This window comes from Podarcis raffonei, chromosome 4 (assembly GCF_027172205.1).
Source record: "Podarcis raffonei isolate rPodRaf1 chromosome 4, rPodRaf1.pri, whole genome shotgun sequence".
NCBI lineage: Eukaryota > Metazoa > Chordata > Lepidosauria > Squamata > Lacertidae > Podarcis > Podarcis raffonei.
This window is the reverse complement of record NC_070605.1, coordinates 28,952,948-29,205,593: the sequence shown is the minus strand read 5'-3', so window position 1 is coordinate 29,205,593 and position 252,646 is coordinate 28,952,948. Positions and strand designations below refer to the sequence as shown.

Sequence of the window (252,646 nt, the reverse complement as noted above, 5' to 3'; positions counted from 1 at the left end):
AAGGCTCGCAGCCCCTCATTCTTTTTTTGTGCACGTTGGCCAGTTCGTGAGATCTCAGTTACGCGGTGCAGTTTGAGCCCCGTTGAGTTCCATGGGACTTAGTCGCAGGTAAGTGCGGGACTGCAGCTTAAGGAAGTTGTTGTTCTTGTTTAGTCGTGTCCGACTCTTCGTGACCCCATGGACGCTAGGCACTCCTGTCTTCCACTGCCTCCCGCAGTTTGGTCAAACTCATGCTGGTAGCTTCGAGAACGCTGTCCAACCATCTCGTCCTCTGTCGTCCATCTTTCCCAGCATCAGGGTCTTTTCCAGGGAGTCTTCTCTTCTCATGAGGTGGCCAAAGTATTGGAGCCTCAGCTTCAGGATCTGCCCTTCTAGTGAGCACTCAGGGCTGATTTCCTTCAGAATGGATCGCTTTGATCTTCTTTCAGTCCATGGGACTCTCAAGAGTCTCCTCCAGCACCAGAATTCAAAAGCATCAATTCTTCAGCGATCAGCCTTCTTTATGGTGCAGCTCTCACTTCCATACATCACTACTGGGAAAACCATGGCTTTAACTATACAGACCTTTGCTGGCAAGGTGATGTCTCTGCTTTTTAAGTTGCTGTCTAGGTTTGTCATTGCTAAGGAAGTTAGCAGTATGTATTTAGTATCTGAAGGCGCAGGTACATAGCTCTGGGATACTTCTGGATCCCTTGTTGTCCCTTGAGGCTCATGTGGCCTCGGTGGTGCGGAGTGTCTTCCATCAGTGTCTTCTGCTGGTGGCCCAGCTGTGCGCCTATTTGTACAGGAATAGCCTAACTGCCGGTGTCTATGTTCTGGTAACCTCTAGGTTAGATTACTGCAATGTAGGGCTGCTGCCCCTGAAGACAGTTTGGAAACTTCAGCTGGTGCCGAATTCAGCAGCCAGGTTGCTCACCGGAGCATGATGGTTTGAACATACTACATGGATCCTTGCCTGACTCCACTGGCTGCCAACTAGTTTTTGGCCCCAATTCAAAGTGCTGTTTTTGACCTATAAAACGGCTCAGGATCACAATACCTCAAGAACTGATTCTCTCCATAGAAACCTACTCAGACACTGAGATCAGCATCTGAAGCCCTCCTTTATGTTCCTCCTCCACAAGTGGTCTGGAGGGTGGCAACACAAGAAGGGCCTTTTCTGCAGTGGCTCCCCGCTTATGGCTCTTCCCAGGGAGACTCAACCAGCGCCTACATTATATATTTTTAAGCACCAGGAGAAAATGTTTCTCATTAACCAGGCCTCTGGCTGATTAACATTCTACACCCTTTTAAATGTGTTTGTGGGAGGAGGGTCAATGGTTTGTTTTGTTTTTATTCTATATTTTGTGTTCTCATTTTGTATTTTTATGTTGTGAACTGCCCAGTGACCTTTGAATGAAAGGCGGTGTACAAATTTAGCAAATAGTAATAATAATAATAATATGGAGTGCTAGGGGAGGGGTAGTACCTCAGGTGGGGGACATGTCATACTCCTCCTGGGGTAGTTTGTCCATCTCTGGTCCCCACCCTGCATTCAGCTCTATTTAAACAAAAAAACTTTTAATGGTGTTTATATTTCCTTGGATACATATTTTAAATCTATTTAATTAGTATATCGATTGTTAAATTCCATTTTGACCGTTTTAATGTTTATGTAAAAATGATGCTGAAATTCTGTTTTTTACTATGCTGGCTGTAATAATAAACATTCACACTACACTCAGCTCTTAGCTGTGGCTCCTAAAAGCATGAGACTGCAGGCACACCCTGGGAATGGCTTCAACTGGCCAGCTAAACCAGGTAATGACAGCCGAGGGGGTCTCAAACCCTCGGTGACTTCCCCTGCATACGAAGACGGGCTCTGCCAAATTGAGCAGACAAGACCAATAGTGGGTCCAACGGTCAAGAAGGCGGTTTGGGCGCATGCTGAGTGTAGAGGGAAGTGAGGGGCAGATGGGTCTCATCAACCTAGGAAGGTAGCCCATCTAGGAGAAGGAAAACTCTGATCCTAAACCTCCACTGCCTTGTGAGACGTCTTTGGGAGAAGAAAAGGCTAAGGAGTAAACCCTACACAAAGCCTGAGTGGAGTCTCTAAGATGGTTGGATGGTTGGATGACAGCTTTTGTGCTCCTTCCGGCAACTCCTGCAGCCAAGCTAGTGCCAAACATATTCCTCTGCTTTCCTTTGGACTACATCAGTGAGGCCCAGAGGTGGGGCTTGTCATCTGGGCAGCCCAGGACTTCCATGCGCACTGCCCAGGCCTGTTCCGCAGGGGAGGTCACTTCAGTGCTGCTTCACCCCCAGAGATACTCTCTGTTGTCTCTCAAGACGGACGGATGCCAACAAGTTAATGATGATAATAATGGTATGTTCAATAATTGAAGGGAGTACTTTGCTGATCAAATATTATAAAAGTTCAGGTTGCTTGACAGAAATAAACCACCCTACTAACCCAGCTTTTAAAAAGCAGCTGCTTATGCTCCATTGCAACAAGTAGTAAGTACAGTGTAATAGTTAAATTGAAACTCAGCACAGATATTGAAACGAAGTGACCATAATCCAGGGGTCAGCAACTTTTTTCAGCTGGGGGCCAGTCCACCGTCCCTCAGACCATGTGGGGGGCCGGACTATATTTTGAAAAAAAATATGAACTAATTCCTATGCCCCACAAATAACCCAGAGATGCATTTTAAATAAAAGGACACATTCTACTCATGTAAAAACACGCTGATTCCCGGACCGTCTGCGGGCCAGATTGAGAAGACAGTTGGGCTGCATCTGGCCCCCGGGCCTTGGGTTGCCTACCCCTGCCATAATCAGCAAGTCAAAGTTGGTCTTATCACAAAAACAACCTTGGTCACCCTGGTTAAGAAGGATGGGGAGTCTGACCCTACTGCTTCTTCTTGATCTTTCAGTGGCTTTCAATATTGACTGCTGTGTCCTTCTGTTAGTTGACCCCATGGCTTTTGGTCTGTAGGGTCTTGTAGACGTCCATTCTATCTCCTATGCTATTCAGTGTCTATATAAAATGGTTGGGAGATGTCTTCCAGGGATTTGGAGCATGGTGTCATCAGTATGCTTATGGCATACTGATTTCTCTGTCTGAATTAGGAGTGAAGGTATAGAGGTGAAACAGGAACACACTGCAGTCGCTATGCTACCCTACAAAGTGTTGTGTGGCGACTTCAGCTTCTGACGGAACCCCCCCCCCCCGATTTTCACAAGATCTCACTGGAAACCAGTGCCACTTCTCTGCTGGCAAAAATGTTGTTGTTGTTTAGTCATTTAGTCGTGTCCGACTCTTCGTGACCCCATGGACCAGAGCACGCCAGGCACTCCTGTCTTCCACTGCCTCCCGCAGTTTGGTCAAACTCATGCTGGTAGCTTCGAGAACACTGTCCAACCATCTCGTCCTCTGTCGTCCCCTTCTCCTTGTGCCCTCAGTCTTTCCCAACATCAGGGTCTTTTCCAGGGAGTCTTCTCTTCTCATGAGGTGGCCAAAGTATTGGAGCCTCAGCTTCACGATTTGTCCTGATCAATTATTATTATTTTGCAATGAACTTACAGCCTTACACACGTTCCAAGTATTACAATGTAATTCCTTCTCGTAACTTACAATGGTTTTAGCACTTTTAATTTATTATACCCTCATCCTAAACACACTGGCTTGGAAATAAGAGCCATTGATTTGGAGGAAACTTAGAAACAGCTTAGAATGGATGCCATAAAACAGCACAGCTGAATTTGGAACATGGAGAGCTGATCACATAAGCTACATGACTATATCTGATTTGAGACAGGGCAGTCTTGCCAACGCATCTGACCTACTGTTTCATTATGTGAGATCACTTCATATGTCACACACACCCAATAAAAGTGCAGGCTGGTCATAAGCATATTAACTTAGAAATAAGTTTTGTTGAGTTTAGTGGGCATTCCCAAATAATTGTGTATGGGAATACATCCTTAAGAGCAATGAACAAAAGGATACTTTCTCTTCAAAAGTACACTGAAGCAACTGGGATTAAAGATAGAGATCTGCAAGAAGCCAGCAAATATATAATGTTAATCTTAAATTAATGTTTCTGCTACAGCAGTTGTGACACTGTATTTACAAGAAACAGCTAGCTTCAATGCTTTCAGTTAGCAAACAGGCGCCCATGCTACTTTATGAAACATTAACCTCTAGAGATAGAAGATAAATCAGCTTTTGCTGAGCCATTAGCATTGTTTGCTCCACCTTCCAGCTGCTCACTAACTAAAGTTCTGTACAACTGATAGGATAGGAATGTACTTCTTCAGAGGATAACCAATCAGGCTGACTTAGTAACCAGCAACCATTCACTTTCAGATTTGGTGTTTTTAAAACTAAAGTAACTGTTCCAAAAGGGACATATCATTTGTTCTTTTGTTTGCATTTCCACAAATCTCCTTTCCCGTTTGTTTCATTAGCTAAACTTCTAATATGCCACCTTTCTAAACTTCTAATATGCCACGTTTTCTCCAAGGAACTCAAAGTGGCACACATTCTTTTCCCTCCCTTCCATTTTATTTTCACAACAACCCTGTGGGGTGGGTGAGGTTAAGAGATAGTGACAGGCCCAAGGTCCCCCAGTAGCTTTGCAGCTGAGTAGGAATTCAGACGGTTGGAGAGTTACAGCACCTGCTGTGGCTGTAGAGACCAGTACGGGAGAGGCATGTTTTGTTGCAGCTGGGGCAGATGAAGATGCACCATGGCGTTTCTTCTCTCTGTGCTCCTCCCAGCTTGTTGCTTCATGGGTAGAACAAGAAAAGGGGAAAGAAAGCACCTCAAATGAACAAAATGAAAAAAAGGAGAACAGGTAATGATGAGCTCTAATGAAAAACGCTAATGGTGCGGAGTAAAACATTTCTCCATCAGGAGCCATGAACAAAAGCAACGTACAACATGAATACAATGGTTTTTAAAAATATGACATAAATAACAAAAAAGAATTGTGTCATAAAATGTTCACATACGCATACACTAGTCCAAAAAATAAATAAATCCTTAAAACATACACCCATAACATATCATAAAACTGCATCAAACATAGTATTTTTAAAAAGGAACGAGAAACAAAACTTTTTCCTTTTCTACCATTGTTCTAGGCTCAGAAGAGCAGATGTGCAGAGTCCCTCTATTTCTAAGTACTTTCCTCTATCGGCCATCTCATTTGAGGGTCCTGACTTCTTCATTTAATTAATAGCAAAGCCACATACATTCAGTGTGTACATTGGAACATTTATGAAGCTCTGGATTGGGATAATTTCCTGTTGATATCTGGAGGGAAGACATTTGCCTGAATAAAATTAATTGGAATAAGAAAGTAACCTTATTTCATTTCTAAGCAAGTTTGTGCTGATGGGAGATCTACATATATATCAATAGCCACTGTAGTCACTCCCAGAACAACTGCTGTTAGCGCAACATTCCAAGATGTTCTGTACACAGTTATAGAACAATATAATATTAATAATAACAATAGTAATAACTAAAAAGTTGTTCAGTCTGATATGTGCCCACTGTGTTCATTGCACAAGTCACATCTCTGAATTCCATACTGTCCCTGCACATTGCTAGAGTTCACTGAAGCTAATAATAATAATAATAATAAATTTTATTTATATCCCGCCCTCCCCAGCCGAAGCCGGGCTCAGGGCGGCTAACAACAATCAAATAATCAAACAATCAAATAAACCGACATTCTAAAAATATTTCATTATAAAAATTAATTAAAATCAAGTTAATGGCAACCATTAAGCAAAACTCTGTGCAGGTTGCCAGAGGAGGGAGTCAGGCTGCGCCCTGACCAAAGGCCTGGTGGAACAACTCTGTCTTGCAGGCCCTGCGGAAAGATGTCAAGTCCCGCAGGGCCCTAGTCTCTTCTGACAGAGCGTTCCACCAGATTGGAGCCGCAGCCGAGAAGGCCCTGGCTCTAGTTGAGGCCAGCCTAACCTCTCTGAGGCCTGGGACCTTCAGGATGTTTTTATTTGCAGACCGTAGGTTTCTTTGTGGGGCATACCAGGAGAGGCGGTCCCGTAGGTACGAGGGTCCTAGGCCGTATAGGGCTTTAAAGGTTAAAACCAGCACCTTAAACCTGATCCTGTACTCCACCGGGAGCCAGTGCAGCTGATATAGCACCGGATGAATGTGGTCTCGCAGCGAAGACCCCATAAGGAGTCTCGCCGCGGCATTCTGCACCCGCTGGAGTTTCTGGGTCAGTCTCAAGGGCAGCCCCACGTAGAGCGAGTTACAATAATCCAGTCTGGAGGTGACCGTCGCATGGATCACAGTGGCTAGGTCAGGGCGAGAGAGATAAGGGGCCAACTGCTTAGCTTGGCGGAGATGAAAAAATGCCGCCTTTGTTATAGCTGTAATCTGCGCCTCCATAGAGAGGGAGGTATCGAAGATTACACCCAAACTCTTAACGGACGGTGCTGGCACTAACTGCACCCCCGCAAGAGATGGGAGTTGCCCCCTCAATCCCATATAGTCCCGTCCCAGCCAGAGGACCTCTGTCTTCGAAGGATTTAACTTCAACCGGCTCCCACGTAACCATCCAGCCACAGCCTCCAGGCATCTGGTCAGTGTGTCTGGGGCCGAGTCAGGATGGCCATCCATCAACAGATAGAGTTGGGTGTCATCGGCATACTGATGGCAACCCAGCCCAAAACTCTGGACAAGCTGGGCGAGGGGGCGCATAAAGATGTTAAAAAGCATCGGGGAGAGAATCGCACCCTGCGGCACTCCACACACCAAGGAGTGGCGCGATGACAATTCCCCCCCAAGCGCCACCCTCTGTCCCCGACCAGAGAGAAACGAGCGCAGCCATTGGAGGACTGTGCCCTGGATCCCCACGTCGGCAAGGCGGTGGTCTAGGAGTTCGTGATCGACCATGTCGAAGGCTGCTGACAGGTCTAGAAGAATCAGCAGCCCTGACCCGCCTCGATCCAGCTGCCTGCGGAGATCATCTGTTAGGGCGACCAGAGCCGTCTCGGTCCCATGACCAGCGCGGAAGCCGGACTGGAATGGATCGAGAGCCGATGTTTCATCCAGAAACCTACCAAGCTGTTCAGCAACCGCTCTCTGAATCACCTTACCCAGGAATGGGAGATTCGAAACCGGGCGGTAATTGGACAGATCTAAGGGATCTAATGATGTTTTCTTTAAGAGCGGACGCACCACTGCCTCCTTCAGTTCCCCTGGGAATATCCCGGTGCCAAGGGACAAATTGATGATATCCCCCAGGGGGGCCCGCACCTCATCTGGACACGCTCTAATCAGCCATGACGGGCACGGGTCAAGAGGACAGGTGGTGGGCTTTCCAGCTTGGAGGAGTCTGTCCACATCGGCTGGAGATATCCGGTCAAAGTGGTCCAATACTGGACCCGAGGACAGTCGAGGGGCCTCCAGTTCATTTATTGTGTCCAAATTGGCAGGAAGGTCATGGCGGAGCAACAGGACCTTCTCCGCAAAAAAGCTCGCAAATGCCTCACAGCTGTGTGTCAGATTGTTATTTAAATTTGGCTGTCCTTCAAGGGACGTTAAAGACCTAATTATACTAAATAATTGCGCCGGGCGAGAGCTAGCGGATGCAATGGAGGCCGAGAAGTAAGACTTCTTAGCGGCCTTCACTGCCATCTCATAGGTTTTCATAAAAACCCTATAAGATGTTCTTGAGGCTCCGTCACGAGCACCCCGCCATACTCGCTCTAGCCGTCTGAGATCCCGCTTCATTTTCCGAAGCTCCTCGGTAAACCAGGGAGCCCGGTTTCTGTGGGGTCGCAGAGGGCGCTTAGGTGCGATCTCATCGATGGCTGCCAGGAGCTGGGTATTCCAGCCCTCAACAAGCTCAGTCAATGAGTCGCCAGGGGGAGCAAGGTCCCGCAAGGCCTGACGGAATCTATCAGGGTCCATCAGCCTCTGCGGGCGAGCCCAAATCGGCTTGCCACCTAAGCAGGGTGGGGGTGGAAAGTCAATCCTGGCTTTCAGAGCGTAGTGATCAGACCATGGCACTTTCATCAAAGGAGACATGATCACATCTATACCGGCACCAAAGATCAAATCCAGCGTGTGGCCTGCTTGATGTGTGGGGCCCGAAACAAACTGGGAGAGCCCTAGTGTTGCCATGGAAGACACCAGGTCCAGAGCCTGTGAGGAGGGAGTGGCATCAGCATGGATGTTGAAGTCCCCCAATACCAATAGGTTAGGGAACTCCAAGGCCCAGCCAGCCACCGCCTCCAGCAGGCCTGACAGGGTGGCTGCTGGTGCGCTAGGTGGCCGGTACACCAGCCAGACAGCCAAGCTCACCTCAGAGCCCCACACTAGGCCAACACATTCAATGCCGGGGATCAGTGGCGATGGTAGAGCCCTGAAAGAACAATCTTCCTGGATTAATAATGCCACCCCTCCCCCCCGGCCCACAGTCCGTGACTGGTGGAGGACGGAGAAACCCGGGGGCTCCATCTCTCGTTCCCCTTCGCGCACCCAGGTCTCCGTCACACAAGCCAGATCGACCCCCTGCGAGGTAAAGAAATCTCGCAGGGTGGCGGTTTTGTTGCCTATAGACCTGGCATTGCACAACACCAGTGACGGAGGTGAGTAGTCCTTGCTCACCCTACCCTCGTCCCTCGGGATGGGGCGCAGATTGGAAGGGGTACGAGCATATCTGTATCTCGATCCCCTTCACCTATAACATCTGCCCCCACCGCCATACCTCCCTCGCCCCTCCACGGTAGCACGGTAGCACGGTAGCAAAGCTACAGCGATCTGAGATGGATTCAGGAAGAGAAGGCAAGCACTGTACTTCTCTATTTCAATCGAAGATCAACAAATATTCCAAATGTCTCCTAGAATTTCCTTTGTAATACTTTTAACCAGCTTTAATGATGGCAAATGAAACATAGTTGCATGTCACTTCCAGCAGATGGGGCAGCTGAAAAATCCCAGTCTCAAGATTTGAAAACCTTTATATAAATGTTTTGAAGATTGCTGCCTTGCCATTGCAACTGGAATTGACCGAGGGAGAAAACTGGACAATGGAGATTTTAATAATTGTAAATACATATCAAGTTAAGATGAAACCATGCACAGAAAATTCCTTTAATTAAATCTGAACTTCTACTGCTGCCGTGTAAAAAATTAAATGTATTATAAAATTTGAAATGTGCATTAAATCATTCATTAAAACTGCATACGCATAGAGCTAATTTTGCATGTGTCGAGATGAATATAGAACTAAAGAAAGTGGTTGAACTATTTGAAGCTAATTATGCTACAGGCAGCGTTTGGGGTGTACCCACCCTGAAGACGGCACTTTTTGTCTGGTTTCATGGGGCTGTGTGGAATAAGGATGCATGATTATGTTTTCTGGCAGAGGACTGAATTTGATCAGAAGTTTTCGATCCATTCTGCCTCTATTTTTATTTGGAATATATGTACAGAACTCTGGTCTCCATTTCATTTGTTCTTGGAAGCTGGATACTCCAGATGACAGTCCTAGGCATGCTCAGTGGTCTAATAACTATCTGTCCTCTTCTGTGTAGTAGTAGTAATAAATTTTATTTTTTATATACCCCACTCATCATCTCACTGGGTTTCATCACTATGCAGAGCAGGTGTGTTGTATTACCATTGTGTTAATTATATGGAAGTGGCAATATTTGCTGATGCCGGTGCCTTTAGGCATCCATTTGTACCAAGCCATCTAGGGGGGAAATTGTATGCAGTCTGGTGTGAAGTAGTGATCTGCTATTAGATATTACAATCAGATTTATTTTGCTACATCAATTGGCCATTTCCCAAAGCTACCTACAAAACTTCTTTACTACTATTTTGCTCCTTAGATATTTCTAAAGAAGTTTCTTTAACTTCAAAGTTTTTAATACACAATAATACACTTCAAAAATTTTAATACACAATTTATTTCCCATATCCTAGAGAACTATTCAGTTACAACATACAACAAGGTACTATTCTTACAGCAGCTGTAGCCATATCATTTGGGAAATGTATTTTACTATTCTTGCTGAGGAAAATGTCATGAGTGCGTTACCAAGGCTCCCAAAATTAGGGAAATGGGTATTAGGAAACTCCCAAAATGAAAGGCATCTGAGGCAGAAAATGATTGTTTTAATAATAGAAGGCTCTTGAGAGATTCCATGTCTAATTACTGGATTGAAAGGTGCAAAAAAGGAAACAAAAACTGCAGTCCAGGAAGAAAATCCTATTGAACTAAGTGTGACTTCTGGGTATAGATATTAGGCCCCTTTTGAAAGCACTCTATAGCCACATCTTCCTTTCTCTAACTTAAATATTATTTAGATGAGGATCTTTCACTTGTGGAAGAAATAATCAAGTTACAGCAGTCAGATCTTCTACCCTAAAACATCAGACCACTTTCTTGTTTATTTTGAAAAATCAGAATAATTAGTTGTCCTTTCGGATAATTAGAATGTCCTTTCGGTAGATAATGAAAAGCTGCCCTCACATCCTTAAGATCAAAGTGCACAATTTCTGGGTGGGTTTGTGCCATTTCCCCACCCACACCTCAAACAGCAATGGCACTTTTTCAAGGTATGGAAATGGAAGAGTAAGAAAAGGTCCAGCAGCTGATGTAACTGTTCCTTGAAGGCATAGGGGTCCTGCCAGTAAATAAGTATAAATAAATCATAACCTTGGCAACCTAGAGCTTAAACACTGACAGTTTTAGACAGGGCAGGCCCATGGGCATAGCCAATATTTATTTTAGGGGGGCAGACTCGGGGGGGGGCAGAACTGAATTATCTTAAATGCAATTGGTTAAGTATTTTTGTTATTTACTTGATTGGGGGGGCAGTTGCCCATCTGCGCCCGACTACACCCATGAGCAGGCCCGCCCATGGGGCAAGATGAGTGAAGAGATTTGAGCAGCAGGATCCATGGGGGCTGCAGAACCCAATGCAGAACTTTATGCCCACCCTGCTTGTCCCTGATGTGGATCTTCACTCGCCCCTTCTTCCCTGGCAAGGTGTGGGTGTCATTTCGTGCTTCGCTTCAGGTGCCCCAAATGCTTCCAGGTGGAGCATAACTTATTTAAAAACAAATGAATGAAGATGCGAGCACAGTCCTGTGCATGCATACTGAGTCCTCCTGGTATGTAAATTCAATTAATAATAATAATAATAATAATAATACTTTGGCAGAAGCTCCATTTGACTCAATCCTATTTGGTGTGCCTACGACTGCTTCTTCAATTGCACAGGGCTAGATGTGCCTGGCAAATAGAAGGAGATGAAATGGAGGCAGTGAGCGATTTTACTTTCTTGGGCTCCATGATCACTGCAGATGGTGACAGCAGTCACAAAATTAAAAGACGCCTGCTTCTTGGGAGAAAAGCAATGACAAACATAGACAGCATCTTAAAAAGCATAGACATCACCTTGCCAACAAAGGTCCGTATAGTAAAAGCTATGGTTTTCCCAGTAGTAGTAGTAGAAGAAGAGTTTGGATTTGATATCCCGCTTTATCACTACCCGAAGGAGTCTCAAAGCAGCTAACATTCTCCTTTCCCTTCCTCCCCCACAACAAACACTCTGTGAGGTGAGTGGGGCTGAGTGAGAGCTGGACCATAAAGAAGGCTTATCGCCAAAGAATTGATGCTTTTCAATTCTGGTGCTGGAGGAGACTCTTGAGAGTCCCATGGACTGCAAGAAGATCAAACCTCTCCATTCTTAAGGAAATCAGCCCTGAGTGCTCACTGGAAGGACAGATCCTGAAGCTGAGGCTCCAATACTTTGGCCACCTCATGAGAAGAGAAGACTCCCTGGAAAAGACCCTGATGCTGGGAAAGATTGAGGGCACAAGGAGAAGGGGACGACAGAGGACGAGATGGTTGGACAGTGTTCTCGAAGCTACCAGCATGAATTTGACCAAACTGCGGGAGGCAGTGGAAGACAGAAGTGTCTGGCGTGCTCTGGTCCACTAGGTCACGAAGAGTCGGACACGACTAAACGACTAAACAACAACAACAAAGATTTACCGTGGGTAACACTATCCATAGTTGACAGCCACCACCATATCAGCACCAAAGCTCAATACTGTACAATAAAGGACTTCAGGATAGAGAAAGAAACTCTCTTTGCTTCCCATATTCCCAGACACCGCTCTCCCCCATTGAAATTGGCCCCGTGTGAGCCACTGCCGCGTCTTTCCTTGCCGCAAAAAGCCTGTCCCCCTGTGTTCTCTCTCTGGATTTAAATTGTTCTCCTCCCTCTCCAGAGTTCCACGTTCCTCATCTCCGCAGCGTCACGTGAGCCCGCTAAGGATTCGGGGCGCTGTAGTTTTCGCCGCCGGCCTCGAGAACTACAACCGCCTCCCTCCGCCCCCACACGCGAGAGCAGTCGCCACTCGCGCATGCGCGGCGCGGCGCTCGGCCGCCATTTTGGAAAGCGGGGGTTGGAGCCTTTTCCGGGGGTATGTTTTACCTCAGCCCCGCGAGCATGGCGGTGCCCGTCTGACCTCAGGGAGCCCGCTGGAAAAGCGAGCCGCGTCGTCCGTTTGAGGTTGGTGTTGCTGCCTAAAAACGCGGCTTTGGAGAGGATAAGAGTCAAAAGCGCGGGTTGGGTGTCGGGTCCGCGTGAGCGGGGATGCGCCTGGGGTCCCTCTTGTCCCGCGCTTCCCGCTCGCTCTCTGGCGTCGGGGTGGCGGGGTCGGGGCACGTTGTTTCCAGCCGGGCGGGTGGGGGGGGATGCGTGACACGGGAAGATGACGGAAGGCCAGACCCCGGGCTCGGTGAGGGTTGGCTAGTAAACACGCGGACATGCTGCGTGAAACGAGTGACACCCCATAACCTGCGCCTGGTGGGCGTCCCTCAGAAAAGGGCACGATTAAAATAGCACGGTGACACAGTGTCTCATTATTAACCCACAGGGAGACTAAAAAATAATAAAAATTATAAGATGCCTGTTGGGAATTATGTTCTCAGATAAGCAAGGGGCTGGCTTCAGATTATCATCATATTTTTCTGGCCTATTCGTTTGGTGATTATAAATATGAAGTTTAACATACTCCGATTGTATGTTACTAACGCACAAGGACAACATCATTTTATGTAGTAACCTGCAGCTAAACAGATGTGCTTACTACGGTCGCAGGCAGGGCTGGATTTAGGTTTGATGAGGCCCTAAGCTACTGAAGGTTTGATGAGGCCCTTTATATGGCCACCTGTCCTTTGTCAACAACAAATTGTCGCTGTTTTTTGTGTTGAATATATGCCATATGGTAATTTATGGATCTCATAGGATCTCTAAAGCCATTTGCCTACACAACACAAAACACTGTTGCTGTATGTAGGTTTTATTTTATTTGTTTTTTCTCTTATATTTTGGAAATGTACATCTTTTTTTCTTTATTTTTTTGGGGATCCCCAAGAGAGTGGGGCCCTAAGCTATAGCTTGTTTAGTTTATACGTAAATCTGGCACTGGTTGCAGGCCCTTCCCCATGATTTCTGACTGATTTTAAAATGCAGCCCTTCACTTATGTCCCACTCTCTTTCTCAGGGAAAAAATGCGCAAAAATGGAGCTTTACAGAACAATCCTATATAAATAAGTTCCATTCTGTTTCATAGGACGGCCACAGTTCGGTAATAGAACATCTGCTATGTTTGCCGAAAACCCCAGGTTCATTCTCTGACATTCTCATGTAGGGTTGTGAATGTCCCATGCTTAAAAACTTGGATTACTGCTGCAAATAAATGTTAACGGGATAGGCAACATGATGTTTTCCCTATGTTTTTTTGAGATAACTCCCATTGTCCCTGACCTTTGGTTGTGCTGATTGGGGCTCATGGGTGTTGTAGTACAACAACATCTAGAGGACACCATATTGGTTACTACTGGTGTAGCCCCTACTGTGCTAGATGGGTCAATGGTCTGGCTGAGGGCAAGGCAGCTTCCTATGTTCCTAATGGGGATTAGTACCATCTAAGCGTGCGTAGGATTGCAGCCTTAATTAGGAAATGAGTCAGGTGTAGGTGGATACTGGAGAAGAGTAACTGATAACATGCTGTAAACATATTGTTTTATTATTTTAAGATGCTTCATGATGAGTGTAAGCCAAGATACCTTGAAAGTCAAGATGCATCAGCAACAGAGCCCTGTTCTAAAAGGATGAAATCAACAGAAGAGCCTTATGGTAAAACCTATGATGGCTTGCAAAGACTTCATGAAGAAATACATGTTAAAAAAACCCATAGTGGGTTTATTCCTTTGTCCATTTCTGATGAAGAGGCACAAAATGAAAAAGAAACTGCAGAAGTAAAGGCATTCACGGGTAAAATACCAGTGTCATCAGAGCCTTCAAAGTCAGTAAACAATACTGAGATTACAAGAAACAAAAGTTTTTCTCCTCCTTCCAATACCAATATGCGTAAAAACAGAGAAGACAATGACTTCATCAAAGAGCATAAGAATGAAGAGAAAGAATTATATAGCACAAGCAAAGCCTTTATTGGACCCATTTATAAAAGTAAAGCTGATTGCATACGTGATCAAAGGAAAAAGAGAGAAATCGTGCCTAAACAGGCTCTCCCTGGTGATGTGCCAAAAATAGAAGATGAATTGTTCCAATTCTATAATGAAATTGATCAGCTTGAAAGTGAAAGTGATGAAAATCGTTTTGATGGTCACTTACAGGGGAGAGAAACAAATTCACTTGGGGAATATAATACATGGAATCCAATGGCTTGTGTAAATTCTCAAGAATGGTCCTGTAGAACATCACCTGGTGGTGATCAGTGTTTTTATAATAATGCACCAAGTGATCGTAGAATAGGTAGTGAACAGTATCCACACAATGACCCATCGGGTCACAGGAGTGACAACAGACGGTGTTGTAACAATGAAAGAGATGTATGGGAAATGAGACAATTATGTAACAAACAGGATAGTTCTAGATTCTGGAATGATTCTGTGTCTCAGTTAAGGCCTAGTTGGCAAAACATGCATCCTTTTATAATACCTTATGGCCCACCACCTCCTCAATTCACTCCTCGTTTTAATTTTCAGGAACCTAATTCCTCATCACTTCGTTCAGATACTTTCCATCCCCCAAATGTGGGACCATTCAAAAATAGCCATATTAACATGAGTAGTGCAACATCTGATGAAAATAATGCCTATCATTTTAGTAATCATAATATACAGCCCACCAGAAATGGATATAACATGCCTGATGGACACATGGATAATGGTTTCTGTGAAACTCGACCATGTTGGAAAGAAATTAAAACTTATCCAGATGAAGGATCAAGCAACGTTTCTCAGCAGTTTCCAGAGGGCAAGTTATACGAGTCACAAAAGCAGCTTCTGATTTTAAGAGGTCTTCCAGGCTCAGGGAAGACAACATTATCTCGGTAAGAGAATGACAACTTAATTTTAAGAAAGAAATCTGTTTCATTTGATTTATCGTTTGTTGTTTCAAACATCATGGTCATTTCAACCACCCCAATTTTTTAAAAAAATTCATATATATAAATACAACATTAAAACAATATCAACCTATCTATCTATCTATATAGAAAGAAAGAAAGCTGAATATTTTATGTTGTAGAATTTTGTTCCATTAAAACATTTTTATTTTTTGAGAGCAATTCAAATCACCCAAGACATTTCACTGGTGAGACAGTAATCATTAAATGGCATATGTGTTAGTAATTAATTTTGCTTTTTCAGTAAAAAAAGTTGTTGACCATTGCTTAAATGTTTAAAGCATAATATTGTTTCTATTTTGTAACAACTTTTGAGTTGAATAATTCCATGATTGTATATTGTTCCTTTTAGTTTGTATTTTATTGTATTCTTTGTATACTGTACTGCCCTGAGAATGTCAGTTGAAGGGTGATTGTTGTTATTTATTAAATTTGTAAACTGCCCTTCATCTGTACATCTGAGGGTGGTTCACAGCATAAAAATACAAGATAAAAACACAAAATACATAATAAAAGCAAGAACAAAACAAGCCAATAACCTGTCCTTTGATATTATTAAAACAGTTATGATAATTATAAATAATGGGCTGTATCTAAAGTTGTGGATATGAATGTTCTGTCAGTGCAATGATTTCTGCTTGAACAATTCTCCCTTGCTCTCCTCCCCATGCACATGCCCTAAATTTGTTGTAACGCTCCCCCAAACCCTCCAGAACCAATTTGGGGAAGACATGGGCATAGGAGGGTGGGAAAATTCCATTGCACAAGCATAAATCCTTGCAGAATGAGTGCACTGAATACAGGCCATTATTATTTAATCCTGAAAACTCCCAGTGATTGAAGCTGATATTGAATGGTACTGATATTTTTTTAAAAAAAACAAAAATATTGGAATGCCTCTTACTTTCTATTGAGGATCACAAGATAGGGGTTAGGATCTTAGGAGTCCTGACTTTGGATTTCAGCTCAGCTATGGTTGATTTGGTCTGAAAGTTCTTATCCAGAGTTTTCCCCTTGTATGAGATAGCAATAATGGTAGTTTGGTGTAAGGATTAATGCATGTAGGGCTATAAAGAGTACTTTTTTGTTTCCACGCATTTTAAGTTTAAAAACAAAACATTAAAAGTCGAAACTAGGTACAACAAAATAATTTTGTGGCACCTTAATGCCAGGCATTTACTATGGCTTTTGTGGACTATGGTTGGGAGATGATCTATTGAGAGTTTCTTGTGGCTGAATTTAAAACTGCTCCTAGTCATGGAGCATTCTAGGTAATGAGGTTCTAACTTGTGCAGATTGGCTGACCCTGCAGTGTTTTATGTTCTACAAACAAGTTTGGATGACCCCACAGTTGGTCCATCAGGAGTAGAAATTCACATCTTGTATCCTCTGGGATATTTTTTCTACAGTCTCGCGGGACTGAAAGGAAAATGAAGGAAGCCAGGAATATTTTTTGCCAATATTTTATGACCAGTTTTAGCAAGTGAGCTGATGTAGAAGTTTTCACCAGAGAAGTTTTGTGCTCTGGGCTTCAGGGAAGGTGTGAAAGGTAGTGAGATAAATATGAGGTTTATAAATAGTTGGCTTTGCAATGGAAACCAAAAGTACCTCCAAAATAAATGAATAGAGTGTAATATGTTTTGCTTTCCAAAAACAAGATTTGGCTATCTTGTAATAGTGTTGCCTTTTCCTTTAACAGTATTCTGCTTGGTCAGAGTCGTGATGGCATAATATTCAGCACTGATGAATACTTTCGGCAGAACAATGGATGTTGGTCATATAATGTTGCTGAACTAGGTGCTGCTCATGACTGGAACCAGAAGAGAGGTGTGAATATATTAATCATGTATAATTTTGTTAATGATATACTTAAAAGTATGGATTTATTGATACAAGAGTTTGTGGTAGAAGATCCACCAACATGTGCAGTTGGTAGCCTATTCCAGTATACAGAATGGATACATCTCTTTTCCCAAGACTGGACAAATGAGCCTGTGGTTGTCAGGTGCAATAAAGGAAATAACTCCTTCGCCCTTGGTAGTTCTGGGACATGTAAAAGTTTAAACAGGTTTTCTCATATTCCTACAGTGGTAGGAATTATCATACTCCTACAGTGGTACCAGTTATGAAATGCACATGAGCTCTACTCAACCATTTTGGCTTGCAAAGGCCACTTTGTCAATTTCTTACAAAAGTCTCTTTATTTGGAATTACTTGACTAATAAACTAATCAGTTTTGGTCAATTGTGAACCTTGGTGGGAAAGAACAGATAAGGCAGGTATTGGTATTATATAGGAAAACTTTGCCTCTGACCTGAAGTTGATTCTAATGAGATCCATTGAAGAGGAGTTTGTTGTATCGTTGGCAATTTTATAGAAGACTTTCTTTTTCTAACCTTGTTAATTGAAGCAAGTGATATTTATAATTGCTGTTTGTATAATTTATTATGATTTTATTGCAGCAAGACAAGCAATGGATCAAGGAAGATCCCCAATTATAATAGACAACACTAATACACAAGCCTGGGAAATGAAACCTTATGTAGAAGCGGTAAATAAAGCAGCATATTTCTTATGGAAACTCACTTCCTTCTCAGTGAGAAAACTAAATGAATTAATCAGTCTGATTTTATTTTTGACATAATCTACATTTTGTATTATCTTCAGCTTATTATAATTTATGTATGTTTCTGTAAATCTTAAGCCTTTTTTCCGGCAAAATACTGTTTTTCAGTCTGCTGAACTTGCAGCACAATCCTATGCATCTTAGTCAGAAGTAAATTCTACATATTTAAATGGACTTACACCCAGATATGTTTATAAAATAGCAGCCTTTATCAGAAAAGCTAGTTTCTTATACTTTATTTTGGAAGTTACTACTCTGTCACTATTCTTTTTATAACCATAATTCTTTATCTTTGTTTAGGCTCTAGAAAAGGGCTACCGAATAGAATTCCATGAACCAGACACATGGTGGAAGTTTGACCCAGAAGAATTAGAAAAGTGAGGTCTATGTTTTGGTTTTATTTAAAAATACACGAAAGCTTTAAAGTTTATTATTTTGGTTATGTAACCAGTGAGTCAGCTTTCGAACAATGGCAGTAGGCTTCTCCTTACTTCTTCAGCATTAACCCTGCCACTAACTGTCCTTTTGACAACCATTGTATCCGCTTGTCTCACTGAGGATTGTGTTCTGCACACCATTCAGTTTCACCCTCCCCTTTTCTATTCATAAAGCTTAGTAGAAATGAATGATAATAACAGTCTGATGAAACTTACAAAGCTTTCAATTTTATTTTATTTTTAATAAGGCTGCTGCTGAAAGCATAATGGAAGTGCATTTTATTTGGATCTGACAAACTATTCTGCTTGCAGAACAAAGCTTTCCTGCCTCCCACTTTTTCACCGCCCCTGAAAAGTCACTCCTGAAGGGTGTGGGATATGACATGGCGGGCTGCAATTGATTTAAATTGGGGGCTTGCCCTTTTGTGAACAGAAATGCCTTCTGCATATGCTGTCACTCCACTGGATCCAAGCCAGTATTTATAATTATTTCAAGAAAGCAGTAAATGGAGTTATTGGGTGCACTGCCTAAAAATAAAGCCTAGATTAAAATATTGTCAGACTTTTTTAGTGTTTTCTCATTCAAACTTAATTTCAGATCTTCAAGAAACTAGATTGTTGAACATGCATATAATTTCCTTAGGATCATGATGATGCTCATTTAAGTGACAGGGCTGGTGGTGGTAGGTTTTGGTTTTGCTCTTTAGTGAAAAATGACCACTGGGAAACTACAACTTTGCAAAAAGGAATGGCAAAGGAGAGCAGCAGCAGCCTAATCCTTTCTGCCAAAAAATGCTGTTTGCCAACTGTCTTTCTGCCCATGAGCAAAAACATAAAAGGAACCTGCTTGACCCTGGACAAGCTTCTTAAGAAAGACAATTTGAAAGCATTCTGAGAGATTCTATAAATTGATCAGACTTGAATTTCATTTCTTGTTTCTGTAGGAGGAATGAACATGGGGTCAACCGTGAGAAGATTGTTCAAATGTTGGAAAGATACGAGTATCAAATATCAATACCGATTGTCATGAATTCGGTCCTGCCTTTTCACAAAACTTCACAGTGGCCACCTCCACAAAGAAGACAGAGGTGGGGAGCCTCTTCAGACTCTTGGAATACTTTCAGTGTATCAAATAGCCGATAACTCAGGGTATACTTGCTAAGGCTAATTCTCTTTTCAGAAAGCAAGCTATAATAAAACACAGCGTTAATAAATTGAAATTTTAAAGCCAGCTTAACTCCTAGTGTCGGATTGTTTCCAAACTATTCTGCTACTTTCTTTTGAGGGTTAAATAATCTTAATGCAGATAATTATCCCTTGGGGAATGTTTATAAATAATGTAAATACATGTTTAATATTAAAATTGAATGTTAAATATTTTTAAAATATATATTTGTACTAATCTTGGTTTTGATTAAGCCCTGTGACAATGTGGATACACCAGGTGGTTTATCATTGGATTTTGACACAAGAGTTTTTGCATTGTAAACTGCTGAGCAGTTTCTTTAAGAATTCTGAATAGAATATAATGAATTTTTAATAAATGCAGGTAACCAGAAGAATAACTCAGTATATATATAGGTGTTGCATTTGAACCTTTTTTTTACTGCTTTCAATCGCAGTCCAGTTCTAACAACTTTATACCAGTTATTTCAGTTAAGTTTATTAATCACATGTTGACATCAAGCTGAAGCTCACTTTTCCATTGCCATTTATTCTTTGAGGTTGTTTGTTGTTCAGTCAGTCAGTTGTGACAGTAGTAGTCTAGACCCTGCCCTGCAATTAAAACCTGTGACTTCAAAACATCAGCATACAGTTTAAATGGAATCCTGATAAGTTCAGTTCTTGAGATTTTAATTTGAAGATTACATTGTCTTTTTCTAAGTTCACACTATTGTGGTATGTGAAAGTTTGCTTTTTTTTGTTTGGTTATGCGGCTTTGTCATGAAAGAAGCAATAAATGAAATACATTGAAAAAGCTGGAACTGTATACATATATGTGGACATTGGAACCAGTTACTTAAAACCACTTTACATGGACTATGATATAGGCAGTAGCCAATTCATCAGAAGTTTGAGGCTGAGCTGGCATGAGGCTTAATTATTGTTCTAATTTTGGTTTTTTACCATGTAGTGAAAATTTACTGAATGTTTGCCTCTTTTCTTGTCACCCAATTGCTGTGCTCTCTTGTACTATTGTTTCAGCAATCCATTGTCAGTGTAATACAATTAGTGTCTTGAGTCTAGCTTTATGGTTTAAGTTGAATGAAAATATTAAAATACCAGTGTGGTCCATTAGGGCTCTCCTGTTGTGGGTTGAGAGGTAACTCTTGGGAATATCAGGTAGTGACTTTGTCTTAAAGCAACCTTATTTGTCCTGTTCTACATGGAAAATAAATCTAACATAAAAGACGCACTTTCCATCTCTTGATAAAGAAATATGTTTGCATGACACACAGTTGAAAAATATTGACTTTACATTCAGAACATTTTTGTGTTTGCTCTGGAGACATGCTTTTGTCAAACTTGTTGGTATCTATAAATCTCTAAACAAAATAAAAACGGCTTATATCTGCTTTATAAATATATATTCTTAGGAGGCCATTGCCATCTTATTTCAGTATTGCTACTCAAAAGTGCCTGCTTTGGCCCTTTGGCAACTATTTCAGCACTGCGTTGTTTCCATCTGAGAAAGCACAGTGTAGTTATCTGTTAGTTGCACATATGCTTTTCATGGCTTTAAAGGGCAGTAGTTGTTGGGGAGGCAGAGATAGTTTGCTACTCACCTGCTTATTTAGAGACAAATATTGCTCACCCCAGGTGAGCAGAGAGACTGCAAAATACTGCTACTATATGCTGATCACTTAATTGTCAAAGACAATTATGAAACCTGGTTTTGAGTTTTACTAATAAGGGGCTGTTAATATGAGACCTTTGTGGAGCAAGACAAACTTTAGGCTTCTGTGAAGGAAAATGCTAATTGCTCATATGTATGTAAATGAAAATCTGATGGCTGCACCAGTCACTGTAGAAATCTCAACTTCTTGGCATTAGCTAGGAAAGGATTTTAAAATAATGTCAATCACATTTGCAACTTTTGCATTAAGCTTGCTTACACAATTAAACAATATAATGCTTTTTACCGCATTTCTGTAGAAGCCACTGAATCACTAATACAAAAATAGCCTCATTTAAATAGCTAGGATTATAAGCTGTGGGCTGAGTGTGTAAATAATTGGTACCCAGGATGTTCAAGTTAAAAATGTTCCTACAGTTTGCCTCAAGTACATTTCTCTCCCTCTTTTATTGCTCTTTAACATGGAGATTCAACATTCATGCTACTGCATTGAGGTCATACAGTCATTAAAAAGGCAGGATATATTTAAGGATATACTGATAATTGGCACTTTGGTAAATACTGTGATTTAGTAACCATATATATGGAAGACCAACAATTTAGTATATCGTGAACTACTATGGAAGCTCCATTGGAAATGGATGGCTGCTGCAGAAAAGCACAAGAATGACCAACATAACCAATAAAGTACATGCATATTACACGTGCCTCATTTGAAGAACGCAACAAGAGTTGCAAAACAAGTCAACGTTGGGGAAAGAGGCTGAAGACTTCATAGAATAGTTTGGTTGTATGTTTTCTATCATTTTGCTCTTGTGTTCAGAGCCCTGCTCATTTGCTCATGTAGTTTCTGCTACATTGCACCAAGTTTGCAAAAATATCATAGTAAGTGTGTGTGTCAGCCCTGGATTGGTGATCAGATATAACCAACATACTTTTGCTACTGCGGGGAGAAACTTACATAGTTCCTATATCTTTAAAGGTTAGTTAACAAAGATATGATTTCTGTGGCTGAGAACCAGACTTGCTCCACCTGTCTACCAGTTTTTAAGATCCTGCCTTGAAGCAAAGCCTCTAAAAAACTGCCACCAGAGATTTTCAGGGAGCCTATGGAGTGTTCCATCCTTAAGGGGATTTTCTTTTTCTTGTGCTTAAGTGGAGGTTCTGTGTCACATACACAAGGGTTTTAGATACTGGTTTATGCTTTGCAGAAATATCTTAAAACAGTAATTTTTTTTAAGTCAAAATTATTCAAATGCTAACTTATACTGTTTAAAAAAGTACTCAGTTACTAAATCTGGAAAAGTAGAAGCAAAATAGTAGCCAGGCTCTAGGGATGTTGGCACAGAATGTATTCTTTGTTGCTCCTACCACACTGAAAATTTCTGCAGGCATCAGATGTGGATATTCACAGCCATGGCAAGAGACTGATTGAAAGGCTCATTCTCGCATAGCCTGACCAGAGTTGATGTGTGTGGTAAATGAACCTGTTACGTCATCTGGTAGATCGTTTCATTTGTATTTTAATTTTTGGCTTTGTGTAGCAAGCAATTCCCTGCAAGTGAAGAGGGTATATCTCTGGATCCACCCTTATTTGCCCCACACACTTAAAACCTGAGTAGGGTTGCAAATGAGGTTACATGGATATGCATATGTAGGAACACTATGAGGTAGGTAGGATGTTCAGTTAAAGGTAATTTCTTGAACCTTAGTTGTAAGAGTCAAGTGTGCTAAGCCTTTTATCTTTTCTAATTATTTCTTAATAGGTAGCCTTTTTATCTGATAAGATTTGCTGTATAGGTATGTAAACAGCAACAAATTACCTTTGTTCGGTTTGATTATTCAAGGTTTTTGCTAGCACAGCTTTCTTTTTTAAAAAAGATAAAAGGGCAGGAGAGGATCGAAAGCTTGCTGTATAAGTCAGACTCGTCAGGAATAAAGCCTTTAAAATATTTAATGTTGTTTTTCTTCAGTGACTTGCGTGTGTTCCGCTTTTTAATGTGTATTTGTGAAATGTGCATGTAAATACTTTTTAATAGAAATTTTATTAAATCTAAAAAATTGAATGATATTTTGCTGCTTAATTTGTTTGCAAATGTTGCATTTTGAATGTTTTCCAGTAGTAGAGGTTGCTATGAATATCCAGTCTGGTAACTTTAATACGTTAAATATATATATATTTAACAATGTTCATTTTGTCCCTTGATTGCTGTGTCAGTATTTTGAGTACAGTCATGCCTCATGTTACGTCCGCTTCATGTTACATTCTTTCATGTTACGTCCCGCGGCGACCCAGAAGTACCGCAAAGGGTTACTTCTGGGTTTTGCTGCTCGCGCATGCGCAGAAGTGCAAAATGATGCCACGCGCATGCGCAGAAGTGACGAATCGCAACCTGCGTGTGTGCAGATGCGCCGCTGCAGGTTGTGCTCTTTTCATGTTGCGAACAGGCCTCCAGGACAGATCCCGTTCGCAACCAGAGGTACCACTGTATCAATAACAGGGTTTGTAAAAATGTCTCACTTTGAGTAACTGGCAAGGTGTCTTCCCCCAGTGGTGAGTGGGATGTGTAGATGTAGCTCCACCCATTCATCAGCGTGATGCAGTTACATCATGTAAGTGTGGGTGGATTGTCCTGCCAAAACTTGGCATGATTTATCAACAATCAGCCTGCATTTCCTCCTTATAGCAGGCAAGGAGCTACATTGTTCCTAGTCATAAACATAGAGAAACCTTGTGTTCATAGTTCCTGCATGTTGCTGCCATAAATTGGGGGGGTGGGTGGGAAGCAAGAAATAACTTGTGTTAACAAAGAATGAGTAGTGTTTTGGGAGGGGAACTAACATTTCCAAGATGGGCTTCTTGAAAGTGTAATGGTAATGAGAGAGAATCAAGTACCTGATCTAGTGAATGAAAATGAATCTGCTCTGCACAATATCTTCCAATACTCACAATGTGTGAAGAGGGTGGGCTGTGGGTATAAAAGTGGTTAGTGGTGAACTAATTGCTTGGTAAGGAAGTAGTAGGGTTTTTAAAAATTCTACCATTGGAAAGAATACATATTTTCAATTTTATTTTGATTCATTTAGGATGCAGCCCTATGGTCTGTGTCTCTTGGGCAGCAGGACATTGTTGACCTCCCTCTCCGTTGACAAGGAGGTCTGCTCCCAGAGGCCTCTTTGTTGCAGCTGTGGAAGCATCCGTGGCTCTTGGTACTCTGGCAGCCATAGGAGGCAGATTAAGAGTTGCTTTAGATGAGGACGCAAAGCTCCCCTGTTCCCATGACAAAGTAGGGGATGGGGGTGGGTGGGAGGAGCTTGTATGCTTATTTTCCTTCCAGTGACTACCCCCTCCCCTCCCCCATCTTACCTCCAGGCCAGTATGTGAATAGGAGGGCTTTGTATTTGTAGCCCTTCCACCAAAGATTCTCCCCCAGCTCCCACAGAATTGCTTTGCCCAGTAACATCAAAAAGGTGGCTAATGCAGCTAACAATAGAAATCAGTCAAAGCAAGACATTAAAATATCAAAACCAAGTAGGCAGAGAGATGAAATACCAAATAATACTAATCAGATAAAGTCCTGCCAGCATAAATATAACTTAAGGAGGTCATGTTAAATTAACCAAGTAGATTGCCCTCCTGGTGTTTCTGCCAATCATACTTGGGGAAAGGTGGGACATGTAAAATGCCTACTTGGTTGATCTTAGATGGCAATAAGGTTTACATGGCAGTCCTTTTGAAATCCTAGTCCCAAACAATTTAGGGCTTCAAAGATGATAACCGGTATCTTAAACTCAGCCAGGAAATGGATCAGTGGTGAGTACAGCTGGGGGCGGCGGTGGCAAAGCAGTTGTATGCTCCAGAAAACTAGCCCCAGCTAGATCTTTTGTAGTAGTATTTGTACCAGTTGTACTTTCCAAATGCTTCTCAAGAGCAATCACTATGAAGAGTGTGCTGTCAGTAGTCCAAATAATTAACTAAAGATTAAGATTAGATCAAGGATTATTCCTAAACCATGAGCCTAATTTGTGGGGAGGAATGTAGTTCCATCCAATATAGGCAACAATCTTGTTCCCTGTTCTTAGCGATCAGGAGAATCTCTGGGATGAGTCTCATTTTATTGGCCCATATTAAGTCCTTCAGTGATATGGCACTGGTTCAAAACTCTTATCGCCTCCTTGGACTCAACTGGAAAGAAGAGAATATTGGTGTCATTAGTGTACTGATGGCACCAGATCCAAGAGATCTAATATTTCCTTTACACACTTTCAAGCTTTGTCTTTCAGACATTTTGTCAAATGCACACTAGGAATAGATAGCACGCCAACAGCTTGCCACTCTTCCCCCAACTGCATCTCTGTTTTTATGCAGCCATACTAAGTAACAATGCTACCCGTGAATGCTGAATTCAATACATAGTCAGAATAGGCTTACTACAATTTTGATGGTTTACCAACACAATCTTACATTTGCCAAGCACTACTTTCAAATACCGTAATTCCTCTTATTTTCACATCTGTGAAACAGTGGCTTAAGCACCAGAATATGTTTTGAAAACCTACAGTCCAGGTCTAAGTCATTCTAATTGAATTAGTGGGACTTAAGAGTACTTAACTTTGACTGGATCGTGCCCTTGTTGATCGGCCTGCTTTTAAAAAAGAGTTTATTACTATTTTGTTTGGAAAGATACACTTGCATCTAGCTGCTCAATAAGAATGTTTGGGCACTTGCAATCATACAAAAATGACATGCCTAGGTCAACTCATGCAACATAACTGGTGGCAGAGAACTGGAAAAGTACAACCAGAGAAAAAGGGTTGTTTTAGAACTGATGTTCCTAATGGTATTTTTCTACATTCAAAAATTATATCCACCTGTAATCCGGTGGTACAGTCTTTTCTAGCACCTCATTATGCTGCATATGCAGACTCAGCCTTAATTTCCCTCATTTCACTGAACCAAAAGCAAAAATTAGGCTGCAGTATTAACCTCTACTAAGGAAATGCTATATCCTAAACGTACCCTAAATACATTTATTCTGGACAACCTCGTTTTTTCTTCAACTCAAATGCATCATGTTTTGGGGTTTTCATTTTAACTAGGAACTTTGTAACTTATGCTTTTATTAAGATTATTCTTAATAATTTGTTCATATTTAGTTCTTATTCTGTTTAGGGAGTCGGTTGTAAAGAAGAAGCACAGGTTGCACAAGATGAAACAGAGAAGGAAGCAAAAGAGGAACAGAAGAATGAAGGGTGCTACCATGAAAGCTATGGGGAAAACGTCAGGTGGACATTTCACTCCAAGTGATGAAGAGTCATCACAGAGTGGCCTGGAAGATTCAGAAGACAATGGAAAATCAGAATATGTGATTGGGCACCAGAATGAGCTAAAAGAATGTGTTGAGAGTGACTCTGCCAATGATAACAGTCTAACACATAGTGAGTTGCAAGAAGGAAGCGTCATTGTTTCTGATATGGTGGATCCAGTGTTGGACAATTCATTAAAAAGGAAAGCTTTTGCAGGAGATGGTAGTCTACCTTTAATGCATTTGCCAGCTGCTCCTAATGAAAACAGAACTGAACAATCATTCAGTGATCATTTACCTAATGAAATTAAAAATGTAAACTTTGTAGAAGGCAAGAGCAATGACTTGGAGTATGAAAAGCACGATTCTCTGAAGTTGGACCACGTTACTGAAAATAGTACAAAAATACTGACAAATAGAGAAGACAAAGACAAAGCTGCATCTACTGAAGTCATACTTGAATCTGGCCCAGAAAGTAAACTGCTCAGCGATGAGGAAAAATTAGGCGCTCCTCATCTTCCTGGGCTATCAAAAAAGAATGAGGGAAATACCTGGGCTTTCTTTTCTATCGACTTGGCTGACAAACAGCCCCAAACCATCTTGGAGAAAAGTGATTCCTGTTTGACTTGGCCTGATGGTACATCTAAGATCATGTATGAGCAAAGGCCAAAGAGGGAGAGGAGGCCCAAGCAAGTATTTTCAGGAATGACAGGAGAATTGATTGAACATCAACCTAATAAAGAATTAGTGAAAGGAGAAGTGTTACATGGAAATGGCAGTATAACAGATTGCGCTCAAATACCCCAGCTAACAGAGAACATCCATAGAATGCCATGCCCTGGGACAGGTGAATTCATGACAGAACCTAGAACTAAAACCAGTGATCCAAACAATGTAAGCCTTTTAGCTACACCAAGGAAAAAAGGAAGATGCAAAAGGATCTTCAAGTTGGCCCCTAGCTTTGGTGTACCCAGACAGATTCCAGTTAGAAAGGACGAGCAAGTACTAAAGGATATTGTTGTACTGGTGGAACAAGAGGAGACTTCAAATGAAGAGGCTAGAGAAAAGAACAAGCAAAGCCTTGGCTGCTATAAACGTCCAGTACCTTCTAGTTATGATTTAGTAATAGAATCATCTCATCTTGATGTAGAACCTCTCTTATGTAAATATTCCAGCCAATTTGCACAGAAATCTATGGACTTCTCAACAAAAGTAGTCGCTCCTCCAATTCAGATATGTACTTACGTGTCTTGTAGAGCTTCCTTACCTAGCGAACAGCAAGTTGTTGCTTTTGATCAAGCTTTGGAAGCTAACACAAAGAGGGAGAACATATCTTCAGATGTTTCAACTACTCAGCCAGATATTTTGTGTTCAGTTCAAGAAACAGACTCTTCTGCTGAAAACTCTGAAAAGATACAAGAAGTTAATGAAACTGAGCAGCCAGAGTATTCCCCAATCAAATATGAACCATACCCTTTGAAAACGAAAGCCAGTCTTTTGGGGCTTCCTTTATCCCTAGGATTTGCACTTCAACTAGTAGAACATTTTGGTTCTCCAGGAATTCCACTGGGTAACTACTATTTTTTTTGAAAAAAGAAAAAAAACAAGTAATACAATTTGGCAAGTTAGGTACTTATTGCTTAGCAAAGTTGCCTAGTGAGCCAGCCACTGCTGTGTGTGTTTGTGTGTGTGTGTGTGTGTGTGTGTGTGTATGTATGAGTGTGTGTATAGTTAAGTCCAAAGCGTTACAGTGGTACCTCGGGTTAAGTACTTAATTCGTTCCGGAGGTCCGTTCTTAACCTGAAACTGTTCTTAACCTGAAGCACCACTTTAGCTAATGGGGCCTCCCGCTGCCGCCGGAGCACGATTTCTGTTCTCATCCTGAAGCAAAGTTCTTAACCTGAGGTACTATTTCTGGGTTAGCGGAGTGTGTAACCTGAAGCATATGTAACCTGGAGCGCATGTAACCCGAGGTACCACTGCATTGCTTTGGACTTAACTTTTCCTAATAGAGACTAAATGCTTTTCGGTAATGGTTAGTGTTTAACATCCAATAAATTTAAAATTCCTCTGGCTATTTTAGAATGAAAATTAAAAATCACTATACATTCACAAAATATTGATTTTAACCCTCCAGTAAGTGTTCTTAATCTTTGGATTTAACCATTGCCAGTATGGCATTCATATTATTTATACTTCAGCCTTATGTGTGGTCTCCTATCCGCAGGCATTTCAGTCTACACTTGCTTTACCTTCAGCAATGACATAGCCTTCAGCAGTTTCTGGAACATTAACTGAGCCCACAAACTTGGCCTTTTCAAGTGTTACGTTATTCCCTTACAAGTCTTATATACACATTTAGTGACTTTCCCCAATTTCCTTAATTAGGCTTACGTTACAATAGCAACATTTGTAATTGTAGAGGGAAATACTGCAGTGGGGAAAATTACACTGCTGTTCCATATTGTGTTCTTCTATAGCCTCAATCATGCCTAAAATCAAGATAAGTACGGATTTATTTTAGCAGGCCTGCTCTGCCTACTTGTTTTCATAGCTGAATGTGGTTACAGATTACCTGGGCCCTTCACTTTCTGCATACTCTTGGTCCCCTTAATTCTGCTTACAAAATCCAGCTTTCAGTCTCAACACAGTATGGAGGTTCAATTATTTGTAGATTCTAAAGCATTCACTACTGCTTGACACAACAAATTCGATGCCCAGCTACTGTTTTCAGCATTTTCTTCCTAGCTTGCTTCGGAACATTTAACAAGTCTACATGCATATACCCACAGAAGAAAATTAAGCGCTACCTGTCATTGACAAATCTATCCTCCATAAATTTGTCTTAAGATTTTTTTAAAGCCATCTAAACCACCAGCCATGGCCACATCTTGTGGTTGTGCGATATGTTAAGTATGCGGTATTGTAAAGAAGGAATGAACTCAGAGGCATTGTCTGCAGGATGTCCCGGTTGTAATGCCCTGGCACCCCCTACCCAAAATCTGTCTCTAGCAGTAGATGCTGGGAAGGACCTCTGCCTCATGGGAAACTGATGCTAACTGAAAAAAATTGGGCAGGATGGACCAGGAGACTTCATCAGTATGAAGCTGCTCCATAAGGGCATATGGAAAAAGTGGATTTTTTTGCCCACATAAATTCTGTTTTATACACTACTTCATTCTCTGTGCTGCCACACCAACCTTTTTTTATTGGCCAGTACAGTGTGTTTTTTTTATTGGCCAGTACAGGGAAGCGGGTGGCGCTGTGAGTAAAAGCCTCAGCGCCTAGGGCTTGCCGATCGAAAGGTCGGCGGTTCGAATCCCCGTGGCAGGGTGCGCTCCCGTTGCTCGGTCCCAGCGCCTGCCAACCTAGCAGTTCGAAAGCACCCCCGGGTGCAAGTAGATAAATAGGGACCGCTTACTAGCGGGAAGGTAAACGGCGTTTCCGTGTGCGGCTCTGGCTCGCCAGAGCAGCGATGTCACGCTGGCCACGTGACCCGGAAGTGTCTCCGGACAGCGCTGGCCCCCGGCCTCTTGAGTGAGATGGGCGCACAACCCTAGAGTCTGTCAAGACTGGCCCGTACGGGCAGGGGTACCTTTACCTTTACCTTTACAGTGTGTTTACGTCTATACAGACACTCCCAACACTTTTTGTTATCTATGTAGCCTTGTAGGTTCATAAATTATTTACTGCGACATCAAGTGATAACTGCATGGGTGCATGAACAGTAGTTGATCTAGCCCCACATACTGATTCCTTGGATCTCCCAATACAATAATTATTTTTATCGGAATTTGTGCATACTCTTTGTTACTAGTTCCCAAATATTTTAACGGCACGGGAAGTCAAGATATCAGTGCATGTGTGAGTCAACTATGGGGTATCTGTATTTTGCATGCTCAGGTTGTGACACTAGTAACAACTAAAATTACAAGCATGCTTCTCAGGTTATAGTTACTCTTCGTTATTTGCAGTGTGTAGGTCAAATAACCACTTTGTGCAAAATCTTGTTTCGTAGACACTTTATTACCAGATGATTATGTAGTTCCCCTTGATTGGGCAACATCAAAGGAGATCTATTTACTGTGGAAGACATCTGTGGAGGTATGAATGTTAGTTCTCCAGCTACCTTGCCATGCGGATTATGTTAATAACTTACATCATGATAATTGCTCCACAGCCATTGGACAAAACCAACATAAGCAGTGAAGGAACATGTACTGCTTGTTCATTCTGTCAGGAATAGCTCTATCTTGATGGGCTGTCGCCCTGTAGAAAAAAGAATTTTTTATGTTTTCTTGTGGCAGAAAGAAATAGAAGACTCACATTTTTTAATATAAAAAAACCTTTAATTCTATTTTAGAAGAAGCAGAAAACTATCATATCAAAAGAAGACAGCTCCATACCCGGTGAGTATAATCTTTTGCTTAATAGATGGAGAGGAGGAGGGAGGAAGAGTTCACACAATTCCCAAATTATTACCAGTTGCAAAATATTTTCTGCATACTTTTGGAATGTTGTGCTCAGATGTTTGTCTACATTTTTGCATCTACAGATCTGATTGAAGCGCAATGAGTTGTTGTTCCTACTATTTGATATAGAGTATAAAGTGGAAAGGTCTTTTGTTCTTCTGATCTTGGAAAATGTCATCGATTCTCACCTCCTTGATGACAATTTATTTTCAGGCAGCCAATAAATGATCTGTTGAAAGGTGTTAGTAGCAATATCTGCACTGATCCCAGAGACTCCAATGTCAAAACAGTGCTGTTCTTCTAGTGCATAATCAAGCTATAAAATTAATTGCCACAAAATGTGGTGATAGCCACCAACCTGGATGACTCTTAAAAGTACAGATGGATTCATAGGGACAAATCATGCCTCTGAATGGCATTTGCTGGGGAACAGTAGCAGTAAATAGTATTATCCTGTGCCCTGCTTGTGGGCTTCTTAGAGGTGTCTGGCTGAGCATCTACAGGACCCTGCTTTAGGTGTCTCCTCATTCTGAACTGCAGAAGATTTGCACAAGACAGAAGGCCTTCATGGCAGAGCCCCAACCCCACCCCAGTTGCAGAATTCCCCTAAATACCTGCCTGGTGCCCACATTAATGTATTTTTAGTGCCGGGTAAGACCTCTGTATTCCCCCAGGTTTTAAATATTTTTAGTGCCATTATAATATCACTAACAGTTGTTACCAATATTAATTAGCTGACCTTGCTGCTGCTGTTGTAGACCCCTGAAGAAAGCAGGATTGAAGTCTCTGCTTGTATCCCCCCCACCCTTGTGGGTCAGCTTTGACCCACAATCCATCAGATGATTGACAGGTGGGTCAGCACACTCACCTGTCAAACTTGGGCTATGGGGGAGATTCGGTCCAGTGGAGCAGAAAGTTCCTTACCCCTGTGTTATGATGATTGGTGTGTTTCACTCTGTGAAGTACTTGACTCTCTAACTAATCCCAATCTCAGAGGCTTTGAAGTCATTTATCTTTGGGTAAAAATAAAATAAAGGGACCTAGAGTTGGCCTGGAAAGTTGGATGAGGATATCTGTTGTAGAGATAGAGAGGGAAATAATGCAGCAGTATGTAGCCAGACAGGATTGCATACAGCAACAGGTTGATGGTGGGAGCTGGGAACCAGCCACACTTCCTGGTTCCTCTTGGAAGACACTGATCAACAGGTATAAATAAATCCATGTAAGATTCAATTTCAGGCTGCTTATGTCGCTTTCTTTGTAGCTGGTGAAACTGCCCAAGAAGGTTCAAATAAAGATGATCAAGACAGAAAAGCATCTCCCGAAGCCAATCCATAAATGCACTTGGAAGAAGCACCCTTATTTTGTCAAATAATCCAAGCAACGATGGTGGCGTGTTCTGAACTTTTGTCTAAAAATTAAATATCAGCATAATGTGCAGAAAGGTACAACATGGAATTTATTTATACACATACATATGCATGAGAAGATCTATTTCCAACCTGTGTTTCGATTTTCTGGTTAACTATAGGCATCTATCTTTTCTGTAAACGAATATCCATAGGCTGGGCTCCATAGGATGGTGATATAGCTCCTGCTACATTATTATCTCAGCTGCTGAGAGGAAATGTTTAGATTGGGATACAATATCATATCAGAGTGGCAAATAGTAAAAGGAACTATTTGCTTTACTTAAATAAGGCAGATTTGATAAGCTTTAAATATTGATGCTATTAATTTTTTTCTCAGATGTTGGATTCCATCTGATAGCAGCCCTACACATTACAACAAATTATGAAAGGGAAAAGTGCAAGGCTCGAGATCATATGACCTCAAGAGCAAGATCCCATGTCCCTTTTTCCTTTGGATACTGAGTGTACAAGTGCTGCATGTGCGTACTGCACATAAACAAATCAATCTTAATCTTTTAATATGGAGGTATTATAGGCAGTAATAGAACATTTTTGCAAAGTCATGCTTAAGATGTTTACCTCCTCTTCAGATAATTTTCCACAGTCTGGGTGAAAAATTTCTGGCATCTGACCACCCAGTTGGGAAGGCATGTAGCCTTAGGTTTATTTTTGACTCATTTTTTTAATCCTATGTTCCCCATATTTTAACCCACAGCATAATTGTGTCACTTCTGCCTGTATCAATTGCAAAAATATAGCCCTTTCTATCTGTTACCTCGGGAAAACTCTGGTCCATGTCCCGGTCATTTCTTACACTTTCCCAATCTCTTCCTCACTGGTTTTCCATTGTCTTAACTTGGTCCCTTTGCATCTATTGAGCTTTCTGAGTCCCAAAATAATTCGCCATTCTCATTGTCCTAATCATAAGATGCCTCTCCTTAGATCAGTGGTCAGCAACATTTTTCAGCCGTGGGCTGGTCCACTGTCCCTCAGCCCATGTGGTGGGCCAGACTATATTTTGAAAAAAAATATGAATGAATTCCTATGCCCCACAAATTACCCAGAGATGCATTTTAAATAAAAGTACACATTCTACTCATGTAAAAACACCAGGCTGGCCCCACAAATCACCCAGAGATGCATTTTAAATAAAAGGACACATTCTACTCATGTAAAAACACACTGATTCCCGGACTGTCTGTGGGCCGGATTGAGAAGGCAATTGGGCCGCATCCGGCCCCCCAGGCCTCTGCCTTAGATCAACACTGGTTTCCTGTCTACTAATGAATATAGCACAAGTTCCTTGTTAACTTGAAAGCACTCCAAAGCCAATCCTCTTAGCTCTCCATCCTTATATCTTGACACATCCCTGCTCATGACCTTTACTCCTCCACTTTCACTACTCTCACCTATCAGAAGATCTCCTGCTCCCTCAAAAAACATCGCCCCTTCCTTTTCCTTTTACACTTTTCTATAAAGCCTTTGCACAACCCCACTATATCTCAGCTTGTTACAGAGCCTAACAATTGCATCCATTTTCTCCACTTTCTCCATTTCCTTTGTTGAATTTTTTGGGCAGCAACCATTTAAAATCTTTAAAGCACTATGTACACAGGTGGGACTACATTAATAATAAAACAGTAATAATCAATGTGAAAAATACATATTTTCTGTATTGAGAAGTGGTGTTTGCCAGTTGGCAAACTGAATATATTTATATATTCCTCTTCCAGCCAAAAGAATACTTCAAAAAACCCTGCTCCCCACAAAAACAATCTGAGTTAATTACAAACATTATCATTTTGTGTGTGTGTGTGTGTGTGTGTGTGTGTGTGCATATTTCATATTCTGATTGAAGGTGGCAATTGTCAAACTTTAATTCAGCACCAGTAGGCTTGGGATTTTGATTTGATACTTCACTAGATTTTTAAAAAATTTTGTATTACAGAGTTTGCTCAGTTTTGGCTTTGTCACGGATGGACTCAAGTTAAGTCACCTATAATTAATGGCAACAACGGCGGTGAGGAGAAATGCAAATTCTAAAGGTTGTTGAAAACATGGCCTACAGTCACACTGCTGCTTTCTTTCCATGTAGCCTTTGAATTTTGTTTTGAAATAAAACGAAGCTTTGAAGAATGTTTTGTCATTGTCACTATGAGAAAGCAACTTGAAACCTGTGTTGTTTCATCTGTTTGCCTCCTGTACATGTGGCATGAGGAAACTAAGAAAAAAGTGGTCAGTTTTGAGTAGGGAGACTGCTAAATTAAGACTATAACAAGGACTAGGACAGTGCAAGAAATTGTACTTCCTGTATCACCCCTGCTGTCTACCCTCCTCTCCACCACTTACTTCATTTTCCGTGGTGCTGGGTCTCCCCCACTCTAGAAAGGGCCAATTGGGTACTTCCTCAGCACAAAGCATTTGGGTGAGGTGGCTGGGACAGCACCTGCACAGCTATTGCCGTGACTCTTAAGATGCACTCTTTAAACTAATATATACAGCACTCTACCCACTTGTGATTCCTAGCACCTGGCATTCAGAGGCATACTGTCTTAAATAGTGGAGGTGATAATTCACTGAAGATTTGGATAATTAAATTCAAGCATGAGGGCCTTTCCCAACAGTGGTCAAGATAATACAATCATTCTAGCATTACTTGAGAGTTGCTAATAGTTGTCAGATGCTTCAGCAGTACCCATTTATTTAGCTGAAACAAAACATGTCTCTCCCATATTCGTCTCTACAACCACAGCAGCTGCTGCAACCTTCCAACAGTTTAACTTCACCTCCAAAGACACACTTTTCCATTGTCTCCCGAGACGGACAGATGCCAACAACCAACAGCTTCTTTAAACGAGGTGTGTGGAACCTGTGGCCCTTTAGATGTTGTTGAACTACCAAGTCTCCTCAGCCCTAGTAAGTATGGCCAATCGTCGGGTTGACTGCAATCCAGCAACATCACAAGAGCCACGTTAGCCTCTCCTGCTTTAAACAAAAGGGAGGGAAATATATGTGAATATATTGTATAGGTTAGCCACCAGGAGTCAGGAGTTTCTTTTTGGCTTTTTTCTTGTTTAAGAGAGTAAAGTTTTTGTCCAGTTTCCTCTTTGGCGTGCTCTTAAACCTCCCCTAAAAATAAATGGGAGTATAAATGGGAGCACCTTTGTTCTATTTTCTTATGAAGACTCGACTTCATGCCTTTCATGCTTTTTTCTTTTAGCACTATCTAATTGTTTTTGTGTGGGCACTGAGCATATGGGATGTGGCTTCTGAGCACTCCTGGCTAGGCCCACTCCCTAGATGTAGGTGTGTATGACATGCATTTCTAAGAGCCCATAGGTACGCTCTCCCTTATCCATTAGGCCAGGTGTGGAGAACTTTGGCCCACTAGATGTGGCTTAACTAGAACTCCCAGCAGCCCCTGCCAGCACAGCCCACGACTAGGGATGAAGGGGGCTGTAGTTCACCAACTTCTGGAGGGCCAAAGGTTCCCCGCGCCTGGATCTAAAGCCAGCCTTTTTGGTCCTCTGCTCCTGGCTGGAGAAGCAACTGCTGTTTAATCTTTTAATGACTTGGGCTGCAGTCCTACACCTGCGTGCTTGAAAGCGAGCACTATTGCACGAAATGGTTGCTTGCGAGTAGAGCTGCAATGGTGCGGCTCTTCTGGCCGCAAGTGCTCATGGTTTTGAGTTTCGAAACATAGGTATTTTAGTCGTAACCGCAGCTTCCTTCCTCAGCACGCGAGAGCACTTGTTATTGGGACCAAACACTCCTCCGTGTGAATGCGAGGCGCCTGCAAGCAGCGAAGCAAAGAGAGCCGCTGCATCTGGCACGTGTGGGCAACGAACGCTTCTCGCTGCAGGAAAACATTTCCTATCTCTGCAGAGGAGGGCAAGCGCTGCCAGGGGGCCTCAAACCCATGCTCCAAAAAAAGCAAAACAAAACAAAGCGCGGTGCATTATAAGGCTGCATTTCTGTCCTCGCCTCCTCGCCAATGCCATAACACAAAGAAGCACGCCTTGAGGTAAAGAAAGAAGAAGAAAAGGGCAGGGCAGCCTTGTAGGAGAAACCGGAGTCGCGCCGTTTGTGGCTCACGCAGTTCTGCCAGAGGGCCCTGCTTCCCGCTTTGGGGAATTGAACCTTGACTCGACGCGGCTGCTCCCTCGGGGGTGGAGGGAGGCCTGTGAGCGGAACTCGGCTGCTTCAGGCGCCGAGGAGGGGAGCGAGCCCGCGCGGCGCTCTGCCCCTTTGCCCCTAGACGCGCCCGCCTTCGGGGGCGGAGAGAGCCGACTCCGCCCGCGCCCGTCACGAGGAGCCGTGTAAACAGTGTCGGTTCGCAGGCTTCCCGAGGAGGCGGCGGCTGTTGCCTTTCCTCCGCTATGGAGGATAGCCTGGCCCGCGCCTTCGGAGGCCTGAGCCTCCGCCAGCCCCCCGCGCAAGGCAAGGGCCCCCCTCGCAGGAGGCGCCGCTTCAGCAAAAGCCTCTACTTGCTGCGAGGCCTGCCCGGCTCCGGGAAAAGTACTCTGGCCAGGTAAAAAAACAACAACACCCTTCTCCTTTCGAAGGAGAGAGGACGCCTTCAGCTCTCGAGTCGTAAAACGACGGGGACGAAGTCTTGAGCGGGAAAACCGCGCTTTCTCACCTCGAAGCTCCGTGAGGGAGGGTAGACAGGTTGCTCAGCAGGCGCTCTGGACATGCTCAGAGGCTCTTGATCGGCGCGGGAACCCGCGACCATCCAGATGCGTTGAGGATTCTGTGAAAAGCGGGCAAAGCTGGTGGAAGTTGGCGTGCAGAAGCGACTGGAGGGCCTCGGGTCCCCGACGCCACTACCTCTGGTTTTCAGGTTCTTGGCATTCAAGAAGGGTTCTGGGATAAAGAAGCCCTGGCTTCAGCAAAACGCTGCGTGCTCCATGTTGATGGAAAGGGGTGTGGTCAACTTTATTTTTTTCTAGTAGGATTGCTCCTTTGGTCGACATTAGGTAAGGTAAAGGTACCCCTGCCCGTACGGGCCAGTCTTGACAGACTCTAGGGTTGTGCGCCCATCTCACTCAAGAGGCCGGGGGCCAGCGCTGTCCGGAGACACTTCCGGGTCACGTGGCCAGCGTGACATCGCTGCTCTGGCGAGCCAGAGCCGCACACGGAAACGCCGTTTACCTTCCCGCTAGTAAGCGGTCCCTATTTATCTACTTGCACCCGGGGGTGCTTTCGAACTGCTAGGTTGGCAGGCGCTGGGACCGAGCAACGGGAGCGCACCCCGCCACGGGGATTCGAACCGCCGACCTTTCGATCGGCAAGCCCTAGGCGCTGAGGCTTTTACTCACAGCGCCACCCGCTTCCCTGTACTGGCCAATAAAAAAAACACACTGTACTGGCCCGCGTCCCATTAGATAGGCGTATTTCCTTGTCACTGTACCACCATGCATAGCTGTCCACTTTCAGATTTGAAAATAAGGGATCAACAGCCTCACCTGTCCCGGGGACAGTCTACGGGATATCTAACAATCCAGGATAGCAGCGGGAAGCAGCGGGAAACGGCGCTGGAATAAGGGAATTTCCCGCAAAAGGGAAGGTTGACAGCTATGCCACCATGCTGGGAAAAAGCTTTGTCTCTGGGGGTTCAGACGTGCTCCTGCAAGATTGTTCAAGGTACAGGTGCATGTCTGAAACAAGTTGGGGCTGTTCATGGTAGGTCAAGACAGAGCTCCAAGATAGCTCAGGGAAACAAGAAGAGAATTGGTGGGGTGGTGGCTGCTGCTGCTGCCTTCACAGCTGTCACTTCCTCTCTTTTTCTGAGCTGCAGCAGTTTTGTTTTCTTAATTGGTTATCGGTTCCTACCACCAGTGTAACCTTGAGCGATAAGAGCAATTGCCAGTAATTAAATATATTTTCTTTTTGTAAACATATATTTGGTATATTTCCCTGTTTCGACATGAATATTTACCAACGGAAATTTCCCAATCCTCATAGGGCCTTGGTTCAGCTTGATTCTGAGAAAATCAAACAAGATACTTTGGAAGGCAGTCAACATTGCACTGAAAGCACGCACAAAAGAATATCGCTTTGGTTTTAATGACTCTGGATTTTGCCCTCGGTTATCATTTTCTTACGATTAACGGAAGTGGAAAGAACTTTTTTGATCACTTTAAGGAAAACAGCTAGCGCCTTTGTTTTCTTTGTGATGTACCATGTTTTTAATACAGAATTTGAGTGGAGTTAACATCAGAAACCTATAATCAGTATTCAGTACTGTAATATATTTCCTGATGGCTTAAACTAATATAAGCATTTTCCAGCACAGGTAGCTTTCACCAGGGTTCCCTGATTTGTGGCACACAAGCTGCATCCCCCAACCAAGTATTGTAACCTCCCAAGCCAGCAGCAAAAGCAGGAAGCAAATTTATTGAACTCTTAGGAGGGCCTGTTCTACATCACTTTTGGGCTATATGTGGCTTGGTGGGTCACAAACCTCATACTGGATGAAATGAAACAAGACACCAATGACTAACAGCAGGTTTTGCAACTTTTGTAACTTGCACGTTACTAAAGGTAAATTGAGCTGAACTGGAGCACTGTATAATGGTGAGATTCATTTTACTCTTCGTTTCCAAGCACAGGTGTTACGTTGTCTTCGAAGAGCATATAGTTACCATCAAAGGCACAGCTCTTGATTTTCTGCATGAACCTGCTTGGAAATGACTTGTTTTTAATTTCATTGGCTTTCAAAATGTGCTTCTGGCAAGCCAGTCATGGAAACATTGGCTCTGGTTTCACATCTCACTGATTTTAGGAAGTGCAAAAAAAATCTCACTCTATTAGTATGACATGGTTCTGGTTCAACAGAACTGGAGGCATGCTGACTGAAAAGTGAAGGGTGAAGGAAGAGTTAAGCACTTTCCCCTTGCCTCCCTCACCCCCTGGATATTTAGTCTTCTTGTCACATCTCCAGGATAAGGAAGCACAATTTATAGCAAGTGTGAAGAGAAGCATCTGGTCAATGAGGGCAGTATTTTAAAAAATGCACCCGAGAGTTGCACAAAGTCCACAGTAGTATGCATTTTATAAGCAAAGCATATATATTAAACAGTTGGGAGCTTAGAGATAAATGTGACCTGACAGTTCATTTCAGCTTGCTGGCCTCTTTACTCTTTTGATAAATTGAGGCCTGCCTCTGCCATTGCTCAACAAGATAAGGAATTAAGAAATGAAAGTTTGCAGTTCGACTCTTTTTTTTCTAGATCGCTTTTGGCTTAACTCGCTTTGGGAAAGGATTCTTTTATTGTGCTGAGAGATTGCAGATGATACCTTGACATTCCACCTCCAGACATCAAGGCTCCATTGCTACAGCTTTACCTTTTTCAACAAATCTTTCCCATGAGTAGTCTGACATATTCTGTTGTCCTTTACTGTCAAGAGGAAACTTTATGTTAGGGATGGATGGATGTCATTTGTTGATAATATCTTATAAAAGTAGACAAGTTGGGTCTGGATTGAACAGATGCTGCTTCATCCATATCAAAGTGAGTCTAAGTCCAACTGGTTAAGTGCTATAAACTGGTTAAGTGACTGGGTCCTTATCATTCACTGTCCTTTAAAAATATTGTTGTGAACGTAATACATAGATCTGGACTGGGGAACCTATGTCCCTCTGCTGTTGAACTACAACTCCCACCGTTCCTGACCAGTGGCTGTGGCTAATGGGCGTTGGAGTTCAACAACAGCTGGAGGGCTACAGTTTCCTTATTGATGATATAGAGCTTCCCTGCCAGTCATACCCACCTGCACTGGATTTTGCAAAGTTTGCTGTAAAAGGCAGAGTTGAGGACTGCTATCCTGCCCTGAAAGGCTGTGGTCTTAACACTGCACCTGGATGATTGCTCCTTTGCTGTTATAATAGCTCCTCCTTCCCAGGGCAGTATAGGACTAGGAGCAGGAAGAAGAGGAGTTTGGATTTGATATCCCACTTTATCACTACCCGAAGGAGTCTCAAAGCTGCTAGCATTCTCCTTTCCCTTCCTTCCCCACAACAAACACTCTGTGAGGTGAGTGGGGCTGAGAGACTTCAGAGAAGTCTGACTAGCCCAAGGTCACCCAGCAGCTGCACGTGGAGGAGTGGAGACGTGCTGAGACTGAGACTCAAATCCCCATTACGCAGGGGGAGGAGAGAAACATGCATGTTACTTTACAGTCTGAAAAAACTTGGGACCAGGATACATTACAGATCAACCCCCTTGATATGGACCACACCAACCTTTAAGATCTTTCAAGGGGCCCATGCCTCTAAGCATATTGCCACTTGGTGACAACATGGAAGCTGGCAATTTCCATGGTAGCAGCAGCTCCCTGGAACACCCTGGAAATGTCATTGAACGTTGCGTTTTTATTTTAATGCAAACTGCTTAAAGGTGGTTTTTATTTTATTGTATTAAGTGGTATAAAAATCTTATTAATAAATATTTTCTCCTGCAGTAAATGGGGGGGGTTAATTTGCTGGTAATTCAACCCTTGCTTGAATGGTGCTTTATTTTCATTTAACGATTCCTCTAAAAGTGCAGAGGGAACATTTGGGCCCCAGTTAAATTGAAGGGTGGTGGTGGTGGTTAGAAAATGAAAAACTTCACTTCTAGTGGTTATACTAATCCATGTGAAATTTTGACCTTTCCTTCCTTACAATTGTTTGGTCTCAACAGGCAACTGAAACGTGAATTTCCCAGTGCAGTTGTTCTGAGCACTGATGACTACTTCTCTGCAGAGGACGGCACATATGTGTTTGATCCTGATGCTCTAGAAGATGCACATAGATGGAACCAAAAGAGAGGCAAGTACAGCCCTTCCTAGTTTTGTGTATTAGGTTTTGCTTTCTATCTACACCTTGTACTCTTCAGCAGTTTTCTTCTACAAAAAGTTATAGCTGAAGAGAGCCTTGCTGTAAGAGAATGTCTTATTTGTCACACCTGCACTATTCATTTTGCTCAAAATGGCTTTCAGAGTTGATCAAAACATCAATTACTAGTAGTAACAAGGGAATGATTCTATGGAGAAAACAATGAGATGCTATTTAGGGGCTAATGTTTGAGTCTCTAGTTTGGACATGTAGAAAAAATGCATTATAAAAGTTCCTAGCAAACGAATGAAGTGTACAATATATGCTCTATAATCAGTTGGCATTGCTTCCGCTGTCAGATATCTAAAGACAGATTTGTATGCCCTGATAATAAACTTTTAATACTAAAAATATAAGCATGACCACTGCCATTAAATAACAAGAATAACAATAACAACAATAACAACTTGTTTTCACATTTTATTTCTAACTTTGTTGTATCTTCCTCTTGGGTTTGAACAGATTGGTTAAGATTGTGTCAGTCATAGTTTCAGCGGTTCTGATGTTAAATGAAAACATGGATAACTGAAGATTTTCTGGATTAATTGCAGCACTCCAAGAAGGCAGGAGGGGAGCAAGCATGGCGCATGCCTTCACAAGGCTTCTGTATATCTTGTCCCAATAAGCTGAAATAGGTACATTGAAACTGGGCCGTTGTGTGGATTTGCTCACAGCTCCCATGTAAAGATAACTACGTGAAGGAGAAATTTGTTTTCAAAAGTTTTGTGTGACAGTCCACATTTCCATTGTATCTCTAATTTTGTATATGACTGAGCGCATGTTCTTCGTAACGGTTAGTGCAGTGTCTCCTCTGGACGGCACCAGATTTATTATGGAGCCTAGCTATTGCTAGCCACTTTCGACCACCTCTCAGAGGCCAGGTCTGCTGAAGGCACAAATCTTTCCCAGCTTTTACAGCAGCCTGAATTCTTTTATCCAAGACCAGTGTTTCCTTCCCTTGCTTGCAGTGTCTAGTATATTCCTGCCTGACATTAATATGGGTGGAAATCAACAGACTGAAACTAAAGCACATTATGGAGTAAATCCTGTGTCTTCAGAAACACTTGCTCATTACATTCAGCACATCAGTACTTGTTTGTGACACAGCGAATCCCCAAAGGCTTGATTCAGAACATCTGTGTAGGTAACAGGATGGTTTCACTGATTGTCTGGTCTTTTAAAACATTTACATTGTTATGTTACAGCACGTAAAGCCATGAAGAATGGGAAATCCCCAGTTATTATTGATAATACCAACGTCCACGCTTGGGAAATGAAGCCATATGTGATAATGGTAGGGGAAACTGACCTGTTGTGATTCTTAATATTTAGCCATGGGTTCCAGAAATGAGCAGATAATCCTGCTATTTGCTATCAAGAGAGGTGGAAAAATGGGAAGAACTTCTAATGTGCTTAACATTTTTTTCAAACATTAGTTTTATTTCACAGATTTTGTCCAAGCCCTGGAACATTTTGTTGTGCCACAACTGGATTGATTTCTACCCCCTCTTGCTCCCTTCTTCTTTGGGTTCCGTTTAGTCCAGGCATGTACAAAATCCATTTTGGGGGGTTTAATCCAGCCCGCCGGTCGGTTTAATCTGGCCCCTGTGGCAATCTATCTCCTGGTTTAAAATCCTAAAAAAACTCAATAACTTCAATCATAAAAAAAGGTCAGCTATTTCGGTCGGCCCTCACGCATGTTCACTTCATCAAATCTGGCCCTCTTTGAAAAAAGTTTGGGCACCCCTGGTAGTCATTATGTTTTCCTTTCAAGGTTAGGTCACTTAACATTATCTGACTCTTAGAAACCACTAATGGTCCTAATCTTTTGCACAATACGTGGCTGGATGTGCCAGTAAAATGCTGATCTTCCATATGGTCTGGTTTCTATGCCTCAAAGAGCATAGACCATGCAGTCTGTGTGATCAGCTTTCTAATCTTGCATATGAAACTACCTTTTTGCAGAACCAAACCACTGGTTAATCATATTATTGGTTCTGACTGGTGAAAGCTTTCCAAGATACAGCCAGTTGACCAAGAACCATTTAACTAGACATGCCAGGGATCTTCTGCAGGCAAATCATCCTTCAAGTCAGAAAGAGTGTCACTCTCTTTAATCTACATTATATGATTCTTCTTTTCTGAATTGAGCATGCTCTGTAACTCTTAGGTTGCAGGGGGACATGAGTACCCTTCCTCCAGATTGCACTGTTGTTGCTGGGATCCTACTTCTCAAACTGCAGTTAGTGTACGCTTGCCTCCACCTAACATCTGGAGATGGTTTGGTGACTGTGCTGGGAACCTGGTAGGATAGTGCCTATCACTCATAATGAGATGTGCGTTCTGCCCCTGCGTCTGTATAACTTTTGGTATATTTTTGCTGTAGTTCAAAATCGCTTGAAAAAAATCACCTTGGAATCTGACTCTAGAATTAGGTCAGTCTGCTAATTTCCCTTTCTTTGTGTGTGGTTAATATAACTTTGACAGCTTCTAAATTATTAATGAAGCAACTATTTCAGCAGCCATAGCTCATCACCTGTGTTAAGAGCACATAATTTGCTGTACTATTGCATGGCTTTGCTGTTTTTCTTGAGAAGGAATGTTTGTCAGAAGTGGCAATATAGGATAGTGTTGTAAACTGTTGAAATCTTGTTTTCTAACTTACCTTGGCAACCTTTATGTTTAGAGATCTTATGGAATTAAAAGAGGTAAATTATTTTGGACTGCGAGACAGCACAAAATTTTGAGATTTACTGACATGACAAATATGGTATTAATAGTGTGGCCATGTTGTACTGAACTACAGTCTCACTAGAGTTTAAGGCTAATTATACAGTCATACCTCGGGTTCAAGTAGCTTTGGGATAAGTATTTTCAGGTTGCGCACTGCAGTGACCCAGAAGTAACGGAGCGCCTTACTTCCGGGTTTCACCGCTCGCGCATGCGCAGACCGGCAAAATGACGTCACGCATGCGCAGAAGCAGCAAATCGCAACCCGCAGACATGGGTTGCATTCGCTTCTGGATGTGAACGAAGCTCCGGAACGGATCCCATTCGCATCCAGAGGTACCACTGTATATGCTTTATTATACTTTATTTTTATACTTTGTTATGTTGTGCATATGTAAATCATGAAAGGTAGCTTTTTATTGTGACTTGATTACAAATTCAGTACTCTTTCACATCAGGCACTTGAACACAGCTATGAAGTTCTTTTTCGAGAGCCAGATACACACTGGAAATTCAATGTTCGGGAACTAACCAGGTACAGTTTTTTTGCTTATGTTTTTAGCTGCTATGAGAATACAAGTGATACCTGCAACAAAACATTGCACTATAGCATAACCTCTAACAGGAGCTCACCTGTTCAGAATGCCAGCTAGCCATGCCCTCTTGCAGAACATTCTATTCTACCCCTAGATCTGTTCTGCTTTTTCATCTGATGCACCTTTCATTGCTGTGCACCATGGTCAGTCCTTACTGGACTGTTTGGGTTTTTTTGCCTCCTTGGAATTTTTTTAAAGTTCTTCTGCAAAATTTTGGGGTCTGTGGAGCATGCAGATACCTCTGAAGGTGAAGTGATTTCTCCTTTTTGAGGGTCTGTGGCTGGAAAGTCAGTTGCCACGGAGAGAGTTAAGTCAAGAAGGACTGTATTTTATGATCGCAAAAGGTGGGAGTACTATTTATCGTCTTCTCAAAGATAGGAAGAATTCAAAACAGCCAACCATGACATTGCATGGGGTATATAACCTTTTAGGGCATATTACATACACTAACCACCTTTCGGACATGTGTACTGTATTGCAGTCAGGCAGTCTTCAGCATGTTCCCTGCATGATCAACGAGTGGATAGTTGCTCATATATCATTTCTTATCTATCACTTCCCCAGCAATAACTCAATCCCCCCTTTATTCTTTTCCTTGTAAAGCTAGATAGTTTTACACAGCCATCCTGTAACACAAACCACTTCCTTTTCTTGTCATTCTCTTCCTTTATTGACAATCTGCAATTCAAGCAAACAGGGCAATTCTCAATGAGGGATTGTATTTTTTCCTTCATTAATAAAAAATTCCCTCTAGCTCCCTCTTGTACATCTGTGGCACTATTTTGGCTTTCCTTTTGTCAGGACTAATCATCTGTGATAGCTAGTAGATGGATGAGTGGGACCTGCAACAGTGTGTTACAGTGTGGAGGGCTCCACCCTGCGCTATAATCAGTACTGCGCTCCCCATTTTCTCTTTTGCTATTAGAGGGAATAGTTCCCCTTAACCTCTTAGGTCTCATATCCACAATGCTGTTCCAAACCATGAACACACATTAATGGATTAATTTGTGAACTAGGTTGTCATGAAAATGGAAGGAGCAGTTCACATGATTGCTAGTATTCACATGCTGTTTGGATATGTTGCTAACGAAATATACTTACGTATATGTTTACATTTATTCCATAGACGGAATGGCCATGGTGTTCCACGAGAGAAAATACAGAGGATGAAGGAGCAATATGAGCATGATGTTACCTTTCATGATGTGCTTCATTCAGAAGAACCAGCCAGACATTTCAGTAGATCCTATGGCGTTTACGATACTGGTTATTCCCATGTGAACTCAACATTCCCCAACAGAAGAGCTAACAGCAACTCCAGAAATGAAAGATCATTTAGGAGGAGAAATGATTTCTACGAAGTATTTTAGAGTTTTTAATCAAGTTGTATAAAATTTTGTTTTCTACCTTCAGGAATTCTGTGCTTAAAATATTTGTATTTTTCTATTTAGCTAGATTTAGTTCTTAAATCTCTATATATTCTTTTGGAGGTTAAAAACCCTGTTTTAATATTCTTCTGATGCAGATTATATTTCTTCACTCATGTTTACACCTGGCTATTTTATATATATATATATATATATATATATATATATATATATATATATATATGCAGTTTTGACAGGATTACTCACACTTAGGAGTGCAAACATAATGAAGAACCCACAGTAATTTTTAGCAGCAACATAGAAAAGGATCTCCATGTCATTGTGCTCATATACTATGGGGGGGGGCAAGGAATTGGCATCCCTGCGCAGATCGAGCTAATAGTGGTGCTATACAATGTTTGGTCCTGGTAAGGATGCACACAAATGATATTTCATATCATTAGTGTACCATTGCTAATCATAGTATAGTGCAACAGTTAGAACTCCAGTTCCCCTGACTTCCATCAGTTGTTCAGTATACAAGGCTGTGGGAATGTAAATAGATTTCCCTCCGTAAATATTGACACAATAATTAATTTTACAGTATACAAATTTTAAAATGTTAGTTTCTTCTGTACCTAGGTTTTAAAATGTAAGTTTTAGATCTGCATTTCATAGGACCACCTTCTTTTCTACATTCCACATTAATTTAGCTTCATTTTTATGACATTTACCTTCTTTGACACATCTGCTTCTCTGCTTTGCAGTTCACCTCCCTTTTTGAATCATGTATATTTCCTTTCTTGCTGAAACCAATGAGCTTTATTTAGACCCCCATTTGTTGTCATTGCTCACCCTATTTTTTATTACTATGATTCCTGAAACACACACCAAATAGTTTGCAACCGTAGGAACAATTCAGGAACTAATCTTGACAACAGATTAGTTTTTCTCTGCTCCACAGTAAGAGTTGGGTAGTCCTCAATTTCCACTTTGGTAGTAGCATATGCCAAAGGTGGGTAGAGCAAGGAAACCTGCCTAAATTCAGTGGCCATTAGAACTAGAGATTAACTGAAATGAGTGAGTAATTGGCACTCTTGTGACTGTTGTTAACGCTCAGTGCCAAGTGTTATTTGTGTCTTTTTGCAGCCTGCTGGTTTAATTTCTCTAGTCTCTGCGCTTTTTCTCTGCATCTAATTGTTTCCACAGATCAGATACTACTTGGTATATTTGCTTAATCATTCCGTCTAAAAGCTCTTCAAGGGTAGGTACTTATTGAAACTAGTAAAGAGTGATGTAAAATAAGATAGTAGAGTTACAAGCAAGATAACTATCCAATAACTATGTTAACATCAAATGCTTTAAAATTGATTACTGGCTTTAAAAAACAAAACAAATCTAATCTACTTGCATTCCTACAGGGTGTTTCGCCATTAGCCTGATTCAGGTGTTTGTCCTCTCCAATCTAAACAAACATGGGTATGTATGTGCCTCCAAGCCCTGCATCCACTGGACCATATCTTGAGTCCTCCACAAGTTTGAGGGTGAAGGTATGAAAGTGGGGGCCGTTCTCCCTTTGCACAATTGGTTCTAAAATTGCACAAGGAATGGAAACTTGGTTCTTCATACCTTTGCCTTTAAACTCACTGAGGCCTAGTAACACAATAAAGGTGACATAGTGGAAGGATTTTTTTTGTCAGAGTAGCCATACTACCTAACATAGGCTTCTTTACACAAGAGGAGACAAAACACCCAAATAGGCCTATAACAAACATAAGGTTTGTATATTTTGGATATGTTTGGCCTTACATGTTTTTAAAGCTGGCCTCTTTTTTTCTCTTGAACCATTGTGATTGCTATGCAAAAATAAACAGGGGAATCAAATTATATTGACTGCATGTTTTGAACTGGAGTTCTAAAAATATACAGTGCCTTCATTAAAGTTAGTTATTGATGAACTAGTTCCATAACTTTGAATGTGCTTCTGCGCAACATGACAGGATTGTTAAAATTTACAGCCATTCTTACTGGATTCTTCATAATCTATTCAACGGAGCATATATAATTACACTAATCTTTATTCTGAGTTGAAATGAGTAATACACAGACAAGCCTGTACAAAACACTTATAACATTTATAAAGATTGCTTAAATATTTAAATGTACAGGGGCATTTATAAGTACTTTCCTTTGTCTTTGGAATGTCATCTGCACAGCTAATGGAAGTATTTGTTCCATTTGTCTCCTTTGTAGCAGCCTCTCCTTACAGTCCTGCAATATATCTGTTTTACCAGAATATTGGAATTATTCCTTACTAAAAGGCTGACAGGAAGAGCAGTGGGTATGGAATACACACCAAATCAACCTGTATCTTCTGGAAAACTACTTACGAGGGCTTGTGTATTTATCATTGCAAGCTCCTCGTCAGCAACAAAATTATTTTCAAGAGGAGAACCAGTCTCACTAGACCCTCTCAGGGCAGATTTTTTATTATAACATGCTGTTCTCTTCAGTGACTTTTCAAGTTGAGTGCCGGAACTTCGGGGGGGCTGAAATGCCCTTTTCAGAGATGGAGAAATAAATATACAGTTGGTCTTCACTGGTGGTGGGGAAGGTACTCTACTAAGCAGGTCCATTGCTCTTCTTTTCTTACAGTTCTTAGGGGTTTCTTGTAGTTCCGCTGTTTTTGCTGACCCTAGAGATACTGGTGGCTTTGAATCTAGCTTCCCAAGTGACAAAGGACTCTGATGCCATAGTCCACTGCTAGGAGTTACAATCTAATTAAAAGGGGGAAAAAACGTAAGCTTAAATTCTGTCAATGACTACTGCCATTCAAAGACATCTGAACTAATCATTACTCCGCCACCATCCTTGAGGTATTTGTACTTACCTGAGATGGTTAAATATGCTGTCTGATATTTAAGTTGATTATACTGGTAAATATAATCATCATAATAGATTAATAAATACTTACAGAATGTTTATTTCCTGCATCAGATTTCTGAGAAATGGGATCCAAGCCACATTCTTGGGGCAAGTTAAATGTTTGTGGGTCATCTGTTTGTAGCAAATTCATCAGTTTGCATTGTGCATCTTTGCCAAAGCAGCTGCTATTCTGCAGGACAAAAATATATAGGTTTAACTTTTTAAAAAAACCTTTGCTGTTGATTTTTAACATAATGAATATGGTATGCTGTAGATACTCAGGACTGCAATACCTCAAGAACCACCTCTCCCCATATAAACTGACACAGACCCTGAGATCATCATGCGAGGACTTCTTCATGTGCCTCTTCCACGAGAGGTCCAGAAGCTGGCAACGTGAGAACGGGCCTTTTCTGCAGTGGCTTCACATCTGTGGAATGCTCTCCCTAGGCTCAATTTGTGTGGCACCTTCATTATACATCTTTGGGCCTCAGGCAAAAACGCTTCTCTTCAACTAGACCTTCGGCTGATCAACATACTATGTGCTTTCACATGTGTTTTGGGGGGTGTTTCTGGCTTTGTTCTCATTTTTATGCTATGAACTGCCCTTGAGATCTTCAGATGAAGGGCAATACACAAAATGAATGAATGAATGACATTTGATCACTTGGGGAAACTGACCCTATACGTAGATCATATGTATAGTTACAGGCAATGCCTATGTCCAGTGCCAAAAATACTGGCATTCACATTTTGTTGCTTATATAAGCAGCAGATTGGACTGGAGACCAAATCATGCAGACCTCTTCTCCTTGTACAGAATGAACACATGACTAGTGCTTCGCGCATTTCACTACATGGGTGCTTTGGGAAAGCTGGACATCTTGTATGGACAAAACCCCTTATCAAAAAATATGTATGTTTTGGCGACTGCTGCTACTCCTGCCCTAGAAATAGTGTAATGCCTTTTATGACGTTGATAGGTTATTTGGAGGGTGCAGCTGGCATCCTACTTCTGGACAGAGGCTTGTGGTCAGGAACACATTACAACTGTTCCAAACTATTACCTGAGTTTCTATAGCAAATGTCCTTTAATTAGGGCAACTAGAGAAACAGCTTTCACAAAATATTGAATTGTCTTCCACTGGAGACTAGACAAGTAAAAACATTAAATGCTAATTTAGTATGTCTTTTGTTGCAACCAGCCTTTACCATTTGATATACCATGTGTAGAAGGTAACATAATCCCCCCCCCATGCCCTTCAGTGCATTGGATAAGTGACATCAACGTACCTCTACAGTATTTCTCAGTTCATTAAAAAATCCTTGGAGATGACTTTCTTTTGGATTTGAGGAGAATGCAGAAAGGTCTCCAGCAAATAATGTGGGGATGTCTGATCTAAATTCAGGTCGCCACTGAAGGTTGATTGCAGAGATCAACGTAGAAGGAATAATTATGTCATCAATAGCCAGCTGCTTAAGATCTGTATAGATCTGGACTGCTATTAAATGATGATTCTCATCTGACAGATACACCAGTGTAGAGAAAGCTATGTTAGAAATGAAACAAAAAAATTTAACTTCACTTTTAAAATTAAAAATACTAACCTTTAAAAAGTTTACATTTTAACCCTAACAAAACCCAAAAGGTAATTCTGGGGAACTCGAATATAATAGCTTATATACTTTGAGCACTGTATTGGGAAAAGCCTGTAGCCTACTAGAATGAATGCATTAAGCAAGGTGTATCTGACCAGCAGCGTTTCAAGACACAGTACAAGAATCAGGTGAGCTAATTAAAATGCATTAAATAATTGGAAATTTAAAAACCAATTTTAAGCAATTTCTCCTAATGTAGTTCACAGAGGATTGCACAAAGTCTTCCCATTTGTGCAAGAACTTCTACTTGTGCAATGGAACTTCTTCTCCATCATCTCTCCTTGTGTGTCCCTGTGCCCCCCAAATCTGCTCCAGAGGGTTGGGGAGAAGTGGAAATCCTTGTGCAAACAGAACAGCCCTTATTTCCTGAACATACTAACTGGTTCTTTTAACTTTTAAAACATTGTTTCCAACTAAACAGAACTTTTCATACTGCTTAGGAACATAATCAAAAGCCATTTGTTGTTCAACTTACAAGTCTTTTATGCTACAGAATTAGATCCAAATTGGCCCAAGCAACTCAGTACAGAAATAACTGATTTCTGTTTGCCTTTCTCTGCTCATAAAGGTAAAGGGACCCCTGACCATTAGGTCCAGTCGTGACCGACTCTGGGGTTGCAGCACTCATCTTGCTTTATTGGCCGAGGGAGCCGGCGTACAGCTTCTGGGTCATGTGGCCAGAATGACTAAGCCGCTTGTGGCAAACCAGAGCTGCGCATGGAAACGCCGTTTGAAAGGAGGTTAATTGAGATGATAAATATCTAGAGTTTTCTAGAAATTGCTCATAGTTGCTGGGCAGAACAATGTTTACAGATTATAATTTAAAAATAAAAGCACAGTCATACATTTTCAGAATTTGAGAACCGAAAGAATAGCAGATTTCAAGTAGTAACAGGCATAAAAATGAAAGTACAAGATCATCCAAGTGGGGTCACAAAATTATCCTGATGAAATACAGGTTGGTGCTTTCTGGATCTTTGTATGTGTGTTGACTTGCCAATGCTTGGGTCTGATAGGAACTCAAGAATACATAACCTATGGTATTGTATGTAATGCCTGACCTGAAAAGCCACATATTTTTCTCTGGTTTCGGTTCATGATTTCATTTTGAGATTAGATGTTTTGGCTTTAACAAGTCATTTAGGTATGCTTATAAACAGGATTCTAAAACCATACTATAATTGACATGTAAAACAGTAAATCTGATTTCAGTAAAATTCCAATTTAAAAAATCTTTACAAACCCTAATAAGGATTCAGACTGGTAACTTAAATAGGATTCTTTTTAACTCATTATAAATCAGTGCACTAGTCTTAGTATACCTGTTCCTTTTCTTAGAGAAACTATATATCCCACCAAATCCACTTCCGAACAGGTAGGATGGAAAGATGGTTCCAACAGCTTGCTGAATCTCAGGCACTCTCTTGGCCTGTAAACTTGTGACAGGGTTTCTTGAGACACCTAAAGAATTTTGAACAATTGACATTATTATTCATTTATTATAAAGGTTGCTTAAATTTTTAGGTTAAGTCACAATGACAGGCCATAATACTTACTGGCAACTGCAGATACTGAGTTTTCTTGGTAGCTGTTAATTGTATATTGACAGTCTCCAACTTCCCTTTGGATTGGGATGCAGATAATTGGAAGACTCTATACCGACCTCCTTCCCTTAGGAGGGTAAAAATGTCTGAAGATGGGCGCCAGATATTCAATACTACTTCTAAAGATGTAAAATTAAACAATATGTTATCCTTCATCAGCAAGATGGACCACCCAAAGAAGACATGCAGGACCCATGCTGGGTCTTAGTAATCACAATATCCTTTTCTAAATGCTCACAGACCGGCTGTTGAATTACCGTATTTTTCCCTCTATAACACGCAGATTTTTTCTCCTAAAAAGGAAGGGGAAATGTCTGTGCGTGTTATTGAGCGAATGTGTGGACCCTGGAGCCGAAAAAGCAGGCAAAAATCAAATCGCGCTTCATGGAGAAGGGAAACCTGAAAAGAGGAAGCGGCTGCTTTCCTGCATTCTGCCTCAGGGTCTTACTGCCCACCTGCCTCTGTTTCCTTGCTGTGTTTGCTGAAACGGAACAAAGAGCAGGGAAAGCCCCTCCCCTCCAGGCAAGCAGAGGGGAAAGCAGAGTGTCGTTCCTTCTAATTCCTCTCTGTGCTCTGGTGCTGCTGGGGGAGAGGGAGAGAGAGCGGGGGAGGGAGAGAGAGAGGGGGGGAGGGAGAGAGGGGGGGGAGGGGAGAGAGAGGGGGGGGAGGGGAGGGAGAGGGAGAGAGAGAGATGGCTGGCTTGGGTGGGGGGAAACTTTTGCCTTTCTTTCCTCCCTCCCATTAAATCCCTCTCCTGCATTCTTAGCCAGCTGCTTCTCTGCACACCCCTCTCATGTCCCTTCTTTGTTTTTCCTTCGCTCCCCACTTAAAATGTGGTTACAAAGCATAGATCCACATGGATCCTCAGGATCTTTGCATTGGGTCACCCCAAATTCACATCAGATCACATAGCATGTCCATGGCTACAGCCTGCCCCCCCAAAATCATGCACCCACTGTTGCCTGGGGCTGCAATGGTGCAAAAATGTGGTTAAAAAGCATAGATCCACATGGATCCTCAGGATCTTTGCATTGGGTCTCCCCAAATTCACCATCAGATCACATAGCATGTCCATGGCTACAGCCTGCACCAAAAAAATCACGCACCCACTGTTGCCTGGGGCTGCAATGGTGCAAAAATGTGGTTAAAAAGCATGGATCCACAGGGATTCTCAGGATCTTTGCATTGGGTCACCCCAAATTCACCATCAGATCACATGTCTGTGGCCACAGCATGAAGCACAAAAATGATACATCCACTGTTTCATTCAGAATGTTTTTTCCCTTGTTTTCCTCCTCTAAAAACGATGTGCGTGTTATGGTCAGGTGCGTGTTATAGAGCGAAAAATACGGTATCTGTTCTAGGACCTTTGCAGGGAATTGATGTCAAGCTTACTGGTCGGTAGTTACTTGGATCTTCCTTTCCCCCCTTTTTGAAGATGGGGACAACATTTGCCCGCCTCTAGTCTGTAGGGACCTCACCTGTTCTCTAGACAAAGGCTCTGAAGTTACATCCACAAACTCCCTTAGTACCTTTGAATGCAGCTTATCAGGCCCTGGAGATTTTAATTCATTTAAAGTAGCTAGGTGTTCCCTTTCTACCTCTTTTCCTATCTTGGGCTGCAGCTCCCTCCTTACATCATTTAATCTGTTATCAACAGGTTGGGCATCACTTTCCTTTTGGGTGCAGCAGAGGCAAAGTACCGGTAGGTGTTGAGTAGTTCTGCCTTTTTATCTGTCACCCAATAGCATTTCTCCATGTTCCCTATGCAGAGGACCTAGCACTTGCTTGTTCTTCCTCTTACTTTGGACATAGCTGAAGAAATTTCTAACCTCTCTTGCAAGCCTGAGCTCATTCTGACTTTCCCCCTGCAACTGTTGGCTACTTGGGTATACTCCTCCTTTGTGAGTTCCCCTTTCTTCCATTTCTTATACATGCCCTTCTTAACTCTCTGGAAGCTGCTTATGCAGCCACACTGGTTTCCTTAGATGCCTTCCATTTTTCTTTCTTTTTGGTATTGTCTGCATTTGGGGCTTCAAAATTTGTCCTTTTAGAACTCCCATCCTTCTTGGACTCCCTTCTCATTGAGTATTTCTGACCATGGGATCACTCCCAGGAGCTTCTTCAGCTTTTTGAAATTGGCCTTCTTAAAGTCTGAGTGCCTGTCCAACTACACTCAGTTTTCCCTTGCCCCTGTATCCTGAAACCCAGGAGAACATGATCACTTCCTCCCAAGTTTCTGAGCACTTCCACTTCATCAATCAGTTTCCTCCCTATTGGTGAGGACTAGGTCCAAAATAGATGACCCCCTTGTTGGTTCTTCCACCTTCTGGGAAATGAAATTGTCAGCGATGCAATGGAGGAATTTGTCAGACCTTACACTCGTGGCAGAGTTTGAGTTCCAACAGATATTGGGGAAGCTGAAGTCCCCCATGATTACTATTTCTCTCCTTTTTGAATGTTTGGTAATTGGCTCTAGTAAGGCATCATCCAAGTCTTCATACAGTGAATTCAGATAATCATGCAGTGTGAATAATCTAATGTTTAAATCACGAGGATCTCTGGCCTTACTAACCTTTTCTTCTTTCTTCTTCTCTGTAATCCACAATTCGTAGCTTGAGTACGGCGGTTACATCCCTTCTGCAGGAACTGTTTTCCTCCTCAGCAGAATCCACCGCCTTCCTGAATTCGGCTTCTATCTGTGCTTGCTTTTTATCATTTACCATCTGTCTGTGGCTGTTCAAGGCCTTTAACTGCTCCTCACTGAAATAACTCTAAAATCACAACAATAATATGGCTTTGTCCATTACCAAATACGGGGTGGGGTGGGGCTGTAAGCCTTGGTTCTATAAAGACATGTTGAGTTTGTAAAACCAAAAGGTTTTCTTTTTTAGTCTTACCAGAACATCAAAACTCTCAAACAATTATTGTTATTATATCACTGCAATATATTGTTGTTATTATACTGAAACGTATTTACAAATATGAAAAGGAAGTTTCCATCACAGCCACTGAATTTCGACAAACTGCCCCTCACATTTAAAAGAAGCAGCACAAGTGATACTTGACCTTTTCTCTTTCTGGTGTAATATCACAACAGCGGTCAGTGCTACCCCAACAAGTAGAACTACACACACTACAAACCCACAGTTTGTTCTGTAAACTGGCTCTTATTTTCTTACTTTATAGTTCAGTCAAAATAATACCTTCATTTTATCTTGCAAAGTGTTCTGTAAACATCTCAAGTTTCATTTCAGATTCTGCTCAGCTCCCTGCTCACACTCCTGTCCTTGTATCATGCAATCAAACTCCAGAACAGCATATGGGCAGAGATGTAATCTAAGCACTAACATTCATATCTATGCTAGCTATACCCTATTTTCAAATATCCATTTCCACATGCACCCCAAATTATTCTACATTCAAGTTTACATTTACATAAACTGATCAGCTCTAGAACTCAATCATAATTTAATGTGAAGAACTTTGTAAGTTGATATAAGAGTAGAAATAATGTTAAGTTATTTGAAACATTCTTACTTCCAGGTAAGCTGGATCAGCAGCGTTAAGAACTGCCTCGTAAAGTTCTGCCCCATCTTGCAGAGAGCGAATCTGTTGTCTGGTTAACGTGCGGGATCGCAGTACTCTTTTGCCGCCATCTAGTTTTTTAAAAGTTTGCATGAGTTTATAACCACAAGAATACATTTATAAAGAATAATACTAAAGACTCCATTAAAGGTACTAAGATTGACTGGCATTTTATTTTGAAATGATCGATTACCACCCTGAATATTTAGCCCAGGTAAGTCTACAAATTCCGGAATGTTTTTAGTCTGAGTGACAAGCCTCCAACATGAAGACGTCCCTGGCAAAAGGATGAAACCATTAAAAGCAGTCTGGTGAACCATAGCAATCATGATGGGACACAGAAGCGGTGACAACAGTCTGTAAGGTAGGTTGAACCTAAGCATATTTATAGTTCAAATGCTACTTTTGAACTGTTTCCAGAGAATAAAAAGTAGCACTAATTTTATTTTATTTTTTATTGATGTCTTGCCTACTTTACTTGTAAGAGACCCATATTTGTTAAGAACCAGATCATGAGAGCTCTATGATCTGATCTGTCTTTCAAAATTTTTGACTGCAGCAGCAGTGCAAGGGGCAGTGGGTGCTTAGCACCATTTCCCCTGCTCTTTGCTGGATCTAAAAAACGCCACAAAGCTGCTATTAGCACAACTGCAGCAATAAAATAAAATAATGCTGTAGACAGATGTCTGTGTTTTTTTTTCTGCTTCAGGGCTAGCAGGTGGGGAGGAAACAATTTCAGTCCAGAAAATGCATAGTGAGAGGAACTTCTGAGCCTGGCCCATTCCTGCTGTTATTCTCAATTTGCCCCTCCTCTAATCTACAGTGCCCCTTGCCCTTGGTTGTGCTCATTTACTTATTCCTTCCACTTCCTGTCCCCAACTGTCTTGTGGCATGTGATTTTTCAAACTCATCTCTACCAGGTTGCTGAAAATCACATTGCGCACCAGTTTCTGATCTTCGATGGCAGCATCATGTGGGACACAGACAGACCACCACTGAACTTCAGCAGTAATACTTTGCTGGCCATAGATTAGAGCATTTCTGAATCTAATCAATTTTCTGTATGGAACTGTTGGTACACCATCAAGCCCTTTATGTGGAAACTCTGCTTCTATGTGCACTTTTGGACTGGGTTCAAGAAGCAGAATATTATTGTATGAATTAAAGTCTGTTTAGAAACTCAAGCTAGGGCAACATTTAGCATTCGAATAACAATTAAACAGCTAACGTTTTTATTTCACCTTCATTCTTTTCAAATTCAGCTTGTATTTTTGCAAGCAATGCTTCCAGGGCTTTTTGTCGATTCTCAGCATGCTTTGCAGCTTCTCTTTCTTCAGCTCGACAGTTACGAAACACATAGGAACCTGCTGTTTTTTCCATCCACTGCAATAAATATTCATTGAAAATGAATATTAGTTACTTAGTTTTAGATTTTATCTGCTTAAGTCTTAGATCTGGTTTAAAGTAATAGTTGAAAGTGCTTGAAAGTTATTGCAAGCTACAGTACTTTACCTGTATGGGATAAAGTCTTTGAACAATGACATCAATGCATCCAACAGTCCCACCATCAATAAGGAGTGATGACAAAGACAAAGAGAATGGCCGGGGATCCCGATGGTATCCTAATTTGGCATACCATCGCGCGCGTCGAGTGCTGTTAGCTGAAATCTAAAACAAAATATCACATATCTACAAATATGATTGCTATAACACAACGTATATAAAGTACTTCCATTTGCCACACACTTGTGGACCTGAAGTTAGTTTTGGCTGAACCGGTCAATAAAAATACAGATCAAATGATTCATAGCCTGCAACACTGGTTCTCAAATGCTGTTTATGACAGTTTAGCAGGTGATCCATGATAAAAAGTTCAGTAATGGCAAACTTTATAAAACAACTTTGAGAGAGGCAATTATAGTTTAAGCTGCTACTTGCTTCAGAAACAAATAGTGGCTTACAGGTAATAAATACATTCTCTGTTGGTTCCAATTCCATCTCTCTAACTTTTTGGACTTGTTTTTCAGATTTTAGGTGTTGGAGCTGGCCCTGTCTTTTTTTTAAAAAAGAGTACTACAAATATCCATTTTACCTTCAGCATAAGAGATTCTGGCGCTTCCAGTGGAGTGCTTGCCTCCTGAGAACCCACAAGTTCTGCTCCATGTACAACAATCTTTTGGCCCACAGTCAGCCTCTTTCTACACAATAGTGATTGGAGGGGAGGGTCCAAGACAGCCTTGATTCCATACCAGCCATCTGTAACTTCAACCACTGCTATGTCTTTTTTGCTGTCCTCAGCAGTGCTTTTATCACCACGGATCTGAGACATATTTGTGTTCAATGATATTATTTTAGTGATGCACAGTATGAGAGTTTTAGCAGCGACATCATCTCTTTCCATTATCCTTTTGATGGCTGAGCGATGACTTTGGTCAACTTCCACGTCATACCTGTCGAAAGAAAAAGAAAATACAATTGGTCTGTGAGCAGTTAGGGAAGTATCGTGATAACTAAGACCCAGCATCGGTTTCTCAAAAACAAGTCATGCCAGACAAATCTCCTTTCTTTTTTTGATAAGAGTTACAAACTTGGTGGATCAGGGGAATACTGTGGACATAGTGTATCTTGATTTGACAAAGCCCTCCATTATATTCTTGTGGAGAAGCTGGTAAAATGTGGACTGGACGAGATTACTGTTAGGTGGATTAGGAGCTGGTAGACTGACCAAACCCAAAGAGTACTCTCTAACTTTCTCATCAACCTGGGATAAATTTACAAGTAGGGTGCCACAAGGTTCTGTCCTGGACCCGTTGTTGTTCTTTATAAACTAGGATGAAAGTATTATTAAGGGGATGCTCCTCAAATTTGCAGTGACTCCAAACTGGGAGGGGGAGCCTCTGAAGACAGAATCAGGATTCAACATGACCTTAACAGATTGGAGAACTGAGCCCAAACTAACAAAATGAATTACAATAGGGACAAATGTAAAGCTCTACATTTTGGCAGGAAGAACCAGCTGCACAAATATAAAATGGGGGACACATGGCTTACCACATTCCAAATCTTAATCTATACTATACCTGTACTTTAGCTGAAGTAGTAGTCTTTCCGGAGTCAAACATTTATTGGCGAATTCCTGTGGAAATGCAACTTCCATAGCTGCTAGTTTCCACACAATCCACTTATAATGATTGTAGACCCAAGCCTTTGAAATTAGCTTAGGATCCACGCCAGGTGTATCACACAAAGCCCTGTGGGAAATTATCAGAAAATTCATTAAGAGATTTCAAGTCGTAAGAATAGTACCTCAAAGTAGCAACTACCGTAACAACTCAAGCTTTTAAATGACTGTTTTGAGGTGAACCATTACAAATAATAGCAAAATAGCTAAGTAACCCTCTAATATAATCAGCTACAAACAAGCCACAGTTAAACACATTTATATCCCTTCATTTCAATAGGAAAGTGTATGCTTGACTAGACTCAAAAGTGCACAACTGTAATCGGATCAGCTTTCCTATTTAAGATTTGGACTGGAAAAACATTTACCTATGAAGACAGCAACAAAAAATTATAATATTCCTGGTGGATATGCTTTGTGATTAACACACATTGGTAATTACCATTTTAAAGAAACGGTAGCTTGCAGAAATAACATTGCTTTTATTATTTATTAAACAGAACTGCTTTTTCAAGTGAGGCTGAGAATAAGGAAATTAAATAAACATTTTCAAAAGGCATATTGTTAAAATGTACTCAAAACTAGTTTGCATAAGTTTTGACATCTATTCTATTATTTAAATTCCTTATTATCAGCACTGTCTACAGAGGACAGCAGAGTACCCAGGTGTTTAATTTACTAATGAATTACGCAAAAATAGCTTCTTTAAATTTTCTTTTTCATCTCAATATATAAAAAGTTATGTACTTCAACACTAAGACATTATTTGAGGTTCATAATAATTCACTTAATATTTAAACATGCAAAACCTCAACAGGATGAGGTTTTAGCTGAGATTCCTGTATTGCAGGAGGTTGGACTAGATGACCCTTGGGTCCCTTCAAACTCTAATATTCTATGATACCTGTAGAATTCTTCTTTTCCTGCCTTTCCCTCATCATTTGGAATAAGATATCCACCATCCGCCAGTTGTATTCCACGTTCTTCTAGAAAATAATCTCTACTGAAAAAATCCTGGATGATAAATTGAAAATCTTCTGCATTTCTGCTACTTATTTTTAGGCACTGCTTGGAAATGCCAAATGCATACAACTGCAATGGTAAGAGACAAGTTGAATATTTTAGTGTTATTAAATATGCCCATTATTTACACATCAATATACATTTCTTAGAAATTTCTGTATTTCTTAAAGTGGAAATTCAAGATGAAGTCTAGAATAAATAAGACATGGGTCCTTCATGGAAAGGGCTCAGTTACTCTGTCTTAGCAGGTCAATTTAAAGTCCCGTGAAAGTCCAGGAAGAAAGGCAATATACAATATAATCAGGTCTCAAACTACAATACAGGTAGGCCATGTTGGTCTGCAGTAGTCAAAACAAAATAAAAGAAATAAAATAAAGAAATAAAATAAAATAATTCCTTCCAGTAGCACCTAAGAGACCAACTAAGTTAGGTATTGGTATGAGCTTTCGTGAGTGCATCTGAAGAAGTGTGCATGCACACGAAAGCTCATACCAATAACTAACTTAGTTGGTCTCTAAGGTGCTACTGGAAGGAATGTTTTTATTATTTTATTTTTTATTTTATTTTGTTCAAACTACAATGGGCATTTATATTAAATTCAACACCATTTGCACACACACACACACACACACAAAAAAAACTTAATAGAGCATAGATATAATTGCACATTGAGTAAATTAAACTTCTTGCAGGATCAGGATCTCTTGTAAGAATTTAAGTTATTGCAGTCAGGCAGCAGAGACTAAATATACGTGGCCAAGCTCTATTTGGCATTCTAGACCAAATCATCATGTCGTCGGAACAGGTTCATGACTGGAAAACAGCCTTGTTCAGACCTAATGATAACTATGGTTGCATTATGGAAGGTAACCAACCTTGTGTCCTCCAGATGTTGGACTACAATTACCCACATCCTTGACCACTGAGCATGCTGGCTGGGGTTGATGGGTGTTGGGACTTCAACAACCTCTGGAGGGCACCAAGTTGGTTACCACTGCCTTATAGGAATGAGTCACAGTGGACCTTGGGCTCAGACACTTCGTCTTCCAGCATGGCAAGGAAGAGAAGGTTTTGTTTTTGTTTTACACTAATTTCAATTATTTGTTATGTCTGAGTGCTTACAAACTATGGTCAGTCTTAACTGTGGTCAGCTGAAACAAGTAAATTCATGAAGCTGGCTTGTTTCAACTACCCAGTTAAAATGAACTGCAGTTTAGGGTTTGGATAAGAAGCAAACCCATTGTTTATCATTAGGTCCAAACCAGGCCAGCACGTCATCATACTAAGATAGGATAATCCAACCAGGCAATAAAGTGCAGGTACCTGATCGCTGGTGAAAGAACCAGGCAATTTCTCTCCCACCGCTGCTTTCAGAGGAACTCTGCAAGGAGCAGATATTTTCACAAGGTACAGGCTGCCTGGCTGTGGACAAATTCTCTGGCTTTGTTTCTTTATAATTCTGATTTCTTGTAGATTTCTTGCATATTGAAGATTTGCTATTATTTTTGTTAAATCTGTTAAAGAAACATATCGATCAAGTCCTAAAGAACATATTTCAATTTAAAATAGAAATTCCAAACATACACAGGAGGATAGTATTGTATTTTTAGACATTTCCATGTATAAATGTTAATCCAAAGCGTATCTTTAAAAGTTTTAAAGAAAAAATTATTAAACAATATCTAATAATTATTTACTGATAGACCACCACATATGTCTTTATTTTTGCATTAAAGCAGGGATGTGGAATTTGGCCCCTCCAGATATTATCATACAACTCCCATATTCCTGGCCATTAGCCAAGCTGGCTAGGGCCGAAGGCAGTTGGAGTCCCTCTACATCTGAAATGCCACAGGTCCCCCATTCCTACACAGGAGCCACCAAATTTAATGTCGCTGTTATTAAAGACAGATTTTTAAGACTGAAGTTTAATGACAAAATCTTCAACTGTATTCCATAACAGCACATTATTAAAAATCACATTGCAAGCTGACAAGTTGATACAAATATCAACTTCCCCCTTGGCCTCCATTTCTATGGAGAGGATCAGGTTTTAGTAATAGCTCTTTACCTTACAGCAGCAAAAGAGGAACTGGATACTGTCCCTCTCTAAAAATATTAGCTGAGGGGACAGAAAGGAGTACTTCACACTAATCTCCAAAGATCTCTGCAATTTAGCCTGCATCTGTGCAGCTCCAACATATGAAACGTCACAGAAAAGGTAACCTTATCAGAAACCATTTGTGAATAAATTATCATAGTAATTAAACAAATGTTCACAAATACATGTGTACACACCTAAACATACCTGAATTTGTATCTCTGGATTCTGATTTTGGAGCCGATATTTGCATGGAATTATTATCTTCAAAGATATTGCCTTCTGTTTCAGTAGTGCTCTGGTTAACTTCTGTAAGATGAAGCTCTTCCATTCTATTAATATTTTTGTTGTCCATTAAGACAGATTCTTTGCTGTTACCTAGTTTATCCTCAGAAGCATTTGCTTTTGTTTTAAAAGGTGGTGCAAAGATTTTGGCAGGTTTCTTTGCTGTATTTTCTGCTTTCTTCCTTTCCTCAGTTAAGGTCTTACTAGAATAAGTAAAAAAATAATATTGGTATATTTGAAGACTGCTTGGAAATAAGTTACTGAGACCTTTCAGATTTTAATACTTTAACATTTTGGTCTTGGATTGATCCAAAACTTCTTGCCATTCTCTGTAGAACTGAAGAAATTTTGGTAAGAAGTTTTATACTAACAAACACTAGCAAAAGTGAATCTCCCCCCCACCCTAATTGCTGTTTGACCTGACAGCTACAAGATAAGCATAGCTGGCTACTACCAGTACTGCACACCAAATTCATTTTGGTAGATGATTTAATTACATTAATAACCTGGAAAGGTGGACTTACAGTGATCTGTTCTCTGGTCAGCCAAGCCTATATATAAAGCAGCCAGCCAGAACGGACAGGGAACACACTGAATTCCAGACTTGTTGATAGCCATAAACACAAGATCAGCATGAAGAGCCATGGAATAATTCACTTAAAAATTCTTTTAAAAAATACAAGGATAGAATAAAGGGGGAAAGTAACTTCAGAGTGGGAAAGGTAGGTCAGTGTCATGGGACTCCACAAACACAATGCACAGAAGTCCCACACTCCAGCAGCCAGGTTTGACTTAAGGACAGGGCTGTATGTTCCATCATTCCCATTCAGTGAAGGAGTGGAACGTACAAGCAAATGATATGACATAGCAGTGTGCCCCTCCAAGAAAGGAAGGAAAACCAGAATTACAGAGCCTGCTAGGCAACCCTCCTCCTGAATGCCATGTCCAGAAATCAAACCAAAGTTCAAGTAAGGCTTCTGAGGTTTCTCCTCATACCTGCCCCGTGTACTATTGGATAGTTGGTTTTTAAACTTAGATGAGATTCAGAAATAGTTACAGATAAAGCATAAGGAAACTGTGTCCGGAGAAAAGAAGTCCTGCTACGTACACAGTTAAAAAGCTATCCTGATTTTTAAAAATCTATTTTCCTTACCTTAAAGGGCCACAGACCACTGGCTTTAAAGGAATATTGTAGGTGAACTTTTTTCTGTCATTCACTATACCTGAAGAAAAATGAAGCTGTATTTCAAAGCTACATTACATAATTTGTAAAAGTATAATGTAGAATTCTACGTTCATTATCATGATAATACACCTACAAAATCATGTTAATATATTTGCTTTTTTTTTATTTATTTAAAAATGGATTTCCCGTGAAATTTCCCCCAAGATTTTTTAGATTTCTACATTTGTATGAACTGGTGAAAAATAGAGTTTATTGAAGTAGAAACTAACAGATATCATTTTCACATCCGTATTGAAAATACTGGGAGAAATAGCGTTGTTACTGGAATTCTGTTCATTTCTCAAAAGTACTGTAAGAGTTAAATGCAAAGGCAGGAAGAGTCCCTGCACTTTTAATCGTTGTGTAGAGTAAGAAATTTCACCCATATGAAAACTTATGCACTTATCAATACGAAGCATCCAGAATAATTGAAATGTAGATTATAAATATTTAGCAGCATTTGTATACCATGTACACACAATAAGGCATGTAATTTCACGAGGATGAGGTCAATATGCAAAATAGGATTCTTACATTGACCTTGAGAAAATTTTATTATATGTTAAAATGTTTGAATTATAGAAGGCAAAGGAAAACTACAAATACAATACTTCTGATTAACTGATGAAATCATTAAGTATAAAGATTACCCTCCGGATAACTTTTTGAAGGTTTCAAAGATGCTTTGTTACGTTCTTCTGACCGCTCAAACTCAGGCCGCAATTTTCTTTTAATAGGAGGTTCCCCTGAAAGGCAAATGTCATAGAGCATTTTTAAATATTTTAAAGGACCTAGCCCTTACTGATTCTGACTACATCACTGCAGTACATTCCTCAGAAAATTTCTCAAGGGTAATTCAAACTCTCAAGCAATGCCTCTTGAATATTTTAGCAAATAAAAGTTTTTGAAAGTCCCTTGGTTACTCTAATCTGAAAAATTATCCCAGTGGTATTGACAGTTGTCAAGTGCTGTTCTGGTTGCTTGAGAGCAAACAGGCAAGACTCCAACTTGCCTTTTCCAGGCTTTATTGTTAAAACAGACTTTTCACAGTGCAGAGCGTCGCAAATCCATGTCTACTGAGTCGCTAGCAGAATCTGGGCGTGGCTGGTCCTCGTACCTCCCCCAGCATAACAGTTGTGTGACCCCTATCCTTCTCCTACCCTCTCTGCGCCGAAACCTACTTCGCAGAGTGGGCGCTGGCAAAGGGGTGCTTCCCTCCCCTCTGCTTTGCTCAGGCTCAGTGTTGGGGCTCTCCCTAGCATCTCCTGGCCCTTGCAGCCCCTCCCCAATGGAGGCAGGGCTTTCCTCCTCGCCAGAGGAAGAACTGCTTTGCAAGATCTTCGGAGGCTCCCTGTAACACAACTGCCCTTCCACCTCTCATCTCTGAGCTGATGGCAGTTTCCTGACAGCGGTCATTGCCAAAAATAGCATTCAACTGGTACTTTTTCATGATTTTAGTGAATATGCTAGCCCTGGATTACTGGGATCTAAACTCCATGCTGGTTTTTTGATGCATATGTAAAACCTACAGTAATCTTCAAAATATTTTTGAAGAGGTATGCAATGATTACTAATAACTTTTTCAAAATCATGGACATAAAAGTTTTATTTTACACAATTTGTATAGGGCTTACTTGTATAAACTTGTATGTTTGCATAAGAAATGTAAGACTGTTTCACATTAAACCTCAAAGGAACAAAAAATTTACAAAGACTGCAGTCCTGATAGGCATGCAAATCGCTTTCCCAATCCCCCATTTCCCTTGCAAAGCTTGTGTGGGGTTTGGGAAGCATTTGTAGATGAGAATCAGCGAGTAGCATGGGGTTGTTCAGCACTTCTCTTTGCAACTTCTCTGCAAATGCCCTTCCTCAAAGCTTTTTCTCTTAACAGCTAGAATCTAAAACTGGTAGTGATTCTACCTAACAAGCAAATGAGGGTGGGAGAATTTGGAGAAAAGAATCACAAAGTATGTGATTGGTTATGCACCCCTTTCTCCCACTAATCCTGGCTGACAAGTACCTTGACCCTATATTCTAACTGGGTGCACTTTAACCCATTGTTAATGGTTTACTATGACCATGCATATTACTCCCACTTCTGTCCACCAGCGAGCAGGAGCAACTCTCAATGATCTTTGATTTAGCACTACTTACATCAAAACCAGGAATCATGGTTTGTTTCACTCTGAACAAGCCACACTCTAAAGCCAAGATATGGTGTTGGCTTAATGCTTGGGCCTGGAATCAAATCAAACACAATCCCAGTTTAGATTTAATGCTAAATCAGGGATCACAGTAGGTTGCTCCCACTCACTATCAGGAAGCAGCAAAGCAGCAGCAAACTGCATTCATGGCAGCCTATTAACTGTGGCTTGCAGTGACACGCCAATGCTGCCAATATCTTGGCAAATCTGAGACCGAGACCATGGATTTTCTAAGATGTCTCGCTCCCTGCTAATTATTTTACTGTTCCCCTCTAATTCATTCAAAGTAAACTAAACTGAGATCAATCGCAGTACAGTAAATGTACAGGAAAAGTTTTTTAAAAAAACAAAACAGCCACCTACCAAAAGTGTTTTCTTCTTTCATGTGCCTTTTTCCAGTTCTTGTATATGACAGAAAATTATTAGGTTTCTCAAAACTCAATATGGAATTTTTATTTTTCTGTACTTCTGCATCAGGAAGTTCATCATCTTCCATGAAAGCTTTGGCACTTTCTGTAGCTTCTATTTCCAAGTAATTTTCCGGAGTTTGTGCATAATGACGACATTGAGGATCCAGATTTCCTTCTGTTGCAGTACCACAATTTGCTGCACATTTAGTTTTGCTTCTACTCTGGCATGGTTGGGTTATCTTCAAAGCCTCAATTTCTTTTGAACATGTAAAGTTTTCTTCTAACTCAGATATTTCTTTTTGCTTCTTAGTATGAGACATGCACACAGGTATTTTAATGCTCAATGGGTTTTTTATAATCTTATTTTCATTAGGTGTACTTGTGGCTGAATGAAGTGCTTTATATTTCTTTTGTGGTTTAGACTCTGAAATAACTTCATCCTGTTCTATGGCCTCTTTAGCAAGAACTTTTATAGGACCTTGCTCCACACTCCGTTGAGCATCAGAAAAACTATTACTACTAACATCATCAAATTCTTCTAAGAGACCCATAACTTTCTGGAGAGCCTTTTGAGAAATTTGTACTTGTTTTCCACTTGCTGTGGCAAAGCCACAGGGAATATTTGCATTCGCTTCAGTATTTGAAAATCTTTTCCCTTGAGATACAAGCATTGTGTCTTTCTTTGGAGCTTCTTTGCTCCCAGTAGAAGATACTTCACCATAACTATAATCACAGTTAGAGACATGACTCGGGTGATCTGATGGATTATCTTCCATTTCAGAAAAAAGCAGTCTTGCTTTCTTTAATGACTGTTCAGATAACTGGACAGGTTTTCCACTAGCTGTGCTAAAAAACCCAGAGTTATCAGTAATAAAATCTGACTTGATACACTTCTGTTTGTTGGGAGTCCATGTATCAGATTGCTTATTATGCATCTGAAAGCATAACTCAGGTTGAGTGTTCAAGGTCATAGATTCAGTATACTTTAATGTGCGCTCATCTGCACAGCATTCTTTGGCTCGAAAAAACTGAGGTGCAATTATATTTTCCACTGGATTGTTCTCTGCAGATGAGTAGTTATTAGAATTGATACACACTCCAGTGCCACAGGTATCAGAACAGCTTTCTAAAAGGTCATGTTTATTTGTTTTAGATTGAGATTCCATGTTCTCTTTTACAGATTTATAGCAGTCTTCATGAAGCACTTGCCTGGCTTTTTTTAATGCTTCCTGAGAAACTTCAACAGCTTTACCACTTGCTGTACTGAATGCAACTGGCTTAGCCTTCAGATGTTTTGAAGTCGAAGTTGATGCTTCACTGGCTGAATATTTCTGCAAGACGTTGGTACTGAACAATCTTAAGTCACATTTCTGTATCATGCTACTCTCATTTTTACAAGTTTCATCGTAAGTGTGAACATTATTGTCAGCAAACACATTTTTTGATGGTGCTGCTTCTTGAGAAATACAAGTTAAATTCTCTGACACATAATTTTTCTTATGACATTCATCTGGTAAATGGTTGAGCAAAGAATGTTCACTCTTTAAATCAGAGGCACTAGCCTTTGAAGTGATACTGCAAATTAAGTTTGAGGAATCAAGGCTTTTATTATTGCCAGTATTTCTAGATGACAAGTCCTGAAAACCTTGCATTGCACTAATATCTGACCCTTCAACAGGCAAATGCTGATCAATAGCAGAGTCAATAAATTCAATTTTTGAAATATTTTTGCTTTTTGTACATGCCAGATTATTCTTTGTCAACAAGCCTTCATTCACTTTCTCCCCTCTAGTATGAGATACTAAATCTGATTCAGATGCATTCATCTCCAAAGAAAGTTCTTTAATAGTGTCAAGATCCTCAGTCTTCTTAAAAGTGTTTGAGGACAAATCTGGAAGATCTTCAAAGTTACCTTCAGGATACAGATATTCATGTTTTTCATTTCCTTCTTCAAATTCCTTGCTAACTTTGGTAATTTTCTCATTTATTTTCTCCTGAATTATAGGCTTCATAAAATTACTAACCTCTTCCTCCATTTCTGGAAAAACAGTTTCATCTTCTGAAAGAAGATGCTTTGCTTTAGCTAAGGATTCATTAGCAATTGTAATTTGCTTACCACTAGCTGTATGAAAACCCATTGCAATAATTTGCTTCTCTTTTCTGATTTCAGAGATTTCTTGATGGTTGGACCTTTCAGTTTCACTGAAGTTAATATTCTCTTTTACAGAACTGACATCTCCCTTTTTGCTTTTAGGGCTTGTCTTCCCACTGGAAGTTGGCATAGTCTCTAGTTCTTCTCTTGTACAGGAGGCAGCCAACAAATGAAGCTTTTTACTTTTTCCTGCAAATATGTTCCCATCAGCAACAGTGTGAAATCTCTGTAGAAAACCACTTTCTAGATTGCTCACCTTTTCCTCCTCTTGATTTAAATCACAGTTTTCTTTTCCATATGCATTATTCAAGGTGGATCTTTTTTCAGCCTTAGCAACTTCAGCTAAACATGTTAGATCCGACAAAGCTTCTTGCAAATTATAATTACACTGAGTTTCTTCACAGTTTACAAAGTGATGTGAGACTAATACACTTTGATTATTTTCAAAGGAAGACAGTTCATTTCCTGTCATACAGACAGAGTATTTTTTAATAATTTTAAGGTTAACTTCTGTAGTGCTAGAAATCTGAACACTGCCTTCATTATAATTTACAATTTTTGACTTACTTTCTGTATTTTCTTTAACAAATTTAATTGTATCTTTTGTATTCTTTTTCATCAAATATTCAGCATTTACTTCTTTGACCCTCTTATGCCAATCAATCTCTCTCTCTTTCATGCAGTTGGAATTACTCCAGCTATTGTTGCACCTATTTGAACAATCGCGTAGCAATATTTTTTGGTGAGGGCTAAGCATTTCATTCACTCCATCCAGATCGCCGACTAATTTTGTAGCTTTCTTTATAGCATCAACATAAAGGCTCATCTCTTTGCCCCCAGCTGTACCACAGCTCCCCAGATCAGACAAATTGAATTGTGATGGTGCTGAAACAATTGGGACAAAAATATTGTTCTGTTTTGTGCTTGTATCAATGGATGTAGCTTCTTCACTACTTTGTATCTGTATCTTAGATTTCTCAGCTGTGCCTATATGTTTATTGGGAGACAGATCATGGCCTCTTTGAACCTTTTCTTCAGAGCCTTTCTCAAAATCATTTTCTTTCCAAACTTCAGCACATATATCTTTTTTATCAAAGCTTCCAGACATCTCATCAGCATTATTGAATGCCACCATCTTATGCTTTTTGAACTGTGTAAATTCAAACTGACTACCTGTTTCTTCTAGTATATTAGAAATTTCAGTAACTTCAGCTTCTTGGCTTGCTGTTAAATTTAGTTTTCCTTCAGGATATTGATTACTCAGCACATTCTGGAAAGCAGAATTGGCACACTTGGGGAAAATAATTTGGGCATCATTCATCTGAATACCGAGCAGATCAGACACGTGTGAAAAATTAGATGAATTTTCAGTCAGTTTGTTCATTCCAAGTGAAGATATCTCAGCACTTCTCTGTGCATTTTCATTTGAAATATTTTGCATTCCTTTGCTAGGAAAATCTTCAATAAATTTATCTTCTATGTCTTTGAACAATAGCTTGCCTTTTCTAATGTTGCAGTCAGACAATGCTATCTGTTTATTGGATGCTGTTCTGAAGCCACCAAACTTTTCAGTTCTGCTATGACTGATACCTCCTAACCAGCTCTGCTCACTATCTTCAGCATTTCCTGCTAAGTCTACTTGTAGATGCTGGCTTGGGTCTAACTTTTTCTCCAATGCTATAAGCTTAAAAGATTCATCTACAGTAGGTTTTGGTGTTTCCTTTGATTGAGACCCAAGTTCAGCCACCTGAGTGCCACTTGCCCAAAATTTTTGTGTAGCTGATTCCAAGACTGCTTGCTGGTTTCCAGTTTTTGATGCATGTATTCCCAATGTAGATTCCTCCATCACCGCTTCTTGCAATGAACTGAAACATCTAAGACTGACACATCTTTCACCATTCTCTCTTTGTAAATTTATCTTGTGACCCACTGAATGGGACATGCTTTCACTTGACTCTGTTTCTTGATCAGCAGATATATTACTAGAAGGCATAATTGTTCCTTTTCTGTTGTCTGTCTGTTGAAGTATTGACAACTGATCTGTAAAATTACGTTCTGTGTAATTGAGTGGAGCTTCATGGGAAATGTTACTAAGAATGCAGTTTTTATTAGACTCTACTTGCTGTTTCTCTTCAAGTGTGTGCTTGTTAGTGTGCATAATGTCTTCCTTTCGTTCTGTAAGAAATTGAACCATGATAGTAATGTTAGATGGAATGGCATCATTATTTTTTTAAAAAAATTCTCTCTCTCACCAGCTTTTGCGTTTAGTCTAGTGTACTAAATCCATTTTCAGAATGTCTCATAACCACGATGAAGTATGCTGCAGCTAATACTTTGTGCTTTTGCATTCAATATTGCTGTTATCGGACGAATTACTAAATACTTTTTCTATGCATTTGAGACATTTAATTTCCCCCCTTTTTAAACAACTCTAACTTTTGACATAATAAATTACCAAGAAAATGGCTCTGCTTAAGCAGTTTATTCAACCTGTTTTTTTATCAGCTGTGATTGCTGAACAAAATGCACACTTTTACTTTCTGACTACAAGGCCACTTCAAGAAATCAAGCCAAAATACCTGAGGATATAACAAAAACATTTTTTTCAATAAATGATAATAAAGGAGTCACTACTAATTATGGAAGTTAACTTTAAACTTGCAGCCACGTGGCCTTGCAATGGAATGTCCAGAGAAAAAAGGGAGCTGCTTTAGGCTACAGCTGCAAATCATCATGAGCTCCAACCTGCTTCTTTTTTCCCACTGAAGCCTCTCAAATCATAAGACTGTCTTCCCTCACATTATTACCCACCATCTTTTTCTGTGTTGCCTTCCTTCTTTTCCTTCCCTCAGCCCGTGTCTCTTCCCCACTCGTGTTCTTTTCATGCAGCATTTGCCACCACTTATGTGAGAATCCCATATACTTGCCATGGTAAACAATTAACTTCAGCAATATATAATCCACAAATGCAAATATATTATTTTAGTGGGCCTTTTCAATGCAGTGAACATGACTGTCTAGCATGTCTAGCATAGCAAAAACATAGCTATAGTAAGTACAGGAATGGAGGTTTAAGATTTTGATTTTTTAAAAACCACAGGGTGAAAAAATACAAATCTACCTTCATTTCTTATGGCTGTTGCAGAAATTTCAGAGTCGTAAGATTTTAAATCTGCACAAGTTGGCACAAGGCAAGCAGAGGAGCCATCTCTCTTTGTGGTTCCTTCTTCCTGGTGAACGGGGGTATTATTTATTGTATACATAAATTTTTTAGGTCGTTTTTTCAAACGAGAAAGTGAGGTCATACTTTTCAACCCAGCCCTTGTAAGTCCACTAACATCACCAGCAGCTTGGGTAGAAACACTACCTAGAGGATCATAGTTCTTTTTTCCATTTTCTCTTGAGTAATTACAGCAACTATTATCAGCTTCTGTAAAAGTTGTGTTTTCCATTATGAAGGAACTACTGTCTGAAACATTTATGACAGATGCCAGCTCAGCCTCACAATCTTTCACCAATGTTGGGCTCTTATTGCTCATAACCGCAACAGGCAATGGAGAGTTTTCAGGCGGTGGTATTGTTTCCGGAGAACTGGTGTTTAGCAGCTTGTTACCTTTTATTAGGCATGATGTGTTTTGAATACACGATTCTAGCATTTCAGTACTAGCATACTCTTTGCCAACAGATAGTTGCCTATCTTCAGAACACTTCTTGATATATGACATAGGAGATGAATCAGAACAGTGTGAGGACGTTTTTTCAAGCTGTGTTATGTCAAGTCCAGATAGGTCCAGCTGAGACCATGAGCAATGCAAAGATGATGGTATTTCCTCTTCTTTCGATATGCTATTCTGATTCACAGAGTGCTTTTGCATTCCATTATTTGGAATAGTCTGCAGGTGACATTTGGCGGAATTTCCATATTTTGTTATAATTTTGTCTTCATCAGTTTCTTGATATTCACGTTTTGCTTTATCAGAAAATGTCTTACTTTCCTTGACTCTTTTTGGTTTTCTAAGAAAGGCTTTGCTGCTTGCAAGGCATTCAGAAAGATCATTCTCTGTTCCATCATTCATATCTTCATCCATTGGTACATTTGGTAGCATATAATCTTCTCCTAATTTACTGGGAAATATGTTCTTACCAAAGGATCCAGCTAATAACCTTTCAAAATCTGTAAATAAAAAACCATGAACATGAGAAAGCAATATTTTATGAAGGACTCTAATTCCACATTTCATTTATAACATGTATTCCAATATATGTATTAAATGATTTATTTCGAAGCAGTGCTAGAACTGGATTAGTGCAGTTGTGCATGTGTGTATATTAAACACACATATACTGGTACACACAGCCTATGATCCAAAGAACTGCAAAATTATTTCTGTGAACATAGTGTGAGTTTAGACTTATTTTTCTCAAACAGTAGTCCCCTATTGCAGTTTACAAACTGCTTTTGAAACTTGGGAGAATTTGAAAATGCAGTAAACAATAACTTTTCATTAGGATAGTACAAACCCTTCGTATGAGTGGAGAGGCACCTACACGCCATTCTTATCTTACCTCATCAATCAGCACTGGGTGGAAAGAACTGAACATTTAATTTTGTTTTTGTTTTTCTTTATTGAATAATATATATGATATGCATGCAAAGGTATTTGTATTAAGTTTTAGTGGACTTTTATTTCAGTGAGTTGTCATAGTTGTTGCTGTCCGCACTAGGTACGATATAGTTAAATGGGTAGACATATTCTAGAACTACCCAAATAATAAAATACAAATAGTTATTAAACAGTAAAAAATAGTAATCAACCAATGCTCACTGTGGATTTTGCTGTCAGTTTCTGCACATACATCTTCTGTTCCTGATGTGGACTGCATATGCATACTATCTGTCTTGGGACTTCTACCGTATTTGGAGATGAGACTATGCATGACCTGAACACAAAAAGGGGATATTAACATATATAAATTACAAATTAGCTGTGGACATGGTTATTCCAAAAGTTGCCTATTTTGACATATTCTAACCCTTAAAGCCACTCACCAACTCAATTCTTTCATTATGCTGCTTTGTTCCAGAAACCGAATGATTTCCTCTAGCTGAAATATCAAATATAAATAATTTGTAATCAATTATGCAACTCATTAAGTTCACTGATATGATCTTAACATAAAAACTCAGTTCCCTAGCACAGCATTTAATATGAGGGAAATTAAACAGCAAAGTATTTTTTACATAGTCACATTGCTATCATTACCTATTATAACAGTTGGAGAAAGTGTAGGAGGCGTTGCTAATGAACTTGACCAAGTCATCTCAGGATCGGCTTCTGCTCCTAGGCTTTCAAAAACAGATTTTGGTGTCTGAACCTAAAATATATAAAAATTGTTCTTTTTTGTAAAAAAAACCCACCTGAAGTAACTTCATTTCAACAGCTAGAAAATCGGAGAAAAAGGGAAGTACCTCAAAAATCTTGGGTGTATGCAGAAAACTTCCATTTAGCACTGAAAAACATTAAGTGTGATAATGTTAGCCATCATCACATGAAAACAACCAACTGAATATTTATAAGCCACTATTTTCAAAGTTCAAAGCAGTGAACAAAATATTTTTAAAACAGCTTACTTATTTGGTGGAGGGGACAAAAGAGTGGACATTACCATATTATGGCAATAAATCCAAGTCCTCACATCTTTCATTTAAAAATTCTCACCTGCTTCTGCTTTGCTCTGACCCAATTCTTGTATAGGAGAAACAAATGGCACAGATTTATTTGGTTCGTTAAATATCATTGGAGTTGATGCAAATTGGTTTTTTGCTGGCAGCTTCCTCTGTGGTGTTTTAAAATTACTTTGGTCCAGGTCACTAGTTTTATGTTCAGGTTCTTCTGGTCTTTTAGAGTTATACAGTGGAGCTTCTGAACTGAGTTCTTCAAACCAGTTGATACTTATTGGTCCTAAATCTAAGAAAAGGAATATATTATGCAGGATACCGTGCCCTAGGTTATAACCCCACTTGTAAGAAAAAGTAACTATGGAATGACCATATACCATTATTTTGAACTTGTCAAAAAGTGGAGGTACAGCCTGAGACAGTATTATGCAACCAATTCTCAACCCCCACTTTGCAGGAAAATAGCTTCTCCCCACAATTTCAGGCCTGCCAACACAATCCTGTTAAATTTTGGCTTCTCATATGTCTTACCCAAGATTCTGTCAGCATAAAGTAGCCAGGACAGGACAAAGGCAGGCAGGAGAAGTTGAAGAAGCAAACCCCCTACTTATTCCAGCTGCTGATCAGGTGGAAAGACAGGGGTCTACTAGCTCAAAATTTAACATGCAACCTAGATTGAAAGAGAATTCCTTCATACTCAAATCCTCACTCCCCTGTAGCCCCACATGGCACAATTACAGTATTCAGTAAGTCCTTTTGGGGTAAGGGGTTAAGAGAGTAGGGGAAAGATTGGTTGCATGGGCAGCCTTCTACTTGTTGCGGGAAAAGCTCTAATCAAGCCCATAACTTATTGAAAAGAGTTGTTCACAGCACCATAATAAATGCCCGAGGTACCTGATTCACTACATTGCGCTTTGAATATTTCAAAGAAAGATGGCTTCTTTGGAGGTGTAGTAACATTTTTCTTATCCATAACATCACTGGTGTTGCTAAATAAACCTGCAAAATAATATTACAATTTTATCGAAATCTGTATCATATTTGCAATGAATTCTAGTTCTTTGTGTTTGGCTTCGAGTATTATCTGATAGCACACAACCAATGCAGCATTTGCAATAAAAATATTTATGTATTGCTCAACTTGATTGGCATCAGTTCCACTATATATATATATATCACCCAGAAAGACTAGGTTGAATTAAAACAAGAAAATTGGCATTCAGGTTCTTAACCCAAGGTACTACTTCAGGGTTAGCAGAGTCTTTTAACCTGAAGTGTTTGTAACCCGAGGTACAACTGTAATGCTAAATATTTTGTAGCTACTTCAATTTGCAGTCACAGATCTGACTTTATGGGAGGAAGAAATGTTATCCAGATAAGGGAACAATTCCATCAAGTGATGCCTCAGTACATTTAACCTTCAGCCAAGCACATTTTAAGTGCAGACTATGTGGGTACTTAGCAGCAGAAATTGTGCTCGGTTAACTCCTTCCATAGTCCTGCTGCTCAGCTACCCAGACCTAAGATACGGTCTGGCTAAGCGTATATCCCAACCCAAGGTTGTAGTTTGCCTTCCCTAGACAAACAGTGATGAGTAGGAAGCCAAGAACAAACCTTGGCTACAGCTCATGATTTGTCTGGAGCAAGACAAGCAGTGAGCCCAGGGTCAGACTTAATGCCAAACTAAACCATGGCTTAGGTCTTCATAGTGAAGCAGGAAGTGGACCAAGAGAAGAGCACAGTAGCTACAATTTGGGTTTGACTTACTTGCAAACTTGAGCCATTGTGGCTTGAGGAAGAATTTCACACAAAACTTATATGAATGGACTCACAGCTGTCCATGGAGGTGCAGGTCAGTTCTGTGTCCAGGACAGCTGTCTACCAGATCCATCTGGTATGCAGGCTGAGACTCTACCTGCCCACAGACAGGTGCATGCTCTTAGTTACCTCCCGCTTGGACTACTGCAATGCGCTCTACATGGGGCTACCTTTGAAGGTGACCCGGAAACTACAACTAATCCAGAATGTGGCAGCTAGACTGGTGACTGGGAGTGGCCGCCGGGACCATATAACAGCGGTCCTAAAGGATCTTCATTGGCTCCCAATGCATTTCTGAGCACAATTCAAAGTGTTGGTGCTGACCTTTCAAGCCCTAAATGGCCTCGGCCCAGCATACCTGAAGGATTATTGTCACCCTCATCACTCAGCCCAGACACTGAGGTCCTCCTCAAAGGGTCTTCTGCTGGTTCTCTCACTGCGAGAAGCAAAGTTACAGGGAACCAGGCAGAGGGCCTTCTCGGTAGTGGCACCTGCTCTGTGGAACGCCCTCCCATCAGATGTTAAGGAAATAAACAACTATATGACATTTAGAAGATATCTAAAGGCAGCCCTGTTTAGGGAAGTTTTTAATGTTTGACATTTTATCGTGTTTTTACTATTCTTCTGGGAGCCACCCAGAATGGCTGGGGAAACCCAGCCAGATGGGTGGTGCATAAAAGTTGTTGTTGTTGTTGTATCATCATCAGTTACCATAATCCTTTCACATTAGAAAAAAGTGCATAGGAACAAATCTGATCATGCTACAGTAAAACACATTTGGTTTCAATCAAAGTGTTATACAGTATTAGAAGTCTGTTTTACAGTACTACAGGAACAAATATTATTCCTGCATTTTAATTTTTTTAATCAGGATTCTTTGTGGGACTGTCTCAAGTTTCTAAAGTTGAACTGCACAACTTCTGGTTAATACTGTAATGTCAAGCAATGGCACATTAAAAACAACAACAGGGAAACAAAATTTCTCTTTGCAGAAGCCATGTTTATCCTTGCTCAGCAAGAATATATTTGAAACAAATTGTCTGGAAGTTATGTTACATTATTTCAAATACAAAAAACTGTTCATATGCATTTGTGGAAAATGAGTAACCTTAGCATGTCCACACGTGAACCACTGATTACATAAAAGGCTTCTAAAACAAAGTTAATGTACATAGAAACAACAAAGAATTGTGTTAATTGTGACATCTAAAATTCAATACTTGATTAGGACTCGATGGAATTCCTCAGTTTTCCAACAACAGATAGGGAGTGGGAAGCCAAAAATTACACTAAAGCACATCAGCCTGATAACTAGCATGCAGCAATACAGTGGTACCTCAGGTTACAGACTCTTCAGTTACAGACTCTGCTAACCCAGAAATAGTACCTCGGGTTAAGAACTTTGCTTCTGGATGAGAACAGAAATCGCGCGGCGGCGGCAGCAGGAGGCCCCATTAGCCAAAGTGGTACCTCAGGTTAAGAACAGTTTCAGGTTAAGAATGGACCTCCAGAACAAATTAAGTTCTTAACCCGAGGTCCACTGTATTAAAACTATTGTTAACATACAGCAGACCCTTGTGGAACAAGGGTCTCTCTGAAGATCCTCTGATAAAAGACATACAAGAAGTAGAGGATAGGTATTTTCACAATGGAAGGCAGTAAGCAGTGATCTCACAAGAATGTATTGCAACTATTTAATTCATTCATAAATTATCAGGAGCTACGGATAAGAAGTGAAGCAGCTGAACTTGAGGATGACAGCAAACTATTAAGAGTTCTTAAAAAGCACATCTTGAAACAGGGCAAACTGGCAAAAGAATGCCCAAGGAAGAGTCAATGCAAGTGTAAATTTATGCACATTGGGACAAATCCCAAACATATAAATTAATAAGATCCCAATTGGCTGTTGAAACTGAAAAGGAAACAGTATATGGAACTGATGTAGAATAGGGCAACTAAAATGGTCAACGAGCTGGGGCTTCCTCCTCTTAAAACGTTAAAGCCTGGACTGATTTCCAAAAATACGTTTCATCACGCTGTCCAGTGGTCTAACAGCACACATACATTTACCTGGAAGTACCCTACCCTCATCCAAAAAAACCACACACCTTTGTAGGGCTCACAAGTAAGTATAAAAGGTAAAGGGACCCTTGACCATTAGGTCCAGTCGTGACCAGCTCTGCGGCGCTCATCTCGCTTTATTGGCCGAGGGAGCCTGCGTACAGCTTCCGGGTCATGTGGCCAGCATGACTAAGCCGCTTCTGGCAAACCAGAGCAGCGCACGGAAACGCCGTTTACCTTCCCGCCGGAGCGGTACCTATTTATCTACTTGCACTTTGACGTGCTTTTGAATTGCTAGGTTGGCAGGAGCAGGGACTGAGCAACGGGATCTCATCCCGTTGCGGGGATTTGAACCGCTGACCTTCTGATCAGCAAGTCCTAGGCTCTGTGGTTTAACCCACAGCACCACCCGCGTCCCTTCACAAGTAAGTATACATACCTCTAATCAGCCTGTGCCTCAATTAGTTCAATAGAACTTCTGAGTAAGCATGTTTAGGATTGCACTTAACCAAATTTCATGGGTGGGTGCAGCCAAAAACGAACTGCCCAAGAGCGACTCTCCTTGACCCTCCCTCCCAGTGGCAGAACAACTGTTTCATATGCAGAGGGTTCTGTCCCTGGCAATTGCAGGTAGGACTGGAAATGTCCCCCTGGAGAGCTGTTGCCAGTCAGCGTAAACAACACTGAGCTAGATGGATAGTCAGTACGTACAATGCCTGTTCCTACTTTCTTAAGTAAATCCCCCTGGACCATGGGCTTTTTAAAGGAGATAGCCACCTAAAGTTGTTGAGCATTTTTGGGAGGGAGATCACGGGTAAAAACACTCCTCGTGATCCATTATGAGGAGCGAGCTTTCGTTAGGGTGGCAGGCATCTCCGGGGGGGGGGGAGCACAACCTCAATTGAGTACTTCAATAATTTTGGTGGATCTAAGGGGGGGGTTGCAACTGCCCTTCCTGCCCCCCCCTTTAGTACGCCCATGCCCTCGACCCAGGTCCAGCCCCAGACATTTTGCTGCCTGCCCAAGTCTGACCAAACTACATGGCACCCGAGGCACAAAACCCCACAAACGTCCAAATCCCTTGGTAGCGAATATACAGCAACCGTATATGAAAAGGTCATGCTTCGCTGGCCCTTCACTGGACCTCAAACGCCTCCCTTCCTCAGACTTCGTCCGCGCTTGTCTAAGGGCTTTTTCAGGGGGTGGAAGGAGGAGAGCAAGGAGGGCAACAACCGCCTCGGGGCAGGCACGGAAAGCGCATATTCGCCACCGAAAGGTGATAAACTGCCGCGAGCCACGTCACCCCAGAAGGGAGTCGAAAGACTGACCGGTCTCCATAGCTGCGCCTCAGGAGCAGCACCACTTCCTCGAAATACGAAATCTGCCGCCAAGTCTCAGCGACGCAAGCGCAGATGTGGAAATGGCGCGCGTTTGCTCCTCCTCCCCGTTGGTTCAGCCCCGTCGCACGTTCCTTCCTGAACTGCAGCGCCACAGGCGAGAGGAGGTGGTTCCCTGCGAGGGAAGCGGCAGTACCACTTCCTGTTGCGGGGGTGGGGTGTTGAGCGGTTTGGAAAGTGGGTGGATTGGGGTGGTTCGTCTCCGCCGCCCTCAAGAATCATGGGGAATGTAGTTCTGCGAGGGTTGAGGGCTGCCTTGCTCTAAAGAATGGGTTTTTCTTTTAATACACGGGGCTAAAACTACCAGTTCATGTTTGCAGCATGATGCCCTTTCACAGCTTGTATTGTACAGCTAATTACAATGTATTTTACGACGTTCAGTGAGCAGCTAAAAAAAATGCACCCAACCACTAAGAACTTCTTTCAATTCCCTCCTATAATTTCTGGAAACACCGTTGATGGAATCTTTCGAGGAGTTGGACGGGGCCTTTATAAGTGGTCCATGTTTCACAAACATACAGTAAGGTTGATAGCTGTAAATAAATCTCGCTTCGAATGTCCCGATCCTCAAACACTGTGCTTCAAACGGGAGAAAGCTGCACTGGCAGAGCTCAGGCGATGCTGGACACGATTGATCACTGAATAATTATTTCTGGGTTTTTTTACTTGTGAGCAGGCGGCAATGCACACCCACAGCCACAAGGTCCGCCAGCGTTTAAGTTCTAATCATTCAGGCAATGCATTCTTCATCTTCAGAGGCAAGGAGATAGGACAACTTACTTTTTCTCTAAAGTTATTAGCACACTCCCTCCCCCGCCCACCCTAAATAAAGCTTGAAGTCTGACTACAGTTTTCCCATTTATTGTTCTCTCACATGGGGAGAAGAGGCGTTCATAAGAACAGGTTACCCACGTGTTGCACTTTAAAAGACAGGAAGCTATAATAAGTGGTCATTCCTGCAATGTATCCATATTTTAAAACAATGGGATCCAAATCTTATTGTTGAAGGTTAGGGGGGGCGGAACTCTGTTTATTGTAAATATCAAATGCTCAGCAAGTATCAGAATTTACCAGTAATTTTTAACATGTTAGAATGGCCATGGTAAATGGAAGAAAAAGATTCTCCAGGAATTTCATCTGTGATACACAACTGGAATTTTAATCCATTTATTTGGAAATAACTCCCTTTGATTTCAGTGTAGCTAATCTCATTAACTCATGGAAGCTTCACATCTCCCTAGTTGTGCAGCCTAGTCCTTTCTGTGTTTACTTGAAAGTAACTCCCACTAAGTGCAATAAGCTTTACTCCTAAATTAGCTTAGGAGTTAACTAAACCTGAACCCCAAAAACAGTTTAGAAAGTACAGGTAAACCAGAACTGATCTCTTTGTTGCCTCAATGTTACCTTTAAACACAAAAACATATAATTGTGAAGGAAAAGCAACACAACAATCATATTTTTTAAAAAAAGATAAATGATTAATGATTAACAAGCCTCCTCAACAAACATGTGTCCACATACACCCACATTCCAAGAATTTTGCATAAAGATAGCATCTTTAGATGGTGGCAATAGTACATCTTGGCAAATTTATTTATTAATTTACAGGTATTGTAATGGGAATGTTTATCCAATACAATGAATCAAAATATTCAGCACTGTAACTGGGGAATTGTCCAGTAAAGTATGAGTGACCTACAGCATAGATAGGTGTAAGGTTTTATGAAAGATGTGCTCAATGCTCCTCTGAGGCAGTAATTGTAGGTGTGAGCTTGTGGGTGCTAGACATCCCTAATTCCTGAGTCCAGTAGAGGTTAGAAGTTAAGCAAGACAAATATACAAGCCAAGGCAGTTCCCTGACTAGGAAATCGCCTGGTGTGATGGACCATTGGAAGACAAAAGAAAGGTAATGAGCCATTAGGAAAACCAAAAGAGAAAGGCTTTGTGCAAGAAGTACAAACCTTGTATCATAAAAACACCAGTCTGTGCGCCTCCTTTCAAAAAGGAAACACACCCTGAATAAGCACCTGGATTCTCACACAACTTGGATATTGGGGTGACCAGCTGCTACATTCAGCTGTGAGACATCAGGAGCTGAGAAATGTGAGAGCTGACCCAGATTGGCTCAGCCTCCATGTTGGTATGCATTGTATGAACTGATTCAAAATCTGCAAATATGACTGTCAGAGCACACTTACTTTAACGTAAGTTCCATTGTAAATTGGACTTACTTAAAAGTAACCCTGTTGTGGAACAGGCTTTTATTTTCTTCCAGTGGTTGGGAAACATGCAAACTAATGGTGGGTTAAAAACATCCTCTTCAGCAGCTCAGCCCTGACTAGTACATCCCAACAAGGATGGAAACATTGTTTCTCCTAAGTCTCCTAAGTGAATATGTTTGCTTTCATTTTGCCAGTTGTCCCCAAATGTCTACTCTCTATATGGAAGTGGGGTTTTGTCTCCCTGCCCACAGGCTCCTGTTCTGTTGGGCATCTATCTGTGACAATGTCTGAACAGAGCAAATGTGCATTATATCTCACATGACATTGTCATACCTATTTACATGGGAATAAGCTCAATTTAACTCAATGAGACTTACTCTTGAGTTGCACTATAACTTATGTAGATCTGATCAGTGTTGATATCACATGTATTATCTGGGAATCAACAAGACAATTGGGATTTTGTATGCACTGGATTTTATACGAACTGTATTCGGATCTTAACCTATTATCTGTGTGAGGCAGATGGGCCCAACTGGGGGGGGGGAGGACTTGTGACCTTGCCCTCCATGTGCAAGAGACTATTTTAAACTAGCTAACTGCTTCCTACTCAAGGTAGCACAGTTCTGCAGAGCAGGCATAAGCTTGTATCAAGCAGCTGAAGCCAAATGGATTGCTTTAGCGTAAAACCGATATTTAGGCAAGTGCCTTTAATTCTCTGCAAGGGAGCACCCATTGGTTTCAATGGATATACCACAGTCTGAGACCTAGTTAATCAGTCTGGCCGACTTTTTAATGGGCTCGATCCAGCAGGAATGGGGTTTAGTTTGCACAGGGACGCTGGTATGTTTGTGTTTAACCTTTGCAAGCTTAGGAGTTTGCTTTGGATATTCACTACTTTGGCCTAAGTCCTGCCAACATCCTCCGCTAGCCATGGGAAGGAGGTCAAGAGTTTGCAGTTGGTAATAATCAATGGAGGGGCGATTATTACCGCTGGCCAGCATTAACAAGCACCAATTAAGACGCCCTTCCCCTCGAGGGAATAAAAGCCACGGGGAGAAGGCGAGCCAAGTTACCTGTCCCTCTGGGCTATGGAGCGCTTTGTCTACCCGTCCTATAGCATCTACCAAAGTTATGGGAACGCCTTCAGCCACAGCCACAACGTGGCCCCCAGGCCGCCATCTAAGCAAAAGCAGCCTGGCTGGAAGCAGAGCAAGAGCAGCAGGAGCAGCATCCCGAGCCCTTACCGGGGCCCCCTGTCTGCCCCTTCCTCGGCCCCGCTGCCGCCTCTGCCGCCGCCGCCGGCCTCGCCGGATTATTTAGACAGCTACAAGCGGGCCCAGCTGAAGGCGCTGCTCTCTCAAGTCAGCCCCGGCCTCGCCCCAAGGCTCCGCAAAGCCAGCACCAAGGAGGTGGGCACCCAGGTCAACCCACGGGTGGACGCCGCCGTGCAGTGCTCGCTCGGGTCCCGCCAGCTTCAGAATCTCCCCGGGCGGGAGCCTCCGCCGCAGCAGGGCCGCCAACTCTCCCCTTGCACCGAAGAGGAGGCGGCGGCGGCGGCGGCGGCAGAGAAGCCGCCGCCCACGGGGCAAGAAAGAGGGCCGCCATCCCAGCAGCAAGCCGAAGAGCCCGAGGGGAAGGAACCCCTGGAGCCGGAGAAGGGCGCTCAGGCTGAGGCGAAGGGGAAGCTTCCAGGCAGCGGTGAAGGAGAAGAATCCGCCCAGCAGCTGCGGGACGGGGAGGGCGACACGGCCCAGAAAGGCGCCGCTGACGCCGCCGCGGCCTCAACCGCCACTGAGGGCAAGAGAGCTGCTTTCCAGGTGAGTGGGCCTCTTGGTCTCCTCAGTTCATTCGCTAGGGGCGCTGTGGAGGCGCGGAAAAAAGGCGCGAAGGCAGCCTTATCGGACTCCTGAAATTCTCACTGAGGGAGTGAGGCGCCGCCTCCTACTGGAGACGTTTTAAGACAAGTCAGGCCCCTCTCCAGCTACTGTTCCTCCCCGTCCACTGTGGAATCCACCTCGGGGTTATATTTCGTGTTTAGCAGATGGACAACGGGCAGTTCTAACGGGTTTCAGTAAACAAGTGGGTTTAATAAGCAAAATAGGGAGCTCCCTCATTTCCTTTTTAGCTTCCTTAGCTGAAAGCAGGACCAAGACTCACTGAATGTTAATCTGGGAAACCTTTCCTGGCTTGTGAAGTTGCTAAATATACACTAGTGTTTCCAAACCTTGGCTCTCCAGCTGTTTTAAAACTACAACTCCCATCTTCCCTAGCTAGCAAAACCAGCGGTCAGGGATGATGGGAATTGTAGTCCGAAAACAGTTGGAGACCCAATGCTGGGAAACACTGCGCCTATTCAGGACTGTTATCTCCTTCTTAACTGCAGATATTGGGGTCTGAGTCTGCACCCTTTGGATTGCTAATCTGCCATGCACTTAATTTTTTAGAAGCTTAAGCGTTTTTGGTGAGGGGTGCCAACACTTCAATACAAGCCTGGGCAAGTTTAAATTGAGTTGAGAAAGCCAGACTTGTTTATAGTAGTTCCTCCCAACTTCTAAGCATGCCTATAGGGAAGCAAGCTCCACTTAATGTGGAGAAACTGTTAAGTACATTTAGGTATGGTCTGTGAAAAGCCACTGTCTTGTTAAGTGAGAGTGACTCCTGTGTGTGTGTGAGGGACCTGTGGCCCTTGGGATGCTGGGCTTGAAGCTCCCATCATGGCAAAGATTAATGGGAGTTGCAGTCAACATCTGGAGGGCCATATAATGGTTTTATAACTGTTGTAGTAAGCAAAAGAGGAATGAGGGTGGTTGAGAACCTAGTGACAACTCTTATTTACTGTAACCTTTGAGGTTAATTTGGCATGTAACCCAATATGGAAAAGGAATGATTTTGCATTCATGTGAGGAACATTTAAGGCTGTGAGAAATGAGGTTTTTCACAGCCACATCCTGCATGATTTTTTTTATTTTTGCAGTGGAAGACCACTACACTCAAAAAGACCTGGCTTCTGAGTAAATGTACATAAGATTGCAACCTGTGTGCAGTGGACTTAAGACTATAATTTTTGGGCTATGCCATAAGATTTCTGCTAGACCAATCTGTCAGCATTGCGGGGGTGGTATAAGGTGACAAAGTGAAGTGGGTATCTTTAGTCTTGTTCTTGCATGAAGATTAAGTTTTTTGGTGTTTGAATAAAAATTACTCTGCAGAAATCTTTGTAATACCCTTCTTGCATATGTCCATGAAGTATGAGCTAAATGACACAAGGTATATTTACAGTATCACTTCATATCTCGTGTGCTCCCACTGCTAGTTTTCAAAGCCACATTCATGTTGGCCACAATCCATATAATTCCTGTAGTTTATTGACAAAGACTGCTGTTGGATACATTTTGTCTTAAAACTGCTTCAATTTGACTAGATGTAGAGTAAGCATTAACAATAACATATCTTGCATTTTCCATTGCCTGCCTTAAACAATAAGCCTGCAAATAGTAATAGAGTTGGTTTAATACTATAAAGATTTCTAAATGTGGTACACATTAATTTAGTATGCTGCTAATCAGCTATTTTCTATTACAGTTCCTAGAACAGAAGTATGGCTATTTCCATTGCAACGACTGCAAGACCAGATGGGAAAGTGCTTACGTATGGTGCATTTCTGGAACCAATAAGGTATTTAGATGAAAAGACAAAATTTGCTTCTAGAGGGTTTGCTTTTGGGTACAAACAAAAGGGTTGCTGTACCTTACCAGAAAGTGGAGAATCGTTTATGAATTGAAGTGCTTCACAAACCTGCAAATGGTTTTTGAACATTTCCCAGAAATAGTTGTGTTTGTCTTTAAGGTGCCAAAAGCTTGTTCCTGCTGCAGCTGACTGATTTATTGTAGCATAAGCTTTTGTAGACTAGCAGAATGCTCATGCTAGATTTTATTTATGATACCACAAAAATTTCATCTTCTTGTCCAGAAGATAGCAAGGAAATACTGATGCTATTATCATACTACCCACAACTCTCTTGAACTATTACCAGTCTCTGATAATCAGGTTTCTTGTTCATTAATGCCTGACAAAATGCTAGTACTGGAACCTTTTCAGTGGAATATTTGGAGACACTGAATGGAAGCTGTTCCTGTTAGCTAAAAGATAGCTAACATCTATCTTATGATGCCTGAGTGGGAGATGTTTTTGTTAACATAGCACCTGTGGGTTAACATGCATCTGCAAAGGTCTTCCTAATGATCTCAGACTTCTGTCCGTCCTGTTGAAATTAGGCCTGAAAGAAGCCTTCCATTGGAGCCCATGCTTTTTTCAAGCCTAATTGCAATGGCCAGAAAATTTGGGGGGCTGCAACCAGGAAGGGGGTTAACCCTGTCCTCCCTACCTGTGAATCTCCCTGAAGCAGATATGTTTGGAAGAAAACTTTATATTTGCTTAAATAAAATGCCACCCCCCTGTCCTGACAAAGCTTGTCAAGGATGCAAGATAATCCTGAAATTTTAATATAGTGTTGTGAATCAATGAAACCTAACTGCCTGTAAACCTATTTTTGCTCTGGATGTGTAGCTTTTTAAAGAATTGACAAATCTAGACTTTGATCTGAGAAGGCTCTCTTCTAATGGCAATCACCTTCCTTTGCATAGGTTTACTTTAAACAGCTTTGTCGCAAATGTCAGAAGAGCTTTAATCCTTATAAAGTGGAAGCAATTCAGTGCCGTGTAAGTAACACGTTTCCTAAGATGTGTTAAACAGTGAGAAATACTTGCCTACCTTGAATGGCAGTGTTCAGGGAATAGAAAAAAAAATATGGAGAAGTCACATTTAGCTTCCTTTACTGTTAGCACCAAGACTAGCTGTGGGGGTAATTTCTAGGAGGCTTGGTATCAGTCATACGAGTTGGAAAGGACCACAAGGATCATCTAGCCCAACCCCCTGCAATTCAGGAATATTTTGCCCAGCATAAAACCTATGGCCCTTTATTAGGCAAATAGAAAACTGTATAGCAGGAGAAGGCAAACTTTTCTGTCAACAGGCAAAGTTCTCTTGGGAAGTAATCCTCTGGGAGCTACATGTTTGCATTGGTCACAGCTACCCTCTACACTAAAGACAATGGCTTTCCACACATTTTTAATGTGGGTGGTAATCTTCTTGCCCCACCCCACCCTCCTTGAAATTAGGCCCTGGAGCTGCAGGTTTTTCATTCATAGGAACAGGCCACTTTTGAGCTGCTTTCAAAACAAGTAGGACAGCCTTTCTCAACCTATGGGTCCCCAGATGTTGTTGAACTACAACTCCCATCGCCCCTAGCTAGCAAGGCCAGAGCTCAGGGATGATGGGAGTTGTAGTCCAGCAACATCTGGGGACCCACAGGTTGAGAACCGCTGAAGTAGAACATGCAACTATGGCAGGAGCCCTGAGCCAAGGTGGCACAGCGGACAGAGTGGTGAATTAGAGAAATAACAATAGAATTATGGAACTAGTATACTGTAAAATACGTCGGTAGCAGGAAGCCAACTTTGGGAGGAGAAGTTTGACCTGTTCACTAATTTAAATATGTTATCCAAAGATCTGTGCAAAGACTCGTTGCTCCTGCCCCCAGAAGAAAAGGCACATTGACCTCAAGAGGCCTCACCGTCAAGAGCTGTGTGGCCGCTGCAAAGGCAAAAGACTCTCTTGTGACAATACTTACAGCTTCAAATACATTATCTAATTTGTGCTGTTCTTGCACATGGCACCATGCACTTTGTTACTTGTTTCATAACATGGATTTGACCTTAGGTTTCTGACCCGGCATTGGATACTGGAGTAAAGATTTTTGTAAGGCTAGGAAATATTTGTAGTTTATTGGGGTAACTTGTAATGAATTTGAATTCCACTTCAATTGTAATAGTCGCTGATATGGAAGACTAGCTATAGTACATGAGAGCTATATTGAAGGATGGGAAATTGAGGAATTTCTATGTAGCAAAACTAAAATTTCTACAAGGGGCCAGGTTATCCCATTTGATGCTGTTTCATTTACACTTATGAATACTGTACTGTAATGACAAATTACTAATAACAAGGTGAGCTGTCTCTTTGCATACCTTTCTAAAACTAATAAAAATATTCTTAACCACTAAAGACTATAAACTATTCCATATATTGTCCTTTGGTACAATCTCTGCAGTGGAAAATATTTATTAAATGGAATAAACAGAGTAATTCTGATCTGGGCAGATGGCCTGCTTTTTCTTTTCTTTTTTCCCTAACTGAACAGATACCTCAGCATAAGTGTTAGATTTAAAAGTCATACATTGATCATGACTTGGAGAGTCTCTGTCCTTGTATGTTATATGCAAACAGTTGAGTTTCTTTCCTGAAGTAACTTATGAAGATGAATTTCCCCTGCCTTGTTTCGTTTTACAAAGAAACCAACTTTGTAAACTAATATGATAATAAATGCAATTGTCTTTCATCCAGTGCCAAGAATAAGTACCGTATTTTTCGCTCTATAGGACGCACTTTTCCCCCTTCAAAAATGAAGGGGAAATGTGTGTGCGTCCTATGGAGCGAAGACGCCATAGCCCTGCGACCCTCTCCCGGCTGAGAGAGGTGACGCGCGCCTATGGCAGGAGCTAAAGCAGCCCCCCGCGACCCTCTCCCGGCTGGAGAGGTGACGCGCACCTATGGCAGGAGCCTCCATAGGCGCGCGTCACCTCTCCAGCTAGGAGAGCGCGTGCGGGGCTAAAGCAGCCTCCTGCGACCCTCTCCCAGGTGACGCGCGCCTATGGCAGGAGCCTCCATAGCCGATCGTCACCTCTCCAGCTGGGAGAGCGCGCATGGGGCTAAAGCAGCCCCCCGCGACCCTCTCCCAGGTGACGCGCGCCTATGGCAGGAGCCCCTCTGCTGCGCCTTTCCGCTGCTCCCTGACCTGCTCTTTGGGGCTGGTGGTGGGCTTCCCCGCGCCAGCCCCAAAGAGTAGGTCGAAAGGAACCTGAAGCCTGGAGAGCGAGAGGGGTCGGTGCGCACTGACCCCTCTCGCTCTCCAGGCTTCCAAGGTAGCCGCCTTAAACGGCACCTTGTTTTAGAGCGGGAAAACAAGAGGGGGGAAATTCTTCCACTCTGCGCAGCGCCTCCTGCCACTTCACTGAAGGGGCGCTGGGCAGAGAGCGGAAGAATTTTTTCCCCTTGTTCTCCCCCCTCTAAAACAAGGTGTGTCCTATTGTCCGGTGCGTCCCATGGTGCGAAAAATACGGTAAATAGCACTAGTAGCAATTGTTAAAAAGGAAATATAGGTTGGTCTGTAGTGGCACTATTAGAAGCAGCATAGTTTGACATTAGTATAGATAGCTGTACAATGGGGTGATCTGAGATATATATACACACACACATTCTCTGTATAAATTTGGTATAGGACAGTGAGCAAGGTGAAAGACAGGATACCTATCAGTAGGGGAAATTAGGCCAGTTTGAGAAGGTAATCAGCTTTAGTTCGAGTGTCTCAAATAGCTTGGTTTTCTGACATTCACAAGCATTTTCTTATTTACAGAGCATTCTTCCAAACAGAATGGTGGCAAGGGTGTTTTTGTAGAGACAGCATTCAAGTCATGCCATGTAAGAGAGCACGTCTTCCTTGCTATTTAACAGGACTGCAACAGGCAGGCACAAAGTTGAGAACAGGCTTGCCACAGATGGCAGGGCAGGATACCGCTAAGAACCAGTGAAATCCAGCAAAAGGCAGAAATATTCTCCATACTTAAGGATTATGGAGGTATGCTATTGGTTGCTAAGCATAAAACTATCCTTCGTTTCAACAGTATTAGAGCAGCAACATAGTGCATATAAAATCTAAGTTGCAAGCACCTAATGGGGAAATGTGTAAAACCCTGCTTTACTTTCTCATGCACTCAGAACTATAGCTGGATCACTTTCCAGGCAGAGTTAAAACTAGGACAGTGTGGGCACTTATTTTCCAGAGCTGCTTGAGGAGCAAGAATTACATTTTCACCCCAAAGGGTACACTTCCAGCATATTTGCTTAGTCATAATAATTACTGTAAGTGGGACGCGGGTGGCGCTGTGGGTTAAACCACAGAGCCTAGGACTGCCGATCAGAAGGTCGGCGGTTCGAATCCCCGCGACGGGGTGAGCTCCTGTTGCTCGGCCCCTGCTCCTGCCAACTTAGCAGTCCAAAAGCACGTCAAAGTGCAAGTAGATCAATAGGTACCGCTAAGGTGGGAAGGTAAACGGCATTTCCATGCGCTGCTCCGGTTCGCCAGAAGCGGCTTAGTCATGCTCGCCACATGACCCAGAAGCTGTACGCCGGCTCCCTCGGCCAATAAAGCGAGATGAGTGCCGCAACCCCAGAGTCGGCCACGATTGGACCTAATGGTCAGGGGTACCTTTACCTTACTACTTCTGTAGGTTTGCATAAAATAGTGTATGAAGTCATTCTTGCAACCTCCACTTTCCCTTTACAATTTAAAGGTGAGTACCTTACTTCAATTTTGTTTGAAGGGCTGACCCCCTTAAGAGCAGAGAAACATACACCATTTTTCATCCAGCTAGGGCTATGCATTTGAAGCCAACTTCAGAATAAGCAGCCTATTTTTCAAAGCTGCTTCTGGTCAAATGAGAGATTACATTTGTTTCCCTTATGGGTATTTAGAAAGCAGCTTTTTGAGTGTTGTGATGGCTGCATGATAGTTCAAAACCAATTGAAAGCAATAGCCTTTGTACCGTATCATACACTTATTCCATATTAATCAGTAGACACACAGGCATCTTTGTATATATGCATATGTATATATATTATAATGACCTTGATATTTTAGTTAGGTGATCCTATTCTGATCAAAATATCAACCAAAAGGTACTTCACAAAAACCTTTAAGTGTATTTACAGAGTGAATAAGTGAGACTATGCTGCAATAAAAGTGTCTTAAATGTGCAAAAAGATTTGCATGCACCCATTTAACACATAACAGCAGTTAAGTGCAAGAAAAACTTACATATTACCCAAAAAAATATTCTTAAGTACAACTCAAAATTCACTTTCCATTTCTTAACTGTTAAAACAATGTATGTTAAATTAAAATATCCATGCGGGGCAGGTCAAAAGAATTAAAATCAGCAATGTGATGTTTTCCTACAAAATAGCAAGGTATACCAGACCAACCATCCTTATGTAATATAAATATATTCATAAAAGCAACCCTCTAGTAAAAAGCAGCCAAAATCTTTTTTTAAAAAATCTTCCTTGTCCATTCATAGGTACTTTGGCCTTAATAACAGACCTTTTACAACAGGATCTAGTACCTTCCAAGACAGTAGCCTAGCAACATCAGGAAATGTACTTCATAGCAGCTTGGTTTTTCCCCAAAAGATACAGTAATCATATTTAAGTTACAGTGTACATTTAAAACTGTAGTCCTTTACAACCTCTTTCATACACACAGGCTCTCAGCTTTCAAAAAGACAGTCTCGCAGTGTCCTGTCGCTAGCTTCATTCTGCCCATTTTTTAAACTTGGTCAAAAGGAAAAAAAATGTACAAGATTAAAAAACAAAACCATCCTCAAGTGAAGGAAAGATTGCACTTTTGCCAACCTAAAAATAAATTTCTAGAAAGGAAGTCTTGTTCAGTGTAGTAGTCTTTGGTATGTATGGAAGTCACTTCTTCAGTAGTGAACTGCGGTTGTCCAGTGAAATGCATTTTGTTTGTGCAGCTCAAAACAAAGGATTCTATGCTACCTTTGTCCTTGCAGTATTGCTACACGTTGAAAACACTGCCCAGCTCCTCTTGGAAAATGTTGTAAAGGTAACAAGACTGACTACAACTTGACCAAGTCTTTCTAAGGCTGAGAAGGCATTGAACCACCTCAGCCCAACATGGAAGCAATCCCAGCTTGAATGAAAAGGGGGGCACAAGACTTTTGTCAGAGACTTGTGCCGGAAACACTGGAGTCTGGAAGAAAAGTATTGATGACTCGGTAGCTTTGAGCCCTGCGGATCATGTCCCGGATCTCTATGTTCAGCTCCATCAGTTTAGTACAGATTTCTGTCAGGCTTTGATTAGAGCCCACTAGAGCGTAAGTGCCAGACTGCCCCAGTGTTTGGTGCCGGAAGTAAATATTCAGTAGGGTCTGGACCTCATCATCAGAACTGCTTCCAAAAATGTCATTGGGCCATATACTCCTGCAGGGAAATGAGTATGAAAAAAAGCCAGAGTTAATTTAAGGATCTCTCTGCTATTCAAGAAATAGATTCCCTCTTTTGTACAAGTTAAATCCCTTCCCAATTCCTCTGCAGCTACATATGCATATTTTGGGCAACTCGTATATACATTCCATGCCACTGAAAAATAAGCCTTGCAGGGAACTGCATGAGATAATAAACAATATAGGCACATGGGATTCACTATTAGTAGAAAAAAAAATTTCCGGTATAAGTATTTCCTTCAGGAATGAAGGTAGATGCCCATGCTTCTCTACCATGCCAAACTACAGAGAGGCACCTCTAGATGGGAAGCAGAGGAGGTAGCAAGGTGTTTCTGTAACACATTACTATGGGGATTTGATGAACTAAAACAACATTTTACAATAATAAGCAAAAAGTTCTGGCCTGGGTAAAGGTTTGACTAAATGATCAACTATAAGGAGTTGGTACATCTCTGGCCCAAACTATGCATGTGGAAGAAACCATTCATGGGAGCTGCATGCGCTTCCCATCACAGCTTGACAATCACTGCTTTGTGCAATGGTTTAAAAAAGGGAACCAAGTATAAGGAACTTCTCCCATAAAAGACACACAGAAATTAATGTATGATGCACTGCTTCACAACGTTTTCATTTAAATGAGGCTTGCACAATAAAAGTGCTTAGTAAATTGTGGCTTAAAATGATTACAAATACCTTCGGACTGAATCTGAATACACTTGTTAGCGCAAATGAAGATGTGTGTGTAAAGTTACACAGCTGTAGTCTTCTGAGAGGAAGAAAGGAAAATATGATGTATGATCAGCCACTTGATTAAGTTACCTGCATTCCCTTATTTGGTGTAGAGCTTTTCCAAGCTCATTGTTTTTCAGACACTCCAGCATGGACTGAATGGCTACTTCTGTAGAGGTGAACATGGGTTCAGAGGTACTACATTCTACAATCAGAGGTTCCATTGCAATGGCAGCACTAGCTTCCTTCAGGTTCTTCTTTAACTCACTCAGCTCTCGTGACATATTCAGTAGCTGTTAAGGAAAAGAGAATTACATTCATCAATGTACAGTGGTACCTCGGGTTACGTACGTTTCAGGTTAGACTCTGCTAACCCAAAAATAGGTTAATAACCTCGGGTTAAGAACTTTGCTTATGAGAACAGAAATCGTGCTCCGGCGGCGTAGCGGCAGCAGGAGGCCCCACTAGCTAAAGTGGTGCTTCAGGTTAAGAACAGTTTCAGGTTAAGAACGGACCTCCGGAACAAATTAAGTACTTAACCCGAGGTAACACTGTACAAGTATTCTCTATTGGGCATCAAAAATATAAAATCTGCACCATTCAAGGACAGGCAAGGACCATTCATTTCTTGCAACTGGGTGTTTGAATAAAATTTAAATACACATGTGCAAGATGCATAAGGAACTCCATTTGTGAATGTATACTGAAATACTGCTAGAAGAGCAAATGTATAAAAACATTACTGTACTTTATATCTGAGAAGATAAGCTCAGTGGTGATCTTTGGATATCCACTATCTCTCACGCCAGCCTACCTACCCAGAATTTTGAGGATAAAAGGGAGTTGGGGAGAACCCTGTATTTGAACTCCACACAGAAAGAGCAGCTTATAAATGTAAGAAACTAAGTACCCAGTTTGAAATCCACCTACATTTTCTCTAAACTAATAGAATGCGCTACACCTCCCTATAGTTATCATTCATCTTGAACAAGCAGCCCTCATTTAAGATATGTTAGATTGCTGTACGAAATAAACACCACACAGGAATGCATAGCAATTATTTCAGCAAAAGGCTTGATTGTAGCAACATACCTCTGGCATTGTACTAACTTCATGCACTTGTCCGATGAGTTTACAGTACGACTGAAAAAGCAACAGCAACTGGAAGTGCAGCTTATATAATCTCTGGCACAGTTCCAATTGCTAAAGAAAAAAAATTGTAAAAGGGGTAAGTTATTAAGAATCAACAGGTTGGACATTATTTTTCCATAAGCAATAAACTGTGAATCAGGGATTAAAAAACAATGCTGAAATAAGACCAAATACTGCTGTAAATAGGGAATATATGGAGAATATGGGAAGCATGTGCCATCTCTACATCACCAAAGTGAACTTCAGTGGCATTTTTTACCTCATTATAATGTGCATCACCGTTTTAATCTGATGGTGGCACAAGTGCTTGTTCCAAATGATCACAATAACTGTATTCAATTGTACAATAAACCATGGTTTCTTGTTATGGGAGCAAACAGTGAAGCTTCAGTTCATGTCCTTGGTCCTTGGTCTACCTCTGGCATGGCTTTTGGTTCTGGGTTTTGTTTTGTTTTTTTAATTAACTAACTATAACTTACTGTTACACTTGAAGATGATAAACTGCAGTTATCTTAAGTATGATTCATTTGAAACAAGCCAATTTTAAGCCAACTTTAAACCATGCCTTATAAAGCTGGCTTCTATGGTTATAAAGTTTACAATGCAGATGTAATGCTAAACAGGTTAATCAAAACTGAAAGTAAGAGGTTTTTATCTCATGGCCATGCTGGAGGGGAGCGTAGAAGCCTGAAGCTCACTGTGGCCTGCTGCCATTGCAATCAATAATCGTCTACTGTAACATCCAAACACAACTTTTGTTTAAATACCATTATATAAACACTGCACTTTTGAGGTCTTAGCTGGTAGTTGCTTAATTAGAATGCCTGCCTGCATTTATACAATCTACATTTTTTCGTAAAATAAATGTTATGGACTTGGCTCATTAAAGTTTGTTGTATTAGTCAAGGAAATAAAAATAAATGTGCTTTATTGGGTTGATGCAGGAGTTTCCCACTTCTTCAAAAGTGAAATTGCAATTTCTTTCAAACTGCATTTGTAACTTAGACACACAATGGCTGGCTAAATTGAAAACCTTAAAAATATACGACTTCCATGAATGGGTGCTTATGACTATAGTGTTGAACCACAATAGTTCTGTGCCATGACAATGCCTTGTTATGCAGAGAGAAAGGGGAGGTGGACACAATCCATTCTGTGTGGTCACTTGAAAGCAGCAGAAATCCTCATATTTGGATGGCATATCCATGTACTGAATTTGTAACTGGTGCATGTGCATCTGCCCTTAGGAAGGAAAAGGCGAGTTGGAGCTTCATATAGGAGTCATGTATAGTCCTTTAACACCAGGTAATTGCTGGTTCACTGCAGTGTATGAGCTCGCAGCTAAGGGCTGATGAGGGACAAGGAAGGAGGAGAGAAATTGGCTCCACTAAATTGAGGAATCCCTGAGATGAGAAAAGGGATTCCCTCAGTTGTACATGTGGGGAGGATGGATTTATCATATTCCAGGGGTATCATAATCTAAAATTGATTAGATTCCTTTATTCTGTATTACATAATGAAATTCTCAGTTTAGCCTAGAATGAAAAACTCTCATTTTAGAGAAAGGCAGTACAGAAATTACTTGTTTTAGTAGAGCCATTACTTCTGTTCTCTTCCTTCACACATTAAGCAAGTGAGGGCTTTGATTATTGTCCAAATAAAATTTATATAACAATTTCAAGTTGCATGTGACAAAGCGAGAATTTATAAATATGGTAAACTATATTCGAACTGCCCAGGAAACTGAGATAAAACATAGTACAAACATTTCTTGTAATAATAAACAGAATTAATAAGAACAAAAAGAAAAAGGGGGAAACGTGCTAAGAGTTAAAACAGGGAAATAGGAGAGTGCATTAGTCCATATTTTAATGGACAAAGAATATGAAAACTTTTAACTTACTGCAAGAGATTCCATTTGCTACACAGCAAGCATGGCACAGGAAAAAGGAAAGGAAAGAAAGTATAGTGTCAGTGTAATGCATGCAACTGGAAAAGCACAGGCTTCTTTCCTAGACTGCCAGCAGTATTAGCACTTCTCTTTACTTGCTAAGTGGTTCAGAATGTATCAACTGCACAACATGCACGGCAACAGCTGTTTAAACAAAATTTTGAATAATCACAGTTCTAATGCAGTCACTGTAATTATCTAGGTTTGAGCATAACTTTTTCTGAAAGCCAGTCTGGATTACTCTAAAAATAGGTTATTACACCTTAGAAATGAAACAGTTCAGTGCTCTTAAAATTCACCTATAGAATTCTTTGCACCCAAGGCATCCATTATAGTTCAGCGATAGACTGGCTCTGTAGCCAATCTCGTTGCTGACCAGGATTTACAGTTACAAGCTGCCTCCATGGAGTAAGAATGCACACTTTTAATATGCAGAGTTCCATTGAAATAGGCATGAACACAAAATAACTGCAGTTTTAATTATTTTGTGGCGGCTGATTATAAAAGCGTGTGAGGTTATTTGCACAGGAAGTTGGTTGCGCTAGCAGTTGCACATGGAGGTTCATAGTGTCAAATGCCATGCAGCTGATACAGTCCAGCACCATGCTAGTAAATATGAAGTCAAACAAAGAGATGAGACAAGCTATTAACAACTGTAGAATTGCACTGGCAGCTGTTTGCCAAAGCATGTTTGCATTTTGGGCATAAATCTCAACATTTTTCATACCCTGGGATACTATCTGAATATAGTATATTATCTGAATAATACAACTATTAACTACGGAATTTATTTTCCCTTCAGATTACCATAAGAATGTAAACCTATTGCCATTTGGCATAGGAAAAAGTAGGGAAATGTTCAGTTTTAAGCCAGGAATATGGGGTGGGTTGAATGTCTCCACAGGAATACTGATTTGTTTCAACCAGCCATGTTCAATGGCAAAGAATGTAAAAGGCTTAAGCCATTCCAGGACAAAGTAATAGATCGCTAACAGTGCAATTCTATACATGCCTACTCAGGAGTATGTTCCATTAAGCTCAATGGGGCTTACTCTCACAAAACAGGATACAAGATTGTAGTTTATATAATTTTATTTTAAAGAACATATACTGGAAAAATCTGGCATGAAAATAATTTAGCACCTTCTTTATTCATTGAACTACAATGAACTGTTGTTATTTGCTGGTATTTATATATTGTAAGTCACCCTGGAATTTTTAATGAAGGATGGTATAAAATGTTTTTAGACAGATAGGTTTGTATAAATGCTGATAGGAAGCCATGTACACTCTCGTCTAGCAAGAGTGACCTGTGTAAGGAAGCTTCCACACATGAATTTCCTTCTTGAATTTGTTTCCATTACTGCCAAAGATTGCTCCATGTGGGTGAAAATGTGTTGGTGCACTATCAAACAAATGCTTGCAAGATCACCTTAAATCCAGGTCCCGCAAACACAGTATCTGATGATCGAGGCAGCTAAACCAACCATCTGTTTGGCAGGTAAGTACCCACAGGTTCATGAAATGGGAGGAACTTTGGATTGGAGCTGCTGCTATTTGTAAATAGGTAAAGGTAAAGGGACCCCTGACCATTAGGTCCAGTCATGACCGACTCTGGGGTTGCGGCGCTCATCTCGCTTTATTGGCCGAGGGAGCTGGCGTACAGCTTCCAGGTCATGTGGCCAGCATGACTAAGCCACTTTTGGTGAACTAGAGCAGCGCACAGAAACGCCGTTTACCTTCCCACCGGAGCAGTACCGGGGATTCGAACCGCCGACCTTCTGATCAGCAAGTCCTAGGCTCTGTGGTCTAACCCACAGCGCCACCCGTGTTTTATAAATAAAAGTCCTCAAAGCATTTAAAGAAGACTTAGCATTTAGCTAAATCAAGATCATGCTGTAATCAACTGATTTCCCCCTAAGCATTGTTGTAATACAGAAATATCAGTTTTAATTCATTATTATCCGCCTTTGTAGAATCAACATAGTCACCTCAATAATTTTCACTTATTCAAAAGTGAACCTAGCTATCAATATTGCCGAATAAGAGTTTGGAAGCACAGTACAGAACCAAAGTCCTAAGGTTTGGGACAATGACCTCAAAACTGCTCATACTAACTTTCCCCTGTCCCTGTATATCACCAAACCCAAAGGGGAGCAGAACCAGTGTACAAAGAAAGAACAACAGGTGACACAAGAAAGCAAGACAAATGAGTAAAATGAAAAAGATTTTTTAGAAGTGCAAAAAAACCAAGAGCAGTAAAATTAAGAAGTTATGAGGTACAACATTGCCAAAACCAACAACCAACACAAATCATTATGGAGTGGGAAGCGGGGAGACAATGGTCATATTTCAGATAGACATTTCCTCATGCACTTTTTAATAAAATAAAATAAAATAAAATTTTTATTTACAGCTGCCCTCCCCGGCCAGGGCTGGGTTCAGGGCGGCTAACACCAAATTACAATAAAACGTAGTAGAAAAACACAACAACAACAACAACAACAACAACAACAAACAAACAGTTAATTAAAATACGGCTTAAAATACAGCCTCATTTTAGTAGTAGCAGCCCATAAATCAAGACTATAAAGGGAGGAAACATCAGATATTCCCCCGTGCCAGCTATCCATGCTGATCCTACATGGGCCAGCAAAAAAGCCAAGGGGAAATTTATATACAAAATCCCATATAAGGGGTCAGAGTGAGTCTAAGCCGAAGGCCAGGTGAAACAGCTCCGTCTTGCAGGCCCTGCGGAAAGATGTCAAATCCCGCAGGGCCCTAGTCTCTTGTGACAGAGCATTCCACCACATTGGGGCCAGTGCTGAAAAGCCCCTGGGCCCTAGTTGAAACCAATCTTTTTTTTTTTTTTTAAACTTCTTTTTATTGAGTTTCATATAAGTAACCAAAAAGAAAAAGAAATAACTTCACAATTACAAAAAGAGAGAAAAATACAAAACAAATATCTAAACATAACATAAGTATTATCTATTTCCGTTACAATTCTTTATCCTCACAATTATCTCTTTGTGTCTTAAGAACTTAAATCATTCTTCTACGCTCTATTGACCTCCATCCCTCCCGCTTTCAGGCTTCTTAATATACATAATTTATTTTCCCCGCAGCTAATAATTGTTAATAGTTTACACATCGTAAGGTTTATATCAAATCTGTTATAGTTTTTAGGCTTCTGTAATTCCCTTCAATGTATATCATAAATTTGTTCCAGTCATTAATAAACTTTGTATTTTTTTGGTTTCTGATTTTTTGAGTCATTTCTGCAAGTTCAACAAATTCAAATAATTTTGTTTGCCACTCTCTAATTGATGGGATATCTTGATTTTTCCAATTTTGGGCAATTAACAATCTGGCGGCAGCTGTGGCATACTGAAATAATGTCTTATCTTCGTTTTTAACTTCATCCCCAACTATCCCTAGTAGAAATGCTTCCGGTCTTTTAGGGAATGTATATTTAAATATTTTTTTTAACTCATTATAAATATATTCCCAATATTTCTTCATTTCTTCGCATGTCCACCACATGTGGAAAAAATTACCTTCTTTAACCTTGCACTTCCAGCAGTTCTTATTCCCAGTTTTGTACATTTTCCCCAACTTTGCTGGGGTAATGTACCACCTGTACATCATCTTTTCTAAATTTTCCCTGAGTGTTACACAAGCTGTAAATTTCATTCCACTAGTCCATAATTTCTGCCATTTGTCATACTCTATATTATACCCCAGATCCATTGCCCATCTCGTCATTACCCCCTTTATTTCCTCATCTTTGGTATCCCACTCTAATAATATGTTATACATTTTGGATAGTAATTTGGATTTGCCTTCAATTATCTCTATCTGAAACTTAGATTTTTTTTCATTCATTCCTACTTTTTTATCATCTCTCCATACTGCATTTATTTGATGGAATTGTAACCAGCCCGTTAATTTGTCTTTCAACTCCTCGTAAGGTCTCATCCTCCATCCATTTTCTGATCCTGTCAGTAGGTCCTCATAAGTCAGCCTTTCTCCCTCCATATTTGCCTTTTTAGTTATTAGAATATCCATTGGTGATAACCACCAGGGCGTCTTCCATTCCAGGAGTTTTTTATTTCTTTCCCACACTTCGAGTAGGGGTCCTCTAAAAATATGATTTGAGAATCCTTTATGTATCTTCTCTTTATTCTGCCATAAATAGGCATGCCAGCCGAACCTGTTGTCGAACCCCTCTAGGTCCAACAGGTCGGTATTTTCCAGATTAATCCAGTCTTTAATCCAACAAAGGCTGGCAGCCTCAAAATATAACTTCAGGTTAGGTACTGAGAAGCCCCCTCTTTCTTTTCGATCTGTAAGGATTTTGAATCTGATTCTTGGCCTTTTGCCCTGCCATATGAATTTCGACAGGGTTCTTTGCCAATCTGTGAATATTTTGGATCCTCTAATCACTGGGATGTTCTGAAACAAAAAAAGCATTCTCGGGAGTAGATTCATTTTTATCGCCGCCATTCTTCCCCTCCACGAAAGTTTCACTCTATTCCACATATCTATTTCTTTCTTGATCTCCTTCCATGTTGTAAGGTAATTATCTTGAATTAAATTTATATTTTTTGTGGTTAACCAGATACCCAAATATTTTATTTTTTTTACCACCTTAATTCCGTGCTGTTCCTCCAATTTTTCACTTTCTTTTTTTCCCAAATTTTTAATCAGCATTTTTGTCTTTAATTTATTTAATTTAAACCCTGATAGTTTACCGAAATCTTCTAGCATTTCCAAGGCCCTGCCAACACTTTTTTGCGGGTTTTCCATAGATAACATTAAGTCGTCCGCGTATGCTTTTAATTTGAATTCCTTTGTTCCTATTTTGATCCCTCGGATCTCAGATGCTGCTCTCATTTTATTTAGAATTATCTCTAGTGCCATAATGAATAAAAGAGGGGATAGAGGGCACCCCTGTCTTGTTCCTTTTTCAATTTTAAAGGAATTTGTTAAGTTGTTATTTATAATCAATTTTGCATCTTGATTCGAGTATATTGCCTTTATTCCGTTCATAAACTCGCCCTCTAACCCTGCTCTTTCCATGCTCTTCAGTAGGAACTTCCAAGAGACATTATCAAATGCCTTTTCTGCGTCTCTAAAAATTAGTGCCGCAGGTATTTCGTTCTTACACTCCAGATATTCTATAATGTTTATGGTATGCCTTACGTTATCTTTGAGGAACCTATTTGGAAGGAATCCTGCTTGATCCTTATGTATTATATTTACTAGGCACTTTTTAAGTCTACTTGCCATCACTTCCGCAAAAATTTTATAATCGTTATTTAAAAGTGATATGGGTCTATAATTTTTAATGTTCAATTTGTCCGTATCTGGTTTAGGGATCATCGTAATATGAGCCTCCCTCCATGTCTCTGGTATTCTTCCTCCTCTCAATATACCGTTCATGATGTTACATAGCACTGGTGTTAATTGGTTTTCAAATACTTTGTAATATTTAGCTGACAATCCATCTGGTCCTGGGGCTTTCCCTATTTTCATTTTCTTTATCGCCTTTTGGATCTCTTCTGCTTTTATAGGGTTATTAAGTTGGGTTCTTTCTTCCTCTGTTATGGTTCTCCCGTTATATTCTTCTAGGTATTTTTCTATTTGGGTTATGTCTTCCTTCTCTTTTTTGTACAACTTCTCATAAAATTTGAGGAAATTCTCCTTTATTTCTTTTGGGTCTTCTATCAGTTGTTCCTCTATTTTAATTTTGTTTATCACATTTTGTTTTTGTCTTTTTCGTAATTGCCAAGCTAATAATTTACCCGTTTTATTAGCTGACTCAAAGTATTTTTGTTTCATTAGTTTAATTTTCCATTCAGTTTCTTGACTTATTAACATTGAGTATTGAGATTGTAACATCTTTCTTATTTGGATATTTTGTTCATCTTTCGGGTTTGTTGTTAATTTTCTCTCACACTCTCTTATCTGAATTAGGATTTCCTCTTTCTTCTGTTCTCTTACTTTCCTCCTATAACTATTTTGTTGAATGAAAAACCCTCTTAAAACAGCCTTACTGGCGTCCCAAACTATATCCAAACTTATTTCCGTATTGAGGTTCAAATCCAAATAATTTTTTAGAGTGGTTTTAGCTTTTCCGACCTCTTCATCATTTTCCAGTAGATGTTCATTCAATCTCCATCTGAATCCGCCTTGTGATTTACCTTTTATTTCCAAAACTACCAAATTATGATCTGAAAGAGTTCTAGGTTGAATTTCACACTTTATAGTTCTTAAAGTAAATTCCCTTGAGACCCAGATTTGATCAATTCTGCCCCAGCTCTTATGTGGCTCTGAGAAGAAGGTGAATTGTTTCTCTAATACATGTTTATATCTCCAAATGTCTATTAAATCTAAACTTTCTTCCAACTTATTAAAGGATCCTGGCAATTTCCCTTGATTATTTTTCCCCCTTTCTGATTGTCTGTCCAATTCTGGTGTCGGTACTCCATTAAAGTCTCCTAGTAGAATTGTCTTATTACATTCTACCTCTAATAAGATTTGTTCCAATTTTTTAAAGAATTCCGATTTATTCCAATTTGGGGCGTATATATTTATCACATTGATTTTCTCCCCCTGGAAATTAATTTGTACACCTAAAATCCTTCCTTCCTCGTCTTTACAGATCATTTTGGGTTCCCATTTTTCTTTCACGTAAATCACTACCCCTCTTTTCTTTTCAGTTGTACAATTTGTAAATTCCGCCCCCAACTTTTTGTGCACCAAAATATGTTTGTGCTTTTTGATTACGTGTGTCTCCTGTAAACAAATTAGATCTAAGTTCTTTCTTTTCAACACATTTACTATTTTATTCCTTTTAGTTTTTTCGTTCAAACCATTCACATTCCATGACAAAACTTTCAGATTCATCGTATTGACTATTTTTCCGTTTACCAACAGCTAATAGTTTAAATTCGAGTGGTTTTATTCTCCCTGTTCACCTCTCCCTCCTCTTCTTCCTCCTCCTCTGCAATCTCCTCCTCCTCTTCTTCCTCTACTTCTTCTTCTCTAGCTTTGTCCTCTTTGTCTTTCCACGGTTCGTTTTTCTTTCTCCTCTCCTCTAGACCACCATTTTTTCCTTCATATCTCTCCTCTACTCTTCCTAAATCTTTTTCATATCTACGTAGGAATTTCTTCACTTCTTGAATCTCAACAATTCTAAACCTTTTATCTTTGTAAAAAAAGGAGATCCCTTCCGGGAACTCCCATCTATATTGTATGTTATTCTTTTTTAGGACACTTGCCAGCTGTTTATAACCTTCTCTTTTGCGCAGGAGTCTAGTTGGTATCTCTTTAAAGATGATGATCGGTCTCCCATCAATAATTAATCTTTTTTGATAGCTTGTTTTCAATATCACATTTTTCATCTCTATCGAGCTAAAAATAACTAAGCAATCTCCTGCGACTTTTTTTGATTTTATTTGTTTAGTCTTTGATTTAATTCTGAAGGCGTTTTCTATCGTATATGCAACCTCTTCTTCTTTCAGCTCCAGCCAATTGGCTAGTTCCTTAATCATCTTTTCTTTGATATTTTCATTTATTTCTTCTCCTACTCCCCTAAATTTCAGATTTAACTGCTTTTGTTTCATTTCAATCATCGCTAAGTTGTCCAGAACTTGGTCTTGGTTTTTATTCAGTTCTCCTATCTCATCTTTTAACCTATCTGTCTCCTTTCTATGTTCTTTCATTTCTTTCTGCATTTTTTTATTTGCTTCTTCCAAAGATTTTGACCGACCTGTCAGATCCTTTATTTTATTTGACAATTCTCCTACTGCTCCTTCTATTTTTTTATCTAGTAACTCATGCATTTCTCCTAATTTTTTCTCCATATGTATTTCATTCTGTCTGAACTCTTCTTTTATTTTTAGCCACAAAATGTCCAAGTCTTTAATCTCTTCTTGTCGGGATATTTTCCTTTCTGATGGTGTCCCTCCTATCTTTTTCCCATTTTTCCCCGACATTTTGTCCTTTTCTGGTGTTGAGTTAAGACTCTTGTAATATTTTTCCTCTCCCCTAGGGGGCGCACAGTCTAAGCCCTATCCTGCTGAGTTTCTGACGTTAAGTTCACAAACGCTTTAGAACTCTCAGGTTTCTCAAAGAGATATGTGGGAACTGAGTGTATTTCAAATTATTCTCAGTCCCTTTAGTTTCCAACCAGTACGTTAATGCTGCCAAGTTGGCTTAAATAATTTCCAGCTTCAATTCTAAGATCTCAAATACCTTAATGCAAATTATTCTAAGTTCTAAGTTATTTCAATAGTATTTCAGTAATACTATTTCAATATTATTTCAAATTAGATTGTACTAGCCAAAATAAAAAAAAAGGGAAAGAGAGACAAATCCTAACAAACAGAACTTTAAACAAAGTAAATTTAACATATATCTAACTTTATCTTATGTAAAGACTCCTTTTCTTCCCTTCTAATTATGTTTCAGCCACTTGGTCAGCTTAATCCAGTTTCAAGATTTCACCCAAAGAAAATATCAATGTTAGAAAGTAAGTCACCGCAGATAAATCTCTTTCCAAAATCTGTATTCTTCAGCCACTTGCTGGCTTAATCCAATATTTGGTTACAGTTGGGAGGAGGGGTCCAGAAATTTAAGCCCCCAAAAATCAGGTCCGAACCATAAGGTAAGAGTAGTTGAATCCTCCAGTAATTTTAAATATGTTCCTCTTTTAAGTTCAGTTGCACTTTAGTCTCCAAAGCGAACAAACAAACAAACAAACAGAAAAAGCCAAAGAAACCAAGTTCAAGATCTTTAAGGGTCCGATGTATTCAAATTTTAAACCAGTCTTTCAGGGAAGAGGAGTAGGTGTGTAAACAAAGTTTGGATTCATCTATATGGGATCAGTTCATATCCAGTTTCTCAAAGGCAAAGAAGAAAAAAGCCAGGAAAAGGAGAAGAGAAAGGGGTTAAAACTCCAAAGTCTTTAAGGGGGGGAGGTTGGTATCTCCGTTTGGAGTTTAGCCAAATGCCCAAAATTTCAAACTTCCCTCCAAGAAAGGCAGGTAAGTGAAAGTTATTATTTATTTGTTTGGAGGCTTTTATTATATTTCGTCTTTTTCTCCCTTTCCTCACCTTCCCCCTTATGCTCCAATGTTGTTATTTAGTGCTTCAGGGTAATTATCCCTCTATCCCCACTCAGTCTTTTTTAGTCCCTTATTTTTGGAATCTTTTCCCCCAGAAAGAATACAAAGTTTCTTGAGGTCTATTTAGTTGCTTAGTTGTTACTTGTCTTTCCTTCGCCTCACCAACAAAGTTGCTGAGGGCTTTCACTTTTCTGTTCTCTATAGCAGATGATTAGTCATTTCCTTTCTTTACTCTTGCGACTATATTTTCCTGCGCCATTTTGCTCTGGAAGAACAAGTCGGGTTCCTCAATTAAAGCTTTATATATCCAGAGACCCTCTTATTGTTAGCTTAAAGTTTTTAGTACGTCGTTTTTGCCATAATCTTGAGGGTTCTGTTCTTAAAGTTGCGGAGATTTGTCGCTTTTCCAGTAGGAGCTAGAGGCATCGCTACACGGGGTCCGCAGAGCTTACCGTTCGCGTTTCTCAGTCCCGTCGCCTTCGAGTCTCTTTAAAAAAAACCCGAAAAAACTTCGGGACTCCTCCAACGCTGCTGGGTAGCTTGTCCCTCAAGGGTACCCCCCTTGAGATTTTGGGGGTCGCAGTGCCCTTGCGTTGCCCCCGAGCCCCCGTGAAGCTCGGAAAAGCTCTCAGCGTCTTTTCCGCGCTCCTTGCTGCTTGCGATCCCAAACCGGAAGTCTTCTAGTTGAAACCAATCTAACCTCCTTGAGGCTTGGGACCTCCAAATTATTGTTATTTATGGACCTTAAGGTCCTCCGCAGGGCATACCAGGAGGTATCCAGACCCTGTCACTTTTCTTAATTATTGTTGGCCACACATGGTGTTATAGTTGTTTATATTTCTGCCTGCTTCTATCCTTTCAAAGGCACTACTGTGGGATGCACCCTCAGGCTATTTTGGGTGGGGGAGCTGTCTGGCTTTGCCCCCACGCACGGTAAATGCCATTAAAAAAGAAAGAAAGGCAACATGGTGCCTTCAGGTGCTCCAGTTTCCTTCCTGTCTTAAAATAAGCCATGGTGATCTGGAAAACGTTTGACTAAGCATGGATGGCAAATCACTGTACAAAGATGTACAGAAATGAATTGCTTTCCTTGGGCTGAATAGAAAAAATTGAATGATACAAAGTGTTCTCTAGTAGCCTAAAATAATAGCTTCACTTTACAAAGGTCAATTAAAAATAAATCACTTGACTGAAAACATCTTGCCAGCCACTACACTAGTCTGTACTAGATTCACACAAACTGTCCAGAACTGCTACATGAACACCAGGGTTTACTTTGTGCCAGGGTTGTTTTCAGTATCAGTTTAATAATAGAATATGTGATACAGTAAAAAAAAATCTTTAGCTGGGCAAGTGAAAAGTGTTTCTCCACACACCGAGAGCTTAAGGAGAAGAGGCTCCCAGACAGACAGGACCCCATCACCTGGCCTTGCCCCCAGAAATGAAAACCTGGCCTGGCTTGCATGGCACAGTACACTAGACTAAGGATTACTGGTACCATGTGAATGTGTTGGTTCCCACAGAGCAGTTTACATTCACTTTAGCTCAGCATAAGGCATGGCAGCCAAGCTAAGGCTTAAGCTAAGCATGTCATCTGAACATGGAGTTGTGCTTTGTTCTTGGCTGCGGATCATAGTTAAGGATACTTCACCATGATATTGGGTTCAGATGACATGCTGCGGAAGAGAGCTGATGTTAAGGACCCTAGGAGTATTAGGATTAGAAACTGTGCATAGGGGGGGTGATGGGTCCCAGATGTGAGGCCTAACTCCTGCCACAATCCCTTCATATATGGATATTTCCTTAAAGTTGCAGGCTAGCACAACAGCTATTAAGATAGAAGGAGTATTAGGGGGAAAGCACATGGCTAGCTAGTTAGTACATATGTGCCAACTTGCTTCCATATTAATTCCTGGCCATCCAGAATTAGTAAAAGAAAATTTTAGAGAGTTGTTAGGCAATCCTCCACATGCTCTCTTTTTTTTGCACTTCCCTGGAAACTTGGTGGTGAAACTGGAAATGAACTAGGGATGATGGTGTTGATTTTCCCCATGAAAGATAAGAACCTTTGGATTATGGTTGGGGGGGTATGAGCATGAAGGAGTAAGGGAGTAGTACCTTTATCCAGAGCTTCACAAGACCTATGCAGCACAAACATCTCAAGAATGCTCTGTTGGAGTAGGATGGGAATATATATAGTACCTACTTATATTATGTTCTATGCCTGCAATATATTAGATTGTGCCTATGGTCTGAAACAAATATAGAGGGTACAAAAGCTTTTACCGTGGTCAAGATGTAATATGGAATTGTAACTTACTGCAGAAACAACATAACAGATCAAATCCTTGATTACCTTCTCCTCCGAGTCTCCTGGCTGACAGGTGATAACACCATCTCTTGAGCCCCCAGCGAATGTTGCCTTGCAGTTTGCCAGCCACTGTAATTTGGAAAGAAAACAGGCGTATAAAGTTATTTGAAGCCAGTGTGGTGTAATGGTTTGAGTGCTGGACTAGGACCTGGGAGATCAGGGTTCAAATCCCCACTCAGCCATGAAGCTCACTTGGGTGACCTTGGGCCAGTTACCATCTCTTAGCCGAACCAACCTCACAGGGTTGTTGTGAGGATGAAACAGGGAGGAGGAGAACCTTGAGGTCCTTGGAAGATAAAGGTGGGATAAGGTAAAGGGACCCCTGACCGTTAAGTCCAGTCACAGATGACTCTGGGGTTGCGGCGCTCATCTCGCTTTACAGGCCGAGGGAGCCGGCGTTTGTCCGCAGACAGATTCCAGGTCACGTGGCCAGCATGACTAAGCTGCTTCTGGCGAACCAGAGCAGCGCACGGAAACGCCGTTTACCTTCCCACCGGAGTGGTACCTATTTATCTGCTTGCACTTTGACGTACTTTCAAACTGCTAGGTTGGCAGGAGCAGGGACCGAGCAATGGGAGCTCACCCCATTGCAGCAATTCGAACTGCTGACCTTCTGATCGGCAAGCCCTAGGCTCTGTGGTTTAGACCATAGCGCCACCCGCGTCCCTTAAAGGTGGGATATAAATGTAATAAATAATAACCCGATGGCCAGTGAATATGAAAATAGTTTTGGTTGTACTTTAGGGTTCATTTAGATACAATGCTACACCTTTTATAATGAATACAAGAAACATTTCCTGGAATAATTGTCACATATCGAGAAATATCTTGGGTGCATGTAATCTGCCATCATTATGGATTGGCGCTCCACCTGGTGATTGAAGGGAAAAATCGCTGCTCAGACAACAAGTTCAGGCTTGGGGTTCTCCCATGAGCCCTCAGTTTTGATTTGACCTTCACAGATGTGGTTGATTCTCAAAAGCTTTCTCCTTCTTACAGACTAGTTTCCCCTTGTCTGCATCTGACTTTTTGTGTGCTTGTTAGCCCTATTTACAGTCCTCTGTCTTCTTTCTTTATTAAAGTTAAAAATAGTTCCTCCTTTCTCTGTTGTCTGTTGGCTTGAAGCCTGCATTTTTCCGGTGTGAACTCATCTCCATCGTCCAGCCCTACCACCAGGTGCTGTTCCAGTGACCACAATGGCGGCAGATTTACATGCACACAGATACTGTATCCTCTTCACAGGTAAGGCCAATACTGAAGTCTTGAATGAAAACAGATTAAAATGCATATAATGACCTATTCAGATTCAAGCACATTTACTCAGATGAAAGTTCAACGGCACCTGTTCCCTAGTAAATGTGTTTAGGATATCAGGCCAGATTTATTTTGAGTTTTGTCCAATCAGATATATAGTCTAAAAACAGAAAAAGAAGATATAGAGATGTAGTACTGTAAATAATCCAGTATTTTTCTCTAAAGGTAAAGTCACTGAATGAGCCTCCTGCAGATTTGAAATGAAGTAGTAACTTTTTGCATTAAGGAATACAGAAATAGATAAAGCCATTACACCCAAAAATGATGCTTACCGAAAGTGTTGCCTCTTTCCTGTTGTTATATGTGTCCAAATATTCTTGTAGTTCTAAGACACTGAACTTTAATTTCTCAAGAAGTCCACAAGAGAGAAGCTAGAAACATTAAAATAAAGATCCTATAGTCAACATTACTTCATTCAGTGAGATCAGTATAACTGTTTTGCTATATACCAAAATCAATGGGGGAAATCCCACATGACAGTCCCTGGATAGTTGTTAGACATTTGCAAGACGGGGTTGTACTACTTTATGACTGAACTTGTGGGAGATGATTGTTGAAGCTACTGTATTATGCATTAGAGATCATATTATGTTATCATAAAAAGGCATATTTCCTTGGATAAACCAACAACGGAGGCAAGCAAAGCATAATTTTGTGTACAAATTATTCAAATTAAATATATTTTAATGTATTTGCTTATTTTAAATAATTGTGCTTCTGATGATCGTGGGGAGGCATAAATAGCTATTTACAGCAATGGCAACCCTTTCATAAACAGCTACCAAACACCAGCTTTCGACATTTTACCAAATGTTGCCCAAATGCTTTCAAGCCTGTCTTCAAAATTATGAGGTATAGAAACCTGCTTTGGTTTAATTTTGGTTAATGAAAGAATTCTGCACTCATAACTCAGTTATGAGCAGTGTCTATTTACAGACTCTCCTAATCTATAACCACCCAGCGTGATGAAGAAGAGCTGCAGTAGTTCTTTAGAATGTAACAAGTACCTAATGTCTCGTCTCAATACTTGTTTCCAGACATGTCTATCAAGAAAAGATACAATCAGCTTCCGAGTCTTCACCACTCTGATAGTTTTATGAATGGCACTTCAATGTGGTTAGTCATGCAAAAAATACTCACTGTTTCAGCATCTACAAAAAGGGTAGGGCATTCTGAGCATGATGTCAGCATCTGTGATGAGCTCACAAACTTCGAGCCTATTCCTCGCAAATTGTCACCAAGGTAGCTGGCAGCATCGCAAGTCAGAAAGCAGAATCTTTTCTGAATATTCTATAAAGCAAAAGTATGCATAACACATTTGCTACTGAACTTAATGACAGAACTTAATGCACATTTTAATTTGGTATGCACAACTACTGCAGTCATTCTTTATGTATACTGCAAAGGGGAACACACACACACACACAATCAATCTGTAGCTCTCTGTCCTGCTTTCTTGCTTTCTTGCTTTGTAATCCCCCTTCACTCCCTTCTTGTTAGACCGAACCTGTGTACAGCATTGGCTCATTCTGTTTTGTCACTAGTAACAACCAACATGAGACTTCTCTGCCCATTCTGGGCATTGTTTTGTTAATACTCAATGTCAAGTGGTCTATCAAACAATGTAATGAGTGTTCTGATGCCAAGTTTACAGGAAGGGAAATCATGAGAGAGGCTTCTTTGTGTTTGTTTTCCCCTCTGGCCAGAACTGCTTGGCAAGGGTGCCTGGGCCGCTTGAGAGTGTTCCAACATACTGAACTGCATCTGGAAACTATTGCACACCAAGACTCTCTTCCTGCTTCCCTAGCTGATAGAGAGATTTCTGTAAATAGCTTTCTAAATGGTTTCTAAACAGTTTTCTGCTATAAACTACAGAGTTACTTTTAAGGACTGCTCAAGCCATGTAGGAACCAAAACATACTATGGTTTTATTTAGAGCGTCTGAGAATCTGGAAACATTTGATAACATATCCTCACTCTTATCTTGAAAACTGTTGTGGGAACATGGGTATTAAAGCAGTAGCATCATGGCGTGCCAGTACCACCCAGAAAGCAGTTTACATCACACAGCAGAAGAGCTAAAAGGAAAAAGTGATTGCCTTATCACTAAACCTTTCTAATGCCTCTCCTACTTAACAAAGCAATTAAAAAAACCCTACACTGGAATCTGTGGGCTGCAATGGCAAAGTTGCACTTATATCTACAACCCTACACCAGAAACATCCAGGCATAGATTCCTTGGGACAAGTATCTTGGTAGCTCAGGAAAGAAAGAAGGGCACATATTGAGGGTTAAGAAGGGAAGAGATAAACCAGGGAGGGCGATTTTAACCCTCCTTAATCCAAAACAAAGTACCTGCAACCCAGCATAACGGGCCACCTTCCCTCTTTGACCTTACCAAGTGTGCCTCTTTGGACCAATGTCTACCTATCATCAAACCCACTGCAATAATAAATAACTCTCATTATACTTTTGCTTGATGGCACACAGCAAGATCTGGAAAATTAAAACCTCCTGCCCCCCCCCCAAATGTTGATGGGCTGTGGAAAATAATCAGGGTTTGGATTTATTGACACCTGCAAAGTCTAAGAAACATATTGTGGGTTTCAGCAAAATGTCAGTCATGTGGGATTCTAGAACACTTTTTCTTTACCTTAAACAGGGAGGAGAACACATGAAATGTATATACTGCACAGGAGCCATCTGAGTCACACATGAGCTGGTTCATATGGCTACGCCAAGCTTCTTCTGCATCATCACATGTAGCTGGTTGAAATGCAGCCAGGATAGCAGAAAAGAAGGGAGACGGAGGAGGCGAGACATTCCTGTCGCCTTCTCCAAAACTGAAAGAAAGCCACAAATTCTAGGTTAAGAGCCGATAGCGAGGCTACGCTACTGTTGTTATATTTCCAAATAAGAAACTTAAAAATAAGTAAGTAAAAAGAACAGTTAAGTGAGGCTACATGCCGTTTTGTGCCCATGCCTATGCCCTCTTAATGAGGACAGAGTGTAAAGGATCTGACAACCTGATTTGACCCTATACTCAAATTCAGGACTGCCATGTAACTGCATGTATTCTGTGCTCAGAATTTCCTGTTCAATGTCACATAGTAGGCATACCCTTATAGGTTAAAGCACTGACTCCGTATATTTAATCAGAATTGCTTTATCTTGCTTCTCTCGGTTTTATTGTTAAGAAATTGATTTTAGTCATTTGAACTGCCTCACTGTGTTTCATGGAATTTATTATTATTTTTATTTAACCACTTCATTTTTTTTTAAAAAAGCAGGATATAAAAAATTAAAATAAAAAAATACATACATACCTGGTAAGTGCATATTGATCCATCAACCGGTCACCTTTTTCTTCAGTCTCTGTCATATCTAGGCTAAAGCTGTCGCTGTATTCAAAAGCTGCAGGGAGTTCATTTGTAGAGCCGGAGAGATCATCTTCCTGTACAGAGGTATCTTCCTCTTCTTGGGCACCTTCAGTCTGGGGGGATTGAATTGGTTACCATTTATTGTTATCCTGCCCTTCATCACTTTCATGATCCAAGAACGGGTAACAATAATTTAAAAACTATAATAAAATTTTAAACAAGCTATCTGCAGTAAAACACACCATAAACAATAAAGAACTGCCATTATCAGAACCTACCAAAACAGAAAGTACAGGAAATACCAAATGTATTACAGCAGGTACACCCAATAAAATATCTCTCATCCCTTTCCACTGAGAGCTTAAGAGAAGTTCCATTTGTTTGTTTTATACACCTTGTGGACAAGATGAGGGTCTTGTTACTTGGTTTTTTGCTACCCCAGAGACCCTGTTCAGATTATATTTCCTCCTCATATGGTATTTAGGAAGAGTTTGAGAACAGATCGCAGGTAAAAATATCCTACCCACCCCAGGGAAGTGAATAAATGGATCAGAAGATTAAGCTAAGAATACTCTAATTTAGAGACCAATATATGTTTATTATGGGTGGTTCTTTCTGTGGTCTCTAAGACTACAGAATTCTTGATCCCTGTTGGTGTGGTATAGGGTCAATCTGCATAGCAGTTGGCTGGACCTTCAGTAGGACACACACTCTTGTTTGCATTCCCAAGAACAGTAGCCTATATTTGCATCTGGTGGCATGGTAACCCCCTAGGAATAAAGTGAAAATCTAAGATAGATATCTGAATTTTAGATGTTCATTGAATCTACAGGAAGTTTTGGGTCAGCAGGACCATTTAACAATTTATGGCCACTTCCTGATTGTTATCAGCATCATTACTGGACCCAGGAATCGGCTCTCTAAGGAGAACCCTAAGCCTGGCCCTAGCAAGGGTTGTATAGTTATCAGTTGGGTCCCAAACCAGGGCACATGTTTCCCCAAGTCTTGAGTAAAACTACAGGAAGGGAGACTAAGGTAAGTCAGGCGCTTTGCCACCAGATCTGGACTTCTAGCCTGGCCCATTGCTGCCTTTGCTCATGGGGATGTGTGTGCGTGTGAGAGACAACAGGATAGGGACCTGAGCCAGGATGGAGGTCATGTGGTTTCCTGGTTCCTTGGGTGAGTATGTTGATGGAGTGTGAGGACTGTGGGTTCCCTGCACTCCCCCCTTTGTACTAGAGACCATTACAGAGTCCAGCACTTCCTAGATGCAGGTCCCATTTAAAGCACATGGCTTCCCCCAAAGAATCATGGGAACTGTAGTTTGTTAACAGTGCTCTGAACTGCAGCTCTGTGTAGGGGGTGGGTATAGTTCCCAGGATTCTCAGGGGATGATGACCATGTGCTTCAAACACATGGCATGGATGTGACTAGTTTCCGCAGAGGTTCATTGGGTTCTGCTCCCCAACCACAGCCCGCTGAGATGTACTGCAGGACACCCAGAGTTTCCTTTGAGTTTCAGATTCCAGAAACTCCACTATACATATGGAACTCACCACATGACCCTTGGATCCTGCCTGAACAACCCCAATGCAACACAAAATGTAAGAGTGAAATGCTTTTCGCATACAGTGAAAATCAAACTTAGCGGAATGTGGCAAAACCTAACTACCTACTTCTCTTGAGACAATTTCTACTGCCATTACTGATAGGTTACATTTCATGTGCAGCGACAAGTGCTTTCTCCCATAGCACCACCCATTTTTTGTTCCTGCTTTCCCCCCCCCTAACCCTACAGCATCATAACATGCCTGCAGCATAAAGCAATAGTGTTGACACTTCACTGGCGCAGTGGTCAAAATGTCCCATACAAAGCACTTATTTAACACGGCCTGCCTCTAGTTTGACTTACCAGCTCTGTCAATATTTCTCAAATAGAAGCATTTCCAAAAAAAAGTAAGCTACAGAAACAAATACATGGTATTTCTATTAAACTTTTACCAACCTTTGATAACTGTGTCCCCGGCATGCTTCGTTTCAGCATTTACATTCTTTTATTTACCAAACTCAGTGCATTACTGTAATCAGCATTCTGAAAGTAGACCAAACAGGCAAGAATGGAGCCCAAGGCAGGCAGCTGCACAATACAGCGCCCACATTTTTTGCAGGGTGGGGGGAGGAGAATGGAATTCATGCTTCCACCCACGGGACTATTTTTTTATTTTTATTTTTTTGGTACTGTATTAAAGTTGGTGGAAGGGTGATGCTGGCAATTCTGAAGGCTGAGAAACTCGTACATTTTAATCGACACTAATTATAGCTGGACATGCCGAATGAAAGTGTACAATCTGATGTAAAGCAATAAAATTGGATATTTTAACCGACAAACACCATATCCCGAACCACCGCTCCCCCTCTATTTAATAAAATTGCTTCGATAAAATTCATTCACCTTTGAGCCTTCAGACACCTGGAGATTATTCATTTCAGGCAAAGAAGCGTTAAAACTGGAAGTTCTTGAACTGAAAGGAGGCGGAGCTGTTGAAGATGCTTCACATGGTGTGGAAAGAGAGTCAATGTGGTTTGTGTCCTCAGAAGGGGAAAGTGTCATGATCTGTTAAAAGAAGGAACAAGGCTAAGGCTAAAGGCAGGATGGAATCCCTCCTGAAGAAGCGACACTGAAGTGAAAGGGGAGCTTCACAAACCCTTGCGTTGCTCATTTTCAGTGGAGTGTGTGCAAAGCAAACTGGTGTGGATTGTGCCCAGCAAATGACACCATTTTCCTATGAAGAGCCTCTAAATAATAATATTGAAAATAATGTAATATTCTCCACTAGTGATCACTAAACAGTTTAAGCTTGTGATTTTATGAATTCCATTAAGCTTTCTGTGTATACTAAAATCTGTTTTGAAAGCCTATTCCAGGTTATTGCGTTCCTTCCTTTTTGATGTTTTACGGAAAACAAAAGTTACATTATCAAATGGGGGGGGAGAGTTCAAGGGGGGCATTTAACTGAATGTGACATATAGTAACAAATGGAATAAAGACCCACTTATCACATTTGATATTTTCTGTATGCAGAACTTGCCTCTAACCGTGCAATCTTATATATGTCTACTGAGAAGTAGGCTCAACTGGATCCAACGGAGCTTACTCCTGAATTGCTGCCTGAATCTTTTTATGCTTGCCAACTATGAAAAGAAAATTAAGAAGAACGTACTTACCTATGTAAGGTCTAACCCTTTCTGTGTTGCTAGCAATCAGTTTAAGTATAAGAATCATGGATATATAGATATATAGATATATAGATATATATATATATAGATATATATATATATATATATATATATATAGATATATATAAAATGTATCTTCCAGCAGCCTATAATTTAACTACTTACTAGTTGCGACTGTTCTAGAATTTGACTTGTTGTTAGGTCTTCCTCCTCTGATGACTCATCCGAATCTTCATGGTTTATTTTGTTTAGGCTGGGTGTACTTCCTGAAAGCTGGCTTTCTTCCAGAAGCTGCATATCACACTTGTCCAGACTATCAAGAGAACGCCTGCGTACTCCCCAGTTGAAATTGTCCATGCTTTCACCCTGCAATCACAGCATTGGTTTGTTTTCTCTGCCACAACAAATCTCCACCCCCCCAAGCTTTATTTAGCAACATTTCTTAAGGTCAGTAAGGATTTAAAGAAAGTTAGACTTTTAGCTGCAAAATTATTTTTCATATAGATTAGCAATATATGAATAATAATAATAATCCATAAATATGAATAATCCAGAAAGGTGAAGCTACAGCAATTCCTAAAGGAAGCTGACAACATTGTAGTCAACAAATCTCTTCTTCACCACCCAAAAAGTCGGCTACATGTCAAATTTTGATCTTCAATGGGGAGGTGCACTTTGAGGACCATGGGGCAGCTACACCCCCATTTAAAAGTAAACGGCACCATCCGCTGGACAGCATTTATGTCCACTGAAATTATCGTAAACTGTTGGAACAGCAGCAAAATTGTTTTCATCGATTGCTATTTTATGCATTATGTGTTTATGAAAAGGGTACAATAGCAAACTTCAGGCAAAATATTCCAGGTTTTCTGTACGACACACATGAACACAGTACTCAAGTGCAGAGTGAAGGCAGAGCTAACACTTTCAATTTAGCATGCACAATGCAAGGTGTCAAACCAGCAGAGCCTTCTGTTTTAATCCTGCTTTTGCTTTACAGATTAGACATTAATTTCATAGGTACATTTTTTTAAAAAAAAATTAAAACCATTTTATTTTTGACATTTTTTTTAAAAAAAGAAAAACAAAGACATGCTCTGTTTTATTCCTAGTTTAGGTTTTACAGCACAATCCTATACTTGTTTACTCAGAAGTAAGTTCCTCTATGTTCAGTGGAACTTACTCTTTAATAAGCACGTTTAGGATTGCAGCCTCAGCCACTGAGACATGTATGATTCTGGAAATGGAGCCTGAGTATTTGTGGGACATTTTGCCAGTCATATACTTACTAATAAAGCAACATTTAGGTAGCACTGAAACAAATGTACAAACCCAAATTTTAATGTTTCAGTAAAGATCAGGGCTGGTAAGCAGATCTAACTATGACTTCCGCCACAAACTCCCAATTCCTCAGGCATGTTTGGAGAGGAGAAATCTGGATTTTACCATAAAAAACTGACAGTTGTCATTATTGTATTTGCTCAAATGTAAACCTTTTACTGATTTGAGCCTTTTAACACTGGAGTAATGGAATGCAGTAAGCCCACAACTTATCTGGGGGATTGCGTTCCAGACACTGCACCTAACGCCAAAAACGCATATGGTCAAAACCCGTTAGGTGGGATTGCCAAAGTTATTTTCCCTGGATGTTCACCCCCTTTCTACTTATTATTATTTTTTACATTTGCCGTGTGTGTAAAGCTGAACGTGCACATGTTAAATGCGTGTAAGTGACAGGGGATGCTCTCAGCACTACCTGGAAATTTGGGGGACTGGACCTGGGAACCTTCTGCATGCAAGTCGGAATTGCATCCTTTCCCTATTCCTGTTAAATGTCTGGAATTGGCACAGAGATTTAAGCTGGCAGGATCTCTTAAGCATTACCATTAAAGACCTCGGTTTTATTCAGCAAGAATCAAGCTATGCAATTCTATATAGAATTTGAACTCTTTTTTTTTTTGCACAAATAGCTGGAATAAACACTTGTACATATATTCATATATACAGTATGTTTTTTAAAAAATTAAAAAACCTAGCCACAATGATATGCCACTTAGAACCTAGTCAAGGTTCAAAGATTGCAAAGAATGGGAAAAGCAGATGAACAGGCAACTCCCATTCACCCTAGGCTTCTATGGGAGGCAAGGCAGAATATAAATTGAATAAGTAAAATAATAAATTTTCTTATAATGCAACATTATGGGCTTTCCCCAATTATTTTTTTGATTTCATGGTTCTCACTGTGAACGAGATCTGTGAACCCCACCTTGAGATTTTATAGTAGACTTAACACTTGAATCAGTTCCTCGTTCTTTAGAACTATAAAACATTTCTAAAGCATAGCAAGAAGTGGAACCTCCGTTAAACACATAACACACACACACACACACGCTGAAAAAGCAGAATATATCACAAGATACAAACAAGGCATTACATCTACTAGCACACGTGAGTTCAAATAGCATTATCTTACCTGAAGTTCCTGAATAGCAGATATAACAAATAGGAAACAAATAAAGAAAAGTATTTGTAAACATACTTAATTTAAACACACTCTTTATAGACATTTGCCCTACAATCTAAACGAATGCTACTAAACTGATAAACTTATCCCTTCTTGTAACTTTACAGACGCTTAAAAATACCATGATACTGATTTCACAACCTAATTTAAAAATACTGAATCGTGGCATCTGGCGACTCTATGGACAATTTAATCAGCATTTATCTGTGCATGATATGAGCAACTGGAAAACAAGGTACGGAAAAACGGTATTAGCAGTTCCAAACACTGTTTAATTCCCATATATCTACAGGAAGTTCAGATCTCCCACGTCTAAATTATTGGTCTATGACGTCGCTGAAGCAGCAATCCTATACCAATTTACCTGGAAGGAAGAGCCATTGAACTCAATGGAACTTATTTCCATGCAGGATTGCACAGTGAAACAAATAGTCACCACTTCTGTCAAGCCGAAAGTTGCTTCTATGTTTTTAATTGTTTTAAAAGCTATTTGTTAAGGCATTTCAGGGCAAAGACGTTAAGATTCAATAACAGGAAACACGTTACAGCACTGCCTAATAATACTGCTATTGTTAAGAATGAATGTGTTTTTCCATTATATACTCCACTTTTGAAGGCTTTGTATCTTCAAAGCAATCATTCCGGCCTGGAGCTAGCCTGTTCCCTACATGTAAACTCTGAATACGGGTCACGAGATTCAAACTTCCCATGTGAAACCTGGAACGGTTCAGAGGACCAGCGGTATTTCAGACACCGTACAGTTAACTAAGTCCCCAGTTTGAACTATCTAAGTAAAGGGGAAAGCCCCTCTGCTATTTCTGTTCAGATTCCTGACAGAATAATTGCTATTCCTCCTGAAACTAGTGGGTAAACAGCATTATATTTTTGAGAGAAAATTGGTGTATTTTTTTTAAATAAATGCATGAAATGCATTCACAGAAATGGGATGGCCTGTTTATAACCCAGAGAACTGTACCAAAATGTGCAAAGTAGGTATAACAGCTCCTTTTGTCCACCTCACTCCTTTGTCTACAGCAGCAAACAAGGCTGTGTGTCTGAATACTGCAGATAATAGCTGAAGTGCATGTGCAAACACTGGCTGAAAAGCAGCTGCAGCTCACTCAATTTCTTAACTATGGTTAAGAAATCAGCAGTATTCCAAACCCATATTAGGAGGCACAGTGGCCATGCCTGCAAGTAACAATATTTATTAAATTTCTCCACCATCCTTCATCTGAGGATCACAGGACTGTTTACAATATATATTAAAAACACACACAAAAAGGCACAACATAGTAACAAACAGAAGCAATACCCCCCTTTAAAAGGCCATAGATTATTTAATTAGTCAAAGGCCTCAGAGAGGAATGTTTTCGCCTGGCGCTTAAAAGATACAGAACAAAGGCACCAGGCAAGCCTCCATGGACAAAGCATTGCAGAAAGGGCACGTAAAACAATAAACCCTGGTTTGGTGCTACATGGCTGAGTCTCAACAAACCCAAGCAAATTGCTAGACTCACACATTTCCTCCCCCCTTTCCTTTGGCCTAGTAGCTGGGTCGGGGGGCGGGGTGAGATTTCTGCCAAATTTAGTTTCACTTTTAAGGATTCGCAGATTAGCATTACTTACAAATCTGTGAAAGCAACCTCTGCTGTGTTTCATAATATACCCAAATGAGGGGTTACAAAGCTGGCGCACTAAACTACCGTAAAGGTAAAGGACCCCTGACAGTTAAGTGCAGTTGCGAATGACTCTGGGGTTGTGGCGCTCATCTCGCTTTACAGGCCAAGGGAGCCGGTGTTTGACCACAGTTTTTCCGGGTCATGTAGTCAGCACGACTAAGCCACTTCTGGCAAAACTAGAGTAGCGCACAGAAATGCCCTTTACCTTCCTGCCGGAGCGGTACCTATTTATCTACTTGCACTTTTTGGTGTGCTTTTGAACTGCTAGGTTGGCAGGAGCAGGGACTGAGCAACAGGCGCTCACCCCGTCGCGGGGATTTGAACCGCCAACCTTCTGATTGGCAAGTCCTAGGCTCTGTGGTTTAGACCACAGTGACACCCGCGTCCCATTAGGTGGCATAGAAGTTAATAAATAATTTAGGACTCCTATGGCATGAGGTTCTACTTGCACAATGGGCTCCCCAGAACCCCGGAGCAGATTTTGAGGGTGTGTGGGAGCCAAACAGCAGCACCATAATTTCTCCATTTGTACAACTCATTTGTGGTGACCAGTGTTTGCCTGTAGTATGACAAACCAATCCATAATTCCTCTTTAAAAACTATTTCATAAAGTTTATTAAAAACTGGCTTCTGGAAAAGAGACAAAGTAGGACTTTGGAGTCTCTTCAGGTGCAAGCAAGGGAAGTCTTACTCATAGCAAACCCCTTTGTCCACAATGGAAAATACTGCTGAGTCAACATGCACAGGATTTCACTACAAATGGATTTAATACCAGTCTGAGCACAAATTCTAAATCATGCGAACCAAAGATCTATTCTCACACACTAAACTGAGTTAGTCACACAGGTTTTAAAGAGAATATATTAAAGAAAGCTAGGATAGCATTAGCTAGGTGGCAATTTCCTTCTGATTTCCCCCCCGGAAAGAAACAATACTTACTTTATTTCTCAATTATATTTATATATTTTATTGCTGTGCTACTTACAACCTCTTCAAGCAAGTACCATGAAAAACCAGTGCTCCTCAGATAAGACATATAGTATGCTGTTGCTCCTTGTATCGTTTGCTAGCTCTGTCTTAATAGAATTACTGGACTGGAGCTATTAAAGGGCTAATATGGGACAGCCTTGTGGAGCTATCTCGACACCTTCCCCAGCAGCTTGCTATTCTTCAGTCCCTGAAGGAATTTGCTTCTGGAGTGACTGGCTACTTATCTGAATTCTTTTTTTTTACTAGTTTAATTGCTGCTTATCCAGCTGTTGCCCCATTGTAACCATTTTGTATCGCAGCTGAGCCGCCTAATTGACTTTACTCATTAAGGTGCACTGAGGAGTTTCATCCTTCAGTCAGCCACAGCCTCACACCTCCAACTCATTTGAATGCAGCCCACAAGGCAGGCTGGCCTCCAGCTGCTGCCGAACTGCAACACCTATCATCTCTGGCCATTGGCCATATTTCCTGGAGCTGATGGGAGTTCTTGTTCAGCAATATCTGGAAGGTCAAAGGGGATCTATACACGCTTGCTGCTCTACTCCAAGCTGCAGGTGAGGATTGCATTTTAAAAAGTTAAAATAAACAAATGCCTGTGTATAGAAAGCTAGCCGTGTGAATTATTGTTGACCTGCCCCTGACACCACAGTGACCTCCATGTCAAGAAGCCAGATAAGCAACTCTGCCAGCTGCAACTGCCCAGCAGATCACAGGTTGGCCTGGGACACACTCTAGGGCAGGGGTTGGCAAGGTTTATCTTGCCTGGGCCAGATTGCGCCCGTGATTTCTGGCAGACGCAATTTCTGGCGCCGCAGAAGCGAGTCCCTGCGCTGTGCTAATTTAGAGCAGTCGCGAGTGGGCGGCTTGGTTCAGGGGCGGCTTGTGAGCTGGTCAAATGACCTCCGCGGGCTGCTTCCGGCCCATGGGCCTTAGGTTGGTGACCCCTGCTCTAGGGGAATTTATCTTTCGGGTGTAAGGAAAAGAGGGAGGGTAGCATGCGAATGCCCTCGTGGATGCGAATGCCTGTCCAAAATTGTCCCTCTTTGCTTTCTGGCCCTGTTTCCCCTCCTCCTCACTTAACCACCCTTTTCCCCACGGCGCAACGGATGTGGCAGCACCTTGCCTCCTCCAGCCCCTAACGCTGACGTTTTCTCCAGTCAAACAGATATAATTATTCCCAGAGGGAGCAGATCTACATTACCAGTAAAACGCCTTACCAAAAAAAGAAACAAAAGCAAGGCGTTCCAATACCCTTCAAGTGTATGATGTAAGCTGGATAATATGCCCTCGCAGCAACTCCGGTCAAAGACAAACTGACAGGCTTTTACCTGCCAAGACCTGATTGCAGGCCCTCGGGCTTCTGTTTTTCTCCTACGAGAGCTGATGAGAATTGCTAACACCATAGAGTGGAGCAGAAAACGGCACGGGGGCTTTTAAGTGCTGGGGATTTCATCGCATTTGTGCTGCATAAACATCACATATGCACATACACACATGCACGGGCCTAGGCTTAGGTTTCGGGAGGGCACTGATGAAAGCATCTGATTATAAGGCTTGTGCAGTGTGTTCATTAAATTCAAAGCATGCATCCTGTTAATGATTGGGCATGTCAGACATTTGGCTGTACTGAATCTTTAAAATTTTAATGCACAAAAACCTTAGTATCACTACAAATCACTAAAACGTTCAGCCCTAGTCTTCTGTAGCATGCATTAAAGTGTGTATTGAGGGTTTGTTTTTGTTTTTTTAAAAATTAAGCATATAAAGAGAAAAAAAGGTGTATGTTTAAGGAAGGGCATAGTAACTTGCCAAAAGTTAGCCTATTGCCCTAACACTGTGTAAACATTTATCGTTGCTCAGCTAAGTCTTTGCTAGAATATAAAGAGGACATTATTTACTGTTGGGGAAGTGCTAAAATGTGGCTTAATCTGCAGTAAGAGCAAAGTTTGTTGAGAGACAATGTACCATACCTCCCCGTCCTCCAGCTCCACATCGAGGAAATCGAAATCCCTAAAGACTCTGAACTGCTGCTCGCTGTTTGAATCATCCATGTTCTCTTGCTCGCGGGCTCCGTCCTCGGAAGCCACCAGGCTCGTCTGGTGCTCAATCAGATCCAAATCTCCACATGAAGAAAAAATCACCTAAAAGTCAAGAGGGATTTTTCTATTAAAAACAAAACAAACTCTTCCTCTACGACGCTCTTTTGTTAGTCTAATGGGCTTTTCAGAAAGCTGTACACACCTAATTCCTTCAGTGGGTATTTTTAGAAGGCTCCTTTTTATTATTTATGTTGGACAGGTGCCTTCAGATTAAACTCATACTAAGACGCAACTATGAGCTGCAGGAACACGTCCAAGCTACCTCCTAATGGGTGCAGATTGATGCTTCCTTAGTATTTATATGCATTTATGGGAACAGAATGCAACTGCGGGAAGGGCATGGAAAAGGGGTAAGCCAGCCCTTTTGCTTCTCAGTTGTTACAAGGGAAAGCATGTAGATGAATTAGAATGTGTTACATTTCAGCTGTTATTATTTACAAATATGTTTGAACTTCATCATTCCACAACCATGGCGCTAACTGTGCTTTTCCATCAATGGGGGAAGTTTATTTGTGGACTTTGTCTGTACACTCTTAGATGCAAGGGAGGGGGGGGGGGTCGGGGGAAAAGTGGGAGAGAGAGAAGTCTGTCTGCAGCAGCTGTTTTTCCAACTGCCTCTTACAGCTGATTTTCTACAGTTACTGATTGGCATCAGTTTTAGCAGAGGAAATGGCAAAAACAAAAACTGGAGGGTAAGGGCACCCCACCCCAAACAAACAAATAAATAAATGCAGCATGTACATTTTTGAACTTGGGGTGGGAAAATGGGCAGATTGAGAAATGTTAAGCAGGTGATACAGATGTACTACTAGCCATTTCTTGTCACCTATGGAATACCTGACTCATACTCTGAGACCCATATGTTTAGCCGAAAAGGAATTCCAACAACCAGGGTTTCATTTCTACCCTACTGTTTTATCTTCTATTTTGTTCCCATATGTATCAGCCAAAATGGACTTTGAATTCTCAAATTTCTAAAATGTTCAGGAAGTATAACGGTCAGAGGCAAATAGTCACAATGCTTAAATGAACAGTTAAGTAATTCTGACATGAGTTAGCTAGCGAGCCATATCTTAACAAAGCCGTTGAGAGATAATTTCTTGATACGGGGAGTGGGTTGGTGGGTAGACACATTATTTTATTTTAGTTACTTAACAAAATTTATATACCACTTGATTCTGGTAAAACCTCTAGTGGCTAGGAAGAAGTATTATAGTGGTCAGTAAAGAGCAGTTAAAAGCAATTAAAACATGTAAACATAATTAAAGTTTAACAGTAAAAGAGATTAAAACACACTAGGATCTACATGTATGGATAGGCTTGCCTAAACCAACAACAATGTTTTAACAGGCACATCTATTGTTTGCGTTTGGCTGAGAAACAGCATTCATTATGGAAGGGTCACATCATGCCAGCAAACTGAAGATAAAATTTAGAGCTGTACCTTTGAACTGTTTATGAATAAGCCCTAGAAGGAGAAATATGAGACTTACCGAAGGGTTTTTGCTCAGGCCGACTTCTTGACCACAAAGCGTAAGAACGTGCACTAACTTTTCTTTTGTCCTTTTCTTTTTTAAAAAAGGGGGAAGACAGAGACAGAGAGAAAAAGAAAGGAGTTTAAGCAATGCCACACATTTCAGAGCTCAAATCATAGAAGAAAAAATAGGGAGCATTTAACAAACACCGAAAGCTCCACTCCTGATATCTCCTAATTTTAGCCAAACCTTGTCTCTTGTAATTTCAAATGGATAAAGTTTTTGTAGGTGCTTTAGCAATTTTTTTTTAAAAGCTCAATTCCTGAAACTGGGTAGGCATTTTGTTTACTTATAAAAGTATTTATATATAGCCCTCCCATAAAATATCAGTGGTTCAGCAACATTTTAAAAACATTAAAGAAATACAAAACAATTTTTTAAATGATGGGCTACTCAAGAAAAAGTTAAACCACTACATAGGTCTCTTAGCACAAGAAAGGTCTTCAAGAGACGCCTGAAAGTCAAAAGTGAGGATTGTCTGCCGGATGTCTGCTGAAAGTGTTCCACAGCATAGGGCTGACTTCTGCTTGAAGTCAAGACAGGTCTCTGTAACACGGGGGACAACTGACAGCACTTCTCCAGATAATCCCTAGATTTTACCTGAGAATACTGGGGCCTCTTCCAGCTAACAGGAACAAGGACATTGGAGTTAGACCCAGAAGATGTTGAAGAAGTGCTACGGGTGACAGGCATTATTCTAGGCTTTCCATCCCTGCCTGAAGAACTCTGTAGCTCATCATATCGTCTCCCAATAATTGGAGTCTTAAAAGAAAACAATGAACAGTATTTAGCATTTTGAAGGGCTTTACAGTAAGAGTTTTTTGACCCTGGACCCACGAGAGGTGGTAGACTTTCCTTCCTTGGAGGTTTTTAAGCAGATGTCGGATGCCCATCTGTCATATATGGTTTAGTTAAGATCCCTGCATTTCAGAAGGTTAGACTAGTAGATGACCCTTGGAGTTCTTTCCAACTGTACAATTCTATGATTCTACAATTCTATAAGGCAGGGCTGAAGAGCACTCCCTAAGCATCGCCCTCTGGGAACCACCATCCAAGTAGGTCCAGAACCATCACAAAATGGTGCCACCCACCCCTAACTCAGTCATTCCAGAAGGATACCATGGTCGATAGTATTGAAAGCCACCAAGAGGTTGAGAACAATTAACAGGACACATTCTCCCCCCCCCCAACAGAGGTCATCATACAGGGATCAGTTTCTCTGTCAAAGCTGGGCCTAAACCCTGACTGAAGTTGATCTAGAAATTAAGTCTCCTCCAAGTGCACCTGGATCTGATCTGTGGCAACCCTGGATCTGGTTTGTCCAAGAAAGGGAGATTGGCAACTGGCTGGAAGTTACCATATTTTTCGCTCTATAAGACACACTTTTCCCCTCCTAAAAAGTAAGGGGAAATGCGTGTGTGTCTTATGGAGCGAATGCAGGCAGGAGGTTCTGCTCAGTGCTCCCTTTAAAGAGCCACATGGAGCGTGGGGAAAAGCCCCCAAGAGCCACACACACACTCCATGCGCTCTTTAAAGGGAGCACGGCTCTAGGGGGAGCCTTAGCTACACATAGCCTCTCCTGCCCAGGAGAGGCTGCACACGGCCAAGCAAGAAGCCAGGACAGCCAGCGGGATCGCTGTGCTGCGATCCCGCTGGCTGTTCTAGCTTCTGGCTTAGCCACTCAAAGCCTTTGCAGGGCATGGGGAGCCTTCATCCCCGTGCCCTGCAGAGGCTTCGCGCAGCTATCCCTGGCTTTTGCGGGAGGTGGGGGAAGGGACAGAGCACGTGGCTCTGTCCCTTCCCAGAAAAGCCCCCAAGAGCCGTGCTCCCTTTAAAGAGCGCACGGATCTTGCGGAAGGAAAGCCAGTAGGCTTGCTTTCTCTGAAGCCAGGAGGGCAAAAGGGATCGGTGCGCACCAGTCCCACTTGTTCTCCTGGCTTCAGGGATAGCCCCGCAAAGCCTCCTGAGGGAAGATGGAGGAGCGCTCCCTCTTAGCTCAGGATGTTTTGCGTTCCTTTCTTATTTCTTGTTTTCCTCCCCTAAAAACTAGGTGCGTCTTATGGTCTGGTGCATCTAATAGAGGGGAAAATACAGTACTTAGATTCTCCAAATCCAGGGAGGGTTTCTTGAGGAATGTTTTTTACCATTGTTTCCTTTAATCAGGCATTACAAGGAGGCATTAATCCCTAGCCTGGCCCAGCCAGCTGTCCCCTCCCTGCTAGTTTCTATCAGCCACGAGGGGCAACAGTCCAAAGTGCAAGTAGTCAACCACACAATTCCAAGTACCTTGTCCACATGCCTCATTGAAACCCATGTTTATGTGCTTTAAAATGACACAGTATTTCTATTTGCTTCAGCTTTCAAAGGGATATGCACTGGACACACAGATTTATCGCAACAAAAATATAGTACCTCCGAAATATCAAAATGGAAGTCTAACGTTTTCCCAGGTAGTTCTTTGGAAGCGTTGTTCCATACACGATGTATTTCCATTTTTGAAAGATCGCTGTGCTGCTGGTAGGAGGGCAAAACTAGGCTTGCTGAGCGCGAAACTACCAACTTCAATATATTTAGGGCTTCTCGCCAATGAATGCTCTGGAAACAATTTTTCACAAATATATAGCATATTATATATTAAGTGGGAACAAAATCTACGAGAAGAGGAAGAACATCACACACAATAAAATTACTTACTATTAATTAATTACAACGTAACAATTTGGGTGCTCAGTAATAGTACTAGTTTCAAATGCAATACAGGTTTGACAATATATAAACAGAATGTATATATACCGCACAGAGTTAAATGAGAATATTATTATAATATATAATCATCCTTTTCAGACCATGCATTAATTCTCCAACTGAGAATAAAGAGGACTGAATCAGCTTTGAATATTTTTTCCTGTAACGCTGGAATTAGGCACAGAATTTTACATTCTTACATTCTTGCCTTTTTTTGAAATCATTTCTAACTTTTGTATTTCCAGCAAAAAGCAAAGAAAACTTGGGTAGTGTTTGGACAGGAGTCTGATTTTATTTCAAGTATAATTTAATTGCACAAACATTTCCCTGAACCAGGATCCTTCCTCTGAGTGACAGGTTAAGGATGGAGGGGGGAAAAGGGGATCTGGAGTGCAGTGATAACTGCAGTACTTTTGCCTTTTGTTTGTGCTCTCCTTTTCCTTTGCCTTACTCCTTGCAGAAAAATTCCAAATTGTCTTGAAATATGTATCTCAGAAGCAGAATGAATCAGAGTGTTGTTGTTGTTGTTTAGTCGTTTAGTCGTGTCCGACTCTTCGTGACCCCATGGACCAGAGCACGCCAGGCACTTCTGTCTTCCACTGTCCCCCACAGTTTGGTCAGACTCATGTTTGTAGTTTCGAGAACACTGTCCAACCATCTCGTCCTCTGTCGTCCACTGCTCCTTGTGCCCTCAATCTTTCTTTCCAAACATCAGGGATGAATCAGAGTAAATGCATGCTATTCTGGGTGTGAATTCTGCAACTGATTCTGAATGCAAAATTTGGATTTAATGTCTACAGAAGTTGGGGCTGACTAAAGCAGCAGTGGTGGACCTTGGGGTTTCAAATTTCAGCAGCACCCTGTGCAATGCTAAGATTCGGTGCCCCCCGCCTCTCACGCTCCTTTCTACAGCATTGTTGTGGCGCCCCCTGCAGCACAGCACCCAATGAGGTCAAACTGGTCATGCTACCCCAAACCACCTCTGGCCGCAGCATACGTGCAGCAAATCAGACACAATGCCAAAGCATAGCTTGGCACTATGTGAACAAGCCTGGTCTGTGTTTTCTTCTCCACTTCCCCAAAATTCCCCCTTCTCATTTCTCATGTGATAGTCTGCCACATTTCAGAGGAAAGGTTTGACTTGCCACTAACTTAGGAGTGAAAGGCAAAACTAGGTTACATGAGGCCTTTGTATTTTATGTGAGTGCATATAAATCCTTTTCTAAATGAGCGAATAAGCACTGTTTTTTTATACAAGCTCTATGAGGTGCATGCAATACTTACCTGAACATATTTTTCAATGGTCTTTAACACCTCCATGTTAAACTGTTTTACGGGAATGCCTGATAGGTCCATATAACTAAGAAGACTATAGATTATCTGCAAAAGGGACTGTTGCATGCTGGGAAGCCCCTTTTCCAGCAGCTGTGAGAAAACATAAACAAAATCATAATCCTTACATTAAAAACACACCAATTTTGCTGTTAAAGAGGTAAAATGGTGAGAGATGTGGGAGGAACGCAACGTTTCACTTTTCTAATCATTCCATCAGTGCTAGCATTTCAGTTTATCTGGTGGAATAACCTCTCCTCCTCTCCCACCTTTCACTCTTATGGGGGTTCTCCCACCCCCAGAGAAGATTTTGGGAGTGTAGCAGGCAATTGGTGTATGTGTGGAAGAGTCCCATTGCACTAGTGGGACTTGTTGAACTGGCTCCCGCTAGTACACCTATTTAGTTGAATCCAGCTCCTGGATAATAACTCTGAAGATCATAGGTTAGAATCTTGCACATTAGTGCACTCGGCTACATACAGATAATCTATTTCATTATGGAACTCAGATGAAACGTTCTGAAGGAACTCACTTTGCGCCAACTTTTACAATAAAAAATTAACCTATGGAACCTAAACATCCTCATAGTTCATTATCTAAGCCAGCCTACCCACAACTTCCTTGTTTAGCCTTCTTCCACCATTGCTAACCTCTGGCCATGTTGGTGCATCAAAAGCAAATGTGCTAACTTTCAAAAGCTGGTGCCGTTACTGCTTTTTAAATTTCCAAGGAGATTTTCAGGTGTTTTCATGCATCTATTTTGTATGTCCTTCAAACAAACTTGAGCGTCCAGACCCAAGTTGTGGAAAGGAATACCAAGAGCTCAATATTTATATAAATCAAAATAATATAACACTTGGTAATGCTATTCTGGTTCTCAGTGAACAGTCACAGGAACTATCATAACAATTCTAATACATGGAAAAAGAACTCACTTGTGTATACATTCCTTGTACAGTCCAGGATGATAAATCAGCATAATCAAAACAATGCTGTAGGAGAGGCAAGATGACAGTTTTTCTTGCACTCCAATGATAGAAGCAAGGAAACTCTGGTTTGTTCAAAAGAGGCTGACATTTTATCAAAAACTGCACATCGCAAGGCTATGCCAGGCGATGGCAAACTCGGCCCTCCAGATGTTTTGAGATTACAGTTCCCACCATTCCTGACCACTGGTCCTGTTAGCTAGGGATGATGGGAATTGTAGTCCCAAAACATCTGGAGGGCCGAGTTTGCCTATGCCTGGGCTAGGCTTACGCTGAAGTACATTCCAAAAAGAATGCAAGTTTATGCAGAAGTCAGTTTCATTTATTTCAATGAAACTTATCCCCAACTAAGTTTCACAAACCCATAGACTTGATTAGTCACAATGCTTTGTTTCGTAAACTTTCATTGCACACTGTGACAACATCCCTGGCAACCTTTAGAGCAGGGATGGTGAACCCACAGTCCGAAGGGGGCCCGCCAAGTCATTTCAACTGGTCCTTCAAGCCGCAGTCAAATCAATGCATTCCAAAGGCACCTGTTCCCCACCTTGCAAAAACCTCGCTTTGTCCTCTTGTGTGCGTCTACCGCCAGGTTGGAGGTTCTCAGGAAACAGGAGGGAGAAATCCATCCTTTTCCCTGAACACCTCTAACCTGACAGTATGCAAGGGGAAGAGGCATCTTTGCGAGGTCAGAAGCAGGCACCCTATCACATCACCGTAATGCGGAGGGCTAGAAACAGTCATTTATGCTTCAGAGAATGATCTGTGAACAGCAAAATAGAGTGTTTCCTATCCTCCGTCACAGCGCTTAATGAGGGAGCTGTCTCTCTCTCTCTCAAACAGTTCAGAGAAAGAGAGCATTTCTGCTGGTTATATGTGTATACGAGAGAAGGTGCCTCTGGAAAACAGGTTTATTGAGCATTCCTCCTGATTTGCTTGCACAGAGGTTATACAATGTCTGCTGTTTATTATGCATTCATTCTAATTTATTTATTTTTAATGGTTAATATCTGTTCTCAGGGTCTCCTGGGGGAGGCAGTCCTAGCCTTTGGGTCAATTGTACACACACAAATACACAGGAATTCCTTCGCTGAATATTTGGGAACATAATGTGCAACCCCTAACCAGAACTAAACCCAATTCACTTCAATGGGGCCTACTCCCAGATAAATGGGTTAAGATTACAGCCTTAGGAAAGCTGCCAGTAGAAGACAGAAATGGACTGAGTAGTAGAAACATACCTCAGCTAAATATGTAACCATGTTCAGAGTAGTATCAGCAAACGTTTCATGAAGGTAACGGCAAACGACGTTGACCCAGGTTGCACAGTCTCTTGTGTAGCTGTGAGTTTTATAAAGAGTCATGACGTGGGCTAGGTTTGACAGCTTGGGGTTCTTTTCTTCTAGGCAGACCTGGTGACATATAGGGAACATGAAAGTTATGTTAACAGCGATCCAAAAACAATCCTGGGGTTTAATTAGACCGACGACGAAGTGAAGACGGATGGTACCTGAGCAATCCTTTCTGCGATATCCTTGCAGAACTGATTTGGGCCATCAAAGTGCTGAATTAAATGAGGCAGGAGGCACAGAACATTCAATGGAAATCCTGGCGCACACAAAAAAGTAGAAATTTGAGAAGGCATGAATAATTCAGATTTCAAATTGTACTTTACGCTGTCATAATAAAGGCATATATGCCTCCACTTTAAAACATCCTGTATTTACATAAAAACGTGTCAAGCGCATGCAGTGTGATATTATATTTGGAGGATTAGTTTCTTATATGCAAAACATAATGATTATTATCAATTGCTATGAGGGACATATTCCTTATAATAGATACTTGACCTTTTAGCTAAAAATGCAGAAGAAACGCAATCAATCAATGAAACAGAACATCTATCGACTGTACCTATGGCTTGGGAGGAATCCACCATGGACACGCGTGAAACTGGGGTCAACAAACTGAAGAGCTGCAGCGTAAGGTCCGTGGTGGTAAGGGAAGTGAAACCTTTCAGCAGCAGCTGCTGGAGCCCTGAGAAATCTGTCCACTTCAACTGCCCTTGCAGCTTTTCTAGCTTTTCTCTGTTTTCCACTTTATCCAGCGGCAAATGAACAAGCAGCTTATTCAGCAACCTCAGCGCCATTAGATATTCAAACTCAAAATCGGATTCCATCAAAGCTACAGCAACCCAGAAGATGGTGGCTAACAGGTTCGTAGGGTTGTTAATATTGTTAGGGTCTGTGAGGCTGTCTTTTAAAGAGGACGAGCTCCTGGTTTTCGGGGAGAGGCCCTGCTGAGTGCAAGCCTGTATCCTGTCGAGGGTGGCACTGCGAGGAGGGTCGGAGGATCGGTCCACATCCCCAAACTTTTTTGGCACTGAAAAGCTCCTCTGGTGCCTGCTGCGCTCAGCGGTTGCTGTGTTGCCACCTGAAGCTCCCGCATTGACATTCAGCTGCCCTGTACTCTTCCGATTTGCGGTCAGCTTTGAACTTGACGTTAAATCCGGTGATGATGAACTAAGCAAAACAAATCAAAACAAAAGTTACTGGGCCCAGTACTTGGAGATCCATGTGAACAGGAGCTGCCCAATTCAGCTCAACAGTAAAGAAGGCCTCACTCAAGCAATCCCACTCCAAATACAAAACACTTCTCAGCAGTTAAGTCAATTCCTCTTCCTTTTTTGCTCTACGTGCAAATAGGAGCACTCATATGCACACTTCGGAGTCACTGGACCCAGACAACGGCATTAAGAGCAATTTCGGAAGGCCCAGTTCTAGACTTGGGGTCTCAATGTACTTTCTATTATGGAGATAAAGCTTTGCTGCCTTTACACGATTTGCAGAAACACAATACACTAAGGGAAAGGAGCAAGAATGTGCAAGTATGTTAACGAACGTAATTTTTATAGATTTGAGAATTTTTGAATAGAGGATATGGGTTACTTGAGTGCAGAATTTGGTTATTTATTTATTTTTTAGGGCAGAATATACACAACCTATACCTCAAGAAGATATAAACCAAAAGGAAAATATGGGTAAATTAGATGCAAATAGAAATTGATGCAATCATTGGTAAACCCAGCCACAATGTGAAGATTAGCGTCTAGTGGGCAGGCTTTGGGTTGTGGTCTGCAGTGTAGCTACATGAGGCATATACGTAGGAATTTTTTGCTGAGAAAGCTGGCTTGGCCCAGAAATGAGCTCCATTCCTAGCTGTTGGGTAAGTCTTCAATTAGACTAGGAGGGAGGTGCCTGTATATTAACTGGACCCTCATTCTGAGGACTTTTGCTGCCTGCCCAGCTGCCAAGGTCACCCAGCAGCTGCATGTGGAGGAGCAGGGAAGCGAACCTGTGTACAAAAAATGGAAAAGGGGGGAAACCACCAAAGAGGAATTCAAACAAATAGCCAGCACGTGTAGACACAAAGTCAGAAAAGCTAAAGCACAGAATGAACTCAGGCTTGCTAGAGAGGTTAAAAGCAACAAAAAAGGCTTTTATGGGTATGTTCGTAGCAAAAGGAAGAACAAAGAAACAGTGGGGTCACTCAGAGGAGAAGATGGTGAAATGCAAACAGGGGACACAGAAAGGGCTGAACTCCTCAATGCCTTCTTTGCCTCAGTCTTCTCCGATAAAGAAAACAATGCCCGACCTGAAGAATTTGGAGCAAATGATTCAGCAGAGGAAACACAGCCCAGAATAACTAAGGAGATAGTACAAGAATACTTGGCTAGTCTAGATGTATTCAAGTCTCCAGGGCCAGATGAACTGCATCCAAGAGTATTAAAAGAACTGGCAGATGTGATTTCAGAACCACTGGCAGTCATCTTTGAGAATTCCTGGAGAACAGGCCAAGTCCCGGCAGACTGGAGGAGGGCAAATGTTGTCCCTATTTTCAAAAAGGGGAAAAGAGAGGACCCAAATAATTACCGCCCAGTCAGTCTGACATCAATACCAGGGAAGATTCTGGAGCAGATCATTAAGCAAACAGTCTGTGAGCACCTAGAAAGGAATGCTGTGATCACCAATAGTCAGCATGGATTTCTGAAAAATAAGTCATGTCAGACTAACCTGATCTCGTTTTTTGACAGAATTACAAGCCTGGTAGATGAAGGGAACGCAGTGGATGTAGCCTACCTTGATTTCAGCAAGGCATTTGACAAGGTGCCCCATGATATTCTTGTAAAGAAGCTGGTAAAATGCGGTCTTGACTATGCTACCACTCAGTGGATTTGTAACTGGCTGACTGACCGAACCCAAAGGGTGCTCATCAATGGTTCCTCTTCATCCTGGAGAAGAGTGACTAGTGGGGTGCCACAGGGTTCTGTCTTGGGCCCGGTCTTATTCAACATCTTTATCAACGACTTGGATGATGGACTCAAGGGCATCCTGATCAAATTTGCAGATGACACCAAACTGGGAGGGGTGGATAACACCCCAGAGGACAGGATCACACTTCAAAACGACCTTGACAGATTAGAGAACTGGGCCAAAACAAACAAGATGAATTTTAACAGGGAGAAATGTAAAGTATTGCACTTGGGCAAAAAAAATGAGAGGCACAAATACAAGATGGGTGACACCTGGCTTGAGAGCACTACATGTGAAAAGGATCTAGGAGTCTTGGTTGACCACAAACTTGACATGAGCCAACAGTGTGATGCGGCAGCTAAAAAAGCCAATGCAATTCTGGGCTGCATCAATAGGAGTATAGCATCTAGATCAAGGGAAGTAATAGTGCCACTGTATTCTGCTCTGGTCAGACCTCACCTGGAGTACTGTGTCCAGTTCTGGGCACCACAGTTCAAGAAGGACATTGACAAACTGGAACGTGTCCAGAGGAGGGCAACCAAAATGGTCAAAGGCCTGGAAACGATGCCTTATGAGGAACGGCTAAGGGAGCTGGGCATGTTTAGCCTGGAGAAGAGGAGGTTAAGGGGTGATATGATAGCCATGTTCAAATATATAAAAGGATGTCACATAGAGGAGGGAGAAAGGTTGTTTTCTGCTGCTCCAGAGAAGCGGACACGGAGCAATGGATCCAAACTACAAGAAAGAAGATTCCACCTAAACATTAGGAAGAACTTCCTGACAGTAAGAGCTGTTCGACAGTGGAATTTGCTGCCAAGGAGTGTGGTGGAGTCTCCTTCTTTGGAGGTCTTTAAGCAGAGGCTTGACAACCATATGTCAGGAGTGCTCTGATGGTGTTTCCTGCTTGGCAGGGGGTTGGACTCGATGGCCCTTGTGGTCTCTTCCAACTCTATGATTCTATGATTCTATGAACCCAGTTCACCAGATTACGATTCCACCGCTCTTAACCACTACACCACACTGGCTCTCTCTCCATGACTGCATATATGGAATGAATGCATGCAATCTAAATTTTCAGTTCTCCACTTTTCTCTAACAGGTGATAGGAAATGACATCCCTCCAAGGCAAAGTCTGCCTTCATTAGATTGGGAGGACTTGGCCAATGCCTCTGAAAAAGCAAATCAAACAAGGACAACACAGACAAACTGGGCTCTGTATCCCATCATCCTCCACATTCTAAGAACCATCATCGCAAATTTATTAAAGCGGGGTAGAGGAATGCTCATGAAAGAGTTGTGTCAGAGATCTGTCAACGCAGACGCACATGAAACCCAGCCTTGACAATATGACACCGAGTCAAAGCCAAACACGCCCATTCATGTGGCACCCAGCAGAATAGTTTCCTCTGTGGGCCATTTAAATAAAATGCCCATCATTCTGCTGTTTGAAAGAATTAGTAAAACTGCTGTGATTGGTGACACAATGGGAACAGAGGTCACCATTGCTGGGAAGGAAGAAAGGAGGGTGCTCTTTTTCCCTTCCCACCAGTTGCAGTTCTGTTCTGTATTCCCAAAGTCAGTGCTTCCATTCTCCTGAAGTTAAGTGGCACAACTGAGATGGGAGAGGGAAGAAATATGCTCAATAGAAGACTTTACTGATAACCATGAAGAATGGTAACAGATTGGACTTTACTGATAACCATGAAGAATGGTAACAGATTGGACTTTGGTAAACTTAACTAGATTGATCCACTGGGGGGTGTGAGTTGGGATTTTGCTTTTGTATATTTTTCTCTATTTTTGTAATTTATTTGTTTTTAAAAGATGAGGTAAATAACACTCATACATCATTGACTTCTGGTCCCACTTACCCTTAAACATTGTGTATAACCCTGAGATGGAAATGGACAATAATTCAAACTTTATTGCGTCGACTTCTTTTGGTGAACTATGGTACACCTGAAACCTACGCTGGGGGTTACATTACAGAGATGGCGCCTAAAGCCAAAATCGTGTATAGTCAAAACACAATGGGTTCAATGGTGGGCGGAATTGCCAAAGCCTTTTTCCTCAGGCACCTTCCCCCTTCCTACCCCCTTATTGATTTGAAAAAAAAACTTTTTGTAATGTGCGTAAAGCTGAATGTGCACAAGTTACCATACTTTTCCGTGTATAAGACGAGGCTTTATTCTTAGAAAATTATGTTCATAATCGGGGGTAGTGCACTGGGGGGACATGGGATTGGTTGATGCAGCGAGTCAGAGATTGTCAGCAGCTATTGGGCGTGTTATTGGTGGCTGCCTCAAGGGCTGTTGTTGATTGGCTGTCGCTGCAGCAATTGGGCAGGCAATAGGTGGCTTCTGCCGGCGAGGGGACAGACGATAGCTGGCTTTTGCGACGCATGTGAGTGGCAGTGTAGGTGATGCTGGTGAACGATTTTTGGCAATCCCCCCAAAAAGCTCAACAACTCTGGGCAATCCCCCCATTTTCTTAATTTTGAGTCCCACTAAAAAAGTACAGTAAATGTGCGTAAGTTGTGGGCTTACTGTGTTGTGCAAGAGCAGTGAGTTTTGTGGTTTTTGGTACTGAGCTAGGCAAAATAATCAACAAAATGTTGGGGGGGTGTTGCAGTGTCTCTGCCCCATAACTGGCAGTTTTGCACAGCTAGACTTCTCGGCTTAAGACATCTCATGAATCTCATGAAGAGATCTTTTCCCCTTACAGTATGTGCTATTATATAGCCTTTCATGACAGTGTTCCAGATGTAACAAGGACTATGCTGCTAATTTAGATTACTTGCACGCAGGCTGTTTTAACAAATGGGGGTTGAGTTTAGTTAATTGTGCCATCTTTCCCTGTGCAGTTCAGAGGGTGTACTGCCTTAATAACCTGGGAGTTTTACTGAAAGGGCCCTTATAACTAAGAGGCAAAACTCCTACCGAGACAAAACTGTCAAAAGATCACTGTTCTTCAGGCAGTCGTACAGATTATCCACAGTAGCCTCTAACGTCAGCAGCGCTTCCATAACGTAGCCCTGCCAAAAAATGCAGAAAGATGGTTACTTAAGTATGAATGCCCAGCCCTCCTCAGCAGTATTCAATATGCCTGCCATCTAACGTTTAGTGTTTCTCATATAATGCTGTTAATCATAGTTATTCGACCTCTGGAACTAAACTCTGAAAAAGATGGACCATTTATGATGAATGGCTAGTTCTGGATAGTTTCATAAACATCAATATTAGCTAATTATTTAATTCATTAAGTAAGCATGACTTCAGGTTTATTAATTCAGTTTCATTAATGTGTGAACAAAAGAAACTAAAAGTCGGTGCACGTGATTATATCCCTGCTATCACTCCTTTGGTAAAAAACTTATAGTGAGCACCTTCTCAGACCTGGAGCAACACTGGATAGATTCCACAGTGCATGAGATGTCAGGAAAGACATAAGACCTGCAGTCTGTCCTACTTTGTTGTACAAGAGTGTTTTTCATTCTCTGTACCTTCCAAAAATAACTGAAGACATTTTTGTTTCAACAAATATTTCCACCTGGATAAAAAGGTCTCATGTTCATTTTTAAGCTGTGATTTTAAAATAATAATAATTAAAAAACTAATTTTAGCTGTTTTTGGATAGATGTGTAAATTACCTTGGCACCCATATAAAAGGTGGTTCATATTTTAGTAAATAATAATAATTCTCTCTCAATTTCTCTTTGAAGATTCTCATTTGTTGCTCCCAAATACTCAGCTCTGTGTTGCTGAACAGAACCAAGAATGCAATGTTGCCTGGAAAATTTTAGCCTTGTATGCATCTGCAGCTCTCAAGAGTTATAGATGTTAGCAACTGCTGTCAGATCATATGCGGGAAACCATTATTTATCTCTTTTGTTTTAAGTAGAGGGCATTCCAAGGCAAGTCTTTTCCAACTGCTCCTGCCTATGAATCCCACGTCTTTTTTTTTTTTTTTTTAGCCCTGCTGAATCCCATGTCTAGTCTTGCTCCAGTTCTGAGAAACTGAACTCTGTGCACTGTGATGAAATGGGTTTGCTACACGCCGCAATTGTGAAATCATGAATAAACTCAGTACTGCCAATTTCTTTTTTAAACTCTCCGTGCAATGCCACCATCTAAACAAATCAGAATCCAAACATTTTCTTCTCCACACATCACAACGATGTTTAATCAGGACTCGTACAAAATTTGTTGAAGAAACAAATATGCGAGCAATAGGAATCACTTTTAATGTCTCCAGTAGCTTTGCAACGTTTTAGCAAATTAAGTTCCAGTCGTTTCAAGCAAACACGGCATCATTTCAAGGCCCTGAGAGTAACGAAGAAGGGTGATAGCTCTAGAGCACATGATACCATAAAAAAGGCTCTCTCCCCAGCCGCCATCCACCTCACTGTATTTTTCATCCAATTCAGGAGAGGCAGTGGATGTGCTGGATTAGTGCCTGGGCATGGTAATGGATTGGATGAGAATTAATAAACTGAAACTCAACTCAGAAAAAAATTGAGGTAGTGGTGAGGGGGTGGTTTGTTTGTTCTGGTGAATGGTGTTCAACCCATTCTGAAGGCTGTTGCGCTTTCTCTAAAGGACTAGTTTTTAAATAGGAGGTGTGTGTTTGATGATGCACCACTGTCCTTAGAGGCCAAAATGGCTGTCACTGCTATACTTGGATGGAGACAGCCTGGGCACAATTACCCACGCTATGTTAACCTCAGGCCGAGATTCCTGCAGGATGTTGTGCATGAGGCCTTTGAAATTGGCCTGGAAACTGTAATTGGTCCAAAATAGGACTGCCAGACTGTTAACTGGGACTCTGCGATTTGATCATGTTTCTCCAGTGCTTTGTCAGCTGTGCAAACCCCTGGCATCGCTAGGTAGGAACAGGAAATACTCCTATTCAAAATTTTGGTGAACCAACTGCAGGTCAGTTCAGACTAGACTGATTGTTTCGCTCAGTATGAGGCAACTTCCTCCGTTCTTATGAATGCTGAAGTATATTTGTACCTGAATCTCCTCTCCATGTTCTCCTATAACTTCCACTAATCTTGAAAGAAGATCTGACAGTGCATGTGCAGATAGAGGTTGTTTTAGAGCTCGAAATATCTGGAAAGAACGGCCAGCATAATGTCTTGAAGAACTGGAAAGGGCTGTTTGCAATGCAATTTCGCTAAGATGCTGCTCCAAATGAAAACCTAAAGTGGAGGAAGAAAAAAATTCGTACTGTCAAATGGCAATCGATAAATAATGTGGGAGCTCACAAATTTTAATTTACAATCATTAAAAATTATGGTCAGGCTAATTATAAGACTGGCTGCAGATGTAAGCAGCAATAGCTTTAGGAAAAGAACTTGTGTGATGATAATTAGGGCAAAGGGCTGAGGTCAGAAGCCCAGGCCAGGAGTTATTTCCTCCTGCGAATCCAGGTAAAATTCTTCCACCCAAACAGTATACAGTGGTACCTTGGGTTAAGTACTTAATTCATTCCGGAGGTCCGTTCTTAACCTGAAGCACCACTTTAGCTAATGGGGCCTCCTGCTGCTGCCACGCCGCTGGAGCATGATTTCTGTTCTCATCCTGAAGCAAAGTTCTTAACCCGAGGTACTATTTCTGGGTTAGTGGAGTCTGTAACCGGGCAGCGCCAGGGGAGGAGCGGACGAGGAGCTGCAGCTGCGGGAGCGGAGGCTCGGACGGGCAGCCGGCGAGGGAGACGCGGGAAGAGGCGAGTGATGGTACCCGTGAGAAGAGATGCTCAGATGCCCAGCCTGCTTGGCCGCAGGTGAGCAGGAGGAGGTGGAGCTGCTGGTCTCCGTGTGCCGTGACCCCGAGGTTCCCGCGCAGTCTCTAAGCGGCTCGCTCAGACATCCACGGGGAAGGCCCGGAACACGATGAACAAATTGAACTTCCACAATAACAGAGTCATGCAGGACCGACGCAGCGTGTGTGTTTTCCTCCCCAACGACCATTCCCTCAACATCATCATAAACGTAAAAATATTGTGCCATGAGTTACTGGTCCAGGTGTGTGACCTCTTGCGGCTGAAGGACTGTCACCTCTTCGGACTCAGCGTCATTCAGAACAACGAGCACGTCTATATGGAGCTGTCCCAAAAGCTCTGCAAGTACTGTCCGAAAGAGTGGAAGTCTGTAACCTGAAGCGTCTGTAACCCGAGGTACCACTGTAATTAAAGGTATGAGCATAGGCACTCTTCAATTACTGCTCATGGGGAGCAAAGACAGGGTTCTTGACATCCAGAGTGAAATGGCTAATATGAAAATATTTGCACCATCTGAAAATTCTAAAGATAAAGCAGACTGCATACAGAAGTTCCCAAGGCATCTCCAGGTTGGGCTGGGAAAATTCCCTTTCTGAAATCCTGGGGAGTCACTGCCAGTCCTCTAGTGATCCTCCAAGTGTTGTTGGCCTGGGAGGATGGAAATCGTAATCCAACAATACCCGGAGAGCACAGGTTCCCCATCCTTGGTATAGGCAATAATGAATTACACAACAGACTTGACTTGGTATAAGGCAGCCTATGCTCCTATTTTATGTGAATAATCACCTAAAATCAGTCCATAAAAATTAATATAGGTACAGAAATTCTCCCCTGCCCCCCTTTTTATTAACACTACAAAATGACAATTGCTCGCAGGGATGGTATGAGAGAAAACAGTAGGAATTATTCAGCAAAACAGCACCAGTTGAGGGTCACCATAAAAACAACAACCAGTTGATTCAATACCTGATTTGGAATCTTTAAAGACAGAGACAACATGACGCAAGAAGTTGGTAAGCTGCTCTGCACTCTTTGTATTCTGGTTCTTGGGAGTGATGTCCTCGTGGCACCAAAGAGGACCAAACGCCCTGAAAAGAAGAAAACACACAGGCATTTTTCTTTAGTATCCAGTTTTCAAAAAAGGTATAATGAAGCTGCAGTGTCGCCTCCTCTTTCTCCTAAACTGAGAAAAAAGTGGATTCCATCCCATTCATTCCGATCCACATTTCAGAAATACAATTTATCCCATCCTTACAAAGTAACTCATCTTTTTCTTTTTACTATGATCTATTTGAGATAATAGCAGAGCTCCAGTTTTCCATGGCAAGCGAAGTGCAAAGCAAAAGGAAATTTATGAAACGCGAATGTCAGGTAGGGCTGAGATGAACCTTCTCCCATTTCAACTTTTGATACAAAAGCAATACTTTGGAGCGGAGGGGGCAATGCTCTGTGACTTCTTCTCCCACTCACTTTGTCTGTGCGAGCCCAGCAAGCAGCTAGTTCTGCACGTTTTGTTTCTCTTAAACTGGGCCATCTTCTTCCAAGGAATACAGATCCCAGGCAATCAGGGATCAGATGCCTACTATGATGACATCACTAAGGACAAATGAGCCAAATGGAAGTAAGGGCCATGTTTTCCTGCATTACTGCAGGGTCGGAGGTGGGCATGCACACCTGCTACCTGTGCCACTGCAGAAGTCATCATACAAGAGGGGAAGGTGAAGTGCATCTCTGCAGCTGATATGGTCTTACTATACTGTAGCCATTTCATTGCCTGTTCTGGCTAGTGTTAGTTCAACCAGGCAAGTGCTTTTCCAACCTGCTGAACTGCAGTTGCTCCTCATCTAGTACCCTGTTGAGCTGTAGTTGTCTGGGTAAATCCCACCACCACCCCCTCCATTCCTGGCAGGGTAGTTGCTGACCCAGCACAGTGTGTGAATACTTTCACCCGTGGCACTAAGAGCACCCAGAAAAATCACCGGCAGTGAGATCACCGCTGGCAAAACAGCATAAACAAGCGCTTCCCATTTCGTCTCAAGTCATAGCACAAGGCAACTATAGATTAGTTCCTCTACCATTGGAGGTTCTCGCTCCTCCCACCAAACCCTCAAGTTATTAAAGGATGTGGGTACATCTGGATGTGAAAGAGAAAACCAAACTTGGAACGGAATACAATTATCGGTAGAAGCAAGTGGCCGAGAATTGCAGAAGTATTTCATTTCACTTTGCTTCTCCACAGGATTTAAAATAGTCCTCAGGCCTCAAGTCACTGACGTTTCTTCCTTCCCACCATATTAGACCCCAGTCCTTCTCCACTTGACTTCATTCTATCAGCTTCTGGTGTTCCAACATCACCCCAAACCCCAACCTTTTGTAATGAATCATAGCATATATAATACATAAATAATGCCACCCATTTGCCTAAGATTCACAAGTGGGTATAAGCACCAAGCAGGAGGTGTTCAGAGAATTTGCTGTAACTTTTATGCAATAGTGACAACCGCTTACATTTGCACCTATGTTAATTTTACACGTGGTTTTGTTACATCGAGTTAGAAATCCCATTCATGCTATTTTCATTGTTTTACGGTTTTCTGTGATTTTGACTGTTGGTTTCTCATGTTAAGACTGAAACGGCGGTTGGTTTTAGCTGCAAAAGCAGAACAAAGCACCACAGACTTGGCAGCTTTGGTAACTAATTGGAATGTCACTCATCAGCCAAACAGGCTACATATTTTATTATTATGGGAGCTGGTTCTTTCACAGGTTCTGTCTGTGTGAAATTTGCAACCATTTTAAATATTATTATTTTTACAGAATTATCTACAAAGTTCAGGAAACTACTGGGAATGTGTTATGACTGCGTGTTTGCCAGAGACTTGTGCTGGAACGTATTCCTTCATCTGATTAGGATACAGACGCATTCTTCGAAAGGTATGCTGCAGCAGAATGCACAGTATCTTTGCTCTGATGTGATTACCTGGTAGTCAGGAACTCAATTAGCTTGTTTGCCTTTTCATCTGTCTCTACGGCTGGGTCCATGTCTTCTATCTCCTGGGTGATCTGAGGGAGGTTCCCACTGCTCCCTCCAAGGCTGATGCTGGAAGAGGTGGAGCTGGAGCTGAGTCCAGAGTCTGGCACGGGAGAAGACTGATACTCCCTCAGAAAGTCAAAGCCACCTAGCAGCAATGGAGAAAAAAGATAAGCATGGAATGTGCAGCCGAGGTCAGAACTCCCCTCAAGTGTCATCGCAGGGCAAGAATGTCTTTGGTAATAGTTTTAGCTGCCCTGAAACCTCACAGAACCGGGAGTAAATAACAGAGGAGACAGCGTGATCAAATCAGTGATCATGAGCTACAAAACAGCTACACGTTACGTATCTTGTGGTTTTGAAATGGTGCATGTTCCTTTCTAGAAGCTTGTCTAAATATACAATTTTCATTTTTATTATTAAAATGAATAATAATAATAATAATAATAATAATAATAATATATTTATACTCCCCCATCTGACTGGGTTTCTCCAACCACTTGGGGCGGCTCCCAACAGAATATTAAAAAAACGATAAAACATCAAACATTAAAAACTTCCCTAAACAGGGCTGCCTTCAGATATCTTCTAAATGTCATATAGTTGTTTATTTCCTTGACATCTGATGGGTGGGCGTTCCACAGGGTGGGTGCCACTACCAAGAAGGCCCTCACCTCACACAGTGAGGGAACCGCCTCGGAGCTGGACCTCAGTGTCCAGGCTGAACAATGGGGGTTGAGACGCTCCTTCAGGTATACTGGGCTGAGGCCATTTAGACCTTTAAAGGTCTTTGAATTGTGCTTGGAAATGTACTGGGAGCCCATGTAGGTCTTTCAGGACCAGTGTTATATGGTCTTGGCAGCCACTCCCAGTCACCAGTCTAGCTGCCGCATTCTGGATTAGTTGTAGTTTCTGGGTCACCTTCAAAGGTAGCCCCATGTAGAACGCATTGCAGTAGTCCAAAGCAGGAGATAACAGTGCACCACTCTGGTGAGACAGTCTGCAGGCAGGTAGGGTCTCAGCCTGCATACCAGATGGATCTGGTAGACAGCTGTCCTGGACACAGAATTGACCTGTGCCTCCATGGACAGCTGTGAGTCCATTTATATAAGTTTTGTGTGAAATTCTTCAAGCCACAATGGCTCAAGTGTGCAAGTAAGCCAAACTCAAATTGTAACCACTGTGCTCTTCTCTTGCTGCTGCACTATGAGGACCTAAGCCATGGTTCAGTTTGGCTGGCATTAAGTCTGACCCTGGGCTCATGGCTTGTCTTGCTCCAGACAAATCATGAGCTGTAGCCAAGGTTTGTTCCTGGCTCCCTACTCATCATTGTTTGTCTAGGGAAGGCAAAGTACAAACCTCGGTTGGGAAGTATGCTTAGCCAGACCGTATCTTAGGTCTGGGTAGCCCGACAGCAGGACTATGGAAGGAGTTAACTGAGCACAATTTCTGCTGCTAGGTCCCCACATAGTCCGCACTTAAAATGTGCTTGGCTGAAGGTTAAATGCACTGAGGCATCACTTGATGGAATTGTCCCCTTATCTGGATAACATTTCTTCCTCCCATTACACAAGTGTCAAAGCCCCAAGCCCTGGTTCTGAAAAGGTTGAGCAAAAAATGCAAGCTTCGGCCTCATAATCCAAGCATGTCTATGAATTTGATCCTGTTTACAATGAGAAGAGAGTCATAGGAAGAGCCTTCCTTAGCCATGTGCTACAGGCCACGGTGGAGAAAGGAGCACAGGCAAAAGTTTATACGGACTGAAATTCAGAATAGGAGGAATTTGTGGGTGGAAACATCACACATCATGAGGAGAAGCTGGAAGGACACAGCCTGCTCCTCCGGTGTCAATGCTAGATTTGGACCTTTCCTTCAAAAGGATTTCCAGCTGCTGACTACTGCTGACATATGCCACCCTTGGTCTGTAGTTCTTCAAAATTATACCTGAGCTATAGGTACAGTCTCTGTCATATCAGGATGCAAGGATTGATGTGGAATACATAAACAGCAGGAGGGACGAAGGAATATGTCCCTGCCTGTCCTTGGCAGGGTATTAACCCATAGTTGCCCTGAATGCCAGCCAGGGAACCCTGGAAGCTGCATAGCAGAGAGAAGGGGGATGGACACACCTGCCCCTTCCCTATGTACAGATTCACTGAGCCAATCACAGCAGGTATGAGGAACCTTCAGCCCTCCAGATGTTGCCAAAATACAACAACTATCAGCCCCAGCAAGCATGGCCAATGGCCAAAAGGAACCTTTTCCAGATGAACAAGGAAGGTTTATCGCAATTGAGATTCAACTACAAGGTGAAAAATATCTGATTCTAGGAGTATATGCACCAAATGAGGGGAAATCTGAATTTTTTAAGAAATTGCATGAGACATTGTTGGACTATATGGACTATAACATCATTTTGATGGGAGATATGAATGGAGTGGTATCTACTAATATGGATAAGTCGCAAAGACAGGTGGTAACTAAAGATGGAAGACTACCAAAAACATTTTTTGAATTGACTGACAATATGGATCTGATTGACACTTGGAGAACTAAGAACCCCCTTGGAAGAGAGGGAACATTCTTCTCTGAAGCCAACATGACATGGACAAGAATCGATCAAATATGGATAACTAGAGGACTGGCACCTAAGATTCGAAAAGTGGATATCTGCCCCAAAACTTGCTCCGACCATAATGCAGTAAAGATGGAGATGAAACTAACGCTAATCGGCTCCTTCAGATGGAGGATGAATGATGCCCTGTTTAGAGACCAGGAGGTGATTAAGAAGGCCCAAAAAACATTGAAAGATTATTTTGAGATAAATTTAAACACTATGGTGGAAAAAAGAACAATCTGGGACGCAGGTAAAGCGGTCATGAGAGGGTTTCTGATTCAACAGAATGCAATAAAGAAGAGAATCCAAAATGAGAAAAAAGATAAAATCTTGGAAAAAATAAAAGAAGGAGAGAAGAGATTAAGAGCGAAACCAAAATCCCAAGAAATTCTGAGGGAAATTAAGTTATATCAAGTACAATATATGAGAATGATAAACCAGGAAGTGGAATGGAAAATTAAACAGATGAGACAAAAGTCTTTCGAATCGGCTAACAAATGTGGGAAACTGCTTGCATGGCAGATGAAGAAAAGACAGAAATTAAATACTATTACAAGTTTGGAGGTAAATGGAAAGATTATACAGAACCCATTGGAAATTAGAAACTGCTTCCAGAGATTTTTCAAACAACTTTATACACAAGGGCCACAGAAAGAGGTTGAGTTAGACCAATTTCTGAGGAAAAATGGACTACAAAAAATTTCTCAAGAAAAGAGGATAATGTTGAGTGACAAAATTACAGAACAGGAAGTGGAGGGCGCCATTCGGAATATGCAGCTGGGCAAATCTCCAGGACCAGACGGTTTAACCTCCAAATACTACAGAGTTTTGAAAGATTGGCTAATTCGACCACTAACGGAGGTGTGCAATGAGATATTAGAGGGGAAAAAGGCGCCGGAGTCGTGGCAGGAAGCATATATTACACTTATACCAAAAACTGAGTCTGAAAAGACGCAACTTAAGAACTACCGCCCCATATCCCTTCTTAATGTGGATTACAAAATATTTGCGGACATTTTGGCAAATAGATTAAAGAAAGTACTATTGGAAGAGATCCATAAGGACCAAGCTGGCTTTCTCCCGGGTAGACACTTGTCGGACAATACGAGGAATATAATTAACATTTTGGAGAAGCTGCAAGTGAATATAAACACTAAAGCAGTTTTAATTTTTATAGATGCGGAGAAAGCCTTTGACAATATTTCTTGGAATTTTATGAAGAAAAATCTTCAGGGGATGGGGGTGGGCCAAGGGTTTGAAAACGGTATAAGTGCAATTTATTCAGAACAAAAGGCTAAATTAATTGTGAATAATATGGTGACAGAGGGATTTAAGATAGAGAAAGGCACACGACAAGGCTGCCCAATTTCCCCATTGTTATTCATCACTGTCCTGGAGGTATTATTGAATATGATTAGAAGGGACCGTTTGATAAAAGGCATTCAGGTCGGAGCTAAGCAATATAAACTGAAAGCATTTGCAGACGATTTAGTTCTAACATTACAGGAGCCAGAATCTAGTTCGAAAAGAGTTTTGGAAGTGATTCAAGAATTTGGAAAGATGGCTGGTTTTAAGTTGAATAAGTCTAAAACCAAAGTTCTTGAGAAAAATTTAACACCGATTGAGAAAGATAGGTTTCAGAAGGAGACAGGCCTAACAATAGTAAAGAAAGTTAAATATTTGGGGGTTAATATGACAGCTAAGAACCTAAACTTATTTAAAGATAACTATGAGAAATGTTGGTTAGAAGTGAAGAAAGATCTAGAGATATGGTTAAACTTGAAGCTTTCCTTGTTGGGTAGAATTGCGGCTATAAAAATGAATGTATTGCCAAGGATGTTATTTCTGTTTCAATCTTTGCAAATTTTGGACAAGATGGACTGTTTCAAGAAGTGGCAGAGAGATATTTCTAGATTTGTCTGGCAGGGCAAGAAGCCCAGAATAAAATTTAAAATATTAACTGATGTTAAAGAAAGAGGTGGTTTTGCCCTGCCAGACCTGAAACTTTATTATGAATCGGCCGCATTTTGCTGGCTGAAAGAATGGCTGCTTCTTGAAAACACAGACATTTTGGATTTAGAAGGTTTTAATAATGTTTTTGGGTGGCATGCATATTTGTGGTACGACAAGGTTAAAGCTCATAAGGCATTTAAAAACCATATTGTCAGGAAAGCATTGTTAAATGTCTGGTTAAGATATAAAGACTTACTGGAGAATAAAACCCCAAGGTGGCTGTCACCAATGGAAGCAAAGGCATTGAAAAAGTCCAATATGGAGGCCAAATGGCCGAAATATTGGGAAATATTGGAACAAGAAGGAGATAAACTGAAACTGCAGAGTTTTGAGAAATTAAAAGATAAGGTGCGAGATTGGCTGCACTATTTTCAAATAAGAGAAGTCTATAACTTGGATAAAAAAATAGGCTTCCAGGTGGAAAAATCTAAATTGGAAACTGAGTTGTTAGAATCCAAAACTAAAACACTCTCAAGAATGTATAACTTGCTGCTAAAATGGAATACGCAGGATGAAACAGTTAAATCTGCTATGATTAAATGGGCACAAGATGTTGGTCATAACATTATGTTTGCTGACTGGGAATGGTTGTGGACCACAGGTATGAAATTTACGGCATGTAATGCCCTAAGAGAGAATATTATGAAAATGATATACAGGTGGTACATGACACCAGTCAAGCTTGCAAAAATCTACCACTTGCCTGACAATAAATGTTGGAAGTGTAAAGAATGTGAAGGAACATTCTTTCATCTTTGGTGGACATGCCCAAAGATTAAGGCTTTCTGGGAGATGATATATAATGAAATGAAAAAAATATTTAAATATACATTCCTTAAGAAGCCAGAGGCCTTTCTCTTGGGCATGGTGGGCCAATTGGTGCCAAAGAAAGACAGAAATTTCTTTATGTACGCAACAACAGCGGCAAGAATTCTCATCGCAAAGTATTGGAAGACACAAGAGCTACCCACCCTGGAAGAGTGGCAGATGAAGTTGATAGAGTATATGGAACTGGCGGAAATGACTGGCAGAATCCGAGACCTGGGAGAAGAGTTGGTGGAAGAAGACTGGAAGAAATTCAAAGACTATCTTCAGAAATATTATAAAATTAATGAATGCTAAAACTGTGCTTGGATTGGCAATAAGTGGTAATTAGTGATAAAAGTTAATAAGATTATGCAAAAAAATAGGTATTGATATGCTTGAAAATATGGATATAGTAAATGTTATGGTATAAAGTTTAACATTTGAAAAAGGGTAAGAATTTGCTGAACTAAATATTTGAATGGGAATACAAAAGGGGGGAGGCGGGAGGAGGTCAAGAACATAAGCATATGAAATTGAGGTTATTTGAAAAATGGATTGGTTTTAACTTTTTTATGTTTAAATTTAATTTTTCTTAATTAGTGGTGCTTTCTTTTTGTATTTTTGGTGTTTCTCTCTTTTTTCTGTAATTTAGGGTTTTTTTATTCTGTGAACTTTTATCTTTCTTTTCTGTAAAACTCCAATAAAAATCTTTAAAAAAAAAAAAAAAAAAGGAACCTTTTCCCCCAAGGAAAAGGAAAGGTAAAATATAAAAATGTATTATTTGTGCACAACAGTGCTTGACAAACTGCCTTGAATGCTGCAAGTCGGAATCTTAGGTAGTGTTTGCCTACATTCTGTCTGAGAGGTATTTGATAAAAAACCCACGAAGGCTATCAGTCTTCATTTGCTCTAGCTATGCACCGAAGCAACTGATTAGCAAAGGTGAGGAGATAAACATGTCAAATTACAATTCCTCCTCTTTTTAGAGTTCACAAAGTTCAGTTCCCCTTGCATTCAACGAGCAGAGTTCACATGCCATTGATTTTTTCCCCAGAAGCATTTTTAAAATAACCGTTTGCAGACTAAAAACAATCCTGTGTGCTCCTTTCTCAATCCGAGCTCTCTTTCCCTTCCACTGCCCCAAGGTAGCTTTACTGATTTTGTCTGTATCATTTGACTGCATCTGTTTCCTTTTTGAAAGTCCAATAAAAAACTATTAATTAAAAAAAAGCAGATACATTTTTATTCATGCTCTCAGAGACAGTGAAGCATTGCACTTGTTTGTTATTCCATACTGCATGTTGAGATACTTATCTGCCTGTTCTCTTCAGCGTGACTTTATCTATTTTAGTTAAAAGAGCCTCTGCTACGACTAGTGACAGGACAGTAATAAGTCACAGATAAGCACCCAGCGAATGTATGTGTAGTCATTTTACCTTGTTATTCCTTCTAAAGGTACGGGGCACATTAGGACACAGAAGCAATCCTTGGGCTCCTGTGCTTTCTCTCTCTTTCCCAGGTGAATTGTCCACCATAAAAAGAGACAGATTGAGTCATGCAATTAGGTCCTACTTGTGAGACGTTGCTTAGAGGTTGCATGCCTTACGGAGTTTGGCACCTGAACTTGAGGCTGACTCTTGAGCTCCACTTCTTGTTCAGAGGTTACACACATAGCAGAAGAAAGCATGATGCCTCAAGCCTTTCTTTCTTTCTTTCTTTCTTTCTTTCTTTCTTTCTTTCTTTCTTTTTATGCACATGTGTGGAATTGCCCTTAGATGTGCAGAATCAAACAATCTAAAAGTCCCCTTGAGTGCAGTCTGGAGGAAACAACAGTCTCTCATAAGCTCTATTTATTTTAAGGCATTTAGACAGGACACTTACTCAGCAGATTACAACCAGAAAAGAATATTCCATTATTTGTTCAACACCCAATTTGGGATACACTGGTATAATAATGCCCTATACAGTATATAGGGCATTGTACCAGTGTAACCAAACTGAGTGTTGAACAAATGTATTGCTAACACAGAAAGAGCACCATAGGAGTACACTAGGAACAAGTCAAAACAAAGCAGATATATACTCTATCAATTGCTTGTTGTTACCTGTATAGAAATATTCAGGCAAGTATGCTGATTGTACTGTGAGAGTCTTTGTTTCATTCATCTCTCTGGTCTGGAGAAGCACTGAGGCAATGGCTTGAAAATTGCTGTTGCATGACAGAGCAATCAAAAGATGGAGAAGCAGCTTTTTACTATGCTCAAAGACTTCAGGGCGGTAATGGTCAAGGCCTAAGGGAAAGCAGTTAATGGCAATCACTGAATATAAAGTTTAAACAAGTTAACAAGTTCCAGATATAGCAAACGATCCACATGCCTTTAGTACAAAAACAGACAAAATACAGGGTGTGCTTCCTCTTCAAATATCTTGTTTGAATTTAGTACCTGTGAAAGCCAGGCTTGCACCATTTAATCTGTTAGATAATCAATTAAAAAAACTTTTTGATTGACTATAAAGCTGCCCTTGATTTCTCAAACAGAAGGTTTTAAATATGCACATACATTATTTTTAACAGAAGTACTAATACAGCATGAGCTATTGGGAGCCTTGGTTATTGAAGCCAGGTTATAGAAAGGCACTCCAAAATCCTGGATGAGCCCACTCAGGAGGTTTCATGTATATCAGGGCTGGAGAATCTCAGGCTCAAGGACGAAATGCAATCCTCCAGATCTCTCTGTCTAGCCCACATCCTCCTCCCTAACCTTGCCCCTAAGCAGACCTGCTTTGTAGTCTCTTTATGTGTTTTTGGCTGGCTGGAATGTGCCCTTGAACTTAGATAATGCTTCTGGCTTGCCTGGATGGAAGACAGAGGTTGCGTGCCAGTGTGTATAAAGCGAACATTCACATTTGTTGCTCTGTTTGCTGTTGCCCTACCCACCACTGGCATGCGGCCCCCTGAAGATTGCCCAGAAGAGAATGTGGCCCTTGGGCTGAAAAAGGTTTCCCACATCTGTTGTTAGAGCATGGGGTATATAAGGTTGAACTCTCTAGAACACAAGGAAGCCAAGGGCTACCTGCTAGAGCCATCCAAGTAGGACTAGAACCATGGAAAAGCATCATCGCCCACTCATGAGCCAAATAGTTGTTCTAGAACAGGTGTGGGGGACCTTTGGCCCTCCAGATGTTGCTGAATTGTGACTTGCACTCTACCTGTCTACTGGCCATGGTTGCTGGGGCCGATGGGAGTAGGGGTTCAGGAGCATCTGGATGGCCACAGGTTCCCCCACACCTGTTCTAGAGTGATATGCTGTACTTTTGCAAGTATCTTTTTTCAATTCTTTTCCTAAATTATTTCTGAGATTATTTGCATCATTCCTGACTGTTTGGAGCCATGGGAGAACAAAGATTCCAGCATAAAGTAGCAGTCTGCTACTGTTTGATGCTGCTACTTCCCTGGCACTCTGATTGCTTCTTCTTCATATATATAGTATATTTTCCAGTTTGCCTTGCTCTACAGTTGCAATTGCTCTTGGGACTGGACTCGAAACACTACTTGTTTCAACAGTACTCCGGCCATTCTTCTGAGTGACGTGATATCATTATGCATGTATCATTAAGCCAAATGCAGACCCTCAAATTGGGTACTCTTTCTAGTTTCCCCTTATCTTAGTTTCTGTTTCTGGAAATTTCTTCTCCTACAGAGCCACCGGGGGGGGGGGGGCGAGTAGGGAGAAGAGGGGGGCAAGCCCCACTGCACAAGTGGAATAAGATCTTGGGACAGTTCACAGTCCACCACTAGGACTCATCAGTTGAACTTCCTTCAGAGTCATTTAAAAATTTTACATTCATACATTTTGTACTTCTATGACGAATAAAATATCAAATCAGCTTCAGGGGCAGGGAAGAAACAATACTTCTCTTGAGTTTACCATGTAAACTGCTGCTTTTCATAAAGTTATAGAGCAAAAAGTCGGAGGGAATAGAGTAGCTTGGGCAGAGCTTACAAAACCCCAAACAAGCATTTCTGGGATTAGCCTCTGATAAAAATGAGAATACTGAAACAAAAGCCTGCAAATGAATGAAGGTGGAGGGAGACCATGTAATATGGAGCGTCATCTGCATTAGGAACTCAAATTCAACTTCAGTTCTTGCTTCTTACCTAAGAAGAGAGCGTGCAATAATAATGGGAGGTGAAGGGCCCAATCTTCTCTTACACTGTGATCTACAACCATCTCGGTCATGAAGATGACAGCAATATTGCACCTGAGAGGAAAAAGAAGATGAACCAGTTCAAAACCTACAAAGGCAAATGAGGGGGAAATGGCAACAATCACACAATAGCTGATCAGAGAGTACCAGGAGTTATCTGAGGCGCAATACGGTCACCTAAGCAATGGTGGATAAAATAAACACAATGTACTTGGTTGCATGGAGGCACTGAACATTAACACACACTGTACTAATGAGGTGAAATAGTAGAGGCATATAGAAGAATGTTCTATAGAACCAGTATATAGAAGCATTCAAGGTCATGGTAATTATGCGGCCTGCTGCATTGATCTGGTTTGATTAGTTGTATTCTTTCAAATGTGATGGTTATGTAGTTTAATAATATTTTTATTGCTTTAACCAGGTACTGTAAACCATCATGGCCTCTTCAGTGAGGGGTGGTTTTAAAGATGAAGCAAATGGATGTATTTATTCTGAAACTTGACACACTGACAACAATCCAAAACTTGGCTAGGGAGCAGTGGTTCCATCACCATGTCTGAAGCCCTGTCACTCAAGCCAACCAGGACAGAAAGGGGGAGGGTTTCATTCATTCTTTTGCTACCTTTGAGTCTGTAGGGCCTTGTTAGCAGACTGCAGGGCTTTGGATCCAGCAAGGCCAAAGCTGTTTAGGGCTTTAAAGGTCAGCACCAACAATTTGAATTATGCTCGGAAATGTACTGGGAACCAGTGTGGATCTTTTAGGACCAGTGTTATATGGTCCCAGCGGCCACTCCCAGTCACCAGTCTGGCAGCAGCATTCTGGACTAGTTTAATCTTCCAACATTCAGCTTCACTGTATGTTCACGAGTTCTAGTGTTATGTTATTCATGTTACCTTGGCATGTGAACTTTTGGGAGCATGTATTTCTTATAGGTTCACCCCGATAACTAGCACGTGAAACCCTGCTGAGAAATGCCAGGGCTTCAGTCCTCTGCCCTGCCATGACCTCGACCCACATCAGCTCTGGCATGGGGGAGGCAAACAAGTTTCTGACACAATGTCAGAAGCTTTCTGCTTTAAAAAATGTAATTAATGTGATAACAAGTCACGATGTCTACATTTAGCCTCGAAATCAAAATGAAATTATGCCTGTCAGTGTAGATTATATAAGAAGGTAATTTCGATATAAGAAAAGCACACAGAATGTGACAGGAATGCATTAGGCTGGAGGGTGGGGGTGCAGGGAGTACAGATCCTGCTTTTTAAATTGGGTTCTTCATCATCTGTCTGAATCTTAAAGCAGAATCACAAATTAATTCTCCCAACACAATATTCATGCACCTATTTCACTTTTGTTGGGAAAAGTGACACGCTACATTTCTCTTACAGCAAGATAAAGATGGTTTCTAATGCAGAACATGTCAGAAATGTTTTTAGGACTGTTCAGATGTAATAATGTACAGTTAGGAGACAGTGGAGGCAAACTGTTTCGTAAGACAGGTAATGTTAACATACACCTTACCTATGAAGTGGCCCTCGTGGTGTAATGGTTTCTGGGAGGTAGTCAACAAGAGGTGCCCAGCACCCTCCATTAAATGGCATCGGCAAGGGCTGCGGCTGTTTGGTCTCCACGATATTCAGTAGCCAACTTGTGTATGGAGACACAGGATCATCTGCAGAGTAACGTATTATGATAACTTATTATGTAGGGAACCTGGTGGTGTTCCGACTTTGGATATTTCAGTGCAGACAATGCAAACCAAACACATGCCTTTGGCCTTTTATATTGAGATACAGTCGTGCCTTGGGTTTCGCACAGAATGCGTTCCGGAAGTCAATCCGACTTCCGAAACATTCGGAAACCAAGGCGCATCCTCTGATTGGCTGCAGGAGCGTCCTGCAGCCAATTGGAAGCCATGCCAGACGTTCGGCTTCCGAGGCAAAGTTTACAAACCGGAACACCTACTTCCGGGTTTGCAACGTTCGAGTTCCGAGTTGTTCATGAACTAAGTTGTTCAAAAACCAAGGTATGGACAGCTCTGTGTTGCTGGGGTATTTCATTTTTTGTTTGTTGATTTGTCTTGCTTCCTTGTGGCCATAATGTTTTCTGAAAACTGGTACACAGAAAGTGTTTATGGCTATGCCAAATCAATGGTGATGTTTAACAAACCTTAACGCAGGTATGGCACAAGTACTAAGAATGCAAATTACATTATACCACTTGAAGTACAATTCTTTTTGGCTTTTTTTTTAAGCAATGAAGGATCCTGATCACAGAGATTCAACTACCCAAAGAACTACAAACTTTGCACAATCCTGCCAAATTTCAAAAAATTTAGTCCCCTTGATTTCAATGGGAGGTATTTAAGCACATGCTTAATTATTCTGTTGAAACCAGGGGGGCTTGAAGACAGCCTTGACTGGATCATGCCACATCACTCACAAAATGCAATGTAAACAAATGTCAAGTCATACTTTTGTCATCATCGTAAGATCCTCCAGAGCTATTGCTGTATCTTGACTCCAGTCGATTATGTGCTCTGATCACATTGCTGAACCTTGGAAAGAATGAAAGAAAATGCCAAAATCATAATCTGGGCTCAAGAGGGATTATTCTGAAGGTTCTCAAAAGATCAAACCGACAATCAACCTTCTCTGAATAACTGGCTTACTTTGAGGGAATTTGGGTGAAAAGTAATGCAACAGAAAATTCTAAACCCCCAGGTGTGTTAAAAGATATTTGAAGAACTGTATCACTAAGACATTTTGCTGATACAGGACACATTACCAAAGAATTATGACAAATGTTTCTCTAATCTTCTGATTGGACTTCAGTAGTGGGATCAAAAAGAGAAACAGTGTAACATGTAACCCTGCTTTTGCACTCTCAAATAATTTCTAGCAAGTTTTTGTGCAGAGCGCTTGGTAGGTCTGTAATTTATTTATGCACACTTGAAGAAACGGGCAGGCAAATGCTGGATCAAAGAGAAATAAATGTTGTTCTGAATGTTTATGCCATGCTTTTGAAATTTCCAATTTAAACAATACTGCTACACGTTTTTGTAAGGAAAAGGAAGTGCGTGTTGTCCAGAAGCAAAATGATTTATTCGGCAGTTCTTTATGCTGTCTCTTCTGTTGATAACTCCATCTAGGTCAATCTATACATACTGTCTAAATTACACTGTTCTAATCACTGTGGTGTCTATTTGTTACCAGGTGTACGTAATGGAAAAAAAATATTTTAGTCAATCAGCTGAAATCTTGTATTCAGAAGTAACACTGAGCTGACGTTACCAAAAGCCAATCCCCCCCCCCATTTAACTTATGAGCAAATATGATTTCTGTCTTATGTGTGGCCAATTTCATTGCCAAACAGATAGGTATCAGACCACCCAAATTTGGTATTAGAAGGAATTACATTTTAAATTTATGAATATGCAGTTTGCATCAGTTGCCTGATAGACCTCAACAGATGTACTGTGAAATACTCCAGCTGGATAATCCAGCCTTTCTAGTTCAGGGAATTCATGTTTGAGAAAGAGACAGACAGACAAACAGGTTTTGATTCAGCAGACTACAAACCTTTCATCTGTTTCTTTCACCATTCTGTTATCTTCAATGTCAGGAAAACTATCTTGGCCAGCTACTACCGTATTACTGCTTGAAGTGGTTCCTGTACATGTAAAACAAACATATATTTACATATATATAAAAACCCACACAAAGTACTTAAGTTTGAAAGATTCAAACAACCAAAACAACCAAGCATTAGACAGCCTGGTGTAGTACAGAAATAATAGACTATGAATGCACAGCATTAAGTCAGCGCCACACCACAATCATCAGCTTCTCAGAATATCCACACATATTACTTTGGTATTTGTGTTACAAGAAAACAGGTATAATGAAGTGTTTCCCCTTTGTACTCCCCACTTCCATTCATTCCCTGTAATTAATGGGTTATTAGAATGGGAGGTTAGGCTTAGCACGCCTCCTGAGCCATTGGAATGGCAAGGTCATATGGGGGGGGGGCTTAGTTCCTTGAGCCCTGGGGGAAGCCATTCTTGAACGTCCTGGCTCTGTTTCTACTGGCCCTGGTGTTGTGGCATCAGCTTCAGTGGGCTCCAATCTCCTAGCCTCAAGGTTCGTGGCCCCCCCCCCATCACCAGCATCAAGCTCAAGAGTCAGGGACATGGTATGGCTCCTTAGCTGGTGACACTTTAGCCTCCAACTCAATGTCCTGATCACTGGCGGATTCTGGGATTATGGCAAATTGACTAGCAGGTATTATACATTTCTTTGTTGATGAGATAAGGGAGTCTGAGAAGCAACAAGGGAGGAGTTGGGCTGAAATTTATTGTAATACTCTGTTCCTGCTTCCTCCATTCACAATATCGCGTTGCAATTTATTAGACGGGGTGCTCAATTCTTACCAGAAGCGGCTGCTGAGGCCTTGTTGCTGGCAGTGAAGCGATAGAATGGCGGATTGTCACAATGCTGAACTATGGGGTTCACTGGATCTGTTTGCTGAAGCTCAAACAGAAGTTCTTCCATTGTTTGAATAGTGTTGTTCCGACATAAATAGATGGCAACTTTTTTGATCTGAAGAAAAAGTAGTATTTAGCAGCCTCTACAAACTGTAACTTAAAAATGCACATTTTAAGTATAATAGGCACACATGTGCATCATTTTAGCTCTGAAAGGATCTAAGATACACCCATCAGAACTATGCTGATCTACATATCTAATGGGCCATAAAATCTGTCTACAATTAAGGGGTGAGCCAAATAAAGGGAGGTACGCAGAAGATCATGGATGCAGAAATTTTTACCTATGGAAGATACATACTTGGAAATGCATTATGGCTGAAAAGACAGCAGTTGTTTCATACTTTAGCTGATGACGTCCCTACAGTATTAGGGCTTGGAGTTCCACAATTATATTTGGCATTATGCTCCTACTTTCCTGCAGTATAGCATCTGAATTACTCTACAAACTGAGATAATTTAATTTATTAAAAGCATAAGACTGATGCCAGTAGAAGCATATCTTTCTACAGACAACTGTTTTACTTAATAGGAACAATGGCTTCAATCCTAAAATAAGTTAAGGGAGTTTAAGAAAGCAGCCACTGATCAGGTGACCCTGTCTGTCCTTGGGACACTTACAGGGATACAACCCATCTGTGGATGTCTCCCTCTCACTCAGAGAAGTAAAGTTTCTCATCCCCTCCATCATTTCAGCTGCCAATGTCCTGCAAATACCCACTCTGGAGGGTCAGAGGTCACTCCTGAAGAATGCAGGATGGAGCATGGAGGGGAAGGAATGAGGCTAGGGGATGGGAGATTCAAACAACATCAGACAGAAGTCCACCCAATTTAGTGTGATTTTTCCCCCTACCCTCCAGCAGTTCTCTGCATCTCATCGCACATTGCCCCCACCTCCACAGAGGTTTTCTGAGGGACACGAGGGACAAAGAATAGGAAATTTTCCTTCCCTGAACTTATTTGGGTTAACTCTTCTTAGAATCCAAGCCAATACAAGCTTTTTAACTACTGTATTTTTCCGTCTATAAGACGCCGCCCCCCCCCCATGTATAAGACGGGACTCCAAATTAAGAATTTGGGGGACTCCAAATTAAGAAAACACCCCTCAGCACTACCCGTGTATAAGACGAGCCCCAATTTTAAACCTGATTTTTGGGTAAAAAAAACCTAGTCTTATACACGGGAAAATACGGTATTATTTTTTTTAAATCACTTACGTAAGGTAAAAGGATGGTATCGCTGCTGACCCCACACAAGCTTATGAGAAACTGCAATGTTATTCTCAGGTTGTTGCTCCATTTTTCATTGTTGGCTAAAGCATTCCAGACATTCTCCATTTCAGGTCCAGGGACTTCATCTCCATACTGCATTGCAGGGACAAAAGGGCAAACTTGATAAAAGTGCAACAAAATGGCCAAAATACAAGAAAACTAAGAGATGCAACGTCATCAAAAATAACTGTTGGGTTGTATTCAGTGCAAGCCAGGTTTGACTAGTGTAGCGGCACTTCTGTTTCTTCTCCACCCCCCCTCTGCCAACCCAAATCTTCTCCAGAAACTCCCCCAACACTCTGAAGCTGATTTTGAGGGTGCGTGGGGGCACTGGCGGGGAGAGGAGAAATGCGGAAAGTTTCATCCGGCTACTGCAATTACTTTGCTCTTGTCTAGCGGAATGGGAGCACTGGATGCCCAGCAACTGTATCAAGCTGAACCATCACAGGTCGAACAACAAAGCAATATATCTTAAACCAATATCTATAGCACCGGAGGTAGAAAATCTAACCAATCAGGTCAAACATTGGCTTGTCTAAAACTACAGAAAAATACTAAGAAAGCCAGTGTGTTGAAGCAGATTGGACTTAAGGCTGGAGAGACCCAGGTTCAAATTCCTCACAAGGCTGTTGTGCATGCAACCTTCAACTTGAAATATGGGGGAAGAATGCAAAAATGAACCATTGCTCAAAAGCAGTACAGTGGTACCTCTGGTTAAGTACTTAATCCGTTCTGGAGGTCCGTTCTTAACCTGAAACTGTTCTTAACCTGAAGCACCACTTTAGCTAATGGGGCCTCCTGCTGCTGCTGCGCTGCCGGAGCACAATTTCTGTTCTCATCCTGAAGCAAATTTCTTAATCCGAGGTACTATTTCTGGGTTAGCGGAGTCTGTAACCTGAAGCGTCTGTAACCTGAAGCGTATGTAACCTGAGGTACCACTGTACTGGATTTCATATTTAAAAGCATGTTACTTATTTGCTTACCTTAGCAGTCATGTACATCAGATTATTAAGCACCAGCGATGTAGCCTCTGGAGAGCCCCAGCCATTTCCCTTCAGTCCGCAGGTGACAGCTATTTCCCCATCTTTCTCCTTTATTTCATCCTCTGGGGTGCTTGGGCTTGACCCTGGGAGAAGAAGCCTGCTGTCTACAAGTTCAATGTTGTGAAGCCACGGCAGCAGGTAGGTGAGCATGATTTGGCGCCCATTTGGATGCGTTGTTGGGAACCTCTGACTCACTTCTATAAACAATGGGAAACAAGAGCTCATTTTAGTTTCACCAGCTAGACTGCAGCATTATTCAAATGCAACTTGTGTGTAGGGACTTCCAGGCTGAAGCATGGAAGTGGGGCTGGTCTCTTAACCCCACCCCCAATGCTGCATCACCTTTCTCCAAGATCCATGCATGGAAAGCTTTTTGTCTGCAAAGAAACCTTAATGTAAGAAGAAGCTGCTAGATCAGACCACTGCCCCACTTAGTTCAGCGTCCTGTTCTCCCAGTGGCTGACCGGAAGAATGAAGAACCCACAAAAAGGACCCAAGTACAAGAAGCCCTTGTGGTTTTCAGCAACTGGTATTCAGAAGCATGAGGGCCACTAATTGTGGTGGTAGAGCATGGCCATCATGGGCTAGAAGCCATTGATAGCTGGATCCTCCATGAATTTGTCTATTCCTTTTAAAGCCACCAAAGTTGGTGGCCATCACTGCCTCCTGTGGCAGTGAGTTCCATGGTTTAACTATGCACTGTGTGAACAAGAAATTTCTTTTGGCTGTCCTGAATCTTCACATGTAGGGCTTCCTTTGCAAATGATATAATTCCACACCTGGATGTCAGAGGAAGGAGACACAATGCTGGGGCTAAAGGCATGGACCTCATCCTGTCTCAATGCCCTAGACATAACATGCATGAACAGGTTTTGTGGCATTCAGTTAAACCACCTGCCCTTAAAAGGATCAAAAAAATGATGATTTCAGGAGCTTTTTGTTCTGTGTCTAAGTCATATGTGTAGGAATATATTGCTATGTGCTGCATTTTCAGCAACTGATAACTATTCAACTTCTGCTTCTCTATATATCTGATGACCTTAATCCTGTGAAGGTAAAGAACATTTATGAAGCACAAAAGCATAGGTGAACTGATTTCATGTTAACATCACCACCTGAAAAGCAATGAGACTAATCACCAAGTAAAACAAAGGAATTAATATTGAGTTTACAGACTGAATTTTAAAATTCTGCTCAGCAATCAGAAAGAGTCCCTGACTACGTCACTTTGTGTTTTAATTGTCTGTGTGATATGGATTGTTTATTTGCGGGAGATTTTCTGTTGCCCACATGTTTTGCTCTTATGCTTGCTATAACCAAATACACAGCTGTATATGCTCCAACTTTTTAGTGCTTCTATCCTTGTTTTGCTTTCGTATGGAAAGTCTTCATAAACTGTTTTTAAAGGAAAAAGGAAAAAAGAAAGGGTCTTCCTAACGTATCGCACAGTGAAATGACACTTACAGATAACAGATAAGTAAAAGCAATAAAAAAATTAATGCCGAAAGTATCAAAGCGGGGGGAGGATGAGATGCATATTAAAATTTACCCCCAAAGTATCAAATTTGTTGAATATGTCAAGTTACGTAAAACAAGAATGTAAAAAATGCTTCACAAAGAGTTATTATGCAACAATGTGGGATACAGAGATAACCTCCAAGTGATCACAGAAGTGGGAGTTCCATCCTACTCAGGAGCACTAAGAGGGTCACAGGGAAAAGAAGGCAAACTTAATCTGCTTCCCCAAGAACAGGGAGTTTACTAATTTGCATTTATTTTTGAAAAACCACTAGAAACACTTACCTGAAAAGAGTGGAAGCGTGAGCTCAGGGTACATTCTTGCCAGTTCATAGGACAGATGTGCTAGTGAGACGCTGTACAGCGGCGGCAATGGGCCGTGAGTCCCATAAAGTATACTGCCAGGTCTTTGCTCAGCTACTTTCTTTGAATAAACGAAAAGCTTGGTCTCCAAAATCTGCAGGCGAAGATAAATGACAAAAGCAGCATTACAGGTTTTCAAGAGCATCTTAAAAGAATCCAATCGCCAGGGTATTAATCTGTACACACAGCCTTGCATTTAGGCACTAGCCTGGTAGCCGTTTGCAACCAGGAATTATGCACAGGCAAGTTTCTTGGCTCCACCTGTCCTGCCAGTTCATTTGGCTTCCCTTTTAGTGTCAAAAAGGGAAGCCTCTTCTTTCACAACCAGAAAACACAGTGGGCTGGTGGAGAGGAGATGGATTGCGCCATTCCTCTCCTACTCTGCCAATCCACTTGGTAGAAGGCTACACTTCTTCCACAGCCAACATGGAAACACTGGCTATCAACCACTTGGAAGGCTAGTAAAAAAAACAATCTGTGGGCTAGAAACCTTAAACAATCTGTGGGCTTATTCACAAGGCTGATCAACTATACTTTCCCCCCCCAGCTGGTAGGGGTTAATTGGCCCACTTCCCAAGACCTAACTTATTGGGGTTGCTTCTCTCACCTGTTTCCCCTCCCAATCCTATTATGACACTGAAAGCCATCAGCCAGATCAGTCAAGGCTTTGTCCTCAGCCAATGGCTTCTCTTCCCTCTTTGATCTCTTGCCCCACCTTTTCCTGTCACTCTGCCTTATCCATCCCAGACTGCTTTGTACAAACCATCACTCCCATGCACACCACACCGGGCTACATGCCCAGGAACTCTGTGCTCTTAAGAGACTGCCCAGCGAAGTCCAACACCTGGTGTTGCTGTCCAAAGAATATTGTTGAAAATGAAGGGTCAGCCCCCTTGTACAGTACCCTCCCTCTCCAAGGCTGTTTCGTGTGTCCCAGTGTCACTGCATTATACCTTGATATAAAGGATTCTTGTCATATTTCCATTGTAGATTTGTTAAAGAATAAAACAAGCATGTAATACATTGATAAGTGTACGGGAGGCTAAACAGGAGTTTGCTTTTCCACATATGGTTTTAGAAGATTTTATTTAAAAAATATTTCATACATGCCTGCATGAGTTGCATGGAAATTTCATAAATCTCTCTATTTGTGTCAGATGCTTTAAACAGGACTAGATTTAAAAGGGTCACAATATCAAAATGGTAGTTCCTGAAAAAAATAAACAAATGTTTGTGATCATTTTTATTCCAAAGAAAAGTTTTGTAATAATGAGCATATTTTTGCAAAAATATGCTCAAGGAAACATATACAGTACTAAGAATAGAACAACGAACTATATCAAACACCATTAGCACAAATGAAACACAAAATATGTAAAATTACTTTTTTTAAAGGCAGATCTGAAGAACAGCGAATTCCTAATAATATACAAACCTAGTTTATTTACAAATGCAAATAATTTGCATTCTGAGCTGGGCACAGCAATCCTAATGAAGGACTAGGGGGAGATAGAGAACAGCAAATCTCCCAGCACAAACAGGATGGAAGGTGGGGTGGGTTTATTGGGGTTGATTATTGTATTTTAATATTTTGTTGGAAGCTGCCCAGAGTGGCTGGGGAAGCCCAGCCAGATGGGCGGGGTATAAATAATAAATTATTATTATTATTATTACGCTAGCTCCAAGCTGGCCTATCTTAGGGGTCTCAGTCTTGGGCTCCTCAGATAATCCATGGTGCTTAGGATCCAGTGGATTACAATTCTCCAATACCCAGCCCAACAGGAGACCTGTTGGTAGCAGCTAACTGCAGTAGAGCTGAGGCACATGCCATAGCCACTGAGCTAGCAGCTCCCCTCTCCACTGCTGGAGGATGGCAAATAGGGAAATACACAGCATTCTAACCTCCTACCCAAGCCATCAACTATAGGGCGGGTAGGACTGCAGCCCAAATTTCTATACACTTGATACCCAATACTGCTTTTTTCTTTTCCACCTTCTACCTCGCACTGCATTTCACAATACACAGAGCCACCTGCCTCCTACCACCATTAACTCAAAGCACTCATAAAGTAAATGATGAATCAGGTGCCCAGCATCAGGTACTCAGCTTTCAGCTTTGCTCCATCTAAGCAAGCTGATTCAAAACAGGCAGAAATGCAAGGAATGTCAATACATGGAGGACAGCCCTGAGGATATTGCTGGGGGAAGAAACGTACGGAGGTGAGCTCCTATTTCATTTGCTGCAATGCTACAGTATGTCGATTTAGCCATTTCTTGTGATTAGTGAAATTCCAGAGTACTTTTTTTATATATATAAAGCATTTAATATCACAACAGAAATGTTGCGCCTCAAGCCTAGGAGCCAGGAAGCTTATATTAAGGTTTAGTGGAACAAAAGAAATCATGATTAAATGACAGCTACTGCTATAGCTTAGATCCAGGGGGAATCTAACTTGCTTAAAGAGAACTATCATATGAAGGGTTCACATGCTGAAACAAAAAGTCTGAAGAGGATGGGAGAAAAATGATCTTGTTAGTCAACCCTCAAGTTATTATTTGGTTGATCACAGATCACTGGCTCTTTTCACCTCAGGCAACTATCCCAAAATAGATTGTGAACTGCAACTGAAGTTTTGGTGGTGTAATCAATGTGAAATTCCACTCGTGCTGCCTCTTTGACCATCTGCTTTGTTGTATTTTATTTATTATGTATTTATCCCACCATTCCCCCAATAAGCTGAGTGTAATGTACATGGCTCGCCACCCCTTTTCTTTCACAACAACCTTGTGAGGTGGGTTCAACACACCCCAATCTTGCCTGTTCCCTCTTCCTGCCAATAGCACATACTCATCCTTCCTTTAGTTATCTTTTTCATCTTCCTGACCATTCTTCATCGTCCTCTCCATCCATCCTCCTGTTAGAAACTATTCCTGAGCTCAACACCTATAGCTGTCTGACTTCCTTCTGCTATGCAGCCTCCCTATCCTTTTCTCAGTCCTGCTACTTTAGCCTCCCAGTCTATTCCACAAGCCCTGCACTCAATTTTCACTAAGGTTCTTTGTCTCCTTGCCTGCATCTATCTTGCCTGTCTCTATCTTGCACCCAACCAACCTCCCCTCACGGAAAATTCAGCGTTTTGACACTCCCGGGTACGAATGAACAACTTTTATCCAGTAAAATATATGAGACAGGACTCAACAATCCCTGAATTTGCTCACAGCTTTGGACTTCTGTTTTGATCTACACTGATATTCATTATGTAAATGAACAGTGTAGCTGGTACTCTGTATATAGGTTTGTTTTGTACTTGACACACCTGGTCCTAGTTCTCTTCTTTAGCATTGCACCAAATTACAAAGGTATGCATTTTCCAGGGAAAGCAGAAAAGCATATTGCTTAGCTGTAGGCTTTCTGCCTAAGAAAATGTTTGTTCATTTCCACTTGCTCACTGGCATTTTTGTCCTACCTTCTGCACAGTATGAATATCCAGTTGCTACACTAAGAAATAGCAAATAGGCCTGAGATTGTAACCGTTCCTTTCAATGTTTACGTAAGACAGAATTCAAGCATATTCCGATTCAATAGTTGCAGGGTTTATATATATATATATCTCCTAAATCTGATATTCAATCACACTGCAAACTTCTGGCACTTTCTATGTGAAGGATTACTGATACCTGCTGCCACACACAGTTGCAATGGCTTTGAAGCATCCGGAAGCAAGCTGGTATGACCCAGTATAGCACCGGTCTATAGCCCAGTTGAAGAGGTTTATTTGGTCAGGATTTAATTCCAGCAGTAAGACAACAACTTCACAGCCAAGCTGATGAACCTGAGTACACAGAAAATGGCATAGTGTTTTGCAATTATCCATAATATTTGCATCAATAATTAAGAACACAAAGGAAGCAAGACCTCCTGCTGAATCAGACCGAAGTCTATAAAGAAAGAACAACATTCAGTTTCAAATGGCACAGCTTGCCAGTTGCCTCCTCAGATTTGATCTCAACATCTGACCCCTCAAATACAGGTAATAGTAACAATTGTGGGGCACAATCAATGGTCTTTTTCAGAATGACTGAAATCTCCTCTTGAATTTGTTCCCCCAATTCTGCCACCCTCAGACAGTCCCACCACAGAGTACAATAGGTACTCTTCTGCCAGCCATTGAGTGAGATCCCTGATGTTATGTGTGTCTAATCCCTTTTTGAAACTATCTAAGTTACTGGCCATCACGATCATTGTGGTTAACATATTCCATAAGGAAAAACCACTCTATTCCAATTCCACTATCTATCTTCACTTTCATGCCTTCCTTCTCCCAATTCATTCTTGCCTTCTGACAGCACAATCCTAACCATGCTTACTTGGAGTACGTCCTACTGAATTCAGGGAGGTTTACTCCCAGATAAATGAGAAGAGGACTGCAGCCTTATTGCAGAGATTACTCTGAGCCTAAACCTTTGGGGCAGAAAAGGTTGTGAGAACGGGAGTAAATTTGTGGAAGTGCACCTAATTCGCACATTTAATTCCCAGAACATAAAAACAGCTGCATCTATACACAGGAAACACTGTTAAATAGTTACTGTGTGGGCATTTTAAAGCAGGTTTAGGCACATTTAATGTGGCAGAGATCCAGCATGCAAGGAAAACATTGATCTTCCATAGCAGTGGCCTTATTTTCTCCTAAAGCTAATACTCATTTTGGCCTTCATCAGAAGATCTGCCCACTCACATTGATCTGATTCACCAGCAGCTATTTCAAGTAAGCAGGAGGTCATTTCACATTTGCATTTCATACAGCCTAGAATCAGGTGGGTGGTCTATCGGGTGGGAAGACTTCAAAGCGAAAGGTAAACACACACATTGAGATCATTCTGCCCATACCTTTTTTAATTTGCAGAGCGTTGAAAGGCCTTGAGTATTTTTCAGCAGAAATTTAGATTAATAAACTATGCTAAGGTATGTGTCTTGAAACAAAAGGTACAAATATACTTTCATTTACTTTAACAGTGTGGTGATAACTCTTTATTGCATATTCACTAGATACCAGCATCTGCAGAAGCCACCCCTCCTGCAACCACATTCTTTTGTAAAATCATTTCAGAAGTGCATCATTGCTGAGTTACTCACCCGTAAATCTTGACAAGCTAAAATATTATCAAGCCATTTGTAGAGATAGCCGTCTGGGGAAAGGCCCACGTTGTCAAACACAGGGCCACAGCATAGCACAGCTGACATTGCCTAAGAACAGAAGGAAGGAGGTTGGTTGTGCAAACCCAACTATAATCAACACACTTCTGTTTATTTGTTCTTTTCAGTGTATTGGCTACCACACCTTGTAAGATCACAGTAGATTCTAAACATGGTGCAGCGCATCAAGCAATGTAGTAACGGGAGATTTTAAAGGGGCTTCAGTGAGGCCACTGAAGTGTGGAGGTTGTTGCTCTTAGGCATTGTAAAAAATATTATGCAACGATATCCCAGCAATAACCCCAGTCAATACCTCTTGGTTAGATGGGCACATGTCCAGTCTACGCCTACCTTCCCTGAACTCCATTCTCTTCCTCCATATCCTTACTACATATTAATCCAACCTTCCCCAACCTGGTGCCTTCTTTAAGAATGCAAGAGCAGCCCTGCTGGAACGGACCCAAACCCAATCTAGCCCAGCATTTAGAAGTAATCCAAAGGTTTTGCACTACAACTCTTATCAGCCCCAGGCTGAACGGCATGGCCATTCATGGTTGTAGTCCGCATCATCCAGATGTCAACATGTTCAGAAAGGCTGGATTAATCAAACTGACTCCTACTTTCATCTGTCTTTTGTCTCATTTTGATGAAGAACTGGCATCTAGTATACAGTGTGAGAATGAAACATTCAGTAGGCACTGCAACAGAAGCAATCTCCTATTTGGAAGATAGGCTTACTGCCTTGTATCAGTTTTCAATTAAAAAAAGGGGTGGCGGGTTGTAGTTGACTGGTTTTTACTCATGAGTAGACCCGTTGAAATCAATGGCAATGAATAACCTGGGTCCATTAATTTCACGAGTGTCCTCTGAGTAAACATTAGTTGAAAACAACCCTCAGTAACCAGTTTCCAAAATAAGCACCTAGAATTTAGCAATATATTTTTGCTGCATTAAAGCAAAAAACTGTGTTTATAAAGTTGCTGTTAATACCAATTTCCTGCTCCCTTGGATGAATCAAATGAATCAATCTTACACAAAAATTGACAGAGCCAAAAGAAAAAAAATGTACAGAGTTGTTGTTTTTTGTAAAAGAAAGACATTTTATTTATTTAACAAGCATCATTGGATGTGGACTTTTATTCAGTAAAAGGAATGATCACACACCTTCAAAGCACAATACTGGTATCTTGTAATCTGGTGATTTCTATCACTGTAGCGATCAAGTGGTGTAAACATGATACTGAACGGTCCAGCCCATTGACTAAACAAAATGAAAAGGTGGTGCCTCAGGCTTTGCTGAGGGAAAAGAAATCTCCTATGGTGCACTGAGCAAAGAAACATAAAATTACCTTTGTTAATTTGTTTTTAAAAAGGAAAACATGAGCATTATTCTTATGCAACATTTTGTAGCCCGGCAACAAGTCCTGGAATAATTTTCCTGGTTGCATGCACTGAAAACATTTTGGGAGAATGTACCATCTATGCAATGAGCTCTTGGGTGCTCAAAAGAAATATGCAACTCCCAGAACCATCAACAAGGAAGCTGAAGTGGCCATTTGCACCAAGCGTTATAGATACATACATATACACACAATCAAAATGTTCTCTCATGGCTGCAAATTGATTCCCAAGGTAAAGCAACAATCCTCTTGCATTATGTTTTATGCACATAATCCAAATCTACGCATGGTAGGAGATTCTGATTGTCCCCTCTTGACATTCATGAATTGGATTTTATATTTACATAGGTGTGTGTGCGTTTATGGAACCACTGCAACAAGAGTTGGTTTAGTGTGGAGGCTAAGAGACTGCAAATCAGAGTTGTGAATCAGGAAACCCTCTGCTCAAATTTAGCCTCTTGCCAGGAACTCACTAGGTAGTTAAGAGGCAAACCACACACTCTCTCAACCTCAGTCCCACCCCCATCTGCAATATAAGGGATAATACTAGTGCTTAATAGTGATGTACAAATTTTAAGTATGACGATGAAGATGTATGTCCTATCTATACACTCTGTATATTTTTATTTTGAGATGCAGAGATTGTGTTGATGCATACGTGCATTGCAGTTGACACAAGAACACCGCTATCACAATGTGGAATGCAAATGTGTGAACATCAGGTGGGAGCAGACAGCTGCATTATGGGGGATTGGCCTAAACTGATCCCAATCTCCCATCATGTACAGGTCTGCGAGCATTATGTTCTGAGCATCTGAATAACTGGAAACGCTTCTTTAAAAATTTATACTGAATCTAAAAATAATCACCTTACAAAAATAGCAAAAGCTGTGTTGGCAACTATAAAAACCTTTATTTACCTGGAGCAAGAGTATATATGTAATGAGTGAAAAGGCAATTTTAAAAAATGTTACTGTTGAGAGAATTCCATGTAAAAAAAGAGGGCTGCCTCCTTGTTGCAGATGTTCTAGATGCAGCAGAGCCCAAACTGTACTAAACATGGCTGGGCTTAATGCACTGAATGTAGTGAGATGGATCTAATGATGAACACAGAAGGAGCCTTCAGATTGCCAGCGCTTAGGCTAGAGGCCTTTTATGCTGTCTCAATAAATGGAACACGATCAATTTGCAAAGCAATCCTTTAGCACAAAGAGCACGTAGCAATAGCTAAATTAAGCCCCTTGCTGCAAGAAAAATCAATGATCACTTTACTTGACGGAAGCTAGTTTTCTCCAGATGAAAGCCAACTGTTCCTTTGCAGTTTCTGCAATTACCAATTGGCAGCCAGAAACCAGTAAACACTGAGCTAGTAGGATATAAGTCAATTTCGGGTCATTTCACACCACAAAATTCCTGCACAGGCTAAGAATGAATAGGAATTTTGTGTGCAGACCAGCCAAAATGCACGTGTATATGTTAGTCACATGTGTACATGACTATTTACATCCAAGTTTCATTTTAATTTCTACATGAAAATGTCTCCTTTGTGGCCATTTTAGAGTTCATATGCTGAAACAAGATGGATCAATTCAAATGCCAAGTATTCTGGTTTATATGGACTATAGATTATCAAAGTTATATGGGCCTCTAAAGTCCCTAGTCCACAGTACATGTAACAAGGACAGTGTAAAGAGCAGTGTGACAGATAAAATGAAATATGTACAACTGCAGGCTTTCCATCTATTCTTCACTGATTACTTGTCCCCCGTCTCCCAATTTCCTCCCTTACTCTTACTGTTCCATGCAGATTAACTTGTAAGAACTTGTCCTTGTCCTTATATTTCACTAACTACATTAAAGCTTCCTTCTCTATATCCATCAAGCTCTACAATGCTTTTGACAATCATTGTCTTGTACTTTCGTCTTCACTGTCCTGCAATTTACACGATTATTGAATCTCCATACCTGGCACACACTGAATCAAATTGGCAATCATTGCACTGAAATGGGCTCTCATGTCCTTAAGAATCTCCACCTCTTTATCGTTTTCAGCTTCCAGTAACATACGAGTCAGGTCAACGTATTCTAAGAATAAGGCTCCGAGTGCTAATGTATCCCGCTCCAAGGCTCCATTTGTGCTACGGTAAAGAAAAGTGGGACGTTTTAAGGAACCGTTCAGATATAAAACAAGAACTTGTGCTTGGCAGATTGCAGACTGCAACATTTAAAATATCAATTTCAAGAATGTAAAAAGGAAGAATCTAGTGGATAGATATGGAAAAGCCCCAATGTTATTTTACAAATGCTCTAAGGAATAATAATAATAATAATAATAATAATAATAATAATAATATAAAAATAATAATCAGCACTGTCACAAGACCCTGTTCCACTCAAAAAGCAATATCCTACCTATCACTTATCACACCAGCATCAGCAAGTAATTCAAAAATGCGTAGTAGCTGTAACCGCAGCAGATCTCGGCGTTCACGACGCTTCTTATTCTGTGTTGCAGGAAAAGAGGCCAGTATTAATCACATCTATTACACAAATGCAGATCTTAAAAAAACAAGATCTAATCTAGCCTGGGCTCAGAACCAATATTTAAAGAGATGCTGATGACTGTTTAATAATATAAACTTTCTAATTAGCGCATACACATGACCATGTAGATTAGAAACATTTTCCTGCAAGAAGTAGTTCTAGGAAAGATACTATACAGTGGTACCTCGGTTTAAGAACAGTCCGGTTTAAGAACGATTTGGTTTTCCAAACTCCACAAAACCGGAAATAGTGTCCCGGTTTGAGAACTTTACCTCGGTCTAAGAACGGAATCCGAATGGTGGAAGGGCACAGGCAGTGGGAGGCCTCATTAGGGAAAGCACGCCTCGGTTTAAGAACAGTTTTGGTTTAAGAATGAACTTCCAGAATGGATTAAGTTCGTAAACTGAGGTACCACTGTACTGACCCTTGAAAGAAGTGGGGGGGAATGGGTAAATTACTTTACATATGTGTTTCAAGCTCTGTATTCCAAAACCCTTTACTACAAGAGATACCAGTGTCATTACTAACAATGGATTTATTACACAGGGTCTTTTAAACCACATTTAAAATCTTTCGCTCAATCGGTGCATCTGAAAAAATGTTATTGTGACATCCTACCAGGAACTATTCACTGCCTTGTACTTAAGTGTCTAGAACTCAGTGAACTAACATCTTTGGAATTCACTCTGGCTTATCGCTTTTAGTAAATTTACTCAGGGGGGAGCAGTAGCAGTGCTCCATTTGGAGAAAAAAATTCAATAGGAATGAGATCCTCCCTTCACTCCTTCATCCTCTTTGCCTCTTCCTAGTGAGTCACACCTCCTTGCATGTAAGGGGGAGGGTTTCTGGTAGCAGGACTTTGGAGTATTTCAGTTTACAGTGAAGCAGAGGCAATACTACCTATCAGTAGCACATTACATGCAACAATCCAGAATATCTTAAATCAGGGGCAGGGAACTTGTGGCCCTCCATCAGTCCCAGGTCAAGGATTTATTTATACATATTTAAAGACCACTTAAATAGAAATTCTCAAAGCAGTATATATAATAAAACTTTCAACACAGATATCAGCAGATCTGTTTAAAATAGTATACATACAATAATTACCAATGAAACAGCTAGCAAAACTTTTAAACAAATGTACATGTCTGCATAGATGTGCTGAAATTTTTTTTAAGTGTTAAGCAGTCACCTAAAACAATAGAGAGCATCATGGGAGTTGTAGTCCCACATTTGGAGGGTCACAAGTTCTGCACCCTTGCCTTAAAGCTTAATGAATGGTTGTTTCCTCTTGAAATAATTTTATGTACATTTATACAAAAGTATTAGGATGAACGCTTGCCAAATCTGAAATTAGTAACACTTCTAATTGGCAGCATTTCTTCTTCCCTTTTACTATCTGCTGTTATATTTGTGCTGCCTCTTAAATGTGTTCATCTTAATTAAATCAACCAACCTCCGGTCTTCTCTCCAATGCTTCTTTCATTAGTGGGTGAAGTTCTTCCACTAATTCCCTACATTAAAAAAGAGTATGTGATGAAACAAAGTTCTTCATAAATGAAATAGCAGAATGACTAAGCTTTGACTCTTAATAACAGAAATTTTATATATTGGTCTGTCCGTCCGTCCCCCATTGTATTACCTGGGTTATGAAGGTGCCCTAAAGACGTTAAAGCAAAGATTATGGGATAATGCACACAGAGACTTGTGATCTCGTCACACGCAAAAATGCTTGTTTAACCTGGAGGTAGGCTGTCTGAATTCTGCATTGCTTTGTAACGATTTGTTGGGTCTCTGGACTGTAATAAAGATTGATTGATTGATATATAATTTACAAATCACCCTGTTCCAGAAGTTCCGGTGTTTATGCAACAGAGGCCCGCCCAGAGGATGCCCAATTCTCTTCCTCATTGTGAAACATGTTGTGCTTACAATAGGGTTGCACTGACAAAGCACCATGCAGCAGTGAAGCAAATGGCAGCCCCTGTTCATGTGGTCTTTTGCCTGTATGTGTATACGTTGCAATATGCAATGTCATGGGTCTCCAGCTTCCATCATCAACTTCCGTCATCACTGGCTACACTGGATGGATCTGACAGGAGCTGGAGTTCAACAACACCTGGAGGCTCCTATTCCTGCTGCAATGCACCCTCAAATACAGAGGGCCACCCACCCTCTAGGAGTTTATGTAACTGAGTTATATTGCTAGGAAAGGGACCATGAAACCAGGGGGAACTACCTCTTTTCCATTTGTCACTTCTGAGATATATTTCCCAAGATTAGGAGAATAAGCTTAAACCTCAGTCCAGAGACGAGGCCACTAACAAATCCCAGTGGGACATTGCCAATGGGCCTTTGGCATCTCAGGGAGTATGTCCTCCAGAATCGTCTCCAGACACAGAGAGCGGTGCCCCCAAGAGAACTGGGCCAGAGTGTGTACACACAAGGTATAGCACTTGGCTTGCTGCCTAGACACCAGCAATATTTTTTGGTAATCAGAAGACTCTTATAGAGTGGTCCTTCGAAATTTAAGATCAGCTACATTTTAAATCTTTGTCCATGCCACTTGGGAGTGTATTCCACTTCATCTTGTGTCTCCCAAGATAAAACACTTGTCTTTGTTTGCAGGTCATTTTAAACCATATTAAAAATAAACTATGGTTTAACATGAAACACTCTGCTCTCCCTTGCTGCTGTGAAACAAATCAAGAGTCTGACTTGTTGTGATGTGTAAATTTAGCCTCGTGGTTTGTTTAGCTTGTTACCTGACATGCAGCTGGAGCAGGGGACGAGTGAAGCAAGAACCTTTCTGTAGTATACATCAGCATGCTGCATGTTCACATTAAACCAGTTTGTTTCTAACTATGGTTTAATGTGACATGTGAGCTGGGCCACTGCTAACCATTATACTAAGGGTGCTTCCAGACAGGTGTTTATTGTGTTATTGGTGCTGCTCACACCTTTAGGTTTTACACAGCATCCACATAATGACTTCAGAATCAAAATGCCAATCTGAACTCCGCCCCCAATTTAATGCCCTTCCTGTTGAAAATTTTATACTTTTGGTGATATTAAGCCTCCGTTTGTAAGCATCCCAAAGCAATTTGGACCACGAGAAATTCATGGCGCATCAATACCTGAAAACGAGAGAATTTGTTCTTCCAAAGCCCAGCACAAGTGACTCAGTAATTTCTATGCTCTCAAGTCTCATCAAAGGCACTAGTTGTTTTAACAACACACCAACAGATGGAGTTCCTATAGCCTAAAAATACAATAAATTTAAACGGATATAATCATTAAAGCAATTAGAAAAGAATGACAAAAAACGTACTGCTTTAATAGGTTTTGCTGGCAAATTTGAAAAGCATGTATTACAAAACAGAATTAAGTGGCTCAACAGTCATGAATAAGAGAGTGAGGATAACTCCCCCTTTGACTCTGTGGGGTCTGAGGAAAAAAGGCTGGTGTGGTGTCTATCTGGTCACAGGTCAAATGGCCGAGAAGAGACTCTTTTCTTCGTTCCTTTTTCTCTCCTGCTCCTGGGATGACCCAGAGGTGCAATAGTAGGAAAACTTCATATAATGTCAGATGGGTGGCCACCCGAGAGCCTTTTCTATAGTGGCTCCTGACCTTTCAAACACTCTTTCCAAGGAGGCCTATCTGGAGACCTTGTTATTATCATTTAAGTGCCATGCGAAAACATTTGCTTTCCCAGGCTTTTAAGAACTGCTAACACAAGCATTCTTGGAATGCTTTAGTTTGCTGCTTCAATTTGCTATATTAGTTCGCATGCTTCATATTATTATCATTGTTATTGTTGTTCTTTTTATGTCTTACCATCCTGGGAACAGAAATTATTCTGAAGGTGTGGAAGAAATGTTATGTAAATAAAGAAGTAAATGTGGCTGCAGTTTGCCTCAGAAGCAAATCTAAATGCTGGTTTTTGCTTGCTTGTTTTGTGGGGTGGTGTCCAGTTCTACTCTGGCCTATAAAGATGACAGCGAAGGGTTAGGTCAAACAAAGTGAAGGAACCAGCCAGTTATTCTTCAGAGGACAAGAACTCAACAAAGCAGTTTAGAAGCATGTTGGATCAAAAAAACTGCCCGATGCAGGAATTGTCTGCCACTTTCTGCCGAGGCAGAAAATGACTGTGAGTCTACAGAAGAGAGTATCATTTTCCCTTTGCTTTGTTACATATCTGCCTTCTATCCCGAGTTGCAGAGCGCTGCCCAAATGTTTCAGAGGTGCACCAGAAATAATGGGGGCATCTGCATCTGTCACACAAATGGTATGCGTGCATAAAAAGGTTAACATACTTCCCATATCTGCTCTACATCATGAAAGGCATTTTGGCAGAAAGTCTGTGTGACCTTAATACTGGAACAAAAGAGCAACTGACACAAGTAAGTTGGCAACACCACTGAATAATTACCATAAGGTAAACGTGGCATATAATAAAAATTAGAACAGCCTTTCATCAGACTCAAGCAAAACAGACAAAATATAGGTATCACTGCCAATGTGGGATAAAAAATCACCTTATCATGACTCCGGCCATTGAATGGTTCATGTAGGTATGGTAATGGTTCTTCAGTTAAGTCCTATGGGGCCTACCAAGTCTGTTTCCAGTTCCAAAGAATCCCAACTTATTTATGGGTTAGTAGTTCTGGGGCAAAGAGCAGTCCAGGCCAGCCATATGTGGGGGTTTTTAGTCTTAGGTAATATACTAAAATATCTAAAAGAATGTAGTATAAGCACTGATAACTGGGAAACACTGGCCTGCGAGTGCTCCAGTAGGAGAATGACCTTTACCAAAGGTGTCATGGACTTTAAAGAAGCATGAACTTGGGGCGAAAGGGAGAAATGAGCTAAGAGGAAGGCATGTTTGGCAAACCCTCACCGTGATCAACTCTCACCTGGAAACCTATGTCTCCACTGTAGAAGGATGTGTGGATCCAGAATTGGACTCCACAGTCACTTACAGACACACCATTAAGGCCATATTCATGGAAGACAATCTTACTCAGCTATGAGTGATCGCCAAAGAAGAAGACCTTTGATTCAACGCTGACAACTATGAGTGGTGAAGGATCTCAAATCCAGCTCTGCAATGGTTCTAGCAAGGTCTTTCCTAAGGATGTATGCACTTTGCCTTATAAGCAGATATGGAGAACCTGTGGCTCTTCCAATGATGCTGTACTTCAATTCCCATCATCCCCAACTCTTGGGCCATGCTGGTGTGGGGGGGTATGGAATCTGCAGTCCCACAACATCTGGAAGGCCGCAGGTTCCTCACTCCTGGCTTACAGATGGCAATGTATGATATGTATAGAAGAACTAGGCTTGAGTCTTGTGTGAAAAATACACATCATATATAAACATATTTCTCATTTGATGGCCAAGTCATTTTAATGAAACTTACCTTGTTATCGTAACTAACAGTACCATCAGGTGTGGTAGCCATGATCTCAGGAGTCGAAACACGCAGATGGCCAGGGCTCATAATACTGGGTTTTGCTGCTCCAAAGCAGAGAATAAGGTAATTTCTCCATAAAGTGACATAATGGTCTCCACTGCTCGCTGTACTGGTTTTCTTTGCATTCACAGGGCTGCTGGATACGTTGTTTTAAAATAATAATAATAATAATAAATCAGTTTGGGATATTACTTTGTTTTATTATTTTTCAAAGAGGAGACATTATAGCAATATAAAGGGGCTGATTTGGTTCAGCATAAAATGAAATTAAACTAGAAGGGGAGGATTGTAACTCAGTGGTAGAGCATATCCTTTGCATGAATGCAATACTGGGTTCAATCCCTAGCAACACCAAGTAGATTTGGGACAAACTCTGTCTAATACCCTGAAAAGCCACTGTGAGCCAGATGTTGACAACACTGATGGGCCAAAGGTAGCTCCTGAAGTTCTAAACTATGGCTACAGCAACAACATAAAAAAAGCACTCAGTGCTAAATTTTTTGTAGGAAAATGTGCAGAACTGCTTTACATCTTTTATACTTCTCACTGCAGGCATGTGAAGGCGTTCACAGCAATTATTTTTTGGAGGTGAAGAGCTAAAGTTTAGAGGCAAATGCTTTCTCAATATCACCTATAAGAAGCCACAGCTGAACAAAGATTTTAAAACCAAGTACCCCAATTCTAAGCGCAACTCTGCACACTAGACTACACAGGCTCACACAAAAATAACCTTCCTATCAAATATATGCCATTCTGGTAGTTCCCTGATCTGTGGAATTTATTATTTAAAAACACTGAATACAGACCAGATTTATCAGTGTAATATGAAATATTGACAACCAAATAGTAATAAAACAATGGCAGAACTTACTTTGGATCAACCAAAGGCATGACCAGCTGCAGCCTTGTAAATGCATAAGGCCAAGCATAGCTGAGAGCAGTGGGACAATGCTTTGGTAAATTCTCTTGTCTAAGAAAACTGAAAAGGCAGAGAACCCAGGGATCTTTGACGGACTGTGCAAATATCCAGACGTGGGAAGGACTTTTTACATCATAATGGCTATTAACAAGGACCGCGTTCCATTCTACCAGCCACTGCAAATCCACATTATGTGTTAATGGTAACGTTGTCTGTGGGGGGAAAAGTTTTTTTTAAAAAAGAAAGAAAATCACTGTCAGCATATTATTTCAGAGGTTGGCTTGCATTTTTTATTTTCCTGATAAGCTGCCCTTTCAGTAGGATGCCCATGTGTCAGTGGACAGCTCTATGTGAAGTGCTGTCTAGTTCAAATCTGTTTTAAATATTTTTAAAAAACCATTAAGAAGGAAAAGCAGGGGCCTTGAAGTTATCCAACAGCAGTTAGCTCCTGCATTGCAGACTGAGCAGGCACAGAGGTCCCTTGGTCATTCTTCCCACTATAAAATGCACTGTGTGGTATTCAGACTAGATCTGTTGACATTAATGGACTTAACTTAGTCATATTCCTTCATTACAACTTAGCTAAATACCAGCCATTCTGTTTAAATGATAGCATTTATTTCCAAATTTGCATCAATCCAAAACCTCGCCATGTGCATATATATGCCCTCTCCTTTAGGGGCGATGCGTTTCTTCTTTTGGGGGCACTTGTAAGTAGCAAATCTGCATTAGGACCTGGATACCGGCTGCCAAACACTTGTTTGAAGAGATGTAAACACCACCATCCCTCCAACTGCAGCCACACACCCTGCAGTGTATTTCATTGATCCATCATTCATTCACTCAGGGCTCATCTACATGCTTTTGGCAGAAGTGAACAGTGCCTCTGTGTTCCTGCCCCTTCTGCACCTGTATGCAGTCAGAATCAGTCCATGGCGTATTCTCTGTTCCTTAGTCAATTTGCAACATTGCTCCACTGACTATACTAAAGATACCTTGCTGCATTCCAGTGATGCACACTGATCCAATAACTGTTTAGGCAGGAGATCTGTTTGAGTGGAAGATTCAATCCATGCAATCCCATTAAATTAATGGGGTAGTCTGACTGTACAATAGATCTGAATCTGGATACATGCAAATCTCTGGATCCGGCTGGTAATTAAATTATGAAACCAGTTATTACCTAATATTCTGCTAAGACGTTGAAAATATCAATACAGCTACAATTACAGGCTAAAGTGATGGAACTGCAACAGCGGATCAAGGAGATTACCTGTGCTCTACTGAGTAATAAAATCTAATGCCTGAAGCAACTCTAAGAGTTTCTTAACATACCTATAATCTTTGTATCTGCATTCCAGTTTTTTTGGAACGTTGCAGTTTCTGTTTATTTAGCACATATGCATTGTGAACAGTTAGAGGATAACAAGAAGGTACTTACTGAATCTGAAACTGCCACATGAATGAAACTTTCCAGAATAGAAGAACTTAGTTGGTCCATGACATCAATCATAGGCCTATCGTCATCCTGTACATGTGAAGGTGACAGAAATTAAGTCATTTTTTAAAAAAGAGTGTTTGAAGAGTAAGATATTTACTGTGGCATAAGCTTTTGTGGGCTAGAGTCTACCTCATCAGATGTATGAAATAGGCATCTGTGTGTGGGAGAAGCATTAAAAGAGGAACAATCTCATATTGAAAGCAGTGATACCACGTATGAATCAACCAACTGAAGTTAACAAGCTCATGTATGACTCCAGGCACATCCAACCGTTGCAGGTAAACACTCAGTTTACGTGACATCCAGGTAAGTGAGCAATTTACTGTTTGCGGCAACTTAGCCACCTTATGTCCTGGTTCAAGTCAAAATAAATTTGGTCAAAATGGTCAGTGTACTCCAGTTCAGCAGCCACCCCAATTTCTGAATGAGAACTGGTTCTAACTCACTTATATCCTTTGCACGAAACAGAATTATTCTGAGTGAGTCAAAGGGAGCCATTACTGCAGCAGCATTACTTGAAATTTTGTGAGACTGCAGTTATTCACTCCCTCTAGTGCAGTTGTTTTAAACAGCCAAAGCAGAACCATCCACTTACAAGAAGCAAGTTTCAGGAGGCTTGAGGAAACTGCAAGGTTTGCTGAAGTACAAAAATAATTGGGGGTGGGGGAACTAAAGAGAGAGGACCCTTAAAAAAAAACCCAGTGAGGAGTGAGCATGCTCAGTGGCCACTGCAAAACATCAGAAGGAGATGGAATGGCTGACTGGAACACTGAAGAGCAACACTCCACGCTGTAACATTCTGCTTCAGGTCCCACTAGAACGTTCTCTGTTTTCGATTCCTAGCTCCCTCACAATTCCCAGAGGCACTCCTGACAACTGTAGCCATTCGGATTCATTTTGTGGACCAACCTTCTCCAAGGATGGTGTCCTCTAGATGTTCCTGACCATTGGACCATGCGGGCCGAGAATGGTGGGAATTGTAGTCTAAGGCATCTGGAAGACACCAGACTTGGGAAGGCTGCTGAAGAAACTCCACTCCCACACACTTCCCACCTTTGAACATTCCTCTTGCAAGAATTGACTGCTCTTCTACTTTGAGTGAGGAGAAATGCTAAACGGTGCACAAGCATACTCTTCCCATGGAAGCACAGCCCAATACTTATGCCATGACAACATCCTGATTCAGCTACAGCACTGCTCTATAATACACTTAGCACAACCAGTGATTTCTATTTTTTTTAATGTTTCAAATTCTTTGCAAATAAGAATCCAGTTCCATTGGATTGTAGGACTCTTTCAAATATTAGAGCTGTGATAAATCAACAACTGGCAAAGTGGGTCAGAATAAGTATCTAGTTTAGTGTGTGTGTGTGTTGTACCAGAACTTCTGCTTCATTTTTTGTGCTTACAGAGTTAATGCACTGACAGAAGCTCAACATGAGGTTAATTGTTGGATTTAGTTCAGTGTTTGCAGAACAGAAGTGCCCATCATAAAATGCCATACGACTTAAGACATCATGTATTGAGGGGATGAAAAACTAGCCTGCTGTTTACTGAAGCATTCCAATGGCATGAACACAAAATATTTTGTTCTCCACTTAGCAACTTACTAACTGGGAACAAGGCGCTCCATGCTTTTGTATTTGACAAACAAGAATTAGTATTCTCTATGGTGCAAAGAAAAATGCAGTGCATGAAATCGTTTTATTACACATAGCTGCCAGCTGGACGGACACGATGTATCGGCCAATTCCATATTAATAAACATAACACTTTCTAGTAACAATGCTTTTTTTTACTATTAAAGGAAGAAATAACCTCCATCCAAGAACCATTTGTGTATCTGAAGGAATGTTAGAACAGGGGTCTGAAAGACTGAGAAACAAGAAATATGGGTTGTGTCCAGCTGAGTTCTGCTCAGAGTAGACTCCCTGAAATTAACAGACCTAAGTTAGTAAAGTGCATTAATGTCAATGGATCTACTCTGAGTAGGACTAACACTGGATACAACCTCTAATTTCTGTAAGTGAGCACCCAAGATTTCTAGGTAAGTTAGGAACCATTTTGCACAGGGGTTCCATTTCCGGCCCTCGTGAGTGTTGGCAGAGAACATATGAGTGTCCTCCACCCTGTTCCACCCTGCCTCAGCCCCACCCTGTTACTCCCCCACATTCTGACCTCTTACGGGTCTAAAAGGACCCACGTGTCGGCGATTGCACAGCAACAGGATGCACCTAAAATGGCCGCCGCCTGTACATACTTTGCCTGTCAAGAATCCCGCCACATTTCATGTTGCTATCAAATCTAGTAAGAGGCATCACTCTTGTCTACCTTGAATGCAACTCGGCAAATAACCATTAGAATGAATGGAAACAAGGCAGCATGGTGGATTGCACTATTATCATTTACTGGATAAAGGCAAGTAAAGAAATCAGATGACAAATCAAAGGAGTCCGATATCCAACTACAGAATATTCAGTTAGTGTGTTAGATTTTGGGAACAACCGTGGGGCAAATAGCAGCTTTTGGAGTGAAGGAAATAAGCATCATGAAAAGGACACCTACAAGAAATGGTTAAGTCTTCCTCGGTGTTGTGGTCCCTGCTCTCCACGGCTTTTATTCAAGTTTAAAATAAACAAACTACAGGAGATCTGATCACAGATCTGCCTGCTGCCATGTCTAGCTTGGCTCTCTGTCTATTCATTCTCACAGCTCCAGTGGTTATGCAAATAAAAACTAAAGGAACATAAAAACTTAAATATATTATCGTTTACTCAGAAGGAAGCCCCACCATTTCCAGTGAGGTCTTGTTGGTGCCTAAAAGCATGCACAGGACTGTAAGCAAAAGTCCATTTTAAAAGCAAAAGTAATACGGCAAAACAAATTTTCATTTAAAAAACCCCCCAATTTACTTGGGGAAATTGTATTTGTGATGCAGGAATGAGAAGTCGTACCTCTGCTTGTCCCAGTGCAAGAAATAGAGCGCGGATCTCTCTGAGAATCAATACTGCCAGTTTACGTGTAGCGACCTGGAAACTGCAGAGTAACACTAGTGCAAAACCTTCAACAGCATGTAGAACGTTGGAATATGAACTTCTCTCCGTCTGTGTCCTGTGAGCGGATCCGTTCGGTATCAGCTGCAAAATGATGTGTTTGTATATTCCAACATAGGTCATTAAGCTTCAAGAGTTCATAATGTTAAAATAACGAGACAATAGCATGCAATGTGAAATTTAAGAAAAACGAAATGAAGATAAGATCCATGGCCATTGTGATACAATCCATTTCTTATAAGTTAAAAGATGGTTACCTTTAGATATGCTTTATGATAACAGTGCTAAATACTTATGCCATAATCTATATATGCAATGTTTCATTGCCCCTATAACTGCAAAATTTCTGTACTTACAGAACAGGGAGGTAGACATGCCTTGCTGAAATGGGCTGTTTTGTTGGTTTTTACAAATAGGACTCTCCTCTTAGAAAATACACTTGCGTTTTGTTGCACAATTTGGTCTGCTAAATTTGACCTCTATATGTTTGTTTACACAATTAGCCTGGAATAACACCCCACCCCCGTGAAGTCCAACCCCTGTTTAAGCATTCATGAGTGGATTTATAGTGGTCCAACTGTGAGGGCTGAACTGATATAAAAATATTGCCATGCCCAATGTGCAAATTAAACAAATGTGGCTCTAATTTAAGACACATCAATGTATACAAAAATTTAGCCAAATTGTTCTGAAATGTGATGCGATACTTTTGAAGTCTTACCTCTGTAGACCTGCCTTTTGCCTGTTCGCTGGCTTTTCCAGGAGTGTGCATTACAAGTTTCCATTGCGTAAGCAACTGTAACAGTAATTTTAAGGACGTGTCCAGGAGGCTATGATGCATATCGTTAACTTCACGCAACAGGAAGTTTGTGAAGCCAAAAAGCACATCCTCTCTCCAATCAACAAAATCAACTAGCAGGCCTTGAAGTGAATTTTGAGCGATGTGCCGAAGTTCATCATCCATGTGGATAGAAAGCCTATGTAAAAATAAAGCAACTTTCATGTCAGAAATTACCCAAGTACTAATTTGTGATCAGCACACACCCAGGCTAGCCAAGCATTAATCTGAGGCAAAAAAATTAATAAACCTATTCTCAGTCATCCTCTACAGCACCGCTTGTAAGAAAAGAGTGCAACTTTAGAATTTTTTTTATGAATTACTAAGGCTGCAATTCTATACCCATTTCCCTTGGAGTAAACTCCAGTCAATTCATTGGGATGCACCTCAGCAAGGAGGGAGTTCTCCATGAGAGGAACTATCACTGAAAAGCAGTGGCACAGTTCTTCACAATCAAGGCAAATGCGGCCCACCAGACAACTACTGTGGCCCAGGGCCGGCCTACCTATGAAGTGGGGTGAAACAGCTGCCTCAGGCAGTGGAAGCTCCCCAAAGATGCCCCACCACTGGCGGAGAAGTGGTGCTGGCATTGGTGTTGATTTCTGGTGAGATCTTGTGAGATTTCCAAAGACATCTTGTGAGATCCCACCAGCAATCGGCAGTACTTCCATCAGAGGCGGGTGGTGCTGGCAGAGGCGAGTGGCTCAGTGGCAAGAGCAGCAGAGCGGAGTGCACTTCCTGTTTCACCTCAAGAGGTGAAATGGGATGCACCACCCCTGCTGTGGCCTGACAGGTGCTTGACTCCTCTTTGACTGTTCTGTGTGTAAAGGCCAGGCAGCAAATACAAGGGGTTTATCCAAGCCCTAGTGGGTAGGCATCTATGACTAGCAAGCTATACTTGGCTTGGTGAGCTACAAGTCTAGAGTTTTAGGACTGAAGGAGAAACAAGCAACAAAAATGGTAGTTCTCTTAACATCAGAACTGCATTTCTTCACACAATGACAGAGCTGAAAGGCTACATCCAACTAAGTTCAGAGGTTTCATTTCTTGCTATCCTCACCACTCTCTTCTTCTTTGCCCTCTATTATTTCCCTCCTTCAAATTTTAATTTACATTTTAAGCACTATATAAATCAATATGGCCAAGGGCCCAAATAACAGTGAAACTAGTTATGTAAGCTCAAGGGGGCTTTAGACTTGTTTTTTCGTCTACGTCAATGCCCCCATGACAAATGGCAAACCGGTTCTGAAATGGAGGAGAGTGCGATGATACGGCTTTAAAGGAAAACAAGTCAATAATTGTGCCGGGCTACTTGCAAGACCCCTGTCAGGCTAAGTAGCTCTTTGAATCCTAGCCTAAACAAGCAATCTATATGTAGCATTATGCAGGCATGTATCAGCACAGATGAACAAACACTGATTGGACAACACAGCAATCAATTCCATTCTCTCCACGCAAACAATAACCTGAAAAGACTGATTCATGTTGCATTATGGAAAGGTGATAATTCACCACACCTATAATAGTTCCATCCAACTACCTCCGTCACAAACCGGACAGCCTTTACATCTTAGCTCCAATTATCAGTCTTTTAACATTTCATGTCATTTACCTTGAAAGCAAATCAATCAGCTCCAGTTTAGACATTCCGTCAGGAAGGAGTCGTGGAATAGCAGCAACACATGTCCTGAAAAGGTCGATTTTTGGTTTTCTTTCACCTCTGAATATAAGAAAAAGAATTTATGCATTACTAGTCAATGCTTAAACATGAGGAGGAGAAAACAACAACAGGTGGTATTCAATACCTGCACCAGAGAAACAGGATTTCCCCCTTCTGCTGCGTGCTTGTACACTGTTCCCCAATTTGCTCTGAAGTATTGTGGGAAAACCCAGAACAGATCGGGGGGGGGGGAGGTGCAGGGGGAGAACAGTCTGCTAACCAAACGTTCATTTTAGTGCGGAATGCTTAACACTTCCCTTCTTGTCATCTCCCCATTGAAAATCCCCTCCCATAAATCCCATGCTTTTCCATCTACAAAAGAAATATAACTGAGTCCCCCCTTTTTTTGAGGATGGTGATGTTGAGCAGAAAAAAGACATGACATGAAAATGCCTGCCCTGCCCATGTCCTCCAGAAAAATTTGCAGCCAGCCAGTTGAGAGACTGTTACATGGCCCTGTGTTGTATCATCTAGTTCTTGCCCAGAAATGGATAGGCATTCATTCTATTCATTAGCAAACTCTTTTTTATAAGATCTGGTTTTTTCAGGTTGGGATGGGGAGAAAACCCACAGAACAGCTATGCGCTAATCAAGTTGTACAAATTCACTTAAAGTAATCCATAACCAAACACGCACGTGATCATATCTTCAGGTTCTTTGTTCAACATCTGTATGTTAGTGAGCATCATACACCGCCCAACTTCTTTATCAAGATGTCTCAGTATGTTGTCTACAGCTTTTCTTACTTGAGAATAATATATTGACATGCCTGGAAAAGTATACAGTGGGTTGATATTAGTTCACTGAATAAAAACTTAATATAAAATCTAGAATTTTATATTTTTGCACATATTAACATAAAATCCAGTACTGTAGAAATATTCATTTCAATAATGTGTAGTTATTGTAAGGTTCAACTTGTAAGGTTCAATGGCATATATGCAGCACAAAGTGTTTCTTTGATACCCTGAATATGAGTGATCTCTAGCCCTCACAACTTCACATAATATGGAATGTTCAGAAGAGCGTTACTAGGAAAATATTCAGATTTTAATGCTTAAGTATCTCATAGTTTCCAACCATAACACGAAACAGGTAGCATGACCAATCACAATAGATGACTGGCGTTGTAGTCTGTAAATAACCCAAGATTCTTTTTGAAGATGGGCAATTTAACAACCAAGTAAATAAACAAATAGTCTACAACACTGGAGGCCATCATGTTGACTACCCCTGCACAAAGCCACAGCAAATACATTATAAATTTAGTTAAAAGCACTTCCTGGTTGCCACTGACAACTAGAAATTATTTGCAGGTGATGGTGACTCAGGTCTCCCTGACTTGCAGTACAATCTCCTGTATGAATCCAGGCCTCAGACATACCCAGTTCAGTTCATTATGCTAGCAACGTCTGCGAACTTTGAAAGACTGCCGTGCAAATTCATAAACTGTTAAGAAACATGGCCCGATACTTGCCTATCATCTTTGCTTCCTCCTCTGTGAGGGTTTTGCTCAAGTATGTTTTCTTCACTCGTAACGTGTTCCCAGAAGGAAGCACAGCGCCAGTAACAGGCATCGGAGGCTCTCCATCTTTTTGTTGCAAGCTATCCGCAATAACCAAGAAGGCTCTCAGACCAATATTCATCCTCTGCAAATTTGGTGGGAAGTAAAGAAAGAACCAGTATTAACATAACCTTCTAAAGACAACATCAAACTTCAATATTACAAATAATTTTGTTCATCCAACTAATGGGGGTAGGGAGAACCTCCAGCCCATGGGTCGGACTTGACCTGCAAGGGGTTCAAATTTGCCTTGTGAGGCTGTTTCCCTGCCTGTCTGACACCTGATGTCCTATATGTGAAGCGCGCAGCAGGAAGAGACACAGATGTCAACAAACCATTGGGAGCCTTAAAGTGCATTTGCAAGAGAAAGCAGGCTTCAGCTCTACTGCTCATCAGCTGATGGGCAGCAGAAATGAAGCCAGTTGCACCAGATGTGATAGCCAGTTCATCAGAGGCAGAAGTCAGGCTTTGGGCTCTATCACACACCAGCTGACTGGCTTTTAAAGCTGAAGCCTCAGATATTTTAAAGCCCTGCACATGGCTCTTTGCACACCGGGTGACAGACAGGTGAGCTGCCCAATCAACGTGTCAAATTTGGGCCGCAAGGCTAGGAGCTGCCCTGTAGTGCGGAAAGGGTTTCTCAATCTGACCCAGTATGTGCTAGATGGACAGAGCTGCCTGAGGGACTTTAATTTCAGGAGCACTGATCAATGTCAAACTGATTTAACTAGCACCTGACTTGCAGAGTCTATATTGAAAATACCTGGAGATCAGTGTGGAGCGATCAGAAGTTTACATGGGGTTCCATGTTACATAAGCAGACTAAGGTTCCAATAAGAATTTAAAGACTGACAGAAGCACATTCATGTGGAAAACGGTCCTGTGATGGTGATGAAGGACTGTATCTCAGCCCTTTTCAAGCCAGAACATGACTTCACTCAGGCAGCTTAGGAGAGCAAAGAACTCTGGGAGGCAGGGAACTGTGCCTGCCTCCCAGAGTTCTCCTGTCTTCTTCACATGACAAGGGTCATAACTCAACCCATTTGGGTCCTCAGTAGCCGTATCAAATTTATGTTTTCCACTATACTCAAACCAAAAGCAGTATCTGTTACAGAATGTAGGGTACACTCGTACAGCTTTCCAAGAATGGTGCAGCTAGCCATTAAGTCTAGTTCTTTCTCTCTCCCTCTTTTTGTCTTTGTATTCTGTATTGTTGTCATCTTGTATGTGATTCCCCACCCCCACCCCCACGTGTGGAACAGCTGGAGGACAGATGTATTAAGGGAAACTGTGAAAATGGAAATCAAGAACTGAAGAGATAAGCTGAGGGATGACAAGTTGGGAATGAGTAAAATATAAAGGCAACAGATGACTGACACTTTTTTCTCTCTCTCTCTTTCTCTCTGTCACACACACACAGACACGCACAAACACACACATACTGCATTATAAACTATAAAAGCATAATGATATCATACCTCTGGGTTGAGACTAAATGCTTTTGCTGGTTTTCCAACACAAAGAAAATCATAAATTATTTCTTTCATTGCAAAATCCAAACGCTCCTACGATGAAAAGTTAGAAAAAAGAAAGAAAATTATTGCATGCCAACCATGAGCCTGGTAAAATTATAGGAACGGAACATCAACCATGTACAACCACAGCTCATTTTTGCAAGTCTTCCTCTATTGTGGTAGATTGTTCCCTTAATGAATAACCACTACTTATCAGTGTTGCAGACGTCATTTGTTTTCTTTCACAGAACCCACTTCCAAGTGTGGTTTCCATTCCCAATGAAGCCTTTTTACTTATCCATAGAAACAAGTGACTCCTATTGAGTGCCTGGAAAATTAATAACTTATGATGGAGAAGCAGAGTGGGTTTTGTACCCTTTGCACCAGGCTTATTCCCATTTTGCTAAACAGTTTAGCCCAAGACTGGGGAACCTGTGGCCCTCCAGATGTGGACTACAACTCACATCAGCCCTAGCCAATGGTCACGGATGATGGAAGTCGCAGTCCAACAATTTCTAGAGGGCCGCATGTTCTCTGCCCTTGGGATTAGTGTGACGTCTGAATGACGCAAATGTAAAATGTCAAGATAAAAACGTCCCACTGCTTAAAACTTGCAAGTGTTTTCATACCTGTGCAATAAACTGTATAATTTTCACAAATATATTTAGAGGCATGTCTCGTGGTACAACGCCACGGGAACCTTTCGGGAAAAGAGTTGTGATGATTGTTATAAGCCGGCTGTAAAACAAAAGGAGAATGTTAGCCCAAGTTCATTCCCAGCAAGGCATCCCTGTGTCATCTTATTTAAATATTTGGAAGAAGCGTGAAGAAATCTTGACGAAGGACAGAGACTTTTTCTCCTTTCTTCCAGATTAAAAGCCACAGAGGCATTCTGCCTATAGCACATACTAAAGGTTACAGAAATGACCCCCTCTCTAGGTCAAGAAAACAATATGGATGTTTCCCTGATTGTAAGTATGTAAGGCAGGTTTGTGAAACCTCAGACCTGGGGGCCAAATCTAGCTCTCCAGGCCTCGACATCCCCAGGCCTCCCCAGGCTGCATCTTCTCTCTGCAGTCCACACCGCTCACCAGCCCTGCTCTGAATACTCACCAAGTGCTTTTGCTTTCCTTGAACTGTGATAATGCCTCTTGCTTGCATGGGTTTATGGGTATGGCTGGAATGTGGACTAGTGTACAAAGAGGAGTGTCACATCCATTGCTCCGCCCACTTTTGCTGCTGGCTCCGCCCACTTTTGCCTAGGACCACACCCAATCCTTGGCATGCGTCTCTGAAAGGCTCCCCATGAGAGAATAAGAACTTAAGAAGAGCTTGCTGGAGCAGACTATTGGTCAGGGGCGTGTGGTCAATGGACTAGGGGGACTAGGCTAGTCCCCTAGATGTTCCTGGTAAATTAAAAGTATTAAATTCTGGCGCATCCTTCTCAAAACCTGGGAAGCTTTTGCCTGGCTTAGGGAGGGGGGTGCAATGCTCCAAGAGGGTCCAAGATCCCTTCTCCCACCTTCCCATCTAGTCCAACATCCTAGTCTCATGGCTGCCAGCCAGATGCCTGTGAGAAACCTACAAGCTGGACCCAAGCACAAGAGCACTCTCTCCTCCTGTAGTTTCCAACAACTGGTACCCAAAAACCTTAACTGCCTGCAATCATGGCTATTAACCATTGATAGTTTGCCTACCCATGGATTATACGGAAGATAAAAGCTAAGGCCCGGGGGCCAGATCTGGCCTCATCACCTTCTAAATCCGGCCTACAGACGGTCCGGGAATCAGCGTGTTTTTACATGAATAGAATGTGTCCTTTTATTTAAAATGCATCTCTGGGTTTTTTGTGGGGCATAGGAATTCTTTCATCCCCCCCCCCCAAAAAAAATATAGTCCGGCTCCCCACAAGGTCTGAGGGATAGTGAAAAAGTTTGCTGACCCCTGATATAAGCTATAGAAGCTTCTCCACACCCATAAAGGGCACATTTTTTTAGGGGTCAGAAGTGCATCATGTACTTATCAAATCACTCTATACACATGTGCTCAAGCCTGGATTGCAGAATACAACATAGGAATTCATATTTATCAATTCCGCCCCATTCACATTTTGTTGCTAATAAATTGTGCTCAACTTTTGAGCAGGTTGGTGTTTCAGAACTTGCAATCATCTCAGACACTTTTTGTATGTGGATAAAGAAAAAGGTAAAGGACCCCTGACAATTAAGTCCAGTCGTGAACAACTCTGGGGTTGCGGCGCTCATCTCGCTTTACTGGCCGAGGGAGCCGACGTTTGTCCAGAGACAGTTTTTCTGGGTCATGTGGCCAGCATGACTAAACCGCTTCTGGCGAAACTAGAGCAGCTCACGGAAACGCCGTTTACCTTCCCGCAGGAGCGATGCCTATTTTTCTACTTGCACTTTGATGTGCTTTCGAACTGCTAGGTTGGCAGGAGCTGGGACCGGACAACGGGAGCTCACCACGTTGCAGGGATTTGAACCGCTGACCTTCTGATTGGCAAGCCCAAGGCTCAGTGGTTTACACCACAGTGCCACCCACGTCCCTTTTGTATGTGGATACAAAGCACAAATTCAACTTTAAATAAAAGACAAAGGTCTGAGAAAGGATAGAAGAAATCTGAAAAAGAGATATTCAGATGAGGCTGTCCTCTTCCTTTCTATGTGCTAGGGTGTGATCCATGTTTACAGACAGGAAATGATGTGAACATGGATATAGCTTGAGAATTATAAATACAAGACTCCTTCAATGCAAGGGAGGGGGCCAGGAAGGTCTTTTAGTTAAAGCTGTTTGACCATTAAGTGTGAAAGATTCAGAAACACATTTTTACCTTTGAGTAGTTGTATTGCTTTCACATTTAATTCTAATCATGTAAACCCACAGTAGTCTGTAGAGAGATTCCAGTGCAACACGAGCCATTTTGGGATCTTTGTTCTAAAAGCAACAAAAACATATAGCAGTTTTCACACACATAATTTCCCATCTCTTCAAGTCTTCACTTTATTTACTAAATAAACAATGAAGCCAGCAAATGAGCTGACGAGAGTATTTCACCACTGGATTCTTATAGGAATTTAAAAATATGATTAGAAGAACTGAATTTTAAGCGTTTCTCTAAAAGACATTAGACATTGTGGCAAGAAGCCATGGATAGATTCGTCTTCCACGAATTCCACTGTGACGCAACTGTAGGTATAGACACGACAGACTGCAACTGCCACCCAAACTCTATTGGTTTAGTTTTAATAATAATATTAATAATAATAATTTATTTATACCCTGCCCATCTGGCTGGGTTTCCCCAGCCATTCTGGGCGGCTCCCAACAGGATATTGAAAACACGATAAAACATCAAATATTAAAAACTTCCCTAAACAAGGTTGCCTTCAGATATCTTCTAAATGTCAGGTAGTTGTTTATTTCCTTGATATCTGATGGGAAGGCATTCCACAGAACAGGCACCGCCACCGAGAAGGCCCTCTGCCTGGTTCCCTGTAACCTCACTTTTCACGGTGAGGGAACTGCCACAAGGCCCTCAGAGCTGGACCTCAGTGTCTGAACAATGGGGGTGAAGTCGCTCCTTCAGGTATATAAGTTGCAGTGGTGCAAGGAAAAGCGGTTTTTCAGGGGGTGCAGAATTGCAGCAATAGCCTCCAGGCATCCGGGTCACTGCTGCTTACCAGGAGGAGGACAGGTGAGGCAGCAGCAAGGTCGGGTCTGCAGGCCTGCACTGATGGAGCCATTTTAACACTCTTACACAACCCTGACCTTGCCACCTCTCCCCCCCCTCACCCACCTGCCATATGACAGCAACTCCACTGCTAGGGGGCTATTGCTCTGGTTCTGCCCCATCAGGTGAACCACTCCTGGGGGCAAGTGCATCTTATGCCCCTGCAGATGATATTGAATCCTAGTCAACAGGGACAGAACCACCTGACTCTGCCCTGCTTCCCAGAGATCCTTACCCTTTCCATCATACTTCACTTACAGCCAACACTAGCAGGAAAAAATTGGTCAGATTAAGATATGGCATGTAGGACCCTCCAAAGCTGTTAAAATAGTATGTGGCAGATTCATTATACTATACACAGTGAACTAATAAATTACAAAAGAGGAAAGATATACACACATATATATATATATATATACTAACTTTGAGATTGGACAGGCAGTTGTTGAGGAAAATATGCCATCTGTTTAAAAAGAACTGCTTCTGACTGACACAAAGCAGGCAGGTTACCAAAGGATACAAAGCCTAAATAGGAGACAAAGAGGATACAGAATTATTTGAATGACAAAAAAGGAGGAAACTACTTTAGCACCCGATCTGCAGTAAATACCAGAGGCCAATATCTCTTCAGTGCTACATTAGATGCACCAGCCAACATAAACACTTTGCTCAATATCATAGTTAAAAAGAACGCTGTTATGAATTTTGATGACGACTCTGTATAGATGTAGAATTACTTTCTCATTAGAACAATAAAACATATCTGTCTTGCACTACCCAGAGAATCCAGACTTGCTGGCCAACGTTCTGTAGCAGCATAGCACTGGTTTGTGTAATATTCCTGTGAAAAATTATAATGTGAAGAATAAATATATATATTTGACGTGTTCAAGAATACCTTGTCATGGAGGACTCAGTATTCCCCTACAAAGGAGCAACAGTAGAGACAAACACAGTCCTTGGCTTCAATGGACAAATTAACAAACAAATTCAGCTACTATGGGCACACCTCAATTATCCAAAGTGCACATTTGGACAGCTTTCCTTTTTCCAGATTTTGTGCTAATTCAGAAGGTCCTGCCCACGTTCTGTTAACCAGATTAGTCTTTTAGTTAGGCTTGCAGTGGAAGAAATGGAATGATGCATTTTAGTGCTGATCAGTTATCTCTCAAGTACTCAGAATAAGATCACCAAAGCTGTAAAAGTGATTTGTCAATTGCTCAGGAGGAATCAAGTGTCTGCTAGAAGTACAATCCTATGCAAAAATAAGTTCTGTTGAGTTCTGTAGGTCTTGCTCCCAGGTAAATACAACTTCAATGTATAAAAATGTACCTAAATCCTCATGGCTACTATTTTGTGTTGTTCTGATCACCTATTGTGAATATTCCTACTTTGCTTGCATCTTTTACTTCAGTCCTCACAAAAATCCCCCAAAAAGATTGAAGCCTCCAAATGTTTTCAAAACATTTTTCATTTTATTTATGTTTCTATGCCCATTCTGCTTCCTTCAACCTGAAATTTTACTAATTAGAGTTGCAATCTGGGAAAAGTTATGTTGTACCGGTATTTTTCTTATTCAAATTATCATTATCTTTGGCTGACGTTGCACTCAACAGAGTTGAACTAGGCCAAGATACCCACTTTTTAGGGAGGTGATTACACTTCTGTCCCTGAAATCAATGGGACTAAAAATTAATTACTTCTTGTTGGATCAAACCCAATATTATTAATTGTTTCTGGAAGGATTATGCATTGTGTTACAAAACTAGACCCTTAACTTTCTCACAGTTACAAGCTTCATTGCATTATGTTAGCCACTACTTGGCTGAATGAAGAGATAATGATCACATTAACTAAAGCAAAGCTGTCATGGAGATATGTGTAAGCACTACTGCCCAACTCTCTCCTACTCCTCTTTTACTTTAGATAGGTAATGTTTTGTAAAGGTCCAAGGCTTCAGAATGTTTTAGCAGAGTCTGAATTACTCTGATCCACTTGGAGAGGCAAAATGCTTAAGGCACCCTGTGTCAAACTGATTCACATCTTCATTTAATTCAGCCCTACTACAGCTTCCCAAAAATAAATGCCTGTGCCACTGTTCATCTCAAAAGAAGAAGTAGAATTCTACTTAGCAGAACACAGAGGGGAAAGGGCACTGCTGCTTGCCATAAATTGGTCCGATTGCGGGGTGGGGAGGAAACCGCCTGAGAAATGCCTTATTAATGTGTATTGACAAGCAACACACATTCCTTTCATTTTCCCATTCCTCATGATAATCTTTAGAACAGAGAGTAGCAGATGATGGAAGTGAAATTATGGACGTGTTTAAAAGCTACAAAGCAGCAATATGACTAGATCTGACAGAGACATGCGAAGCCAGATCACGCAGAGGCTAAAACAGTTGTAGCGTTTCTTGTTTAAATATATAAAGTCTCACAATAAAGCAGTAAATTGTTGTGTACAGAATGAGATACAGGGAGATAATTTTGGAATCATTTCCGAGAGTCTTGTGAGAGAAACTTGCCTAAAGAGATTTCTGACAAAGGATTTTAGCTTCAGCATTACTAACCAGCGAGTGCTTCTTTCGCGAAGAGAGTTCAAGTGTTGTGTCATACAGACTTTCAACGAAGTTCCTCAGACAGGGGACATTGACTTCATTTTTAACAGCCTGGAAAGAGACCAGAATCAGCATAAAGTTCTATCTCAAGATGGCTTTTTCTAATCCATCTTGAAAAGTCATGTAAACAAGAGTAACTTACAGCAGCTACTGGGACGAGAATTTCAACAAACAGCCCCGCTAATGCATGTTTGATATCTTTGTCTTTAACTTCAAGGAAATAATGTGCACATTCCTGGAACAAAAGAGGGAAAAGTTGCACAGGGTACTTACATTATACTTGACAAAATATTTGTCTTTGTTTTACTGAACAATATTACTTCATAAATGAAATAGTCCCCACTATTCAATGCGGCATGCACCAAGGTAAAAATGCCTAATTTCAGCCTAATAATAAGAATTATCTGTCAAATACACAAATACGAAAGACTGAAGAGCAAAACTCTCTGTGTTAGCAACAATTATACAACGGAAATTTCCCCAGTCATCTTGATGCGGCAAAAATTTCCTGTATTCCACCTTTCTTTACAATGGAATCCATTTGAGAGTAAAAGCCACATTCCAATGAAATCAGTTACTAGAATCCCACTGACTGTAAAGTATCCTGATTGCCTCATCTAAAAATGTACAGTGATAAGGAGCCACGTTACCTGCATAAACTGAAGAGAGGCTTCAAAATCCTCCACTGGATACATCTTGATGCGAAAAAATTTCATTCCCATTATCAGACTGATAATGCTCTGAACAATATAAGGGCTCTGCTCTTTATGTCGCAGCTCTTTTAATTCTGCCATGAATTTCTTCTTCACAGCTGGAAATCTTTAGGCAACAACAACAACAAAAGCTACAATGACGCTTCTTTCGAAGCAGAAGTTTGAGAGCAAAATGAAGTTCCACTGGAAAATGGAAACTTGCCATTACAGAACATTTTTCTCCTAGAAATACTACTGATATTTGTGAGTGATAGGACTGAAAGGGTCTAGTAACAGATGAAACCGCCACCCCCCCCAATGTTTGGCCTTGAATCAAATAGGAGACAACCTGAACAAAGGAATGCCAGACTTTCGAGAGACAACCTACAATAGAAGGAAACCTCAGGACCAGGGACCAAATGTGGCTTACCAGGCCTCCCTTATTGTCCCTCAAAATTCTCCACAGGCCATATCCCTCATTTCCCCTGTTTTGAACCCCAAATGTTTTTTTCCTGGCTGTAATGTGTCCTTGAACTCTGATAATAGAGATGGAGGATAGAAAGGGGGTGTGTAGCAACTAGCCTATTGTACATAGACAGAATCTATATTCATTGCTGCATCCATTTGCCTCAGGGCTTGCCTACCACTATCAGAAAATCCTCAGAAGGGTTACCCAGAAGGGAGTGTGTGGCCCTTGGGCTGAAAAACATTCCCACCTCCTCCACTCGCACATAAATATTTTTAAGTGAGAAAAGCAAAACAAAAACAGGAGAGTGGCAGAAAGCAACAATAAGAATGAAGGGCAATGTACTTCAGGGTCTCAAATTATCCGTGAAAGATCAGTATTATCTCAAAAGATAGCATGGATTTATCCAATCAAAGACAATCAGATGGAAAGAAAATGCTGTCACACAAAAAAAATGTGCCTTCAAATTCCCTCCCGTAAATATGAATAAGGTTGTTTGCAGGGGGAAAGAAAAACAACACTGTATATAATACACCGAGCTAAATGAAATAATCACATTTTTATTTTATTTTTGGCAGGCGGATCTTCACCTCTGCGAATTACCCTGATTACAAAAAGTCTTTCCGTTCCTATAGGCGTTCCATGTTTGGCATTAATGGGCTGAAGAAAATGAGGTTTCTGCAAGCCTGTGCCAAACTGGCTTAGGACTGCTTGACTAGAAGTTGAAGCCACCTTCTGTGATTCTACAGGTCTCCATGCCAAGCCACAACTTGATAAACAAAGTGTTCATGAGTAGAATGATTTATTCCTTTAATTTCTCTACCGGGGGGAAACAAATACACCTCTAACCGAATACCCTCATGGTGTTTTTTTTTTTAAAGAAAAACTTTCAAAATATTTCAGGCTTTGACTAGATCTCTTATTAAAGGCACTTACTTTGCTTGTGCTAGCACCCCTATTACTTCAGCATACAGATCTGCAACAATGTGCATATTTCCAGTGTTAGGACCAAGGTACCTACCAAAGAACAAGTCAGAAGTTTAAGAATATGCATTTTATTTTTATATAACTAGATCAATAATGATATAGATATAGATAAAGATATAGATATATTTAATATAGTACAGTAAAGCTAAGGTTTGACTGATCAAAGATCACAAGGTACTCTTATCACACAACGATGCTTGCAAATTTTTATGTACAGGGTACGCTCTTCACCATATTCCCACAAAGAACATCTAATTCTGCTAAGATTTCACAAATCTTGTGAGGATATCCTACAATTCTCCTCTGTAGTGCTTTCTCAAGAGGAAGCCTTCCGTGTTGTGAAGGCAGGCAGACTGGAAATGGGGGACAGGGTGGCATGTCTACAATAAAGACTTAAATAGATTTTAACATTAATTCTTTAACTGCACGAGACCTCTAGGAGTAGTAATTCTGCAATTAATATTCAATACTCTCATCTAAGTATGACTCCCAAGATTATCTGGGAGAAACCATTGACAGTTAACCTGGAATAAAACATGTTTAAGTTTGCTGAGTAGATTGTTCTGAAAAGAGGTCTTTGCTCCACTAATTTACTGGCGCTCACATTTCATAAGCACTGCTATGCATTCTTATCTCATGCTTCTATCTGATCCTAGCTTTGGCTTCTTTCACAGTAAGCAAGCGATACTACAGTGTGTTAAGTGTTAAACTGACAGAACTATTCATGCAAATGTGGCCAAATATTTGAATGAACCTTACCCTTCTTTGTATTTAAAGTGCTTGAAAGCCAAATTGATAACATCGTGTACTAAACCATCTATTACCGGATGAAGCTGAATCTGAAAAAGAAACAACTGACTTGTCAAAAGACTCAGCAGGAGAGATGACAAAGCCAATGGTATCCACTATTAACAAGAAAACACAAAACAAAATGTAAACAAAAGCCCCTGTCTTTTGAATTCATATAATGCCCTTCCTCCTTGAAGGGTCCCTAGGTGTGGGTAACAACATAAAACCAGATAAAACTATATATAAGAATTATTAATATTTACTGGTGTAATATAATCTGCAAGGTGAGATGTTGTTGTTGTTGGCATCTGTCTCAGGAGACAATGGAAGAGTGTGCCACAGACAAGACAGCACAATCCTTGTCACTATATCAATACTAATCATTGCAGATTGCATTTAGGAACCACAGGTGCTAAGCAGATTGCTCCCTCGCTTCTCCATTCTGCCCCATGTGTGGTTTGCACTGCTGGAAACTAAACACAACCCCTATCCAATGTATGACAGCAAGATTCTCGCTTGTTTGCTCAAGTCTGCAATCTTAAACTGTTAGCAATTTTTTCTGAAACTACCGAGGCTTAAGTCCTAGACAATGCATTTCGAATTGAGCTGTCTGTTCCATTTTCAAGCAATTATAGAAAGATGTTTCTTCAAATGATTAGACATTTTTATTTAGAAAGTGTGGAGCGGAAACTGTTACTGAGCTGGTGGGGAAGAGATGGGGAAGTTGGCGTTGCACCACAAAAAGCTACCTTCCGCTTGAGAAGGAAAGTACCAGTAGTTAAGGTGGAACATAGGAAGCTGCCTTACACAGAGCCAGACCACTGGTCCAATGCTAGCTCAATACTGTCTGCACCGACTGGCAGCAGCCCTCCATTTGCAGATGCCAGACACTGAAACTGGGACCTTCTGGGACCCACTGAGCTAATGTCCTTCCCCTTAGTTGAGGTCTGACAAGCCCCCTTCCTTATTAAACTTCCAGTACCTACTGAAGACCTTTTTCATTCCACAGCAGGTATTTTAATTGATGTTTGAGCTTATGGTTCTAACGGATCTTAATTTTTTGTGCTGTGGCTTAGTAAACTACTTAAGAGACTGTTCCAATTAAGCAGTATATAAATTGTTCACATAAATAAGTAAACAAGCAAACAAACAAGCAAACAATCAGGAATATGGGGCCAAAGCACACCCTGGACACCTAGTTCACTCCTTGGTGCACACATGACAGGTCTTTACATCATATAAAACTTTTAACTGTAGTCATAGAATCACAGAATTGTAGAGTTGGAAAGGACCCTAAGGGTCATCTAGTCTAACCCGCTGCAATGCAGGAATCTTTTGCTGAACATGGAGCTTGAACCCATGGCCATGACATTAAGTGTATCATGTTCTACCAACTTAGCTATCCAGCTATTGTTTCAGTATTGTCCTGTTTACCACCCTGGGCTCCTTTTGAGAGAGGATGGAATATAAAATTAATAAAAATAATAATAAAAGCTATCTACTTGCTGATAGATCTATCCATCCATCCATCCATCCACAAACACATTATAATAGTGTGATTCCCTTCTCCCTATAGCCCAAGGCTCCTTTTGTACTGTACTATTTATTACATTACATTGTATTTTATTATATTTTGAATTTATATCCTGCCCTTCCTCCTGAAAGGGCCCAGGGTGACAAACTCCCATACAATTTAAAAACAAAAAGCAGTTAAAACATTCTAAAAACAATTTAAATTAAAAAAGTCTAAAAGCAGCGTCAATTCAAAACATCATTTCATCCCGCAGTCTCGGGGTTGCCAGGAACAACATTTTGCAGCCACCAAATGTCTTGGTAAACAGGACCTTTTACTATTTAACCACCAGTTAGTTCTGCTTGCTCAAAATCAATCCTTGTAGAAGTAAATCCTTTTGTTTCCCAAGCCAGGCTTAAACTGGGTGCAACATTTCATTAAATATTTTTAAATGACTTACCTGTTTCAAAACCTCTATTAATACTAAAGAAAAAATAAAATCAATAGCAAGATCTCTTCTTTCCATTAAATAGTCTCGTTGCTGTTCATCACTATAAAAACCAGACAAAAATGATTAAAAGCATTATATAGTCAGCTAGCTAAAATTAAGCAAACACTTTTCACCTCAGACTTTGGAAAAACAAAGCATAAAAATAAGGAAAAAGGAAAAAAAAGCCGCAGCATGTTGTAAATGTGGGGTAACAAGATCAAGAAAATGTCTGATGTAATAATCTAGTTCGAATGTTAAACACCCCCCTCTGTCTCTCATTTTCTATTTCTTTCTAAAAATCCCCTCAAAATTGGGTGGTATTCAATTAACTTTTTGTGCTAGCATAAGGATATTCCCTCCTCTCCTCTCCCCATGCAGCATGCTCAAATCTTTTCCAGAGTGTTGGAGGAACCACCAGAACAGATTTAAGGAGATGGGGGACAGGGGATGAGACATTCCATTGCACAAGAAAGAAAACACAATTGCACTGACAAAATGCTCACCCCCACTCTATGCTGAATGCAATGCTTTTTTTAACACGTCAGATTTAGAAACAAAAAAACCAAAACAGAAAAGCAAACACCTTTGACATACAAGGTACCAGCCCAAGACATTTTGCCGCCTGAGGCAGAGCCCAAAGGGTCCTTGCTCCAGTAGGGATGACGGTTCTAAAAGCCTTGCTGCACTTATTCAGACACTAGGTTCTTGTCATTATATGTCTCCACTCAATAGTGACTTTACCAAACTTCATGCAGGGCCCCGCTGACATGTGAAGTGTGGACCTCTCTTACTTCCGTAGCAACAGCAAAAGCTGTTTTTTGGACTGGTGCCTTAATGGACTGGGTAATGGCCAATAAACTGAATTTGGGGAAATGGAGGCTTTGTTGGTGGGTGGGTGGTTCCCGTGTCTGGAAAATAGGCCAGCTGTTGTGGACACTCCCTCTAAAGAAGCCGGTACGTAGCTCATGAATACATCTTTGTCATTAGAGGTCCAAGTGTCCTCTGTGGCTAGGAGTGCCTTTTACTATCTCTGTCTGGTATGCTAGCTATGGCCATATCTGGATCAGCTTTACTTGGCCACTGCAGTCCACGTATTGTGATCTCAAACTGGATTACTGCAATGCGCTCCACGTGGGGCTGCCCATGGAACTAATCTGGAAACAGTGGCTAGACTGTTGATGCAGGAAGATGGTCACCGGCATGTGATACATCTCTGTTAAACATCTGCACTGGCTGCCCACATGCTACTGGGCTCACGTGTTGAGCTTTGGTCCCAGGATACTTTAAGGACCCATCTCAGCTCTTACATCTCAGCTCAGATGCTGAGATCATTGGGAAGAAAACTGTTAGTTGTCCCCTGTTTTACAGAGGCCTGACTGGCCTAACTAGAAGCCAGGCATTTAGTGCTGCCGGCCCCATGCTGCGCAAAACTGAAAGTCACTTTTGACTTTCAGGTATCTCTTCAACACATTTTTGTGCCTTTGTAGCCATTTAGTTTTCAATCCGTGAGTCATCTGAATAATTATCTGTCTTTTTTATGTATTTATCTTTACCTTAAATTATGTTTTATGTCTTATAGTACACACCACCTTGATATATTTTAAAACACAGCAGTATAAAATTAATTTTATAAGCAAGCAAACAAACAAAGAGGCACCACGAAGACTTGGCTGCCAGTGTTAGAAAGTGCTCAGGAGTGTACCTTTTGGATTTAGTGCTTGTTCTTGGCCTGTATTCGTGAGATTCATCTTCTATGCCATTTTGTCTTTTATACCAGTCAAACAAAGTGCGCAGAATGGAAGGTAGACAATACTCTGAAAGCGAGCTCATTGAGCTTATTACCTGTATGGCAAAGGAAGAAAAAAGCAAAATGTGTTTAGTACTGCCTCCTAAAACCTTTAGTCAGTAGTTCAATTTGTTTTTAATTCAGGCACACAGGCGTTCTTCTCTGCTGTTTTCCTTGAAAGTGGCAACGGGCTGGGAGAAAGGGCTACCGTGATGTCTTCTAGCAACAGCACACACCTATTATTATAACTATCATCGCCATTGCCATCATCAGTGATTAAAACTGGTGGGGTCTGAGTGAACTTGTTTGCTGTTCCTTTAATCTCAGGCTTCACCAGGTTTAACTGAGCTCAATTAAAGCTTGCAGCTTCCTTAAGTCAGCGGATACATTGGAGATCTTGAGGGCTTCACCTGGTTCCTGTGACGGCTCTGAGCCCCCCACTGCTCACATCATGTGGATGTGGCAAGGATGGTTACCTTGGTTCCCCCCCTGAAAAGCCCATAGGGCTGAAGAAGTGATGCTCTCTCCCACTTCCTCTTTCAGATCTATCTGCTTCTAAAGCAGGCATAGGCAAAATCCGGCCCTCCAGATGTTTGGGACTACAATTCCCATCATCCCTGACCACTGGTCCTATTAGCTAGGGATGATGGGAATTGTAGTCCCAAACATCTGGAGGGCCGGAGTTTGCCTATGCCTGTTCTAAAGATTCCAACCAGCAGCTGAACTGAAAGCAAGGTGACTGAGATGGTATAAGGGGGGGGAGGGAGGAGAAAAACTGAGCAGCCAGGAGAAGAAAGTGGGAAAGTCAGGGAAGGAAGAGAAATGGATTGCCAGAGAAAGATGGGTCACATATGCAAGTGCATGCATAAATTTCCCATGAGTTTTCACCCAATCATGATCAAATCACAGATCACATTTGTCTCTATTGACTGAACCATGAAAATAGTGGATCAGGTGCTTTCCAGTGCTGCCATGGCACAAAAACATGGAACCAAGCCATGGATCCAAGTATGTATATATGTGCATATATCAAAACCAGTATCAGATCATAGGTCACCTGTGTCTCCACAGAACTGCGGCAGTATTGTGGTCATACTGTTGTAAAAATCATAAGGATTCATGAGGATTGGGCTTTTGGTATTTCTGTGGCTAGAACTAGGTTTGGTGTTCTCTGTCTCTCTCATTTTTAAAGTTGCAATTCAGTTCTGTCACCTATGGCTTAAATCAAGATTATGGTTCATTAGTTTACCAGTGTTAAGATGTATGTTATCACCAACGCTGCTTTGCTAATTGGTCACTGTGACTATCCTGTTTTTAAGCAATTGTTATTCTCTGTTCATTTCTTCAACTCCTATCATTTAGATTCCCCTCTCCTGTCATGTGTATGCAATCACCAATTTATGCAATTACGCATCATGCACCAAATGAAGTAGACTGTGGTCCATGAAAGCATAATAATAATAATAGTTATTCATATTTAAGTTGCTGCAAAATTCTTTGTTGTTCTTTCAAAAGCAGACTGTGATGCCACAGCACAAATTGCCTTTCAAAATCTTCTCACACTTTCAAAAACAGTTTGCTAAGTAATGTGGTGGGGGTCTTAGAGACAGGCAAGTCTAGAAGTTGTCTCTAGACATATAGATTTTATGTTTTTATTTTATAAAAAATAAAAAAACCAAATGCATAGCAGAGTGAATACAAAAACAACCAAACATCTAAAAATAAAACACAAAACAGGCTTTCTTATGTATACATCAAAGGCTAGAAAAAAACATCTTTGGAAACCAGTTTCTATCAAGCAGACTATCTTATTCTAATCTCATCATCTCAGTAAATAATTCCAAAGAGGCATGTGGAATTAATTTTGCACTGGATCAATGGCACTGTGACCCCAAATACCTCACCTGGTTTTGCCAGCTTGCAGATACCACTATGCAATTGGGTTGGTGGTCATTTCATGTATATATCTTATTCCACAGTTCTTTGCTACCTGAGTATGACGTGGGATGCTAGGTGCATGTTTGTTCTGAAGTCATGGTGGCAATGTAACTAGGAAGTGTGTTCCTAACCTTGCCAACTAATGATGAGGCACCGGAAGGTATTCTACCTGTAATATGGGTTCACCTGTTCTTGACTTTGTGCAGTGCCCTTCATACAGGCAGCTATATACCTTTCCATATGTATAGCTGACTTGTAAGAACCCAGTACATGCGGCTCCAACCTACTGAATCCAAAATTACTGAACAGTGTGCTGTGCCAAAAGTAATGCAAACTAAACACACAGATGCTGTATGTCCTCTGCTATACAGTATTTGCACAGGGTGTCTTTAGCTTTTTTAAATCCTTCTGTCGTTCGTTGGTCTTATAAGGCAGGAAGGAAGGGTGGAATTTGCAGAGACTGGCTCTCGGAATACAGGAAGGGAGGAAAGTCTAGTCAGCAAGCTGGTTACTCAACTCCTCCATTTATTGGAATCAAAGCCAGTGGTGAGATGAATTCTAGCTCTGTGCTGCTGTAGAAGGGGAGTGTGCAGATGTACAAATGTGTCCTTGTTGGACAAAAATGATCATGTTCTTCCATCCTAAGTGAACTGCATAGTGTACAGCCTGAAGATACCAGGTCTACACAAACACTGAGCTGTTTAAACACTCTGTTCATAGGGCATTAAAAGTAGTCTATATAAATGCATTCTTTATATGAATTTTGGCAGAATATGCAAAAAAATAAATCAATTACAGCATGCCGGTAGCCTCCCTCCCTTAATACATACAATATTAAAAACTGAGTAATTAAATAGTCAAAGTACAAATTAAATTACATGGCAATATAATCAATAAATCCTTCTGCATATGCCTAAAGGGCAAAAATTAGACATGACAACATTAACAACAATATTCAATGTGAAATTAGACTTTTGTTACTTCAAAAGTTCTTGCCTTGCCTAGAAAACTTGAACTCCATACAGCACACTTTTTTAATAAAAAAAAACTATGGTTTTCTAGATTGTCAAATACATTTTAGGTTCAGTTCTGGATCTGCTTCCCTTTCTGGCTTCACACTATTTTACACTGAAACCTGCATCCATACATTGCTTTAATGATAGCTAGCTGTCTAAATGCCATTGTGCCTTTGAGGTGAATGGAAGTGAACTAAATATAAACCACCCCATAAGATAGGAAATAGAAGAAGGGGACTCAAGGGAATTTAATAAATGTCAGTTTGACTCAGGCACTAAACTGCTATCTGTGCACCTGAAAAAATCCCCCCGAAAATGTAAAGCGGTTTTGCGATTTTCTTTTTTTTAAGGGAGACACACAGCCATTGTCACTGCTGCCATCCTGTTATACTGGAATGACATTTCTGTTATAAAGATTATAAAGGCTGCTGACATGAAAGTTGAATTTTATTCAGCTCAGGAATAGGCTTCAGAGAGAAAATTAAATCTACACATTTAAACCTAACGATGCCTGTTTGCAGAGCTTGCGTTTTAATGTCCTGCTAAGCTCAATCAAATTCTTAGCACAGGGCTACTACACGTTTTGCAGGGTCACAGCAGGGACCAGATTCCATGAGGGTGGAGTTCCAGAATAACAGGGAGAGGCTTTGCCAAAAGTGCACTCTCTCTGAAAGAACCCTGCAGAAGGATAGGCTAATCTGTCAAGTCCAGCTTCTCCGTTTCTCATTTTGCCAACATCAAGTTCTAGTCTCCATATCCATTTTCTTAACAGTCCTAATGAAAACGTACCAGCATTTCAGTGTCAATTTCTCCTAATATAAACATCTCGATATACATATTTTCACAGAGCGATTCCCCCCCGAACATAATGCTTTTGTATGCTGTTTTTATGTTTTATGCACCCTTTAGCCAGTATGCATACATCTTTATAATCATGACTCGGTTGGAGAACTTCATTGCACAATTCTGAGAAGTTTGCATTTTGCAGGACAGGTATATTTCAGTTAACATATTGCTCTTGAAAGCATTGAGTTAGGTAGGTTCGCCTTTAAATGCAGCAACCCTCTATCATCACCACCATCGTAATTCCTGCAACACAAGTGTGAAGATGGGAAGAAAAACTCACGAAGGGGCCAAAGATCACCTTAGCTGTGAGTTCCACAGGACCTGAGGCTCAGGATATCTAAAGACTATCGAGTTGGGCTACTCTTTAGGAGTTTTAATTGGATCTTGGAGATGCTTAATTTCTGTATCTTCATTGATATACATCACTATGGATTGTGCAGGGATCGTTTAACTTTACTGTGCATACTGAGATGTTATCATTTATTCCTTATGACTACTTACATTTCGTTATATTTTTGTAATTATGTAAAACTACTGACGTTGTAAGCAACCCTGAGCATGGCTTAACTATGGAAAGATGGTAAGACTCAAGACACATCTATCTACTTGAAGAGAAGGACAGGAGTGCCAACTCAATGAGAAGAGATCTAGAACAAGGGTGTGGAAGGATGCAGCCTTCCAGATGCTGGTGGACTGCAACTCCTAGGATACGAATTGCGGGGCTACAAAGTGCTGTCTGGAAATAACTTACTTGATCAAACTGGGGGTCTTCTCCACGCTGCAGAGATTTGCTCAGTGGCTTTTCCTACAATAAAGCAAAATGCATCTATCATTTTAGGAGCAGCATTATGACATTGTCTTACGCTTTAGTAATTTGATCACATTTTAAATTCAGGCAGTTGAAAAGCCCATACTTACTATGCTTGTACAGTAGCGTGAGAGGCAATTTTAAACAATTATTACAGTTTTAATTTATCTACAGCACAAGTATTTTAGGTACGGCAATATTTTGGCAGGAAAAAAAAGATTTGCGGTGAGAAAAGCTCAACAGAATTGGTTTCTTCTTTTTTGACAAAAAACATTTCCTTTATTTTCACAAGAGAAAATGTGGAGTGTATCATTTAGATTATATTTTTCCTCATTAAGGGAAAACACCATCAAAAGAAGCCATGTTGTTCATAGGTAAGCATTTATAAGTTCATTATAAAGACTAAAATATATGCCCCATAATATTAGAAAACGAAAGCAAAAGTTTTCAGCTTTTCAGTGTATCTCCAAGGCCAAAAAGGTGTGTTCAATACTATCAAAGTGAGAATATAGTTGCAGAGAAATACGATCTGGAAAGGAAGGATAGGATCTCCTGAAAGCTTAGAATAGACGGAAACCAATATTTACTGAGAAATATCCACAGAAACATATCCTTGCTTTACTCCTATTGAAATAAATGAGAGTTCAACCAAAGCAGTTTTTCTTTTGATATATTTCAAAGGATCTAACACAGGAAACATCCCCCTACTGACTTGTCTTCCTTTGTCTATTAGATGCTATTTCACCTGTAAGAAGCTAAATATTTCTCCTTAGATTCATTCTGGCATTATTCTAATGTGGAGGTACAATGATGATTGCACTGGTGTTTTTTTATGAATGTACAAAATAAAAACAACCTGGTTTCATAAAAGCAATCACCAGTGCTGCTCCTTTTAAATATAGCTTTGAGCATGACGGTTCTCAAGTGCCAACCAGATCTGTGTGCACACGGAACTCTAATCACAGTTTGGTATTATGTCCATACAAAACTTGAGTATTCTGTGTATAACAGGAAACTGTGGTTAGCTGAAAACAGAAGCAAACACTTCTGACCTCTTTGTCATGGTCAGGACAGAGGAGGAAAAGGGAGAAAACATGGTACCCAGTTAGAGATGGGAAGGCCTGGAAACCCCCCCAGAAAAACTGGGGGGGACGATGACAGGTTTTTTCCATTTTTTCCCAGGCCTTCCCATCTCTAGACCCAATATTCATGCACATGACGCTAAACTATCGTTCACTGTTACATGTGAACCAGGGTCCCATCTCATCTTGAAAGGTCCACCGCGGGATGCAAGGTTGTGGGTGGAATTACTGAGGTGTCTGTTCCTCTGACTAATAGAGTCATTTATCCCCAGGTGAGAACTCATGTGAAAGAATCTACTTATTGTCTGGACTCTCCTCTCTTTATTTGCTGGAACCCTGTATCTGTCTCTTCCATGTCAACACATGATTGTCATTTCAGTCTATATGTCACACAAGCAAAGATTTGGCTTTATCTTAAAGTATCTAGCAGGTTGGTCAATGCCATTAAAATTACAAGGGTTCTATTTGGCAAGGACAATCAACTGCTTCGTTAACATAATCATATTGAGCAACTGGTGTTTTTACAATGATGATGATGATTTTAAGATATCCTACATAAGAACAGAGGAAATAACCTATGAATTGTTCCAAGGTGTGTCTCAAACTCCTCCCTCCCCTTTCCTTTTGGATTTCACCTTGGACCACCCTTCTCTATGTCTTAGTTCCCAGCGCTGTTACAGAAAACCTTTTTCCTTTGAAGGTTCTATTATCTAGGGCAGGTTTCCTGTTTTAGCTCGCTTCTGTGACTCTATATCTTTCCAAACCTATTCTAATTATACTTTGTTCTTTCTTTCCCATTAGCTTCAGCCCTCTCACCTTGTACCGTTTTAATTATTTAATTTTTGATCACTCCTTGGCTCAGCTCTGCTTGCCTGCTACGAACGATAAAGCTACATATCTATTTACTTCTGCAAGCCCTTTTGAGAACGTAATGTTGCTCACAACCGTCAAAAGGCAAGGCCAAGGTGCCCATGCAATGGTGGATTAGAAAGGTTTGCTGGAATTCTTTTGCAGGGTTAGGTCCAGGCAAGCCACTGAGAACAGACAAGAAAACGAATCAGTACTTGCATCGAAGACCACCAGAATCTCATCCATGGGAAGAATTAACTAGTAGCACTGAAGTTGGGATAAAATGTTAAAATTTAAGAGTTTTACATAAAAGAGAAACAGGGAAGAGCCATTAGCCAAGTCCAGAAGGGTATAAACATCCAAACAAACACACATGATGAGAGATTTAAAATGTCACACACACCCTTGGCCTTTGTTTTCAATGGTTTTCCCACGTATCAATGCAGCTACCACTTATTGAGACATGCCGAGCTGTGCAGTGTGGATCAGCTTTTTGCACACCACTGCACCATCCTTTTCAGCACTTGTGGAAACACACGGAAAGTTAAGCCATGTTGAATTTCTACAGATGGTCTAGGCAAGCACAAAGCTGCCCCTAGCATGCAGCTGATGGAAAAACCACAGCTGCCGCATGCTGGGAGAGTCATGAGAAAAGGACCGCAAACAAAAGCAGGTAAACAAGGTTTGTCACCGTGCAGGTGCAGAACCGAGCCAAAGCTGGTCTAAGGGAAGGGAGGCAGGCAGGCATGTCAGCACAGGTGACTGACTATATGAGCTCTCGCCTCCTAATAGTGTCTTGCAGAATACAGAAATTAATCAGAGCAGGGCACAACGGGGAACAATTACTGAACTGAAGCAGAGCCAAGGTGCAGGTGGGCAGAACTAAAGATAGCTTCCAGGTTTTGAAGATGCCTGAAAATGCAGACTGACTACAAATGCAGACATCGACGGAAGACATTATGGCTGCTCAGGCCATTTCGGGTCTCTGATGTGAAGCCTTGAAGCGCTTGCTGACTTTCTCCAAGCGTTGGCCTCAGCGTGGTGCTGATAACACCAAGGCTGCAGGTTCGATTCCCCGTAAGGGACAACTGCATATTCCTGCACTGAAGGGGGTTACACTAGATGATCCGCGAGGTCCCTTCCAACTCTGTGATCCCAGCTGAGCACCAGCTTCAGAGAAACAAGTGGTAACACAGCAAGCAAATTGTTTCAAAAGAATGGAACGCAAATCCCAGAAACCTGAAAACCACAGTGAAGCTGCTATACCCCACTGCCCCTTGTAGGGTTTCTCAGCTTCCAACACCTACTAAATTATCTCTATTAATTTCTCCTCCAGTCATTGCATTCCAGAGTTAAGCAAAACTGCATTCAATTCACACCAGAGCAACATTCTTACCAGCGTTTAACTGCGCAAAAAGCTACGCCCTTGTTATCATTTCTTGGTGATGATTTTATAAACGTTAACCAAGGAAATAAATCCTATAAAGCCGTCTATGATGTAGGCAATTCGCCTTTGCTTTCTAGTAAGTGTATAAGATGTAAAGCAAGAAGAAAGAATTCAAATATGAGCCTGACAACAGAGATCAAGGATTCCTTCTATCACAAGTTTCACATGTTTGGTCTAGGAAACAGGCATGAGTACAGCACTGTAAATCAAAAGCAGCTATTTCGACAAGAATGTTAACATTCAAAACTGTCAAAGCTTGGGGAAGTTTATTTAGCACAATCTTGTGAATTCTGTGCAACATTTTGTTGTTGTTTAGTCGTGTCCGACTCTTCGTGACCCCATGGACCACACTTAAATGTGTAGTCACTTCTGGAACAAAGGTTTTAGAAACAGAATGGTAAAGAAAAACAAATTATGGTGAGCGTTCAAATTGATGATTGCCTACTTTCAATATAAATAACTGTACCACACAGATGGATTGCTTGTATTCAGATGTCACAGTCTACCACAATTAATTGTCGTCACTCGTGATTACCATTGAATAAACTTTTACTAGCCAAGTGGCAGGTTGTTCACAATGTTAAAAAGAAATGGATGTGGTCTAAAATCAATTACCGGAACAGTCATCTGTTAATAGGTGTCAGCTAATATTCACCACTGAAAGGGTCTCCTGGAAATATGAGTTTCCTCCTCCCCTCCCATTCTTTTAGAAATGATGAAACAAATGAGTGATTGCTCACAACTGAGCCAGATAACAGTCTACCTGCTTGCCTGTTCATGTCTTCGTTTGTTGAGGGGATGAAGTATTATTTTATTCATAACTGCACTTAAAGTACCCAGCAACTCTCTGGATCCCCTCCATTTCCTCTCCTCCCTCAATTTAGATGTGGATATTCTATTCTTTCATATCAATGAAACAGAAATTTTACAAAGTACGGGGAGGTTCATCTGCTCTCTTTTTGGGGGGATACTTAGCCCCAGTTACCTTGTTCTACTTCATCTGAATTTCTCTGTTGCTCATTTACAGTCTACTGGGGCTCTTTTTCCAGCTGGAACTCACCTCTCAGGTGGGGGCCATTGCCATTCTAAGAGAACGAGGGAGGCTTTTATGTTGAGTTCCAGCACCTCTTTTTCTAGAAAAATAGCACTGCACTCTATACAATGTCAGCTTGAACAAAACAGCAGGCTGAATCCAGAGTCAAGAGCTACAGTCGCAGAACTCTGAATAAAGAGGGGGTTTATTCATTTCAAGCAATTCATCAGCCTTTGGGTCAAAGGAACTATTACATAAGAACCCAAGAATATCAAATATTCATGTTCCTATTTTAATTACCAATGTATTTGCATACTCTGAACTCATTTTCTATATGAAACTCTCAGTAGCAATAAAATATCTAAAGGTGATAAAAAAAATTAAAACCCATCTATTCCTTTGCTAATGCATATTTCTGTTTAAAAACAACAACAGTACCATCAGAACACAATAGTTTTAGGGCTGAAAAGAAATATATCAGAAATAACTAAGGATAAAAATAATTCATGCTAGATATTTCCCCCTTAAAATTCAAGAGGAGATTAAGGCTGCAATCCCATGAACACTTACCTAGGACTAAGTCACACTGAATAAATTAGAAGTACAGGGTCAATCTTTTCTGAAAATCATACTTGGGCCCTCTTCCACTGAGGCTCTTTCCCTGTTCACAGATGTGCAGAAAATTATTGATTTACTTATTTTTAGCAAGGTAGAGACAATGGCACTCTGCACATGTGTAATGACACACTTTCCTATTGTGATAAAAACAGCAAGGTTAAAACTGCAGCCCTACCAAGTCAAAATCTGACCAGCTGCTACTGCTGATAGAGCACACTCCTCTTTTGGACAGCTTCTTATGCATAACTGATATTTACAAAATGCATGTCTAAAAGTATACAAAGCAACATACCAAAGGTGCAAAAAATAAAATAAAAAGAAAAATTCAGGTGCGATGTGGATGCCTAGATTCATACTTTTTGTATTGCAAGTATGGGGATATCGTTGATATGTTTATTGCATTGTTTTGCTTGTTCAATTTTATGCTTCATTATAGAGGTTTGTTAAAGATAAATAAAAATATATATTAAAATACAAACAAACAAAAAACTGGGGGGGACACACACACCGAAAAGAAAAATGAGAATTGCAAAATACAGTAAAACAGCTGTGCAAATGTAAATCGCTTCCGTGAATTAAAAAAAAGAAGGGTTTCTTCCATCTGGCAAAAGGAATCTAGTGAGGCAAACAGGAGGGCAGCTGTGGGCAGGCTATTTCATAAGGCCCAGGAAAACGAGCGGATTTTAAAAGGAAGGCTTGCTGAAGAGAGCAATATTAACAGAATAACTGGGCGTAATAAACTCAATCGTGATTCGGTCGTCCCCCCCCCCCCAGTCTAAACACTTTCTTGTCATTTCTCTTCATATATTTTATGGTCCGATTACATAATCACTGGACAGATTTCAACCTATGCTGACTTAAAGGCTGCATAGTAAGGCACGTCCTGGCAGCATGTGCCGCTGAATCTATTTTTTGCCATTTCTGTGTGAATGAAGCAATCACAACAATGTGCTTTTAAAATGATGATTTAGAACGGCCTGAACATGCAGGAAAATGTACCGGTATCTTCATATAACCAAACACTTTCTTATACTCAGTCTGGAGTTTGTTTTTGCTTTGCTTTTTTTTACATTTCTAAAAAGAACCCCATGAAGCACGAACATATGCTTGAACGCATTAAAAAAAAAAGATAACTGAGACAAGATGGCAAATGTGAGTTTTAAGGCTGTTTGTCTCTGGCCAGAGCCTTATGAGCTTTAATTACTGTTGTGCAAAGCCAAGTAACTAACTCCAGGTACTAAAAAAAGAAGACAACAATAATCAAATGGCTATTAACTTGTGGGTTAATATCCCATCATAATCCTGAAAATGCATGCGCTGAATTGTTTGCTGTAGTCACAATCAAAGTAGCTAATTGACAAGGTAAGCAGAAAATGAAAGATTACGTGAAAATGAAGTTATGCTCTTTCCCCCTTCTATGAGTAGATCAGCAAAACAGTAGTAAAGTAATATTAGTAAACATTTTCTTTCTTTGTCTTCTCCATGAATAATACTTCTTAATGCAGAACATCTGAGCACTTGGCTTTATACAGCACCAGCGTTAGCAGGTTTAGAAACTGCCCTTTAAAAGTACAGAATCACCAAATAAAGGGAAACTCATGACTGTTTTCAGGGTGGCATTGTGCTTGGAATTATATAATTTGGGCATGATCCAAGTTAAGATAAACACAAGGCGTTTTGGGTGGATTGTTCTCCTTATTTGTCTCCAGCTGGAATAGAGATCACAATGAAAAATACCAGAAGAGGTCTAGTTGCTTCTGTTTAATAAGGGATCTCTTTTTTTCAGTTGCAAGAAATTATAAAGAAACTTGTCTTAAGAAAGTTGTGTGGTATCACTGCATGCCATTTAAGAGCAGTAAAATCAATAACAACGGCTAGAAGATTTTTGGATTTGTTGCTGGTGATTCTTCTGGATGATACGTTTTGCGGCTGAATATTTGTGCTGCTGTTTTACTGGATCTATTCCATGGATTTAAAAAAACACAAATGTTATTATGATGTATTTTTTGGTACTTCTTTTCTGATTTTATATTATGCCTCATGTTTTTCAAGTTTTGTAAGTCGACTAGAGACTCTTTAAGTGTCTAGACAATGGGTGGTATTCAACTAAGTTTTACTCAAAGCAGGCCCACTGAAATTAATGAACATGACTAAGTTAGGCCCCTTAATTTCAGTGCATCTACAATGAGTTATACTTAGTGGAATACCATTCAATTGGTGTTTCCCTTTAGCCTTCTCTTTGTCTGATTGGCTAGATCTTCTTTTCTAAATGTCAGTCATGACTACGACTTCATTCATGGGCTAAACACACTGAAAGGCGGGAATAGGCTAGCTTTTCACAAAACAAATGAGGATAATTGCGCCTCATGGCTTGGATTCTTCAAATGCTATAAACTTACTTATAAAAAAATATGAGACAGGGTTATGGCTGCACCAACACTAAGGCTATGTCTGTACCAGCTGCATGTACGAGTATTTTACAAGACACTTTCTGGAATTAATCTTGTTGAACATAACTGTAATGGTAATTCGTTACAATTATGCAAATAAGATGCCAAGAACAAACAATCTTCAACCACATAAGAAAGTAAAAGCCGTAACTCAAAAGCCAGCAGTGTAAAATAAATTGTTCCAGGTAGGCTTTTACCAATTGTAAGGAGGAGATACCAGGTAACTACTGCAAAGAAATAAGACAAAAAAATAAGGAAAGTAGCAATTACATGAGAATGAGTCGTCCATCACAATTCCTTTCAGCAAAAATATTTCATTGCATGGCCAGTTATTCAATTTCATTTAAATTAGCCAGGGTGAATAGGAATCACTCTGAAGAATAAGTATTTTATTCAAGAGAATTCCACCCCATCCCACCCTCCGAAGCTTCAAGAATATTCAGAACAGCTTGCCATCCTCAATTACAATAAGTGATGCCTACCCACAGTTGAACGTGTGATGTATTGTATTATGGTCTGTGTAGCAATATAGGCCCAAAGCAGCTCTAAACATCCTGCTCTTCAAATTATGGCCCAGATCTAAAGAACTATACTGCTACTTGTGAGTTCAATGAAGATTTGAATTTCTGTTTATTACGCCAAATCAAACCAATGACCTATCTAGCTCAGAACTGTCTACACATGGATTGGCAGTGCCTTTTCAGAATTTCCAGTAGGAGACATTCTCAGTCCTACCTCAAGACACCATAGCTGGGAGAAGAAAATGAGAAGAAGAAAAACAATCAGCCTACAGAATAACATTTTTTTTGTTGGGGAGATGAGCAGCAACAAGAGGCACACGGATCAAATTTTGATGAGTTCATACCAGCTTTAAGCTGTGTTATCTCCATCTATTCCTTGGTCACCGGCATTTATGATAGCTGGACCACAGGAATTAAAGTGCTGTCAAGGAACTACACTGGTAAGTAGATGGCAACTCCTGCTCTGTGAATAAATAAAGAAACCTAGTTAGTTAGGCATCCTGTTCTGGGAATATTTGCAGTACAGCAATATTCAGAAGCATTTTTGGCAGCTTCTCCCAAACCACAGGAATTTGCCAGCACTGATTAAAAAAATAAAGATATTGAAACAACCAGATATCCTTATCCCCTAGGAGTCATAACGGCCAGGCATTCTCACATGGGACAGGTCCAATGAGAAATTCTCTAGAGATTAACAGAAGCAGAAACATCCTTATCAGAATCCCAGCTAGCCAGGGTAACCACAGCTTACTGAAAGTCCAGTTGGCATCTACAGGAAATAAATTGGGCAACAATTCATACAAAACACCAGGTACAAGGTGAGGCAAAGCAATTTCTATTGTTTCTAGAAGAGGTCTATCTGTGTTCTTAGTGTTTAATTTGTGGTGGGTCCAGAATAATTGTTGAGTCAACTCAAGAGGTTTGAAATATACAAATGAGAGAAATAATTGGCATGAAGACTCAACTTCAATATATATGATGATGAATTCAGACAGTGGGAAGAGCCAGAAGGACCCCAACAAACTCATGGAAAGAAACCCACCAACATCAACAAAGCTATTTATCAACGTATTATTTTTCAATTGCCCTTGTTCTCAGTGCATAGCTTCCACTCGCCCACCCTACAGTAATAATAGCATCAATAACTACACAGGAGAGCGGCAGCAAAAGGCAAGGGTCATGAGAACACACCTGGACTCTTGCTTCAAGTCACCTGCACTCACACACCCCAACACCCCAATAACACTCTTAAGGATCTGACTGAAAATCTTAAAGTCTCACCTGACTGACACAAAAAGGAATAGACAAAGCACTGATTCCCCATTCTGCTACACGCACATTGTTTTTAAGGTCTTTGGACTGCAAATTCTGGTCAAGAAACTCAGCACGAAAGCCATGATTTCTTCTCAACTGTAATTACACTCACGTGAAGAACTAAATATTTAATTTAATTTTGAAATGACCATCAGAGCAAAAAAAAGAAAGAAAGAAAGAAAGAAAGAAAAATAAATAAAAAAGAAAAAGAAAATGAAAGCTGCCAATTAAGAATTTCACAAATCCAAAATTGACACTGTTTGAAAATAATAATAATAATAATAATTTCATGATTTATACCCCACCCATCTGGCTGGGTATTCTAAAAACAGAATAAAACTTCAAACATTAAAAACTTCCCTAAACAGGGAAGTTCCCTTTCGATTTATGTGATCAAGAATATCTTTTTTTCTCAAAATTGATTGTTCTTAATTGTTAGGTCAACAGATCTCATGCACATGGATATGCATTCCAAAGGGTGAAGTCAATGGGACTTACTTCTGAGTAAGCATCTATAAGGTGGCCACTGGCATTGAGGAGGGGTAATATAATTTATTTATTTATTTATCTATCTTATGAAATAGTTTGTATCCCACTTAACCCCGAAAACAGAGTACAGGCCGATCTAAAACAATAGTATATAACCACAATGAAACAATCTTAAAACCAATGAAAAGATAAATCACAGTATGCAGCATTGACAACAATTCTCTCTAGTGTTAATGCCCCTTCCTGCTCATAAAATGCACCTGACCCAGGGCACTGGGCTCAGTGGGCAGGTTTAAAACTCTCTTCCCACTCCAGCACTGTTCTTTATTATTATGATTATGATTATTTGCTCCTGCTGCCAGAATCAGTGGAGTCTTGGCAGTGGTGGGGAGAAAACATCTGCGGGGCAAAGGGAATGAACTAATGGTATATACTGATAGTCATTCAGTGCTAAATAACTCCAATCCCAGTCTCATGTTTTTCTTCTCTTATGATCAAGTGCCTGGGAAGTAATGAAGTTGTTCAAGAGGACTTTGTAAGACTCTCAACTTATACAAATGGAAAACTTCCACATACTTCCAATGGTTTTGAATCAACACTGCTGGAATATAAATGAATAGTTACAGACCAATAGCAAAATACCCACACTGCATGCCTATGCAGACACACTTCCAAAGTTACCACATCATATACAAGGCACCATTTCATTCTAAATCTACGCAAAGCAGCCATGCTGCATTATGCAAAATTCACCTGTATTACTAAGGGCAACAAATAGCAAAGAAATGACCACAATAGTTTTGATGCAAGGGCTAACGAAGGTGACATATAGTTAGCCACATCAATGGGCTATTTGACTCTCTTATCTCTCTTGAGTCTCAATTCACACTTCCACCAAAGTTTCAGTGGCAAAATACATATGAATAAAAGCTCTTTAGGAGCTATGGGATCTGGGAATACCAGATGATGACATGTTCACGGTTGAGAAATGCCTTCCTCTGTGTGCACATGGCAATCAGTGTCTATTTTGCTATTTTGAATAAAGAGCAGGATGTATGAAAGGAATGCCTGCAGGTTAGGGCCAGCTTTACCAACATTATTATTTGCTCTTTTATCTAAGGCTACATGCTCCTATGTCTATCATGTAGCCTCTGGGCACTCTACACGATCACCCCATGCCCACAGGCAACGAGAACGACATCATGGAAAGCTCTGTCATCACAAACTTTGTGTCTGGCCCATGTTGGACAGAGCTCAAGGACTTTCTGGAAGATGTCACAAGGCAAAGGCTCTTCCACTATACAGTGGTACCTTGGGTACATATGCTTCAGGTTACATACACTTCAGGTTACAGACTCCGCTAACCCAGAAATAGTACCTCGGGTTAAGAACTTTGCTTCAGGATGAGAACAGAAATCATGCTCCGGTGGCGAAGCGGTGGCAGAAGGCCCCATTAGCTAAAGTGGTGCTTCAGGTTAAGAACAGTTTCAGGTTAAGAACAGACCTCCGGAACGAATGAAGTACTTAACCCGAGGTATCAAGGTATCACTGTACTGGATGCACCCTGTCCCTGTTGCTGTGGCAAAAACCCATCAATAGAATTGAAGGAATTTAGCATTTGAAAGTGTGGAAAAATACAATGTAAAAAAGAGCAGGAGATGAAGAAACCTATCTAAGGCTGTGTCCACATCAGACATTTTACTCAAGATAATGGGCTGAGAACCAGCATCCTTGTCCTAAATGCTTATCAGACATATGGCCAAACCAGATGCAGTGTTAAATCAGAGAGTGCCTGGGAGGGAAGTTTCCATTGCCAGCAATTGGAAACTTGCTCCCTGCCTCTAGTAGCAACTTTGGGACTGTAGGGAGGGTAAATGGTAAAAACTTTTATATCGCATGCTGTAGCTGGGAATTCTTGTTGTGGGAAGTGATTCAGAAATTCAATAAACTTAAGCCTATAAACCTAATATTGATTTATCTTCATTAGTGGTGATAGAGAATGTGAAATAGGCACATATACCGTATTTTTTGCACCATAACACTCACTTTTTTCCTCCTAAAAAGTAAGGGGAAATGTCTGTGCGTGTTATGGAGGGAATGCCTACGGGTGGCATGCCTACGGATTTTCCTCCTCTAAAAACTATGTGCGTGTTATGGTCGGGTGCGTGTTATAGAGCGAAAAATACGGTATATTTAACATCAAGCCTAGCTAGGCTCTGGGCTACTGGAAATTGTTTGACTCACTAAAATGGGCATCCGTGATCCTCCTGGAGATAAAAGATCCCAGATCTTATTTAGCCATTGATGTGAGTGAAGAGTAATCCAGCAAAGATTTATCCCTTACTACTAAAGACCCTCTTTTCGTTTAAATATATATTTTAATTATTAAAAAGTGAAATTATATTTTGCAGATCCTAGGGAACACGCAAAATTGCACATACTCAAACCCACCCCCTGGAACTGCCAAACTTACTATCTGAAGTCAGCGCACCAAATGGGTCTTATCTCTACCCCCCCAAAAAGCAAGACAGAGAGCTTTTAAGCTCCCCAACTTGCTTTCAGGGCTCTTATGAGATCTTGAGGTCTCACGAGAGCCTCCCAGAGTCCCGTAAGCAAGTCTGAGAGCTTAAAAGCTCTTTCTGCACTGGGAAAACCCCGAGCAAAAAGAGCTTTTAAGCTATCTTCCTTCCATTTTGCTAGGTTTTACTACTTATTGTTTTTAACAATTGCCTTAACCACCATGAGGACCACGGTCGAAAGGCAGAGTTAAATAAATTTATGTAGAGACACACATTTTTACAGTGTCAAGAAGCAATACCAATGTACTTCAATTCCCAAATAGCTAAGCAACAAATCAATTCCTGGTAAATTCAGCTTGACTCATTGTAAATAATTAAACACAGAGCCAATAAGCTCTTAATAAGCAACATAGATAGACAAATATATTAGATTTATATTCTGCCTGTCTTTTGCAGACCTCAAGGCAACACATGCAAGTTTCTGATGCAGTTCCTTATCTAGATAGTGACTGGATCCTGCTAAACTCCAGCAAGACAACTGCATCACATGCATCCAGACCTTAACCTGGATCACAGTGTTTCAGTATGATAAGATGACACTATTCTCTTGGGTCAAGTGAAATAAAACCTGCAAAAACATTATAAAGCAATTGCACTAGCACAGGCAGAAGTGTTCAGCTAATTTCTCCTTGACTCACCAGGGGCTCTGCCATGATGATGCGGATCTTGCGCTCAGCCTGGGTGGTAAAGTTAACAAATAAGCTTTTCAGGACATATTCCCCAGGTTTACTGTCTGGATCGACATTGATAGGCAGCATGGTTGGAGGTCCCTTTTCCCTTTGTGTGCCAGAAACAGATGGGACGGGTGGCTTGATGTATCCGTTACCCACTGGAGAAGCTGAAAAGTAAAGAAATATATCTTTAATAAGACTTAATTATAAAATGTTGTCCCTTCCCTTATTATTATTATTATTATTATTATTATTATTATTATTAATTTATTTATATCCCGCCCTCCCCGGGCTCAGGGCGGCTAACACCAATAAAATCACAGTAAAAACATAATAGGGGGGAAAGAGAAAAGGGAAAAAAACCCAATTTAAAATACAATTTAAAATGCAGCCTCATTTTAAAATAGCTGATAAATCAAGACCATAAGGGGAGGGAAACACAAGGGTCAGACTGAGTCCAAACCAAAGGCCAGGCAGAACACCCAAGGAGCCTGGGCTATTTAGTGTTGAACCTTTTGGAAAAACACCAGCGCTGTTTATGGGAAACTTCACTAGTGAACAGGGAAACAACATCAGACATACCAACCTGGGCGTAAGCCCCACAGAATTCAGTAGGGCTTACCAAGCGTAAATGTGCACACCATTGGGGTGGAAATACGTAACTAAAGTTGACATAACAAGTTGTTCAGCTGTACTGGAAGGACAGTATAAGAACCTTTTAAAGAAGTGACTTCCTTGTCAAGCGGGCTTACATAATGCTTTTTTTATTTGCAGCGATCTATAGCGCTGCACTAGCAAGGCTGCCCATGGTACACCAGGCCCATCAGAAGATGATGTGCCTGATATACATAGAAGGGATACTTCCATAGATAATACCAGGAAGCACAGAGAAGCAAACCAGGGGAATTTGCATTGTTAGAACACACACACACACACACACACAAGCCCTAAAAAGAAGGTACAGATACTGCTGCAGAAGTCCAGAAAACCTTGCACTGGGCCTAGATACACCCTTGCATTTGGGGGTAGGGTGATTCTCTTCCTCCCTCTGATTCCCCAGTATGCAATCTAAGCAGAAAATACATTGGTACATTGGACGCAGAAGTCTCATAACAGTGCCCCTGTTTTCTCTTTCACAGGGCTGATACTGAAATATGTTTACTGGATTTTGAAAGCAGCTGACGTTAATCAGGAGTTGATTGGGTTAGGTTCCTAAATTCTTTCCCTGAACCAAATGCAAACTGCACTGGAGAATTTTTTTCTCTTGCTCTCATACATAGAAATTGTTCTATTGTTTATGCAGTAGACAAAAGGTAATTTAATCTCTCATGCCAGACAGAAAGCCCATGACCCTTTATCTGATGTCACATTTAATTTCCTAATATCAAGCAAGGTTCTGATTTACCTTTTTAACTTTCATATTCCTAAACCAGCTGATATAATTTGACCTACTTTTTCCCCCTCTTGCCATTTGAGACCAGTGCAATATCTAACATCAATTAAAGATGAAACATTTATGGCTGATACTTCTCCAAATATAGTTAGAAGGGGGAACACAAACTATCTCACACTAGTGGCAAAAATAATTGCTCTTCAAAACTGAAAGGCAAAACATGACATGCACACACCCTGCAAATGTGAGAATGGGTAGGTGTCTCAAAAATACCAAGTCTATGTTAGGGGTTGCTTATACTAAGAGAGTATCCCATATGTTTTTCAACATCAAACAGGACATTAGTTCTCTTACTAAAGAAAGAAAGAAAGAAAGAAAGAAAGAAAGAAAGAAAGAAAGAAAGAAAGCACCATTGACTTAAAGGATGTACATCAGTATTAAATGTTCACATCTGGGGGAAAAGAAAGAAGTTCTCTTATTGCACAGAGTTTTTATTTATATGGATGAGTATAGCAGAAGGATAAACAGGCCAGTTGGAACTTAATGACCCTAGAATCAAACCCTGTTTCCAGGAAATATTTGCACACACAGAGAGCACCTCAGACTAAGCAAACTGAGGAAACTATGGAAACATAAAGCCAACATGTCCACCTATCTCAAAAAGTTAAAGACAAATCAAGCAGATCTCTCTCATGTAGACATATTCCTATGTTTCCAACACTATATGAAGCAACCTACGATATCATGTGGATGTGACAGTTGTGACAGAACTACTATATTATCAACAACCACAACTGCTGGAGGTGGCAAAGCTATGAAATGGCAGAAAGACAGTGACAGGGCAAGGTGGAGACGGGATATAATTAGCAAGAAGAAAAATCAGAAAATTTTATAATTACGTCTAAGAAATTTTTCAATCTCTTGTATTCACATGCTTGAATCTTACAGATTTTTTTTAAAGCCTATATATACACAATAAAGTTATGGAAACTTGTTGAAGATTCCACTGGTGTGCCACAAAAAAGCATTTTGTTCTCCTACAATTTCATTCCAAAAGGGTAGACTAAAAAAATACAAAATTTCTAGCATTACTAAATTGCAGAATATTCTCACCATTTAAATTTATTTATATCCTAGACACACATTCCTCAGATATGTTGTTTTCTATATTAATTTCTTCACCCAAACACTTGACTTAAACTATGTCACAGTGTTGTAATCTAAAAATGTTAAAAGGAGCATAAATGCCCTATTCATGGACATTACGATTACTGGGGGAAGAAACAAACAACTATAGGTTTCATTAAACTCATTTAATGTCATTTAATGTCATTTAATGTAACCATTCTAATTTAATATACTCTTGAGCCAGTGCTGCATTGTCTAGGATAATGTAAAAAAGTACAGTTGTTTATGTGCCACGCATACATTACAAAGAGAGAAAGTAGAAATTATGTCACTTCCGCAGTATTCCAGATATGTAGTAAACTAAAATTGAAGCCAAAAGCCAAACCAACAGAAAGAAAAATCACACACACACCAAACCCTTGTACCCAGTTAGTAAAGCTTTGTAAAAATACGACTAATATTTGATATATTTATATGTGGCTCGTAAAAGTTTTGAAATGCATTCAACACCAATACGACAATTCAGAATGTTGACTCATGGTGAATCTTCTTTTTACCTACCAAGTCCTTTTATTAAGCTGATCACACTGGATCTTCTCCAGCAGGCTAGTGAAATCTCCATGAGACTGGAAATACCTGAAAAGTCCCAATCCTTAGAATTCTTTTGTTTCTAAAACTGAGGGAAAAATGGCTTGCTTCATGATCCCAGTTTGGTCCTTTCACTATAAGCATGTAGGTTTTCCCCCAAATTCAAGGGAGGGCGAGTGTTGACTTTTAAGTGCTGAAGATCTGCAGCAATCGAACTGGAGCAGGTTTCCTGATCAGAACACGCTTTCCATAACCAAAGGGGCAATTTTTAGCTTCAGCGTACGACGATGACCTACAAGTTGCAGAGTGTAGGCTGCCAGTCTATATTTATCCGCAAGCACATAGTATACCGACAGATTAGCAAAATACTTCAAGCACTCCAAGAACATGAGACTTGCTTGTATAGTTCAGCATAAACAACCCTTCCATACCGGCAACATGCGTTATCACACAGGCCGAGCTGAAGGCAGCGTTTCTCTCCCGAATTCTAAGTCAGAGATAACACAGGGGCGAGCGACAAAGCCTTTGTTTTGTAACTACGGACTCTTGGCCGCAAGTAGAAAACAGTGCGAATTCCTGAGGACAAGAACTGAGACGGTGTCCTTTTCCCATGTCAAGAGAAGTGCAAACCACTCATCCTCAAGGCAAATGACACAGGGTACATTTACACGGCGCACAGCCAGGGTGGTGCAGTGGTTAGCGCCAAGTCTAGGAACTGGGTTCAAATCCTCGCTCAGCCATGAAGCTTATTAGGGTGACCTTGGGTCAGTCACTGTGTCTCAACCTAGCCTATTGCACAGGGCTGTTGTGATGAAAAAAAAATGTACGGTGTCTTTAGTTCCTTGGAGAAAAAGCTGGGATGCGAATCAAATAAATTAATAAATAATAAATAAATTAACCCCAAAGATGCCAGCTTGCTGGAGAATAAGCATCACTGGACTCTGCTGAACTTCTGTGTTAAGCATGTGTGCAATCGGACTGCACAAACATATTTAACATTAAAATCACCAATATTTCAAAAAGCATGATGATGTTATGCCACCTTCATCGAAAATTTTAAAAACTCCTGTCAGTGGAATTTTCAGTATACAGTGGTAGCTCAGGTTACAGACGCTTCATGTTACATACACTTCAGGTTACAGACTCCGCTAACCCAGAAATAGTGCTTCAGGTTAAGAACTTTGCTTCAGGGTGAGAACGGAAATCGTGCTCCGGTGGTGCGGCGGCAGCAGGAGGCCCCATTAGCTAAAGTGGTGCTTCAGGTTAAGAGCAGTTTCAGGTTAAGTACAGACCTCTGGAACGAATTAAGTACTTAACCTGAGGTACCACTGTACAAACCAATCTAAGCCTGAATGATCAAGTTAATATAAAAAAAGAACAGGGAAGGGAATGTGGGCAGGGAATCTTCAAAATGGTTAAGAGATCTCTTGTTCACATTGATTTTGCAAATGAAAAAATGAAGAATTGGCTTACACTGACAAACCCAATGCTTTCAGTGAATGGGCAAAATGTTAAAGCGGATGCAAACGAATGAGCAAGCCTCTTTGTGGAGTTTACGTATAGTGTAGCCATACTTCTTCCACTAGGCTGATGGGAGTTGCAGTCCAAAATACATGGAGGACACCAGATTGGCAAAGACTGGTCCAGATTGATGTCCTACGGAGCATTTCCCCAAAACCAGTCTCCTGCTTGAACTAGCAGGCTCAAACGTTGTTGTTTTTTTGCTGTCTTTATGGTACACCATATTGAAATGACTGTGTGGAAGGTGATTAATAAGATGATGATGATAAATGAGAGACCACCACTCGTCATTTACAGGTTCCCATTAAAACTGCTCACACATATCAATGCTCTACAGCAAACAATGACACCTTCCTCTGACAGGCTTTGGGTGGCAAGCCTGCATTTGCTTACAAACTGAAACAGCCAGTAACCAGCAAAAAGAAGCCACATAAGAGAGATACAGACCAGACTCTGCTGCAGATACAGATCTGTCCCCATTTCTAATCTGGCAACACTATCACAAGACCTAATAATCTCACCCACATCAGGGGGTTCATTCACCTGCTCATCTTTCAACGTGACACTTGACAGCATTTGCTGACACATAGGACAAACAGGTCAGTTCAATTAAAAAAGGAATATAAACCTGACATCGGAAATCGCAATAAAAAAACAACAACAGGGTGACATTTCAACCTCCCAATGTTGTTTTGTGTGCATGTATGGTGACATAAGGATCACTGTCTTCTGCATTTTATTTCCTTCTGTAGTCACTGTTTACAATTCTACTCCCCCCACAACCATTAACTCAGAATAGCACGTCACATTAAGTGGACTACAGTCCATGCCATGCAAGCTTATTCCTTAATAAATTTCTCAAGTCTTTCTTAGATTCTATTGTTTTTGCTGCAACAGACTAACACAGCTATTCCTCTGGATATTACGATTAAATGCCTGACTGGAGAATATAGAAATTGACTACAGTGGTACCTCGGGTTACAGACGCTTCAGGTTACAGATGCTTCAGGTTACAGATTCCGCTAACCTGGAAGTAGTACCTCGGGTTAAGAACTTTGCTTCAGGATGAGAACAGAAATCATGCTCCAGCGGTGTGGCGGCAGCGGGAGGCCCCATTAGCTAAAGTGGTGCCTCAGGTTAAGAGCAGTTTCAGGTTAAGAACGGACCTCTGGAACGAATTAAGTTCTTAACCAGAGGTACCACTGTATTGAAAATACATGCCAGTCATCATAGTGCAGTATACTCTAGGTTCCCCAACATAGTGCCTTCTGGGTGTTTTGGACTACAACTCCTACCAGGCAGCAAGGCCAATGATGACAAGATGATGGGAGTTGTAGTCCAACTGCACATGGAGGGCATCATGTTAGGTAAGGGTGCCTAGTGCATATGCATACAGGATACGCAAGTGTGTGTTTTTTTAAATGGCCAGGTACAGAGCCCAGATGCTGTTGGCTGAATCCACAGAAGGATTATTTTAGCTCTTGTGCTAGATTGTTAACTAAATCTAGAGATATTCTTGCACTAGTGCAAAAGGCTGTGCAAGAGACTGAAAAGAACAAGAACCTACCTATGACAGGAGAGTGAAATCTTGTGCAAGTCTTGTGCAAGCATTTGCAGAACTGTATTTGCTGCTGTTTTCCTTCCACTCATGGTCCAAACCACATCAGCTATGCAGAGCAACACTTTTTCCTGGCTTTCTTCCTCCTGGTATTCTTTATAGATGTATAACTTTGAGAAGCATATTTATCTTTAATTTATCATATTTATATTTAGCACCACAGTTCAAGAAGGACACTGACAAACTGGAACGTGTCCAGAGGAGGGCAACCAAAATGGTCAAAGGCCTGCAAACGATGCCTTATGAGGAACGGCTAAGGGAGCTGGGCATGTTTAGCCTGGAGAAGAGGAGGTTAAGGGGTGATATGATAGCCATGTTCAAATATATAAAAGGATGTCACATAGAGGAGGGAGAAAGGTTGTTTTCTGCTGCTCCAGAGAAGCAGACACGGAGCAATGGATCCAAACTACAAGAAAGAAGATTCCACCTAAACATTAGGAAGAACTTCCTGACAGTAAGAGCTGTTCGACAGTGGAATTTGCTGCCAAGGAGTGTGGTGGAGTCTCCTTCTTTGGAGGTCTTTAAGCAGAGGCTTGACAACCATATGTCAGGAGTTCTCTGATGGTGTTTCCTGCTTGGCAGGGGGTTGGACTCGATGGCCCTTGTGGTCTCTTCCAACTCTATGATTCTATGATTCTATGATCTACTTAGATATTTGTAGACTACTAGCTACCATCCTGGAACAACTAGCACAAAACCTTAATAACCCCCAACAGCAAAGATTTTGGCAACAATCCAGTGCATAGTTGAATGCACCAAACTCCCAAATCAATGAAATTTAAGCATGCCCAGCTTTCCACCTAAAGGAGTGAAATCCTGTAATCAGCTGTGACATTCTCTATAAACAAGCACCATCAGTGTATAAACATGCAGAATTCCTGACACTGCAATATAAACACTTGATATACCTTGCATAAGACCTGATCAACAGGACAATTCAATAACTCCCTCTAGCATGCAGTATCCCAAAGACCACCAACTGATAATTCACCTATCTGGGAAGGCACTTCAGGAATTGTTACGGAAATTTTTAGGTTTATTCAATAATAATTTAATATAGCTAAAAAATAACCCAAAAAGCTCCAAACTGAAGCTTATGAGACATCTGAAGTCCATGGAATATTGCCAACAATATTTAAGAACCTGGCTCTATTTTCAGTGGCAGATGATGCAACCATATATGAAGAATGCTTAAATTGATAATGCAAATGTGCTTCATATCCCAGAAAGAAAGTAGTAGTCTTCTCAGTAATAAGATACATGTAAAGTCAATCTCTATAGCTATATTCTGACAGTTTAATTTAGAGGAATATTAACTTTTCGGTAACTACATTGCTTTTGTTCTGCGGCATGGCAATGTTGTATTCTTGTTATAGCAAACAGTGTTGATAATTCCATACACAACATGATGAAACAAAGGGATAGGAAGGGCACACCAGGGCAGGTTAATGACCAATAGATACAACTGCCTAGGGCATCACCCAGGCACTGGCCAGATCCTGACCAGCTTAGCACCAGCAAAGTTTGCTGCATTATGTACATGGGAAAGGCAATGTCTGATAGTACATAGCTGTGTATTTAGCATAAAATAAGATTACATATAATTTGATTGATGTCTAAAAATATGTCAGGTTCAAAAATGGTGTACTGCTTCACTCTTATGATTGAGCATCCCACCTTTTTCCCAGTCTAGGAAAGGAAGACACACGTTGCATACTGCTCAACAATCCCGATTTAAGTGGGACAGACCAGAATTACAGAAACCAATCCCAGTTTCTGATTGGATCCTCAAATGTACCAGTTTTTGGATCTTACATTCTTGCTAGCGTGCACTTAGTTTTTAAGGTTTAGAAAGTTTAGAATTTGGTAGAAGCTTTAGTATTTTTATTCTGAGAGGCTGAGTGCCGCTAAAAATGTGTAAATAACATCTAACACACAAAATGGGATTTGTATACGGTGGTACCTTGGGTTAAGAACTTAATTCGTTCTGGAGGTCTGTTCTTAACCTGAAACTGTTCTTAACCTGAGGTACCACTTTAGCTAATGGGGCCTCCTACTGCCGCTGCGCCGTGGCTGTGCGATTTCTGTTCTCATCCTGAAGCAAAGTTCTTTACCTGAGGTACTATTTCTGGGTTAGCGGAGTCTGTAACCTGAAGCGTCTGTAACCCGAGGTACCACTGTAATTTGATTTCCAAAAGTTATCTTGGCTGTAAGTCCCAAAAACCGCCCATAAGTGGATGACCTTTACAGTTCTACTGTACTGTGCCCGCATTCAGAAAAAGTACCCCTTGTTTCCTTCATCAAATTTTGGAAGCTATGCAAGTATGAAAACACTTCACCATCTAATTGCAATCACACAAAGATTGCCACAGTTCTCCTGTTTTCCTAATCCTATACCTCAAAATCCATCACAGCTACCAACATTTAAAAATTCAACAGAATTTTACCACTGCTTTTCTTTCATGTGGAAAGAGAAACATGAAGGGATTTTAAAGGACTCTACAGTTGAGTAGTATGAGAGGCCATTCTTCACACTGAGACACTTTCAGATAACTAGACTAAAGCAGAGGCCTTAAGCTAGCTAGAAGGAGGAACCCACTCTTTAGTCAGCAATTTATTCAGCCCTGTTGAGGTGGGATTATAGAATACAAGCCTGCTTCACAGATTCATTGTTCTACTGGTGTTAACTAGCAAACCAAGTCTCATCTGCTATTTGTAAAAACATGCTATTTTTAACACTTAAGAGATTATTGGAAAACCTTTTATGCAATAGTAGGTTTATTTTTGCTGTGAAGTTTACATGCTAAATTCTCGCACAAGTACTGCTTTAAGACAGCAGATCCGTCTACTATTTATAGCTGATAGTAGGAGCTCGTCACATTTAGAGTATGACATCACTATGGGAATATTTCCTTTCACTTATGGAAACGCCCTTATGACGGGAACTAAACATAGGCATTTTCCACTTCTGGTTTTTAAAATAATAAAGTCATGTTTTCGCTTTTAATACTGACTGTTAGTAATGCAATTATTTCTAGCAAATTCTCTCTACCTGGCCAACAACTCCTGATTTGTCTCAAATCCCAAACATCTTACAAAACGCATTAAGACCATATGTAAAAAAATTAACGTTTCATATCAAGAGATGGTAAAATGCCCACTTTTTCTAATTCAAGAAAATCACAACATCTTGTACCTGCATAAAGTTTTTTTATGCCATGTTATACTTAACGTAAGAACTGTCTCACAAGACCTAGTCCATTTTTTTGTTTCCAACTGCTGCCATCCCTGATGGCTCTGAGACATTCACAAGAACACAAAGACAACATGACTCCATGCCAGAACAAGAAGTCCTTATAGCTCAGTGGGACTTTTACACCTTTCCTCTCCAAATCTGTTCAGGAGGGTCAGGAGATGAAAGAAAAGATCATTCTGTCTGGCACTGATGAAACCATCTTCTTAGTATGACATTGTATTCCACCCTATATATCTGACCATGTTAATACCTCCCTCCAAAAAGATCCGTGAGAATCTCATGGATGCATGTCCCCCTCCATTTACAATGAATACTGTACCAGATCTCTTTAAACCCGTCCACTTTGCCCATGCCATTGGCCACCCTACATGATGAATCATGTACCCTGCCAGCTTCATACATCATGCAGCTGCCAATAAATGCATGACCACCTCCTTATAAAGCAACCAAGGTCCATCATACATAGAAAGCAATGGATTTGGGGCTAACATTTGCTGGACAATAGCACATCTAATTCTGAACATCTTCAATTTCGAGTTCTAGTATACTGAGAGAGCAGAGAAAATTTATCTCCCTGCACCATTTCTAATGTTGTAAATCCATTTTATGTCCCCCTTTACCTTTCCCCAAACAAATCAAAAAATCCCCATTGCTTTATCCTTTTCACATATGAAAAATACACCAACCGCTTGACCATTCTAGTTGCTTTTCTCTGGATGTTAGTCTGTTCTAAAACCAGGAAATCCCAAGACACAAAGAGATAATATTTCTAGTTTCCTGGTGATTCAGGGCACTGTTTAAATACTTTTAAAACAGAATACCCAAAACCTCTGACCAAAGCTACCAGAATTATTTATTTATTGAGCAACTGTAATTTTCATAACTTGTACCCATTTGTTCTTGCCTCACTCACCTCTGCCTTTCCATGCTGTTGTTGTTTATTTCATTTCTAGACCACCCATTGGCCAAGGTCTTCTGGGTGGTTTACAAAACCTAACAAATGCAATGCAGTATTAACTTCATTCCAGCAGCGGGAAGGCGTTCAAAGGCGTGTCACTCAACAATCAGTAATATCACTAAAGAGCCGTATATTTTAAATAATGTGTAGCCAAACACGCACATGAAAATAAAATGGGAGAAAACAATGCTAAGCACTGTGTGGGTAAAACAACAAACTGATATAATTCATTAGCAATAAACATCACGTGTCACTTGAGAACACTTGTAGTGGGACAACACTTTCCAGCAGGCACAATGACAAGCTATATTGGCATAATGGATTATTATGCCTGGTGTCATGAGATCAGCTCTATGGCACATCCAAAACATAATAATCAATTCTGCGATACTTCAGAGTGGGGGAAACCCAAAGAAACAAAACTATGTGAGGCAGGAATGTGAAGTAACGGAATGCTTATTTTTATGTCAAGCACATACTGGCTTTGTATCCCACCCTTCAAGAGGCTCAAAGCAACATACATTGTGCTTTTGGGTGGCTGGTGCAATTTTTGGTCTCTCTCAACCACAGTACTGTAGCTCTTCAAAAATATATTCCAACCCTGTAACCTAACCTAATGGAGGTTGGATCCACGTAATTCATTTAAAGCACATTTTACGCACATTTAAGGCTTCCGCCAAAGAATCCTCGGAATGGTAGCTAAGGGTGCTGGGAATTTTAACTCTGTGAGGGATAAACTACAGTTCCCATAATTCTTTCTTGAAAGTCAAGTGCTTTAAATGCCTGCTGAACCTGCTTTAAATGTGGTATGGATGCAACAGGAGTCAGTTTGTAAGTCTAGTAGATACATGGCTTTGAAACACCCAACCCTATATTTGGCTTTAGTTCTCTAGTACTAACAGAATGTCCTGTCCATGGGTACGCAAATTAAGGCCCAGGGGCCCGTTCCGGCCCAGTCGTCTTCTCAATCAGCGTGTTTTTACATGAGTAGAATGTGTGCTTTTATTTAAAATGCATCTCTGGGTTATTTGTGGGGCATAGGAATTCATCCTCCCCCCCCCTTAAAATATAGTCCGCCCCCCCACAAGGTCTGAGGGACAGTGAAGCGGCCCCCTGCTGAAAAGGTTTGCTGACCCCTGTGGCCTGTCCTTCGAAAACTTGCTTTCAACCAATCATTTTCCTAAGTACTGAAATCCTACACACAATTTCCTTCTGGTAATGATAAATTAAGCAAAAAGTAAATCACCGTTGTTTCCAGGGCCTTCTGAATGAAAGGTAGCACGTGGGATTATTTGTTCTAACTATATTGTTCAAAGATCATGCGTTACAGTTAAGTAATTTTCTCATCTTCAAAAGGTATTAGTTACAACAGGATTCCTACTTTGTGGAAATTATGATGCTCCGGGGTTCTTGGGGGGGGGGGGGCGGGGGCGGTGTATGTTATCTGATGCCAGTTAAAAATCTCATTACAAATAATAGCCAGTTGAAGAAAGATTAACCAAGTGTTGGATGGTGACAGTGGGAAAAATAAGTTATTTCTTGAAAGCTGTTTCCTGTGGATGTTCTCTTGAAAGAAAGAAAAAAGGCAGAAGAACTGTTATAAGATGGAATTCTACCCAGCAGAAACACTTTTCGCATTGACCCTCGACTTTATCTATTTATCTAATAGAATGCATATACCATTTGATTGTAAAAACAGACAAAACCCTCCCAGTGGTTTCCCAAAATGTAAAATAAAACATAAAAATTATCAATAGAAATGTCTAAACATTTTGAATATTCAAAAGTATTGAATATTCAAAAATATTCAAAAGGTGATTAAAATCAAGAATTGTACTAATGAATCAGCACAAAAATGTTATATGTGTTAATGATGGTCACTGAACCATATAATTAAGAGTAACTTACAACTATTGATTCAATTGGCCCTAAATCAGGCTTCCTCAACCTCGGCCCTCCAAATGTTTTGAGACTACAGTTCCCACCATCCCTGACCACTGGTCTTGCTAGGGATCATGGGAGTTGTAAACCAAAAACATCTGGAGGGCCAAGGTTGAGGAAGCCTGCCCTAAATGGAATGCCTTGATTGGAAACCACTCAGTGCTACAGACCATGTGTAAATCCAGCAGTGCCAATTGTGATGCAGCAATGCCCTACATAACAACACATACTGCCTGGAAACAGAGAGTTGCAAAGTGTAGGTGCTGCCACACTAAAAGTATTTTCTCACAAGGATGGAACTAGTATTAGGTGGCACTTGTGACAGTGACAGTTCCGCAGATTGAAGTGGTCAAATGGGCATATATGGGGTAAAAAAAGGAAACCAGTCCCAAAATTTTAAGGGCTTTATATACTAGTAGTAACACCTTGAACTTGCCCTGGTAGCAAATGGGCAACCAGTTCAGATCTTTAAGTGGAGGTGTTATATGCTGACAGGGAGAGGAGGAAAACAGAGACAATGATAAACAAAGATTTTTATTATTATTACAGGTGCTTAGACTTAGTTTCAACAGAGGAGGAGGGCTTTGTTGACTGTGGCAAAAGTTTCACAGAAAAGGTAGGCATTGAGGCTGGCCTTGGAGGAAAGGAGAGAGCTAGGTTCACATAGGGATTCTGCAAGGGTAAATGACAGCAAGAAAGAAAAAGTAGAATCACTTAAGGGGAAAAACCTTCAGAGAGTTGAGGGTGGCAGTCTGGTTTTTAAAACTTATTTTATTCCTACAATTTAATAGGAAGTGTACGAAGAAAGAAACTACCCATCTTTTAAGAAAGGCACTATTACATCAAATTCTAAGTCAGGAACTGTAGTCAACTGATCCAGAGAAATCAGAACAGGTTTTTTTCCACTCAAAGGAGGGGATACTGCTGCATCAGTCCTGCAACATCAAGTTAAGTATCCCCTAGTCATTGCACGAGAGAGTAAACAAGGAAGTAAAGCAACTGTGGTTCAGTCCTACTCAATGTTTATATATCACTCGACTGTAAAAAAAAGAAGCAAGCAAGCAAGCCTCGAAGCAGTTTTATGCAGGTCTAATAATGTTCATGAATAATGTTCATAATAATGTTCTTGAAGCTACCAGCATGAGTTTGACCAAACTGCGGGAGGCAGTGGAAGACAGGAGTGCCTGGTGTGCTCTGATCCACGGGGTCACGAAGAGTCGGACACGACTAAACGACTAAACAACAACACAACTAAACGATTAAACAACAACAATAATGTTCAATGGAACTTAGTCCATTCCAGGTTATGTGTCCATAGAATTGCAGCCCGAGATGTTAATTTTTCAAAGAAAAAACAGCAAACTTCAGACCAAACCAGTATGTAGGGAAGCTACCCACAAAACTATAAGCTCCAATGAGAAACTTTCAAACATGGTGTTCAAAGAAAGAGATTTTGTTAAGAAATGTGTTATATCTATCGAGTGGAAGATTTCACAGCTTACACATTACAGAACAGCAGAGGTAGCTTGCATTATCAGCACACTAGATAAATATACCTTTTTTAAAGGCACAGAGGTCTATTTAGAATCATGCAACAGTACTGCCACTTCAGTCAAAGAATTTCTAAACAATCCATTAAAATTATAAACGTAAATCAAGAGCACTTCATTTCATAAAATACACACACCATGAATAAGCTGCATTTGAAGTAGGTTTTTAAAAATAATAATAATAACAATTATAACTGACACAGATCACTCATCTATGAACAAGTTAACATAAAAAAGTCCTGCTCTCTCAGACCACAGGTTCATCTGGTCCAGCATACTGTAAGCAGCCCAGAGGCTTCCAGGATACCCACAAGCAAGGCAAGGAGGCAGCAAATCTCTGTGATATTCAGAGGCATAATGTGACCTCTGAACCTGGTGGTCCCATTTTGCCACCATGGGATAGTCAAGATAGGTTCTCCTGTGCAAGTCCCACCGGGATGACTGAGAGGTGCACAACACCACTTCCCTATAAACTGTGGCCACATCAGCATACATTTAAATTACCTTTAAACTAAGCATACAACTTCCACCTCAAAGAATCCTGAAAATGGTTGTTTACCCCTCACAGAGCTACAATTCCTAGCACCCTTAGCAAACTGCAGCTCCCCAAATCCTTTTGGGAAAGCCCACATCCTTTAAATGTGCTTTAAGTATACGTGACCTGTGACCCTGTGTTTAAAGAGCAGCACTTACAATCCATTCAAATCCATCAAGGCTTTCAAAGTATTTATAGCCTTGTATCATCTTTGGGAATATTTTTACTCTAGCACCAGCACCAGCACAACTTCTTAACATTCCCCCCTCCCCCTCTTTCACCTTGTGATATGCTTTGCTGGACTGAAATCCAACAGCGCAGCCCTTAGCAAGTTGAATCTCAAGTAATCCCAAGGTGTCCCAACGGAGCCTGCTCACAAGGAAGTGTGCCTCGCTAGGATTGTAGCCTGTATAAAAACACACTTCTGCTAGCATCTGTTGAACAGTCTTGCATTGAGTCTGAGTGTGTTTGAAAGTTCCAAATGGGCACACAAAATGCTATGCACTCATATGCACTTCAATAATTTTGATGAACTATCGTAAAAAAAAAAAGAGAGGAGGATATTCCTGTGGCGTTGCAAAATAGATAGGGAACAGTTCTGCTTAAGTGTTGTGCACTGTTGGTTAAAAAAGCAGCACAAACCAGTGGGTGTGAGAATGTGGGCATCCACTTAATCTGTGTTTATAAACATGAAGGGGGAAACAGACAGAAGTAGAGGAGCAGAGGAAAAATGATGGACCGGTACCTGTGAGGGAAGCATTGGTCCACATGATCGTTCATAGGGATATGGAACATAATGGGAAAGCCAACATCTGCTTCACAAGGTCCTATTTACAGAGTGAAATATACTGGAAATACTACACTAAACATATAGAGGGTATAGTCACATAGGGGTTTAGGATTTAATGCAGACTTGTGGCGTTTACAGATCATCATCATCATCAACAACAAAAAGTTAGTGAAAACATGATACAGTGGTACCTCGGGTTAAGTACTTAATTTGTTCCGGTGGTCCGTTCTTAACCTGAAACTGTTCTTAACCTGAGGTACCACTTTAGCTTATGGGCCTCCCGCTGCCGCCGCGCCGCTGGAGCACGATTTCTGTTCTCATCCTGAATTCCAAAAGTTCTTAACCCGAGGTACTATTTCTGGGTTAGCAGAGTCTGTAACCTGAAGCGTATGTAACCTGAAGTGTAGGTAACCCGAGGTACCACAGTACAAGCTCTTAAAATGCTGAGTAAAGTTTAAAGGCAATACCACTTGTCTTTCCTCAAAATAACTCTAACAAGTTCTCCTCAGTCCACGTTGTACTTTGCATCCTGCCTATCATAAACTCTTATGTTCAACAAGCATATTGCCTCATGAAGGTGAAATGTCAAAAGAAAGGAAGAATCGGCATTACCCAGCAGGACCAATGGCTGCGACTCTGTATAAGGCAGCTTCTCATGTTCCTATTAGCCCCTTGGGGGCTAATGCAAATAACAAGTCTGCTGTGAAAGGCCTCTCTTCACAGACACCTAGAAAAGCCAGGTCCCTGGGACCAGCATTCCCATCCCAGTATGGCAGCACTGCACTGCTTCCATTAGCTAAGTTAGTGACAAGAGGATCTGGATAGCCATTTTGGCATATGAAACGTTAATAAGGCGTGCCTGTGATTTTCAATGCCATTATTCATTTACAGGGCTGAGAGCAGCAACTGTGAAAGGCATCAGGGAAGTCAGGGAGGTGCCGCCAAAATTACCCACCTGGCTCTTATGCCAACCAATGAACAGTCGTTGTGCAATGTTTACTTCAGAACTGATGAGTAAGATATATGCAGATGTACAAAAGGTGTGGCAGTTAAGAGCTGTAGAGAAACATGAATTGCCACTTGAATATGCTGCAGTTTTTGAATTCTGGAAATGTTTGGAGCAAAAGGCTTTTGAGGGAACAACCCGTCTTAAAGCAGGGTGGGCCCAAAGCTCTTTCTTCACTGGTGCCAAGATGGTGGAACACCCTGCCCATTCCTGTTGGTCTTCTGAAAGACAGCCAAGGCCTAGTACTTTTTTCCCCAGCAAGCAATTTTTTGGCACTGCTATTAAAAATGGCCAGAGCCTGATGCTTTTATACTAAATCTGTTTTTTAAAAAAACAAACCTGAAATGTTAGTTTACTTTTTCGAATCAATACATTTTATGTATTTTAATATATGCACTTGTTCGCAGCCTTAAAAATTCATTTAAAAAGATGGGATAGAACTCCCAAGATGAAAGAAAATAAAGTCACCATGGGTCTTTTGTACACATGTAAAATTTGTTTGATTTGCTGCTTCCAAACCATGTTCTGGATTCTAATATGGAATGGCTGCCCCGCTCCCCCCACTCACCCAATATGGTCCTCTGTTTGGGTCCATGATGCTATTATGACAATGTTTCTCATTTCTAATGATTAATGTGCCAAGAATCACTTATCAGTGAATCCTGCAAGCTCTGTGCCTTCCGCAATGTCCCTCAGATCTCATATAAATATATGTATATAAGAATACTTACGTTCATTGATTTCAGTAGTCTACTCTGAATATGACTAATGCCTAAAATTGCCCCATAGTAATAAAAGTATAATTTAAAATCAGAGCACTCAATGCACCCAGCAAGGTGGTCTTGGGCAGTATCCAATGAACACATTCTATTAGCACAACAATTTCCATCTGTGCACCCCCCCACACCCAAATAACAGATTTTGGGGGCTGCAGTGGAAGGAGAGAAGGGAGTGCCACTGTTCAAGAAAGGAACTTTGCACTGACAGGAGGCTTACTTACTACATTAGATGCTCCCAGGTAAATGCATATGACTCAAGACTCAGATTGCAATCCTAAACAAATTCATTACTGAGTAAGCCCCACTGAACTCATTGAGGACAACTTCTGAGTAAACCTGCACAGGTGTGTGCTGTTACATCATTTTAAAAAGTCGCCATGTTGTCTTTGTCTACATTTTTAAGTAGTGAATTGAATTTTTATGGATGTATGTATTTATATTCTTCTTTTCAAGGCCCACATCTTCACTTGAGGACTCACATGACAAAACAAACAAATTCAAATACTAAACAAGCACACACAGTATGAATGGATGCCGTTGTGACTGAACAGATGGGGGATTGGTGCATGAAGATTTCCTTTGGGTTTGAGGCTTCAGGTATGCATGAGTAGGTGAAGTGAAGAGAAGGCTGATAACCTGGTAAAGTATTGATATAAATTAAATAGAAATTGTAATGTTGATATTAAGCATGGATTTATCAGATTCTTTTTGAAATACTGTGTTGGTATTGACCCACATTTATTGCTTACTAATTTATTACTATTAATTTGGAAAATGTTCACCCACCTTTCCTCCAAAGACCTCAGGGCAGGTTACAACAATAAAATGTACACAAAAGCAAGTTATAGTATTGTTTTTACTTTCATTTCACTGATGAGTTATTGTGTTTTATTATTATGCTGACGTAGATATAGCAAATTGACTGAAATGTTATGGATATGTTTTGGTTCTTTTTGAAGGTTTGTTATTCTCATGACTCACTTTGAGCTAAATTTTGTTCCCTTTAAAACAAGGCAGTGGTTCTAAAACATGTGGCTGCTATAAAATAGGGTTGTCATATTTCAAACAGTCAAAATCCGGAAATTGAGCTTTTTAGGGGCAAAGTCAATGAAAATTGAAGTTTTTGAGCTATTTTTAAGGAAATTCACAAAAATCTACATTTGCCATACATCCAGATGGCAACCCTACTATGAAAACAAACTAAAAACGTAAGAAGAGTTTTATAAACCATAAAACTGGTTATAAAGCCATGTTTTAGAAATGGAAGTCAACACAAACTGAATGTTGAGAGTACATGTTGGATATATATTAGGGGTGCGCATCAGGTCTGCCTGTGGACTGAATGCCAACATGAAATAACAAAATTTGCGGTTCCTGAAAAGGGCCCTGAAAAGGGCCCTGAAAAGGGGCCATCTTGCACCACATTTTGTCTGCAAAACATTCAACACTTGACCTGACTCGACTCAGTTGGTCTGTCCTATCCACATAATTTCAGGGTGGTTTTTGTTGTTGTTTTTTTAAAGGTAATTCAGAATGCCATGAATGTGATTTCCTGTAACCAGTCCCCAACCCGCCCAAGTCCTCTACAGGCTTCTCCCGTCCCTCCAAAAGGGACCAGTTGTTTGTCTTCACAAAACATCTGGTCTAACCTGTGTGCATTAGGCTAAATTAGTTGCCATGTGTATATTATTAGCTGAAGCCAAAATGGACTCTTGCTTTGAGGAGTGATTCCTTTACATGATTATGAGTCTGAAATACTTTTCCATTTCATACTGGTGCTTTGAAGTTTCTACTGCAATTATTTGTATGTTTTAATAGATTTAATATAGATAAAAAGTTTACATTCTATTACTGTTTATTTTTTTAATCGCCCCTTATGCTTTTAGCTCTTTCTGTTCAACAACAACAGCAACAACACAAATAATTATTTTATTATTTATACCCCACCCATCTGGCTGGGTTTCCCTAGCCATTCTGGGCGGTTTAAAGTACATATAAAACATATTAAAACATCAAACATTAAAACCTGCCTTGAGTCCCTGCTGTCAGGGGAAAAGATGGGATATAAAAAAATACAATAATAATTATACTGGGATGGAGAGCCTGTAGCCCTGTGGCTATATTGTTGTACTACAACTCCCATTGTTCCTGAGCACTGGCCATGATGGGAGCTGGGAGTCCAACAGCATCTGCATGGCTGCAGGCTTCACATTCTGAGAACAGGCAGAGTACAGTGGTACCTTGGGTTAAGAACTTAATTCGTTCTGGAGGTCCGTTCTTAACCTGAAACTGTTCTTAACCTGAAGCACCACTTTAGCTAATGGGGCCTCCCGCTGCTGCCGCGCCGCTGCTGCGCGATTTCTGTTCTCATCCTGAAGCAAAGTTCTTAACCCAGGGTACTACTGTATTTCTGGGTTAGTGGAGTCTGTAACCTGAAGCGTCTGTAACCTGAAGCGCCTGTAACCCGATGTACCACTGTATGTTGAAAGTTAATTCACGTAGACTGCAATCATATAAGCACACTTACTGACTTCAGTGGGGCTTACTCACTAGTAAGACTTGCTTCTGAGTAAACCTGCTTAGGCATGTCCTCACAGTCACTTAGAAATGCTGTGTGCTTTGAAATATTTAAGCAATGGTTTCAAAAAGCTAACTATTTTAAAATGTCGTTAAAATCTTGTAATTGTTACTTACTGTAAATAATTAATTACCGATACAGTACTAGAATGATTTTTATTTATTAATATTACATTATATTATATTACATCAGGAATCCATTTGGGATGGATGAATGTAAGCTTTGATGCTGATTCGTACCAATGCGTCAGCACAAAAATGTTGTACTTGTTAATAAGGGCACTGAACCATATTATTAAGAGAAACGTACGACTACTGATTCAATGGTATGCCTTGACTGATGCTACAGACCGTGTTTAAATCCAGCAATGCCAATTCTTATGCAGCAATGACCTGCATAACAACACTTACCTACTCATTCAGTACAGCTGTACTGAGTTCAGTTTCACATTGTTTTGTCAGTATTCTTCCTGCAGAAGACCTTCAGGGTTTTCCATAATCTCCCCCATGGTCTCTTAGCTCTCTTAGATCATCATATGCAAATATAACAGAATGGGCTAGTTCAGACAATGGTGACCACAGGGCAAAACTGGAAACTTCCACTTCAGTTTTTGGTTAGCTGCAGCTTGCCGTTTCATAGAAACCCAACCAACTTATTAATCTTAACTATTGTTTGATTGAAACAAGCCAATTTCAAAATATGGTTTGTTTCAGACCTTAGTTAAGATGGCCCACAGTGTAGGCTGAGATGCAACACTAAACCACAGTTAATCCAAAATGGAAATGAAAGCTTCTAACCTCCTCCTTGGGATGCGGGTGGCGCTGTGGGTAAAAGCTTCAGCGCCTAGGGCTTGCCGATCGAAAGGTCGGCGGTTCGAATCCCCGCAGCGGGGTGCGCTCCCGTTGTTCGGTCCCAGCGCCTGCCAACCTAGCAGTTCGAAAGCACTCGCGGGTGCAAGTAGATAAATAGGGACTGCTTACTAGCAGGAAGGTAAACGGCGTTTCCGTGTGCGGCTCTGGCTCACCAGAGCAGCGATGTCACGCTGGCCACGTGACCTGGAAGTGTCTCCGGATAGCGCTGGCCCCCGGCCTCTTGAGTGAGATGGGCGCACAACCCTAGAGTCTGTCAAGACTGGCCCGTACGGGCAGGGGTACCTTTACCTTTACCTTAACCTCCTCCTTGCAGCCATGCTGGAGGTGAGGGGAGAGTTTACTGTGATGTCTGAACTGGCCCACTGTGTCTCAGGTGAGGGATTAGTTGGCTCCTAGCCATGCTGAGACACTGAGAATGACAGCTGAGTAGCAGTATCACATTTTGAGAGGCTCTTGGGTCACAACTTGGAAACCAAAGTTTCCTTTACACCTTTTTCCAAGAACCTATGCTATGCCTGCAGCTGTGGAGGCCACAGACCAAGCATACAGAGCCACTGTTCTTCTGTACTCTGCCCTTCCCATGCCCTTGAGTCTCTATAGTATTTAATGGAGAGCACTTTGTAGCAGGGCAGAAACAAGAAAACACAGCAAGCATGTAAAGGAAGCGCAAGGAAGGTGAAAAGAAAGCAAGAAACCTGCTCCAAGTCGGAGTTTCAACTTCCCACCTTGACCTGGTTCCTCTCACCTTGCAATCAACATAATAATGGCTGTTCTCCAAACTCAGGTAGACGTTACTTTAAAAATAGGCTGCTGCTCAAGCATGAGCAAGCTCACTTGCAATTTCAAACAAGTGGCATTTAAGCCTCACCCCAACAGTCACCACAGGAAACCCTTAAACAAATGTATGGCCCTATCTATGCAAATATGCAGCAACTTCTTATCCATTTCTTTTTTAAACTACTTGATAGATTGAAGTTTTGCCTTTTAGACTTATTACAAAACAAGCTTAAATAAATAAAACAGACTGTATTGTCTATTTCTGATAAGCCTAAATGCACCAAAGAAATGTCTGTCTTGAGAGAATGGCAAAAAAAGACAGACAGACCATGAATCAATTACATCGTTATAGAAAAGAATTATGTTGAGAAATAAGTGCTCCTGATAATCTCACCTTGTGACATTTGTGTACAGTATAGAAAAGCTGTTCAACTTCTAAGCATCTTTCCAATGAAAGGCTATAGAACTTGATGAAGTGAATGCTGATACATGGCAATAAAATATTCAGCTAATTTTCATTAAGCCTATACCACTTACAGTACAAGTTGAAGAACTACCTTGACTTCACATTACGTGTTTTTCAAAGGAATACAATGTTCCATGACAAAATCCTACCACATTTTATTTTCCTTCTTCTGTAATTCTGGATCTAATATCCATTTAAAAGCAATTAATGGTAGCTGAAAAACCCAAAGTGCATTAATGCTGTAATATATTCTAGAAGTATGGAACATGAGAATGATTTTGGAACAGGGCAATTTTTAAAAATGTTGTTGAGGTAACAATATTATCCATGGTGATTTCACAGTTCTCTTATGAAGAAAATTAAGACTAATCGTATAGACTATACTGAGCTATAAAATAGTGCTTATAGGTATCATTCACAGATGGTGCCCTTGATATATCAATTACAAACTGTAATATCCTGATGTATCTAAATTAGGTTTTTCAGATTTATAATCAGGTACTGTAATTAGTACCACACTAAAAGTACAAATCTTAAATCCATCGTATGTCAGAGTTGCTTAATAGCAAATATAGCCTAGCTGTATTTTTCTAGAGAGAATGTGCATTTCAGAAGTCGGTGGAATCTGATGCTGTTCGTGTTTGCTGACGTAATAGAGGCATGAGCTGGACACATTTTTAAAATGAAATTTCACATTACTTAAAATCACGAGTTGACAGCCTAGAGGCCTGATTGACTTTGCACTTTTTGTGAGCATTCTTGACATTTGCTGATCTTTATTATGTAACATTCCCACCATATCAAAAACTAGAATAAGATGCCATAGAGGACAATGGTGCATCAGCAATACCAAGCCCTGCAATAGTGGATAGCTCCAAACTCATTTGTTTACATTCTGCAGCTCTCTCATTTGGTTCAAGAAGAAAAGCAGGCTCCTTCAATGCAAATATAAAACAAACAATAAAACCACAAAAAAGGGAACTGACAATCTTTTACTGTCTGGATTTATTAAAGAAAATACACGTAAGAAAACCTGGAACATTATTTGTCCTATTTTTCCTACATATGCAGCACCGGATCAGACAAACACAAAACATGCCAATCTGCATGTAGGAAAACAGTCCTCGGCAAACATTATAAATGAAGTAAGGCTGAACAAAACCAGTCAAAAGCATTTAAGGAGGAGAGGCGGGAATTACCCTGCCCTGTCCTCATCCAGACAGAGAGAGGCAGATCCAGGAAGGAGCCTAATTTGAGAATTAAATCAAGTAAAATCAAGCATAATCCCATTACCCTCCTTCCACTTAAAGGACGGCTATTTAACCCTCTTGATACGTCCATGGACTGAAACAGCAGTGCTTTCCCCTCACACAAACGCCCCTAAAAAGAGTGTTGTTCGGGTGGGGGAGCGCCTTGGTTCAAACTGACCCTCACAAAGCTACCAGCATTTGCTCTTCTTCCCTTGCCACAATATTGCCTTGGAGACAAGATATTAGGAAGAGGAAGGGAGCTCGGGGTGGAGGCAAAAGCTAGCTGTACTCACTATTGCTCCAGGATTTCAGCAGATATTTGATGCTGATTTCAAAGAAGCCGGAATCCTGCTGGCTGGCCATGTCTGCGGCATACAAAGAGCCTCCCTTCCCGGAGCAGCTCGAGTGGCAGGTACTTTTTGCCGGCGAGATGGGACTGTCACCAGCTAGTGATGTAAACGGAGGGGGTCAGGGGAGGAAATGAAGTCTCTGCAGAGCCTCTCTCCTTCCGCTCCTGAGAGCTGCTGGTGCTGGTGCTGGTGGTAGCTGCTTGCTGCTGCTGCTGCTGTTGCTGCTGCCTCTGCTCTCCCAATCGGCGCCAGCAAGCGACACCCCCCCCCCGCGCCCCGGAGGAGATACCTGCCCCCCTGGTCATCCTTTAGGGGGGGTTGCTTCTGCCCGTCGCCATCGCGCCTTGCTCGTGCGCCCAGGCTCTCCTCTCCCCTCGGAGCTGCGGCAGAAGCGCAGGGTGTCGCGGGGAGGGAGAGAAACGCACGCAGACGCAGCAACCGAGCAGCGATCGGAAGGAAAAACACCTCTTCCTGCCAAACGCCCAGCGAGCAGATCCGCCACTGCGGGCAGGTTGGGGCTCCTGCTGCGCACAGCCTCGCTCTCTCTCTTCCGATCCCAGCCTTGGGTGAGCCGGGGTGGCGCGCTTTTGCTTTCCTCTTCTCGCCGGCTGGTCAGCTGCTTCCCTCTCTCCAAGAGCGGCGGCGGCGGCGGTGACAACAACAACAACAACGCCTTCCTCGGTCCAACTGCATCACGCTGCGGTAAAGGCAACGCTGCACCCATCCGCTGGATGTGCAGCGGAGGAACCTCTCCCTCTCTCTCTCCCCACCCCTCCCTCCACTTTTATTATTATTTTCCCCCCTGCTAGGGTCGCAGCTGCCTCACTTGTTTGGGTGCCTCTCTCCCCGCACCAGACAAGTCGCGGCGGCGGTTGTTGTTACCATTTTGTCTCGAATCGAGGTTTTAAAGAGACAGCAGCCAGGCAGGAGGAAAAGGAGGCAGTTTCTGCTAAAAGCAGCTTCCTCGCGCGTTGCCCGCTAAGCCGGAACATCCCGGATCGAAACCTGATCCCTGATTCAGCCCCAAATGACTCGCAACCCTGCTGGGGACCAAAGCCCCCCCGGACCCTGCCTTTGGACAGAGTAATCATTTGTTGACACAAGGCTCTGAGCATGGAAGGGGCGAAGGGAAAGGCTTGCTTGGGTCCTTCATTGCTCCTGCAAGTCATCCTGGGCACCATGTACAGGCAGTGTACGTTTTTGGCACACTTCTGCTAAGCAAATTTTTTATTTTTATTTTTAGGTAGGTCACAGTGGTGTGCGAAAATGGCTGGTATTGCACAGGCGGGCCTGCATGCAACCGGCTCACCACACAGAGAGGGAAGAAATCCTACAGTATGTTTCCGCAGTTTCTGAAAGGTTTCCAGCTGCCCCTGCAAGCTTGTCAGCTACGCACTAAAGACATCACGTCTGATTTCAATAGAGCATCCATCCCAGGGCCCGGGATTAGGATATAGCACCGTCAACATATATATGGTGCTTTGCAGGAGTAAGCAAATAAAATCAGGCCTTTTTGTCTCAAAAAGATTACAACCTACATTACAGCAGTAAGCAGACGTCAGAGGGAGAGAAGGGGGTAAAACGGGAGGGATAGGAGAGGACAACTTTTTTTGCCAGAATAATTCACCTCTCTCTTAACTCATAGTCTCTAGATGTTGCTGGCTTGCAACCCCCATCATCTCCAGCCAGCACAGCCAGTAGGAGTTGTAGAGTCTCAGAATTACTGTATAGAGTTGGAAGGAACCACAAGGGTCTAGTCCAACCCCCTGAAGTGCATGAGCCTTTTGCCCACATGGGGCTCAAACACATGACCCCAAGATTAAGAGTCTCGTGTTCTGCTATCTTTGTACAATAGGCTCATTTCTACACACATTCATACACGCCTTTCTATCCAATACCCAGGCAAATAATCATCATCAGAGCTCGAGGACAAATTCCAGCCAGGCAAAAATACCCAAACCAGGGCAAGTGAAAGGTCTGGCTGGGGAGGGAGTGTAGCCTGGGGAAAGTCCCGAGGGCCAGATAGAGAAGCCTTAATATTAAAATGATAACACCCTGCTTTGGATAGGACTCACCTCTCTCTCATACACACACCCTAATTTTAAGCATACTTGTTGTTCTTGTTGTTTAGTTGTTTAGTCGTGTCTGACTCTTTGTGACCCCATGGACCAGAGCACGCCAGGCACTCCTGTCTTCCACTGCCTCCCACAGTTTGGTCAAAAGCATACTTACTTGGAAGTAAATCCCATTTACTTCAATGCAATTTAAAGTGCAATCCTGCTGTAACATTGGCTGCCCCATTATTGTAAATGGGTTTATCATTGTGGTTTAGTAAAAGGGATGTTGGATAAGGTTCAAGAACCTGGCAACACAACCTTATTTCCCTTAATGCTGGAGTGGATGCTTCCTACTAGCCAATTCACCTGCGTGGGTGGAGACTCGGACCAATGCTTTGGAAGAAGTTGTGTACCAGTGGAAGAAAAACGTGATTTGTTGTTAGAAGTTGCCGAGAGTTTGTAGCTTGTAGGTGAAACGGTAAGTGCAGCCTTCCCAGGCAGGGGGAGGGATGGACTACACAAGGTGCTCTCTGTGGATTTGTTGCTTGCCTGAATGAGTACCTACTTGTATATCATAAATAAAGCAAAATACTACCAAGAGACTGCACAGTTCCAGTGTTCTCTCAGTCAAAGGAAACTAAACCTGCTGTCTCCTTCATGAAGGGGATTAACAAGTAACACTGTTCTCAGCGTGAGAAGGTCAGGGTGCAGAGGACCCCATTGTGTTGTGCCTACAGCAACCCACTAGGCCACATGACGCATGCTACAGCTGCCAGGAGTTGGCACCGCTTGGTGGAGCTGCCCTGCTTGCTGCCCAAGAGGAAATGCAGGGGCTGGGAATCTGATGAGCTGGATGGAGGAGAGGAAATGGGAGTATGATGGCCTGGCCTAACTCCACCCTCTCCAAGTCGCAGGCAAGCAGAGGAGACAATTCACTCACACATATTTGGACACTTCAATTTAAGGGTAATAGTGGTCCTCCCAATTTTTGCTGAGCTCCATCTCCCATGAGCTCCAGCCAGCATGGTTAATGGTCAAAAATAAGGAGAAGGGTAGTCTAACATGTTCTGGAAGACCACAGATTAGTCCCCAAGCAGGACTGTGCTCTCAGGCAAATGTACTTAGGAAGAGAGCCTTCATGTCATAGAAAGTTCCTTCAAACCAGTTGTTAACACCAGAACCACTGATCATTTATAAAATAGCCCCAAAGTATACCAAACACTTAAAATATGGTTTGTAAACATAATGCCAAGTAGTGTGCAAGTGCTATGAAACCAGGAAGACGGAGACCCAAACTGCATATCACATGAAAATACATGTGCACAAACCCCAGCTGCTGCTTCTACACCAAAGCATCCCTGGAAGAAATGGAGAATGGTCCACTGGGATAAGTGGGGCACTGCCCCATCAACCTGTCTGTCCTCATCTGGCCCGGCCAGCCTGCCTACTTACAGCTGATCAGGGAGTGCCCCTACATTTCACTCGCTCTGGCTCCGCTCACTGTTGGTCTCCCCTGCCTTATGGGGTACCAGCAGCCCCCACTGCTTGGGAGGGAGCAAAACTCAGAAGTCAATCAGCAGGACATATGCTTAACCCTTTTCTCTTCCAGCTGTATTTCCCCCCCCCCCCGGAGGAGGAGGAGTTGAAGCAGTCCTAGGGCTTTCATTTCCCTGGTTCTATCCAGGCCTCGGCACTGAATATTAAAAGCAGAGACATTTCCAATTTTAGGCTAGTCAAGAGTCAGGGTTTGCAGCAGAAACAGCAGCAATTCTAGTAGGGATCTTTATGCACAGAGGGGTTGATAGTTAACAAAAAGCAGCTGTTAATTGCGACAAAACTTACAGACTTCTAAAGCATTTTATCATGCTTCATAGCAGAACGATAACGATCAACAATGCAAACTATGTTTACATGTTTAATAATTACAATATTTATTATCCCTTTCTCATACCTCAAGGAATTGTTTCAGGGAAATGTTACTGAACAGCACAGGTTTCACAGAGCTGCAAGTCCAGTTCATATCCAAGAACAATCTTGCAAATGACTAAGAGATTTTGATCACCAAGTTGACCATGAAGTAAAAAATATCTTAGAGAGAAAACCTCAGAATTTAATTAGAGATTAGAAATAAAACAAATCTACCAGCAGAATTCAATGGGGCTTATTTCAGTTACTCGGAACAAGTACCTATGCACACTTACTTGAGGTAGGAAGCACTGATTATAGAGCAAGTCATGTCCAAAGCAAGTTCCAAACAACAGAATCTTATGTGTTTGCTTTAGCTGATATGACAGAAACAATATACTGCACCACAGCAACTAATAGCACATCAAATGCGACTAAGCCAGGCATAATAGAGGCACACAAACTGAAGCCATTGCCCATTCTTAGGGTGTCAGGCTGTGTGACTAGACCCATTCCCTAAAGTCACACAAAATACTTATATATTGTTGCTATCTGTGCAGCAGCAACTATGGCAATCTTTGTATCATCACTTCAGTCTTGAAACCTGGTGCTATGAGCTACAGCAATGGTAGGGCCGCCCGAAGATACTTTGCTGCCTGCGGCAAACAGCAAAATGACACCCGCCAGCATGATCTGAAAAACTTACAATGAGTATTCACAATAGCTGACCTAAAGTGTCCAGTTGTTACTGGCTGCTATTTTCTGCTTGTTTTGTATTGATTGTAACCTGGTATGCTCGTACCCTGTCTTATGTTCCTGTGTGTACGCACGCACTCCAATAAGCATATATACAAAGAAAATGGCACCCACCATTCCTGACTAGAGCAGCTGTTGAAATGTACTTCAACACTGGTGATGGGACAGCATTTTCCACCACACTGGAAGACATCAAGGTAACAGAGGATGCAGGGTGTAACACACACAGCTATATTATCCAACACCTCACCACTGCCCCCCCCCCAAAAAACCTGCTGCCTCACTCTGCCTAACAGTAGGCCTGGCTCTGAGCATTGGCTCAGCAGTTTAGCTGTGGACTGGAGTATTAAGACTGACCATATATAATAGGTAAACATAGGTTAAATACAAAGAACATTCTTAGAGGTCATGTGTCAAGGGGTGCACAGAGCCTAAACAAGTGCAAACCATCCATTTGAATGTTACCCATACAGTGGTACCTTGGGTTACATATGCTTCAGGTTACAGACTCTGCTAACCCAGAAACAGTACCTCGGGTTAAGAACTTTGCTTCAGGATGAGAACAGAAATTGTGCTCCGGCAGCGCAGCAGGAGGCCCCATTAGCTAAAGTGGTGCTTCAGGTTAAGAACAGTTTCAGGTTAAGAACGGACCTCTGGAATGAATTAAGTACTTAACCCGAGGTACCACTGTATGCTTGAAATGTGTGAGAATACACAACTCCCTCTTGTGGTCAGAACTGGCAGCTGAACAGTCCTGTCCTTTTTAATTGCTCAAATGCATGCCTGGTTCACTCTCTGTTCTCTGTCTGTTTTTTCATTTTCTGTTTGTACACTGGTGTAACATCCTGCTGTTACCCAAGTTACAGCCTTGCTACCTTGTCAAGTATCTTGCAAGAAGCTTTTCACTAGCTAAGTGAACAGTGCTGGGTTACCTGACAGGCAGGCTAAGCCCATGTTTGGGGCACTAGCAAAGCAAGGGCACATACACAAAATTAGGATTTTTTGGTTTAAAAAAGAATTTGAAGAATAAGCTTTTAGAATGCTTTTAGAATGGAAGAAGCTTTTAGAACAGAACATATTCATGCCATGTGCTGCACACACTCTGAATCTAGTTGGCCACAGTGCTGTTGACTGTTGTCCAGTTTTTCTCAACAGTGATTTTATACTGGAAAGTATAGCTGAAGACCAATCACAAAAGGGAGAAACTATAGGACAGGCAGAAAACATTGCAAACAAGATGCAAGAACTAGAGTTTGTGTCCATGTTGACTATGTGAAATGAAATTTTACAACAGAGCAGTGCATTACAACCCTGAAATGTAATCCATTGGGTTATTTGCTTTTTGGAGAGGGGAGGGAGATGCAGTGAGCAATGCAATTAACTAAGGCTGGAGAGAGTGAAAGGAGCTGGCGAAAGAATTTAGGGTTTCAGCAGAGAATGTGAAAAACATTGTCCGAATGCAGATAGACAGCAGGTCTACCTACCGAAAAACAACAGAAGGACAGACAGGAGAAGAAGTTTATTGGAACTGGGTTTACTCAAGCCCACCATCACACAGTCACTAGGTCAACCAGTAAAGGTAGGCCTGTTCTCTGATGCTAGTTATATATGCATATTCATTCATTCATTCATTTCAAGCCTTCACTTTGCCCCTCTTGGAAAAATTCCCGTGGACAGTAGTGCATAACACCCCAAACACTAACAAGGCAAGCTAAGCTAAGCTAAGCATGAACCACGTGGCCTGAATTTTCAGTATTCAAGCACTGCCACTTGAAATGCCAATGTGCAGTGTTACCTGAATTAAGTAGTTACTTACCCAGGCGCAGATAACTTTCCACCCATACGCACAGTGAAAAGAAACTCAACCACTTTTACAACCCTGAATCAAATTATGGATACTTGCTATGGCCACAGGAGAAACAGAAACACTGTGTAAAAATCTATGTACTTGCAATAACTGTTGTTTTTAATGTTTAAATGCAGGCCCTGTAGAGTTCTGTATATTAATATTGATATTTATATTGATATTAATAATATTATTACTATTGCACCATTTGTTTGTAAGAAATATGCCACTTGGAGGCAGCACAGTGGCATTAAAAGCTAATCAAATCAACAGCAGGAAACTAGGGGTGAATGATTTACAGTAGTCTAGGCTGCGAATTGTGTCAACAACAAGGCACAGAACTGAAGTGGCTGCTTTCATTTTGCTTTCTCTTTATACATACATAATTTCATTTGTATGCTACCTTTCCATAGTTAAAATCATGCTCAAGGCAGCATACAACATGAACAAATACATAATTACAAACATAACAAAAGTAGTCATAAACAATAAATAAGCATCAAAAAGTACACAACCAAATTATTACTGTATTTATTAAATTTTGAATACCACCCTCATTATTCCACATAAATAATAAGATCCAAAATAAGGATACAAAAAAAAAAACCACCTATCAATAACAGCAACAACTCTCCCCCAACATAAACTTCTCTAAACAATACCCAGGCCAACAGTCTGTTCAGCAGCCTCAGCTTCTGTAGGGGGAGTCAGGCATACCAGTGATGTTCAGTGTGAAAAGCAATAGGTAGCAGCTAGGAAGGCACTTCCTTCCATTCACTGCCCAAGCTGACTCAAAACATGAACGTTTATGAAAAGAGAAACATGTACCAGAGTTTGGCTCACACACCTTGAATTTTGCATCTTCAAAATGCAGGAAGGGAGGGCAAAACAGCTGCCTGCATAGTGGGTCCTACACTAGTTTCAGGATCCCATATCCCTTTACTCCATATCTTCCCCCTTGACCACTTCAGTATGTGGAACTGACATTTTTGCATTTACCTCATAATGTCTATTTCACATTTGCAAGGAATCAAGACTTTCAGTATAGCAGAAGCTCCACTCTGCAACTCCCTGCCCATTAATAATTAGGCCAGGATTTTTGCTGAACTGTTTTCCAAACCTGCTAAACACTTGTTTGTATAGGCAATCTTCCCCAGACATGCAGCTGGAACATGGAATTTTTATTACATATGTTGTTTTAAAACTGCTGTTATGTATTTATTTATTTATTTATGTATGTATGTATGTATGTATGTATGATAAATGTCATATAGATTTTTAACATCTGATCTTTTTAGTAGTATCTTTAATGAACCCAGCCAGATGGACGGGGTATAAATAATAACATTTATTATTATAAATTATTATTATTATTATTATTATTATTATTATTATTATTATGCTTTTATGTGAATGGCTTAGAAGTTTCTGTTGATTGAGTAGTATAAAAATATTACTGCCAAATATAAACTAACTAAATAATGTCCACTGTTCCCAAATGAAAATGCAAAGCTTAAGCTGAAACAGTCACATGCTCAGTTCAATGTATTATCTCTAACATTTATATCTGATTTCATCACTCTGAAAACAAGGAAGCAGGAGGTTCTGTTTCTATTTTCTAGATTTCTAAATTTGTCATACAGGGCAGGGCCTGAACCTCTTTTTCCTTTTACGTTTAGCAAACATGACCAGGCATGATGTACAAATTCAGAGGCGGATTTCTAGATCTGATTCAAAGCAACCCTATGTGCACTGAGGGCTCCTTGCAAATTAATTTAAAATGCCACCTCCACATATTTAAATCCTTCTCTAATGTTTTACAAACCTTTTGGCTGGCTACAAAAGCCAACAGCAGGCCAGTAAATTATTAGGGCTGCATTGTTTAAAATCAACTGGCTTAACTAACACCTTTTTTATTTTAAAAAAGAAAAAAACCAGAAGTACAAAAAGTGTAATGAAAAACTAAAGTGCAGTTCTGAGAGCTGAGGGGTTGGCTTGTTCTGGGCAAGGTTTGTACTCCCCTGGAAGGGTCCACAGATTGTGGGAACTCATGGATCCATCACTGTCATTAGAGGCTCAGATGGCATGAGTAACTAGGAGTGCCTTTTTCCAGCTACCGCTGGTTCGCTATCTATAGCTTCTTTTTGACAGAGAGAACCTTGGCATTGTACTCTATGCTCTGGTGTGTTGCAGAATGGATAGCTTCAATGCACTATTGTGCTGCCCTTGAAGACAACTCCTAACTTTACCAAGTCCAAAATGCGCCAGCCAGATTAGTAACTGGTTTCATTTAGAATTGACATGACCCCTGTTTTAAAACAGCTGGCAGGTCATTTGCAGACCAAATTAATGGCGCTCACATTAATGTTTAAAGCCCTAAGCAAGTTAGGCTCAAAATTTCTGAAAAGCTGTCTCCTTCCCTACAACCCCTCATTGATGTTAATTTCAGCAGACGAGGTGGTAGTTCCATGGCCTTCAAAAGTTTGGCAGATGGCAGCCTAGGAGAGGGCATTTTTCTGTGGCACCCAAAGCTGCACAATTGCCTCCCCAAATATGAACATCTGGTACCTAATTACCTAAAGACACATCTCTTTTACCCCGGGCTTTCGACAGAAGACCTATATAGTTTAGGGTCTAATAATGAAGAGCAGGTAAGAAATCTAAAATTAAACAAACAAGACTGAACATATAATCCTTCTATTAACGATATATTTTGTTTCTTCCTTCCTTTTTGCCAAAGGCTAACTTGACAATGCAGATTGGTCACTATTACATAATATGGCTGTTACTTAACATTACATAAGAACATCACTGAGCACTTGTTAAACCGGAAGTAAGATTGTTAACAAGAGAGCCTGCTGACATTACACATCATCACCTGTCCTGTTCTGCAATTCTATTTGTAATCTTTAAAATTACACTGAACAAAAAAGAAGAAAGGAATATTTTAAACAAACATGTTTCCTCCTCCTCCCTTATAATTTGGGTGAGTAGCACCATATATAGCAGTGTGTGAACAATTATTTTACCAAAGTGCTTCTCAACCACTTTGGCTAGAAGACTGTATGTACCTCAGTTAAACTGACAGACTTGGTGTGGTTTTAATTCAGTTCAGCTGAAGTCTGGGGATAAAAACTTCAATTGAACTGAATGAATGACTTTTTCTCTTTGATGTTTGCAGGTTTCCATGTTACTTTCTCCATAGAACAAAACTTCAAACTCCTAGAGCATTGTGGGTTTAAAGGGGAAGCATGGAGAGACTCGGAAAGCCAAACAGGGTTTTCTTTGACACAGGCTGGAGGAAACCCACCAATCCATCATGTGATTGACAGGAGGGCAACCACACCCACCTGTGAAATTTGGCTCTAAAGGGCTATCCTGCCACATGGAGCCATGAAAGTTCACACCCCTATCTTATGTAGGAAGACTTGAGTCTCAAGGTTAGGGAAGTTAGACGCATGGATAAATTAGCCAACCAGCTTCTATTATCCTTGTTCAGAACTCGCACTAATCTGTATTGGGTAGGGCTGGAAATAGGGCAAGTTTTTAATGTTTAATGTTTTATTATATTTTTGTATATGCTGGAAGCTGCCCAGGGTGGCTGGGGCACCCCAGTCAGATGGGTGGGGAACTAATAATAAAATTATTATTAATTATTTTTATTAGGGCAGGGCTGATGCCCTCATTGAGCTTCTCTGGATTATCTGAATGGCTGTTTCCAGAAACAGGATGCTGGACTACATACCCTAAATTTAATGCAGGAGGATTCTTCTGGTGTTAAATTGCCTGGCAAGTAAAATGACCTTCAAGTCACCCAGAGGGTACCCGTTTTCCTTTCTAGTCTCGAGGGGTTCTTAGTCTCCCTAAATTTAGGACAGCAGAAATACCATGTGGTACTGTACTATTTCAGGATCTGTGCGGAAAGAAACCACATAATTGAATGCTCTCCTGTGTCAATAACGTTCTGCCCACAGAAAGATGCCATGTCAGTAGTAAGAATTCTAATCTAGCCATCTAAGTCCAAGACTTCCATGTGCCAAGAGTTATTAAATCAGAGGGAACATTCAAATATTTAATCCTTCACCTGTTTACTGAAGTAGGGTAATACCATGAGGATTATAATCAAGATTTTCCTAGGCATATAGATTGTATCTTAGAGCCATCATAACTTCTGTGGCTTGGAATCACACCACAGCATCATTGGTTGCTGCCTATCCAAGCTCCCTTGGTATACAGTGGTACCTCAGGTTACATACCCTTCAGGTTACATACGCTTCAGGTTACAGACTCCGCTAACCCAGAAATAGTGCTTCAGGTTAAGAACTTTGCTTCAGGATGAGAACAGAAACCGTGCAGCGGCGGCGCAGCAGCAGCAGGAGGCCCCATTAGCTAAAGTGGTGGTTCAGGTTAAGAACAGTTTCAGGTTAAGAACGGACCTCCGGAACGAATTAAGTACTTAACCTGAGGTACCACTGTATTTTAGGAGTGTAGGACAGGGGAGATGTTAGGATTGGTGCAGATGCCCAGTCAAATGGGTGACCATATCCTGGGCTTTTATTAGTAAAAATGGCATACATTGTATTTCGAAAAGCTGAAAACCTTCAGATCTTTTTATTCTCTATAGTTTTAGATATGCATTTCTGATAATAGCTTCCTTCTGATATTTAGCATGCGTTAACAATGCAGCTTTCCAAATTCTCAGTCCGATGCTTACATGCTAAAGTGGGGATGCTTTCAAAATGCAGGCTCTCTTTCTTCTTCTTTTTGTGTGTGCCCTATTTACTGCAGGAACTGCCCCCAGTTGAGGCTACCTACAGATAAGATAGGCAGAGCCAGGTGGGGGACCAGAGTGAGATAGTCACTAGCACGTGGCGATTAGAGAGGAATGCATGTGTGTAGGATGAGCATCCGTCCCCTTAAAAACAGCTGCCTGGACAAGCCTGTGGAATAGCTAGAGGTGTTTCATGTTCTGTAAATGATGCAGAATGGTAGTGGGTATTGAAAATGAATAAATAAAACCCTTAATCATTCCTATCAAAGCCTGTACAATTTAAAGGCCTCTACTGTGGGACCTCGGTTTACGAACTTAATCCATTCCGGAAGTCCATTCTTAAACTGAAACCGTTCTTAAACCAAGGTGTGTTTTCCCTAATGAGGCCTCCCGCTGCCAGTGCCCTTCCACCATTCAGATTCCATTGTTAGACCAAGGTAAAGTTCTCAAACCGGGACACTAGTTCTGGTTTTGCAGAGTTCATAAACCGAATAGTTCATAAACAGGGCTGTTCTTAAACCGAGGTTTGTTGTTTAGTCGTTTAGTCGTGTCTGACTCTTCGTGACCCCATGGACCAGAGCACACCAGGCACTTCTGTCTTCCACTGCCTCCCGCAGTTTGGTCAGACTCATGTTTGTAGCTTCGAAGACACTATCCAACCATCTCATCCTCTGTCGTCCCCTTCTCCTTCTGCCCTCCATCTTTCCCAACATCAGGGTCTTTTCTAGGGAGTCTTCTCTTCTCATGAGGTGGCCAAAGTATTGGAGCCTCAGCTTCACGATCTGTCCTTCCAGTGAGCACTCAGGGCTGATTTCCTTCAGAATGGATAGGTTTGATCTTCTTGCAGTCCATGGGACTCTCAAGAGTCTCCTCCAGCACCATAATTCAAAAG

At 41.0% G+C, this 252,646-nt stretch overlaps 5 protein-coding genes and 2 long non-coding RNA genes across 16 annotated transcripts; 4 read left to right on the top strand and 3 right to left on the bottom strand.

Moving 5' to 3' along the window:
- Positions 1–12,415: 12,415 nt before the first annotated feature.
- Positions 12,416–34,736, top strand: LOC128412725 (uncharacterized). 3 transcript variants are annotated; one of them, XM_053386023.1, is made up of 10 exons: positions 12,457–12,564; positions 14,097–15,415; positions 17,190–17,317; positions 17,953–18,041; positions 18,417–18,493; positions 19,498–19,641; positions 26,584–28,286; positions 30,735–30,820; positions 31,080–31,125; positions 32,453–32,632. In XM_053386023.1, exons 2-10 carry the CDS (start codon positions 14,097–14,099, stop codon positions 32,524–32,526), a joined length of 3,666 nt encoding a protein of 1,221 aa, XP_053241998.1. In that variant the 5' UTR covers positions 12,457–12,564; the 3' UTR covers positions 32,527–32,632. The 3 variants fall into 3 exon arrangements, 2 of the variants coding, with proteins under 2 accessions (XP_053242000.1, XP_053241998.1); XM_053386025.1 differs by lacking the exon at positions 14,097–15,415 and having other exon boundaries at positions 12,416–12,564; XR_008330146.1 differs by lacking the exons at positions 26,584–28,286; positions 30,735–30,820 and adding an exon at positions 34,549–34,736 and having other exon boundaries at positions 32,453–32,633.
- Positions 28,033–33,606, bottom strand: LOC128412727 (uncharacterized). Its single transcript, XR_008330147.1, has 4 exons — positions 33,376–33,606; positions 32,113–32,201; positions 30,876–30,985; positions 28,033–28,121 (listed from the first exon to the last, which is right to left on the bottom strand). It is a non-coding gene; the product is annotated as an uncharacterized LOC128412727 (long non-coding RNA).
- A 1,462-nt stretch (positions 34,737–36,198) lies between the features above and the next one.
- Positions 36,199–46,251, top strand: N4BP2L1 (NEDD4 binding protein 2 like 1). Of its 2 annotated transcripts, none has more exons than XM_053386026.1 (5): positions 36,199–36,624; positions 41,288–41,415; positions 42,687–42,775; positions 44,670–44,746; positions 45,934–46,251. In XM_053386026.1, exons 1-5 carry the CDS (start codon positions 36,383–36,385, stop codon positions 46,175–46,177), a joined length of 780 nt encoding a protein of 259 aa, XP_053242001.1. In that variant the 5' UTR covers positions 36,199–36,382; the 3' UTR covers positions 46,178–46,251. The 2 variants fall into 2 exon arrangements, with proteins under 2 accessions (XP_053242001.1, XP_053242002.1); XM_053386027.1 differs by lacking the exon at positions 36,199–36,624 and adding an exon at positions 36,687–37,131.
- Positions 46,252–48,236: 1,985 nt separating this feature from the next.
- BRCA2 (BRCA2 DNA repair associated) lies at positions 48,237–79,528 on the bottom strand. Its single transcript, XM_053386022.1, has 25 exons — positions 79,419–79,528; positions 75,106–75,210; positions 74,252–74,500; positions 74,002–74,042; positions 73,796–73,907; positions 73,582–73,637; positions 73,358–73,472; positions 71,653–72,705; positions 66,333–70,706; positions 64,416–64,511; positions 63,694–63,763; positions 62,463–62,743; positions 61,478–61,668; positions 60,036–60,223; positions 59,031–59,201; positions 58,043–58,400; positions 57,463–57,618; positions 57,192–57,333; positions 55,903–56,021; positions 54,938–55,136; positions 52,315–52,481; positions 52,081–52,219; positions 50,393–50,649; positions 49,149–49,289; positions 48,237–48,951 (listed from the first exon to the last, which is right to left on the bottom strand). The coding sequence occupies exons 1-25, from the start codon at positions 79,426–79,428 to the stop codon at positions 48,535–48,537; spliced, it is 9,207 nt and encodes a 3,068-aa protein (XP_053241997.1). The 5' UTR covers positions 79,429–79,528; the 3' UTR covers positions 48,237–48,534.
- A 3,209-nt stretch (positions 79,529–82,737) lies between these two features.
- Positions 82,738–112,025, top strand: ZAR1L (zygote arrest 1 like). 7 transcript variants are annotated; one of them, XM_053386015.1, is made up of 5 exons: positions 82,743–83,529; positions 85,295–85,387; positions 86,356–86,430; positions 109,600–109,678; positions 111,935–112,025. In XM_053386015.1, the coding sequence occupies exons 1-4, from the start codon at positions 82,801–82,803 to the stop codon at positions 109,660–109,662; spliced, it is 960 nt and encodes a 319-aa protein (XP_053241990.1). In that variant the 5' UTR covers positions 82,743–82,800; the 3' UTR covers positions 109,663–109,678; positions 111,935–112,025. The 7 variants fall into 7 exon arrangements, with proteins under 7 accessions (XP_053241994.1, XP_053241995.1, XP_053241990.1 ...); XM_053386019.1 differs by lacking the exon at positions 86,356–86,430 and having other exon boundaries at positions 82,738–83,529; XM_053386017.1 differs by lacking the exons at positions 109,600–109,678; positions 111,935–112,025 and adding an exon at positions 89,244–89,741.
- FRY (FRY microtubule binding protein) lies at positions 90,474–241,857 on the bottom strand. Its single transcript, XM_053386021.1, has 61 exons — positions 240,363–241,857; positions 217,031–217,230; positions 203,954–204,007; positions 199,319–199,458; positions 197,587–197,677; positions 195,584–195,663; positions 194,774–194,854; positions 193,330–193,498; positions 192,822–192,914; positions 192,632–192,730; positions 190,486–190,587; positions 189,163–189,266; positions 186,944–187,052; positions 186,279–186,365; positions 184,714–184,885; positions 183,873–184,005; positions 183,129–183,236; positions 181,400–181,655; positions 180,580–180,762; positions 177,566–177,652; positions 176,077–176,336; positions 175,152–175,341; positions 172,867–172,991; positions 171,186–171,243; positions 169,598–169,689; positions 169,151–169,323; positions 166,950–167,110; positions 165,726–165,836; positions 164,270–164,424; positions 161,702–161,801; positions 160,514–160,685; positions 158,651–158,907; positions 157,614–157,760; positions 156,283–156,451; positions 155,432–155,522; positions 154,325–154,407; positions 153,372–153,522; positions 151,797–151,900; positions 149,743–149,928; positions 142,150–142,348; positions 140,136–140,257; positions 138,401–138,588; positions 136,325–136,419; positions 130,987–131,594; positions 130,583–130,680; positions 130,314–130,484; positions 128,039–128,179; positions 126,422–126,604; positions 124,610–124,771; positions 123,968–124,042; positions 122,346–122,516; positions 115,345–115,545; positions 114,395–114,556; positions 111,889–112,055; positions 111,216–111,405; positions 109,703–109,852; positions 108,835–108,933; positions 107,234–107,317; positions 93,733–93,843; positions 92,731–92,933; positions 90,474–91,888 (listed from the first exon to the last, which is right to left on the bottom strand). Exons 1-61 carry the CDS (start codon positions 240,430–240,432, stop codon positions 91,630–91,632), a joined length of 9,042 nt encoding a protein of 3,013 aa, XP_053241996.1. The 5' UTR covers positions 240,433–241,857; the 3' UTR covers positions 90,474–91,629.
- Positions 241,858–241,938: 81 nt separating this feature from the next.
- On the top strand, positions 241,939–243,078 carry LOC128412723 (uncharacterized). The gene is made up of 2 exons (XR_008330145.1): positions 241,939–242,532; positions 242,659–243,078. It is a non-coding gene; the product is annotated as an uncharacterized LOC128412723 (long non-coding RNA).
- The last annotated feature ends 9,568 nt before the right edge of the window (positions 243,079–252,646 follow it).

What these genes read in the sequence shown, in the direction of transcription:
- LOC128412725 (XM_053386023.1), top strand. Translation starts at nt 14,097, where the DNA reads ATGCTTCATGATGAGTGTAAGCCAAGATACCTTGAAAGTCAAGATGCA. An exon ending in GACCCAGAAGAATTAGAAAA is followed by an intron (nt 18,494 to 19,497) that starts GTGAGGTCTATG and finishes TTGTTTCTGTAG; the next exon opens with GAGGAATGAACATGGGGTCA. An exon ending in CCTCCACAAAGAAGACAGAG is followed by an intron (nt 19,642 to 26,583) that starts GTGGGGAGCCTC and finishes TATTCTGTTTAG; the next exon opens with GGAGTCGGTTGTAAAGAAGA.
- N4BP2L1 (XM_053386026.1), top strand. Translation starts at nt 36,383, where the DNA reads ATGCGAGGCGCCTGCAAGCAGCGAAGCAAAGAGAGCCGCTGCATCTGG. An exon ending in ACAAAGAAGCACGCCTTGAG is followed by an intron (nt 36,625 to 41,287) that starts GTAAAGAAAGAA and finishes TGGTCTCAACAG; the next exon opens with GCAACTGAAACGTGAATTTC. An exon ending in TGAAGCCATATGTGATAATG is followed by an intron (nt 42,776 to 44,669) that starts GTAGGGGAAACT and finishes CTTTCACATCAG; the next exon opens with GCACTTGAACACAGCTATGA.
- BRCA2 (XM_053386022.1), bottom strand. An exon ending in GGAAAAGAAGAATTCTACAG is followed by an intron (nt 59,202 to 60,035) that starts GTATCATAGAAT and finishes AATTTCCCACAG; the next exon opens with GGCTTTGTGTGATACACCTG. An exon ending in CAGAATCTCTTATGCTGAAG is followed by an intron (nt 57,619 to 58,042) that starts GTAAAATGGATA and finishes ATTTTGTTTTAG; the next exon opens with ATTTCAGCTAACAGCACTCG.
- ZAR1L (XM_053386013.1), top strand. Translation starts at nt 82,801, where the DNA reads ATGGAGCGCTTTGTCTACCCGTCCTATAGCATCTACCAAAGTTATGGG. An exon ending in GCAAGAGAGCTGCTTTCCAG is followed by an intron (nt 83,530 to 85,294) that starts GTGAGTGGGCCT and finishes TTTCTATTACAG; the next exon opens with TTCCTAGAACAGAAGTATGG. An exon ending in TGGAAGCAATTCAGTGCCGT is followed by an intron (nt 86,431 to 87,278) that starts GTAAGTAACACG and finishes TGTTATCCAAAG; the next exon opens with ATCTGTGCAAAGACTCGTTG.
- FRY (XM_053386021.1), bottom strand. Translation starts at nt 240,432, where the DNA reads ATGGCCAGCCAGCAGGATTCCGGCTTCTTTGAAATCAGCATCAAATAT. An exon ending in GCTGAAATCCTGGAGCAATA is followed by an intron (nt 217,231 to 240,362) that starts GTGAGTACAGCT and finishes TTTACTTTTCAG; the next exon opens with CTTCTCCAGTGGGTAACGGA. An exon ending in ATTGAGTTCCTGACTACCAG is followed by an intron (nt 140,258 to 142,149) that starts GTAATCACATCA and finishes TCTTCTTTTCAG; the next exon opens with GGCGTTTGGTCCTCTTTGGT.